This window comes from Magnolia sinica, chromosome 15 (assembly GCF_029962835.1).
Source record: "Magnolia sinica isolate HGM2019 chromosome 15, MsV1, whole genome shotgun sequence".
NCBI lineage: Eukaryota > Viridiplantae > Streptophyta > Magnoliopsida > Magnoliales > Magnoliaceae > Magnolia > Magnolia sinica.
In genome coordinates this window covers 41590170-41878527 of record NC_080587.1, presented here as the reverse complement: position 1 = coordinate 41878527, position 288358 = coordinate 41590170, and the positions used below count along the sequence as shown (strand labels likewise).

General features: G+C 40.3%; 2 protein-coding genes across 10 annotated transcripts; both read left to right on the top strand.

Moving 5' to 3' along the window:
• The first annotated feature begins 29559 nt into the window (after positions 1-29559).
• Positions 29560-30531, top strand: LOC131227430 (HMG-Y-related protein A-like). The gene is made up of 2 exons (XM_058223238.1): positions 29560-29715; positions 29830-30531. The coding sequence occupies exons 1-2, from the start codon at positions 29668-29670 to the stop codon at positions 30301-30303; spliced, it is 522 nt and encodes a 173-aa protein (XP_058079221.1). The 5' UTR covers positions 29560-29667; the 3' UTR covers positions 30304-30531.
• Positions 30532-140658: 110127 nt separating this feature from the next.
• LOC131226647 (uncharacterized) lies at positions 140659-268537 on the top strand. 9 transcript variants are annotated; one of them, XM_058222241.1, is made up of 26 exons: positions 140672-140904; positions 174212-174324; positions 174413-174539; positions 174880-174978; positions 175070-175138; positions 175264-175398; positions 175483-175551; positions 190290-190345; positions 190698-190857; positions 191800-191964; positions 192354-192438; positions 192701-192931; positions 193058-193152; positions 193248-193290; positions 204228-204385; positions 221013-221123; positions 227904-227972; positions 228413-228556; positions 228780-228854; positions 228942-229118; positions 229254-229339; positions 240369-240423; positions 264302-264427; positions 264703-264813; positions 267580-267696; positions 267792-268537. In XM_058222241.1, exons 1-26 carry the CDS (start codon positions 140791-140793, stop codon positions 267855-267857), a joined length of 2856 nt encoding a protein of 951 aa, XP_058078224.1. In that variant the 5' UTR covers positions 140672-140790; the 3' UTR covers positions 267858-268537. The 9 variants fall into 9 exon arrangements, 8 of the variants coding, with proteins under 8 accessions (XP_058078231.1, XP_058078229.1, XP_058078230.1 ...); XM_058222244.1 differs by having other exon boundaries at positions 140770-140904; positions 174246-174324; positions 174421-174539; XM_058222243.1 differs by having other exon boundaries at positions 140770-140904; positions 174246-174324.
• The last annotated feature ends 19821 nt before the right edge of the window (positions 268538-288358 follow it).

The following is a 288358-nucleotide window of genomic DNA, read 5'->3' as shown; positions in this document are numbered from 1 at the left end:
AGGGATTCAGGGTTTATTTTGTAATGGTTTATTTCATTTTGATACTTATATTTTGAGACAAACACTTGTAATTATGACCTGGTAGAGCATACATATCTCAGGGACTTATACATATACATATATATTTCTTCAGTCTTCCGCTTGCGTCTTTCACCTATCCTTGGATTATGTTTGCAGTTTGGCTTAATCTACTCCATGTTTTATACACTATTACAGACAACATACATCCATCATTGCATATGTTGCATAAGTGATGTTTTGAAACTCGGGAGCTGAGTTATTCTCGACCCCCGAATTTCAGGGCATTACATTTTGTAAGATGGAATCCTATCAATGGAATTTAGCAAGGAAAAGAAAAAAAGATCTGAACCATAAGTAAGCTAGGGGAGGTCGAATCTGAACTGCATCCGAGTGGTTGATTGGACTCGAACCAAAGTTGTCAGCGACTCAGTGGATTCAGGCAGTCTTTCCAACGTCGTTCTTCTCTCTTTCTTCTTCTTCCTCTTGCGCAACTTGTCTCTGTAAGTGTTGTGCACACTTTTGTTTGATTGTAAGTGTTGGGCACACTTTTATTTGTCAAATTTCGATGAGACAAAACATCTTAAGTGATAGAAAGTTCACCTTCAAGAAAGATGAAAAATTCACCTTTCAGAAAGATGGAAAGTTCACCTTCAAGGACAAACCTTAAAGATTGCATAGTGCAAGAACAAGTTCAAGTCATGTATAATTCAAGCTAAAGAGTATTCAAGGTCTATTACTTTTTTAGTAGAAGATCAAGCTTCACCTTCAAGTAGAAGATTTATCCTATATGTCTAGTTTTCTCAGGTATAAATGACTCTAGAAAGACCTTAGACTTATGTGCTTTCAAATGTTAAACTTATACGGGTTTATATACTTTGGTTAGGCTTTCGTTCAACTAGTTTAAGCCTTGGTTCGACCAATTTAAGAATATTTTGACCAGTCCAAGATTCAAACTCAAAAAATGGATATTTCTGGTGGTTTCTCGACCAGTCGAGCAAGCTGCTCGACCAGTCGAAGGGTGCTCGACTCGATGTCCAGCAACAAATTTTTAGCACCCTCAACCAGTCGAAGGCTATACTCGACCAGTCGAACAGGGCCCTTGACTAGTTGAGAAGGGCCTTCGACCAGTTGAAGAATGGTTTTATCCGATCGCACCCAAAATTTGAAATTTGGTTGGATCTTAGATGAGTCGAAGGAGACCTTAGACAAGTCGAAGCAACAGCATTTCAGCCTATAAATAGAGGCCTTCTCTCATTCCAAAATTACCAATTCAAGCTAAGAAAAGCCTTCATTTAGAAGGAGAGAAGTCCCCACTATCATCAAGCTATTGCACGGTATTTTATATTTCTGTTTATATAGCTTTTGTCTTGATTCTTTGATCTCTCATTTATGAATCTTACTTTTTAAAGAAAGAGTAATAACTCTTCTTTTGAGATCTAAAGGATTCAAACAAGTAGCCTAAGGTTTGAATTAATTTAAAATCAATTAGAACCTAGAACCCTTGATTGTATTACCGAACATTAAACATTCTACATCAAACGAAGTGTTCTACGGGCTACATTAAGAATGTCTTCAAAAAAGTAGATAAGTATCATTCTATACTTTTGTTTTTGGTTTCTTTAAGATATCAAGAAAATCTCTTATATTGATATTGACTGAAATAGCCAGAAAATCTTAGCATGGGGTTTTATTTGTGATAGCCCATCTAAAAACACAACTGTATAGGTTTTAAGGTGAACCTGTGAAAACCTTGTTTATTAGTGAATGCCAATATCACGTGGGTTGTGATTATTAGGAGTGGAGGTGTGATTGTTCGAGAACAGTTGGCGCACACACCGAACCGTTATAACTTCTGGTGTTTATGGTAAATGGTTTAAATTTTTGTATGTGTGGTGAATGGTTGTAATTTGTTTATGCTTACATGGTGAATGCTTGTAATAGATAATTCTCTCTTGTCTCTTGCTTGGTTTGTGATCTTGAACCTTACTACGTTCATGAAATTAAGTTGTCCTACTTAAAGCTTTGTTTTTTGTGTAAGGTTGTCATATGAACAAAGTTTGAATCAATTTCTCAATACTACTGCTATTAAGATTAGTAATTTATTTTGATTTATTTATTATTTCAGTACCTTTAAATTTTATTTGGCATAGTCGTATTCACCCCCCCCCCCCCCCCAGGACTGTTAGCTCGACTCTTTCAAGAGGTATCAAAGCTAAGTTGCTCATTTATTGGATTAAGTTCCTTGAGTTTAAAGATCTAGAGCTTTCATTATGTCAAACTTCGACAACTTGTCTATTACCAGACCACCACCTTTTGATGGCTTTAACTATGCTTATTGGAAAGCCAAAATGAGGATTTTCTTAAAATCCTTAGATGAAAGCATGTGCAAGCCACTGTCACTAAATGGAAACCACCCTTGTCTGAAGTTCTAGGCAGTGATGGAACTAAGTCCATGAAAGAAACTCCATTTTGACAAGTGAGGTGATTGATGTGATGGATTCTCTTACAGTTTGCAATGCGCGGTGTTTTCATCGAAATGGACACTGGCCCACATCTCCTAGGGCGAGTATCGAATCGGTGCGCGAGTCGCTGTGTTGGAACCGTGACGACAGTGCGGTCACTAGGGTACAAGTTTCGAGTCGAGTCGACTCCAATATGCGGGACTCGGCTAAGGATCGTGCGCAAACATCGGATACAGGTCGAGGGTCACCGAAATTCGACCAGGAGGACTGCGGAGGCCTACGGAACGATATAATCTAAGATACGGGCCTTACAGCTCTCCCCAATTTCATCCTCGAAATTTACAGATCAGACAAGGGAAGAGGAAGCATCGACTTGTACATATACTAATCAATACTATACAAGGCATAATCAATATATAAACAAATAGCCTCTCTAATCTGAACCTCGTGCCCTCAGGATGCCTCATCAACGCTTATGATGACCCCACTGATCCTCAGATCCCGGATCAGAAACGATCGAAATGAGAATACTATGCAACCTCATAATCTCAACGGTAGGGAGCTACATCAGAAAATCTCTAAGTTATTCAAACTCGGGGATCTAACCGTTCTAAGTTCTCAACAATCATAGAGTACAGGGTAGCTATCAGCAGATATGTGATGTTATCCTCAGGTATTCCTAAGTTATGCTTTGATACCAACTTCTATCACGCACCAAACTTGGAAACCGGGCTCACAAAATTCTCAATCACTGAATCCGGTGCCAACAACCTCCATAGTACCCCATTCTCGGCTCCCAGCGCGTATATGCCAGATTGCGATCCTGGGATCCTACAAGGAGGATTTTCTAATGTACTTTTGTCTCATAAGAAGCATAACCACGAGTTTACCTAAATCACAAAGGCATCATCATCGTCACATATCCACTAATATAATCATTTGAGTATAATGTTGAAAGGAAAATACATATATCGAAATCAAAGCTCTAGAAGACAGTTGCACACTCCAAGCTCAACGCTGTTGCAACCTAACGCCACCTGCACGCATCTATCATGCATAAGCTTATAGAAAGCTTAGAGGGTGGTAAAAGTGTGTGCACAAGGTAAGTACTAAATATTCAATACAATATCATCATCATATAATATTGGAAATACTGGTAATCTGTAAATCGTATAATATCGGAATAAGAAGAAATACCGACAAGATCATGAATTATCAGAGTAAGCAGAAATACTGACAAGAGTAGGAATTATTAGAGTAAAAAGAAATACTGACAAGATTATAAATCATACAATAACAGAATAAGTGAAAATATGGATAAGTCCATGAGTCAATCAATATCAGAATACGCAATATAGAACAACTATGCAAATGAGGAGTCATAAATAGCCAAATATCAGATGCCGATGATGCGATACAATATGCAATTCCTGATGAGTTCACGAATAGCGTCAGCTGTATTTAGATCATATAAATGTAGAAACACAGTAACCCAAAATGTAATATATCGCGGATGTAATGCAATATGCGGTGCGAATGGAATGACCAGGTTGGAGTGTGAAGTCGGGATGATATTACGTAATATCGCAGGCTATGGGGTCCATCACAAGGGACTTCTATCCAAACCAGTCTCATACCTAACTTTGGATAGTCAGACTCGATGTGATAAACTCCTGATCTTAGGTTTGTTGCGTACCCCAACCGAAATCCTGGCCATTGCGAAGGTACACGTAACAAATAGTTACGCACCACCAACCCAAGTGGATAGTGAATGAATGAATGAATGAATGAGTATGCAACTCCTACTTAATAAGTCTACATATCAGTATGGTTCTTTTCTGGGATCATCACCGAGGTTAGTACACTCCAAATGGCACTACCCCTCTCCTAGCAGTACAGTCCAAGTGAGCGTAAGAAACCTCACTATCTGCCTAGCCAATAGTCTACAAATACCTATCCGGCACGTCGATAGCGGACTCATTTATGAGCTGGTTAGACTTAGCCTAGCTATGCCCCCTACCCTCGGGCGGGTAAGGCCACACCCCCTCCCAACCGACTACGACACAGTGGGAGACGCGGCCTCCTGGTATTCTGCACTCAGGCTCTCATGTATCCACTCGGTCTCGACGTTAGGGCGTCCTCTGGTACTAAAAGGGTTTAGAAATTTTCACCCAGGGCCATCTATGGCAGCCCAATGCTAATAACAAATTTTTGGTGTCCCATCTGGCCATCCACGATACGCCTGTGGAGGCTACGGCCCTAATGTTGCTAGGGCGTACAGTAATCACAACACACAATGCAAGATGCATGAGTCATACAATCCAGTCATGCATCAATCCTGCGCATACCGTGCGCTCATGTGAGATAATCTCCGCCTATCAGGGAGTCTCATAACAACCTACCCAATGACATGTAATGGTCAACCACATCTCATAACAAACATGCAGATGATGCGTATGGGCATGTATCATGATGTTATGTTGTCACATACTCATAATCAATATCAATAACCGGCATCGACAATCGACCTCAACAATGTGGACATTTAACCAACATTGCCCCCAAGGAATGACCCACATAGATCCTAATATATAATGGACCCATGACACCACATAAGGGCCAAAGATACAACACCAAGGGCCTCATACAAGGGTTACATATATATTACGACAGGCCTTGCCATACGAGCCACAAATACATCACAATGGGCCTTATCAACTAGGCCACAAATACATCACTATGGGCCGTTCACATGGGCCTAATATACATTTCACAGGTGGGCCCTGCACATGGGCCTCATTCACATCAAGTGGGTACATCAATGGGCCGCACTAATATATCAAGGTGGGCCATAAAAACATCATATTGGGCCTCGAGAAAGGCCACAAATACATAACAAGTGGGCCCTGCTCATGGGCCCTCGAATACACCACATGGACCATATCAGCATCAAGTGAGCCGCATTACATGGGCCTCATATATAACACGATGTGAATATACAACATGTCTTCAAAGTGGGCCCCACCCAACAAATGGACAGTAAGCATGGATGAAACACATACATCATGGAGTGGCTCATGCAACACATATATCAAGGAGGGCCCCACCCAGCAAAATGTCCAGATGGACGGCTGGGTGGAATACATACATCAGATGGCCCACGAAACTAGCGGATGTCACTACAGGTTGGACCCACACATCAGGATGGGATGGATGAAAATACATATATTAAAGGTGGGTCCACACGTGACCACCCCACACGGCGTGGGTAAAACACATGAATCATGGTGGGATCCGCGTCCCCTTACTGGACGGATGGAGTGGATAAAACATCATGGTGGGCTCACACCACAAATGGACAGATGGTGTGAATATAGTACATACATCACGGTGGAATTCATAATCTGGACGACCCATCAAGGGAGGCCCCACACGGCACATACAACATGGGGGGTTCCACACGTGTGTGGGGCCATGCTGCAGGGCAGCATGAATGAAACACAAATACAATGGTGGTGTCCCACACCACCTATCTTGATGGACGGTGTGAATACAACACATTATTAAGGTAGGGCCCACCATAACATTATTTTCCACCCAATCTAATCATAAGGTCACAAATACCTGAATTAAGTGGAAAACAAATATCATATTGACCCAAAGCTTTTGTGCGCCCAAGAGATTTTCAAGGGTAGTCGTTCAACCCCCACTGTTTACTATAGTGTGGTCCACCTGATACCAGGATCTGCCTCATTTTTATTCTCAAGCCTTAAAGCGAGCTCACCAAATGAATGGATGGTTTGGATGGAACACGTCCATCATGGTGGGGCTACTAGAGATGGCTGGATGGTATGGATACACCTCATACATCATGATGGGGTCCCCACAGCTCGTCTAAATGGACGGCGTGGAATACAAAACATACATCACGGTGGTGGCCCACGTAGCATAACAGGTGGATGGCTTGGGGATCACATACATCAAATGGGACCCACAGAACTGCCGATGTCATGCAGTGGGACCCACAGAACTTGGTGGCATCAGTGGACGGCTAGGATGAAACACACACTTCATGGAAGTCCACGTGATTGGACTGCATAGATAAAACACATATCAGCCCCACCGTCCAGCACCTGTTTGGACGGTGCTGAAACACATACATTCAAGGTGGGTCCCACCGTCCCAATCCAGTGGACAGTGTGGATGAGACCCATACATCAATGGTGGGTCACACCTGTCCAAAATGTTGGACGGTCTGGATAATACCCATACATCTGGTGAGTACCACGGAACTTGCTGACATCATGGGCAGTGGCCGTCCAACAGATGGATGGCCCAGATATAAAATACATACATGAGGTGGGTCCATGCGACGTGGGACCCACCATCACTACCTATGTAGTATATATATATTATTTATTTTATAATAATATTAATAATACTATCATCCACCTCCAGCGTCCAGATGGACTGCTAGATAGAACGCATACATCAGAGGCCTGCCTCCTAGCTCTACTGGATGGACGACAGGATATGAAGCACATTCATCTGGTGGGCCCATCCTCACACGGGTCACACGTGTGGGTTGGGTCCCACACAAATGGATGGACAGTGGAATATAATACATACCACACGATGGGACCCACCTTTTGATGACAGCAATACAATCATCTATATTAGCTGGTGCGAGGTATACCGGCCAATCCACATCCCACGTTACCAAGGTGGGTCCACACGTGTGGGACCCACCTTCCGACCAAGCTAATATTTGCTGTATCCCTTCGTCCATGCCGGCCCAAAAATGGACAGCAAGGTGGGCCGGCTGGATATCGCAGCGAGGTGGGCTCCGCTTTAGACAGCGGTATGGTCCACTAAATGTATGCCGTGGATTAATTCACGCATCATCAAGGTGGGCCATGGAATCTGGGAAAGAGAGAGAGAGAGAGAGAGAGAGAGAGAGAGAGACGGATGGTGGAGATGGAAGGAGCTCCGCCACTATGAGCTCCTCCTTGCAAGATACAATGCATACATCAATTGGGTCCCACCACAAGTGGGCCATCAAACTTAAAAATCGACAGATGAACACCCACCTTTGATCTCCCCTTCCTTCTTCCGCCAATGCATGATGGAGCTCCAAAGGTACGATTTCAATGGTTGGGATTAATTTTGGAGGATGGGATTGGGTGGTAGGGAGTGCGCCACACCTAGATTTGGGAGAGAGGAGCTTGGACATTGGAGCTCTAATGGAAGTTGGGAATTTGCTAGAGAATGAGAAAGAGTGATGTAAGAAAAGTGATGGGAAAGAGGGATGGTGAGGTGATGGGAAAGTTGACTTTTTGGGGTTACTTTTGTACTTATAAATGGGGAGAGTAATGGGTTGAGTGATGGATGTACTTTTGATAAGTGAGGTGATCGATGTGATGGATTCTCTTACGGTTTACAACGCGTGGCGTTTTCCTCGAAATGAACATGGGCCCACATCTCCTGGCATGAGTATCGGATCGGTGCACAAGTCGCCGTGTTGGAACTGCAGCGATGGTGCGGTTGCTAAGGTACAAGTTTCGAGTCGAGTCAACTCCGATATGCGGGACTTAGCTAAGGATCGCACGCAAACATTGGATACACATCGAGGGTCGCCGGAATTTGACCGGGAGGACCGCGGAGGCCTACGGAACGGTACGGTCTAGGATACGGGCCTTACATTTAATTCCAAATTAACTGCCATTCAGGAACTGAGAGACACTGATTTAATGAAGGTTGAGGAGTTAATTGGTTCTCTTCAAATATATGAGTTAAATTTTAAAGCTCCTAAAGGTAAGTCCATTACTCTTAAGTCATCCAAATCTACTTCAAAAGATAACTGTGTTAATTCTGATGTTGAAGATACAGAAGATGACATGGCTTTACTTGCTAAGAAATTTTACAGGATTTTCAAAAATAAGAAAAGATCTAATTTTCAAAAATAGTCAATATTTCAACTGGCATGAATACGGGCATTTGACAAATAAATGTCCTAAAAATGAGAAGTAAAAAAGAAAGGATATGATTGCTACTTGGGATGAATCATCCGATTCTGAAAGTTCTTCTGAGTCAAATGATTCAGAACAAGAAATTTCAAATGAAGTAAAAGCCCTGATGACCATGCCCAGAGTCATTTCCTCATATAGCTGTAATTTATCTAATTATGAGAATCTCAGGAGTGACCCTGAAAATGAAAATGAAGATGATCTTCAAAACGCCTACAAGCCCTATACAGGAAAAGTTGCAAAATAGCTATCAAACTAAAAATTTAAAAGAAAAAATATCTTAAACTAAAAGAAGAACTTAAAGATAATATTTTAGAAAAAACTCATCTTTCTGATTATTTTGAAAAAGAAAAAGTTGATTTAAATTTCAAAACCTCTGAATTAGAAAAAACTCATAATCGAAAATGAGAATCTAAAACTCGAAATTTCTTCTCTTTTGAGTTCTAAGGATACTTGGAGATATGCCCATGGAGACCCCAAGCCGGAAAAATTATTAATCGCATCCAGAAAATGTAGTGATAAATCGGGTCTGGGCTATATGAAAGATAGTTTTATGAAAAACAAAAATGCAACTCCTATATTTGTAAAAGGAGAATCCTCAAACTCAAAAGGTAAGAATTTAAGAAATTATAACCAAAACGATTTCAAAAATCCAAAACCTTTTCAAGCTTCTAAGATTAATTCTAATAACATTTGCTATAGAAATCAAAGATATAATCTTTTAGCTGAAAAAATAGTGGACTTACTCAAAGAGCTTCTTAAATCTAACTCTAATGATATCGGAGTTGATAAACGGAGAAATTTCAACTTTCATAAATAGAGAAAAACTAATGGAACTCCTAAACCTAGAAATATAATGAAACGGGTTCCAAAAGTTACTTGTCTTGTTGCCCACATTGCCTTCAAAGCTTCTAGCCATTCAAAATGGTACCTAGATAGTGGATGTTCAAGACATATGACAGGTGACAAAGAGATATTCACCAACTTTAGAGAAATGAATGACGGTTCAATTACTTTTGGTGATGGAAGCAATTGCAGAATTATAGGCCAAGGTACTGTTCAACTTTCTAACCTTCTTCCTTTTGAAAATGTTTTATATGTTGAGGACTTAAACACAATCTTTTAAGTATATCTCAAATCTACGATAACAAACACATCGTAAAATTTACTAATCACGGATGTGAGATAACAAATGAGAAAAACTGTGTGATATTAAATGGTCGTAGGACTTCTGAAAAATGTTATATTATCAATGAGTCGTGCTCTTTTAACTTCTCTTGTTACATGGTCCAAACAGACAAAACGAAATTATGGCATAAACATCTTGGACATGTTAACTACCAAAATCTTTATAGATTGAACAAAATAGATCTTATTCGAGGTCTACCCAAATTAAAAAAGATTGATAAAATATGTAGCATGTGCCAAATTGGCAAACAAACAAGGAGTAGTCACAAGAAAGTGAACTCCTTAGCCACAACCAAACCTCTTGAACTTCTCCATATGGATTTAGTTGGACCAACAAGAACGGAGAGTAGAGGCGAAAAGAAATACTTTTTGGTTATCATTGATGATTTTACCAGATTTACTTTTGTAGCCTTCATGAGAGAAAAATCTGAGACTATCGATGAAGTCAAAAGAATACTGAAACGAATTCAAATTGAAAAAGAAGTAAATATAATCAAGATCAGAAGTGATCATGGTACTGAATTTGAAAATAGCAATTTTGAGAAATTTTGTACAGATCATGGCATATCACATGAGTTCTCTACTCCTAAAACACCTCAACAGAATGGGGTTGTTGAAAGGAAGAATAGAGTGCTACAAGAGATGGCCAATGTTATGTTAAATAATATGAATTTACCAAAAAACTTATGGGATGAAGCTGTTAATACCACATGTTACATTATAAATCACGTGTATGTAAGAAAATCAAAAGATAAAACAGCTTATGAGTTATGGTTCAATAAGAAACCAATTATCAAATACTTTCAAATTTTTGGAAGTAAGTGCTTCATATTACGTGACCGAAAATATTTAGGGAAGTTTGAAGCTAAGAGTGATGAAGAATATTCTTGGGTTATGCTCTGAATAGTCGAGCATATCGTATTCTTAATAAAAGAATAGGAGTGATATAGGAATCTATTAATGTTGTAATTGACGATCACCTGATCACACTCACATCAAGTCTAGATGATGATGAAGTCAAATTTATTGAGAAACCTAACTCTTCATCTAATACAGTTAATGCTGAACTAAGATCAGTTAAAGACCATCATACTGATCTAATATTAGGTAATCCTCTTACTGATATGTAAACAAGAAAATAGTTAGAGAATATCTGTAATTACGTCTGCTTCACTTCTCAAATTGAACTGGCTAATGTAAAAGAAGCACTTACCGATGAAAATTGGATAGTAGCCATGTAAGAAGAATTGAATCAATTTGTAAGAAATGATATTTGGCATTTGGTTCTAAGACCATCTGATAAACATATAATTGGAACCAAATGGATTTTCAAAAATAAATATGATAAAATGGAAAATATAATTAGAAATAAGGCTAGACTGGTTGTACAAGGATACACTCAGATAGAATGAATCGATTATGATGAAACCTTTATACCAATAGCTCGCCTTGAATCCATTAGATTGTTTATATCAATTGCATGCTTTAAAAAATTCAAGATATATCAAATGGATGTTAAAAATATATTTTTAAACATTGATTTACATGAAGAGGTTTATGTTGAACAACCTGAGGGTTTTGAGGACCTTAAACTCTCAAATTATGTATATTGTCTTAAAAAGGTACTTTATGGTCTAAAACAAGCTCCCGGGGCATGGTATGAGAAATTGACTAAGTTCTTACTTAGTCACAACTTTATCATGGGAAGTGTTGATAAAACTTTATTTGTCAAAAAATATAATGAACATATAGTGATTGTAAAGATCTACATTGATGATATTATTTATGGGTCTACAAGCACTAACATGTCCATTGAGTTTACAGAGCTTATGAAATCCAAGTTCGAAATGAGTATGGTTGGAGAATTGAATTACTTTCTAGGTTTACAAGTAAAACAACAAGAAGATGGTATTTTCGTTTCTCAAACCAAATATGCTTTGAATTTGGTAAAGATATTTGGATTCGAGAACGGGAAAAGGTTTGATAATCCTATGAGTACAATTCTCAAACATTCAAAGGATGAAACAAGTAAAAGTATAGACTCTCGTTTATATCGCAACATGATTGGTAGTCTCTTATACTTAACTGCTAGTAGACCAGATGTTGCTTTTAGTGTTGGAATCTGTGCTAGATATCAATCTGATCCAAAAGAATCTCATCTTATTGTTGTTAAACATATAGTCAGATATGTAGTAAGTACAACTAATTTCGGACTATGGTATCCACATGATACAAATGTACAACTTGCCGGATATACCGATGCTAACTGGGCAGGAAACATTGATGATAGAAAATCTACCAGTGGTGGATGTTTCTATGTTAGAAATTGCTTAGTTTCCTGGCACAGTAAGAAACAGAGTTCTGTATCTTTTTCTACAGCTAAAACTGAATACATCGCAGCTGGTAATGCTTGTACCCAGCTGGTTTGGATGAAAAGAATATTAGCTGATTATGGAATTGTGCAAGATACAATGATCTTGTATTGTGATAACTCTAGCGCAATCAATATTTCAAAGAATCCTATTCAACATTCTCGTACTAAACATATAGACATTAGATATCATTATATTCGAGAATTGGTTAAGGATAAAAGCATTTCATTGGAATATATCCAAACTGAAAATCAACTTGCTGACATTATGACTAAACGGCTTGACAGGAATAGATATTCTAAATTAAAACATAATATTGGTATGTGTATTTTTAATTAATTAAATCATGTTGTTTATTTATTATTTTGTTTATATATAAATAAAACTTGTAAAACATTTAAAAAATAATAAAAATAAAATCTTTCTTCATTTGCTCGACGGGTCGAGTATGTCCTCGACTAGTCGACCCTCGTTGAGTCGAGGACAGCACTCGACCGGTCATGGACCGCAGGCTAACCCATTAAAAGAAAGAAAAATCCATTTTTCATGCCATTTCTTTCATCTTCCTCGACTAGCCATGGCTCCATTCCTCAAACCTATCTTCATAGAGTCATTGTAAGTGCTTTATTTTTTATTTCCTTATAGATTTGGATTCTTGTATGCTAGTTAATCTTCATTTTGTAGTTGATTTGAGATTCGCATTCTTTCCATAGAGGGTTTTTGGGTAAAAAATTGATTTAAGCCAAACCCAACATTTACATCTTCTTTCGCAAACTCTACATGGAGCATCGGTCTAAGAGGAAGGCTTTTCAAAAGGGCCCTAGTGGCTCCTCCTCCCGAACGATTCCAATTAGGGTGATAACCCTGAGAGCTCCCGAAGAAGATTCAGAGTATGTACGAGATTTTCACACTAGAGATATAATTATAGAAAGGACTGTAAATCTTAATCACATTGCTCCTTTCAAACTCTTGCCCATCTTGTCTGCCATCGGCTGGGAAAACATTCCAATTTAAGGGAAGGTACATTCGTCAAATCACATGATGGTTGGTCTTGTCTTAAAATCAACGGTCAGATGGCTTGATCTATGAATGGAGACTATTCCCAATGGTTGAATTCACATTGGTATCATACGCATGTACATAATAGGTTAAATTTTCACGGTAACACTCGAGAATTTTCAATACTTAGGTATTGAAAAGTTCGGGGTGTTACATCGTGCCTGTTATCCTTGATTCGTCTGAGTTCATCATTCCCAACTGCACTCATATGAAAGGCAAGTTTGTAAACTGGATTGCTCGTGGTCACTACAAGGAGGCTCGTCATCCCGGCGTAGGCCGACAGCTTGAGTATAGTGTCCCATACCACCATGCCCAGCTCTCGAGACATGTGGATCCTATCGCTAACAGTTATAAGTGGGTGTTCCAAGGGCGCGGGGTGTCCCAAGTATTGAGTGTGAAGTATTGCATATTTCTCCCTATTTATACCTTGGTTTTATAAACATGATAGTGTTTAATCGATTTAATTATTCATGTTTTCATGTGCGAGGTGATTTTAAGAGCTTAAGATGAAATTAATGCCAAAAGGAAGATTTATACTCAAAAGATTATTAAATGAAGATTTAGAGATTTGAAAGTTATTAATGAAGAATTTATATACCAAAGATCCAAGAAAACCAAGTGAGGAATGAAGAGAATCAAAGATTTGAAGTAAAGAAAAGGAATCCTAAAATTGTCCTGAAAACAAACATATTCCTGAAATTATCCTGAAAAAGTATATTCTGAAACTCGGAGTATATTTTAGCTATGTAGAGTGAAGTATATTTTGAAAAAATACACAGAGTAAAGTTTAATTTAGCAAACTACAAAGAGTGCGTAAATTTGAAGCGGTTTCTAGATTTTTCCAACTAAGTGCGAAAGTCGGAGTTTCACAACTATAAATAGGACTCCCTAGGATGCTCTAAAGCATCTTTTAGGGTTTGAAAAGGTCTAAAGGAGCATAACAAATGGGTGGAGCAGCCGCCAAAGAGTTTTTCTTCTTCCCTAGTTTATTTTTCATGCTTTATTTAAGATATTTGGTTTTAATCATGTTTATGGTTGGCTACACCTCTTAGCCTGCTTGTAGCGTGTTAGATGTTTATTTTACTTTGATTCTTATTCTTATTAAACTTCATTAATTTCTAGTTTGATATTAAAGGAATATTTTCAGTTTTCTATGATTTATCGTGACTCAAATTACAATAGATGTTGTGATAGCTTTGGATATCTTCTTTTCCTATTTTGAGATAGTGAGATTGGTAAATCCTATTGTTCACCATCGTCTCCTAGGCATGGTAGGGTGATGGAATCCCTTTTAATCTTCACAATTCTCCTCCATTGAGAATTAGGTTAATGAAAAGTTCAGATTTAATTTAAATTGTTTTATCTTCCAATTGGATAGGATAGGACTCCAATTCCAATTGTATTTATTGAATTAAGCAATGTAGCATCTTAATAGCTACAAGTGGATCCTTAACACCCTAGTTCCCACTTTTAATTGATAGTTTAAATATTATTCATAATTACTCTCTTTCATTTCAGAATTCAGATTTAGATCTTCTTCTAGTTCTAGTTCTAGTTCTTTTCAGAATACGTACAAGTTTAGTCCCTGTGAATTCGACCTCATTCTTACAAGTTATTACTATATCGCGACCCTACACTTGGGGTTGTGAACACCAGGTTCAAACAAGAGTTAGCATACATGGTGAACATGCATGTTTGGCTAACTAGTAGACTAGTTCGGCCGACTTAGGTAAACTACGACATAATCGACATTGGGTGCAAGCATCCCACATAGTTCAACTACTGTCGGTTGTTTGTCTTCAGCCTGAATCAATCGGATTAGCCCAGGGCAGCCGATCCACTAGGCTACCCTTGTGAATTTTTCTAGTTTGCTGGCCAACCCAATTACCAATAGACTAAAATTTTATAGTATGCCACAAACAATTCTATTCAGGAATAGGCAACCAACTCAACAGTATTTAAGGATATTCTAGTTAATATGAGCAAACAAATATCCATGCAAGTGCATTGTTCAATCATCGCACAATTTACAATAACCAGCTAATTAGGCACATGTATCAGGGGGAAAATATGGAGCATGTAGGCTTGAAATTTCAGTGAATCTAGTCTATTTTAGTATGCAATCAATAATTGACAGCCATAAACAAAAACTGCACTCCATAGAGGACAATAGGCCTAAGGATTAGTCACTAGTTAGCATGCAATTCATAATTTTCACTACACAATCATTATTTGTGACATATGTTAGATTTTGGCAACATAAAAGTTATGGTCCGTACCTAGAAGTGGTTCGTCAATTTTTAATGCCGCCCCTAGGGTTAAGGTCCGTTGATCAGCGTGTCGGTGCCCTCTCTCTTGTTGCGGGGCTGTTTCGTTTCGGGAGCCCACTTCCGAAGGAGAAAAATATTCATATGTAGTTCTATGTATAGGCATCAAAAACTAAAATTCAGTTATCATTAATCATACATACACAAGTATTTGTGAAGGCCCAAACATGGGTGCTTGGGAGAGATGTGTGGAAAAACTGTGAAGAAATGACCCTCGGCCTTTTTTTTAGCGTGTCCCACGATCAGGTGGGGCCACCTTTTGGCATGCCATTAGGTTCCCTTGGTAGCCCTATGTGTGGCCTTCAAAATCCAAATAGTGCGGTTCACTGAATTTACACATATGAGTTTTTGCACAAGGCCAAACATAGGCATTTCAATTTCTCTGCACAAGATTTTCTGCACAACAATGCCCAGTCCTATTTGAGATCTACTCCCCAATTATCTGGGGTCCACTACTTTCGAAGGAAAAAAGGGAATTTGGTAGAGTTATATATAGACTTCAAAACCCATAAGGTAACCCTCCTTAATCATGCATATACAATTTTTGGTGAAGACTCAAACTTGAGTTCTTAGAAGAGTTGTGTAGAAAAATCGTTCAGAAATGGTTTTTGGCCAATTTGGATGCATCCCACAATCACATGGGGTCGTCTTACAGCGTACCATCAGGTTTTTTTGGTAGAATTATGTATGGCCTTTAAAAACCATATGGTATAGCCTACTAAATGCGTATATACAATTTTTGGCACAAGGATAAACGTTGGTGCTCGAAATTTCTGCACAGAAATATTCTATGCAACTTTGCTCAGTCCCATTTTAGTATCTAGTTCCCAATTAAGTGGGGTTTGTTTAGATTCAAGTAAAATGTTATTCCTCCAGACATGGGCATAAGCTAGGAAGTTCAAGTGGTAGCACCCACATATCTTGCACGTGGGACCCACTGCACGCGCCTAAAGTTGGCCAAAAACTTACAAAATTAGAGATCAGATTATTGAAATGGAAACTATCCCAACTTAGCAACAGTAATGGACAATAAGGATGAAACCACATACACCGTAAGTGGGTCCCACTATGTGTGGGCCACCTGTTGACCTCCCATAGTTAGCAAGCAAATGCATGTCTGAGGTCCCACGTCCAGTGGGCCCCTCCCAATCGAAAAGAAGAAAGAAAAAGAAAGATAAAATAAAAAAAAGAGAAAGGAAGGGACGGATGGCATGGATTATACAACACATACTTAATTAGTGGACCCCGTAACTTGTGGACCATGCTGCTAGCTTTCATGGTCAATGAGCCACGTGTATAAGGGTCCCATATTAGTCGGCCCCACTAACCCAAACAAAAGAGAAAGGGACAAGAAAGAAGAAGAAGAAGAAGAAGAGAGAGAGAGAGAGAGAGAGAGAGAGAGAGAGAGAGAGAGAGAGGGCATGCAAAGATGTCCACTCAAAGCAGCGGGCCCCACACGATTTATGGGCCATAAATATGGTTTGAATGATGTTCACAACCCCAAGTGTAGGGTCACGATGTAGTAATAATCTCGATGAAATTGAGGTCGAATCCATTGGGACTAAACTTGTACGTTTCTTAAAAGAACTAGAACTAGAAGAAGAAGAAAATCTAAATCTGAATTCTGGAATAGTTGAAAGAGTAATTGTGAATAATGTAATTGAAACTCATGAATTTAAAGGTGGGAACTAGGGTGTTAAGGATCTACTTGTAGTTATCAAGATGCTACCTTACTTGATTCAAGAGACACAATTGGAATCAGAGTCCTATTTAATCTAATTGGAAGAAGAGATGATCAAATCTATGAACTTTTCATTGAACTAGCCTCAATGGATGAGGATTGTGGAGATTTGGAAGGGATTCCATCACCCTATCATGCCTAAGAGATAATGGTGAATAATAGGATTTAGCAATCCCTCAATCTTAAATAGGAAAAGAAGATATTCAAAGCTATCGTAGTTTCTATTATAAATTGAGTCACAACAAACCATAGAAAACTGAAAATATTCCTTAAAATCAACTAGAAATCAATGAAGTTCAAATAAAAAAAGGATCAAAGCAAGATAAACATCCCAATCACACTACAAGCTTCACCTCTTAACCCTAGCTAAGAGGTTTAGTTAACCATATACATGATTAAACCAAAATCTCTTAAAGAAAGCATAAAAAACAACTAAGGAAGAATAAGAAAGACTCTTGGCGGTGGCTCTCCACCCTTTTTCTCTACTCCTTAAACCCTAGAAGATACCTAGGAATGTCCTAGTGACTCCTATTTATAGTTGTGAAGTCCCATCCTATGCAATTCCTTGGAATTTTCGGAAACCATCTTTAATTTACGCACTTCACATTAGTCCTGCGTTACGCTTCGGTCGGACCAAAGTTGGGTTCAGTCGGACCAAATTAAGATTGAAAATTGCACTTTCTCGCTAAACAATTCTGCACAATTTTGGTCAGATCAAAGTTGACTTTGGTCGGACCAAATTAAGATTAAAAATCGCACTTTCTCGCTGGACAATTCTGTGCGATTTCGGTCGGATCGAAGTTGATGTTGAAAAATCTTGTGCAGAAAATCTGTCAAATTTAGGTCGGACCGACTCCAATCAAAGTCTCCAACTAAAGCTTTGGTCAGACCGAAGTTGGCTTAGGTCGGATCGAATTATCTTGTTTTCTTACTGAACTATTTTCTGCGATTTCGGTCAGACCGAAGTTTGCTCAGGTCAGACCAAAATATCCTGTTTTTTTGTTGTAGACTTTATAATCTTCTCCAGTTTTTCTTTATCATTTATACTTGGTTTTCTTAGATCTTTGGTATGTGAATTCTTCATTCTTGGTCTCCTAAGATACATCCTTTACCTTGATGATTCTTGAGCATTAAATCCATGCTTTTAGCGTTCTTTTCAATCCAAGCTCTCAGATTCACTTCGCAATACAAACATGTATAAAATATACCATTAAGCATTATCATGTTCATAAAACTAAGATATAAATAAGGAAAAATATGCAATATTTGACACTCAATAAATGACATGCAAATATCATGCTGAGGCCTCACGATCAGTGAGCCATACTCTAATAGCTATCGACATGTTAGAGGCAACACACATCAAGTATTCACACGCCCAAGCTTAGTTATCCATGCAATGGACCAAACACATGCATCAGTGGGTGTTCCCTACCCCAAGTGTAGGGTCGCAATGTAGTAATAATCTCGGTGAGACTGAGGTCGAATCCACAGGGATTGAACTTGTGTGTCTTCTAAAAGTAACTAGAAGTAGAACTAGAAGAAGATGTAAACCTAAATCTAGAATATTTGAGAGAGTAATTGTGATTAAAATAATTAAAACTAGTGAATTTAAAGGTAGGAACTAGGGTGCCAAGGATCTACTTGTAGCAATTGGGAAGCTACTTACATGATTCAAGGACATACCTGGAATCAGAGTCCTATCTTATCCAGTTGGTAAGAAGAGATTTGTTAGATCTCTGAACTTATCATGGATCTAATCATTAATGGATGAGAGTGGTGAAGATTTGGAAGTGATTCCGTCACCTAACCATGCCTAAGAGATAAGGCAAACAACAAGATTTACCAATCCCAAGGTTAGGCAGGATTCCATCACCCTACCATGCCTAAGAGACGATGGTGAATAACGAGACTTACTAATTTCACAATCTCAATTAAGGAAAAGAAGATATCTCAAGCTATCTCAGATCTATTGTAATTTGTCACAACAAACCATTAAAAACTAAAAATATTCCTTCATAATCAAAATAGAATCCAAGAGAGTTTAATAAAGCATGAATCAAAACAAAGAAAACATCCCAATCACGCTACAAGCTTCACCTCTTAGCCCTAGCTAAGAGGTTTAGTCAACCATAGACATGATTGAACTAAAGACTCTTAAATAAAACAAAAAGATTGACTAAAGAAGAAGAAGAAGAACTCCCAGATGGCAGCTCCACCTTTTTGATCCACTCCTCAAATCCTAGAAGATGCCTAGGAACATCCTAGGGACTCCTATTTATAGTTTTGCATCATCTCTTTTTGCACCGAGTTGGAAATTTTTAGAAATCGCCTCAAATTTACGCAGTTCGCGCAACCTTTGCGTAACCCTCGACTAGTCGGGGACCATCCTCGACTGGTCGAGGGCCACCTTCGACTGGTCGTGGACCATCCTTGACTGGTTGAAGATCACGCAAATTTAGAATTTGATGTTGCTGGAGTTCGAGTCGAAGTTTCCTCGACTAATTGAGCAAGAGCCTTGACTAGTCCTGCAAGAGCCAGGACTGTCCCTGCGGAAGCCAGGACTAGTTGAGCAGTAGCTAGGATTAGTCGAGAATCACAGAAATTTACTTCATAACTTCAATTCTCTTCATTCTTGACTTGGTTTTCTTAGATCTTTGGCATGTGATTTCTTCATTCTTAGTCATCTAAGATCCAATCCTTGGCTTGGTGATTCTTAAGTGTTAAATCCATGCTTTTAGCATCCTTTTCAATCCAAGCTCTTAAATTCACCTTGCAACACAAACATAATTAAAATAGAACATTAAACATTATAAGGTTCATAAAATCAAGTAATACATGACGTCTAATATGCAATCATTGACCCTCAACAGTGGGGTCCATCGTCAGTGGCCCCCATTAATTTTACCCCATGGCAGCACACATGTACCCACACACCATGGGCGGGTCTCACATTTAGTAGGGACCCACAACAGCCCACAAAACGTGGGTTTCTCCCACTACTTCAAGGCTGGTCCGGTTGGGACCTCTCACAAACACAACGGGCTCCACCCCTTGGTGGGCAATCTAACCACTTTCATGGCTAGTGACATACATACACAGGGCCGCTACATAGCGAGCCCCACTCACGCAAAATAGAAAGAAAGGAAAAGGAAAGAAAGGAGGGAGAAGAATGGAAGGTGATGGCATAGACTCACTTTAAGCATAAAAAGGGTGGATGGCTTGATGGAGGGGCGGCTGCTCCTCTCCATTTCCTCTCCCTCACATCCTTCATCTCTCTCCACTCTCATCTCTCACTCCCTCATTGAGGTGGGGACATGCATAAGGGTGAAAAGGAGAAGGGATGATGCGAAGGAAGGAGGAAGAGGCGAGCAAGAGGGGTTGGGCATCCATGGGAAGGGCTTCCAAGGAGGGACGTCTCTCTCCCTCCTCTCTCCATTTTCCTCTTTTTTTGTTGTTGTTTCCATCTGTGGGAAACGGAGAAAGGAAAGCTTTGCATGGGAGAAAGGGCTGGAGTCATAATGCCATTTTAGTTTTCAAGGAGATAGTTAATGCATTTAATATTTTCATGGTTATGCAATCAAGAGAAGGATTATTGAGTTTTGGGAGATTGAGCATGCAATGAGTGCTGGAATGGCTGCCTAAGGGGAGTGTGTTGGGCATGGCCCCACTCAGGTGGGCCCCGCAGCAAGTGGTCCACACAAATCTGGACAACTTTGATGGTTATGATGAATTGGACATATCTTTGCGCTTGGGTGTCGTATTGACACCTAGTTTTCATCATTGTGACCATAGGGATGATGCGGTCCTTATGATAGAGGTCTTAAGGTCATCCAGGACAATTAAGTTGGGTGGGGTTGCTAGGTGCAATCGAGTCCCACTCAGTTCAACCGAACCTTATTGTTCATGTTCTTCAAAATTCTCAAATTTCACTTGGTCAAGCAGTTTTGGTGGATCCAAGGTCACTCCTTTTGGTCCCAAATATGTACAAATATACACACGGATATGCACTCAAGTCGAGAAATCAAAGGTAACTGCCAAGGACATCCAATTCCCAGTTGGCAAAAATTTAAGATTTTATAGGTATTAAGTGGGATTTGATCCCGATTTATATCCAATAGTCTGTTGGGATTGTTGGATGTTACTCCAGTGCATAATGCCTCGTTAACTGCACCGGCCTCTGAAGGGATTTGTGAAATCCTTCCTTCAGACTTCGCCCATTCCTCAATACAGCATGGGATACGGGATGGGACCACAAGCGGCCCACCGTGATGTATAACTTCGATCCACACTGTCTGTACGTAAGGTCCATTCAGTATAGAGAATTGGACCAAAATAAAAGTAGATCCAAGGCTATAATGGACCACACCATAGGAAGCAGCGGTGCTAAGGACGCCCACTGTTGAAAAATGCTTACATTTCCAAACACTCCCACGAGTTTACAGCTAGAAGAGGGCTGAATCCCATCACCCATCCAAACAGAAAACCTAGATTATCCCAGGCTCTTCCAATCCACTGGAATTCCTAGACAACCACTGAGAGTCCTCTCATCACCTTAAATCTAATTCCATCACTTCTAATCCACTCTAATGCAACGTCCCAAACTGGCCCTAAATGCAATTTCTCCTAGTTCTATATTTGCATCATCCACACTCATAGTTTTACAAGGGGCAATGTCCGCTAACACAGTGCCCAATCCAGTCATCATCCTCAAAGGGAGGCTCCTCTACCAGTCGACATGCCTCATGCCATTGCTAAATTAGGGCCCAACTTTAGTAAGCCAGTTGTCCTCTAAGGAAAAAAATATGGTACCTAAATTCAATGTAGCAAATTTTGGTCAGCCATTCGTCCTTTAAGGAAGGAGTCCAGCTCCCCAATTCAATCCAGCAGTTTTCAACCAACTAGTCATCCTCCAAGGTAGGAATGCATCTCCCTAGTTGAATTCAACAAATTCCAATAAGTTGGTTGTCCTCCGAGGAAAGAGTTTAGCTCCCCAATTTAGTCCAACAAATTTCAGTAAGTTGGTTGTCCTCTAAGAAAAGAGTTTGGTTCCCCAGTTTAGCCCAACAAATTTTAGTACATGGCTTTCTGGTTCAATCTGACAAATTTTAGTCAATCGGTTTGACTAGATTTGATTAGAAATCTTCTTCGAGGAATTACTTTGATTCAGGAGGCTGCATCTCACCATTGATCTGTGACCACCCAACCTTAGACCATGGATGTATGGTTACATTATGACATTGTATGATGAAAAGGAACCAGCTGAAAAGTAGCGAGCGGAACTTGAAAAGTGAAGTGTCCTCCAAGGAAGGAGTCTAGTCCCCCAATTTAGTCCAAAAATTTCAATTAGTCAGTTGTCATACAAGGGAGAAGTCTACCTTCCCAGATCACTCTAGCAATTTCCAGTCAGCCTATCATCTTCTATGGAGAGGATTCTGGCTTCCCAATTCAATCTAGCAAATTTTAGTCACTCAGTTATCCTCCAAGGAAGGAGTCTGGCTCCTCAACTTTGTCTAACAGATTCTAGTCAATTGGTTTTCCTCGGGGCAATGAGCCCGGTTCCCTAATCCAGTATAACAAACTCCTATCAATCTTTTATCCTCTAAGTAAGGAGTCCTACTCCCTAAGATGGTCCAACATCCTTCAGTACACTTAGTTTCCTCCAACGTAGGGCACCTTAGTGCCCTCATATCCGGGATAAATTAGGGATCAATCATAGTTAGTTGGTATCCTTTAGGGAAGGAACTTGGCTCCCTAAATCTAGCACATTGTTGGAGTACAAAAATAAAGCAATCATGAAAAAGACAACACTTGCACGATCGCATAATAGAGTTGAGTTGCACGGCCACGCAATGGAGAAAAGGACTACAAGATGGGGTGCCAGAAGGGCATAATGGTTTCTAACACAGAAGACATGTTGCGCACCCGCGTAACATAGGTACATTGCATGACTGCGCGATGGGGACTTGTCTTGTGGATGTTGATGGTTCACACGTGCAGAGGCCTATAAATACCCCCTCTCATTTAAATCATCAGAGAAGTTCGAGAAGCATTTGGGAGCTCTTGGAGTTGATAGTTGTCATGTTCATGTATCCCGCGGGAAGCAGCCCGAGAGAAAAGGAGGGAGGTTCAAGCAAAGCAGGAGTTTGGCCTGTTGCGTAGCCGCGTAACAAAAGCCTCGATATATATATATATATATATATTTGGCGATTGTGTCTTCTTGCGAGATCTAGAATCTCCCGCGATTTGATCTCTTGTGTATATATTATGCATACATTGGCGTGAAGCAAGGGTTTCAACCTGCACAACTCATCTGTCATTGTGAGGATGCCACATGAGCCGATATGTTGTTGAAATCATCATTAGATTGTCTTTTCATTACATTGATTAAATGTACTTTGTTTTAAAATCAAGTGCCATGCGAGGGATGTAATAAGAATTCAGACTAATAAAATAAATGATGATGTTTGTTCTTTGATTTTCCTTTATTATTATTGAATGTGGATATTCTAATCCCCGATACTTGTTTCTTGTCGAAACAAAATGGTGGCTCTACTGGGGATCAAACTCATAATCTCTTGTTGGAATGTCTACATTTAATATTAACAACAAGATAATTAAAGGACACTCGTCATCAACTAACGTCGTAATGTCATTAAAATGACGACTCTCAACGGGAACATCCCCCCTTCATCTATAAAATAATATACAATTTGACTTAATCAGAATAACTAATAGTCTGTTTTGGACTTCAGGTGCTTCATTCTTACACAATCTTGATGGCCTTCCTTCCGATCAACGTGATCATTTATTTCACAGCCAATGGATTCGTTGTGGATTATATTGGCAATGTGTGATCGCCGTCTAAGAAGGTACCAGAGAAAGTTAAGTCAGCTGCAACCAAAAACAGGGGACAACAGATGATATCTGTGGTGATCTTCGTCTCACCGACAATGCAAAAGGACAATGAAATGGACGGTGGTAACATCCAGAACGCGAAAGGCTCGACCCCCTCTGTAAAAAAAGTATAGTCCCGCCAAGTGTGATAAAAGGATCGATTGTGTGCAATACCGCAAGGTTTAATCCCGCCTTAAATCCACATTCATTTTACTCGGGAAGGACTGAAATGCCCTTCACCCCACAAGGTTTCCCTGCACTACTAATTATGACAGTAAGAGACGCCCACCGTAGATTCATTAAGAGTTTAAAAGGATAAGGGGAAAACTATCATGACAAGTAAACCCTTGCCCATGATACCCCCTGTAATGAATTTAGTGTGGTCTTTTATATCAAAAATACCGCGATTTGAGTCGGCTAGTTCCTCAGAACGATGGTGTGCTAGTTTCGAGTCGAGCAACAGTTCATTTTTCTCAATATCACTAATGACAATGTATTCATCTCCTCCTCCAGTATCATACCAATTGAGGAGTAAAGAAGCAAATGTCTTTATAATGGGCACTAGTTAGATTGATCCAATTTTGCCAAATAAGCGCTTAGCTGAGATGGCACACACGCCCGCAAACCCTCTCGATAAAATAACGTAGGAACTTTCAAGAGGCATTGGCGACATTAACCTGTAACGCTACTCATGTCCCTGCTCCTCCAATCATAGCTGCCATGGACAATAATGAACAACAAGTGGAAAAATCACAACCGTAAAGGGTCAGACCTCACGGGTCTATACCTGCTTTTGCTCAAGTTGTAACAAATGAAGAAATTCGACAGGTGGTCGCTGAAACCATTTGCCCCATAAAGGGAATGAGGTCAAAAGAAAAAGTTCCAATATCAGACACTGTATCCCCGCGAAATCGAGGAGATGTCGTTTCCTACTAACTTCAAATACCCGGAATTTCAAAAGTTTAATGGAGACGGCTCACTAGAAGAGCATATGATGCACTTCATGACAATTATGGAGAATTTTTCTACAGTTCCTTAGTATTGCTTACGACTATTCGGGTCATCCTCGACGGGGAACTCCTTTAGATGGTATTTGGCTTTGGCTTCGGGATCTATTCGTAGTTGGGAACAAATGCAAAATGCCTTTATGGGGAACTTTTTCTCTTCTGACAGAAAACTTAGCTTGACCGAATTGGCTTCTTTTCGCCAAAGAGAGAATTAATCGGTTGAAAAATTCATCAATTGGTGAAAAATCCTGGGGGCATCGTGTTAACGACTTCCAGGAGTATTAGAGTAGGTTAAACTATGTTTGAATTGTATATAACCTAATGTAGTGTTTGGCCTAATTAATGCTAATATATGAACTTTTCATGATCTTGCTAGAAAGGCCCATACTCTTGAGATGATTGTTAAGAAAGTGTTCGCTTCTCATATAAAGTCATTGTGCCAGAACTTTAATGGAACATCAGCCAACACCACTGGTAAATGAGAGAAAAGGGAAGGCTCCCAAAGTAAACCAAAAAAAAAAAAAAAAAGCATTGGAGAAAATAGGAATAATTATATGATCAAAGCAACAAATAAAAGATACAGATGGTATACAAACCATAAGAGGTATGCATTTGCAAATGAGGACGTACTTCCCATGATGAACCAATTATTGGCTATATGAAGGATCGAGTTAACTTAGTCAAAACGCCCTAGAGAAATGGGGAAGACAAAAGAAAATGATTACTATCATTATCATTGTATATTGGGGCATCAGACTGAGAATTGTTATACCATTAAAAGTACGCTATAAAAGATGATCGATAAAGGCGAAATCGTTTTGGAAAAATATGATGAAGGGAAGAAATCATAAACCAATACAATTTTCATAAAAAGTATTTGTGATCCTTTAATAGAGGAGACATACTTTTAATGCTTGCACGACCTATCATGCATATACATAAGGTTGGGGGGGCATATTTGATCGAAAAGGAGATGGTCCTTTTGGCCCCTTAAAGAAAACAATGACAAAAATTTTAATTGTGAATATTATGCAGGGAAAATTCTACCCAACAAAAGGGGGCAGTATGGCCATGTAAAAGTGCAATAAGACGAATAGTCTTATAACAACATGATTTTTAAACATGTATCTTCATAAACCTTCCTTCTAAGATGGTTGAAGCACAAGAGAGTGGAGATCAAGCAACTCAAGAGGAGCATTAAAAGAGACTCAATTCGACAAGTAAGTGTCATGTGTAGGAGTCCATGTTTATACTACTTCCTTTTATAGATTGAAGTGCAAGAGTTTGTGTTCAAACTCACCTAGATTCTTTCGTAAGACTTTGGCTATTTTGTAGAGCCTAATTTCTATGGTTCTTATGTAGGACCAAGGTTGTTAGTTAGCTTAAGGAAAAACTAACCAAATTCCTTTTGTAGGCCTTCAGTGGTAGAGTACGTGTCAGGTTCGGGATTAGGACCCTTATTCTTGTGTAAGGCATAAATATTAAGTTCGGGAGTAGAACCTTGGCTCTTGTGTAGAGCCTAAATCACCATGTTCTTGTGCAGGACCTTGGCTCTTATGCAGGGCCTAAAGTGTCGGGTTCAGGAGTAGGACCCTTGCTCTTATATAGGGCATAAAGTATGAAGTCCTTGTATAGGGCTGTAGAGGTTAGATGTTAACCTGATTTAAAACCTTCGATAGTGAAATCCAGTATACTCATGGGTTGAGTGCGTCCGTCAAGAGTGGAGTAGACAAGTAGCTGAATCATTATACATGCTTGTATTTGGGATTGTTATTTGCGCATCTTGTTTAATTATGCTAATGTGTTGAATGCTTAATTATGAATGCATAATTAGATGAATGCTTAAGTTGATAGGTAGCACATTACACACACACATGTTCACTATCATTTTATAGACTATTTGCTTATTTGCATATCTCTGTAGTCTATGTGATTGCACCCTCTGTTGGCTTGTAAGCTTTAGAGTTAAATTGTCTTGCTTAGTTTAGTTATTAATTAGTTTAAGTTAGGTAATTAAGTTTTCAAATAGGTCCTAATCACTCCCTCTAGGACATAGCCTTCATTCTCTAACTTCGCCACACTTCTACTTTTAATGCATTGCAATTGGATCAACGCAATTTCACTTGTATGGATCTACTGATCAACGCATGCATGAATGTTACAAATTCAAGTCTAGCAAGACCACATGGCTATATGTTGTTACTACATTGACGAGGTATGCCTAACTTTAAAAGTCTAGTAGATTCATTTACCTCAGTCGTCCATCACTGGATGGCCAGTGATTAAAACATCTCATTAAGGTAGAGTTAAAGAAGTCTCAGCGGTCGACATTCCCCTACCCACTTACATATGGCATGGCCCACATTAGTTTTAGTCTTTTAGACTTGCCACACTTTTGATCCCTTGCCTTAATTTAACCTTCTAAAATGAATGGATGGACTAGATTTTTCAAAGACATCACAATGGACCCCACTTTAAAATTGTGTGTACACACGTAGCACCCACTGTGCACCAAGCAGCAACCCTGGTCAAACCGAGTTTGACTGATGAACACCCGAAATGAAGAGTTTTCTCCTTTCTTTCTCAATTTTCCTGCCGTAACACATTCAAACAGACAACAACCCATTGCTTTCAATCATGGACCACCATCGTATCTAGTTGGATAATTTGAATCGTCCATCGTGTTCGGGAGACATCTTCGACCGAACCCTACCCCTTTCATTCACTAGAACATGTGTGCATGCACATGATTTTTGTTGCAACTAGGGCCGTGTGCAGCATTTTCTGAAGACAGAATTTTTGTTTTACCATGACAGCTGGGTGATCCATGTGACCATCCCTCTAACCATCTTTGCCATCCATTAGAGATTATCTCAACCCCTCATGCTAGGTCTTCATCTACAGCTGGATGAAAAGACAAAATAACTTATTAAGAGAGTAGTTACCCTGAAACTAATCAAAGCTATTCATAGGATTCCCGATCAATTTCATGTGTCTAAACTAACCCTAAGAGAGAGCCTAAAAACTTCCCATAATAGAAATCAAGTTCTCTTTCAAGATCTCGTTGTATCGTGGGAAATCTTGCCATGGCTATGAAACTTGGAACCCACCAAAGATTTGAGATTTTCTCCACTATTGGTGGGGTCCACAAGCCTCATTAAAGCTTGTGGGTTTAGTGCATGTTTAACAGTTAAAATTGGAATAGTTCATGAATGAACTAGTGGCTTTATATGCATGAGTGGTGAGAGTGAGGATGCTCATAATAAAGACCATATTCTTGTACTGGCAGAGTGAGTGCCTAACACTATTCCTCTTTATAATTGGTTTCTTACAAAATCTCAAGTCCTGGATCAGGAGTCATTGAAATGTATAGAAATTTCAAATTCTCTAATTTCTACAGGATTCTATAAGATGTAGCTGATTGCATAATTTCGAGCTAACTATCTATTTGGCAACTCTAAGTCAAATTCATCATATACACAAATTTATCCTTCATGTGTTGAAATATCAAAGATGGAAAAATACATGGTTTTTGAACCCTCAACATTTTACATAATTGAAATATATACTTTGATAAAAAAATAAAAAAATTCTGACCCTCAAGTAAGCCACGAGCATAAGATCACAAATGAGTGACCTATCATCATATTTTAATTCTTGATTTACATGGCCAATATTTGGACTGTTCGGGTCATATTTTTAGTGATGCAATTAATACTTTTATTATTTTAGGTATCATCAGCTTGCACATTTACAATAGTGTAGTAGCCTAATGATAACTTTTGTTGTGTGTGACTTTCCTAACATTAAAAAAAGTTAAAAAAAGATATTTAAATCTAAATCACAACAAAAGAAAAATATTTAAAGATATACTGAAACTGCATTTTTCAAATAACTTTGACTCTAAATACCTATAATTTGACATGACCACCGGAAACTTTGATTCTGAATGCACTTAAATATACTCAAACCATGTTGCGAAATGCACGAAGATAGATAGTTTGTCCCGTAAGTTGCTCTGAGGTCTGGTAGCGGCTCTAGTTCAACTAGAGTGACTGAATGTCTCACACATTTAGAAATAGCTTACGTGTGATAGATCCAATCCACTCAGCAGATGGATCGATCTGAACACGCATGCATCTATTTTAGCTAAAGATGAATGTCAAACTTGATTTTACTTAACAACAATTGATGCCATTTTCTAAAACAATAATTCTGTAAGCTTGATTTTATCAAAGTGCATCTTGAAGAAGGGTCCATCTAATGAGCGGCTTGGATTTCAAAAATGCGTGGCAGGAGACGAGTTATAAAAGAGTTTAAAACTGCTCGAGTACACTCGCCATTACAATGAAGGTAACCACAAAGATCCACGCCAGCGATCCGCGTGATACCCTCCTCGTCCAATCACAACGTTTTGTTCCTCACCATCTCATGAATCGTCAGCCGTCCATCTGCCTTTTGAAAGTCGATACATCCCCAACCCCACCTTTTAAAATCCCCCACCCCTTTCCTCCTTCCTTGCAAACAGTTCCCCTCTCTGTTCCTTTCATCTGTCTCCGTGACCATCATGGCCACAGAAGAAGTCAATAAACCTCCTTCCCTTCCATATTCCGAGGTTAGAAACAGGCATCCATATCTCCATTTCACTCCTTCATTTCATGTTCTGTATTCTACTAGATGTTTCCCAAGGTCTGATGTGTTTTCGTTTTTTGTTTTTTTTGGGTTTTAGATGATTCTTGCAGCAATTGAAGCTTTGGATGACAAGAACGGATCCAGCAAATCTGCAATCTCAGAATACATCGAGTCATCTTACGATGATCTCCCGCAAGACCACTCGACGCTCCTGGCTGACTACCTCAACAGAATGAAGGAATCTGGTGAGCTTACCATGCTCAAGAACAACTACATGCGGCCCAATCCTGATGCTCCGCTGAAGAGGGGGCGTGGTCGTCCACCCAAAGCGAAGCTGCCAATCCCACCTGGGACGGTCGTTTCCCCACCGCGGCCACGTGGCCGTCCGCCAAAGCCTAAGGACCCTTCGGATTTGGCAGCTGCACCAGTTAAGGTTTCTGGCCCGCCCAGACCCCGTGGACGCCCCCCAAAGAAGGCCCGTCCTGCTGTTGGGATGTCAACGGGCTCGCCTAGGCCTCGTGGGAGGCCACCAAAGGCAAAGGCGCCATTTGCAGTCGTGGGTTTGGACTGAGATGAGTAGTTTGTGCTGATTTACTCCCTCCCCCTTTCCTTTTTAGTTTTACCTTTCCTTTTGTTATAAAATGAGTGTGTTTGTTGTAATTGCATGTACATTATGCAGCTGTTGAAGCCTCTAGTTTCTTCTCTATCTTCATTTGGAATGAGTCTGGTCATTGTACACTCTTATCTCTGCACATGTGGTGGACATGTATGAGATCTGAACTGTTCATCTGTTGGGTCACGCAATGCTGCTTTTTTCTGCTAACATTTGCAATGGTTGGGTGGAGATCTTAGTCAGTTATTGGAGGGATTTTTCTTATTGTGTGTGGACTATTGATTGAACTGTCTTTAGTTGTCCATCTGTATTTCTCTAAAGTGCCTTAATTGGATGCTAGGTTGGTCTGATCATGAATACTGGTGATTGGACTTTCTGTGGTGGGCCCTGCATATGGTCCTTGTCTTGCATACATACATGCCACAAATGTGGATAGTGTGCTTGATGAACTTGGATATAGTTTTTTTTTTTTTTTTTGGGGGTGGTATGTGCTTGAAATTATGTGCATGGATCATACCCACTTCAATTCAACTGATCAAAGTTGTGGGATCCAATGTAGATTGGTTATGGCTTTAGAAGAATGTTAATTGGGTTATCCTAGCTTTGATTAATGGTTGGTTATTTGTTGAATTCAGCCTGTTGGATGCTTACAATTTTAACCTTCCATTAGATGGCCTCTAGAGGGCTGGTTTAGCAGAAGGCTAGTATAAGGTTGGTCTATGGCCCATTTGAAGTGGGGCTCATAAACCATCACTCTTCCACATTATTATTCTTTTCTTGTAGTCTTTGGAGGAAGATAGGAGTTATTGATGATCCACTCACATATTATTTGGATGTTGGCTATTATGTTGAAAACTGATATATTTCATTGGATTTTTTGATAGTCTGCTCTTTTAGATGTCTATATTGGTTTTAGTTTTTGTTCCTCTTAAATTTTGTCTACCTACCAAAATCCAATTGACTTGTTGTTGCATTAAGGGTCCATTTTGGATACTTATAAATTTTTAGTTGTAAAGGTTTGACAGGTAAACATTGCTTGCTTATAAAGAGAGCATTGAAACAACTCTTTTCTCCTCCATATCCCCCCTTGGCCTGCAATGAGTGACCCATCCCTTCTTCCTTTCATTTAGTGACAAAGACTCTGTATAATTCCTTGCTTTTAGGGACTAAGACACTCCAATTCTTGCCTTCGGGCAACTAGTGATTCCTCTTTTCTTCTTTTGCCTTCAATGGCCAGTGACTCCTTTGTGCTCCATTGGCTACTGGAGTTTCCATGTCACATGTTTTTGTTCTTCTATCATTGGCATATTATCCTAGTTGCCCTTTGGCACAGGCATATTCAATTTGTCTATGCACAGCTGGACTTGTTCATTTTCTTGAGAGAGTTGACAACATGTAGGGTCCAATGATCTCTAATGAATAATGTACTCTTTTACTGTTTTAGTTTTGCGTTCTTTTGCTTGGGTAAGGTTGGTTAGCATAACATCTTGTTTGGAGAAGAAATTGGCTAAGAACATATTCTACATTTGTTTTCATGAGTAGACAAAGCTAGGTGCTAGGGGTGAATGTAATTTGAATGCTTTGCTGGTCAATGAGGACCCAAACAGTTGAAGGCATTTCCCCAAAGTGATTAAGAAATTAATAAGGTGCTCTTTAGGTGAGCCATTGTTTTTGAAATTTTGTCAGTCCAAGTGCTTATTGTTGGGGGGATATGGAAATTTTGTGACCCAATCCCTCAAGGAGCTGTGGGCAAATCATTTAAGTATTTTGGTCGCTTGGTGGCCTAACCTTGCAGTTTTTGTTTGTTGGAAGGGTGGCTGATGGAGATGCTGCCTAGGCAAATGATGTAGAGTGGGTTGTGGATAATTTTATTGCCAAGATGGACCAGAAAAGGCCCAATTGGAGATAGAGGTGATTTGGCCTGTCAGAACTTAAAATGGATGCATCTTGCAAATTGGAATGAGCTATGGGATGTACCATACATGATTTTGGGTTGCCCATGCTGAATTTGCAAGATTCCATCAGATTGATGGTTGAAATCTCTGTTTATTTTTATTTTTACTATTTTTAATAAGTTTTAGTTTGATTATAACACTTCATTTGTTGGGCTTTAAGAGTTGTGTTCAACATGAAAAGTGCTTAGAATAACTAAGAGAATAGCATGGTTGAGTTGAATAGGACACTTAGGGCGTGTTTGGACGGAGGGATTAGGTTGGAGTAGACAGGAGTAGGGTGGATTGCACGGCTTTCAATGTCATCAATACATTTGTTAGTGGATTAGAAGCAATCCTATTGGATTGCTATATCCAGTGGCCCAGGTATTGCCGCGTTTGGATGGGCACACATGATAGAGAGAGATAATGAATTGTGCGTGGGATGGCAAAGAGGTGAGATATGACATGACGGGATTTTGCAATTTAGCAAATTTGCTCTCGAATCCAGAGATCAGTTCAATCCGTCGTCAAAACCGCGCTGCCCAAACAAGACAACAGGAGGACGGGATGGGATTTCAAAACCCTATCCAGTCTACTCCATCCAAACACGTCCTAGTGTGTTTAGGCGTGTTTGGATGGAGGGATTAGATTGGAGTAGATTGGAGTAGACTAGATAGGGTTTTGAAATCCCATCCCGTCCTCCTGTTGTCCTGTTTGGGCAGCGCGGTTTTGACGACGGATTGAGCTGATCTCTGGATTCGGGAGCGAATCCGCTGGATTGCGAAATCCCGTCGTGTCATATCTCGCCTCTTTGCCATCCCACGCACAGTTCATTATCTCTCTCTATCCTGTGTGCTCGTCCAAACGTGGCAATACCTGGGCCGCTGGATATAGCAATCTAGTGGGATTGCTTCTAATCCACTGACAAATGTATTGATGACATTGAAAGCCGTGCAATCCACCCTACTCCCGTTTACTCCAACCTAATCCCTCCGGCCAAACACGTCCTTACTATTTTTGGCCGAAACTGAGGTCTAGTGGAAATCATGGCTGTCTATAAATAGTAAGTCAAGATTTCTAGTAGTTTTAGTTATAGTATGATTTTGAAACCTTTTCATAAGGTTTATGTTATTATTTAAGAGGTTGTAAGCTCGTTTTTCATCTTTAATCAATTTATTATGAATTTCTAAAAATTATTCTATTTTTCTTATCTTCCTCTTGGATTTGAGGTATGTTTGTGAGGTCTTTGTAGAAGTCATGTTGATTCGGAATAGTTTTCCTGAAGACAGTGGTCGACCTCAAGACCTCAACACGTCTTTACCCGTGTCAGCAAAGGTGGCCAGAACCAAAGTTGCAATGCCTTGAACTATTATGTTGGTATGGACTTGAATGATGGTCTGGACGTAATGACCTGAGCAAGAGGAACTTCTTGAGTTAATGGGCTAGCTTGTCGAGCGCCTGGGACTTGAATGACCTGAGCATAAGGATCTTCTCGAGTTAATGGGCTAGCTTGTTGAGAGCCCATTGTCAATACCATGGCCTCTTGTGTATAAAATGGAGACTTTAGGGTTACAAAAGGGGGCCCTTGACTGATTCGAGGACTGATGCTTTTGCCACTTGTTGAACTCTCGAAATGGCCTGGCGAGTGTTGCTCTTTAAGATGGCGAGTGTCGTAATAGAGGCAATAATTGCATTCTCTGTGTCTCGGCAAATTGCACTTCTTACTAACCTTTGAATGGTCTCAAGACAGTACCAAGATGGGGACACTTGCATGGAAAGCCAAAGCGCTGGTATCACTACTTCGAGCTGACTTTGCTGTGTAGGCTTTGGCATTCTTGCCCATTCGTACATAAGGTAAAAATGCCATTTGGGCCTGACCCAACTTTTATTGGGTCTAGTAGACCAAGAAGCCCTCTTTCTTCTGTACAGGCTAATGTTAGTGCTTTCCTGAGATCCGTCGATTAGCTTACTAGAGAGCGTGCCCACTAGAAGCTAGGCGGACCCCTAGGCACGTTTCGTGAGAATCGAAATGGGATTTGGGTATGGAGAACACAAACCCATTGCATGGGAAAGATAACATGTTGTGGTTATGGAACCTGAGTCCAAGTACCCTTCCGAGAAGGTGTATGATGGCGTTGCTCAGCTATGTCCCTATAGCATATCTCTCTACCTAAGCACATTCTCGATTTGTCATAAACGTGGCTGTGGTCGGGTAGTTTAGGATATTAATACTCAAGCTAAACCCTTGTGTTAAAGTATTTTAGCATGGTGGGCCAGCCTTGAATGTAAACTTTAAGTATATGGACCACTATTTCGGGCATGGCACATTAGAACCTGTGCTAGATAAATAAATATCTTACATTATGCTTGTTTGGAGATGATGATGGTGGATAAAATTCACATGATGTGTTTTACTTTTTTATGAAAATGATAAACTTATTGTTTCGACAAAAAATGAATAAATTTTGATAGGGGAATTATCATTCAATAATAACAAAGAAATAATAAGAGAACAATCATCGTAAAACATAATAATCAAATCTTTTCAAATATTGATTTGATAGCGTTTTGATTTGTGATATGATCCTTCGCTTGTAGAAGTTGTTATGTGGAAGCGATATCTCTTTGTAGATCCTTTCGATCCTTTAGAAGTTCCTTTCCTTTTAGATCAATCAAACTCTTGGAAGAATTATGAGTGTAATTCATGAATAAGGGGTCATTATGCATGCAACACCTCCATTACGCACCATATGATGAGTCTCAGGTCTACCATTGCACGGGCACCCTGTTGCACGTCGCACAATAGGTATGCTCTAGTACCTTGTTGAATTTGAAGAGTTCTTTGCTAGCTCTTAAAGTTTTCGTATGTTGTAAAGAGAGAGAGAGAGAGAGAGAGAGAGAGAGAGAGAGAGAGAGAGAGAGAGTATTTATAGGCAACCACATGTGCGAACCTCGATTTTTGCACAACTCCTTGATACGCGGAAGATGAATCCCATTGCGCGGGGTGCAATGGACCATCACCAAAATCCCATTGCACGAGCATCATATGTCCATTATGAGTCGCATAATGAGATTCATCTTTCGTGCAACAGACTTCTCGTGCAACTAATCACTCCACTACGCTAGGGCTGAAAGTTGGGCGGGTTCAACTTGACCAACTTATGACCGACCCGACATTAGGTTGGGCTTGGACAGGACATTTCAGGTTTGATCTTAAGTTTGGGCTTTACAAACACCAACCCGATAAAACTTGGATTGGGCTTGGGTTGCCCGACCCAACCCGAACCCGATTAATATATAAGTTACTTATAAATTATAATTGAGTGTGGATTGTTTGTATCAAAGGCACACTAGTGATGTCGAGTCTCATTTGTCCACGTCATTTCCAAGGAATCAAGCTAACATGATATGCTAAAAATTTCTCTCCCAAATAGATGTCGTGCTATGCTACATGACTTTTAAAGGAGTAGTTGTCTTATATTTTAGTTTTTTTTTTTTTTTTTTAAATGAAGTTCTTTATAATGAATAATCACATATATAATTAATAAAATTATAGATACAAAAAATAAGTCCTATATTGAAATATAATAAACTAATCTAATAACAAAAATATTAGCATGTATATACCTGACCAACTCGATCAACCCGACCGAGCCCACTTGGGTTGGGCTTGGGTTGAGAATTCCCAACCCGAGATTGGGTTGGGTTGGGTTTGGGTTGAGGTATAGGAACCTTGGGTTGGGTTAGGGTTGAGCACCAACCCGACCCAACCCGCCCGACTTTCAGCCTTACTCTACGCGCAATCAATCACATCGTGTAATGAAATTTTGTGTGCAATCATTTTTTCGCGCAACGCTTTGCTTTTCTGCATAAGTGACTTGAACTTTATTAAAATTTGTCTTTTAAAATGGCATGTACTAAAAGACAACGTACTCCTCCTAAAGAGCAAGCCACTTCTTCTTGACGTTCTAAGCCTTTTGATCCTCAACCCAGTCCTATCGAAGGTCATTCTCGGAAGAGGATTCGAATAGATAATGAACATTCTTCCCTTTTTAGAGAACCAACTCTTCCTATCGATGATTTCTCGGATCATATTCTTCTTCTTGCTAGTCCCATACGGAATGCCATAATAATGGGAGATATCGAGAAGCTGCCTAGGGAAGGTCATGAGTCTGACTGGGAGACTTGGTTGAAATCTACAGTGAACTTCTGTACTGACACCTCTTGCCCTGTTGTTGTGGAATCTTCACCTCCTCCTACATTCTCGAAGAAACGTTATAAGAATACATGGGATAACATTAAAATTCAGCAAGAGGTGATTAAGTTTAGGAATCCTTATAAGGATGAGATGATCATTATCTCGTTGAGCCTTCATCGTCATCTCTCCATGCTTCAGAGCGAGCCGACTGACCAGATGACATAAAACAAACTTCTCTTTACTGCCAATTGGAAAGAACCAAAGATTTTGGAAGGTTTCCTCTTGGAAAGAGGACTGTAGCAGAAGATGGGACATATATCCTATATGCGGTTCTTGATCCGTCATTATAATCCCTATACTTTCTACCCTACTCACTATTTCAAAACCGTACAACAACGCTTCCGAAATGGAGATTCTTTGTGGGGTAACGACGAATTTCAGACTCATGGCTTCCTTTTCCATCGCGTCTACTATAATACGTGTGCAAGAGCCATTATGAGAAAATATATGCAAGTCTTGGCTGACGTCAATTTATACAGTGCTATTGAAGCTACTTCAGACCATTTCTGCAAAGATATTATGGTGTATAAGAGCTTCCTGAAGTATTGGTCTTCAACAATAAACTCTTTCCATCTGCCTGTTGGTGAAGTAAGCATAACCCTGTGGGATCTTCATCGTATGGCAGGACTTCCCGTTATAGGTCGCTTCTTTGATGAGTTCATTCCCACCAATAAAAAATTTGCTTACTTTGATCCTGACAGAACACCTTCAATTTTGCAACAACCACGAAACTTTTTCGGGAAATGTCTAAATTTCCCGACATCTGGAAGATATCACCTTCCTAATGGCTTGCACACTTTATGAGAGACTTGTGGTACATCCTTTAACTTCTTCTTCTCTCTCTCTCTCTCTCTCTCTCTCTCTCTTATATTAAAAAACATATATCTTTATGTTATATACTTTCTAGCATTTTCATCTTTTGCTCTTTTCATAGTTTCTCGGGCAACCATTCACATGATACAAAGAATCTCAGGCGCAAAGTAAGAGGTTCGGTAAATTACAGCTCTAGTACCGAATTATCCGCTTTTCTCTCCTATTGGCTTAGTCTGGTAGTGCTACCAAGTTCAAAGTCTGCTAGAGCGATAACCGAAGGCATAAAGTATTCGTTAGCTCCTCCCGTCCTCTGTTATCTTTACAGAGCATTCAGAGATGTCATGACACATTGCTCAAGTCCAGCTATTGGAGCTTCATCAGCATATACATCCTGGCATTACTTTTCTAGTTGGCTAGGTGTATACTTTCCATGGACATATGATGATCTTGAGAAAGCTTACGTTAATCCAAAGTGTCTCCCTTTATATCATTATTAACAACATAAGATGACAAAGAAGACATACGATTGGGTGGATGACAAGATCGAAAGCATAAATTCCATTGATTTCTTTCAGTTTTCTCTATCTCACCAAGTCGAAGATAGAAATGCACTGGACAACAATGATTTGGAGTCAGTCGAGTGAACATTTTTCATTTGCATTCGGTCAAGTAGTCTCCCCCTACAAGAAGTTAGTGAATTTTGGCACAAACTTTACTACCCAAGTAGGTTTGCGCAATAGTTTGGTTATGATCAGACTGTGCCACAGGATGGAGAGGTCGTGACTAGGATAATGAGGAGCTATGGGGTAGGTCCTCATAACTGGGCTCTAATATGAAAACAATTATTGGTTACAAATTTTGGTTCCTGCTTCGTTCTCCTTGGATATAATCATCAAGTTCAAGCCTCTTATGTCTGGATGCGGTGGTGGGTGCATCAATTCCATCGTGTACGCAACGGCTATTTGGTGGATCGACCTATTTGGATTCCTCCTCCTAGCTTACTAGCACTTTGGAAAGACGGATAGCTTATGGGGCTTCTTTAGACCTCATAAGGCAATCCGAAAGACAGTTCGCCACGACCGTTTCTCCGAGTCAGTCAGAGTCATCTACACTTCTAACCACCACTTTATACACTCCTACTTGAGGAGTAAGGGAAGATATTAGGGACAAAATTGTTGCCGCAACCTCTCCTACAGTGGGGTCAATTCGTTCTTCTCCAAGGACCCGTTCTCAGATAAGATCTGTTTCACCCGAAGTACAACTTCAACAGAGCACTTCTCCTCTTGTTGAAGTAGATCTTCTGTCTAAGGGCAAGCAAGTAGTTTCTGAAGAAAGTTCGTCTAGCTACTCTGAAGAAACTAAAATCAGCGAAACGTCTGCTAGTGAAAGCTTTACTGAAGAGGGTGAAATTCAAGATGATCTTTAGGGAGAAGATTAGGAGGTAGATATCAATGAGGAAGGCGGGACCGAAGACGCCCCAACCTCATAAATTCAGCAAGAAATCCAAGGTGCTTCTTCACCTGTTGTTCGGGTAGGCACTCCCATTGATGAAGAGAAACTCGATTATGGGGATCTTAGTATCTCTCCAGGTGCTAATATTTTTGTATCTTTCGATGCTTTATATTCTCTTTCCCTTGCACCTGCTGCTGATGCCCCATAACAAGAGCCCATAACCCTCCCTGTCATTGCAATAGTTTCTTCGTCAAGGGATGCTGGAATTTCTATGCCAGAAATGCGAACAACAACGAAGGTGTTAGTTTCTCCTCGAAGCATGAAAGTGAATCAAGATGCCTTAGATATTCTATCAGTTGCTGAAGAGAATAAAGTCGTCGCGAAATGAGCCCTTGTTGAAAGGATGACGCTGGTACGCCCTGCCAGCCTTCAACCAGTTGCACGCGGTCTTCAGTTCCCTTCTGATCCCATTAACGTAGCAAAACCGACAACTCTAGATTCGAGTACTGGGGCTAGGGAATTGTCTTTCAACATTGTGGTTACTGCTATAAATATTCCTGATTCTTCTGAAGCAGGAGTCTCATCATTACCTGTTTCGCAACCTACCCCCAGAGATGGTATATTTCTTTCTTAGGCATCTTTTTTATCGTTATGGTTTTACATGTTTCATTATATCATTTTTGTAAGTGCTATGTTTTCTAGCTCCTATGATTGTCAAATTTTGTAGTGCCAAAGCCTCTTGGAATCTGTATGTTGTGTAGCTCATCTTCATATTCAAGATCGCAATTTATGTACAAGAACAAAAGTCTTTACTTTAAGAACTTCAAATGCAAGAACATGAGATTCACAAGTTCAAGTACAACATCAAGTGATAGATTAAGCTTTCAAGCTTCAACCTATGTCAAGACAAAATGCTTTACTTTGGAACTCAAAGCTCAAGATGAAATACAACTAACAAGTACTTCAAGTTCAAGCTTCAAAGTACATCAAGATGTCAAGCTTCATGTGCTTCAAGATCAACTATCAACCGAAGTGAATGATGACTCAATGTTCAAATATCACTTATAAGGTATGATTGACCCTAGATTGACCATAGGCTAAGTCATATTGATTGCATACTTAAATTGGGTCACTATATAATTTTATAGACTGTTTCTCGACTAGTCCTAGTACTAGCTAGACCAGTCCAAGAATTTCCTCGACCTGTCTAAGGTTTGTTACTAATTTTCAGAATTTTTGTTGGACCCTCGACCAGTCCTGTAGACCGCTCGACCAGTCAAGTGAATAGTGCTCGACCAGTCGAGCAGGCTCGACTCAAAGTCCAGCAACCATTTTTAGTTCCACACGACTAGTCGTGAGCATGGCTCGACCGGTCGTGGAGGCCACTCGATCGGTCGTGCAGGCCATTCGACCAGTCGTGGTTCGGCCTTATCTTATTGCGCCCGAAATTTCAAAAGTTTGTTGGTCCTTCGACCAGTTGAGCTGACCTCTGGGCCAGTTGAGTGAACAGTTTCTGCACTTATAAATAGAGCACGATTTTCAGACTTTAATAACACATTCAAGCACAATCAAGACACCACTCTGAGAGATAAGTTTGTGATATTCTTGAGCTATTTAGTGCTCATTTAATATTCTCTTTAATTTAGCTTTTTGCATTTGATTTTGAGATTCTACATTTCAATCTTATTTAAAGAAGGGATTTAAGTTTTCCCCCTTTCTTGGAATCAAAATCAAATCAAGCTAGCCCAAGGTGATTTAATCTAAAAATCATTTAAAACCTAGAACCTTTTCATAATTGAGTGTGGACATTGAATATCTACGTTGAACTTCTACTCCGAATTGGTTCTACCGAGCTTCATCAAAGGAGAATATCCAGATAAGTATTTTACAATTCTTGTAAATTCCTTTTTAGTTTTTGAGGTTGTGCCAGAAAAATCTCTCTTGCTTTTTGGTTTGTTTGAGATGATCCAGTAAACTCAGAGTGTGGGGTTTTTGAATTGTGTAAGTCCACTTGAAAGACAATTGTGAAAGTTTTAGGTGAACCTTGAAAAACCTATTTCATAGTGAATGCCAATATCCACTGTGTGAGGATATTGGGAGTGGAGTAGTTGTGTGGTTATTTTTCTAAACAGTTGGTGTACACACAAGCGAACCACTATAATTTCTGGTCTTGTGGTGGATGGTTGATTGTGGCATTGTGTGAATGTTGTAATTTCCTTTTAAGCATTTGTGGAGAATGTTGTAATCTCTTTTATGCAAGTGTGAAAATGTTGTAATAACTTAGTTATATTCTTTGCTAGTTTTATTCTTTATTCCTCTGTATTGGTTTGAGTTTTTGATACATATATCGTTCTAGAAATCAGGTTGTCCTACCATAAGCCATTGGCTTTTGGTGTAAGGTTGTCCTTAGAACAACATCTGTATCAACCTCTCAATACTCGTACATTTGAGGTTGTTATTTATTTTTGCTTTGTGGGATTGTTTAGTGCTATCTTTATTTATATTTGTTTAATTCCACATTAAAATTTTTAATTTGGCATAGTCCTATTCACCCCCCTCTAGGACTCTTAGCTCAGCCTTTTCAATTTTCTTTTCCTTTTTCTATTGCAGTTATACCTTTCTCTAGTGGTTCAGCAAGTTCAAACTCTGTGGCTACGATATCGGACAGGCTTTCTCTAGACAAAGTCCCTCCTTACGTGCTCGTTTTGTTTAAGAATGCTCTTTTTACTGCTGCATGCATGTTCAAGGATCTCGAGAAATGGCCCTTTTTGAACAGTGCACTGGCCATTCTTGATCATGCGGCGAGGGTGTCACATATAAACATTCTTCCTCTGCATGACTCACTCACTCACTTCTGTGCTTCATTGTATCAATTAGAATTAGCATGCTGTGTAGTTATTGCTCCAAAAATTCTGGAGTGTTAGAGAGAATTGATATCCCTGAAAGAGAAGATTTCTTGAACCGCGATCGTCATTCACAGTTATAAAGACGAATACAAATCTCTCCAAGAGTGTCTAAAGGCCTCTAACCAAAATAGAAAAGTCATTAAGGATTAAATAGCTCTTCTGAAGGAGAAAATCACTCAACTCGAGGTTCGAGAGTAGGAAGGAGAGCTGAACATAAGCAAGATTAAGGCGGACATTGAGGTCAACGTTCATATCATTGATCTTGAAAAATCCGAGATAACTAAGAATGAAGAAACAATCGCTTCTTTGGAAAGAGAGTTAGCTAATCCTCCTGATCACGCTAAGATCATTCTTGAGGCTGAACTAACGAGTGTTGCTGCCCATGTTCAGTTGAAGCAAGATTTATAGAGATATATGATAACTTTGGGAGTTTCAGAAAATTTGTAACAATTTTGCTTTTCATCATGTATTTCAACTTGATATAAATGAAATTTCAGTGTTTTTTCTTCGGAATGATCTTTAAATTATGATGGTGGCATGATAGCATGTTCTTTCAAGAGTATAACGAAACGAACAAATACATACATATATTAGATTTCGATTCACTAGTTCAACATTTATAATCACATTCTTAATAAAATATGCAAATCGTAATATGATGAGGCAATAAGACATCTTATTGTTAGTGTCACCTATGTGGTATTCGTTCTAATAGGTGGAACTAATTTATAATTTGGTTAATTCTAAAGGTGCCACACAGTTTAAGCTCTTGAGTAGTTGGAGCAATCATAATTTTTAAGCTCTTAAATAGTTGGAGCTGGTGGACTTATGCAAATGGTCTCTGTAACGCTTAAGAGTTCACTGAACCACCACAATCGAGGAGTTCACAAACTGTGATCCATCAAAGGGGTCCAGTGAAGCTACTTGGGCAGTGAACTCAGTAGGTTTTACGCGCAGGGTTGGCCACGATAACTCTCTAGAGTTCGCAGGGCGCACAAGGCTACCTGTCTGGGTACTAAATTCAAGGCCGCCAGTCCATCGATGAGGGGGTAGCTCATTTAGAGGTTAACCCTTCCCCATGAGTTTTTACTGAAATCAAGTTGGGAATCTGGGGGGTCTTACGCATGGTTGGCTTATCTATGGACAAGCCAAAGAGCGCACACTGTAGCCCACTTTTTCTTCACCTGCAGGGTCTGACCCATTCATGAGAGGGCATTTTTTCACCTTCCCTCATGGTGCTGCCAGAAGCTAAATAGACGACACTGGTCTTACGCGTGGTTGGCCTCGTGCGTGCTCTCCACTACTCGCATGGGTCTAAGCATGTGATTACCTTCCCAAGCTTTTTAGGGCCATTGACTTTTCATTGTTACATCATACGGGCTGGCCCTCATGGGCATTCACCACTGTTGTAAATGATATATCGCCATTGCTGATAATATTGGTCTCACACGTGGTTGGCCTTCATGGACGCTCATCGTTGCCGTGAATGATATATCACCATTGCTGATAATATAGGTCTCTGCTGCTGTAAATGATATATGATAGTATTTGTGATTGGAGTAATGTATTAGCTTGGTGATAATATCAATTTGGCGATAATAGATAATAATATTTTGTTGAGGCAGAGAGCTTTTCTTCAAAGAGTAGTCATATGCTTGTGAATTTGCCTTTTTATTCATACATGGAGAAGAATACATGGCTTGCCTCTGTTAAGTCTCCTTTCTCTCTCTCTCTCTCTCTCTCTCTCTCTCCTTTTTTTATATATTTTTTTTATCATACTATATGTTTTACCCCCTTTTGATTGGGATAGATTTTCCTAACAATCTTCGCAATCAAAACTTCCTCGATTTTCCTTGTCTGTTTGTTTGAGTCAGTAAAGCTCCCAAGGAATTTTCAGCTGTAGAGATATATAGAATCAGAGGTTTTCCTTTTACAGGGGCCACTTGTGAGGCCCGTATCCTAGACCGTACCGTTCCGTAGACTCCCGCGGTCCTCCCTGTCGAATTCCAGCAACCCGCGATTTGTAATCGGCATTTGCGTGCGACCCTGAGTTGCATCCTGTCGATCTGAGTCGGCTCGAACCGAGACTTGTACCAGTGCGACCTTGCCATCGCCGTGTCTCGCACGTTGAGGCGATACTCGAGCCAGGAGATGTGGGCCCGTGTTCAGCTCGAGAAAAACACCGCGTGTTGCAAAACTCGAGGGAATCTCTACCAAACGTCACATCAATCAAGTCAAGTACATCACCCATACCCCATGCCACCTCACCCTATCACAAGTACAACCACCCCTCCCTTAAAGTCAACTCTCTCTTACAACCAAGTACACCCATCCATCACTCACCATCCCTCTCTCCCATCACTTCTCTCCCATCACCTCTCTCTCTCTCTCATTCTCTCTCCATTTTCAAGCAACCCCATGAGAGCAATCGTTTAAGCTCCCTAAGAGAAAAGCTAGGTGTGGCCCACTTCCTATCACCCAATCCAATCCTTCAAAGCCGATCTCAACCATTCGATCAACCCCCTTGGAGCTCTAAAGCCTATTAGCAGAAGGAGGAAGGAGGGAATTTGAGGTGGGTGATTTTATGTGTGATTTTGATGGTTTGAGGGCCCACTTGTGGTGGGACCCATCTTGATGTATGTATTGTAAAGAGGGGCCCCTAGTGGCAGGGTCCCTCCACCATCCGATGTCTCTCTCTCTCTCTCTGCCTCTTGTGATGCCGTGTGGCCCACTTGATTTATGTGTTTCATCCAGCCATCCAGCTGGGACGGTGGGCCACACACTAATGCATGTGTTTGATCCACACCGTGGACATCACCATGATGTATTTATTTCATTCACATCGTCCAGATTATGCTGGACGGTGCTGGACAATGTTTGGACGGTGCTGTGGACACCACGCTGATGTATGTGTTTGAGATCCACCCCGTCCTTGCAGGGGACGTGGGGTCCACCTTGGTGACGTGCTGAGTACAGCACGTGGACCTCACCATGATGCAAGTATACATCCAGCCGTCCGTCTATTCCATGGACGCTGGATGTTGGAGTTAAAAAAAATAAAATAATAATAAGTAATAATTATATAATATAATATATATATATATATGATATATACACATACTGTATATCTGGTGGGCCCCACGTGGGAACCCACCTTGATGTATGTATCATATATCATCACTGTCCATTTCTGGACGGTGCAGAGAGGGGCCACCATCCTTCTGACGGTGGGACCCACTGCTGGAATGACGTCAGCAGGATTTGTGGGTCCCACGTCATGTATTTTTTTTATCCACACCGTCCAAACCATTTGGACAGTGCTGGACCTGGTGAACGGTGCCATGTGGGCCACACTGTGATGTATCTGATAGCCACGCCGTCCATCCATGTTCTGGATGGGCAGGGCTCACTTTGATGACATGTTGTATATTCACACGTCCATCCGTTTTTCCTTGTCGGTGGGTGGGACCCATCCTGATGTATTTAGTTCATCCACATCGTCCAGATTGTACTGGACGGTGCTAGACAATGTTTGGATGGTGCTGATTTACATAGACAATGTTTGGATGGTGCTGATTTACATAGACAATGTTTGGTTGGTGCTGGTTTACATAGACAATGTTTGGATGGTGCTGATTTACATAGACAATGTTCGGATGGTGCTCATTTACATGGGAAATGTTTGGATGGTGCTGATTTACCTGGATAATGTTTGGACAGTGCTGATCAACATCAGTGGGCCATGTGCCCTATAGAATGATAGTGTACAGTGACACACATGTTACACCTACAACCATTGAAATAATTTTTGGTGTGGTCCAAGTCCACTTGAGGCCCATTGATGCAGCCCATCCATGAGGCCCATCATGATGCATATTTGAGGCCCATGTGATAGGGCCCACCTGCCTTGTATTTAAGGGCCATATGATGGGGCCCACCTGCTTAAATTTGAGGCTTATGGGCAAGGCCCATTGTGATGTATTCGTGGCCTATGGGCAAGGCCCTTTGTGATATGTATTTGGCCCATGACGCGTAGCCCATTGTGATGTATTCGAGGCCCAGACACGTGGCCCATTTGATGCATATGAGACCCATGTGTAGGGCCCACATGATATGTATTTGAGGCCCATGTGTAGGGCCCACCTGTTGTGTATATGAGGACCATTGGTGTGGCCCACTTGATGTATATGAGGCCCACTATCGCGGCCCACTTGATGTATATTGGCCCAGTTGGTGCGGCCCACGTAATGTGGCCCACTTGATGTATATGAGGCCCATTGAGATGTATTTGGGGCCCATGGGTTGAGGCCCATTGAAATGTATTTAGGGCCCATGGGTAGGCCCTAAGACATGGCCCATTGTGATGTATATGTGGCCCATGAGTGAGGCCCATAGTGATGTGTATTAGGCCCTTGTGTGAGGCCATGAGCCCACTATATGCTAGGCTTTATGTGGGCCACTCGTATTTGATTATACCCAGGGTATCCATTCATGAATAACATAACGACGCATTTTACTGTGTTATCAATAAGCAGTTTTGTAATAGGAAAACACATCTCTATTATCTTTTAATAATTTAATATAATGATCGGTTCCTTGTTCAAACAGACCAGCATTTATGAATATATGTTGCGGTTCTTCTTCTGTCCTCGAGTTTATTTTTTATAGAGTATCGACTGTTGGTTGCCCCCCCGCGCGCGCGCGTTTCTACTTGTTTTGGAGCTACTTCGGGATGCTTGATTATTTCAAGATCTACTTCTTGGCTAGTCATTGGATTAGTCATAATCTTATTCATTTGTGAATCAAGAAGACGATGCTCCCACCCCATGAAATTACTCTTGTTTCCTTTCATTCCCACCAATTGGAATTTGTATACCTTTGCCGTTATTTAACCTAGTCGGTTCTTCACAATCAAAACCCATATTCTGCATAATCTTCCTGCTGATCGGACTATATCTCTTCAGATCTTCTGATGTCATTCTGTCACAATTCTCCTTCTCACCAGTCTTCTCCACTTTCATTTCTTTTTTTTTTTGGAGGGGCATAAAATTCAATTGGTTCGAGATTCATCAAGTTAGACTTGCCGCAAAACCGTTTTGGCATGGCGGGAAATGACCTATTTCTCTCAGCACGTGATATCGATACTGTATAAGTTGACTGTAGAATCTTTAACTGTTCTGGCAATATTGATGTTAGAGGGGGCTGCCCAGGCTATCTTAAATGTTTTGGAATAAAATAGAATTTCTTTTTCTTGCTTGCCTTCCCAGATAATTTCATTTTCATAACCTTGTTCTCTAATGCCCCTGCTCGATTGTCTTATATCACTATGTCTTCTTCATTTTCTTTCTTGTCTTCTGTCGCGAATCCATCATAATAGCTTGCATCTGTGAAAAAAGACTCTTCCTTTATATATGGTTTCGTGTTGGCTTTCACTTTATATTAAACTCCATTTTTGCAATATTTGAATCATTGTAGAGTAGACGGTATGATACCATACTGATGCATCCATGACCTATCGAGGAGGAGATTATACGTTGTCACCGCGTCAATAACATGATATATGACATCTGTAGTTAATTCTCCTATTTCCAATATCAACGTAATTTTTCCTAATGCTCGTTGCTTGTCCTAATTGAAGCCCTGAATCATCATCCCGTTAGGATGTAAATGAGAACGATGGTATTTGAGCCCATTCACTACCTTTAACGGCAACAAATTCACTGCGGAGCCATTGTCTAGCATTATTCGCCTAACCTGTTTGTCACGAATAGGCCCAATAATCATCAGTGGCCTGTTATGTTCCTTGTTGCAGATTGATCATCATTGGAGAAGGTAACAACGAACAAGAAATCATTTTCTTCCGTTGTTTTGTGCATATTTAGCCTTGCTAATTCTGTGTTTTCCATTTCAACGAGTAATGCCTCTCAATGCTATCATCGGACAGAGCTCGAATCATTGTCTGTTTGAAGTCTTTCGACAGTCGCAACATGTCATATACACTCAAGTGGGCGGGGATGCCCTTCAGATGACTCATAATGTCATAGGTTACCTTTTCAACTTTATTTTTTTCCTTCCCTTTCACTGATAGATGGTATTTTAGATGTTTCTCCTTACATTATCTTGGGCCTCTGCTTTCGAAGTGGACTTGTTATCCTTTTCCCCAAACGTGACGTGATTATCATTGCTTTACAAGCATCTACCAGCGGTGTCTTGGTTGGTTCGTCGGAGGATTTGATGGTGATTGTATTGTAACTTTTTCTTTTCATTTTCTTATAACATTCATATAGCTGGCATTGTTTATATTTGCTTCCTTCATGTTTTGTCTCTTCATATACAGTGTCTCGGACAGATAATGCGTTGACATTGCGTTCCCGTTTCTTTATTTTCTTTTCCTATTATAATTTCTCCCCGTTTATCATTCTTTGTAGTATATTTTTCAATGTGAAGCAATTTTCTGTCGGATATCTAGAAAATGATGTTAATGACAATAATTCTTTTCTTTCGTCTTCTTAGCTTCTTCCGGGCGTTTTGATGGAGGAAATTCAATCGTTCCGGTGGTCAGTAGTTGGTTCATCATGGGGATACCATCTTTTCTTTCAAATGCATATCCTTTATGAGAATCGTACGGTCAAGGCCTTTTATCATTTGCTCGGCCTTTGTAACGATCTGTATCTTCTCTTCTTTTTATTCTTTGTTTGTCGCGAGGAATGTCCCTTTTTTTCTCTCGGTCAACGACATTCGCTATTAATTTGTTTGATCCTCTCTAACCTGTTTCATTCTGAAATGCAGGTATTTTGTTAATCATCTTAAGTGCATGGGCTTTTGTGGCAATGTCACAAAAAGTCCGTATATCGGCACTTGTCTAGCTGAATACGATTCTCGCTTCCATTAAATTCAAGCACATTTTCACTTGTTCTTTCTCTTCAGGCTGTTGTCTGCATGATTCCCCTAGAGTCTTCCACCAATTGATGAACTTGTCTACTGGTTCATTCTCTCTCTGCCGTACGGAAGCTAACTTGGTGATGCTGATAGCTTGATTGGATGAGAAAAAATTTGTCAAGAAAGCGTCCTGCATCTGCTCTCAGGTATGTATAGATTTCGGGCCTAGATTGGTATACCATCGGAATGCTTTTCCTGTCAAAGAAGATCCGAACAATCACAGACAATATTGTGGGATAGTGGAAAAATTACCTATGGTCGTGATGAAATGCATGAGGTGTTCATCTGGCGATCCCTCTCTGTTGAATTTCTGAAAGTTCGGATACTTGAAATTCGTAGGGAATGGTACATCTTCTACCTCTCGGGGCTATGGTGTTCTAAATCGGAATATTCCTGGATGTTCCCATTCTCTTTTGGTTCTGACGATCTTTGTTATTACTTGGCACATTTCATCCTGTGTTATTACCCTTGCTGCGGGAGCCGATCCATGTGACCCTGCTCTTGGTGGTTGCGAACCTTCTGGCTGTTGTTCGTGAACATTTATAGGAGGGGCCATGACCTGGGGTACATTATGAGATAGAGTAGCTAATGCTTCTCGGAGGCTTCTGCATTCATCCATTAAAGATGTTTGTGCCCAAGCCATTTCGGCTATACGTTCAACTATAGATGGTAGTGGGTTTTGATTTGTTTTCGCCATACATACAATGGCTTATCCGCTCCCCAATTGTGCTGTTGCTAGAGTTGGATAGGGATATTGTAACATCTCGTGCTTTTCTGTACTCGGGTGTTACCGTGTCACCTAACTTAGTATGAACACTAACCTAACTTACTTGAATGTTCACCCTCATTCTAATATAAATCTGACCGTCGAAGGTAATTCGCATCCACATATCAAACTACCCATTTGATTGATTTTCAAAATAATCCATCATAGCTTCAGAGACATGTTTTTGGATCTCAATCACTGTAATAGACCAATTAAACCATTCATCTTCAATTGAAGGATCTAAATCCAAAGATCCACTGTCCATCAGGTTTACAACCTTCCATTGTACGATCCATCATTTGAAAACATAGATCAGATTTATCTGGATTCATATTCAACTCCCAGATCACACCTAAACATTCTTTAGGATCCCAAGGGTTATTGATAATTAAATGCCAGTCAATCCAATCATTGGATTGTTTGAATGCTTAGTAAACTGTGATTTGATAATTAGAGATTCATGTGCTGTGGCCCACTTTAATGCAAAGTAACCTTAATATTAGGGTATGTAGCGAAATGACACACAACGAGTAGTCCCACATCTTACATATAGGTATTAAAAAAGAGATAAATAAATAACAATGTATAGGTAATAATAATAGTTAAATATTTAACATAAAATCATGAGATGGATAGTCTTAATAACCTACAGAGTACCCACAACATGACAAATATATATATATATATATATAAAATTAAATTAAAAAAATTAATATTAAATTATTATTTGGATAGTAACAAGTCTTGAACATACAAATGATCCATTAAGACCTTCTGATCATTGATGGTCAGATTGGAATTGATTCGACCGTTGGATCGATGTAATTAACACCTAAACACCATGATTTAGTTAGTATGGTCCACCTAAGCATTGAATTTGCCACATCTCCAGTCAAGATGGCTCAGCTAAGGCTATGGAACATCGTAGACGGAGTGGATTTCTCAAAAACATCTCTGTAGGCCACATAAATGTTTTGTGTGTGCACCAAAGGAGGTGCACTCGAGGTGCATTGGACCACAACCCTGGTTAAACCGGGTTTGACCCGTGGTTTCCCACAAAGAGGAAGGATTCCTCTCTTTTATCGTTTTCGGCCATCAAACAAATGTTGTCCATTTGCATCAATCATGGCCCACCAGAAGTGATCGCATGTGTGATCCGAACCATCTATCCGATTCAGACAATGGGCCTGGCCAAAACCTCAGCTGTTTCGCACGAAGGTGTGCATGTGTGTGGGCACAAATCCAGATGCATCTGGACTATGTGTGGTGGATTTTTTTAAAAATGAAAATTCCATTTTGTTGTTTTCAAGCTGGCAATCTAAGTGCGTTATTCTCCTTCATTTGCAACCGTTAGATGCAAAGTATCTCAACCCTTTATTTGTTTACGGTTTCTAAGCAAAACCACGATCGGTTTTGGCCCTATTGACTATATTTGGAGGTGGTTTCCAAATCTGGATAGTTTGCTATCAATTTGATGGTTTAAAAATGTTAGGGCAACAATATAAGATAGGCTGGGATCGAGCGGAAACCAATCCTACAGCTCGTTCCTGCAACAACCTTAAAAAACAACCATTTTCCTATTCGCTTGAACCCACCACCGAAACCTTAATGGAGCTTCATTTTCCTTCTTCCTCAAGCTTCATGGGATAAATCCAGGTCGTCTAGAAGCTCCGTCTTAAAGGAACAAGCACCGGGTCGAGATTTGCCATTAACGCACGAGGTTTCTTCCTCATTTAGAGTTGAGCTGCACCACACCAAGTCTGTCCGAGTCTGGGTTCGTTCAGGCCTTCTTGAGCTCCCAAACAAGTAGGAAGAAGGAGAAGATAACAGAAAGAAAGGAAAAAAAGAAACCATAAAGGAAGGGAGAGAGAGCTGGTGATATTGCTCATTATGTTGCACTGACTCGACTCGCCCGATCGACGGGTTGGGTCTGGGCGTGTCTGGCCGAGTCTTGTCTCAGTCAAGAGACCGTTGGATTGCAATGGAAGGCAAGGGGAGAGAGAGAGAGAGAGAGAGAGAGAGAGAGAGAGAGAGAGAGAACAAGGGGTGGCTGTTGCACCAACTCGTCTCGGCTGTCATGAGCGAGTTAGGCAAGGTTCATTGGTTCTACTAGACCCCGAGCAGATGAAAAGTGAGAGAAAGTAGGAGAGAAAGAAGGAAAGAAAAGAAAAGAGAGTAAGAGAAGGAAGATGATGTTGTTTGAGCGTGATGGCACTGCAACATGTTAAGTCGAGTCACGATTGTGACTCAGACTGAGTTTGGACCATTTGAGTCACGCTGACTCACTAAGATAGATGGGTTTTGGTCTAGTCCAACAACCCCCGCTGGCATGATTGTGATAGCTAAGAAGAGGAAGGGAAGAAGAAAGGAGAGGGGAAGAAGAAGAGAGAGGGAGAGAGGTTGTTGCTGAGTTAAGGAGATGAATCGGGACCGAGTCAGGGTCGGTTTGGTCTAACACGCTGTGGCAGTTTAAGCCTTCTCACTGGATCGGACTGAGTCCTGCGAACCAGTCAACTTAGGTATGCCAACTTCCAATTTTTTATACATTTGAATTGTCAAAATCAAATTATCATTATTTTTACTATTGTTAGAAATTATTATTAGACAGTGTTAATTCTACTACTTGATTGTTAGTATTAGATATTAACATTTATCATTATTAATGCTATTTTTATTTTTTCATTAGTAGATTATTGATTATAAGATTAGTGTTGTTAGTATTAACTAACAATTATTACTTCATTTCTAATATTATTATAAATTAATTATATGAATTAGATTTCAAACTCTAAACCAAAGCCTAAAATTAAATTAGTGGATAAAACCCTAAATCTAAGTAATCCAAACCATAGGTTATGATCCTAACCGTAGATAGTGTATGAAACTTGAATATGATCGTACAAATTTTATAATTCATGGTAGGATTTGGTTCTAAGGGCTCACGCATGTAGCGACACTAGTGGGTGATTCAATTCATCGGGTGATGCTTTCTTCCCCTTGAGCTTTCCACTTTCCTATTTTCTTAAGTGATAGTTTCTGCTTTAATTTTGGTTGATAATTGATATCTCTATCTCATAATTACTTGTACTAGTTGTTGGAATTGAATTTTGGATTATGTGCTCAATATTTATCCTGTATGAACATGTATATGTTGCACTTGTATATTTGCTCATGCTTATAGATTACTTGTGGATTGCTTGTGGAACTTGAATTGGTACATTTATTAGTGGAGAACCTCACTTACATATGTACATCTAGACTTAGGATGTAACTTGATTGATTGTGATTATAATGGACTTTTGACTTAGTGGCTACTTGAATGATGGGTTAAATGAAATATTGATGTGGGCCTACCATCCATGGGTTGTTGTGTCTACGTGGCTTTAGAGGATGGTCTTTTTTATCCCATTGATTTGGTATTTGTCCTACATAGCATTGATTTGATATTTGCCCTATGTGGCTTAGTTTTGATATTTGCCCCATGTGGGTTCGATGTATTCTTTTTGTGTAACCATGCGATGGTAAGTTCCACTCGTTAAATTATGATTGACTACTAGTTGATGAGGTTCCATTAAACATCCTAATGCTGGAGTCTCATGAGCCAGGGATGGTGGTATGGGACACTATACCTGAGCTGTCAGCTTATACTAGGTGATGAGCCCCCTATAGTGACCTCTGAGCTTTTTTAAATTAGTTGGTTGTAATTGAAATAATAATGGTTAGGCTACTCATGCATTCATAGCGTACGGGCGATGACAAGTGGCTAATTCTGGATGCTGTAGCACGTGCCCTTAGTCAAGATATCGTTTTGCTAGCTCCCAGACTATCGACTATCGACCCACTTTTGGTGAGTTTGGAACTACGCATGTACGAGATGTACTTTCGCTGGTGACTGGCCACATGCATGGGTGACAACCCAAAAGCCAACTGGATGAGCATCCCCAGTTGATGTGCATTCACACATCCCTGCATTTAATAAGATTGCATTGGATTGTTTTGTATGATTCCTTGTTTACAACTATACTTAACTAATGCGGTGGTGTGTAATCTTGAGGGAAATTCACACTGAGTTAGCCACTCATTCATCAAATATATAACTGTACAGATAGTGCAGGTGGTTTAAGTGATATTCATATCTAGGTTGATGAGGAGTAGGGTACAATTGTCAGGGATGCATGACTATATTTGCAAAGAGAAGCTGCGTGATTTTGTAGCTTAAGACTAGTTGCAATTTACTTTGTTTCACATGCCATATTGTTTCATTTTGTAATTGTAAATATTGGGACATTGGTTCGCATAAGTCATTTGGGTAGCCGCTCGTATATTTTGAATGTGTATGAAAGTTCCCTTTATGTTTGATTTGTTTCTCTTTCGCTAAACTGCTAACTCTAAAAAAGAAAAGAAAAGAAAAGAAAAAATATACGTGGAATTTGACTACCTTTAAAGGTTAACACTCGGGTTTTTGGAAAACGAGTCATATACTTGCGTTTTGAAAACTGGGGCATTACAGATATGTTGTCTTGGGAGGGCTTGATGGGCAAGAACTCCTATTATATCCTTTGATGCTCTCGTAGGATCCTGATGATCTTGACATAGCTTGTGGAGACGTTGTTTGCGATGACGTAATGAATTTCGCAGAGAATGATTCGTGTTCCACGGGCGACTTGCCTTTTTCCTTTTTGGTCCATTAAATAGTTGTAATCGGGAGAGCTGGAAAATCTTGCAGAGTAAAAGAACTGGAAGATCTACCTAGATAGAGCAGAGGTGGGGCAAGTGCAGGATTCTATTTTATAACATTACCCATAATCGGTCCCTTGATAATTCGTAACAGAGCTGGTTTGACAATTGTACGGGATCGAGTCCTTGATTTCTTTGGAGATACCATGGTCCATTCTTCATCATTATCTTGAGCGATCAGTGATACAGAAATCACTCATGTCATAGCTTGCGGTGTACTATTTGTAATAGAAACTGACTGATTCTTTCGATTCAAAGATTTATCATGAGCATACTCAATGACAAACCCAATCGATGTGAAGTAGAAATCGATTTTATCGAGAGTGACGACCATCGTGATTGAACAAAATTGTAATTCCTACGAGAGACAAAAATATATTAATAATAAGGATTCAAATGAACTTGCGTTTTATTTTGGAGATGAAGGGGAGGATGTTCCCAATGAGAGTCGCCATTTTGGCATGGATATGATGCCAAATAGTAATAAAGGTTCTCTAAATCCCTTTTAAGTTAGTATTGAATTATGAAATCTCAGCAGAGTCGCCATTTTGTTTCGACAAGAAACGAACGTATTTTGATAGGGGAATTATCATTCAATAATAACAAAGAAAGAATAAGAGAACATTCATCACAAAATATTTTATTGATTTTGGAATTCGTTTACATCCTCATGTTTCCCTTGATTCTAAAATAAAGCATACAATCATAAAACATAATAATCAAATCTTTTCAAATATCAATTTCGGCATCATTTTAATTTGTGATATGATCCTCTGACTTCAGAAGCCATTATGCAGAAATGAGATCTCTTTGTAGATCTTTTCGATCCATCATAAGTTCCTTTCCTTTTAGATCAACCAAACTCTTGGAATAATCATGAGAGTGAAATTCATGAATAAGGGGTCACTGCGCGCGCAACACATCTATTGCGCGCCATATGACGAATCTCAGTTCTACTATTGCGTGGGCACCCTGTTGCCGTGCAATAGGTATGCTATAGTACCTTGTCAAATCTGAAGAGTTCTTTGGTTCTTTGCTGGCTCCCAAAGTCTTCGTATTTTGTAAATAGAGAGAGAGGAGGGGTTTTTATAGGTAACCACACGTGCGAGCCCTAATTTTCGCACAACAACTCCTTATTGCGCAGAAGATGAATCCCATTGTGCGAGGCGCAATGGACCATCACCAAAATCCCATTGCGTGAGCACCATATGTCCATTGTGAGCCGCGTGATGGACCCTTATCTTTATTTCTATTGTGTGTCGCGCAACCAAGATACATTGATTCTCACTTCGCAATCTTTCTTAAATATATGCTCCAACACCTATTTTAAGTTATGATAGGAAGAAGGCTGATTGATAGAATTTTGGAATTATAATATTTACCATTATATTTCATTTGTATCATGCTTTGTTCATGCCATTGCATTGCATATGGTATTGATGGGTGGATAGATGATGGTTGGTGTTTGTGTTCCATATGGTATTGATGGGAGGATGAATGATGGTTAGTGGTGTTTTGGATGTTGTTGATTATGAAAAAATACATAAGGAATATTAGGGTTGAACCCATGCCCACCTATTGTTGGTTGTGAAGATGGATATGGGAAATGGTAGGGTTGAACTCAAATCCAACTGGTGTTTATCGCAATGCAGTCTGATCTTGGATATTGTGGGGTTTGAACATGCGGAGATGACATCTCTTGCATTCATCTCGCATGTCATACCCACTCTTTCTAGTTAGTGCTTTATTTCCTATTTGTATATACTTGCTTGTATTTGATATTATTTTGGATTACTAGATGGTGTGAAGAGGGGATCCTATTGGGTTCTTTTGAGCTCATGCCTTTAATTCTATTTTTTTTTTCAGGAAACCCTAGTAGACCATAATAGGCATTTGGAGGATGGGAGCTTCATCCCATATAGTTTAGTTTTATTTTTTTTAGAAATGTAAATCTATAAAAAAAGTAATGTAATATGGGCCTGTTATATATTTTACAAGATAATATGTAAAGGCATATTTTGAATTTTGCTATGATAGGTTGTCAACTTGCATTATACTTGTATGATCCTTTGAAATGGAGAGCTAGCAATGTCCTAGGGGGGGGGGGGGGGGGAAAAAACGAAATAAATGTGTAATATGAAAAGATTACAAAAATCTCAATCGTTTGAGTATTGAAACCTTAATTCCAAATAATTTGTAGGAAAACCTTCACCTAAAATTTTAGGCAGGACAACCTTATTTCACGAATGTCTTTAAAATCAAACTTTCAAACTAGCAAGAGTATATAAAAGGATTACAACATTCACCATAAGAATGAAATAACAAATAACATTTAGTCACTAAAAATAATATGGCATACACCACATGACATAAGGAGTTGTAGTGGTTTGGTGCTTAAAACAACCACGCCTATTCCACTCTCAAAATTACTACCCTTGTAATTTTGGCTTTCACTATAAAAAGGTTTTCACGGGACCACTTTAACAACCTGATATAGTTCCTTCTGATTTTCACGAGTTATCACAATAAAAGCCCTACTGAGATTTTCACTAGCTATCTTAGACAAAATCTCAACTGAGATTTTAACAGGCTATCTCAGAAAAACATAAAAATAATTTCAAAATGTATACTTATCTTCAAATGTAAAAGACGTAGCAGAAGCTTGTAGCAGAAGGACTTCTTTCTTGAATGTAGAAGACGCAGTGTTTAATCAGACTGAGAGAGTCTAGGGTTCTATAGATTTTAAAAATGAAAAGCCAAATGCTACTTGATTCAATTCTCTAAGATCTCAAAGAAGAGTATAGATTTCTCTCTCAAAATAAGACTTAAATGATCTTGAGAAAAAGTGAAGTGAATATGATATTAAAATAAAATTTATAAATACCAACAAATAGCTTGCCGAGGACTTAAGCTTCTCTCTCTCTTACAGAAGAATTATAGTAATTTTCATTGTAATTTGGAATGAGAGAGACTCAATTTATAGGCAAAGAAGTTAGAACTTCGGCTAACATGAGATAAGCTTCGACTATCCTGAGTTCACCAGATTCTGTTCAATGGATTTCGAATCGGGCGGGATAATAATTATTTAAAATTTGGCTGGCCTGGGGTCAAATTCGGCTAGTCGAATTCCCTCAAATTTTAAAAGTTTGTGTTACTGGAATTTCACCTGAACTTTCTCGGGCTGGTTGAATTTCAAGCTTGGGCTAGCCGAACCAAAGCTCGGGCTAGCCGAATTTTCAATAGAAGTTGTTATTTTGCTCGGGCTTGAAGTTGGGCTGGCCGAGGAAGTTTTGGCTAGCCGAACCAAAAGTTAGGTTGGTCGAATTCCATAGCAAAAATACTTTTAAAAACCCATGATAAAGAATTTTTGAAAGCACCTAATCCTAAGGTCTTTCTGGAGTAATACCACCTGAGATATATCAAATATTTAAGTCACTTTGACTTGTACTTTGTCTTTGAACTTTGACTTGGACTTTGTCTTGAATCTTTGTCTTTAACTATGTCTTGGACTTTTGCTTGAATACGGGTGGCTATTTCTTTGAGAAGATGTGCCGATCTTGTCTTGACCATAACCTGATCTTGAGCTAATTTTCAAGTTATACCTTGAAGCGCTTTTGTCTTATGAAATTTGACAATCTATGTGTGCTTAACATAATAGCACTTATAATCTCCCCTTTTGTCAATTTCATGACAAAACACACAACATTGCACAATACTATAACCATTAACAAGATCAACCATACACAATCTTTAATAACATTGAAGTTGCCCTTGTAATCTTCGTAGCTCACAACTGATGATGCTTAACTGACACTTCCCTTGAGAAATACACATATAGCATTCTAGCATTCCATTCTACTAGCATTTTTATCCATAAGTATATACAATCTATTATTCCATACTAGCATGCATTCAAAGTATTCATTCTAAACATATATATATATATATATATATGTAGATATATATATATATATATATATATATATATATATATATATATATATATATATATATATATATATATATATATCTATATATATATAACACTATTCTCTCTCCCTTTTTGCCACAAGTTAACAAAGGAAGAATATCATAATAACAAAATATAGAATTAACATGCAGCAGGTAAATCAGGGAGATCACATGAAATATCCAAAATATCTAAATGTCATCAAACACATCATCTAACCTATCCAAAGTATCGAAACAAACCACAAAATAAGTTTAGTACAAAACCAACATAAGTAAGAAAGATAAATAAATCAAGCTCAGTCCGACCCAGAAGACGATGGTGCAAGCATCGAGGGATCATTAAGCCGCAAACTCTGGTTGATGTGATGAAAGTACTTTCTCATGTACTTCATTATACACTATTGGGTTTGGGCCAATGAAGCCTGTGATACATGCAGAGCCTCAACCTTCTCCTCAAGTGCAGATAGCCTCTCATCAAACTGAGAGCGATGATAGTCAGAATCAATTGGATCATCAGAATCTTCTAAGTCATTAAAAATATCATCCATGGTTGTGTCTCCTGCTGGTTATGGTTCTTCTTCTCATTTTCTTTGTTCAAGAAGAGGAGTGAGGTTCATCATATTCAAGTTTGAGTTGTTAAAAGGGAGTTCAGATTCCGGTGCCTCATACGTAGGGATTTAGACATTATAATGAAACGTAAGACAGGACATGATATGTCCAAACGGTATCGACCCTTGATTGGGATGCAAGCGAAACTGAATAATGATGTAGCAAATCAAAGAAGGCAAACAAACACGAATACCAGATACAACAGAATGGAAAACTCTTAGCATAAAGGGAGTAAGATCAGTCTTATTCCCAGCTTGAGGATATACATTTGAAGTAAAAATCCAATGTAAGACGCGGTATTTAGGAAACATTTTGTTAAAGGGAAGGGCATTACTAAATAGATCCCTATTCATCATTGAAACCACACAATGCTCTAGTAATAGTTTGCTTTTCAGAGTTAAACAATTTCTTTGAAAGTGTGGCGATTGGAATTCCATCATCTGCAACATCTATTTCCATTAAGGTAGATATGATGTAAGCCGTAATCATGACTGTTTCTTCTACAAATTTAATAGAGAATGGTAAATTCTCAAGCGAAACATCACATATAGACGCATACATGCCTAATACGACGGATCAGTAAGCCGTTCCACCCCAATTCAAAATACGGTCCTAATCAACCTTAAAAAGAATAGGAACTAGACCAAACCGAGCTATTTGGTCTAGATTTATAACGTCCCTTATGCGGAAGTCCCAGACATTTTTCGGATCATCCTTCGGTGACCATAGGGTCCGTACACCAAGAGGAGTTGAAGATGAATCGGCTCGAGCCTTGCGAACAGATTTTTTTAGCTCTATGTTCCATTGTGAATGCACAAGAAAAATTTCAAGGAAAAATATAAAGAATAGAGTAGATTAGATTTTGAAGAAAAACCGACAAGAAAAGGGTTTTAAATTGAGAAAAATCTACTCAAACATGCAAATATAACAATAGACAACCTAAAACTTGAAGGAATTTGAAAACAAATCACTTACAAGAGAGTTTGGTTGATGGGTTGGTCGAATGGGGCACCGTCTAGCCGAGGAAGAAGATATGGAGTGAAAAAAAATTGGGGATTTTTCCCCCTTTTTGTGCAATCTGCGCGATCTTCAGCTAGCTCGAAGTCATGCTCAACTGGCAGAAGATTTCGGTCAGCTACGGGCTAGCCGAAAAAATCCAAATTTATTTTATTTTATTTTAATTTTTAATTATTCTTTTCATGCATTTTATAATTATAAAATAAACATAAACATAAATGTAAAGAAAATAATAATTATTTAACACTACATAATCTAATATCATGCTTTAAATTTGAAAACTTAACATTGTCAAGTGACTTTGTCAGTATATCTGTAAGCTGCTTCTCAGTTTGAATGTATTCCAGCATGATAGTTTTATCTTCAAGTTATTCTCAAATATAATGGTATCGTATGTTAATATGCTTTGTACGAGAATGTTGAATTGGATTTTTAGATATATTTATTGCACTAGAATTATTGCAATATAATGTCATCGTATCTTCTGTAATATCATAGTTAGCTAGCATTCTTTTCATCCACATTAGCTGAGTGCAAGCATTTCCTGTCCTAATATATTCAGCTTTAATAGTAGAAAGAGATACGTAGTTTTGTTTCTTACTGATCCAAGATACTAAGAAGTTTCCAACATAGAAACATCCACTGCTGGTAAATTTTCTATCATCAACATTTCCTGCCCAGTCTGCATCTGTAAAACCTGGGATTTGCATAGATGTATCATGTGGATACCATAAGCCTAAGTTCGCAGAACTTGTGACATATCTGATTATTCATTTGACAATAGTTAAGTGAGATTATTTAGGATCAGATTGATATCTAGCACATATTCTAATACTAAATGCAATATCAGGTCTACTAATAGTTAAATACAGAAGACTACCGATCATATTGTGATACATTCGAGAGTCTACACTTTTACCTGATTCATTTTTTACGAGTTTAACACTTGTATTCATTGGAGTATTGGAATTCTTACATTCTCAAAGCCAAACCTTTTTACAAGGTTTAAAACATATTTTGTAAGGCCCATATCCTAGTACATAGTATTTCGTGGACTCATGAGGTCCTCACGGTCGAATTTCGGTGACCCACGACTTGTAATTAGCATTTGCGCGCGACCCTGAGTCATACCCTGTCAACCTGAGCCGGCTCGACTCGAGACTTGTACCCTAGCAACCGCGCCGTCGCTGCGGTTCTAACGCCGCGACTCGCGCGCCGATGCATACCCAGGTCAGGAGTTCTGGGCCCACGTTCATTTCGAGAAAACGTTGTGCATTTATAAAATCAATGAGAATCTCTACCAAACATCACATCAATCAATCAATCAAGTCAAGTACCAACACCCATCCCTCTCTCATCCATAGTCAACTCTCAAGTCAAGTACACATCCATTACTCCACCTATCACCCATCACCCATCTCTCACCCATCACACCCATCCCACTCCCTTACAACCTCTCTCTCTCTCTCTCTCTCTCTCTTCCCTACCCATTTTTCCAAGCAACTCCCAAGAGAGAGCCTTTGGACGTCTAAGCTTGGAGACCAAAAACTCCATTAAGCCAACCCCCTTCCTTGCAAGATCCCACTCAATCCAACCCTTGGATCATTATCTTCACCATTGAAGAAGCATTTTTGGAGCATTGGAAGGCTAGGGAGGAAGAAGCAGAATCGGTGGGTGATCTTGGGAATTTCTACCGTTGATTTCCATTTGTAGGCCCACTTATGGTGGGACCCACTTGATGTATGCTTCGTATTGAGTGTAGGGAGGGCCCATAGTGGCGGGGTCCCTCCCCTTCACCCGTCTCTCTATTTCTCTCTCTCTCTCTCTCTCTCTCTCTTTCTCTGATTTTATGGCCCACCTTGATGTACGTTTCACATCCACACCGTCCACCAAGCAGGGTCACCACCGTCCAGCAGCAGCACTTGCTGCCTGTCCTTGATCCGACCCTGGATGAAGGGGAAAACACATTTATTAGCTTGATTGGTGGGCCACAACATGGACCCACCTGATGTAAGTGATGTATCCAGACCGTCTAGACGCTGTGGTCTGGACGGTGGCAAAACACAAACGTCAACTTAGTGTTGACCTAGTGCGCCCCACATGTGTGGACCCACCTTATATCCACACCGTCCATTGGTAAGGATGGTGGGTCCCACATAGCAGCAGAACCTGCTGTAGTGGCGTCATCAAGTTCCGTGGACCACCTTGACGTGGGGTTGATCCACACCGTCCAGCCTCCTAGACGGTGTTACCCACCTTAATGTGTGTTTGTGTGTGTGTGTATATATATATATTATAAATATAATATAATTTATACTAATATAATATTATGGTGGCCCCACCTGGGACCCACCTATGTTAGGAGCTAATTGGCTGGAGTACCTCATGCCAGATGTTTTGCTGTTGCTTAAGATGTTAGCAATTTCTATGGGTACCCTTTGACGTCTAATCCATGCCGTCTGTGCTATGCACGTGGGGCCCACCTTGATGACACGTGTGGCCCACACCCATGTGGACCATCGTGATGTATGTGATTCATCCACACCGTCCATTTCTGGACGGTGCAGTGAAGGTCCGACCATAATGTATGTATTTTATACATATCGTCATCCTTTGGCGTGTGTGGGGCCCACCCACACATGTTGCATGTGTGGGATGGGACCCACCTTGATGTATATGTTTTATATTTACACTGTCCATTTAAACGGTGTACGTGTGGGATGGCACCGTGATGTATGTGCTTTAAGCCACGTCGTCCATCTGCTATGGACGATGGGCCCCTTGCTTCATGTGATGTATATGTCATGCCGTCCATCCATTCACTGGACTGGTGGGCCACACGTGTGGACCCACCTGATGTATGTGTTGCTCCCACGTCATCCAGCGGCTATGGGTCCACGTGATATATGTGTTGTACATCCACACCAACCAATTGTTTGGGACGGTGCTGGATGCACCCTGATGCATGTTTTAATCCATGCCATCCATTACGTGGATGGTGGGCCCCACATTGAAGTATTTGTTTCCTTTGACGAGGCCCAATGTGATGTATGAGAGGCCCATATACGTGACCCAATGTGATATATTTATGACCCATTTGATGAGGCCCATTATGATGTATATGTGGCCCATGAGTGAGACTCGATGTGTTGTATATGAAGTTCATGTGATGCGGCCCATGATGATGTATATGAGGTCCATTGTGCTGTATGAGATGCCCATGAGATGAGGCCCATTGTGATGTATTTGTGACCTGTGTATAGGGCCCATTGTGATGTAATTGTAGCCCATGTATGAGGCCCATTGTGATGTATATATGGCCCATGTGATAAGGCCCAATGTGATGTATTTGTGGCCCATCGTGATGTATATTAGGCCCTTGTATGAGGCCATGGGCCCACCATATGTTTGGCACTATGAGGGCCACTCCTTGGGAGCAATGTTGGTTGAATGTCCACTTTGATGGACAATGATGGTTAAATTTTCACATTGTGACCTTCCCTTAGGTCCTTTGTTAGGTTGATTATTGAGGCCAATTATCAAGGCCAATTGTTGATGCTGATTATTGATACCGGTTATCGATACCGTTTATGAGTATGTGACAGCATAGCATCATGATACATGCCCATATGCATCATTTGCATGTTTGTTATGAGAGTGGATAACTATTGCATATGCCACAGGGCAGGTTATTTATGGGACTCCCTTATAGGCGGAGTCGTCCCACATGAGCGCACAGTATGTGCAGGATTGATGCGTGATTGGATTGTGTGACTCATGCATCTCGCATTTTAGGATATGACTATTATATGCCTTAGAGACATCAGGGTCATGGCCTTCACAGGCATATCGTGGATGGCCAGATGGGACACCAAAAATATTTTTCTACATGAGGTGCCATAGATGTCCCTGGGTGAAAGTCCCTAAACCTCCTTGGCTAGGAGACGCTCCAATGTCTAGACCGAGTGGATACATGAGCGACCGAGTGCCGAATACCAACAGGCCGCGTCTCTCACTGTGTTGTGGTCGGTTGGAAGGGGGTGTAGCCTTACCCGCCCGAGGGTAGGGGGCATAGTTAGGCTGAGTTTGATCAGCTCGTAAATGGGTCTGCTATCGACGTTCCGGGTAGATATTGGCTGATTACTAGCCAGGTGGATAGTGAGGTCTCTTCCACTTGCACGGTTGCGCGTCCAGTAGGCAGCGATCGCGTGTAGAGTGTACTAGACCCCAGTGATGATTCCAGAGATGTACAGTACTGATATGTGGACTTATTGAGCAGGAGTAGCATATCTAGCATTTTACTCATTCATTCATTCACTTCCACTCGGGCTGGTGGTGCACAACTAATTGTTATGTAGCTTCGCAATGGCTAGGATTTCGGTTGGGGTACACAACGAACCTGAAATCAGGAGTTTATCACATTGAGTCTAGCTATCCAAATTTAGGTATAGGACTGGTTTGGATAGAGGTCCCTTGTGATGGACCACATAACTTACGATACTATGTACTATCATCCCGACTTCACACTCCAGCTTGGTCATTTCATTCACACTGTATATTGCATTACATCCGTGGTATATGGAATTTTAGGTTGGTATGTTTATGCATTTATATGGCCTAGATGATCCTGACAGTATTTGTGGACTTATCAGGATTTGCATATTGCATTGCATTCTCAGTATATGATATTTGGCTTACTATGTCTCCACATTGCATAGTTGATCTAGTTGCTTCCTCAGTATATAATATTGGTTTATTACATTTTGCATCACATAGTCTGGATAAGGCTAATGGTATTTATAGACTTACCAGCATGTTTCCGCATTACTTTGAAATTGTACGATTTTTGGATTGCCAGTATTTTCGCTTACTCTGATATTTATATGTTTGGCACGTGCATCGCACACACTTACACCATCCTCTAAGCTTTTTATAAGCTTATGCACGAAAGATGCATGCAGGTGGCATTAGGTCGCAACAACATTGAGCTTGGAGCGTGCAACTATCTTCTAGAGCTTTGATTTTTAATATATGTATTCCCCTTTCAGCATTGTATTCAAATATTTATATTAGTGGATATGTGATGATGCTATGGCATTTATGATTTAGGTAAACCTGTGGTTATGCTTATTACGAGTTAAATGTATGCTGGAAAATCCTCATAGGATCTCAGGATTGGAATATGGCATATGGGAACTGGGAGCCGAGAATTGGGTACTAAGGAACTCTGGCATACGGAACTCAGTTTCTTACTATGCCATGAAACTAGACAGTTCCCGACATAAAAACATCTACTGCTGGTAGACTTGCGGTAATCAATATTACCAGCCCAATCAACATTCGAATAACCGGCTAATTAAACATTAGTATTATGAGGATACCAAAGACCAAGTTTGGCCGAACTTGCGACATATCTCAAAATACGCTTTACAGCAATCAGGTGAGACTTTTTAGGGTCCGATTGATATCTAGCACAGATTCCTATCCTGAATGCAATATTAGGTCAACTCACAGTTAAATATAATAAACTACCTATTACACTGTGATACAACTTAAGATTTATACTCTTACCTGTCGAATCCGTAGAGAGTTTAAGTGTCGTACTCATAGGAGTATCGAAATTTTTACTGCTCTCAAAGCCAAATTTTTTAACCAAATTTAAAATGTATTTGGTTTGAGAGATAAAGAACCCATCAGGAAGTTGTTTTACTTGTAAACCTAAGAAATAGTTTAGTTCTCCAACCATGCTCATTTCAAATTTGGACTTCATTAAATCTGCAAACTCGACAGTCATGTCAGAACAGGTAGATCTATAGAAAATGTCATCAACATATATCTGTACTATCAGTATGTGATCATTGTGTTTCTTAACAAAAAGTGTCTTATCAACACTCCCCATTATAAATTTATGACTTAGTAAAATTTAGTCAATTTCTCGTACCATACCCTGGGAGCTTGTTTCATTCCATAGAGTGCCTTTTTCAGGCGATAAACATGATAAGTATGTTAAGGGTCTTCAAAACCCTTAGGCTGTTCAACATATACTTCCTCATGTAGATCATCGTTTAAGAATGCACTCTTAACATCCATTTGATAAATTTTAAACTTTTTGTAACAAGCAATGGATATAAATAGTCTGATAGATTCAAGACGAGCTACTGAGGTAAAGGTTTCATCATTATTGATACCTTCTATCTGAGTGTACCCTTGTACAACCAGTCTAGCCTTGTTTCTTATAATATTACCAAGTTCATCTGACTTATTTTTCAAGATCCATTTAGTTCCAATAATGTGTTTATCATTAGGTCTAGGAACTAAGTACCATACATCATTCCTAATGAATTGATTAAGTTCATCTTGCATAGCTACAAACTAGTTTTCATCAGCAAGAGCTTCTTTTACATTGGCCAGCTCAATCTGGGATGTAAAGCACACATAATTACAAATGTTTTCTAATTATCTATGAGTGCGCACACCAGTGAGAGGATTCCCAAGAATTTGATCTATTGGATGATCTTTAACTGATTGTAGTTCAGTGTCATTTTGATTAGACGAAGAGTATGGTTTATCAAATAAAGAGACTTCATCTTCTTCTGAACTTGAGACAAGTGTATTCAAGTGATCATCTATAAGCACATTAATGGATTCTTGAATAACATCGGTCCTCTTGTTGAGAACAAGATACGCTCAACTATTTAGTGCATATCCTAGGAAAATACCCTCGTCACTTTTAGTGTCGAATTTTCTCAGATTTTCCCGGTCACGTAGAATGAAGCACTTATTGCCAAAAACTCGAAAGTATTTTACAGTAGGCTTCTTATTGAACCATAGTTCATATGCAGTCTTATTGTTAGACTTTCTTATATAAACATGGTTAGTGATATAACATGCCCTGTTCACAGCTTCAGCCCAAAGATTTTTAGGAAGTTTCATACTATTTAACATTACATTAGCCATTTCTCAAAGTACTCTATTTTTCCTTTCAACTACTCCATTCTGTTGAAGTGTCTTGGGTGCAGAATACTCATGCGATATTCCATGATTGCTACAGAACTTCTCAAAATTGCTATTATCAAATTCAGAACCATGATCACTACGGATTTTGGTGACATGTGATCTTTTTCAGTTTGGATACACTTGAGTATCCTTTTTACTTTATCGAGAGTCTCAGATTTCTCTCTCATGAAAGCTACCCATGTATATTTGGTAAAGTCATCTATAATTACCAGTGTATATTTCTTACCACCTCGACTCTCCGTTCTAGTTGGTCCAACGAGATCCATATGGAGGAGTTCAAGGGATTTGGATGTGGCACTGGAGTTCACTTTCTTGTGAGCACTCCTAGATTATCTTCCAATCTGACATTCGCCACAATTTTTATCCAATTTCTTTAACTTAGGTAGACCTCTTATTAATTTACTTTTGCTCAATTTATAAAGATTAAGGTAGTGTACATGTCCTAGGCGTTTATGCCATAGTTTGGTCTCATCGGTTTGGACCATGTAACACGATAACTTAGATGAGCTTGAATCACTAAATATATAGCAGTTCTCAGATGTTCTATGACCAATTAATATTACAGAACCATTCTCATTAGAAATCTCAAACCCTTGGTTGGTGAATTTGACGCTACATTTGTTATCACAAAGTTGAGAGATGCTTAAGAGATTATGCTTAAGGCCCTCTACAAACAACACATTCTTAAATGGAGGAAGACAATATGATCTTTTCTTGCTGGACATACCTGGACCATTTTTTGATGTCATCAAAGGTTTTCGATGTCATCGAACATCAAACCTTCGATATCATTAAAGGGGTTCAATGTCATCGAAGGTGCTTTGATGGCTGCTCGATGCCATCGAAGTCTCATCGAAAACTGCTGTTTTAGGCACCTCTTCTAGCCTTGTTTATCATGTTTTTATTAGTTTCCTAATGCTAAGGGATGATCAATTAATTATTCCTATTAGGTCAAGATCATCTAGAACTGTAGGGTTTGTTTTGGGTTGGAGTTAGGGTCACCAAAGCCACCTGTTTACCCGTTCTTGCCGCCTTGATGCTTCTGCTCCCCCGTGTCTTCAATCTTCGCTTTTCAAAGGCTCAATCGACTTTTCGACACAATGACTCACGTGATTGACAAACAAGGGTGCAAAAAATGAGTGCACTAACAGTGGGAGCACATGACCGCATGCTTTTTCATGTTCTTACTGAGGACCTAACATGTTCACGATGCCATCTGGGTTGTCATTGATTGTCTGACAAAGTCAACACATTTCTTAGCAATATATGTGACCCGATATCTAGACAGACTTATTGGATTGTTCATTAAGGGGATTTTAAGACTGCACGGTGTCCCAATTTTGATCGTCCCTGACCGAGATTTAAGATTCATATATTAGTTTTGGAGGATTTTTCAGAAGGTGATGGGGTCTGCCTTGAGGTTTAACACCGCGTATAATCTGCGGACTAATAGGCAGACCAAGAGGGTCAACCAAATCCTTAAGGACATTCTTCAGGCTTGCGTGATGGATTTATAGGGTAGTTAGGATGAGCACATGTGTTTGGTGAAGTTTTCGTTTAATAATAGCTACTAGGCGACTATTGGCATTGCTCCCTTTGAGGCGCTATAGGATAGACCTTGTAGATCCCTAAATTGTTGGACCGAGGTTTTGAAGCGTCATCTCTTAGATCTCAAGCTTGTTCATAGGACATCAGAGGCTATTAATATCATCAGGTAGAGGATGCGCATAGCTCAGAGTCAGTAATAGAGTTTTACAGATCATCGGCATCGTCTTCTGAATTTTTCCATTGGGGACCATGTGTATCTTAAGTTCTCACCCATGAAGGGTGTATTTTATTTTAGAGATAAGGGGAAGCTTGCCCCAAGGTTCATTGGACCCTTTGAAATCACTGGGTGCGTTGGCATCGTGGCCTATCAACTTGCCTTTCCACTTCAGTTGTCTGGCCTCCACAACATTTTTCATGTTTCTATGTTGTGAAAATGTGGGGTCAGAAGTAGTTCCCGTGATAGATTGGCAGCTGTTGGAGTTCGCAAGGATGCTTCTTACATTGAGCAGTTGGTTTTTATTCTTAGTTTGAAGGAGCAAGTCCTCCAGACTAGGGTCATTCCTTTGGTGAAGGTTCAGTGGGGCCATTATAGTGTAGATGAGGCGTTTTGTGAGCGACAGGTTGAGATTCATGAGCATTATCCCCATCTTTTTTTTAATACATTTGATTGTATTTTTACGTTTGATTTTTTGATTTTATGCACACACACACACACATATATGAGCTTGGTCTAGTTCGGGTTGTATTACAAATTTTGAGGATGAAATGTTCTGCTAGGATGGGAGAGCTGTAAGACCCGTGCCTCGATTAATCGACTATATACTTTTACTTTGGCACCGACATGTTCTAGGTGGACCAGATTAATGAGTTTTAATCATGACCCTATTTTAGTACTGCAACAATCGAGACTTGTACCCTAGTGATCGCGCGGGCGCCATGATTCCAACTCCACGCAGCACACCCCATTGCAGCATCCATATTAGAAGTTACAGTTTTAGCACAATCCAAGGTGGGCCATGCAATGCCCGTGGGCCCACTTCCACAAATCCTAAAGTTGTCCAATCAATCAATCAATTCATCAATCAACCCATCACCTCTCTCTTTCCATTACTCAAAGAAGCCCATACCCTTGACCATGCAATCCAAGCCCTTGCCCATGCAACCCATGCCATTGCCCATGCTAAGCCACTCCTCTCTCATTCTCCCTCTCCCCATTCTACCTCTCAATCTTTTCATAATCCCCTCTTTATCCTAAAAGTTCTACCATAAACCCTCGAACCCCTCTCATTTCCACATGGTTCCTAACAAGAGAGAGTAAGAAGAAATGAGATTAGAGAGATTCGGAAGAGATTAAGAGAGAGAAAAAAGAAAGAAAGATTAGAGAGATGGTTTGAGAAAAAGAGAGACCTTGTGTGAGAATTAGGGAGAGATCAAGAGGGTAAGAAGAAGAGAGAAAAGAAAAGAGAGATTAGGAGTGGAGAGGAGCTTGATGACTGTCCGATCATCGATATGGCCCAATCCGACTGTTCATCTGACATTGTGAGTGCATGGGAGGATAAAACACTCCCTTTTCTTTATGTTATCCCATTTTGGTAGGCCCACAAGGGTGGGACCCACCTTGAACGTGTATGAAGTGTATGATGGACCCTATAGTAGTAAGGGCCACCCCGATAGTCCGATCTTTCTTCTCTTTCTTTTCCTTTCCCTTTCTTCTTCTTACTTTGATGGTGTTGTGGGGCCTACAAGTGGGCGATGCTGTTAGAGAGAGTACCATGCACACTATTGCAGTGTGGACCACCTTGTATGGTCCATCGTGATGTTTATTTTCCATATAACCTCTTGATTTGATCACATAATTTTGAATGGTGGAAAGACACCAAAATTAGGTTGATCCAAAGCTCCTTGGCCCACCATGAGCTAGTCGATCCAATGGATGGAGTGGATCTCCTAAGTGGGCCCCACAACCCCTTAAACGAACACCAAAAGAGGGAGGGAGTGGAGCGATTGCTACCATTGGATGCAAACAACGTCTAGAGATGTTATTGCCTAACAACGTGCGTTGTTTGCACCTTCCAAGGGCACCGAGTGGGCCCACTTGTGGGGTCCCACAATGATGTATACCTCACATCCATGTCATCCATCTGAATTTCGAGATCATTTTAGCCATTCAGCCTAAAATCGAAGTTAATCCATATTTAAGGTAGGCCACGCCGCAATGATCAATGGGTTAGTAAGCCCAACGTCAATGACACTGCCTACATGGGGGGAGTGAGTGGTATTTCTCCAATCCACACCACCCACCTATTTACCTAGCCCATTTAAGCCCAAAAATGAAGCTGATCCAACCCCACTAGTGTCCCATGCAGAACGTGGATCCGATTTGATGTATTTGTTGCATCCACACCATCCATTTGTTACTACATATCATTTTGGACTGTGGGCAGAAAAATGAGGAAGATCTAAGTCTCGAGTGGGCCACATCGCAAGATATAATACATGCTATTAAAACCTTTTAAGGCTCACCGTGGGGTCCCTATTCGTCTAAACCATCCCAAGTTAGGGCCCATTGGACCCCACTCTAGGTGGACAATCCAGTAGACGGTGTGGATCATCCAAATGGGCCCCACTTGTGTGGAAAAATAAAATAATAAGAAAGGAAACGACAACAGCGTGCTGTCGCAATTGCTAACGTCCAAGGGGGTGGACACCTGCCAGGGGCATGGAATGGGGCCCACTTGTGGGACCCACTCGTGGGACCCACCATAGTGTATATGTTTCATCCGCGCCGTTCATCTATTTTGCCAGATTATTTTAGGCTAGGGATCCCAAAATCAGGCCGTTCTGAATCTCATTTCGACCACACCAAGGGGAATAGTTGGGCAGGGGGGTTGCTCTTTTTTTTTTGCAACAGTTGGGAGTCCCAGCCATGGGATCCACCTTGATGTTTATGTGCGATCTATACCTGCCATCTAATTTGTTAGATCGTTCTAGGCCTTAGGCCTTGAAATGAGATCAATCTAGATCTTAGGTGATCCGCACCATTGGGGGGGGGGGGGAGATCTAATTATTTTGGGATTTCCTTCAATTTGGGAAGCTCGTGGGTTTGGGGTCCCTTGGATTTGGAGTTCCTTTCGACTCAGGATTCCTGAATTTCTTGAATCCCTTGGATATGTTTTACATCCTAGATTCAAAATCTCTATAACATAAAGGTAATATATATGCATAATATATTTGTAGGTGTTGGTTGTTGACATCCCCAAGTGTAGGGATGCGATTTAGTAATAACTCGGTGAGGCCGAGGTCGAATCCACAGGGACTTACCTTGTATGTATTCTAAAATAAACTAGAAATAGAACTAGAATCAGAATTTAAACTAAAATGTGGAATAAGAGAGATCAATTGTGAATAAACTATCAATAAGAAAAGGGAACCTAAAGCGCCAAAGATCTACTTGTAGTTATTAAGATGCTACCTTACTTGATCCAACAAACACAACTGGAATCGAAATCCTATCCTATGCAGTTGGATGATAGAGCAGTTAAACCAAATCTGAACTTTTCATTGAATTAGTTCCCACATAAAGCACCATTATGATGATCATTGGGAATTCAACCATCCACCATCCTAAGGAGACAATGGTAGATCACGAATTTTACAAATCTCACAATTACAAAACAAGATAAGAAGATATTAAAAGCTTTTCAAGCATCTATTGTAATCGAAGTCACAATAAACCATTGAAAACTGAAAATATTCATTCATTTAAACTTTAAATCAATAGAAGTTCAATATAATCGTGTATCAAAGTAAGATAATAATCTAAACAACTACAAGGTTCACCTCTTAGCTTTAGCTAAGAGGTTTAGCCAACCAAAGACAAGATTGAAACTAAAACTCTTAAGGAAAACATAAAAACTAACTAGAAGAAGAAGATTGGGGAAGAAGGAAGGACTCCTTGAAGTTCCTTAACACCTTGCTTCACTCTTCCAACTCTAATTTGTGCTTAGAAACTCCTAAAAAATCCATATTTATAACCTTTACTTGGACTGACTTTGAAACCGTCTCAAACTTATGTAAAAAGTCACGCTTCAATCAGACCGAAGTTGGGTTCGGTTGGACCGAATTAAGGCTGAAAATCCCACTTTCTCGCTGGACAATTCTGCATGATTTTAGTCCCATTGAAATTGAACTTCAGTGAGACCAAAAGTTTGTTTCAGGACTTTCTTGTTTCATACTCGGAATTTCAAAATATGTTTTTTTCTGGCTAATTTTCAGGATACCTTTTCTTAACTTCAAATCTTCGATTCTCTTTATTCCTCACTTAGTTTCCTTGGATCTTTGGCATGTGAATTCTTCATTAATGACTTCTAAATATCTAAATCTTCATTTAGTAATATTTTGAACATAAATATTCTCTTTAAGCGTTCTTTTCTCCTTGGCTCTCAAAATCACCTCGTAAGAGAAAACATGTGAAAATAGATCAATTAAGCGTATTTATGTTGCCAAAACTAATGAATAACAAGGAGGAAATATGTAATATTTGACACTCAACATTAGGTTGATTACTAAAATAATTTTTAATATCCTTAATTAGTGTATGTATGTAATGATGATACTATGTGTAATTTCCCAAACTTTTCATTACCCGACTATTGAAACTTCTCGAGTGTTACTATGAAATTTAACTTATTATATACATGTGTTCAATACCAACCTAGCTATCTTAACCTTATATCTATTCTCCAATAAGAATCTGACCGTTGGGAATAATCTCCAAATCAAGCCATCTGACCGTTGATTTTGAGATAGGATTATCATATATCCAAGTATTCTCACTTGTCCATCATAACTTTTGAGGGTCAAATATTATATACTAGACCCTGTTTATATCTTGGTTTTATGAACATAATACTGCTTAATATCCTATTTTACTCATGTTTGTATTGCAAGGTGAATTTGAGAGCTTGGATTGGAATAGGTGTTAAAAGTATGGATTTGATGCTCAAAGATCACCAAGGCAAAGAATGGATCTTGGGAGACAAAGATTGAAGATTTCAAGGTCCCATGATTTAAGGAAAACCAAGTGAAGAAGGAATGAAGTCGAAAGAACAAGTGTAGAATACACATTGACTGTGTCAACAAGCACTATTCGATGACCTTGAGGACATATTCGATGACATCGAACACAGGTTGATGACATCGAATTTCTGAAGGAAAATCAAGTTGGTCATTGGACAAATTAAAGACAATTTTCGATGACTAGAGAACTTATTCAATGACTCGAAGCTTTGCTCGATGATATCGAATTTTCTGTGGAATTTCGCCAAAACTCTCTGGACATATTGGGCACCATTTTCAATTACTCGAAGCACTCCTCAATGGCATCGAAGATCTGCTCGATGACGTCGAAGGTCTCTTTGATGATATCGAATTTGTTGAAGAAATTGAATAAACTCTCTGGACTGTTTTGGACACATTATCAATTCCTCGAACAATGCTCGATGCCATCGAAGGCCTCTTCGATGACATCGAAGGTAGGTTCATCGACATATAAGGTCACAAAGTCCGGATGAAGCTACAAAAGCACTGAAAAAGCACATATAAAAGAAACCTTCGATGACATTGAAGGCTGTTCGATGTCATCAAACGATTGTGTAAAGTTATGTAGAGTTATGCGAAGTGCGTAAATTTGAGGTAGTTTTCGAATTTTTCCAAAGAGGTTCAAAAGAAGGTGTTGCACAACTATAAATAGGAGTCCCCAGGGCATCCCTGGGCATTATCTAGGGTTTGAGGAGTGGAGCAAAAGCGTAGAGAGCCGTCACCAAGCGTTCTTCTTCTTCCTTAGTTTTTCATGCTTTAAATTTCTTCTAGGGTTTTAGTTCTAATCATGTCTATGGTTGGCTAAACCTCTTAGCTAGGGCTAAGTGGTGAAGCTTGTAGCGTGATGAGATATTTTCTATTGCTTTGATTCATGTTGAAGTTGAACTCTCTTTGATTATAGTTTGATATTTATGAAAGACTTTCAGTTTTTAATGGTTTGTTGTGACTCAAATTACAATAGATCTGCGATAACTTTGAGTATCTCTTTTCATGTATTGAGATTGAGAAGTTAGTAAATCCTGTTGTTCACCATCGTCCCATGGGTATGGTTGGATGATGGAATGCCTTCTAATCTTCATGATTCTCTTATGTTTAGTTATGAGATTGGTATATCCTATTGTGAGCCATTGTCTCCTGGGCATAGTTTTGTGATGGAGTCACTTCCAGTTCTCACAACTCTTATCCATTAAGAATTAGGTTAAAGGAAGTTCAGATTTGATTTTACTGAGATATCTTCCAAGTGGATAAGATAGGACTCTGATTCCAGTTGTGTCCTTGAATTAAGCACAGATCTCCCTAATCTCTACAAGTGGATCCTAGGAAACCCTAGTTCCCACCTTTAAATTTCTTAAGTTTTAGTTAAATAATTCACAATTACTCTCTCTACACTTCCAGATTTAAGTTTACATTTTCTTCTAGTTCTACTTCTAATTGCTTTCAGAATATTCACGAGATTAGTCCCTGTATGTTTGACCTCGGTCTCACCAAGATTATTACTACATCGCAACCCTACATTTGGGGTTGTGAACAATAACTGACCGTTTAGTCAACTATTCACTGCTAGGTAAAGATATCTAACCGTCCACTCTGAGTTTGGACCACTTGATTATAGTAAACTAGATACTTGATCTCTGTATCCGCTCATACACATATCAAATTGAGATTTTGATCCGTTCATCTTATTTAACACCTATGAATATGCTTAACCCATTATCAAAACTACAATCCGAGAAATTGATACATGTGAACAAGTCACTTGAATCTAACGGTATACATGTTTTACCTCTTGATCACTCTAAAACCCACTTGTGATCATCTGTTTACAAAACTGACTGTACACCCACTCACATACACGATCAGAGTACTAACCATCAAGTTTTTCTATTTTTAATATTTCATCTAACCATCCATTATGTTAGTTGATATATGTACATTCCCTTAGTTAATTTGGTGAAAAATTCTTTATTCATAATGTTTAGATATAGGTTCTTTTGTAAGAAATACTTGGAAACATGCCTATAACCATGTAGAACTAGTAGATTTTCCAAAACTCTCAAATTAGCAAGAATTACGAAAATGCCATTAACCTAGACCCTTGAATTCTAGATCATATGGTTTCCACAATCTATTTGATGTGAAATTTTATACCATGCCTATGTATCATAAATTAACCATAAATGTCAAATTTTAGCCCTTAGATCATTGTAAATGTGACCCAATTGACAAATTATCCCCTTAACCGTTGATTTTGGTGTTCATTGAGTGCAGAAACCTCATGGGTAGTCGTAATAGGATATTTTAATTCATATGAACGACTTGAATTGCCCATAATATGGACCAAGTGTGAAATATGAATACCCCACTTTGGTAGGCTTTTACTTAAGCGCGAAGTTATCTTGTCAAGGCTTACCAACTCCTTATAAATATGGATCTTCCGATTTAACCACTTCCTTCCGTCCATCGCAACTCAAATTTGGACCACACTTTGGTCTTATATGAATACGAGGTTACACAAAATTTAGGCACCGATCTATGATTCTACACCGTTGAATATTGAAACTAGTTCCTTCCTTTTGGTACAAATTGTGAAAATTTAGATTTAAGCTTTTTCTGCCATCGATCAACCACCAAATTTTATCCAACCATTTACCTATACTGACTACATATTTTCCCAAAATTGGGCCCTGATCATCAAGTGTGGACCGTTAATTGAAATCAAGTTCGTTTTGTAACCAGCAAGGAAATTTTTTTAGATAGGCAAATCAAAATTTCATATCGCCGAGAAAATCATATATTCCAACTCTATTCGATTATCCTGATATAACGGATGAATTAGATTTAAAGACAGATAATTAAAAAAAAGGGTAAATTGGAGAAACCCAATCTAAGTGGGATGAGAAACACACCCCTCTCACATGCCCACTCCTTTATAAAAGGAGTGTGGGTCCCCTCTCCACTCATACACCTACCTCCCAAATGTCCAAGGAGAAGGAGAAAGAGAGAGAAAGAGAAAGAGAAATAAAGAGATAGAGAGAGAAAGAGAAAGAGAAAGAGAAAGAAAGAGAAAAGGAAGGAGAAGCCTAGACGCCCTCTTCCTTCTCCATATATATGGTGTCTCCCTCTTGCTCAAGCGATGTCCTGATTCATGTGGAAGCTTTTCATGTGAAAGCTTTCTTACATGGATATCTACGTAGGGTTTAGATCTAAGGCTAAGGTGAGGGATTCCTTTAAGCTTACCTTGATTTAAGTTGATATGATTTATCTTGCCTTTTACATGCTTTACTTTCATGTTACTATGATTCTCTCCCTGCAATTGTTTAATTTACCACTAATAATTATTTATCCATTCAAAATTATGGTCAAGGTATAATTTTAGTTATGCATGATTCGTATTAATTTATGTGGGGCGATAGATATAAGCCTTGCCATTGCCTTTATAAATTTTGTTGAGTTAGCCCTTGCTACTCTCCTCTTTGTTGAGTTAGCCATTGCTACTCTCGTCCTTTATTATGTTAGCCTTGTGCTACCTTCTTTTGAGGCTTGGACATATGTCTAGAATTCCAAAATTCCCATGATTTAATTTATCTCTTTATCAGTGCAAGTGATGTGTTAGAGGTATCACAGCTAGTGATTCAAATATTTATCGTGGATGTAATGCGTTTCGGGTAGTGGCCCTCTTGGTTGGCATATAATTCCGTGGGTTAGTTAGCGTAGTGCACAATCGATGTAAGTAAATAGCCATGAGTGTTACATCACTTTTCAGGATTGGATGTCGTAAATAATTATTCCATGAACACATCGGGTCACGTCAATCCCTCAATCGCATTATTGTGTCGCTTTAAGATGTTCACATAAATCCACATTAATGTTGGACACGTCGGCGAATCTCCATAGTAATGGGATGTGGGGCGAGTCAGGTTTTCTGTGAATTATATTCTACATTGTGATGATCACTACATATGATGAGCTGCACACACTTTACCAAGCATGCATTCATGTAGATTCGTTGCACATGCTAATGCCTCTCGCAGTGGTGGAGTACATGGCATATCAAAACCCTTACATTACTTCATAAATCTCTTCAATTACTGTTAATCATAAAGGATAACCATCATTATGAGTAGGGCATTGATCCTCTGCAACCATACAGATGATGCACAAATAGAAGACCTAGATGACCATCCCCTTATGAAAGATTATACTGAAAGAATAAGAAGATAGTGTTTATGATTTAGTTTTATATTTTTGCTACAAACTCGATAATGTAATAAGCTCCCATTGAGAGGGCATTTGATAATTTGTTGAATTCTTTTACTCTAATGAAATAATAAATACAATTGATTTTATTCTCATGAATGGTTACCTTCATGAATATAACTGAATGTGCAATTTTTTAAGCATCCAATTTATACATTATTAACACGCGAAATTCTCGGGCACGAGTATGTACTTGGGCTAGGTAAATTTTTAAGACGTTATAGTTGGTATTAGAGCATGAGAATGAGATTAACTAGGCCTGAGGGAATGGATCATCATAAGCTTTACGCGACCAGGATAAGATTATGAATTAGATACATATACTCAATTAAATTTCCAAAAGAACTAGGAAGTTGAGGAATTAGAAACCCATATTCAGGTTCGTGATTGGAAATATTAAGTTAGACGTGAAATTTAGAAATTACGAATCTAGGTATACTTGGAATAAATCCTCAAAATTCCAAATAAACTTGTTCTAATTAAAAGTCATCCTTAAAATGAGTCACAATTAAGAAGAAACAAGTTTCTCTTATGGGCCACAAGAAGAGGATCACATCCTAGAGACTAACCAACGATTTGTGACCATCGATTTATGTCGACAATGTTCATATAATGTAAATCATCCTATTAAGGTAATGTCATTGATAATCCGTTTGTTTTGGGATATCATCATTGGGCCATGTGCCTAATAGATTGGTAGCGTAGTGGCATACATGTTGCACATGTGAGTGTCCATCCGGGACATTCCTAGTTGGCCACGTATTGACATATTTATTTTATTCATGCCTTACATCCGATTACTAGATCTTTTTAATGTACAAGCTACATGAGGGGCCAATTTACTCTAACGTGGGTCTCACCACATAGACCTCTACATTTTTAGTGGGGCCTGTCATTCGGGTCCCACTCTCTGTATATGATGTGCTAATTAGGGACGATTATCTCATGATATGTCTGATAATATGCTAGTGTGCTTGACCTTATAGGACACATTGATAACATGCTTAGTGTGATGGATATCATGTCCAGTTATATGCCCATACGCATCATTTATATGCCTGTTGTGGATGGAAATCATTCATAGCATATGCCCTTTGTCTTGAGATACTTAGGGGACTCTATATGAGATAGGGTCACCCCACATAATTGCGTGGTATGTATAGGTTTGGTGCATGACTTGGATAGTATGACTCATGAATTTCACATCGTGTATGTCATGATCACTTTTACACCCTAGCAACATTGGGGTTGTGGCCTCCACTGACATACCGTGGATGGCTAGATTGGATACTGGAAATATGTGTTCTAGCACTTGGGCGCTATGGATGTCCTTGGATGAAAGTCCTATAACTCTTATGGTACCAATAGGATGCTCTAACGTTGAGACCGAGTAGATAACATGAGTACCCAAGTGCCAAATATTAGTAAACAGCATTTCCCATTGTGTTTGTAAGTACCCTAGTTTGTCAATTAACGTAACTAATGAGTCTTAGAGTTAGGAGAGCCCCAAAGAAGATTCAAGATTAAAGACTTAAGGGTTGAAGGCATCCGATTCAAGATAGGGTAAGAAAATTGCATGACCTCGTCAAAGCCTATACCAAAAATTTCTAAACATAACCCTTTATTTAGCCCACACCTTCTAGGTAAAACAGTCTTTAAGAATGTTAGAAAGTTGAGTGGTTAAAAAGTACAGGAAAAAAAAATCATCTCAAAACATACATGTTCAATTACATCGAAGTGCCATTGAACTGCCTTTGATTACATTGAAGACAGCTTGATGGGATCGAGCTTAGAGCACAAGCTGTCTAGCAACAAATTAATTAAACTCTGGATTTTCTCGATGGCATCGAAGAACTCTTCAATGACATTGAAAAAGTGCTCTAACTTTCTGGCGACTTAAAGTTAAATTCCTAGAATTTTATAGTGGCATCGTATCTTCTTCGATGACATCAAATGGTCCTTCAATGACATTGAAGGTCAGCCTGATGGCATCGAACTTATACCCTAAAATTGTCCAGCAACCCCAGTAAAAAATTTAGATTTTCTCGATGGCATCAAAGGACCACTTCGATGACATGGGAAGAAATGCAGAAACTTTCCAGCAACATTTGAAATATAAATCAGAATTTATTAATTCCATCGAAGGTTGTTCGATGCCATTGAGACTCTTCGATGACATCGAAACTAATAATTTTTTTACCTTTTCTTTTACCATTGTGAATCCTTTCTATATATTCAAAAGAGGATTTTCTTGGTAATTTGCTGAGTTATTGAGAGAGCCTTGGGTGAGTGAATACCCATAGTTAATATTCCTCTCCCCAAAGTTCTCATTCCTTATGGAATTCATTATTCAATCCTTGTCTTAAAGACATTCATTGAAGCATTTAAAGCTTTGATTGGACAATGAACTCCAACATTCATTGATGCTCTAATAACTCAGCTCCCGAGTTCCAAAACATCACTTATGCAACATAATTAATGAATGATGTATGTTGACTGTATTAACACATAAACATGGGATAGATTAAGCTAAAACGCAGATATGATTCAGGGATAAGTGAATAAAGCAAGCGGAAGACTTATAGTAAAATATGTGTATAAGTGTAAGTCCCTGAATTACATATACAACCAGATCGTGTAAAAGTGTTATTTATCAAAATTATAAGTACAAGTTACATCATTTCAGTTCCCAAAATAGTAATCCCATAGATCCCACGCAATAGGATCGAGGCTCGCTAGAACCCGTCTCAAAACCGCATATAGGAGAAGGCGCCTCGCGTCATCCAGCCTCGCTCGCTCGGCTCGACGCGCATCCACATCTCGCAACATCGTGGCCTAAGATGCAGTCCGGTGGGTGTGAAACACCGCCCCATAAACGTGGGAGTGAGTGATCAACTCTGGAGCTATAAGGCAATCGGTTAACATGTTATCAGTTCAGTCAAACAGTAATGATAAAGCAGGACAAGGAAATAAATCCTAAGTACTCTTGTTAATGCAGGTATGAATGCAATATGATGCGTGCCCTCACGCGTACACCCTCAGCGTCTTCATCTTACGTTACGCATGACATCGCCTCAAAGTGCGCCACATCTACAAAGCACATGCAAATGCGGTGCATGGATATGATTACCAAGTTGTTATTAGTCCGTTTCACACAACAGGATTGGGAAGCTAAGATACCTTCCTCATATCACCATCCAAACAGTGATCCATACTAGGGTCGTCAATCCTAGATATCGCATACGATCATATAGTTGAGGTCGTAGCAAAGGGCTCGTCACCAATCAATGCACGCCTTTCATGCCTTTACTACCACAGATCGGCTCGTCACCTCCTTGTGGTATCCAGGTATGCTCGAGGTCACTACAAAGGGCTCGTCACCAATCAATGTAGGCCGACAGCTGGAATACTATGTCCTATACCACCATATTCGGCTCACGAGTGTTGGGTTGCTCACCGGTCACTACGGGGAGGCTTGTCACCCCAGCGTAGGCCGACAGCTCGACCACGGTGTCCCATACCACCATGTCCGGCTCATGAGTCTTAGCGGATCAGGTACCATGGTTATTAGGATTTCACTGGTAAGTTCGGTACCCTAGATTCAAGCAAGAGCGCCCATACATGGTTAACATACATCGGACAATCGGGTTACTTGACGAACTCGACTAGCACGAGCGCACGTTGAATTGAACGACATGGAGTGCGCAAACACTCCGCGTGGTCGAACCACTGCCGACAACTCTAATACGACTCGGGTTCGTCTAATGCGTCTCACGTGGCGAAAGCAATCTCAACCACGACCATAGGGTCAATTACCGATTTCTGGACTAAGGCATAGTCCCAAACATCCTACACTACGACATATATTCATATGGAATGTAAAACAAGGAATGGATCAACAACTCAAATCATGTTACATACACATCTGAAGAATAATCAACTTAATATAAATGTAAGCATAGGAATGCTTGAATTTAAATAACTTGAAATGTAAATGCATAAAGGAAATCATGCGCATCCATGGGAGTATTGAGAATCACTTCTCAACGCCCACACTTAGTGTAATCAGTTACACTTAGGTCATTCATGCATTTCTACAAACACTTAGCATACAAGGAATAACATACATGACGTATGTTGGAATACATGCACTTAGACAATTCCCTTTACCAAGGAGTTGTCATACATGCATCTAGCATACATACATGACCAATAATCATGGCAAGCACAAGTGCATATTTTATACGTATACGGTACTTTATAAATACACTTAGAATACACAAATCTCAATATAACACATGCATATCAGAAAGCAATGTAAACATAACATTTGACATGTGAAATCTCATCCATAACAAGAATAAATCACTAACTGGGATTGAAAGCCTTGAAAACCATAACCTATACACTTAAAGTCCGCACCTTAAGCAAAGAAAGAACCGCCGAACTGATTTAGACGAGTTGTCTTCACAACGGCGCAAGAATACCCTAAAATAAGGATAGAAATGAGATACAACAACACCAAGTCTAGTCTAAGCTCTAACACAGGTTAGGGTTAGGTTAACTTACCCCAAAAGAACTCAAAATCGCCAAAGGAACGATTCAAAGTGAAGGTTCAAAGGTGAAGAAGAACAAGGAAGAATCAAGATGATTCACCAACCAATCTCTCTCACTAACTCTCTCTTTTCCACTCTCTTTCCAAGCTAGGGTTAGAGAAAATTCGTATGGAAATGAGAGCTAGGGTTTAAGGACTATATATAGGCCTTAAAATGATGGAAATAACCCCAGGGTCAAGGTATACTTAGGTTATAACCAAAGTACGCCTTTCTCGATCCAACGAAGCACTTCGGTGGGCCTATAACCACGAAAGGCCTGGACTTAAGCTCACCGACCATGGATCTAGGTCAGCCTGAGTTTTCGCTGACCGGATCTTCATATCAACCGTGGCGGACCACACTCAATTCAACGGTCACGGAATCTCGATCAGTCCACAAGCACTAGGATATGCCTGGCCAACCATCCTGATCAGAGGGGAAATTGGGTCAGAATCCAACGGTCCGATAGCTTAAAATCGTCGCAAGCGACACGACTCAATTTCATAAAAGCTTAATAAATTCCAACCGTTCTCACACTCTTCACTCCGAGCTCAACCAAATCGACCTAAACATCCGATCGACTTGATTTTTGAGGTGAAGACCAAGCCCAACTCGATGACTCTAAGATCATCGCTCTCGGACTTTCGACGCTGCAGTCCGATCCAGGACTTTCAAAAATTCCTCAGAACAACCGGATTTAGCGATGGATCCTACATTTCCGAGTAACGTAGCGCTCACTAATCGACACCTTTAGAGCCATGCAGATACAATTTAAAGTGATTGATGCGAATTTCACAAGCAATCAAGTAAAGCGCTAATTACCCCAAAAACAACTACTTAAGGAAAGATTAGCACAAAATTCCAAGGTCGTTACAACATCAACTCCAACATTCATTGATGCTCTAATAACCATATTTATTAGTAAATCTCTATGATAGCTAGCATTGAAAGCTTAGTCATGGGAGTCCTTAAATAATTCCTAAAGACCCATTAATACCTAGTTAGGATTCACCAAACCCATGACCCAAGAATCTCGATACCTTCAATGACACATCATCATCCAGTTGAGGTACAAGAGAGCTAAAGATCTGTAACGCCCCGAGTTTTTGGAACTCGAGTATATTACTCGTTCTCCAAAAACCCGAGTGTTAGCCTTTAAAGATAGTCAAATTTAGGTATATATATATTTTTTCTTTTCTTAGAGTTAGCAGTTTAGCGGAAGATGGACAAATCAAACATAAAGGAAAATTTGTATTTACATTCAGAATATACGAGCGGCTGTCTAAATGACTTATATAGACTAATGTCCCAATACTTACAATTAGAAGATGAAATAATATCGCATGTGAAACAAAGTAAATTATAACTAATCTTGAGCTGAAAAATCACATAGCAACTTTTGGCAAATACAATCATGCATCCTTGACCATTGTACCCTAATCCTCATCAATATGAATGCGAATATCATCTAGGCCACCTATGACGCGTTCTCCAAAAATGCAAGTGTTAGCCTGTAAAGATAGTTAAATTCAGGTCTGTATATATATATATATATATATATATATATATATATATATATATATTCATTTCTCAGAGTTAGCAGTTTAGCGGAAGATGGACAAATCAAACATAAAGGAAAATTTGTATTAACATTCAGAATATACGAGCGGCTACCCAAATGACTTATACAGACCAATGTCCCAATACTTACAATTACAAGATGAAATAATATCGCATGTGAAACAAGTAAATTATAACTAATCTTGATTTGAAAAATCACATAGCAACTCTTAGCGAATACAATCATGCATCCTTGACCATTGTACCTTGCTCCTCATCAATATGAACATGAATATCATCTAGGCCATCTGCACTACCTGTACGGTTATATATTCGATGAATGAGTGGCCAGCTTAGCGTGAATCCCCCTTAAGATTACGTACCACCGCATAGGTAAGCATAATTATAAAAAAAATTTAAAATAATATACGATGCAGTCTTATTAAATGCATGGATGTGTGAGTGCACATCAACTAGGGATGCTCATCCAGTTGGCTTTTGGGCAAAACCCGTACATGTGGTTGGTCACCAACGAAAGTATATCATACATGCATAGTGCTAAGCTCATCGAAAGTGGGCTGATAGTCGGTGGTTTGGGAGCTAGAGAAATGATACCCCAACTAAATCCTATAAGCACATGCTACAACATCTAGAATTAGCCATCCGTCATAGCCCGTATGCTATGAATGTATGATTAGCCCAACCATTATTATTCCATTTACAACCAACCAATTTAAGAAAGCTTAAAGGTTACTACGGGGGGTTCATCACCCAGCGTAGGCCAACAACTCGGACATAGTGTCCCATGACCACCATCCTTGGCTCATGAGACTACCACCTTAGGATGTTTAATGGAAGCCCATCGATTAAAGGCCAATCAAATTCAATATATGTGACTTACCATCACATGGTTATGTAGAAATAAATCATCAAAGCCACATAGGGCAAATACTAAGTCGAAGACACATAGGGCAAATAACAAATCAAAATCATATAGGAAAAATATCAAATCGATGCGATAAAAAGACCATCCTCAAAAGCCACGCAGACACAATAACCCATGGATGGTAGGTCCACTTCAATATTCACATCATTCAAAGTAACCGCTAGATCGAGGGTCTCTATGGACCCCACTTCTAGGAGTGTGTGTACACTATTGGTGTATGCCTAGGGTGCACCGTATTGCCAGATTAGGTCAAACTGGGTTTGACCCGAACTCAGAGGAGAAACTCTACTTTTTCCTTTTCCTGTTTTTTCGCCAATAGATAGACAGTGTCCACTATTTTGATCCGGCCCACAGATCAGGGCTCATTTCCATGATTGGAACCATCTATTGCGTGCACCCCTTGAAAGTTACCTTAACCCTATGTGTTTACACAGACCCATGCACATGTGCATGCATACAACAACAGGCATAAGTGGGTGTGTGCTGTTGAGAACTTTCGAAAATGGAAATTTCTTACTTCTCCCTATCACACTGGAGTTCTGTGTGCTTCTCTCCTTCTCTATCTCAACCGTAGAATCGAGCAATCCTATCCCTTCTTTTCAAGCTACATAGTTTAGGGTTTTTGAGCAAAACTATGGTCGGTTTCTGCCCTACCCGCTATATTTGGAGGCGGTTTCAGCTAAAGTAAATCCGGACCACATGTTATCAATCCGATGGTTCTAAGGTGTTAGGGTAAGTGAATAAAAGGGAGAGGATCGAGCAACAGGGGCTCCTCATTTGTTTATGGCAGCTTGGCTCGAAAATCCACCGTTTTCATCCAAGCTCAAACCCACTAGAAAAACCTCCCTAGAGCTTCAATCAGAGAAAAGAAAAGAAAGAAAAATATACATATTTGAAGTTTGGCTATCTTTAAAGGTTAACACTTGGGTTTTTGGAAAATGAGTCATATATTCGGGCTTCGAAAACCCGGGGAGTTATAAGTACACTCGAGGAGAGTGTATCCATCAGGAGTGTGATTACATCTAAATATTGCATATTTATCCTCTCAATTATTTTAGCTTTCCTTTGCATTTAAGTGTTAATTCGATATAATTATATATATTTTATACATGCAAGGTGATTCGGGAGCCTAAAATGAAGGCATGCTTAAGAGGATGGATTTAAAGTTCAAAAAGAGATAAAGATGTGAACACTAAAGAATTGGATATTTAGGGGTCATTAATGAAGAATTCACATGGCAAAGATCTAAGAAAACCAAGGACGGAGGATGGAAAAAAGAATGAAAAAATTACAAAGGTTGGTTCGGTCTGACCAAATGTGCACATAATAATCTAGCAAGAAATAATGATTTTTAGAGTTAATTCGGCTTGACATTCAGTTCGACCAAAGCTTAGTTTGATGCCACCAAAGGACCCTTTGGTGTGACCTAAGGGAGATAGAGACTTCATACGAATATTGAAGAAATTTGGTTGCAACCGAGCACTAATTCGGTGCGATTGAAGACATGTTTGAAATTGCAGCTTGGCCTGTAATAGAAGTATGGAATTATGTCAAAGTGTCCTAGAGGGGGGTGAATAGGAGTTTAAAAATGTTAATCTACTTAATGCAAATATTAAATTCTAATCACTAGTAAGTAGGGTTAATTCACGATTACACATTATCAAAAATGGGATAATGAAATATATCTTTGCTGCATTTTATCTAACATGTAATTTGAATAAATTAAGCATAATATTAAATAATAAAAAAGACACATCCACATTCATTCATCCAAACACAGTGATATATAGTGGTTCGACTAGGTGTTTACTCCACTCCCGACGGACGCACTATCTCCTAGAGTGTATCAAATTTCACTATGCCATGGTTTTAAATTATGTTAACCATAAACCTTTACAACCTACACAAGGTTAACTAAGGTGCCTACACAAGACAATCTTAGGTGCCTACATAAGGTAACTCACAAAGCCTACACAAGGCAAACACACTTGCCTACACAAGGCAATGTATCCTACACAAGGACGCTCAATGTATTCTCCCATTAGAGGCTGACGAAAGGTCTTGGCAAGTTTTTTAACTCAAACTATGAATCCCAATCCTACACAAGGAAAGACTTTCAGACTTAATGGACTCTAGATACTTGTAAGTGAGTGAGCCCCATTTTAGCATATATTGAAGATGATTTTTCTTGTTGATGAAGAGTCTTCAGCTCCCTTGATCCGCAATAGTAGCAGATGCTCCAATAGAAGTCTCCGGGTGTTGGGTCAAATTATTTGGTGAATCTTATCTATTAGATGTGGGTCTTTATGTGTAGATGATATTCTCCAAGATTAGGCATTCAAAGGATCCCAACTCAATGATATGTTAATAAATGAGTTGTTAGAAGATCCTTGAATGTTGGAGTTCATTTTTCAATCCAATTTATTGATTTTCCAATGATAGTATTTAAGATAGGATTGAAAGATGAACTTTCATAAAGAAAAGGGATTTAAGAGGGTAGGTGGTTTTCGCCTAGTAATAACTCTCTCAAATCTCACTCTTTTTCTCACTAAGGAACCAAGGAAACAAGCCTTTAATAAACAAGTAAAAAGTCCCAAAAAAAATAGGCAAAAAATTGATATGTTTCGATGTCATCGAAGGGCTTCAATAGCATCGAAGATGACCTTCGATGCCATCGAAACTCCTACGATGTCATCGAATTGTCATACTAAGATCTTCATATGCACGTTGGTCAGTTCTGCTCGATGTCATTGAGTAGCCTTCGATGTCATCGAATGCTTGCTCGATGTCATCGAGATTTTTATGAAAAGTGCTTGAAGTTTGCTAGACATTTTGGCTCACTATTTCAATGTCATCAAACTTTCTTCGATGACATCGAAGTTTGAATTTCGATGTCATCGAAGGCAATTCGATGTCCTTAAAAGTTTTAGGATTTTCTTCAAAAACTCTTTGGGCAAAACTGGTCCATTTTTTGATGTCATTGAACATAGTTCGATTCATCGAGATTTTATATTGAGTGCCCATTTTTCGATGTCATCGAGCTAGGTTCAATTTCATTGAAACATGTTCAATGTCATTGAGAATTTCTCTAGAAATATGGGTTTAGTTGCTGGACAAATTAGGGCATTTTTTCGATGTCATCGAGTAGTGTTCGATGTCATCGATAGTTGAAAAAAATACATGTGCCTGTTTAAATTTACTTGCAACTTAAATTTTCTTTTTCTAACCTTACCAAAGTGTTTTTCTAGTTGGTTTTGTGTAAGATTGGACCACTTTTAAAGGGATTATTACATGCGGTGTGTTGGTCATGGGATGTGAGGGTTTATTTACCTTTGGAATGCCTTGAACATCTTCACCATGTTGAGTCTTCAATGTGGGGCTTACTTGACTCTTTGACTCAACCATCACGTTAATTTACAAACAAAGGAACTTTTAATCTCCCCCTTTGTTGATTACATGACAAAACACCTAAGAAAAACTAAATTGTGTATACAACTCAAAATTACACAATTTTACAACTCAAACACTACACATTTACACAAACAAAGATGCTACTCCCCCTATCTTCCTGCATCACCATTAGCATAAAAACAATATATGCACATAATGTTGGGAAATATTGTTCTCCCCCTTTTTGTCAGTCATTGAAAAAGGGTAAATAAATATAATGCAGTATGCCCTACATAACTAAAGTTGCAGAAACAATCACAATTTGACATATTAGAAGATAGATTAAATAATCACATAATTTGAACCAATAAAATTAAGGATAAGAATTATGTGAGAAACAGCAAAGCATGTCATGCATACTGTTTCAACCAGAAACGAAAAGTATTTGATTTGAGGATTATCCTACTGAATAATAATAAAGAAAGAATGAAGAGAACAATCATCCTATTCTAGTTATATATAGAAGTCATTTACATCATTCTTATCCTTTGATTCCAAGATAAAAAAAATTATGGAAAAAGAATACAAGTATTAAATGAGTTCAATGTTGATTTCCGTAGCATTCCGAGTTGTGATCTGTTCATCTTAGCAAGAGGAATATTACACAGATATGAACATTTTGCATCTTCTTTAATTCATTTAGAACATGACCCAGAATCATAGGAAACACCCATATGCTTGAAGAAAACTTATATATTTGAAGGAATTCGAAGATTCCAGTCCGACGCAATGGATGAAAATCCATTTCTTCTTCTTCTTCTCGGAAGTACCTTCGAAATCTTTGTCTTCTTCTTTTTCTCTAGAGCTCTGATCTTCTTTTTCATCCAAATGAGAGGAGAAGTGAGGTATTTATAGGCCATCACACGTGTGGACCCTTGATCTCTGTGTCGTGGGTTCCACTTCACACAACATTTTAACCGTCTAATCCGACCTGATCAAACTGATGTTGCGCGGACTTGCACAATCAATATGCTTTGTGTGGGTGCTCGCAACACAATGTCTTTCCTCTTTTTCTTTTTTCCTTTATTTTATTTCTTTTTCTCTAATCTTTCTTCTAATTTTATTTCTTCAATCTTCATTATTTTTATGTCTCGACAAATGTCCCCTTGATCCTTTTATTTTGTTCTTCTTCTTTATAACAAAGAAATATGATCAACTTATTTATTTTTTATGTTCATATGTTGTTATGCGGACCCGCGCGACACTCAATCGAGTCCCGCTTAATCACTGTCGGATCCCTTCTCTTTATAAATACCAGTCTTAACCCGTTCTTTTCCATTCTCACTCTTTCATCCAAATTCTTGCAAAACCGACTTTCTTCGCGCAATGCACTATCTTTGTACGCATACCTCGCACAACAAATATCCTTCGTTCAACAAAATTCTTCCTTCTACATGCCTCCGTGCAACAATCAATTGTCGCGCACTTCCGTGTAATCATTTTTCTTCCGCACAAAGAACTTTAAAAGCTTCTAAATCTTCTAAATGTTGAATTCTTCCTTCATTTTTCAAGACTTTATATTTGGCCTGATAACTCTCGATCTGTAATATGTAGCACTCGAAGGCTTCGTCTTCAAGAAGAAAGAATCATCCATCTTCCTCAAGATCTAAACAAACTTTCCAAAACCCTTGGGACCGTATAGAGATTCATGAAAAACTCGCGAAATTTCATAGCCCTTCTGAGATCGAAACTTTTGCCATTCCTGTCAATTTGCGACATCATTGGTTGATTCTGCCTAGCTAACCATTTGATCACATGGTCTGAAATAATCTCATTTCTATGGATAACTAGATTATGATGAAACCAAGGATTTTAGAAGGATATCTGGAAGAGAATGGGTCCCGTCAAAGAATCGGTAGAATTCGTAGAAAATGATTCTTACATCCATGTTATGACCCTTAACAACCCTTTCCTGCTCATTATTTTGAAACTGCTCAACAACACTTTTTCACTAAAAGATCATCTTAGAATATGGAAAGATTCTTGGCAATGGGTCTCTTATCTCCTCATAATTTCTATAGTGCTTGGGCTCGAGCTGTTGCTCGAAAACATACTGCCGTTTTGGAATAGATTGGTCTTTTTGACACAATCATAGCTACGTCAGAAAATTTTTGTGGAGAAACAACTATCGTTAGAGGCTTCCTCAACCACTGGTCGACAATTATCAATTCATTTCACCTTCCTTCAGGTGAAATAGCATCACTCTATGGGATTTTCTTTGCATAGCAGGTCTCCCCATGATGGGCAATATCTTTGATGCATACGTTCTTTCAAACGAAGAGTTTGCTCTTACTTCTGCAGGAGATAATAAATCTAAGATTTCAAAGACCACTCTCGAACTCTTCAGAGAAATGGCTAATTTCCCACAGCCTGCTGAAATTAATTCCCTTGAATGGCTGGCTCATTTCTCCTGAAAACTATGGTATATTTCTTCTTTTTTTTTTTTTCCAAGTCTTCATCTTTGTTTTAATAATCGTATCATCTTATTTTGACAGCTTTGCAGACCATAATCATCGAGACCTCAAGATTGTTCACGAGAATATTGAGACTACCACTGAATACAACTCTTCTTGTGAATTAGCTGCTTTCCTGATATTTCCCAATTCTAAGAAAGCGGGAATCATCAGACCGGCTTTCTTCATGGTCGCGGGTGCAATGGTGGAGGGCCAGAAATATTCATTAGCTCCTCCAGTTCTTTATTCATTATATCGAGCTTTCGGTGACGTCGTTTCTAGTTATGAAAGTTCTACCTTTAAGTCTTTTCTAGCTTGTGCTCCTTGGCATTTCTTCATAGGTTGGCTAGGAGTATATTTTCCTTGGACCTTTGTTGATTCTAAAAGAGCCTATTGAAATCCTCATCGGTTTCCACTTCAGCATTATCAACTAAGAAAGATGATTGAAAAATTGAATGGTTGGGTCACTAGGAAAATAGAAAATAGTGATCCTATCGACTTTTTTCAATTCCCATTTACTAGCTATCCGGAGGACATAGAAGTTATCGACGATGATTCCATCTCTTTTGGTGAGTATTCGTTCTATGTCTCCATTAGATCCAGTACTCTTTCATCGAGGGAAGGTAGCACATTTTGGTGCGAACCATATTATCCAAGCATATTTTCTTGTCAATTTGGATTTGATCAGACTGTGTCGGAGACTTGTGATATCATTACACGATCAATGAGAAGTTATGGCGTCGGACCATATAACTGGGCCTTGATATGGAGACAGCTTTTGAATGTTCATACCGGATCACGCTTTATAATTCCCAGCTATAATTATCCAGTGCATGCTTCTTATTGTTGAATGCATTGGTGGGCTCACCAATATCACTTGAGACACAATTATTATCCAGTAAATCATGCTATGGATCCCTCCTTCGCGCGTAAGAGATTATCAGAAAGACAAAGGCACATGTTACTTCAAAGAAGTAGATCATGCCCCCTCTCTAGGCCAACTTTGTATAAGGATTTCTTTAGAAGATAATATTTATAAAATGAAATCTGCTAATACTCTTGAGGGATGGATAGCATTTGATACTACACTTTTGAAGAACTCGAAGAATAAATCTAAATTTTCAGGTCTTCCAAAAGAAAATGATGATCCTTCATGATTCCATCTTCCTTCGCCTTTACGAATTTTACGAGATAAACTTCCTTCATTATCAAAAAAATAAGAGACAGGAAGATGTCGTCATTCTCTTCAGAAGGATAAGTAGATTAGAATCGAAGATGCATATTTCATATCGTTGACCTTGGAAGATTTGACTTTTGAATCGAAAGTAGCAAGTATTTTGAACAAACTTGCTATCGCTGTAATTTAAACCTGATTCAAAAGAAATGCATTTTTTTATGTTGTTTAATCAGTGTTTGATATTTTCATGATTTATTTTATCATATCAGGCTATTGCATATTTAAGCATATCTTAAGTAAAATAGGTGAACATATGTATCTGCGGCATTTTGGTGCTACACATAGTTTAAGCTCTTGAATAGTGGAGCTTGTATCCTTTTGACTGAACATACTTTGATTGGACATGACTTCACTAGACATTTTCACACACAGTTTAAGCTATTTGAGTAGTGAAGCAAGCACAATTTTTTAGACTCATAAGTAGTTGGAGTCGGGTCTTATGCGAATGGTCTCTGTAACTCTTATGAGTTCGCTGGACTTATTGCGGCTAAGGAGTTTACAAATCGCGATCCATCAAAGGGGCCCAGTGAAGCTACCGGGGCAATGAACTCAATAGGTTTTACGCTCAGGGTTGGCAGCAGTAACTCTCTAGAGTTCATGAGGCTCACAAGGCTACCTTAAGGGTACCAAATCCATGGTTGTCAGTCCATCGATGAGTGGGTAATTTATTTTAAAGACCCATCCTCATGAGTTTCTACTGGAATCAAACTAGGAATCTCGGGGGTCTTATACATGGTTGACGTATCTATGGATGAGCCAAAGAACACACACTACAGCCTGCTTTTTCTTCATCTTTCAGGTTAGACCCATTCACGGGAGGACATTTTCTCTCACCTTCCCTTATGGTGCTGTCGGAAGCTGTACAGACAACATTGGTCTCACGCGTGACTAGCCATTATAGACTGTTGGGACACAAAATACATGGGTCAACAGAAGTTTACTTTGTTGTGCATCAAGGATCTGCTGCCTTGCCCATTACGCAACACTCTCTCTATCATCCCTCTTTGGAAAATCTTCCGCGATGAATAGTGCTGATGAATAGTAGTGTGGATGAATAGTGCTGATGAATAGTAGCATGGATGAATAGTTGCACGGGTGAATAGTGCACAGTGAATAGTTGCGTGGGTGAATAGTAGCGTGGATGAATAGTTGTGCGGGTGAATAGTGGTGCGCGGAATGGGGCCCACGGCACGTAAATCAATGCTTCACGTGTGTGGAAGCCTATAAATACCCCCTCCCCCTCTCATTTGTAAGATCATAAGTTTTAGAGAGGTGCCAGGAGTAGAGAGAGAGAGAAGGGAAGATGAGTTGTGTGGACCCACACAACTTAAAATGAGTTGTAGAGACCCGCGCAACTCAAGACGAGTTGTGCGGAATTGCGCAACTCAATATAAATACGTAAGATGAGTTGTGCGGACCCGCGTAACTCAAGATAAGTTGTGTGGAACTGCGCAACTAAAGATGAGTTGGGCGCTCCTATGCAACATGAGCTTTGTTGTGCGATGCAGTTTTGTGGGTTCTCTCCACACTTCATTTTCTGAAGAATACACTTCTTGTATGTTGGTTTGAAGTAAGGATTTTGGATCTGCACAACTCTTCTGTCGCTTCGACGGATGCGAAACACGTCGAAATGCTGCTAAAAATGCCATTGAATTACTTCTCCTCTCAAGCTTGCACTAATTTTTTGTACTTTGTTTCAGAATCAAGGGAGATACGAGGATGTAATTGAAACTTAGGATTAATGAAATCTATGGCGAACGTTCTTCTGTTTTCTTTGTTATTATTGAATGATAAATCCCCAAACGAAGTGCTTTTCATTTCTTGTCGAAACAAAATGGCGACTCTGCTGAGGATCTGTTATTATTCAATGATAACTTAGAAATTAGAGAATTTTCATCACCGTTTGGTGTCGAATAGACTCCATAATGGCGATTCTCAATGGGAACATCCTCCCCTTTATCTTTAAAATAAAGTACAATTTTATTTAATTAAAATAACTGATACTCTATTATGAATAACAGGTATTTTATCCTTACATAACCGCAATGACTTTTCTCCCGACTAACATGGTTGTCTACTTTACATGTAACGGATTCGCAGTAGATTACATCGACAATATGGGATCACTACTGCAGAAAGTACTAGAGAAGGTTAAATCAGTTGCGATTAAGGATAGGTAATGCCAAGTGATGTCTGAAATGGTTTCTGCTTCACCAGCAACACAGCGAGATTATGAAAGATGGATGATAGTGACATCCAAAACACGAAGGGTTCGATCTTCTCCCATAAGGAGTACCATCCCGCCAAGTACGGTTAAAGGGTCGATTATGCGAAATGTCATGAGGTACAGCCTCACCTCAGTCACATAATATCACAATAGTTCATCTTCCTCAACGACATTAGCAATGCAATGATCATTTTCTTCTTCAATATCAGGACAATCGAAGTATAAAGAAACAAAAACTTATCGGCAGATATTAATTACCCTTCACCATATGAGCATGTTGCTGAAGAAGTCCCTAATTCTCCAACAGTAACTACTGTGAACAATATTGAACCACAAGTAAAAATGCCACAACCACAAATGATTAGATTTCAAGGACCAACACCTAATATAACTCAGAACATAACGCGTGAAGAAATCCAACAAATGGTCACTGAAACCATTCATTTAGAGAAGGAACAAAATCAGAACAAAAGGTTCTGATATTAGACACCATATCCCACTGAAATAGAAGAAATGTCATTTTCCACTGACTTCAAACACCCAAACTTTAAGAAGTTTAATGGGGACGGGTCACCAGAAGAACATATGATGCACTTCATAATAATGATGAGAAATTTCTCTAGAGTTCCTCGATATTATTTGTGATTATTTGGGTCTTCTCTGACAGGGAAAGCCTTCAGGTGGTATTCAGCTTCAATCCTAGGATCTATTCATACTTGGGAACAGATGCAGAGTATTTTTATGGAAACCTTCTTCTCTTTCGATAGAGAAGTTAGTTTGACTGAACTAGCCTTTGCTCACCAATGAGAAGACGATTCATTTGATGAATCCATCAATTGATGGAGAACCCTGGGGGCATTATGCTCACAGCTTGCCAGAGAAAAAGAGCAAGTCAAGCTATATATAGAATGCATAAAACTAGACATTGTGTTAAAACTTATTGGTCCGAATATACAAACATTTCAAGATTTGATTATGAAAGCTTACAATCTGGAAAGGATCAATGTGAAGCTGCTTAATTCTCATATGAATCGGCAATTTCAAAATCTTAAGAGAGCAACAACAGATATTGCCAAAGAAGAAAAGAAAACAAAGAGTCGTCAAAATGAATGAAGAAACTCCAATAAAGAAAATATGAGTGATTCTACAACTAAGAAAGTAAAGAAAGCATTCGGACAGTTCAAGAACAACGGGACATATACAGTTGAAGAAGATGATATAATTCTTATGATGAATCAATTAGTAGCTGCAGAGAAAATCAAACTACTATGTCCAAAACGTATAAAGGAGATAAAGAAAATAAGAGAAAATGATTACTGCTATTATCGTCATTTTCTTGGACATCGAATTGAGAATTGCTTCGTCTTGAAGAATATTCTACAAAAGATGATTAACGATGGTGAAATTGTCATAAGGAAGACATGAAATAAGAAAGAAGTATGAAGCCATAAGACAAGCATATTCACTGGAGAAGTAAATTCTCATTGGTATATACATCTGTCAATGCCCAGTTTGTCAAAATATGTTATCTTTGTAGATGATCACAGTTTTGATTTCAAAGATTATTAGTATAATACTTCCAAATCAAAAGAGGTAAAGACAAACAGAATAATGGAAGAGTCTCAAAAGGCAAATGCCATGTATTCTTTGCCATTCTGAATAAAAGGCAGATTTTCAAGCATATCAAGTTAAAGCGCCAATGATTATCGCCAAATGAAAAGTGCCAATGATTATCACCAAATGAAAAGCGCCAATGCTTATCGTCAAATCAGCGAAAGTCGTCATCGCTTTCACCATATTGCCAATACGAAGGCCATTTTATTATCTAAATTTATCGAAATTAATAGTACCGCCAAGCTGATACACTATTCTAGCTATAAAATTTTATTTCATATCATCGGCAAGGGGCGATATATCAATTTCGATTTATTACCTTTAGCAGGACCCATAATGCCAGTTGCATATAAATATCATCGGCAATGGCGAACTATCATCTATGGCAATGGAATATGGTGATCAATCATCTATGGCAGTAGAATAAGCTTATAAAGACAACCACATATAAGTCCTATGACAACGATGGCGATCTATCATCTACGGTAGCAGAGCTGAGCATATGAAGCCAACTACGTATAAGACTTATCATCATTGGTGATGGCGATACAATGAGATTATTCAGGCAGCTGTGAGAAGCCTGTGACCTTAAAAAGCCCATAAAGAGCATCACGTGCACCCATGCGGGCAGTTGATGAAGCAATCACATAAGACCTATGTCGTCTGTATAGTTTTCGACGGTGTCACGAGGGCTAGTGAGAAAATGCCCTCTTGTGAATGGGTCTGACCTTGCAGACGAAGAAAAAGTGAGTCTCTGAAGCAAGATGACTCCTTAGATCTCTGGCTTAATTTCAGTAGTAATGTATGAGGACAGGTCTCTGAAGCAAGATAGCCCCTCATTGATGGACTGGTGTCCTTGGATTTTCTACCCAAAGGTAGCCTTGCATGCCCCATGAACTTTAGAGAGTTATTATGGCCAACCTTGTGCGTAACACCCACCAAGTTCACTACCCCGGTAGCTTCATTGGGCACCTCTAATGGATCGTGGTTTGTGAACTCCCCGGTCGTGATAAGCCCAGTGAACTCTAGAGAGTTACGGAGGCCATTCACGCAAGACCCGGCTCCAACTATTTACGAGCCTAAACTGTGATTGCTCCAACTACTTATGAGCCTAAACTGTGATTACTCCAACTACTTACGAGCCTAAACTGTGATTGCTCCAACTACTCAAGAGCTTAAATTGTGTGTAAAAGGGTCCATTCCAGTCAAGTCAAGTCCAGTTAAGTTCAGTCCAGTCAAGTCTAGTTATTTCAAGTCATGTCCAATCAAAATGTGTTCAGACAAAAGTATATTTATCCTTCAGACAAAAGTATATTTATCCTTCTGACAAGAGCCGCGGGGTTTTTCTATCTCTTGCCTTCTTGATAATGAAGAAATATTATCTCACAAAATCCTCAAAGGCAGCAAAGATTAAAATAGCAAAGAATTAACATTTTCTTCTGGACGGCTTGATGACTCATATATATTCTTTCAATTCCTTAAAGGAACGCTGAGTGTTATCCATCTTTAAAGAGTAGCAGCATGATTTGCTTCGCAAGTATTATCTTCCAAAGAAATCTTTATGCAAAGCTGACCTGGATAGTGGGGGCATAATTTGTCTCTTTAAAGTAACTTATACCTTGGTCTTTTTGATAATTTCTTACGTGCGGCGGAAGAATATGTATGGCAAAGTCTACTGGATAATAATTGCACACCAAATAACTTTGGTGAATCCACCAACGCATCAGGCAATAAGAAGTATGGACTGGATAGTTATAGTTGGGAATTATGAAGCGAGATCCGGTATCAACATTCGAAGGTTGCCTCCATATCAAAGCCCAGTTATATGGTACAATGCCATAACTTCTTATTGTTCTAGTGATGATATTGTAAGTCTCCGTAATGGACTTGATGGGGACAAGGAACGAATGTTTGCCAAAAGAGATGGAATCATTGTCGATAACTTCTATATCCTCCAGAAAGCTAGTAAATGAAAAGAAGTGTTCTCTATTTTTTTGAATAAGCAAAAGTCCAAGGAAAATACACTCCTAACTAGCATATGAAGAAATGCCAAGGAGTACAAACTAGAAAAGACTCTACGTTTGAACTTTTAGAGCTTGAAATAGCATCTTTGAAAGCACGATATAATGAGTAAAGAATGCAACAAATGTAATGCAAAGCACACTGACAAGTACAAAGATGGAATGACCAAATCATTTTCATATTGCAAATATTACAATTATTCTATAAGCTTTCAATTTATTTCACAATTATCAATCCTTTATGAAACTAAATTGAAAAATTATGATATCTTGAGATACTAATTCTGACTAATTTGGCAGAAAAGATTACCATTCGAAATCTTGGATTATGCAGACTATGAATAAAGGAGACAATCAAAGAGATTGTTGCAGTAGGAGCAGCATTAAAGAACAATTCCCTAGCCACGGTGTTCAAAGAAAGAGTCGCTGGAGTTAATCGAAGAGATTGTTGCAGTAGGAGCAGTATTGAAAGACAATTCTCTGATCAAGTTACTCAAAGATGGATCGCACAGCTATTACAGTGACAAGTTTCAATAAAAAGAGAATTTTACGAATAAGAGAGTTAAAACTGTGGAGGATGCAATTGTAGCTTTATTCGTAGAAAGGTATTCTATCTGATTGACCGCTATGAAGACAGAGTGCTTTCGTTGCTACATTATCCTCCTTATTGAACCATTCACTCAGTGCTTCTAACTGGGGGCATTTAGTCTTTTGTTCAAGCACGATCATTCAGTCTTTCGAGCGCGGTCATTCAATCTTCTGTTCAAGCGCGATCATTCAGTCTTTCGTTCAAGCACGATCATCCAGTCATCCTTTAACTGCAATTTATTCAAGCTCGATTCCTTCGACCGTGATTCATTTGACAACAATCCATTCAAACATGATTCTTTCGAGCTTGATTCTTTTGGGCTTGACTCTTCAGTTCTTCGTTCAGGCAATCCTTCTCCGTTTTGTGACTAACTCTATTTTTATGAAGAATCCTTTTCTGACGTAAATGAATTTTTGTGCAGAAGGAAGATCGATCCTCCATTTGATTTTATAAATTAATCAAAGAAGGATCGAGGGGGCATCTGTTGGGGCACAAAAAATACATGGGTCGACAGGAGTTTGGTTTGTTATGCGTTAAGGATCCGCAGCCCTGCCCATTACGTGGCTCTCTCTCTATCATCCCTCTTTGGAAAATCTCCCACAATGAATAGTGCCAATGAATAGTAGCACAGATGAATAGTAACATGGATGAATAGTTACACAGGTGAATAGTGCGTAGTGAATAGTTGAGCAGGTGAATAGTAGCACAGATGAATAGTTGTGTGGGTGAATAGTGGTGCATGAAATGGGGCCCACGACATGTAAATTGATGCTTCACATGTGTGGAAGCCTATAAATACCCCCTCCCCTGCTCATTTGCAAGATCAGAAGTTCCAGAGAGGTGCTTGGAGTAGAGAGAGAGAGAAGGGAAGATGAGTTGTGTGGACCCGCGCAACTTGATATAAGTACTCAAGATGAGTTGTGTGGACCAGCACAACTCAAGATAAGTTGTGCGGACCTGTGTAACTAAAGATGAGTTTCTCGCACCCGCGTAACTCGAGTGAGTTATGTGCCCCTATGCAACATGAGCTTCGTTGTGCGATGCAGCTTTATGGGTTCTCTCCACACTTCATTTTCTTAAGAATACACTTCTTGTATGTGGGTTTGAAGCAAGGATTTTGGATCCGCACAACTCCTCTATTGCTTCGACGAATGCAAAACACATCGAAATGCTGCCAAAATTGCTACTTAATTGCTTCTCCTTTCAAGCTTGCATTAATTCTTTGTACTATGTTTCAGAATCAAGGGAGATACAAGGATGTAATTGAAACTCAGGATTAATGAAATCTATGATGAATGTTCTTCTATTTTTTTTGTTATTATTAAATGATAAATCCCCAAACGTAATGCTTTTCGTTTCTTGTCGAAACATAGACTTTTAACCGCTTAAGGCTTTTATTCGCTGGCTTCATCTGCTGCCCGCATGGGTCTAAGCATGTGATAGCCTTCGCGGGCTTTTTTGGGCCACTTTCTTCTCATTGCTGCTAGCATAATATTTGATGTATCACCGATTGTAGTAGGTTTTATACGTAGCATTTCATTGCCTTAAATGATAAATCGCCATCGCTATTGTAGGACTAATGTGTAGCACTCTGTTGAAAAAGATGATAAATCAATAAATGATATATTATCGTTATTGATAACAGTATCCTTGATAATATTTATGTTTAAAATAGTGTATCAACTTGGCAATAATATTAGTTTGATGATAATGGCTTTTGTAATAGTGGTCAGCAATAAATAGTGATGGCAATAATATTAATTTGACGATAACCATTGGTGCTTGGTGATGATCAGCGACAATTTTGATTTTGGTGATAATATTGATTTTGTAATCAGTGATAATTGGCGATAAATTTGATACACTTGATACGTGCTTGATATGCTTGAGAATCTTGCCTTTTGTTAATATAAGAAGAAGGATAATACATGGCATTGCCTTTTGAGTTGAGGCTCTTTCATCTTTCTGCTTGTCTTGCCCCCTTTTGATTAAGAAGTATTACGCTAATAATCTTCGTAATCAAAATTACAATAACCTTCAGAGATGATATGTTCTGACGAATCGGGCATTGCCATGAATACTTATAGCTCCAAATTCTAATCACAGAGATATGAAGAGTCGCATTCATATTAGAATGTGTCTTTTCTTCCAAATAATCATTACTGACTTTAATCAGGATTGCGTGCCGTTACTTTTTCTCTTACATCATACATTTTGCTTATGACAATTTCACTACTATCCATCATTTCTTGTAAAATTTTCTTCATGGTGAAGTAATTCTCCGTTCGATGTCCAAGAAGACGATGATAATAACAATAATCATTTTCTTTTGTCACCTTCATCATTTTGGCCATGACACTTTGATTTTCTCTGTAGCCAATAGTTGATTCATCATAGGAAGTATATCATCTTCTTCAAATGTATACTTTTCGCAGTTATTGAATTGTCCAAATCTTTTCTTTATTTTTTCCACTATAGGATTGCCCATATTTCTTTCATCTGAGTTTCTTTGTTCACCTCAATAGTTCCTCATTTCTCTTTCTTCCTTGTTGTTACTGGCCGAAGTCTTTTCAGAATCTTGAAACATCTGGTTCATATAAAAATCGAACACCTTCCCACTGAGCTTTTCTAGATTGCAAGCTTTTACAATCAAATCTTGAAAGGTCTGTATATTTGGACCAACGAGACCCATTGTAATATCTGGTCTTATGCATTCTATACATAACTTGACTTCTTTTGCCAATTGTGGACATGATGCCCCCAGAATTCTCCATTGATCGATGAATTATTTTACTGACTCGTCTTCTCTTTGGCATATAGAAGCTAAAACGTCTGGACTGATTCCTTCAGTAGATGGCCCAGGGAGCTATGAATGATAATAATGAATATTTTTTATGGAACTTGTTGTAGGAGATATAAAAATTGGTGTTTTTCTTGTCGTAACGACCTTCTCTTTATCTTTCCATGTCATTTACGAATCCTTTGCAGACGCCATGTTTGTAGTTACTTTTCTTTCTCGCTTTTGATCCTTTTTTTTATTACTATCTCACCCTACTTTATCATCTACTGTAATATATCCTTTAGCTTAAAGCAATTTTCCATGGGGTTTCCCAAATAACGATGATAACAGCAATATTTCTTTTCTTTTGTCATCTCAACTTCTTATGGGCATTTGGACTGAGGTAGTTAGATTGTTTCGGCAGCCAATAATTGTTCCATCATCGGCATAACATCTTCTTTCTCAAAATCATATTCTTTATGATAGTCATATGATCGAGGCCGTTTATCATTCACTTGATCTTTGTAACGGACTAAATCTTCTCTTTTCCTCGTTTCTTGCTTATTATAAAAGGTAACTCTTTTCTTTTCCTGATCAACAATTTTTACTATTGATCTATTTGATCCTCTTCTTTCTATTTTGTTTTGAATGCTGGCATTTTTTTAGCCATCAACTCCAGTGCATGTGCCTTTATTGCAAGATCTCGGAAGGTTCTTATATTAGCACTTGTAAGACCAAAAGAAAATCCTGATTTCATGGAGTTTAGGCACGTATTTACTTGTTCCCTTTCTTCAGGTAACTGTCTCCACGAAGCCATCAAAGTTTTCCATGTATCGATAAATTTTTCCACAGGTTCATTTTCTTTCTGTCTCATAGAAACCAATTCCGTAATACTGACATCACAGTTTGACGAAAAGAAATTGGATATAAACGCATCTTGCATCTGCTCCCAAGTTCGTATCGATTCTGGCGCCAGATTAGAGTACCGCCAAAATACTTTACATGTCAAAGAAGAGCCGAATAGTCGTAAACAGTATTGTGAAACAGTGGAGAAGTTACCCATTGTCGTGATGAAGTGTACAAGATGTTCTTCTAGAGATCCATCTCCATTAAACTTTTAAAAATCTGGATGTTTGAAGTTGGCCGGGAATCGTACATCATCCACTTCCTTTAGATACAACGTTCTGTAACGAAATCTCCCAATATGTTCATGTTCTCCGACGACTTCTGCGACCATTTGTCGCATTTCTTCTTATGTTATCATTCTGGTCACTAGAGCAGACCCATGTGATCCTGCTCTATGTGGTAGTGAGCCTTCAGGTCATTGTTCATGTTCATTCATAGCAGCCATCATTGGTGGAGCTGTAACTTGGGCTACATTGTGAGCAAGAGTGGCCAAAGCTTCTTGGAGACTTTGACACTCTTTCATTAGAGTCCTTTGAGCTTGTGTCATCTCGACCATGCACTCATCAACACTTGGTGGTGGACCCTGACTGACTCCTGCCATGTACATAGTGGCTTCTCTACTTATTGACGAAGCTGTTGTCAGGGTGGAGTATAAACGTATTGGAGTCATAGGGCTGGATAAGAGAGAAGTTTTGCCATGTTCTATCGTGGTTTCGTAGGATTTGACTGATTGCGATGTAACTTCTAGAGGTGTTGCTTGCGAAGATACAGAGGATGGTAACTCTTCCTCAAGTGATTTGCCTTTTTCTTTCCTTCTCCATCGAACATTTGCGGCTGGCAATGCTAGAAAATCATGCGACATTAGAGAGTAGGTGGATTTCCCTGGGTAAAGTGTTGGAGGAGCAAGTGCAGATTCTTCCTAGCTACATTTCTTATTACTGGACCTCCAATCCTTTGTAATGGAGTTAGTGTAACGACCTTGGAATTTTGGTGCTAATCTTTCCTTAAGTAGTTGTTTTTGGGGTAATTAGCGCTCTACTTGATTGCTTGTGAAATTCGCATCAATCACTTTAAATTGTATCTGCATGGCTCTAAACGTGCGATTAGTGAGCGCTACGTTACTCAGATCCGGGATCCATCGCTAAATCCAGTTGTTCTGGGGAATTTTTGGAAGATCTGGATCGGACCTGACCGCGCGTCGAAAGTCCGATGGCGATGATCTTAGGCTGTTGTGGTCACTGAGTTGGGCTTGGTCTTCACCTCAAAAATTAAGTCGATCTGATGTTCTCGGTCGATTTGGTTGAGTTCGGAGTGAAGAGTGTGAGAACGGTTGGAATTTAATAAGCTTTTATGAAATTGAGTCGTGTCGCTTGCGCGACGATTTTAAGCATTCTCACCGTTGGATTTCGACCCAATTTCACCCTCGATCGGGATGGTTGGCCCAGGCATATCCTAGTGCTTGTGGACTCGATCGAGTTTCCGTGACCGTTGAATTGAGTGTGGTCCGCCACGGTGATCCAAGAGCCGGTCACGAAAACTCAGCCGACCTAGATCCATGGTCGGTGAGCTTAAGTCCGACCTTTCGTGGTTATAGGCCCACCGAAGTGCTTCGTTGGATCGAGAAAGGCGTACTTTGGTTATAACCTAAGTATACCTTGACCGGGTTATTTCCATCATTTTAAGGCCTATATTTAGTCCTTAAACCCTAGCTCTCATTTCCATACGAATTTTCTCTAACCCTAGCTTGGAAAGAGAGTGGAAAAGAGAGAGTTAGTGAGAGAGATTGATTGGTGAATCATCTTGATTCTTCCTTGTTCTTCTTCACCTTTGAACCTTCACTTTGAATCGTTCCTCTGACGATTCTGAGATCTTTTGGGTAAGTTAACCTAACCCTAACCCGTGTTAGAGCTTAGATTAGACTTGGTGTTGTTGTATCTCATTTCTATCCTTATTTTAGGGTATTCTTGCGCCGTTGACGAAGACAACTCGTCTAAATCAGTTCGGCGGTTCTTTCTTCGCTTAAGGTGCGGACTTTAAGTGTATAGGTTATGGTTTTCAAGGCTTTCAATCCCAGTTAGTGATTTATTCTTGTTATGGATGAGATTTCACATGTCAAATGTTATGTTTGCATTGCTTTCCTGATATGCATGTGCTATATTGAGATTTGTGTATTCTAAGTGTATTTATAAAGTACCGTATACGTATAAAATACGCACTTGTGCTTGCCATGATTATTGGTCATGTATGTATGCTAGATGCATGTATGACAACTCCTTGGGAAAAGGAAATGTCTAAGTGCATGTGTTTCAACATACGTCATGTATGTTGTTCCATGAATGCTAAGTGTTTGTAGAAATGCATGAATGATCTACGTGTAACTGATTACACTAAATGCAGGCGTTGAGAAGTGATTCTCAATACTTCTATGGATGCGCATGATTTCCCTTATGCATTTACATTCCAAGTTATTTAAATTCAAGCATTCCTATGCTTACATTTATGATATTCTTCAGATGTGTATGCACCATGATTTGAGTGGTTGTTCCATTACTGTTTTACATTCCATATGAATATTTGTCGTAGTGTAGGATGTTTGGGACTATGCCTTAGTCCAGGAAATCGGTAATTGACCCTATGGTCGTGGTTGAGATTGCTTTCGCCACGTGAGACGCATTAGACGAACCCGAGTCGTATTAGAGTTGGCGTCAGTGGGTTTGCCACGCGGAGTGTTTGCGCACTCTATGTCGCTCAATTCAACGTGCGCTCGTGCTAGTCGAGTTCGTCAACTAACCCGATTGTCCAGTGTATGTTAACCATGTATGGACGCTACTGCTTGAATCTAGGGTACCGAACTTACCAGTGAAATCCTAATAACCATGGTACCTGATCCGCTAAGACTCATGAGCCGGACATGGTGGTATGGGACACCGTGGTCGAGCTGTCGGCCTACGCTGGGGTGACGAGCCTCCCCGTAGTGACCCGGGAGCACACCAGACATGTGAGCCGATTATGGTGGTATGGGACACTATATTCGTGCTGTCGGCCTACATTGATTGGCGACGAGCCCTTTGTAGTGACCTCGAGCATACCTGGATACCGCAAGGAGGTGACGAGCCGATCTGTGGTAGTAAGGGCATGAAAGGCGTGCATTGATTGGTGACGAGCCCTTTGCTACGACCTCAACTATATGATCGTATGAGATGTCTAGGATTGACGACCCTAGTATGGATCACTGTTTGGATGATGATATTAGGAAGGTATCTTAGCTTCCCAATCTCGTGTGAAATGGACTAATAACAACTTGGTAATCATATCCATGCACCGCATTTGCATGTGCTTTGTAGATGTGGCGCACTTTGAGGCGATGTCATGCGTAACGTAAGATGAAGACGCTGAGGGTGTACGCGTGAGGGCACGCATCATATTGCATTCATACCAGCATTAATAAGAGTACTTAGGATTTATTTAATAGACCTGCTTTATCATTACTGTGTGATTGAACTGATAACATGTTAACCTGCCTTATTGTTCCACCGAGTTGATCACTCACTCCCACGTTTCGGGCGGTGTTGCACACCCACCAGACTAAGTCTTAGGCCCTGATGTTGCAGATGTGGATGCGACGTCTGAGGCAGAGCGGGAGCTGGATGACGACGAGGCTGCCTTCTCCTATATGCAGTTTTCAGACGGGTTCTAGCGAGCCTCGGTCTGTTGCGCGGGATCTATGGGATGATTATTTTGGGAACTGAAATGATGTAACTTGTACTTATAATTTTGATAAATAACACTTTTACATGATCTGGTTGTATATGTAATTCAGGGACTTACACTTGTACACGTATTTTACTATAAGTCTTCCGCTTGCTTTATTCACTTATCCCTGAATCATATTCCGTGTTTTGGCTTAATCTATCCCATGTTTATGTGCTAATACAGTCAACATACATCATTCATTAATTATGTTGCATAAGTGATGTTTTGGAACTCGGGAGCTGAGTTATGCTCGACCCCCGAATTTCAGGGCGTTACAAGTTGGTATCAGAGCATGATCTGGATTAAACCGGACCTGGGTTATGGTCACACACCGCACGTTGTCGCCACTATAGTGTAATTGGGTGCGGGTCTATCATCGCTTTGTGTTTGTGCTCCGTAGTTTCTATCGGCGAAAGTTTCCTGAAAACCTTTGCCGAGATCGAGTCTGTACCCTTACCTGATCACACACAGCGACCTGAAACCTGTTCTAGACCCTCTATTAATGAGTGTAGATGGTCTATCTTCCCATTATTCATCTTTAAACCTTCCAGAAATCGCCGGTTGAACCAGATTTCTGTCAGAATGACCCGATCGGGGCATTTTCTGTGGGACCCAGGGGGGGAACCACATCATTTGGACCAAGGAGGACCAGGAGGACCTCGCCAAATCGGCGAGGCCTCCCCGATATGTCCAGAGACCGGCGATGCCAGCGCCGGTTCGGCGAGGGATCGCCGGTCAGCCGGTCGGCGGGCCGACGCGGGCCGATCGTCCATGAGGCTTGTGTGGCCCACCCCTCCACGGTTTTTATTTTAAAACCCTTCCTTTCATCTATTTCCTTCACAACACCCACCTCCAAGCTTTCCTTTCCTCCCAAAACCTCTCCAAACTCTCTCAAATCTCTCCCAAATCTTCATCTTCCTCCCATTTTCGTGCAAACCCATCACTCCATTCTCAAATCTTCTATTCCATTGCTGATTTCTCCATCTTTCCCTCTCATTTGAGCCCTTTCATTCCCTTTTTGGCTTCTAGTTGTGTGGAAGCTTCACCATCTTCCTATTTCTCTCTTTCTCTCATTTCTCATGGCCCTCTTTGAGATTGTGACGGCCATCTTTTCCATTTCTTCCCTTCTTTCCTTGATGGGGAAGAAGAGAGCGCCCGTGGATGAAGCCGGGCCGAGCCGCCCAACCCGTGCACGGAGGCCGAGAGGTGCCGCCGCTAGCACGTCCGCCACGCGCGAGTTCCAGACGAAGCGGGACCTCGATCCTCGAGCTCCTGTCAGTAGGACCTTGTTGGCGGAATTGTCGCATGGAGTCTATGAGGGGCGTAGAGTCCTTTTGAGGCTCATGTTGATCCGCGGCTCTTTGGAGAGTTCTTCTTGTTGGAGCGCCTAGAAGGGGCTGGTTGGGGTCCCTTGTTCGAAGGCGAGTATCGCGCGAATGCTAGCACTGTTCGGGCCTTCTATGCCAACATTCTGGAGCCTTCGCTGGATCCTCTGCAGTTCAAGATTCCCTGTGGTAGCGGTCGAGTTGGAATTGTCAATGTTGCTTTGATATCCCGACTCTTGAAGGTGCCACTTGGGGAAGTGCATGCCAGCAAGAAGAATGTGGACAGTGTGCGTGAGAGGGATCGTCGCACCCGATTCTTGTGTGGTCGTCTGGTCGAATGGCAGCCGAATAGGTGTCTTCTGGCTTCTTTCATGACGGACGACTTCCGTTTGCTTCACCACATCTTTACGTTCAACGTGTATCCCAGGTGGAGCAACCGCAGCGAGTGTACGCGCCTGATGGTAGATTTTCTATATCAGGTGGGGCAGGATGCGAAGTTGTGTGTGCCGACGTACGTCCTGCGTCAGATTATTCTCATCGCTCGTTCGAATAGACGGACCGAGTCTCTTCCCTTTGGCCGCCTCATTTGCAAGATCGCACATGAGTTTGGCTATAGGCTTGGAGCTGAGAAGCCGGTCCCTGTTCGCTATATCAACTTGAGGACCCTTAAGCTGATGGAGGTTGGTTCTGGTCGGCTTGCCTCTGAGGGTGAGGCCGGGTCTGAGAGTGGTGACGATGAGAGTTATGCTGAAGGTGGTGCGGAGTCTGAGGAAGAAGCAGAGCAAGACGAGGAAGAGAGTGAGGCACAGGATTCGAGTGATCGCTCTCCTCCTGTGGTGCCAGAGCAGGGCGCGGAGCAGGTTGCCAGAGATGCCCGTCTTACACGGCTTGAAGAAGGGCAAGCTGCTTTACGCCAGGAGATGGTGGATCTTCGAGGCTTGGTTAAGCACAAGTTCAAGAAGATGTCCCGGACTTTGAAGTCTATCCTGTGTTGCTTGCAGGATAAGGGTGCCCCGCCTCCGTCTCCTGACTCCGACGAGTAGCATCGTCGTGGCCGTCTTTGCTTTGTTTGGTGTTTCTTTCTGTGTGTGGCCGTTGTTGGCTTGTAGTTGGTGTTGTTGTAGTGTTGTAGCTGTTAGTGGTTGTAGTAGTTGTGGTTGTTTGTAGTGTTAGATGTTGTTGTTTTCATGCTTTCCTAGTCGTGATTCATGTATTGCTGCACTACTTGTATTGCGACGATTTTGGTTAATGGAATGCATGTTGTTTGTTTTTGGAGTTGTGCTGTGATTGATCATGGAAGTGGATCGATCCGTGTTGATTTGCTAGTCGCACCGCTTTATCACTACGATGTTATTATGGGTATGGATTGGCTCACGAGGATGCGATGAGATTGATTGTGAAGCGAGATCGGTGACGATCCATGGACCCGAGGGCGAGATTGTTACTTTCCCGGCAGTTACCCTATTCGTATTGATTTTTATTCTTCTCTGTTGGAGAGTTCGCCGAGTCGGCGTTGGTTAGTACGCCGTTAGTTGCGAGTTTGAAGATGTGTTTGAGTCGATTCTGGATTACCTCCTCGGCGTGAGATTGATTTTGCTATCGATCTTATGCAGTGCGGCGCCCATTTCTTTACCCACCTATCGGATGCCTCCGAGTGAAATGGAGGAGTTGAGGAAGCAGATAGATGGTTTGCTAGAATTGGGTTTTATTCGGCCCAGTGTGTCTCCTTGGGGAGCACTGTTTTGTTTGTGAAGAAGAAGGATGGTTCCTTGCGATTGTGTATTGATTATCGCAGTTGAACTTCTGGTAATCGTGAAGAATAAGTACCCCTTGCCCGGGATTGATGATCTGTTTGATCGGTTGAAGGGGGCACGGTACTTTTCAAAGGTTGATCTGCGGGTATCATCAGTTATGCGTCAAGGATGGGGACGTGCGGAAGACCGCTTAGGACCAGCTCCGGTCATTATGAGTTCCTTGTGATGTCGTTCGGTCGTAACTAACGCACCGGCCGTGTTCATGGATCCGATGAACAGGGTATTTCGGCTTTCCTGTTTCGATTCGTCATTGTATTTATTGATGACATCTTGATTTATTCGGCGAGCCGGCAGAGCACGAGGAGCACTTAAGAGCGGTTTTGGGTACTCTTAGGAGCATCAGCTTTTCGCACAATTCAAGAAGTGTGATTTCCGGAAAGAGGAAGTCAAGTTCCCGGGACATGTGGTGTCCAAGGAAGGTATAGCCGTCGACCTTGCCAAGGTAGGTGCAGTGCAGGAACCTGGTTCGGTTATCGAGGTGAGGAGTTTTCTTGGCCTTGCAGGATATTATCGACGCTTTATTCAGAACTTCTCGAAGATTGCAGACCGTTGTCGCAACTGACACGGAAGGATTTGAAGTTTGCTTGGAGTGAGCAGGCGGAGTTAGCTTTTCGAAGTGAAGGACAAGTTGACGTCCGCCCCTGTGCTAGTATTGCGAGCAAGGGGTTAAGTATATTATATATACCGACGCCTCTCGCGTTGGTCTAGGTTGTGTCCTTATGCAGAAGGACGGGGTGATTGCTTATGCTTCGCGTCGCTTAAGGAAACACGAAGAGAATTACCCTACGCACGACTTGGAATTGGCAGTTGTCATCTTCGCATTAAAGCTTTGGAGACATTACCTCTATGGTGAGGAGTTCGAGCTCTTTTGCGACCACAAGAGCCTTAAGTATATATTCACGCAGGCGTGATTTGAATATGAGGCAACGCAGATGGATGGAAACATTGAAGGACTTCAAGTTCGATGTTTCTTACCATCCTGGCAAGGCGAACCTTGTGGCGGATGCGTTGAGTCGCAAGAAGGCTTTGAAGTTTGCGGCTCCGCCGATGATAGCAGAGTGGGAGATGTTGGAGTTCGTGCGCGATTTTGAGCGAAGCTTACGGTGGTTGAGCCGTATGAGGTTATCGCACACATTCGTGTACGGCCTTATCGACGAGAGGATCGTTGCGGCTCAGGGCAGATGATGAGCTCTTGGTGAAGATGAGGCCGGGTTGGTACAGATGGGAACTCCGACCGGAGTGTTAGTTCTGATGGGGGATTTCGTGGGCGGTTATGTGTTCCTGACATCCCCGACTTGAGACGTGAGGTTCTCGAGTTAGCCCATAGTTCTAAGCTTGCGATGCATCCAGGTAGCACGAAGATGTATCAGGATATGAAGAGGTCTTATTGGTGGGACAATATGAAGGTCCAGATTGCTGAATTTGTTTCTCGTTGTCTCACGTGCCAGGTCAAGGCAGAGCATCGCCGCCTGGGCTGTTGCAGCCCATGCCCATAGCTGAATGGAAGTGGGATTTCATCTCTATGGATTTTATTTCCGGGTTGCCGAGGACGAGAAAGGGATTTGACTCTATTTGGGTGATCGTCGATCGATTAACGAAGTCGGCGCATTTCTTACCGATCAGAGTCACTTACTCTGCAGACGAGTTGGCTAGGTTGTATATCAAGGAGATAGTGCGTCTGCATGGAGTTCCCCTGGAGATTGTGTCTGATAAAGACACGCGTTTTACATCTATCTTCTGGACTCGTATCCAGGAAGCGATGGGTGTGAAATTGAAGTTCAGCACCGCGTTTCATCCGCAAACAGATGGGCAGACGGAGCGCGTGAATCAAGTCCTAGAGGATATGTTGCGAGCTTGTGTTTTGGATTTCAAAGACAGTTGGGATGATTGTGCCTCGCCGAGTTCGCGTATAATAATAGTTTCAGCGAGTATCGGCATGGCTCCCTACGAGGCGTTGTATGGTCGCCGTGCAGAGCACCACATTGTTGGGCGTAAATTGGTGAGCGTAGTTTGCTTGGCCCGAATTGGTGCAGTGACTTCAGAGAAGGTTGACATCATTCGATGTCGACTTCTAGCAGCGAAGCAGAAGAGTTATGCGGATACGAGGCGTCGACCGCTTGAGTTCGTAGTGGGAGATCATGTTTTTCTCAAGGTCTCTCCTATGAAGGGAGTTTTGCGGTTCGGTAAGAAGGGGAAGCCGACGCCGAGATTTATTGGTCCATTTCAAGTTCGGATCGAGTGGGAGCGGTAGCTTACCGCCTTGCTTGCCCACACCTCTTGCGGGCGTGCATAACGTATTTCACGTTTCTATCGTTGAAGAAGTACGTTCTCGATCCTTCGCATATTATTAGTTGGGAGCAAGTGCAGTTAAGTGAGGATGCCACTTATGTACTGCGACCGACGCGTATTTGGATAGAAAGGAGCAGGTGCTGCGTAGCAAGGTTATCCCTCTCGTGAAGGTGTTATGGTCGCATCATGGCGTAGAAGAGGCTACTTGGGAATCTGACTGAGGTCAGGAAGACCTACCCTCCGATCCTTGAGGATTATATGAAGGTATGAATTTCGAGGACGAAATTTTCTTTAAGGGGGTAGATTGTAACGACCTTGGAATTTTTGTGCTAATCTTTCCTTAAGTAGTTGTTTTTGGGGTAATTAGCGCTCTACTTGATTGCTTGTGAAATTCGCATCAATCACTTTAAATTGTATCCGCATGGCTCTAAACGTGTAGATTAGTGAGCGCTACGTTACTCGGAAATCCGGGATCCATCGCTAAATCCAGCTGTTGGGGAATTTTTGGAAGATCTGGATCGGACCTGACCGCGCGTCGAAAGTCCAATGGCGATGATCTTAGGTTATTGCGGTCACCGAGTTGGGCTTGGTCTTCACCTCGAAAATCAAGTCGATCCGATGTTCGGGTCGATTTGGTTGAGTTCGAGTGAAGAGTGTGAGAGCGGTTGGAATTTAATAAGCTTTTATGAAATTGAGTCGTGTCGCTTGCGCGACGATTTTAAGCATTCTCACCGTTGGATTTGACCCAATTTCACCCTCCGATCAGGGAAGTTGGCCTGGGCATATCCTAGTGCTTGTGGACTGATCGAGTTTCCGTGACCGTTGAATTGAGTGTGGTCCGCCACGGCTGATCAAAAGAGCCGGTCGCGAAAACTCAGGCTGACCTAGATCCATGGTCGGTGAGCTTAAGTCCGACCTTTCGTGGTTATAGGCCCACCAGAAGTGCTTCGTTGGATCGAGAAAGGCGTACTTTGGTTATAACCTAAGTATACCTTGACCCTGGGGTTATTTCCATCATTTTAAGGCCTATATTTAGTCCTTAAACCCTAGCTCTCATTTCCATACGAATTTTCTCTAACCCTAGCTTGGAAAGAGAGTGGAAAAGAGAGAGTTAGTGAGAGAGATTGATTGGTGAATCATCTTGATTCTTCCTTGTTCTTCTTCACCTTTGAACCTTCACTTTGAATCGTTCCTCTGACGATTCTGAGATCTTGTGGGGTAAGTTAACCTAACCCTAACCTGTGTTAGAGCTTAGATTAGACTTGGTGTTGTTGTATCTCATTTCTATCCTTATTTTAGGGTATTCTTGCGCCGTTGACGAAGACAACTCGTCTAAATCAGTTCGGCGGTTCTTTCTTCGCTTAAGGTGCGGACTTTAAGTGTATAGGTTATGGTTTTCAAGGCTTTCAATCCCAGTTAGTGATTTATTCTTGTTATGGATGAGATTTCACATGTCAAATGTTATGTTTACATTGCTTTCCTGATATGCATGTGCTATATTGAGATTTGTGTATTCTAAGTGTATTTATAAAGTACCGTATACGTATAAAATACGCACTTGTGCTTGCCATGATTATTGGTCATGTATGTATGCTAGATGCATGTATGACAACTCCTTGGGAAAAGGAAATGTCTAAGTGCATGTGTTTCAACATACGTCATGTATGTTGTTCCATGAATGCTAAGTGTTTGTAGAAATGCATGAATGATCTACGTGTAACTGATTACACTAAATGCAGGCGTTGAGAAGTGATTCTCAATACTTCTATGGATGCGCATGATTTCCCTTATGCATTTACATTCCAAGTTATTTAAATTCAAGCATTCCTATGCTTACATTTATGATATTCTTCAGATGTGTATGCACCATGATTTGAGTGGTTGTTCCATTACTGTTTTACATTCCATATGAATATTTGTCGTAGTGTAGGATGTTTGGGACTATGCCTTAGTCCAGGAAATCGGTAATTGACCCTATGGTCGTGGTTGAGATTGCTTTCGCCACGTGAGACGCATTAGACGAACCCGAGTCGTATTAGAGTTGGCGGCAGTGGTTTGGCCACGCGGAGTGTTTGCGCACTCTATGTCGTTCAATTCAACGTGCGCTCGTGCTAGTCGAGTTCGTCAACTAACCCGATTGTCCAGTGTATGTTAACCATGTATGGACGCTACTGCTTGAATCTAGGGTACCGAACTTACCAGTGAAATCCTAATAACCATGGTACCTGATCCGCTAAGACTCATGAGCCGGACATGGTGGTATGGGACACCGTGGTCGAGCTGTCGGCCTACGCTTGGGTGACGAGCCTCCCGTAGTGACCAAAGTGAGCAACTAAACTCGTGAGCCGATTATGGTGGTATGGGACACTATATTCGTCTTTGTCGGCCTACATTGATTGGTGACGAGCCCTTTGTAGTGACCTCGAGCATACCGGATACCGCAAGGAGGTGACGAGCCGATCTGTGGTAGTAAGGGCATGAAAGGCGTGCATTGATTGGTGACGAGCCCTTTGCTAAGACCTCATCTATATTATCGTATGAGATGTCTAGGATTGACGACCCTAGTATTGATCACTTTTTGGATGATGATATGAGGAGGTATCTTAGCTTCACAATCCTTCTGTGTGAAATGGACTAATAACAACTTGGTAATCATATCCATGCACCGCATTTGCATGTGCTTTGTAGATGTGGCGCACTTTGAGGCGATGTCATGCGTAACGTAAGATCAAGACGCCGAGGGTGTACGCGTGAGGGCACGCATCATATTGCATTCCTACCTGCATTAATAAGAGTACTTAGGATTTATTTAATTGTCCTGCTTTATCATTACTGTTTGATTGAACTGATAACATGTTAACCAGTGCCTTATTGTTCCACTGAGTTGATCACTCACTCCCACGTTTCTGGGGCGGTGTTGCACACCCACCAGACTGTCTTAGGCCCCGATGTTGCAGATGTGGATGCGACGTCGAGGCAGAGCGGGAGCATGACGACGAGGCTGCCTTCTCCTATATGCAGTTTTCAGACGGGTTCTAGCGAGCCTCGGTCTGTTGCGCGGGATCTATGGGATGATTATTTTGGGAACTGAAATGATGTAACTTGTACTTATAATTTTGATAAATAACACTTTTACATGATCTGGTTGTATATGTAATTCAGGGACTTACACTTGTACACGTATTTTACTATAAGTCTTCCGCTTGCTTTATTCACTTATCCCTGAATCATATCTGTGTTTTGGCTTAATCTATCCCATGTTTATGCACTAATACAGTCAACATACATCTCTCATTAATTATGTTGCATAAGTGATGTTTTGGAACTCGGGAGCCGAGTTATGCTCGACCTCCAATCCTTTGTAATGGAGTTAGTTTGATGGCCGCATGATATTGAGCCTTTGACTTCCTTCTGGAAACGATGATCCATTCATCTTTTCTATTTTGTGCAAGTGGTGATGCAGATATCACTCTGGCGACAACTTGTGGAGCATCGTTCTTAACGAGTCTCCTTTTTTATCATTTGGTTATTCAAGTTTCGAGATTGATTATAGGCATATTCTACTATAAATCCATTTGGAGTGAAGTAGAAAATCGTTCTGCTTTTAATGGTCATCATTGATTGTAGATGTAATACGTGTGTTGTATTATAGTTCTGTCAGAGGTTACAAAATGATATCGATTAGTATTTAATAAATATGTACTTTATCTTAGAGATGAAAGGGAAGATGTTCCCGTTGAGAGTCACCATTTTGGCGTCTGTGTGATGCCAAACAATGATGAAGTTCTCAAAATATTTTCTAAGTTAATATTAAGTAAGATAAAGAGATCCCCAGTGGAGTCACCATTTTGTTTCGACCACAAATGAAAAGTATTTGATTTGGGGATTATCCTACTAAATAATAACAAAGAAAGAATGAAGAGAACAATCATCATATTATATTTATTCTGAATTCATTTACATCATTTTTATCCTTTGATTTCAAGATAAAATACTTATGACAAAAGAATACAAGTATTGAATGAGTTCAATGTCGATTTCAGCAGCATTCCGAGTTGTGATTTGTTCATCTCAACAAGAGGAATATTGCACAAATATTAACATTTTGCATCTTCTTTAATTCATCTAGAACATGAGTCAGAATTGTAGGAAACACTCATAGGCTTGAAGAAAACTTATATATCTAGAACATGACCCAGATTCTAGCAGCATCTCTGCTCCTTCATATCGATCCCTACGCAACAACATGTTGTTGCGCAGTCCAGCGCAATGGATGAAAATCCATTTCTTCTTCTTCTTCAAAGTACCTTTGGAATCTATCTTCTTCTTTCTCTGGAGCTCTGATCTTCTTTTTCGTCCAAATGAGAGGAGAAGTGGGGTATCTGTAGGCCACCATACGTGTGAACCCTCGATCTCTGTGTTGAGGGGTCCACTTCATAGAAAATTTTAACCGTCTAGTTCGACTTGATCGAACTGATGTTGTGCGGACCCGTGCAATCTATATGCTTTGTGTGGGTGCGCGCAACACAATGTCTTTCCCCTTTTTCTATTTTCTTTATTTTTATTTCTTTTTCTCTAATCTTTCTTCTGATTTTATTTCTTCAATCTTCATTATTTTTATGTCTCAACACATATATATCATATAAAATGAAATGCCTAAGAATGGCATGAATATCCAAAAATCATCATCCAAAAGACCATAAGCCCAAGATGGGCACAAATTTCCAAAATCAAATATCCCAAAAAGAAAAACACATACCACCAAACATCTAGTTTAATGATATATAAGATGGATAAACTAGATGGTCCAGGACATCTAAGAAGATACCAAATGTCACTGGCCAAAACTCAAACTGTGTATCACTAAACTGTATCCTATCTGGTTGGACCTCCCCTCTTTGGAGTGACATTGTGATGACTCATAATCAGCTCCATAAGGTGCTAGATTGTGCATTGTAATCCTTCCAACATCTACTCTATGCCGGAGAGTCCGGCTTCGCATCGTCCTACCCACTGTTCTATGATGGCGGTCCATGAAAAATTTGCCTAATTAGATCATGGTGGCGCAAAAGACTGCAGTTGCCCACTGAATCCAATCTATGAGGAATGACTGATGATGGGCAAGAGTCCTTGGGTGTCGACATCTCCATGTTTTCATCATCAATTTCTTCCTTGGTCTCATTTTTTCTTCGACGTCACTTTCGAGGGATTGGTTGGCATTCAAGTTCAAGTTCAGAATATTTTCATGATTGAAACAAGCAACTAGACACGGTTGATCAGATGTGGGTAACATCCCTACAAACCGGGATAGCATACAGATGAGATTTGGGAATGGAAGAGAAGTGAGGTGACTTCCTTGGATAACGCAGACTAACTGACGAAGTATGATATTTGACAGACATAGTTGAGTCCCTTGACCGACATCATATAGGATGTTAAGTATATAAGGAGAGATATATGTCACATTGGCTTCATAGGGATACACATTTGTACTGAAGATATCATAAAGAATTTTGAATTTTAAGTCTAGATGCATAGAATGCAAATGATTCCCCTTACACTAAGGAATTGTCAAGCCATTGCACAAGAATCTGGTGACCTCACCGCAGACTCCTAGAGAATTCAAATTATGTTCAGTAATGTCTATAGAGGATATCGGTATCCCAAGAATTTGAGCAATCGTCACATGGTCGATCCTGGTGGTGTTTTTTCCCTATTGTGATGGATATGGATGGGGGTTCGAGAGTGGCAGAATGGCAATATGATATACTTGTTCATATTGAGGCTCATCGCCAAGATTGAGAATGTTATCCTAACCAATGGTGCATAACAAGGGCTCAATCCCATAGGGCTGTATGCATGTGTGATCTACAATATATTCGAAGATCATTTCCTTCCACCTAAATACATCATATAATGGTTTTGGAGGAGGCAAAATAAAGTAGCTATGATTATTATCGCATAACTTTGTTTTCTTTGCCCTAGAGGACTTTCCTCATGCAATGGCTTTGCCTTTGTCTTTTGTCATAGTGTAATCTCAAGATGAACATGATTTAACAAAAAAAACTACTAAGAGATCCACGAACAAAAAAAACCCCAAATCGGCTCTATCCACCCAAGAAACCTAGTAGATATAAAGTGGAAATGAAACACACAAAAAAGGAAAACCTTACCAATTATGAGTAAATATGGTGTAGAGAAATCTAAGAGGAATGGAAATACACAAACTTAAGGAAATCCCCAACTTAAACAGAAAAAAAAAAAACAAATCGGAAACCTAGGTTAAAGAAAAATGAAACTATGAATCAATGTAGGAGGATTTACCAATACGAAGCAAAAAGGATAAGAGATTTTGACTGGAAACCGTCCATTGAGGCTCCACTGGAGAGGAGGGGAAAAATAAATGCATGGTGAAGAAATGAGCGAAATGGGTGATTTTTGTACGCTCCCGATTTATATACTGACGGGATATTTCGATGTCATCGAACAGGTTCGATGACATCGAAGGTGAGTTTTTCGATGTCATCGTATAGGTGTTCGATTACATTGAGCTTCATCCAACAATTCATCTCCTGTATGTACTTTGATGACATTGAAGTGTGTTCGATGTCATTGAAGGTGACTTTGATGCCATCTAATGTCTCATCAAAACACTAAGTTTCAACTTTTTTCGCATGCTTCGACTCGAACAAGGAGATGTACATAAGTATATATCTATAAATCATGCTTTGTAGACTAAAAAAATCATACAATTTTTTTTATATATAAAAAACTAAATAACACATCCTATATGATGTTCAAAAAGAATTCTAAGGCCTAAAATCTTCGAATATAGCATTAACCACTCATGGACCACAAAAGATGTTAGATTGCACATACTCCAATAGCTTTTTGGAGATCCCCAAATCTATTGGCATCTAGTGGTTTTATTAATATGTCATGTAACACCCTGGTTCTCATGACCCGAGGATGATCGCTCAAGTACGAGAACCCTAGGGTTACGTTATAAATGAAACTACTATACGTCTAATTATTGACACATTCCATAATCTTAAAAGGTAACTACTATATAAACAAATGAAAGGAGTTCAACATACGTAAATGCAAGTAAAGAAATGAAAGTGAGATCCCTCAGCAGGAGATTTTAATTACAGTACTCCAAATAATATTAACCAAGCATAAAGTCTAAAATATTAAGTAGTACATCCTAAGGTTTTAATGAAGCTCCCACAGCTCAACTGCAGCAGCATAAGTGTAAGGACCGTATCCTAGTTCGTACTGTTCCGTCGACTCCAGCGATCCTTCCCGACGAATTCCGGCAACCCGTGACCTGTAATCGATGTTTGCGCGCGATCCTAAGTCATATCCCGTAGATTTGAGTCAGCTTAATCCGAGACTTGTACCATTGTGACCATACCATCACCGTGGTTCCAATGTTGCGTCTTGTATACCGATCTGATACCTAGGTTAGGAGATGTGAGCCCGCGTTCAGTTCGAGAAAAACACCGCGTGTTGCTAAACCCATGAGAATCTCTACAACCTGTCCATCAATCAAGTACACATCAATCACCTCATGTCAAGTACAAGAGCAACCCCAAAGTCAACTCTCTCTCTCTTACACACCCATACATGTCAAGTACATGCCCAACACCTATCACTCACTCCCCATAAATCCATCATTCACAACCATTACCTCTCTCTTGCAACCACCCTCCCTCTCTCTCTTTCTCTTCACAAATTCCAAGCAACAAAAAAAGAGAGTGGACATCCAAGCAATTCCAAGAGAAAAAGTGTGTTGTGTATGGCCCACTTCCTACCCCAAGATCCATCATCCTAGCCCTTCATTTCTCATCACCCTCCATCAAAGTGAGAAATAAGGAGTTCGGCGTTCCATCGGACCAAGAAGATCAAATGGTGGGTGTTTCTATAGGCTTAGATTTCATTTTTTTGATGATGGGCCAAGTGAGGCCTACCGATTGATAGTATGGACCTCACTTTAGACTCTAGGTGTGGCCGATGGCCCACCTTGATTCTCATGATCATTCCATGATGGGGTCATTTTCCATGGACCCCATCATGATGTTTATTTTCCTTGCATGAATAGGGTCATCTAGACCTTGTATTTTAGTGGAGAAAGGATCTCCACTGTTGATTTTGATCGGTGGACCCACATGTAATGAGACCCACTTGATGCATGTTGTATATCACGGAAGGGAGGGCCCATAGTGTCGGGTTCCCTCCATCACTCGATCTTACTCTTTCTTTCTCTCTCTCTCTCTCTCTTTTCATTTTGTGTGATGATGTAGTTGTGTGGCCTACCCGGATGGACCTCACCTTGCTATATGTCTTATCCACACCATCCAACCATCTGGTGGCCCACTTAGGTAGCATGCCTATAGGTGGGACCCACCTTAGATATATGTTATATGCAAACCGTCCAGCATCCAAGGACGCTGGACATGGCTTCACAGTGAAGTGTGCATAAATAGTGGGGTGTTTTAACGATCAAAACAGAAACAAAAATATCAGTATGATTTTTTAAAAAAACTTGGGTGGACCACTCATGCAAGCCCCACCTTGATGTATGGAATTAATCCACACCGTCCATCCCATTCCCCAGCTCATTTTAGGCATTGAGCCGAAAAATGAAGTTAATCTGATTTTCTGTCGGCCTATAATAAAGAAAACAGTGATTTTTACCATTAAAATCCATTAGGGCCCACTCTGATGTTTCTATACAGCAAAACACATCGAATATTGGGCTTATTTAGACTGTCTTAAGCCATAGGTTCCAATGGGTGGAATGAATTCACTTGATGCGGACCCCACCTAGGAAAAACTTCAAAAAAACTCGTTTAAAAAAATATATATATGAAACAAGTAGCAGGTGCTGCTACTGCTGACGTGTGCGCAACAGCGTCCTGCTGCGCTGTGACGCGAACGGGTAGGGACGTGGGTCCCAACCGTGGGCCCAACTGTGATGTGTGAGAACATCAACACCGTGCATCTGATGGGGCCCTTTTTAACATGGGGCCCCCCTAAAAATCAGCCATATACGAGCTGAGGTGGTCCACACGGTAGGGAGCAGTGAGGATTGAGTGTCTGCCATTGAAACCCTTTTATTGTCACAAAAGTTTTGGATCATTATGAAATTTAATTTTTCCTCTTTATTCAGGTCCCTGTGACCTTACTGATAGATTGGATGGTATATAAATGTTATGGTGGGCCCCCCGTGGGACCCACCGATGTATATATTGTACTCCACGTGTGTGGACCCTACCATGATGCATGTGTTGTATCCATACCTTTCAACCATTTTGAGAGGTCATTTTATGGCAGGAGAAAAGAATGAGTCAAATCTAAAGTTCAAGTGGACCCCACCATTGAAATAGTGGACAATGACATCCACCGTTCAAACTTCTAAGGGCCACAGTAGTTTTCAATAAAGCTGATATTTGTTTTTCCTTCATCTATCACTATGTTAACTTATGAAATGGTTGGATCTCAAATACATCATGGCGGGCCACACCGTGATGCGTCCAGCCTAGGATCACATGGACCACACTGTAGAAACAGTGGGTTTGAACGTCCACCATTAAAACCCTTGGACTACAGGGTTTGGACCAGTATGATATTTGTTTTCCCTCTTAATTCAGGTCTTTAAGACCTTATGAATAGATTAGGTGGAAAATAAACCTTACGGTGGGCCCCTGTGAATTGTTTAAACAGTGAAAATTATTATCTCCACTGTTATTTGGGGTATGGTCTAAATGAACCTTCAATATGACTCTTTTTGGGTATGTATGAGGTCTATCTTGATATATTTGTGGTCCGTCCATTGAGGCCTACCTTGGTATATATATGAGGCCCATATGATTAGGCCCATCTTGATGTATTTATGGCCCCTCCGTTGAGGTCCACCTTGACATATATGAGGCCTATATGATGCGGTCCATTTGATGTATCTAAGGCCCATGGGTTGAGGCCCAATGGGATGTACACAAGTCCATTGCAATGTGTGATTCTACCATGGTTTATGTAGTGATGTTTATGGCGGGCTATGCCTTGGGAGCAATGATGGTTTGACGCCCACATTGTAAGTACAATGTTGGTTAAATGTCCGCATTGTAACTCTCCTTAGGGCCCATTGATAGGCCCCTACTTGTTGTGTGTAGGTCGTCTAGGCCCATCTTTGTTGTGAGGATAGTTCATCACCATATAACATGCTTAGTATAATTTCATGATTCATACCCATTCGCATCATATGTATGCTTGATATGAGGAGTGACTGATCATAGCATATGCCATTGAGCAGATTATTTATGGGACTCACTGATAGGAGTTACCCACATGAGAGCATGGTATGTGTAGGATTGCTCCATGACTAGATAGTATGACTCATGCATCTCGCATATGTGTGACATGACCATTGTACGCCCTAGCGACATCTGGGTTATGGCCTCCACAAGCACATCGTGGATAGCCATATCGGATACCAAAAATACTTGGTTGTAGCACTGTGGGCACTTAGGATGTCCTTGGGTAAAAGTCCCAGAACCTTTTTGGTACCAACAGATGCTCCAATGTCTAGACCGAGTGGACGTATGAGCGTTGGAGTATCGAATACCAGTAGGTCGCGTCTCCCATTGTGTCGTGTCGGTTGGAAGGGGGTGTGACCTTATCCGCCCGAGTGAGGGGGTTGTAAGCTAGGTTGAGTTTGACCAGCTCGCAAATGAGTCCACTATCGACGAGCCGGGTAGGTTTTGGCAGACTACTAGTCAGGCAGATAGTGTGGTCTATTTCACTTACTGGGCTGTGCGATTAGGGAGGCGGCAGTCAATGTGAAGTGTATTAGACCCCAGTTACATCCCAGAGGAACTGTACTGATATATGTACTTGATGAGGACTGGTATGCTTGTATTGCATCTTGCATATGACATTTGGCTACGTAAGCCTCGCATCGCATGGCCTTGGTATGGTTAATAGCATTCATGCCTTGTATCGCATAGCCTTGGAATAGCTGATAGTATTCATGGACTTACCAGCATCTTTTCACATTACTCTGATACTGCATACTTGGCACTTGCCTTGCGCACACACTTACACACCCCTCTAAGCTTTTGTAAGCTTATGTATGACCATTGCGTGCAGGTGTCATTGGATCGCAGTAGCGCTGAGGTAGGAGTGTATATCTGATTATTTTGGAGCTTTTTGATCACCTTGTATTTCCCTTTTCGCATTGTATTTAAAGTTTTTGATATAGTGGATATGTGATGATGTTGTTTTATGACTTGGTTATGCTCCATTACAAAAAAAATTATACTAAAAATCCTCCTTGTAGGATCCCAGGATCGAAATTTGGCATATGAATGCCGGGAGCCGAGAATGGGACATTACAGAGGCTGTCGGCGCCGGATTCAGCAATCAAAAATTTTATGAGCCCGTTTTTCGAGTTTGGGGCGTGACAGAAGTTGGTATCAGAGCATAACTTAGGAATACCTGAGGATCACATCACATATCTACTATGAACTTAGAATGAATAGGTCCCGAGTCCGAATAACTTAGCAATTTTTCGACGTAGACCCTTCACGTTTATGCCTTCAAGAATTCTCAAGGCTGATAGGCCCTTGTTCCTCCCTGTAGGACATGCCACTTAGGAGAGTGACCTGAGCGACTCCCGCTCCCCCGTGTGAGCCTGGTGCATCCCCGTCAGTACCCGTGACCGTATAGCAGCTTAGAAGATGCTGAAGACGATGACCGCTATCTTTTAGGGGTAGGGCGGGCGGCCCATTGTTACGCCAGCCCAGGCAGAGCAGGAGAGTGCGAGCGCCCTTCTCAGAGACTTTCGACGGCACGATCCCCCGCGCTTCTAGGGCGTACCAAACACTACCACAGCAGAGATATGGAGCTCTGAGTTGGAGAAGATTTTTTACACTATGAGATGTACGACCTAGCAGTGGGTCCTGTTAGCTGTATTTCTTCTCCAGGGTGAGGCTCAGCACTAGTGGGCATCAGTCACCCGAGCGGCAGCAGCTGATTTCGAGTGGACTTGGGAGGACTTTGTAGACTGGTTCGACCGAAAGTTCTTTCCTTAGCACGTTCGACAGCAACGCTCATTAAAGTTCGAGACCTTGGTCTAGGGAGATATGTCTGTATCCCAGTATGAGGCGTGTTTCGTCGAGTTATCGAGATTCGCGATGTATTTTGTTGATAATGAGGGGTGGAAGGCCCGCCGTTTTAAGAATGACTTACGTCTCACCCTCAGGAGCCATGTGGTCAGAGACATGTTTTCGATGTTTGAGCAGATCGTGCAAAGGGCCGAGATCTACGAGGTAGATTAGGCCAGTTTACAGAGGGCTCGTGACCAGAGAGGAGATCAGAAGAGGAAGGCGCCCTTTGGTAGCTCCCAGCAGCAGTAGCATCGTACACAGCAGTTACGCATGACCCGCCCAGCATTCCGAGCACCAGTGGCACCCCCAGCACCACCTCCGGGACCGTTTTTAGGTACTTACTTTGGGTACGGTAGGATAGGACATTGTAGGCACCAGTATCCCCATTCGCAATCGTAGCAGCCGAGGGCACTGTATCAGCCTCCGCGATAACCCCCACAGCAGTAGTAGCCTCCGGGACCTCCCCCGTAGCAGCAGAGGCAGCAGATCAGGCCGCCACAGTGATAGCAGCAACAACAGAGACCTCAGAGGGGACTTGTACCTCCCCAGCAAGCCTAGGGCAGATTTTATGCCGCCTAGCAGGACCCTCAGTCATTAGGAGGGGTCGTCAAGGGTACTCTCTCTGTTTCTTCATGCATTACATGTGTGTTGTTTGATTCTGGTGTATCGCATTCCTTTGTATCCGATGATTTCTACAGATCGACCGGTTTACCGATGAAGTCTACCTATGAGGATTTATTAGTGTCGACGCCTTTGGGAAAGACTGCAGTGATAGACCAATTTTGCTCATCTTGCCCCGTTCTGATTGGGGATATCTTTTTGCCTGCTAATCTATTCGTATTGCTGATGTCCGAGTTTGATGTCATCCTGGGCATGGATTGTCAGCCGAGTACTATGCCATATTGGACTGCTCCACGAGGACAGTCACGTTTTGTATACCCGGCATGCCAGAGTTTCAGTTTGTTGCCGAGCCTAGAGGAGTGCAGCTTTCCTGTTTATTTTCGTGTGCCATTGAGAAGTCAGTTGCTTTAGGTATCAAATAGCTGCCGGTCGTTTGTGGTTTTCCCAATGTGTTTTAGGAGATTTCACGATTTCCACCTTTTTGGCACAATGAGTTCCAGATTGATCTCATGCCCGGTACCATGCCTATTTCGAAGGCCCCGTAACGTATAGCACCGTTGGAGTTGTGGGAATTGCAAAAGCAGTTGGATGAGTTACCCGAGCTAGGCTTTATCCGTCTGAGCAGTTCACCGTGGGGAGCGTCGGTACTCTTCGTGAAGAAGAAGGATAACTCGTTGAGGCTTTGCGTATACTACCGCGAGCTTAACAAGGTCACGATTAAGAACAAGTACCCGCCCCTGAGGATTGATGATTTATTTGATCAGCTGCATGAGGTACAGTTCTTTTCAAAAATAGACTTGTAGTCCCGTTATCATCAAGTTCGGGTCCGAGATGAGGATATCTCGAAGACTGCCTTCAGGACGAGCGATGGTCATTTTGAGTTCTAGGTCATGTCCTTCAGACTGACCAATGCGCCTGCAGTATTCATGCAGTTGATGAACGAGGTCTTCCATCCGTATCTCGAATAGTTTGTTGTGGTGTTCATTGACGACATTCTGATATATTCGAGGACTCGTGAGGAGCATGATTGACATCTGGAGATTACCTTGTAGACCCTCCGTGCACACCAGCTTTACGAGAAGCTGGAGAAGTGCAAGTTCTGGCAAGAGGAGGTGAAGTTCTTCGGTCACGTGGTGACGAGGCAGGGCGTCGTTGTGGATCCCTTGAAGATTGATGTCGTGCGTCAGTGGGGCCAGCCTATGAACACGTCTGAAATCTACAGTTTCCTTGGTTTGGCGAGCTACTACCGAGGTTTCATTGAGGGATTCTCTCGTATTGCAGCCCCTTTGACCAGGTTGACCTAAAGGGTGCCGAGTTCGTTTGGAGTGACGCTTGTGAGTAGGCATTTGTGGAGCTGGAGGACCGCCTCAAGTCCGCTCCTATCCTCACTCTTCCTTCTGGGAGTGATGGATTTGTTGTATTTATCGATGCCTCGCGAGTTGGCTTAGGTGCTGTCCTGATGCAGCATGGGAAGCCGGTGGCTTATGCGTCTCGCCAGCTCAAGGTCCATGAACTGAACTACCTCATGCATGATTTAGAGCTGGCAGCAATGGTCTTCACACTGAAGGTATGGAGGCACTATCTTTATGGGGTGAGGTTCGAGCTCTTCTCCGACTACAAGAGCTTGAAGTATATGTTCTCTCAGTCCGAACTGAATATGAGGAAGAGGCGTTGGATGGAGCTCGTAAAGGACTATGAATTTGATCTTCAGTACCACCCGAGCAAGGCGAATGTGGTGATGAATGCCCTCAGCCATCAGCTATGAGGCCTAGTAGCGCACATGATGATTCAGGAGTGGAGGATGCTTGAGGATGTGTCAGCATTTGACTTTGAGATTGACTTGCAGTCTTCTATTGTGCTGTTATCAAGCTGGTCGATTCAACCCTCTCTTATCGCAAGGGTGATCGAGGCTCAGTAAGTAGATGAGTTAGTGCAGAGTTATCAGGCTGAGGCAGCATCTAAGAGTCAGTCAGATTGGCAGATTGGTTCTAATTGTGGACTTCGCTTCAGAGGCTGATTATGTCCCGAATATTCTTAAGTTGCACCGAGATCTTATGACCGAGGCACATCGATCATGGTTCTTTATCTACCCGATCTCTATGAAGATGTATCACGATATGAAGCGTTAATATTTTTGGGCGGGGATGAAGCGCAAGATAGCCAGTTTTGTGGCCGAGTGTGACACGTGACAGCGTGTTAAGGCCGATCATCAGAGACCCCGTGGTCCCTTACAGCCGTTGAGCGTTCCGTTGTAGGAATGGGAGCACGTATCCATCGATTTTATCATGGGTTTGCTGAGGACTCAGCGCGATCACGACGCCATCTGGGTTGTCGTCGATCGTCTAACGAAGTCGGTGCATTTTCTTGCAATGTGTGAGATTTGGTCGATGGACCGGCTTACGAGGTTATTCATCGAGGAGATTGTGAGACTACACGGCGTCCCAGTTTTGATTGTTTCAGACCGAGACCCGAGGTTCACGTCTTAGTTTTGGGGAAGTTTTCAGAGAGCGATGAGGACTGATTTACAGCTCAGCACCGCGTACCATCAGCAAACCGATGAGCATACTAAGAAGGTCAACCAGATCCTTAAAGATATGCTTCGGGCTTGCGTGATTGATTTCTCGGGTAGTTAGGACGAGCACCTGCGATTGGTTGAGTTTGCGTACAACAATAACTATCAGGCGACCATTGGCATAACTCTTTTTGAGGCATTATACAGCAGACCGTGTAGATTTCTGAGTTATTGGACCGAGGTGGAGAGTGGCGTCTCCTAGGTCTCGAGCTTGTGCAGTAGACATCAAAGGTTATCGACATCATCAGGCAGAAGATGCGCACAGCTCAGAGACGGCGGAAGAATTTTACTGATCGTTGGCGTCGTCCGTTGGAGTTTTCTATTGGGGATCATGTGTATCTTAAGGTCTCACCCATGAAGGGTGTGGTTCGTTTTGGAGTGATGGGCAAGCTTACCCCGAGATTCATAGGACCTTTCGAGATTACCGCGCGCGTTGGCGCCGTGGCCTATCGGCTTACGTTGCCATCTTAGTTGTTTGGCGTCCACAATATTTTTCACGTCTCTATGTTAAGGAAGTGTGAGTCAGACATCGTTCCTGTTGATTGACAGTTGTTGAAGGTTCGTGAGGACGCTTCTTACATTAAGCAGCCAGTTCGTATCCTCGATCGAAAGTAGTAGGTCCTCCGGACTAAGGTCATTCCCTTGGTGAAGGTGCAGTGGGGCCATCATAGTGTGGATAAGGTGTCTTGGGAGCGCAAGGCTGAGATTCGAGAGCGCTATCCCCATCTTTTCGATGTTTGATTGTATGTTGCATTGTTTTTTGATCATATATGATGTTATGTTCTCTTTCCCTTATGGGTTATGCTTAGTTGCGATGGTAGTATAAATTTTGAGGATAAAATTTTTATTAGGTGAGGAGAACTGTAAGGCCCATATCCTAGTCCGTACTGTTCCGTCGACTCCCGCGATCCATCCCGACGAATTCCAACAACCCGCGATCTATAATCGACGTTTGCGAGCGACCCTAAGTCGGATCCCGTAGATTTGAGTCGACTTAATTCGAGACTTGTACCATTGAGACCGCACCGTCAACGCGATTCTAACGCCGCATCTTGCACACCAATCCGATACCCAAGTCAGGAGATGTGGGCCCGCGTTCAGTTCAAGAAAAACACCGCGCGTTGCTAAACCTAAGAGAATCTCTACAACATGTCCCATCAATCAAGTACACATCAATCACCTCATGTCAAGTACAAGAGCAACCCCAAAGTTAACTCTTTCTCTTACACACCCATACATGTCAAGTATATGCCCAACACCTATCACTCACTCCCCATCAATCCATCACTCACAACCATCATCTCTCTCTTACAACCACTCTCCCTTTCTCTCTTTCTCTTCACAAATTCCAAGCAACAAAAAAAGAGTGGACGTCCAAGCAATTTCAAGAGAAAAAGTGTGTTGTGTATGGCCCACTTCCTACCTCAAGATCCATCATCCTAGCCTTTCATTTCTCATCACCCTCCATCAAAGTGAGAAACAAGGAGTTAGACGTTCCATCGGACCAAGAAGATCGAACGATGGGTGTTTCTATAGGCTTAGATTTCATTTTTTTGATGATGGACCAGGTGAGGCCTACCGATTGATGGTATAGATCTCACTTTGGACCCTAAGTGTGGCCGATAGCCCACCTTGATTCTCATGATCATTCCATGATGGGGCCATTTTCCATGGACCCCATCATGATGTTTATTTTCCTTGCATGAATAGGGTCATCTAGACCTTGCATTTTGGTAGAGAAAGGATTTCCACTGTTGATTTTGACGGTGGGCCCATATGTAATGGGACCCACATGATGTATGTTGTAAATCATGAAAGGGAGGGCCCATAGTGCCGGGGTCCCTCCATCACTCGATCTTACTCTCTCTCTCTCTCTCCCTCTTTTTTCTTTTTGTGTGATGATGTAGTTGTGTGGCCTACCCAGATGGACCCCACCTTGATGTATGTCTTATCCACACGATCCAACCATTTGGTGACCCACCTAGGCAGCACGCTTGTAGGTGGGGCCCACCTTAGATATATGTTATATGCAAACCGTCCAGCGTCCAGGGACGCTGGACATGGCTTCACAGTGAAGTGTCCATGGACAGTGGGGTGTTCTGATGGTCAAAACAGAAAAAAATATCAGTTTGATTTAAAAAAAAACTTGGGTGGACTGCTCATGCAGGCCCCACCTTGATGTATGAAACTAATCCACGCCGTTCATCCCATTCCCTTGCTCATTTTAGGCATTGAGCCGAAAAATGAAGTTAATCCGATTTTCTGGCGGGCCATAGCATAGAAAACAATGATTTTTACCGTTACAATCCATTAGGGCCCACTCTGATGTTCCTATACAGCAAAACACATCGAATATTGGGCTCATTTAGACTATCTTGAGCCATGGGATCCAATGGGTGGAATGGATTCACCTGATGCAGACCCCACCTAGGAAAACTTTAAAAAAACTCATTTTCATATATATATATATATATATATATATATATATATGAAACAAGCAGCAGGCGCTGCTACTGCTGACGTGTGCGCAACAGTGTCCTGCTGCGCTGTGACGTGAATGGGTAGGGACGTGGGTCCCAACCGTAGGCCCCACCGTGATGTATGAGAACATCAACACTGTGCATCTGATGGGGCCCTTTTTAACGTGGGCCCCCCCTAAAAATCAGCCGTATACGAGCTCAGGTGGTCCACACGACAGGGAACAGTGAGGATTGAGCGTCTGCCATTGAAACCCTTTTGTTGTTGCAGAAGTTTTGGATCATTATGAAATTTATTTTTCCTCTTTATTCAGGTCCCTGTGACCTTATTAACAAATTGGATAGTAGATAAATGTTATGGTGGGCCGCCCATGGGACCCATCGATGTATATATTGTACTCCACGTGTGTGGACCTTACCATGATGCATGTGTTGTATCCATACCTTCCAACCATTTTGAGAGGTCATTTTATGGCATGAGAAAAGAATGAGTCAAATCTTAAGTTCAAGTGGACCCCACCGTTGAAATAGTGGACAGTGACATCCACCGTTCAAACTTCTAAGGGCCACATTAGTTTTCAATAAAGCTGATATTTGTTTTCACTTCATCTATCACTATGTTAACTTATGAAATGGTTGGATCTCAAATACATCACGGCAGGCCATGCCGTGATGCGTTCAGCCTAGGATCACGTGGACCACACTGTAGAAATAGTGGGTTTGAACGTCCACCATTAAAACCCTTAGACTACAGGGTTTGGACCAGTATGATATGTGTTTTACCTCTTAATTCAGGTCTTTAAGACCTTATGATTAGATTGGGTGCAAAATAACCTTATGGTGGGCCCTTGTGAATTGTTTAAACAGTGAAAATTATTATCTCCACTATTACTTAGGGTATGGTCTAAATGATCCTTCAATCTGACTCTTTTTGAGTATGTATGAGGCCCATCTTAATGTATTTGTGGTCCGTCCATTGAGGCCCACCTTGGTATATATATGAAGCCCATATGATTAGGCCTATCTTGATGTATTTATGGCCCGTCCGTTGAGGCCCACCTTGACATATCTGAGGCTCATATGATGCGGCCCATTTGATGTATCTAAGGCGCATGGGTTGAGGCCCAATGTGATGTACACAAGTTTATTGCAATGTGTGATTCTACCATGGTTTATGTAGTGATGTTTATGGCGGGCTATGCCTTGGAAGCAATGATGGTTTGACGCCCACATTGTAAGTACAATGTTGGTTAAATGTCCTTATTGTAACTCTCCTTAGGGCCCATTGATAGGCCCCTACTTATTGTGTGTAGACCGTTTAGGCCCATCTTCGTTGTGAGGATAGTTCATCACCATATAACATGCTTAGTATAATTCCATGATTCATACCCATTTGCATCATATGTATGCTTGATATGAAGAGTGTATTTATAGGACTCATTGATAGGAGTTACCCACATGAACGCATGGTATGCGCAGGATTGCTGCATGACTGGATAGTATGACTCATGTGTCTCGCATATGTGTGACATGACCATTGTACGCCCTAGTGACATCAGGGCCGTGGCCTCCACAGGCACATCATGGATGGCCGTATCGAATACCAAAAATACTTGGTTCTAGCACTGTGGGCACTTAGGATGTCCTTGGGTAAAAGTTCCAGAACCTTTTTGGTACCAACAGATGCTCCAATGTCTAAACAGAGTGGAAACACGAGCGCAGGAGTGCCAAATACCAGTAGGTCGCATCTCTCACTGTGTCGTGGTCGGTTGGAAGGGGGTGTGGCCTTATCCGCCTAAGTGAGGAGATTGTAAGCTAGGCTGAGTTTGACCAGCTCGCAAATGAGTCTGCTATCGACGAGTCGGGTAAGTATTGGTAAACTACTAGTTATGTGGATAGTGTAGTTTATTCCATTTACTGGGCTGTATGGCTAGGGAGGCGACAGTCAGTGTGAAGTGTATTAGATCCCGGTGATATCCTAGAGAGGAACTGTACTGATATATGTACTTGATGAGGACTGGTATGCTTGTATTGCATCTCGCATATGACATTTGGCTACGTAAGCCTCACATCGCATGTCCTTGGTATGGCCAATAGCATTCATGCCTTGCATCGCATAGCCTTGGAATAGCTGATAGTATTTATGGACTTACCAGCATCTTTCCGCATTACTCTGATACTGTATACTTGTCACTTGCCTTGCGCACACACACCACCTTCTAAGCTTTTGTAAGCTTATGCACAACCGTTGCGTGCAGGTGTCATTGGATTGCAGCAGCGCTGAGGCAGGAGTGCGTATCGGATTATTTTGGAGCTTTTTGATCACCTTGTATTTCCCTTTCCGCATTGTACTTAAAGTTTTTGATATGGTGGATATGTGGTGATGTTGTTTTGTGACTTGGTTTTCTTATGGTTATGCTCCATTATAAAAAAAACTATACTGAAAATCCTCCTTGTAGTATCCCAGGATTGGAATCTGGCATATGAATGCCGAGACCTGAGAATGGGGCACTACAGGGGTTGTCGGCGCCGGATTCGGCGATCGAAAATTTTATGAGCCCGTTTTCCAAGTTAGGGCGTGACAATAAGGGTCCTCCTCAACGTACTCCTCCTCAGCAACACCTAGAGCCCCATTATAGGTGTCGTCCACCATCATACCTGTGTCTATTTGGTGCAACCATACAATTAGGTGAGTGAAAACTCAGTGAGAATTTCTCGTAAGGATTCATACATGTCAAACATTTTAAAATAGTTTAAACTAACATATACAATCATGATAGAATTAAGATGGACCTGCAATTAAATGTATGGATGTATGAATGTATGTTCAAGTCACAGATCTGGGGATGCACATCCAGCTTTCAAAATAAAGGGTCGCCCAAGGAGAACTAAACACCTAGAAAAATACACAAAGATACACCCAAGGAGAACTAGTCATCCGGAAAAGACCATGCGGGTGAGTGCGCCCAAGGATATCTCCTGAAAAAATACACGGGGTAAGCCTGAGGAGTGTCTAATCCGAGAAAAGCCTTATGTAAAGGAAAAGCGCCCAAAGTGACTCAAATGCATTTGTTCTATAAGTTAAATTGGAGTGATAGGACTCTCAGTAAACCGAACAGAGTGTGGCTTACATTGAGCACTCGGAAAAGCTCATATGTCATGTGTGGATGTCATGCACCATGATACTCATGTATATTTCATAAGATTAACAAGATCGCTCTCATAAACATAGTCAAGGCTTGCGGTCTTTTAATAGAATAACGAGCATCTAAACATGAACTCAATGGAAATCCATTTACTTTCTCAAGGTCCATATGAGGGCTCAAATATGTCATTTCAAGTATACTAAAATAGTAACAAGTTTACTACATATCTTAAGAGGAGAGATGCTCCTAGTAATCATTGTACACCTTATGAGATAGAATGGTTGTATGCATCGTGACCTATTTATTTATAAATTGAGCAAGTACTAAGATAACCTAAAGAATGCAATTCCAAGTCCTAGTTACATAGTTATTAATCATAGGACTTGAGCAAGTTAACGACACAACTCATGTTCATTACATCCAAATAGGAACTTAGGGGACTATGTTCTTATTTGTAATATTCTAAGATTTCATTAGGTTCAATTTATAATTATCTAGCATATATAAGGAGTTAATGGAATATCTTCCCATTAGAATAGAAACAATATCTCTAACCTCTTAGTGCAACTAATATAAGTACACATATACATAAGCAATTTCAAGTGGGCATAATGAGCATAATACAATTCTTATAAGATGGATTGAAGTAACAAAATTTAAGACAATCTTACATGATTATCAATATCAATTCAAGATTTAAGGAAGCAACATTAACATTTACTCATTTATACAGTCTTCATACCTTTAAGCTTAGGCTATTTTAGAATTTAATGAAATAAGGAAGCCATGTGAGATATCCCTCACCTTGAATGAAAGTTCCCCTTGATTTGATCCTCCTTATAAGGTGAGTTTATAATTTCTTAAATCGAAGCAATGAAAATCAAGTACTATTCTAGTTCATGCATGGACTATGGGTGATTTGAAATATGCTTCACTTAATTGATTTGAAACTGATAGAAGGTAATTATCCTTCCAGGATTTCATTTGCAAACAGCCCCCAATAAGATGCTACAAGACTCTAGCGGGTACGCCTGAGTTGACTCGGCTGGACTTCTCAACTCTCAACTAGTTGGGTATGGCCTTAGGTAGTTTGCTTGTTTCAAACCAGTTGAAGGAACAGTTATTCCTCAAGGAGGGATGCTGCAAGTGGTACTAGATGAGTCATTCCAGGGTTTCAGTAAGGCGTTACTGAGTTAACTCAGTTGGAACTCCTAAGCAAGAAACTAGTTGATATTGGGATTTTTTTGGGAAACTGCCAGTTGCGGCATTCAGTTATTGGTTTCCAAGATCTGTAGTGGCATTTTAGAGTTCTAGTAATGGCCTTAAATACTCAGTCGAGGTTAGCTTAGATCCCAACCCAACTAGGGAACTAGGTGAGTTAACTCACTATTGAGTTTAGGCAGATTCTAGTGTAGGCAGTCGGGTTTAGTCTCATACCTGAGTAGCGTCTACTATAATCGGTAGAGTGAAGCGGATCCAGGCAGGTTTCACTACATCAAGACACCATCCTCTGCAAAACAGGGACTGGTCAAGTCAATAGGACAACGACTCGCCGACAACTTAGGCTTGATGTTTGATTGAAATAGTGATCAAAGACCTGTAATGTGAGCTGGTTGAGGAGGTTCTATGTATTGGTTGGATCTTCTCTATTTGCCACTGATAGATGCGGTTGGAGCTGATCGGCGTGAAGGTGTAGAGCAGTTGCGTCGGGCTGATATGAACACGACCCACTGTTGTTGCTGTTGACGCAGGAGACTGATGGTCTGAATCGAGTTCGGGTTTGATTTTCAGACCGAGTCTGTGATTTAGTGACCCGATTAGTGATTGTCATTAGAAACTCTATTGAACTGGGAGTATGGAAATGGCGATTTTACCTATTAGTGAGGACGGGTGCGTCTGGAGCACCGATTTAGCCCAGAGATGACTCAGCTAGTGTAGGAGAGATGGGTGTGCACTGGCAGCATTTTGCGACAGACCTTCTCCTACGACTCCGTTTTCTAAGGGCAGAGTGAGTCGAAATCCGACTCAAACTCGCTCACTGAGGCGACTGAGTCGACTTGCTACAAAGGCATGCAACTCGCTCAGCTGCGCTCTCTCATTCTCTCTATCTCTTCTTTACTATTTCTTTCCTCTTTCTTTCTTGGGATTTGCCCTAACACACAGCTCTTTATAGCCTTTCCGCTTCTGGAATCATCTTTTGCTAATCGCAAGGATTAACGCCTTCTTAGTGCAATGACGTTTGAGAGAACTCCATCAGGTTTCTCCCACACGTCTGATAGTATGCATGGGCTTGAACGTTCGTCCCTGATGGACTATAGGTAGGGTGGGCCATCCGATGGACGGCTTGGATGAGTGAAAGGTTCACCTATGCAGAACGTGGGTTTCACAATCGGTTTAAGGAAGATGAAGGATGATAATGATGTTTTTCATCTGGGTGGTTTATCTATAGATCAAGGTCATTTGGACGGTCCTGATATGGCCTAAAAGTAATGTGGGGTCCATCTCATGGTGTAAGGAGGGCTGTTGATTAAGACAACCACTCAATAGATGGAAAAACCCATCGCCGCTCCAATTTCTCATATATATCTCATTTGCTAGGATATTTTCATAGAACCCTAATCTCAACGCTTTGGATTAGCTGGAGGGAAGCTTTTAGGTGCCAACGAACGGACGAGATATGTCTTTCCTCAATAAGGAAAGATTTTTTCTGCAATCTGTCGGGTAGGGGCATGTTTTTGGAAACTGTAGGGCTGACGGGGCTCTAGTTGTGTGCGTGGATTTTGTCCGACTATTTCCAACGGTTGGATTTGCCAGAGGGGTGGTGTACGTGGCTCTATCTCCTTCGGCAGGGCCTTTCCTTTACAATACAAGATCGGACGCTGACTGAGCTAGCGTAGGGAACTTTCAATCCCAGGTAAAACTAGGGTCAGGGTCAGTGGGACCCTATCTATCAGATGAACGGTCTGGATCTCACCTTTGTATTTGGATGGTGGTCGTTTGTACTATCAAATAGATGGTCAATTTTGAGCTAGCGACGGACGGGAGAGTCTTTTTTTGAATGTCGTTGCTTTATGAGTTTTATCACATCAATGATACCTTAACCGGGTATTTAGGTGTTGTGCACGGCATGAGTACACTATCTATGTACACACACCTATCAAAAGTGGGCTTCACGACTTGATCTAGGGTGATCAGCATCGACCATTAGCCTTGGAAAGTCATTACCCATCCATGGTTGCTGTTTTGGTAAGCCTCAATATATATATATATATATATATTTTGTGGAGGAGATCTAAGTTGTGTGATTCTCTTACGGGGCTTATAAATCATCTTGGACCGAAGATCAGTCCGCTTCCACTCTTGTAAAGGCTTGCACTAGGAGATTTAGTGTTGATTATCTCAGTTAGACGGTTAGTTCTCATTTAGTTGTATTAGTTAGTATCATGGGGTTGTTTAAAGTCAGATAGTTGCTTTTAGTTGGATTGTTAGTTTTAAGTGGGGTGGTTTATTCCTATTTCAAGTTGAAATTCATGCTAAAAATTTAGGGTCGTTGCATGTCAGCAAAGTTGCCGCTCAGTAGACACGTAATCCAACACAATTACATTTTCCTCCACAAGTTCACGTATAAAATGGTGTAAGATATCAATATGCTTTGTTCTAGAATGTTGTACTAGTTTTTTTTTAAAGATATTCATGGCACTAGTGTTATTGCAAAATAGTATCATTACATATCAATCAATGCCATAATCTAGTAACATTTGCTTTATCCAAAGAAGTTGTGCGCAACAACTACTGGCTGCAATGTATTCGGCCTCGACAGTAGATAAAGAGATGGAGTTTTGTCTTTTACTATGCCAAGATACAAGGTAGTTGCTAATATAAAACAACCACCACTAGTTGATTTGTGATCATCTATGTTTCGTGTCCAATTGGCGTTAAAATACCTGACATTGATAGTAGATGTGTCAAATAGAAATCATAGCTCAAAATTTTATTTCCTGTTAGTAACCTAGGAACTAGCTGCCTTATCTCATTTTCTCAACTTGTTTAGTACTTAGAACAACGTTTTGTGGTTCAATTTTTGAGATGAAGCAGTAATGACTAGTTGTTGATCTCAAGACATTGTTGAGTCTCCACACCGGCTATAGGATCTATGATGATTTGATTGAGGTGACGATCCTAAAAACTGGTATAATACCCAACATTTGAGACTCAAATGGAGGAATGGAATAGTTATCAGGTTTACCTATAATGCATGATTCACATTATCATCTATATTAGTGAAAAGACTATTTTGTCATGTGGTTGGTCATCAACAATCATATTGGCAATTACTTGTATAAAGATCTTATATTGATTTACCTATGCGGTCTAAGATCTTGCACATGACCTTGGATTCGACCTTGGTCTTACCGAGTTATTACTACATCGTAACCCTGTACTTGAGGTTGTCAACCCTTGGGTTCGATCAGAGTGGAGTAAGGAAACTGGACCATTATACGTGCTTATGTTCTTTAGTGGCATTTGAGTACAATTCTATTCGTGATTATATGTTTGATTAGTTACATTATATGAATGCTTGAATTGAATTGTATGCTAGACACTTAACTTGTAAGCACACACAAGTTCACTATCTCTTATGGACTAGATACTTAATTAGCACATCTCTTGTAGTCTATGTGATTGGACCCACTTTGCCTTAATTGTTTGAAGTGTAAATTTTTTTAGTAGGCAATTAGACTTTAATTATAGAAGTTTAAATTTGGTCCTAATCCCCCCTTCCCCCCACTCTAGGACTTGGTCATAATTTTATAGCTCCATCAAGCTTTCCCACGTATTATGATAAATTATTCCATACAATTTCAATTGATGTCAGAGAGGGTTGCTCTTCAAGGACTTAATGGTCTAGAGTAAAATCTGTATATGAGCTTTTTGAATTATGTTTACCTATGAGGGGAAAACTAAGGTTACCGAAGAAAATGAATAAATTGGTAAATCTTTTTATGGGTATGCCTTATGGGGATAATAGAGGATTTGAACTTAATAGGAATACATTTACTACAACCTCTACCCCTCCAGCAATCCAAAAGGGCTCGTTTACTTTAGTTAGTAGATCGAGAGTCTCTCCTGTAAGGCCCGTATCCTAGTCCGTACCGTTCCTTAGACTTCTGCAATCCTCCCTGTCGAATTTCGGCATCCCGTGACCTGTAATCGGCGTTTGCCCGTGACCCTAAGTCACATACCGTATATCTGAGTCGACTCGACCCGAGACTTGTACCCTAACGACCGCACTGTCGCCATAGTTCCAATGCCGCATCTCGTGCGCTAATGTGATACCCAGGCTAAGAGTTGTGGGTCTGCATTTATTTCGAGAAAAATGCCACACGTTGTAAATTCTGAGAGAATCTCTACCCAAACATCACATCAATTAATCAAAGTACAACCCATACCTAGCTCATCCGTCTCTCACCAACAAGGCATGACAACGCATACCTCTCTCATCCAAAGTCAACTCTCTCTCTCTCTCTCTCTCTCTCTCTCTCTCTCTCTCCATCCATCCCTTCTTTACACTCATCACCCATCACTCCACCTGTCTCTTACAACACCATCTCCTCTCTCTCATTTCTCTCTACCATTTTCGAAACAACCAAGAGAGAGTGGACGTCCAAGCTTCCCAAAGAGAGCCTAGTGTGTGGCCCACTTCCTACCCCAAAACTCCCATATCCACCCTTCAATCTTCATCATCCACCATTAAAGGGAAAGCCTAGGAGCTAAGGAGTCCAAGGAGCTAAAGAAGAAGGCAATTGGTGGGTGATTTTAAGATATCCGCTGTTGATTTTCATTTGAGGGCCCACTTGTGATGGGACCCATTTTAATATGTGTTGTAAATAACAAGGGGCCCATAGTGGCGGGGTCCCTCCATCTCACCGCTCTCTCTCTCTCCTTTTCTTTTGATGATGATGATGATATATGTGTGTGGTCCACCCGATGTGATCAAAATTTGGACTGTTAAGGTTTTCTGAACATCTAGCAAATGGAGCCAATGGAGAAGCATTCATAAAGGATTGTTGGAAAAGAAGAGATGGTTTTTAACCTTCATAAAATGATCGGCCATATGAATGTGTTGCTGAAACTAATTGTTAGCTTAGCTGAACTTGTTCAAATTAATTTGTAAGGCTTAGATGATCAAAATAAGTATTTTCTTATTAAGGGAAGAATCATTTAGAGATTGGTTGTTTTGGAACTAAAGTGGTTTAAGGTTAAGATTACCAAGACACCTCAATTTACCTACGTCTTCAAGCCTTGACACTGTAAGTTTTGGAGTATTCAGTTGTCTTCGTCTTCCAATGATGGCTCAACATACTCAAGACACCCTGTCATATGTTATTGATCGAGGCATTTGCACTCCTTACTCCAAGTACACTCCCAAGCTTTGTATAAAAATGCCTGCTCATTAAATTCACTAAAGCAAAGCTCTTGAAAGTGGAATAAAAGTAAAGATAAAAACTGTTGGGGGAAAGCTTATGTGCACATTAATCTTGGAATTATCTTTCATCTGACTCATAAAGAAATGACTAGCTTATGATGATTAATGATTTCCATTTTAATCTCGTTCATTTAAGTCCCACTGTTTTCTCATGTGTCTCAACTCTCATGTCTTAAAACGATATAAAAGAACAGATGTACCGAGTGGATTTATCGGGAACATGGCGGAGGCCTCACCTCGCTTCTCAACGCAGGAAGTCCAGACGATTCATGTCCCATGACAGGGAGCGGAATACGTTGGGAACGGGTGACACGTGATACATGTGCTCTACATCTAAGCCTTCCATCAATTTTTTCGGTTTATTCTTAATGTATGGTCCTAGAAAATGAAGCACATCCAAGTCTCAGGTGCACGTCACCACATAAAAACATTAAAAGCTTCCTACGTCTTGCCATCCAACTGGTGATTGAGCGCCCACCATTAAAAGCTTCCAAGGTCGTGCCATCAACTTGTTGATTAGATGTTACCTTGGTTATACATTAATGGGTGTTGCCACGACTCCATGGGCCTGTTTGGACGGTGGGATTAGAAGGGATTAGGTGGGATGAGATTCAAAAAGCATAACTATTACCCTTGGCAGGGATTGTCCCCTGTTGCCACGTGGTAAGATTAATGCCGTGCTTTGTTGATAATATGCTGGTACATTGAATGAATATACCCACCATCATTTGAAATTACTAAGAATAATACACATATATTATAAATGAACCGTTCATTTGTTTTGTAACCTCATTTTATGGCATGGGCCTAAAAATGAGGTAGATCCAAAACTTATGTGGCCCCAAAGAAGTTTTCAACGATAAGTATTCAATCCCCATTGCTTTCTATGGTGGGGTCCACTTGAGCTTTAGATTTACCTGATTTTTTGGCCCATGCTCTAAAATAATCTCGATAAATGGGTGGACGGTGTGGATATAGCCCACACATCATGGTGGGACCTACACAACTTGCTAACATTGAGTGAATCGGCACGGGAACTAATGAAATTCCAAGCTTTTCCATTCTACCCAAACGTGCGGTGGAATTGGCACAGGACCAGATGAATCCCATCCATTTAATGAATCCCATCCCACCCAAACAGGCCCTAGGCTGACATTGATCAATATATTTTATATCCACACTGCTCGTAAGTATTTCCAGCCCATTTTAGAGCATGGGCCTACGAATAAAACGGATACAAATCTCAAGTGAGCCACACCACGGAAAATAATAGTCATTGAACGCCCTCCATTAAAAACATCCTAAGGCACATGATGGTGTTTATTTGCCATGTAAATTGTTTATAAGGTCACGAAGAACAGGACGAAGGTAAAAAATAATATCAGCTTGATCTAAACCTTTTGCAGCTCACAAAAAGTTTTTTCGTGCCTGAATAGGCCCAGTCTGATGGCCTGGCATGAAACATTTCAAAATCTGGGCCAAACCAACCCCTGGACCGGCCATTGACAGCCCTGTTACTAATGGGAAGTAGCGCCACTGTGATGTTTGTGAAAAATACACCCCATCAATTCATTTTTTCGGATGACGTTAGAACACCTGCAATTCGGTAAAATTATTAAATTCAGACATTTTTATCCAACCGGAGATTTTGGATTCTACCGAACACGTGTTCCATCAGTTGTCTTTACATAAAATTCAGTACGAAGATAGAGTACTTTAATTAATTTCAAACGTTTTTTTTATTCAGTTTACCAAACGCGCCCTTAATCTAAAACTTTCGTGGCCCTAAGGAAGTTTTCAACAGTAGGCGTTCGATTCTCACTCCACCAAAGATCAGTAGGCGTTCGATTCTCACTCCACCAGATCTTTGGATATGCTTGGAATTTGGCCTCACGCCCTGCAATAAGATGCTGAAACGGTTGGACGGCGTGGATAAGACACATACATCACAGTGGGCTCACAGAGTTTACTCTCCAAGTCCCCGGCACATCCGCTCTCCCTCTCTTTCTCACATTCCCCCGCTCGCTTTTGTCGTCTGCAAAAGCAGGAAAAACAGCTTCTTCGAGGTCCTCCTATTGTCTCTGAAGCCATGGACGACGACGTCCTGCAGCGCGTCTTCCAAGAAGGAGGTCGAGACTACTTCAACCAGCAGCCCTCCACCTCTTCATCATCCTCCATACTCCAATCTCTCCCCCTCCACGTCGTAAGTTCCCTATCTCAATTTCCCTCTAAACTCTGCGTTTGGATCACCAATCGAATCCAACGGCAATATTACTCAATCTAAATGGGAATGGAGCGCTTATGCGAGTTCTACTGACTATATTCATAATTAGGCATTTAACATAATTAGGCTCTGCTCATCGTTACTAAATTGGTTCTGTTTGGATCCATGAGCGAATTGAATCACTATCGTTCGGTTTAATTAAGAGGAAATGATAGAGGGTGGCGGTTCTTAGCATATTCATGATCGGGATGTGACCCTCAGATTGCAGTTACGTTCCTTGTGACAAATTGAGAAGTGTAAATTCATGGAATAATGGGGATGATTTCCTTCTCCCTTTTTGTATTAATTTATAGGAGAAAAATACAGACAAAAAAGGAAATTATAAGCATGGTAAAATGGCAAAGAAGGTAAAAACCTTATGGTGGTCTGCAGGACCACTAATATATATGAATACTCCCCCACAAGCTAGAGCATGCATATCAAACATGCCCTAGCTTGGACCCAATTTCAAATAGATGAGGCCTACTAACTCCTTTGAATATCAAACATGCCTAGCTTGGACACAATTTCAAATAGACGAGGCCTAGCAACTCCTTTGGTAAAAATGTCGGCAAGTTGTTCCGTCGATGATAAATAATGAGTGCAAATCACACCAGTGGATAACTTTTCATGTATGAAATGGCAGTCAACTTCAATGTGTTTGGTGCGTTCATGAAACACTGGATTAGAGGCAATATGGATAGCCACTTCATTGTCTCAGGATAAAGGGACAAGATTTGAAATGGTAATTCCCAGATCATGGAGAAACGAACGTAGCCAGAGAATCTCACTTGTGCCATGTTTCATGGATCTATACTCAAGCTTCAATAGATGAACGTGCAATGGCCGATTGTTTCTTGCTTTTCCATGTGACAAGGTTGCCACCTACGAAGGTACACAAACCAGTATATAACGTCGATCAATAGCACAGCCAGCCCAGCTGGCATCACTGTACGCTTGATTATCTAAATGACCGTATGGAATGCCGACTCCTAGGGTGTGCTTGAGATAGTGAAAAATACAATGAATGACTTCAATTTGGTTATACTTATTGTAGTAGAGTACTTCTATAGCCAGATTCAATCTCTCTGGTTTTATGAACTTGTCAAGCATATAATGTTCAATTCATGAGAATCCCTGTTTCAAATCTTGTGATTGGCAAAACAAGATTCATAAAGCTATGCAAATTGCTGGGACATGGCTATATGATGATAATGCTGCTGTTGCTGATGATAATAAGGGTGAGGATAAGAGTGTTTTTTGAGGTCGAGTTTGAACCATGGTTTCAAGAAAATGCTATAACTCTGTTTATGATGATGGTTTTCTACCTCATGTAATATGATGAAGAAAACTCACATAACTGTCAAGCATTATTTTAAATCAATGCACATCGTTATTCAAAACAATCATTAATCTACCAGTATACTTTAAAATTCAATGGTGTTACATAATGGAAAATTTAGAAATGGACATCTAATGGCAAGCCTCGTGGAGTCTTTTTTCAGGGTTTCTTACCTCTTGTGAAGGAGCCCTGTCATCACATGCAATACTTTGGGGTATCCTTATTACTCCTAAAGTTCAAGTGTGTGCACATGGCAGTTACACTGCATAATGTGAAGATCAGAATGCTTACAATGCATAATTTTTGAAGAAGCACTGCTTGGTTCTCCCCAATGTGTGCTTAATGTAACTGAAAGAAGAAGAGACTGAATCACTTATTTTGCTTTTTTATGTGACTTGAGACATTTGGAACTTCTTCCTCAAATGCTTTTGGGTGATGTGGACTATTAATGGGTCCTTCCAAATTGATTGGTGAGAATTCCCTTGGTTCTTTTTTTGAATCATGTGGGACTTTTGGAAGTAGATGGATAGAAGAACCTTTGAGAGCAAGGTTTCTTCGACTGAAGCAATAAAGCAAAGAATGTTATCTATGCTAATTGATTGTCCTCTTTCTAGAACCAGGTTTTGAGGATGCCCTTGCTTGAACCTCTTGCTGGATTAGTCATCGGGTATTGAAGAGTGGAGAAATAGTTGTCTTGAGAATGTTGTTTGGGTGCTGTCCCCTCCATGTTATGTAAATCTTAATTTTGGAATGTGCTTGTTGGGAAGGTTAGAGAGACCATGGATGGTTGGTTTCTTAAGAAATGAGAAGGGGGAGGTGTTGATGTCATTATTCAGGGCTCGTGAAGGGGAGGGGCCAAGTGCAACAAGTCTAAGAGCACTTTGGAGAAGTACTGTGCACTTCTCATTGGCTTTCTTTGGAAAGCTAATTTTTGTTGAAGTGATCCCCCAACTCTCTAGTGAGTGGTGTCTAATAAGTTAGTGCTCTGGGGGCTCACCTAATATATTTGAGAAATTAAATCCTTTTTTGTAGATTGAATCCTTGTCCATCTATTGCAAAGATGACCCAAGAGAGACTTGTCTATTCATACATGTGGAAACTAACAAAGGTTCAGTTGCATTTGATACTAGCATACACATCATGAACAAGAAGCAACTATATACATACAGGCATATGCAAGTATATGGATGTGTAGTGTGTGCGAAATCATCTTCTCATTTTTATGCTAATTTTAGAGATCTGCTGGGATTCTTTTCTAGGATTAGTATTGGATATGAATATGGAATATATATATATATATATATATATATATATATATTCATGGTTATAAATGTGAAATTAAATATGGAAGAGATATATGCATGGTTGTAAATGTTCCTTCTTAGCCATATGTAAGGGACTGTTTTATGAAGAATATTTTCAAATAAAACAGAAGGGCAATCAACTAGGGTTATGGTCTCCACTATTTGGCTGAATTTATTGAAATGGTAGTGAAGCTCCAAGAACTCCATTCCCCTGGTGAACATTGTCATTGGTGTTGGCACTTCCAGTGATCGTTCTTAGGGGTTTCCTGAAACAGTCAGCGTTAGTCCAATGTTGGAAACCAAATTGGTTTTAGAAGAGGTGAGAAGATGAGATAAGATAGTTCAGGGAGTGGAACAAGTTCAAGTAGGAAGGAATGGAAAATAATATAAAAGAATTAAAAGAATTAATCAAGGAGTTTGCCCAGACCTTTATGCATAATCTGCATTATAAATAGAAACTAAAACGTGACATTACGGGTGAAGCTGATGAGGTAAAGAGGAGATGACGGCCGGATTAGTGATCACACTAGCAACTTTGAAATAGCAAGTTAATGTTGAGATGGAGGCACTGGTGTCCTCTGGATGGCAACTGGAATGCACAAGTCGACAATGTGTGGCGGGCAAGATGATGTAGCAAAGATAGGAAGGCAAAAGGGCAAAGACGATTATTAGTTGCGAAGAACGAAGATCATGGAGGACACAATACACACGTGAGCATGATCCGGTCGATGAAGTTCTTGGCTGATAGGGAGCATTCACCATCAGTTCAACTAAAGTGACAAGAGACCTACTATCGAGACACTTTTGATTTTGAGCCAGACACCCATTTCAAACTTGTGGATGAGTTATCTTTCAAAAAAAAAAAAGAAAAAGTAAAAGACTTGTAGATGAGGGAGATCAATGAGATGACCTGAGTGGGACTGGGACCCATCTAATCATACATGTGGAAAATAACCAAGATTGAGTTGCATTCTACCATTAGCATATATATCATGACTTAAAGGCAGCGATTTATCATGGTACAGCTGTAAGCATGTACATGGTTAGGTATAGAATCCCTCTTGTCATAACTATGGTAATTTAGGGACTTGTCAGTAGTCTTCTACATATTTGTTTCTCTATCTTTATCAATATCAGATTCTCCTCAAGGATTAGTATTGGATTTGAACATGGAAGATATGTATTCATTGCTATAAAAAAGGGATATTTTGAAATAAAACAGATTTTTTTTACCCCTACAATGGGAGTTCCTTCTCTAGTGATGTGCCAATAGAAACCTAGGGCGCAGTGCCTTAGGTCCAGGTGGAGCGATTTCAGCTAGTTATCCTTTGATCTTCAATGCTTCAAAATACATTACGTGGCTTCCAAATTGGATTGGTTTTTTATTTATTTATTTTATTTATTTTTTTAAATTTTTTTAAAATTCTTTTTAATCTAATTGTGTCAAATTCCAAATATGGTATGTACCTTCCAAATAGTGATTCATTTCTTTCCTTTCAAATCTAATTACGTTACTGTCGATAGTTTCAACAGTTGCTAATGAGGTGGTTGATAGACTCAACTATCTGAAGCCAAGTGGGCTCGGGTTTGGGTGCGGGATCAGGTAGTGATTGTTTCAAAATGTTAGCAAGTATAAGTAACTATGAAGCTGGAGAAGAAGGGCATTCCCAAGAAATTCGAAGCGGGAGCGTACTTAGCTACAACTTATTGTGCAACTAAGGAATTGCTTGTGAGGATGTGATGAGAGGGCTCTTGTTATCAGCCACTTTGTTCATGATCTTGGGTTCTTCACAGTAGTAGAAAAACAACTGCTATTTCATTGAAAAATTTGAATTAGATCAATTGAAGTTAGTTAAAATTCAGTTCAACGTTCCTAAGCTTCACAAGATCCACCTCTTTCTCAATTTTCCCATTTTCCACTTTCCTGTTTTCGACTACATTTTGGCCAATAATGAAGGTGGCATCCATTGGCCATTATTAGGTCTAAATGCTGCTTTTGAACCACGATTGGAACTACTTCACGCTTATATTAGCAAAAATAGAAATTCCATATATTATTCTAGCATGGATATGTATATCAACATCAGGTCCTGAGTTTATACAAGTGGGGTCCATGGTTTGGTGATCTACGTTGTTGATTTGATGGGCCCCATTATCATGGGTGATGCAAAGGGTTGTTAAGGATGGTATAAGTCCCATATTTGAGGTCACAAACCCAAGTCTTATCGGTCTATAAATGGCTATCTAACAATGAGGACAACAACCAACCAATGATGGGCCCAAAGTAGTGGACAACATGCGTTCACCCTAGCAGAAGAAAATGGAAAAAACGAGAGAGAGAGAGAGAGAGAGAGAGAGAGAGAGAGAGAGAGAGAGAGAGAGAGAGAGAGAGAGCATGCATTGTTTGCATGTGTTCACCCTAGCACAAGAAAATGGAAAAACTAGAGAGAGAGAGAGAGAGAGAGAGAGAGAGAGAGAGAGAGAGAGAGAGTCAATCATGCTTAGCTTGCCATTGATGAATTAACATGGCAAAGGCTTGGTGAAGATGTCTACCAATTGAGCTTTAGAAGGGACGTGCTCTGTGATAATTTCCTTGGATGCAATCTTCTTCCTATTAAAATGACAATACATTTCTATGTGTTTTGTTCGTTCATGGAAGACTAGATTATTGGCTATGTGAGACGCTGCTTGATTGTTACAATGTAGAATCATTGGCCCACCACCAAATAGTTGAAGCTTTTGGACAAGAGATTGGACTTATAATAGTTTGCAAGCTGCATGGCCCATGGCTCTGTACTTTGCCTTTGCACTTGACTTAGCGACAACCGTCTATTTCTTGCTCTTCCAGGTTACTGATGGGATATCTCGCGCACACGCACCCCCCCCTACGCACGCACGCAAGGAGGAGGGCCCCACCATCGATCTGGATTGATAACGACGTCCAGGGAGGGCCTCCTAGTTAGAAGATTGTGTTTTAGTTCCTTTGAGTGGACCCGATTATCATGTGGATCCCACCATTGGATCTCATGATCATGGCCCACTACTCTAAATGATCTAGTACTTTGAGTTTTGCTTATTATTGTTATTAGGAATATCATGGATGGTTTAGATTGGTTTGATTAGTTGTTATTTTTGTTATTTCGTCTCTAAGTAATAACATGCACACATGGCGTGGCTTTTGGGGTATTGGGTTTTCTTATAAACAGGCAAACCCTTGTAGGTTTTTTCTCATTGAAGATGATTAATAAAATTCCCCGTTTTCCTACTTCTCTAATTTTTTGGGTTGTGGAAATCCAATTGGGTGCGAATCCCCCCTTCTTCGAAGGGCTAACTACCATGGTACGAAGCCACACCCATCCCAATTCGCCCCCACCTCCTACTCTCTATATTCATCATCTTTCACGCCATCCACTCTTCAAATCCACCTTTATTTTGCAGCCAATCCTTCTCTACAGCAGATTTCCAGAATCAGGCCCTGCAGGAGGGCTGAAACTTCGGCGGAGCACCGTGCTCAAACCGGTCATCCGATTGCCCTGAAACTTGGTGTGTGGGTGGCCCATCCCTGGCCGACCAACCCCTAGTTGGCCCTTTTTGGGTCCGTGGGCCCCACACACGTGCGGGCTGCAATCCACGCACGTGCGTCAAGCCAGCCTGTTGTCCACACGTGTGGATTGATTACAACTTCTCTCTCTCTCCTCTATCACCTTATTTCCCTAACCTTAACTCTAGATTATCCTAAATCCCCAGTTCTATTCCCCTTTTACAACCCTAGGGCTTCCTGAATTGAAACATGTGAATCCCTTGGATTGGGGAAATAATCCTTTGTATGTGTGGATGAATCTACTCTCCTTTGATAATTGTTTGGTCTATAATTTTAATTGATCCAGCCCTAGCATGTGTAGGCTTGGACCCTTGTAGATCCCCCTTGTTGAATGCTTGACTTTATGTGGGATATGGAATTTTTGTGATTGTTTCTAAATTAGTATGATCTAAAGGCTGAAATCTTGCATATCATATTTAATTTCCATGTCCTGCATCAATTACTAAGTTTCCTCTAACAAACATAAAATAGCTAGATGTGGATTTCCTATTTATCACTAACCAGCCTATCAGCATCGTCATAAGATTCAACCGAGAGATGATTATGAGGTTTATAAATAAGACCCTGCTCTAGAGTACTTTTCAGATACTGAAGAATGTGTAAGACCACGTGTCATGCCAAGAGTCCGGTTCTCGAGTATATACTCGACCCTGATGCTGTATCATAGTCGAGACTAAGTATTCTAAGTTGCACGATCATCATTCTAAGGATTCAAGAATCATATATAACCATTTCACATAAAGATATCGTAATTATTATAATATAGTCCCACAAAAACACATTATTCGTTCCACTACTTCAATTATTACAATTATTCCAAGTCTCAAACAAAAACTCAAATAAGGAGATATAGCCCATACATTATAGCTCTAATCCGAACTTGTAATTCATCAACAAAATAATAGATTAAGCTAACGGCTCAATGAGTAAACCTCCACTACTGATGTAGAACATGGCACATATATATTCCTAGCATGGTTGGACCAAAAGGAGGTGAATCGTAAATTGGTCATAACTTTTGATTCGGGTATTGTTATGGGGTGCATAACCTATCAATCTTTGCTGAAACGGGCCATCCGCGGTGAATTGACCCACAAAGTGGGTCGCATCCAAGGTGTCCCGTATCGGTATCGGTTGGCGTAACGGTGACCTCCAAAACCGATACGGATACGGGGGCGTAACGGTGATACGGGGGCGTAACGGCCCGTAACGGTGCAAAATTTTTTTTTTGTCAAAAAAATATGAAAAAATATGGATTAAATCCGGAATATTCTAAGCATTCCAAATATGCATTTATTTATAAATTGGAACATGTTTATGGTGGTGTAACGGTCCACTCTTTGGTGAGAAGTTGTATCGGACTATCTGATGAATTTATGAACCAGATAACCTGAATTTGACTACAAAATTCATATATTTAATTTTCTAACTATCTACTATCAATGATAGATATATTAGAATGAATGTAATATGAAAATATCTTACATTTAGGTGTTTGCAATTATTTTTGAGGGCCAAAATTCATGCGTAAATAGAAAAAAATATAAAAAAAAAATATAAAATGGCACCCCAAATATGTAAAATGCACATTAACATGTTCTACTATGATTAACACATCATATGACATCATTAAAACAGCAAAAGAATCATTAAAAAATGATTTTTCGAATTTTCAAAAAAAGGGCCGAAATAAATGCATAAATAGAAAAAAATATAAAATGGCACCCCAAATATGTAAATTGCACATTAACATGTTCTACTATGATTAACACATCATATGAAATCATTAAAACAGCAAAAGAATCATTAAAAAATGATTTTTCGAATTTTCAAAAAAAGGGCCGAAATAAATGCGTAAATAGAAAAAAATATAAAAAAAATATAAAATGGCACCCCAAATCTGTAAAATGCATATTAACATGTTCTACTATGATTAACACATCATACGGCATCATTAAAACAGCAAAAGAATCATTAAAAAATGATTTTTCGAATTTTCAAAAAAAGGGCCAAAATAAATGCGTAAATAGAAAAAATAGAAAAAATATATAAAATGGCACCCCAAATCTGTAAAATGCACATTAACATGTTCTACTATGATTAACACATCATATGATGTCATTAAAACAGCAAAAGAATCATTAAAAAATGATTTTTCGAATTTTCAAAAAAAGGGCCAAAATAAATGCGTAAATAGAAAAAATATTAAATAAATATATAATTTCACCCCAAATATGTAAAATGCACATTAACATGTTCTACTATGATTAACACATCATATGATGTCATTAAAACAGCAAAAGAATCATTAAAAATGATTTTTCGAATTTTCAAAAAAGGGCCAAAATAAATGCGTAAATAGAAAAAAATATTAAAAAAATATAAAATGGCACCCCAAATCTGTAAAATGCACATTAACATGTTCTACTATGATTGACACATCAAATGGCATGATTAAAACAGCAAAACAACCATTAAAATTTGATTTTTCGAATTTTAAAAAAAGGGGCCAAAATTCATGCGTAAATAGAAAAAAATATTAAAAATTTATTAAATGGCACCCCAAATCTGTAAAATGTACATTAACATGTTCTACTATGATTAACACATCATATGACATGATTAAAACAGCAAAACATATTAAAAAAAGTATAAATACCTATTTTTGACGAATTTCTTAAAAATGGCCCACCGAGCTTTGATTCAAAAAAATCTGTAATATAATGTGTTTTTATCTCAAATACCTAGCTAAGGTTGGTCGAAATTAGTAGTAGAAGGAGTGAAAAACAGTTTGGAAGCAAGAGGTTTCAAAAAAATAGCAAAAAATGAGCTAAAAATGAAAAAAAAAAAGGTTACCGATACGGGCCCGTTACGGCCGTTACACCCCGTAATGGGCCCGTATCGGCCGATACGGGTACAAAAAATCGTATCGGCCGATACGGCCCCGAAACGGGTAACGGTTCGCACCGTTACCGTTACGTATCGGCCGATACGGCCGTTACGTAACCGATTCGGCACACCCTGGTCGCATCTGTCCGTTTCGTCAGAAAACACTCTCTTTCAGCTTAAAAACAAAAATTTAAGGAAAATTTACTATTTTTAGTAATTTCGATTTTTTTAATATTTTCTTATTTTTAGAGCTTTAGATTTTCTTCTTTTTTAGAAACAACTTGTAATTATGCTAGGACTCTTCGGACAAAAGTTTATTTGGAATTTTTATTTTTAGAAATTAGGCTTTAGAAGAGTTTTATTAGAATTAGAATTTTGCTATTTTTGGTAATTACGATTTTTTTTCCTATATTAATGGTGTAACAGGGACACATACGAGCAATTTATTTCGAATTTCTAGAATTACTTCTAGTATCTATCTTTCCTTGTGGATTCAAGGTATCTCTGTGACGAGTCTAGAGAAGCTCCGTGGATTCGGAGTACTTATCCCCCTGAGGAAGATGGTGCTCGACCTCAACACATCCTTCCCTGCGTCAGTTTGGTATCAGAGTGAGGCTTTTTCCTCGTATCTATGGCTTCTAATGACGGCTTGAGCAACAATCCCATGGACGGTGCTCCAGGGAATTATCCTTTAACAACAGTGGCTTTTGAAGCAACTTTCGAAGCAGCATAGTGAGAGAATCGGCAAGTCATGCAAGGGCTGCAGGCTGCCATCGATCGCTTGACGGAGGCCATAGGGAAACTCCGTGTTCATGGCGGTGATCCGCCCTTAGCAGGTGTTGGAACTCGTAATCGCACTGATTGCAGGATAGTGCCGGCAGTGAACCACATCATCACTCTTGAGAAGGTGGGATCCAACGACATGATTTTCCTAGTTTCAACGGCCAACTCCACTTCAAGGACTTCCTTGATTGGTTGCTTAAGGTTGAACGTTTCTTCGACTACATAGACATCGTGGAAGAGAAGAAAGTTAAACTTTGCTTACAAGTTGAAGGGCAGAGCTTTGGTTTGGTGGGAACAACTTCAACTCGAGTGGACGAGATAGATGAAGGCGTCAATCCACATGTGGTCATGGATGAAGCAGTTGTTGCACATGCGATTCCTCCCTAGCGACTGCGATCAGGTACTATTTCAACAATATCAAAATTGTTGGTAGGATAGTCGATCAGTGAAGGGTTATGTAGAGAAATTTCATTATTTGTCAGCGAGAGATGACCTCGTCGAAACGGAGTTGTGACAAGCCACAAGATTCATCAGTGGCGGACATGTGGCACCTATGGGAATGAAGAACCAACCCAAGACTTCTAAAGTGGAGGGACAGTCTCTCATAACCGAACAAGATTTTGTTAAACAATCTGAGGAATGAAGATATGTAGATGCATTAGTTGAAAATGAAAATTATATGGAGCCTGTGAACATCCTAGAGGATTTGAAACCAGTGTTGCAGGAGTTCAAGGCGATTGTGCTCGATGAACTCCCTAATAAATTGCCTCCCATACGAGATGTACAAAACCACATTATTCCTGTCTCAAGAGCAAGTCTGCCTAATTGCCCACATTATCAGAAAGAATGTGAGATTTTGTAGGCACAAGTGAAGGAATTGATCCATAATAGTCAAGTTAAGGAGAGCATGAGTACATGTATTGTGTCAGCTCAAGAGCCTAATGCCAAGTACAAGAAAAGGGCTAATAAATATCGGCGTCATAAATTATTTGAGTATCATGAGCCAAGTCCCTTGAGTAATTCGAGGACAAGTTTTTTCCAAGTGGAGGGGTCTGATGTAGACCATGACACAGATATATTCCTAGCATGGTTGGACTAAAAGGAGGTGAACCGTAAATTAGCCATAACTTGTGATCCGGGTATCATTACGGGGCGCATAACCTATCGATTATTGTGGCAAAAATTACGGTTATGGCAAAATAGTAAATTTTCCTTGAATTTTCAAATTTGTCCACCCTCGAGGCAAAAATTAGCAGGCACAAGTTTTACACAATTTGGGTCATTAAACTGACCTGAATCTGTCCATACTCGGCACCCCAAATTTCCACCAATTTTTATATGATTTAGGATGCCCAATCTGCCCAGACCTGTATACATTTGAAAGCTTACTACAACCTCACAAAATTTTTTTTTTTTTTTTGGGTACAAAATGGGACATCAAATTTGTCCAAATCTGTTCACATTTTCGGCCATCTTTACTCATACTTTTGGACAACTTTTCTAGTCTATCTGATGGCAGATCAGGGATGGGTTTTAAGAGTCTTTTCATCTCTCAAATTTGGGCTTCCTTAGGTGTCCATTAGTGATCACATTTGGGAAGCCCTGCTCACCAAATGGGCGGCCTAACTTTGGGGAAATTGTTGTGCCCAATGGGTGTGTCCAAACTGTTCAGTTTAGGAGTCCATATTTGGATCTAAATGGGGCAGTGTGCAGCCCACCTATTGTTTCATTTTTAGGACAGATTTGGTGCCTAATTCAGAGGTCCAATTTTGATAGGTTAAAGTGTCCAAATGTCTGTCCAAATGGAAAAATTTGGACATCCTAGTATGTGATCAAAAGTGGGCAGTTTTTGACCCTTTATACCTTTCATTTCGGGGCAGATTTAATGCCCAATTCAAATGCCTAAAGGGGCAGATTTAAGGGTCAATACTGCTGTCCAGTTTGGGCAGATTCTAAGCCTATAATATGTCAAATTTCTGGTCCAAATTGGACAGTATTGCATAATTGATGGGTGGTCCAGTTTGGACAGTTTTGTGCCTTCGTCAATGGTTCGAATTTTGATCAATCCAGGCGCCAACTGTTGGTCAACATGGACAGGGTTTTGATGCCTCATCAGCTGTCCAGATTGGGCAGATTTGAAGCTCAGTTTGATGGCCTGGATTGTACCCCACGTGGGCATTTCGACAATATCAAAACCAAGAAAAAGAAAAAAAAGAAGAAGATGTAACATGTATATTTCAGCAACATCAGGTGTATAAGGTGTTAGAAAATAAAATAAAATAAGCAAATGAAAAAGAAAGGAAGTGGAGATCCATTCACCTCACGTGCAATGGTCTCTCTCTCTCTCTCTCTCTCTCTCTCTCTCTCTCTCCTTTGCTAAGTACGTGTCAGTTGAACGGGATGCAAACCTTGGGCCTCTTAAACAGAGGTGAGAGGGGAGTTTCTTAAGGAGTGAGTTATGGCTCCCATGCATTTAAATGGTTAAATACATGTAACGTGGGAGTTTAAGAGGGAGAGAATGGGGTAGAGTGAGAAGGAAGGGAGGTGGGTGCGTGAGGTGTAGTGCACACGTGTGGTGCATGTGTGGGATACACATGCCTTGTGTGTGTGTATTGTATGATACATGTTTGATGATGGGTGTTGGATAGGCAATCGGATGGGTGGATTGATATATGGATGGAAGGATGGATGCTTTGATAATCGGATGAATAACTTACTGGATGGTTAGATGACATGATTAATGGATGGTTGATGCATGGATCGATGATCTAATGGATGAATAATCAATAATTAGATGATCTAATGGTCGGATGTTCATGTAAATGCATGGACAAACAAACAATTTGCAGAAATAAATGAATGGATGGTTAGATGATAAAATGGACATTTGTATTTATTTAATGAATGGATGGATCGATGTAGAAATGCACATTTTCCTAATTTAATAGATGGATGGATGTAAAGTGAATGGTCTAGATCCTTTTTTTTTTTTTTGAAATTTTCTAGCCCTAAAATTTATTAGGTTTATTACACTGCATCCTACTGGTATACCCTTGGTTGATGCATAAACTTGCTCACTACTCCAATTGCAGATGATAAATTTAGCTGAGTGATAGTCAGATGGATAAGTTTACCAACTAGCCTCCTGCACCTCTTTGGATCGTTGAGAAGTTCACCTTGATCATAAAAAAAGTTGACTATTTGGATCCATTGGGGCATCACATGGCTTACACCCCATTAACCTAGTTTCTTCTAACATTTCTAGCGCATATTTCCTTTAAGATGAGTTGATCCCAGTGGCAGACTGGACTACTTTAATCCCTAGGAAATACCTTAGAGGCCCAAGTTCCTTGGTTTGAAACTGTTTCTTGATGTGACTCTTGACTTCCAAGATGCTCTCTTCATCATTTCTAGTAACAATTAAGTTGCTTACATAGATGATTAAGGCCATCATTCCTTTGGAACCATGATTCACAATTACAGAGTGATCCACGTGACACTTGTGAAAGCCAAAGTCCACCAAAACGCAATTAGATTTCTCAAACCACGCCTTAGGAGACTGCTTCAATCCATATATGGCCTTTCATAGTTTGCACACTTTCCCACTCTCCCCCTATGCAACAAACACAAGAGGTTGCTCTATGTAGACTTCATTGGTTAGTTCACTATTGAGGAAAGCATTGCATCCAACTGGTAGAGTGGCTATGACTTGTTAGCTACAACAAAAATCAAAACTTGCACTGAATGTAGTTGGGCAACATGAGAAAATGTTTCCTCATAATCCAGCCTTGCGGTTTAGGTATACCCTTTTGCGACAAGTCTCACTTTTAAGCATTCAATGGATCCATCAGGTTGGTATTTAATGGTGTGTGCCCAACGAAAACTAACTGTTCTCGCTTTTCAGGAGGCAGAGAAACTAGCATCCATGTTTCAATATAGTGCATCGATGAAATATCTTATTCCATGGCTCTCTACCACCTATTAACCATGCATCATGTTGGGAACTGGGAACTAGGAACTTGGGACTAATTCCCATGACAGGGACAAAGCTTAGGCGTAGGAGGTAGGGCTTAGACGATGGTTAGAAACAAAATTAGAGATAGGATGTAAGGTGCAAGAGCAGGTACCTTTACAGAGAGCAATGGGTGATTAATATCTGGAGGCGACTTTACTGACGTAGGAACCTCATTAAAAGGTGAGGGTGGTGAATGTGAATTAGATGTGCCACAGTTGTTACCTTGGAACATTGGAGTAAGAGTAGATGGCATGGAGATAGGGGTACCCAATGGTCTATGAACCGTAAAAGGATTCTCGAACACTTGTAACTAGTTCAAAGGGGTAGAAAAATAAGGAGCATCTTTGAAAAATGTTACATCAGCACTAGTTTGAAGAAGACCAGTGATTTTGTCAAAACACTCGACTTTTTCATGTGAGTAGTCAAGGAAAACACACTCAGTAGCACATGTATCTAGCTTATCTGATTTCAGACTAGTTTTCTGGATAAAGGCCATGCAACCAAACATATGAACTGGCAATGGGAATGGTAAAGCATTATGAAATAGCACAGAAAACAAGGTGTTCCGTAACGGTAACGGTGGCCGTAATGGCCACCACCGTTACCTTTACGATACGGGGCATAACGGTTGTTACGGCCCCGTAATGGCTGTTACAGTCTCTCTTTTATTTTTTTATTTATTGAAAAATCCCCCGAAAAACCTGTATTTGCCACGTAATGTTAATTAAAAAGTATGAAAAACCTGTATTTGTCCCTGTAATAGACCATTTTGGGGCTATTATGGCCTTTATAGGGGATGTAACGTGCCCTTAATGGCAATTACGGGTCATTTTTTCCATAACGGCTGTTACGACCCCGTAACGTGTAGCGATTGCCACCGTTACCTTTACGTAACGGCCTTTACGACACACCATGACAGAAAAGGTGTTCAACCTTGAAGGATAGTTGATGGTTGCCAGTTATTCAGATGAAAAAAAATTAAGGATAAAGCTCTAGAAACGTTTGGGAACATTTATATGAGTAAAAAGAGACCTTGCCACCTTAAGAAGATGACAAATTTTCCTTTTTGCAACCCTTTTTTGTTGGGGTGTGCAGGCAAATGAAGTTTAATGGGTAATACTGGTTGAGGTAAGGTATTTGTGAAATGAGTTCGACAAATATTGTAAAACATTATCATACTAAAAACATTGAAGTTCTTTATTGAATTGCGTTTTAAACTTGGCATGAAAGGATTTAAACAACCCAAACGCTTTTGATCTATTATGCATCAATAATACCTATTAATACCCATGTCATATGAGAAAAATCATCAATAAACCTAACAAAATGCCTAAAGTTATTCAAGCTAGGTACCTGAATGGGACCCCACACATCAGAATGTATTGATGAAAAAGGTGCATGGCCATAATTAATAAGCCTAGGCAAATAAGTAGACCGGAATGTACTAATGAAAGAGGTGCATGATTACGATTAATAAGTCTAGGAAAATAAGTAGATCAACTATGATTTGCTTACTCACAAGCTTCATAATTTATTGAGTGCACATTTGACAATGATGGAACTGCTTTCTTAAGGGACTTTAGGGAAGCACGATTGAATTGAGCCTGCCACTATAGAGGAGTGATGTCTCGTATATTAAGAGCTGCTCCGATGCTTCTTGGTTCAAGATAGTATAGACCACACAAGCCCCATCCAACCCCCCCCCCCACCCCCCCATAATCTAGCCTTGCCGTTTAGGTATACCCTTTTGCGACAAGTCTCACTTTTAAGCATTCAATGGATCCATCAGGTTGGTATTTAATGGTGTGTGCCCAACGAAAACTAACTGTTCTCACTTTTTAGGAGGCAGAGAAACTAACATCCATGTTTCAATATAGTGCATTGATGAAATATCTTATTCCATGGCTCTCTACCACCTATGAACCATGCATCATGTTGGGAACTGGGAACTAGGAACTTGGGACTACTTCCCATGACAGGGCCAAAGCTTAGGCGTAGGAGGTAGGGCTTAGACGATGGTTAGAAACAAAATTAGAGATAGGATGTAAGGTGCAAGAGCGGGTACCTTTACAGAGAGCAATGGGTGATTAATATCTGGAGGTGACTTTGTTGACGTAGGGCCAGGGAGGGCCTCCTAGATAGAAGACAGAATTTTGGTTCGATGGAGTGGGCCTGATAGTCAAGTAAAGCTCATCATGAGATCTCATGATCGTGGCCCATTGGTCTGATTAATCTCATATTTTAAGTTTTGCTTATTAATGTTATTTAGAGTATCATGGACGGTTTAGATTTCTTTGATTAGTTTTTATTTTTGTTTACTTCATCGCCAAGTAATAGGTTGCGCACATAGCGTGAGTTTTGGGGTACAGGGTTTTCCTATAAATAGGCACCACTTGTAGGGTTTTTTTTTTTTTCACATTGAAGCTTAATAAAAATTTTGCGTTTTTCTACTCTTATGAGTTCTCGAGTTGTGGAAATCCAATTGGGTGCTAAGCCCTCCCTTCATCGAAGGGCTAACTACCGTGGTGCAAGTCACATCAATCCCGATTCGCCTCCATCCTCGATCATCTCTATTTCTCATCTCCTAATACCATTTGCACTTCAAATCTGTCCTTTATTGCAACAGTTTTTCTCTTTATAGCAGAATTCTAGATTCTAGCCCTTTAGGAGGGCTGAAACTTCGGCGTAGCACCACGCATAGACCGCGCATCCGATCAACATGAAACTTGGGGGTCTTGAAACTCTTCCCTGGCCGACCAGAGCCAAGGAGGCGCTTTTCCTGTTCGGCGCCCCCTCGCACATGCGGCCATACCCCTGCACACGTGTGACAGGCCTGATTCACTGTCCTCGCGCGGGGATTATCTCCAGGTTCAGATTTCTGCCTATTTTACTCCTCTTATGCTTATTCTCCCCAACCCTAACCCTAGATTGCGTTACTTTCAATTTATTTGCTCATTTTCTTACCCTAGGGTTCTTTGAATTGGAATTGGTGAATCCCTTGGATTAGGGACTGATTGCTGTGCATGTGTGGATAATTTTTTACTTCCCTTTGAGTATCGTTTGGTCCATAATTTTACTGATCCAACCCTAGCATGTGTAGGCCTGGACCCGCGCAGATTCCCCTTGCTTGAATGTTTTAACTTGTGTGGGATGTGAAATTTTATGTGATTGTTTCTAAATTACTATAATCTCAAGCCTGAGATCTTGTATATCATATTTAATTTTCATGTCCTGCATCAAATTTGGTATCAGAGACTAGGGTTCTTATAGGGGAATGCATTACATGTTTAGGGTAGTTTGTTTAAGTCCATCATGCATCCAGTTTCATCATATATAGCTGTTTAGAAGTCCGTAGTTACTGATATTATTTGTTGAAATTTCTGTTATGAAGCTAGCAATTCACATTGTTGTAACTTTCTGTTATTCCCTTATTTTGGCAACTATATTGCTGGATTTAGTAGCACTGCGTAGTTTTCCTCATATAGAGTCTCATAGGATCATTTAGTCCCATTTAGTTGCATATGGTCGTAGTAGAAAGTCCTTAGGTGGAGTTAGCAGTTGTATGCCCACATGTACGGGTTGTGGTTTTAGTTTGCACCCTACACTAAACATGGAGCAACTGCAAGAATTAGCGAATTAGTGAACCTTGCAGATTGATTTTTTGAGTAAGCGCTTGGAACAACGCACAGATCAACTCCTTGACCAATTTAATGATCGCGTTACCCAACTAGAGGCCTCTCTCGGGGCAAACCCCACCATTGGGGAAGATGTCCAATCTCAAGCGGGTGGTCAGGAGGTTAGACCAAGGAGTGGAGGTGGCCAAGGAGTTGGTCATGGGTGTGCACCTGTGCACCTACCCCGCGAGGGACATCATGACCAATATGACCCCAACGTGCAACTCCTCACGGGAGTTAGAGTAGATGCCCTTACGTTTGATGGCTACTTGGACCTTAAAAGCCTTTTTAGATTGGTTGGCGGACATGGACCACTATTTTGAGTGGTATGACATGTAGGATCTTGACGAGTCCGGTTCATCAAGATGAAGCTTGTGAGCTAAGCAAAGAGGTGTTGGGTGACGGTAGAGCGAAAGAAAGAAAGAGCGAGGGAACTCCCAATAGTCCATTGGGGAGAAATGAAAGAAACACTTAAAGAGAAGTACCTTCCTTTCTCTTATCGCTTGCGGTTGGTTGAGGAGCGGCAGTTTCTTCGTCAGGGTTCCATGAGTGTTGCTAACTACATTGAGAAGTTCGAAGAATACTTAATCCGCTGTGAGGTTGATGAGGACCCCATACTCACCCTTGCTCGTTTTAAAACGGGCCTTTGACATTAGGAGAGAATTGCTCGCTAAAGATATAGACACTATTGAGCAGTTGTATCAAGTAGTGTTAAACGTCGAGCAATACCTCAAGGCATCTGTGGGAAGGCAATTTGACTTTTGCGATTCTAGTGCTAAGGCCAACCCCTCTGGGGCTAAACCTAACACTGGGTACCAGAACAAACCTTCTAACAAATTTTAACCCAGGCCCAAGGATGATAAGGGTAAAGAAATTATCCGGTCTAGCTCACGTGGAAGTGGAGCAACTAGGTGTTTTAAGTGTCAGGGGTTTGGTCACTTTGCCCACCAGTGCGGCACGAGAGAGGGCAAGTAGAAGTAGTGCCCTCAGAGAGTGACGGTGAGGAGGAAGAATATGAGCTACTAGAAACCCCTAGTGATGATGAAGATGGGGTGTAAGAGTTTGCGACCCTCGTAGTTGTGCGTTGCGCCTTTGCTCAAGCCAAGAATACTGAAGATTGGTGTCGTAACACGATCTTCTATACTTACGCCAAGTGTGGAGAAAAGAGTTGTAAGATGATTGTGGATAGTGGTAGTTGTGCCAAAGTGGCATCGACTAGCACTGTGAGCCGTTTGGGCTTAATGCTGGAAGCCCATCCTCAACCCTATAGAGGAGGGTTGATGAAACTTCCATTCCAGTTTCGCACCATTGTCTTGTTTCGATCCAGTTTGGATCATATAAATACACACTTTGGTGTGATGTTGTTCCCATGGATGTTGGTCATATCATTCTGGGTAGACCATGACTCTATGACAGGGATGTTACTATATTTGGTCGTTCAAATATGTGTATATTCTGGTTCGAGGGCAAGAAGGTCAAGCTAACTCCACTGTTACCCAAGAACACTACTGGAAAGTAGTCCACCACACAGAGTAGTGTGAACGGCTCAAAAGAATTGAAGGAGTCGAAGTCGAAGTCCAAACCTCTCCATATTCTGAAAGCCAAAGACTTTGAGCGAGAAACGGAGGCGGACTCGATGGTATACGCCCTTGTGGCTAGGGAGAGTGTACCAGAGGCTAGTGTAGGGTTACCCACCGAGGCCATTCAGGTAGTGCATGAGTTTTGTGATGTCTTTCCTGATGATCTACCGAATGAGCTTCCCCCTATGAGGGATATACAGCATACCATTGATTTAATCCCTGGGGCGATTCTACCAAACCTCCCGCATTACAGAATGAACCCAAAGGAGCACGTTGAGTTGAAGAGGCAGATTGACGAGCTCCTAGAGAAGGGTTTCATTCGAGAGAGCATGAACCCATGTGCCGTGCCCCCACTTCTTACACTTAAGAAGGATGGTACATGGAGGATGTGTGTTGATAGTAGGGCCATCAACAAAATCACAGTCAAGTATCGGTTTCCCATACTGCGTCTTGATGGCATGTTGGATATGATGGCTAATGCTACTATCTTCTCAAAAATTGACCTTAAAAGTGGTTATCACCAAATCTGTGTACGCCTTGGCGATGAGTGGAAGACGGCCTTCAAGACAAAGGATGGGCTATACGAGTGGCTAGTTATGCCTTTTGGGTTAACTAACGCTCCAAGCACTTCTATGCGTGTGATGACCCAAGTGTTAAGGCCCTTCATGGGGAAGTTCTTGGTTGTATACTTTGATGATATCTTGATTTATAGCATGACCAAGGAGTAACACCTCAACCACTTGATGCAAGTTTGTGGGATCCTTAGGGCCGAGAAGTTGTATGCCAACCTAAAGAAGTGTTTGTTTTTGTCTAGTAGTGTGATCTTCTTAAGTTTTATTGTGTTAGCTGAGGGTGTATCGGCGGATCGCGAGAAGGTCAAGGCCATCGTCAATTGGCCTGAACCCCACAATATTCATGAAGTGCACAGCTTTCACAACTTAGCCACCTTCTATAGGCGGTACATTCGAGATTTCAGTTCCATTATGGCTCCCATCACGGATTGCATAAAAAAGGGAGTTTCAATGGACAAAGGCAGCCTCGAAGGCCTTCAAGGAGATAAAGGTCAAGATGACCGAAGTTCCAGTCACGTGACTTCTAGATTTTTCAAAAGCTTTTGAAGTTGCATGTGACGCGTCAGGAGTTGGTATAGGAGTACTTTAGTCAGGAAGGGCACTCTGTCGCCTTTTTTTTTAGTGAGAAACTAAATGAGGTGAAACAAATATATTCCACCTATGACAAGGAATTCTATGCAGTAGTGCAATCACTGCGCCATTGGCATCATTACCTATTGTCGCAAGAATTCGTATTATTCTCAGATTATGAGGCCTTGAGATATTTGAACTCTTAGAAGAAATTAAACCCTAGGCATGCCAAGTGGGTTCAATTCCTTCAAGAGTACACTTTTGTGCTTAAGCACAAGGTCGGCGTAGAGAATAAGCCTACCGACGCGTTAAGTCATCGAGTCGCATTACTTAACTCCATGAGCGTCGAAGTTACGGGCCTCGAGCGCATTAAAGAAGATTATTCTGAGTGTCCAGATTTTGGAGTTGTGTACGTGTCGTTGTTAGAGGGTCTGTCATGAGCTAGTAGTATTTGATTTTAGACGGATATTTGTTTAGAAGTGATCGCTTGTGCATACCATGCACCTCCCTCCGCGATTTTCCTGGTAGTTACATTCAGGAGGGGTCATGGGTCATTTTCGTCGAGACAAGACCATTGCCCTAGTGGAGGATAGGTTTCATTGGTCAAGCCTCAAGCGAGACATGGCCAAAATTATAGGGCAATGTCGTACTTGTCAACTGGCAAAGCAAAAGAAACAAAATACAGGATTATACACACCTTTGCCAGTCCCATTCATCCCTTGGCAAGACATCAGTATGGACTTCGTGCTTGGACTTCCTAAGACTATTCGGAAACATGATTCCATACTTGTTGTCGTGGACTGTTTTTCTAAAATAGCCCACTTCATTCCTTGTTCTAAGACCTCCGATGCATCTCATGTTGCCAAGCTGCTCTTTAGTGAAGTCGTCAAACTGCATGGGTTACCAAAAACCAGTGTCTGACTGTGACGTGTGATCCATGAGTTACTTTTGGAAGACAATATGACACATGATGAATACTAGGCTCCAATTTTCTTTTGCCTACCACCCTCAGACCGATGGTCAGACTGAGGTGGTTAATAGGAGTCTAGGGAGTTTGCTTAGATGTTTAGTGGGAGAACATACCAGGACATGGGACGCCGTACTACCTATAGCCGAGTTTACATTCAATAGTTCTGTTAATAGGTCCACAGGTCTACGTCCTTTTGAAGTCGTTACTGGTTACAAGCCTAGGAAGCCTATTGATCTTGTCCTTATGTCATTGTCCCGTAGGCCATCAAAGTCTATAGAGTCTTTTGCGCATCACATCCATTCATTGCATCAAGAAATCAGGCGAAAGATCACTACTAGTAATGAACATTACAAATTTTCTGCAGATCAACATAAACGTTTCAAGGAATTCAATGTAGGGGACTGTGATAGTTCGCATTAGGCCCGAGCAGTATCCTCAGGGGGCTATTCATAAATTACACGCACGTAGCCCTGCACCCTTCAAAATTATAAAACGAAATGGTCTCAATGCATATGTGGTAGATCTTCCACCTTCCATGGGAATTAGTTCCACATTCAATGTGGAAGATCTAGTTGTTTTTCAGGGGACCCCTGATACTTTGTCCAGCCCTTCACCTACCCATCATGATTCCCCAGATCTGTTTCTTGATACATGGACTCTTCTCGACTTTTTTTCGCAGCCTTTACCTCCTATACCTAACCTTCACACACCCAGAGAGGAAATAGAGGATATTTTGAACCATTAGATAGTTTCAATGTCGGACGACGGGTTTTATAAGTACCTGGTTAAATGGAAGTCACGCTCAGCTTCAGACAGCACGTGGCTCACTGAGGAGGAGCTTCAGAGACTTGATCCTGACATCTTGGAGCGGTTCAGGAGTTCTGCTTCATCAGTGGCGAAATCTTTGCAGCCGGGGAGAGTTGATGGGGACATCACGCACACGCGCACAAGCACACACACGCCGCCCCCTATGCACGTACGCAAGGAGGGCCCCACCGTCGATCTAGATTGATGATGACGTCTAGGGAGGGCCTCCTACCTAGAAGACGGAATTTTGGTTAGTTGGAGTGGGCCAGATAGTCCAGTAAAGCCCATCATGGGATCTCATGATCGTGGCCCACTAATCTGATTAATATCATATTTTAAGTTTTGCTTATTAATGTTATTTAGAGTATCATGGACGGTTTAGATTTCTTGAATTAGTTTTTATTTTTGTTTACTTCATCGTCAAGTAATAGGTTGCGCACATAGCGCGAGTTTTGGGGTATAGGGTTTTCCTATAAATAGGCACCTCTTGTAGGTTTTTTTTTTTTTTTTTCTCGTTGAAGCTTAATAAAAATTCTGCGTTTATCTACTCCTCTGAGTTCTCGAGTTGTGGAAATCCAATTGGGTGTGAAGCCCTCCATTTATCGAAGGGCTAACTTCTGTGGTGCGAAGCCACATCGATCCCGATTCACCCCCATCCTTTACCATCTCTATTTGTCATCTCCTACCACCATTTGCACTTCGAATCTGTCATTTATTGCAACAGTTTTCCTCTTTACAGCAGAATTCCATATTCTGGCCCTGTAGGAGGGCTGAAACTTTGGCGGAGCACCATGCACAGACCGCGCATCCGATCGACACGAAACTTGGGGGTTTTGAAGCTCTCCCCTGGCCGACTAGAGCCAAGGAGGCGCTTTCCGCGTTCGGCGCCCCCTCGCACGTGCGGCTAGACTCCTGCACACGTGCGACAGGCTTGGCTCGCTGTTCTCGCGTGCGGACTATCTCCAGGTTCAGATTTCCGTCTATTTTACACCTTTTATACCCATTCTCCCCAACCCTAACCCTAAATTGCATTACTTTTAATATATTTGCCCCTTTTTTAACCTTAGGGTTCTTTGAATTGGAATTGGTGAATCCCTTGGATTAGTTACTGATTGCTGTGCATGTGTCGATAATTTTTTACTTCCCTTTGAATATCGTTTGGTCCATAATTTTACTGATCCAGCCCTAGCATGTGTAGGCCTGGACCCGCACAGATTCCCCTTGCTTGAATGTTTGAACTTTTGTGTGGGATGTGGAATTTTATGTGGTTGTTTCTGAATTAGTATAATCTAAAGCCTGAGATCTTACATATCATATTTAATTTTCATGTCCTACATCAGAATCATGCATGGTGTTCTCTTGGGATTTTGATATTTGTGATGATGATAGCAAGTTTTGTGTTTTTTTTTTAATTTATTAAGTTAATTTTGCTGATTGATTTCACACAATATTTAAGTTCATGTGTTGATCCTGCATTAAATTTGGTATTAGAGCCCATTGGTTTAACATAGGATTTTTGTGTTGCATCTTGGTTAGAGTCGCATCTATAGTTGGGAGTATCCTATTGCTGAATTTTCAGTTAGCGTTTCCACTTATACCATTGCTGAATTTTCAGCATAGTAATCTCAGGTTGTCACATTGCTGAATTTTTAGTTTGTAATTTTCAAATTACAATCTTGCTGAATTTTCAGTTTGACACCCTCGGATTTCCATCTTCTTGAATTTTCAACAAATTATTTGAGGGCAGCATCTTGCTGAATTTTCAGATTAGTGTTTCTAGTGTATCCAGTTTGATATCTAGGTTGGTTTTATCATTGTCATAACATTGTCCTAGGACATAGGGTTTTCTTTTGGAGTTTCCTTGTGTGTGCCCACTTGATCAGGACGTGGTTTTGGTATTCAACCCATAATGAATCTAGAGCAAATTCTTGAGGCCCTTAATGCTATCAATAACCATTTGACGACAACTGAAGCGCACAATAGAACTACTGCCTCTCAATTAACCGCGACCAATGTGCTCGTCAATCAACTTGAGGCCTCCCTGCAAGCAAACCCCGACACTGCGGAAGATGTTCAATCTCAGGCTGGAGATCAAGTTGATAGATGAGGGCGTGGTTGTGGTCAAGATGTTGGTCGTGGTTGAGCACAAGTGCCACCACAACTTGAGGAACGTTATGATCGTCACGATCCAGATGCACTAGTCATGAAGGGTGTAAAAGTTGAGGCTCCCAGTTTTGATGATCGCTTGGACATCAAAACATTCCTTGATTGGGTGGTAGACATGGACCACTATTTTGAGTGTTGTAATGTGTCTGATATCCGTTGAGTGAGATTTGCCAAGATGTAGTTGGTGGGCCAGGCCAAACTTTTTTGGACCAATATGGAGCGTAAAATTGAAAGGAGAGGAGAACCCCCAGTTGCGCGCTAGGTCCAGATGAAAGAGGTCCTTAAAAAAGGTATTTCTCTCTTTCTTATTGCCAAAGGCTCTTAGACTAGTGGTAGGCCTTGTGCTACGAACTCATGATTGTGTCAGATTATATTGCTAGATTCGAGGAATACATGATGCGATGTGACATTGAGGAGGACTCGATGATTACATTGTCCAGATTCAGGATGGGTCTCCGATTTGAACACTATTGGTGCAAGATATCGAACACTATCTCGAAGCACTAGTTGGTAAGTGTTATTACTCTCGGGATCCAAGTGTCAAGACTTACCCTTAAGGGACAACCTAACATGGGGAGTCGGTCCAGACCCCAAATTGGTTCCCAGTCCAACTTTAAAGATGTTAAAGGAAAAGGGATAACTAGTGTTCGAGTTATCGGTATCGCTACAAGTTTCGCTGGCCGGAGATAAAGATATAATATCGTTATCATCGATAATATCGCCAATAACCGGAAATGAAGGGAAAAAGGGGGAAACATGGAGAAAATGGTGGAATTTTTCAGTGAAACTTCAGGACATGCCTAAATACACATATTTACATATTCAGAAATGAAAAATTTGCAAAAAGAATGTATTAAATTAGAAGTTTCCATTTAATGGGGGCCAAAAAGCATGCATTGTCGTAAGAAATCACTCAAATAGTAACCAAAATGAGTTTATATAATACACATGCAAGCTTACAACAATTAAAATATGCAAAAGTAAATGAATTGAAAAAAATACACATTTCTGGCCATGTTTCATCCTCGCATAGAGTGACGAGGTGGCTCGTAATCATCGTCTTGATCCCATGGCAGTTGAGAGTAGTACTGTTGCCCAACATATTGACAGTACTGTTCCCAGGTCATCCTCTGCTCGTACTAATTGAGGAACTCTCTTATATACCTCTGATAGTCATCCTCCCCAAACTGTACGAGTACGCCTAGACGTGGGAATTGCATGACATACATCGACGGCATTTCCTAAGCAGGGTACTGAGGGAACAGATCAAGTCCAACCCCGACTCCTTGATAGTATTGCTGCTAGTCATATGGGTACCTCGAATATCCTTCTGTCAAAGGGTCATGACTCGAAGAACTATCTTTCGATTGCTTGTACTCATGGGTAGATGAGCGTGACTGAATGTCAGATCTGCCATGGCCATACTCATGATATCCCTTATGAGCATAAGGTGGGACAGAGGTGGAGCTCCCCTGATCTGAACTTATGTCCATAGATGACAAACTGTGTGTGAGAGCATCCGCTACGGCGCGTCTGGCTTTCTTCTTCGAACGATGCTCGAACATATATGTGGGCTCCGATGCTCTCGCCCTGGATGGTGCACGAGATCCATGGTCTATGTCTTGAGTGGCATGGTCAAAGCTCTGCTCCTCAGTGAACTGGTCAACGGATCGTTGGTTCTGAGCCGTCGTGTACACCCCACCGCTGCCACCCCTACCCCCACTAATGCCACCTATACTAGTGTCGGTGCCTCCGTCCCCTCCCTCATCATCGTCATCATTGTTGTCATCGTCGTCGTTGTCGTCCCCAGGACCAGTGTCGAGTGGGGGTTGAGTTTCATCATCATTATCACTCACTACGACTTGATGATGGGGAGGGGGCCGTGAAGATGCTTCCTCACCCTCATTGGAACGTGCCGAACTCCTCACCAAAGGATTAAAGGAGTTTGTATTCGCCTTCTGTTTGATTACTACCTAATCGACATCGATACTCAGAGCCGCTGCTCCCTCGGCTACCTGTGGAGCAGGGCCTCCCTCCGCATCATCTAAATTAGTTGATTTGACCAACTCATAAAGTGGGTCATCATCATCACCTATCTGTGCCTGTTACCTATAGACAACAGGTCCAGCGGGTCCTGATTTTCCTCCATGTCTCGGTCTACCCGCAACTGCCTCTCTCTTAACTTTATATTGTAGTGGCAGTAAACGAGCTTTTGTAGCTTCTCATATGCCAGCCTGTTCCTCTTGCTGGTGTGTATGAATGACCATGTGCTCCAATTCCTCTCACACGGTGAGGAGGATACAGTCTGTGTGAGAACACGGACTGCCAATAACTGCAGTGCGGGCGTGTCGACTCCGTACATCGCCCACCACTCACCTATATATCCATGAGGAGCTTGTTTTAGTTAGAAGTTTAAATGAAAAATGCAATTACCTAATTATGTTACCATACTTACATGACATCATCGTTTCAGTCGATGCTTTTGCTAGTGCAGATAAGAACTTACCCCTCGCATCCCTAAACCGCAACAACTGTAAACACAGATTTACAGGTCATTATTTTTAATCACTCATATTTCTAGAGGCTATAAGGAAGAAAAATTCTTGCATTAACTGGTTACCGAAATCTGCTTGCGCTGTCGATTCTGAGAACAATCGTTCGAACGCCTCCTAGACGGCCATTGTCAAATCTTGATTCTCATGGAGCCGACGTTTATAATGAAATTTGGGATTCAGGTAGTATGCTGAAACCCAAATATTAGTTACTCAGTTGTATTAACATGCAAATAGAAGTGATGCTTAAAGTACTCAGTTGTATTAACATACTTACCGGCTTGGTGGAGTGGATGTTCGAGAGTCCCGATCCATTGATGATCGATGATATTGATCACCTACTGATACGAACTGGGGATTGCAGTCATTATCTCCCCTCATAATTCTCATAAGCTCATACATTGACCCAATCGAAGGGCACATCTCATTATCTACGGCTCGTAGGACCTTGTACATTGGATGCAGGAAGGAAACGACGTTGTGAACTTTATCCCAGAAGGAATCGGAAAGCACTATCTTCGAACAGGTCTTTGCACCCTCAGTCTTCCTCTGATTCCACTCCATGCATCTCTCGGATCTGAACAAATTTCTGAGACCCACACGGTGCCTGTATAAGCTGTTGAGTGCAATGAAGTTCGTGGCGAACCGTGTCACGCCTGGTCTAGCGATGTCCCATCCACAACATTCATGCATTGCAGCCAACAACCATGAGTGATTGTATATAAAGTTTGTCACTCTCCTTGCATCCTGGATAGTCTTCTTGACAGAATCCCTTTGGCCTATCTCCTCGAGCATTAAATCAATGTACTGTGCCGCACACGGGGTCCAATAGAGATTGAACTTCTTTATCAATTTCTTCCCCGCCTTAACGAACGCACTGCTATTGTCCGTCACAACTTGGACAACATTCTGGGACCCAACATCTCTAATCACTCCTTTTAGGAGAGCATATATGTGTTCGTGATCTTTTATTCTGGCCGATGCATCAATGGATTTGAGGAAAATTGGTTGTCCTCTACAGTACACCATGAAATTGATAATGGACAATTTCATGGGTCCCGTCCACCCATCACACATGATTGTCACCCCGTACTGCTTCCAGTTCGGCCTGAGTCCATGTACCCAAGCCTGCTTCTCCTCGTGCTCCCGATCGAGGTAGACACCAAGAATCTCCTGTGGCATGGGAGGCTTCACGTCGGGCCCGGTACGCTGCTCCTCCTTAATCATATTTTTGAAGTGAGGACTGATTGCTGCATTTGATGGTACATGGCTCGATATGAACCACCTAGATATAGCGCCACTCACTTTCTCCCTGAGCCCCTTGCTCCATATATTTTTTAATCTTTTTTGATTAACTCCTGCGATGGGTGCATCTGGGACACCAGCGCTTTGCTTGCGTTGTGGGCCATGTCCGCTTCCTCCCTCAAATCGTCTGTTGCTCCCACCAGCCTCATGTCGGGACGTCTCAAACGATGGTCTACTCTCATCAACCCGTCTTCTTTGCTCCCCCTCCCACTCTGAAGCCTGAGACTCACGAATCACTTGTCTAAAATCACTCATTTCTCGAGCCGTAACATAGTCATTGGGGTAGCGATCCCCTCATCATCGTCATCATCGTGCTCATCGATAGCACTTAGGCTCCATCCAGTGCCTCGTAGCTCCTCTCTCATATCCTTCTCCCAATTCTTTTGCTGCAGCTTGCGTGACTTCGCTTCAGTCAACACTCTTCTTATCTCCTCTCTTATTGGCCTTGTTACACTTGGACAGTCTTTCACATTCTTGTATCCCCCTGCTAAATGTTCCTTTAGCCTAGACACTCCCCCACTCTGTATCACTTGGCCAAAATAGTTGCATATGGCTCCATATGTATTCCCTTCCACTGGCCGTCCATGTTTCCATCCAATGTCCCTTGCTCCTCCTTTTCCCGATCCAGACGACATTTTGCTCCCTAGTAGTATACAAATTTGTAATAATCGACAAAAAAAAAAGTGCATCGGCTTGTATTCAGTGTAATAAGCCCAAATCATTTCAAGGGCTAAGATGTTAGATTTGTATTTGGAGGTCAAACCCCTAATATAAATGCTGGGGAGAACTTACAATCTGATTAGAGAGGGATTTTATATATTTCACTCCTATTAAGTTGATCTATCAATGGAAGCCAAGTAAAATAAATATTTGAGTAGGGATGGACAGAAATGTCTGAGAATGGTGGGCCCAAGGAAGTTTTTAATGGTGGGCGTTCAATGACCACTGTTTCCTATACTGTGATCCACTTGAGATTTAGATCTACTTCATTTTTGGGAATATGCCCCAAAATGAGCTGGAAAAACTGTTGAATGGCTTGGATATATAACACATACATAAAGGTGGGCCTCATGGTTAGGAAAACACCCACTGGTAACACCTGATCGGCTCCCAAAGTGGGGATCGACTATCAGACCATAGATGCATGTGGACCCCACCATAGAAAATAGTGGGGACAGTGACATCCACCGTTTAAAACTTCTTAGGGGCCACAGTAGTTTCCGAAGAAGCTGATATTTGTCTTTTCACTTCATCTATCTCTATGTTAACTTATGAATAGGATGGATCTCAAAAATACATCACCGTGGGCCCTATAAATGTTTCAACGGTGGGTGTGATGCCTCCCACGGTTTTCTGTGGTGGGTCCACTTGAAATTTAGATCTATCTCATTCTCTTTGTAATGCCATAAGAAATGGTTGAAATTAAAATTTTGAATGTTATGGAAGCTATAAAAGAGGGGAGGGGCGTGTGACCTCTCTTCATAGGTTTTTGGAGAAAAAAAGAAGAAAAACTTCTTGCTTCTTCTTCCATATTCATGTGATTTGAATGCGACTTCCATGTGATTTGGAAGGAAGATTGGTGTGAAGTTAATGTTCATCAACGGAGGTGCAAGGTCCCCATCTATCAATCTCATTATCATCCCTTCATCAACCATCGAGGTATTTTTCAAGTTCTTCGATTTTTCTCCATCCCAAACCTTCCCCATTCTTCCAATCCTTCATCATTCCACACTTATCGACGAACCAAACCCTAAAGACCCAAACCCTCACAACCTAACCCGCACGTGTGACCATACGGCCACACGTGTGAATCCATAGGGTTGGCCGTACGGCCTCTCTCTTGTCCCATTGGTTTTCCATTACCCTCGCATCAAAACCCTACTCTCCCTTTTCCTAACCTTAACCCTAAACCTATAAATCCTTAATTTTCCTATTTCCTCAAATTACTAAACCTTAATTATACACATCCTTCAATTAAGCCTAAATCCTTACAATCCTTTCATCCAAAACCCTAATTCCCTCATCCTAATACCCAAGTCCTTTAATCCCTCTCTCCAATTACCCCATTAACCCTAATTCCAAGTTTTTCCCCAATTTTCCCTAAACCCTGGTTTCACCCTAGATAGTATTAGCCCTTCTCCTTTAAAATAGGCTTTACCCTATGTTACTTGGATGTCTCTACATCCATTAGATATTAGTTTCCCTCATTTAATGGCCCTGTAGGATGATGCCTGTTAACCTAGGCTAGAATCATGCATGGTGTTCTCTTGGGATTTTGATATTTGTGATGATGATAGAAAGTTTTGTGGATTTTTTTTTTTTTTAATTAATTAAGTTAATTTTGTTGATTGATTTCACACAATATTTAAGTTCATGCATCAGTCCTACATCAATGTGGATAAAGCATTAACTTGAGTTGGCAAGCGAGGTTGAGGAGGTAGGAAGAGAGTCGGCAGTCGTGCTCCTATTGAGAAGTTTTTCGAGATTCGCGCAAGAAATCACCACTGAGTCTTTTGTGTCTAAAGAGAGCTGCCACCAGTTTTGGATGACGCACCCACGTACGTGTTTGGACTAGCATGAGGAGATTTGATGGGCCCAGTCTTTTGAAGAAGATGCTAACATTTGTTGACGATATGATTTGCCTTTTTATAATAAACATAGAAGCGCTGCTGCCCATTAGAATGCCCATGACCTCTCCTTCCTGTATGGCCATCATGCCAATTGGTGTGACCACCATGAACATTGTGGCCCCAATTTGAGATAAGTGCAGCATTCTCACTAGATGGAGGTGGCATAGATGAGGAGGAAGGTGGCGACACCCGCAACACTCGAGTAAAAACATCGGACAGTGTTGTAATATGTTCACTCCCAAGAAGTTGTGCCTTAACCGGGTCCAAATATGGTTGAACTGTGGCAAGGAAAAGTGTAACTCCGATTTGTTTTCACTTTGTTGTTAGGCAAATATCAATGGTGAATGGATGATGAAGTTTCCATTCATCAAACAGCCCCCTTAAACTTAGTATAATGTTCATAGTACTTTTCACCCTGTTTCATAGTTTCGAATTCCTTGAAAATATCATACAGGCGTTTTATATTTTTCTCATTCGAGTATGGCTGTCGGAGAGTATTTCATATCTCCTTTGCACATTCACCATACATTACACTGTGGTTGATGTTTTCGTCAATGACGTGGAGCCAACTCATGACTTGGCAGCAGTGTTTCAAATAGCGCACGTAGCGTGGCCGTAGCGCTACGTAGCATCCCAATTAGCGTAAATCCCCTGTAGCGTACGCTACGGGGGTCGTAGCGTACGCTACAACTATGTAGCGCGTAGCGTTTGTAGCGTAAGCTACAATGTATTTTTTTACTGTTTTATTTTTTTATTCTTTTTTCACATTTTCTTTGTTTCTAATGTTGAGGAATGTAACACTTGTATTGTACTTGGTACTTTTAACCTATAGGATTTTTATTTCTTTTCATAATTGTGACTTGTGGTTTCAATTAGACATTATTAATTAAAGTGGTTTGCTTAGAAAGTTGTTGATGTGATAATTATTTAATTTGGCTTATATATGTGGATTGGCTTTTGATAAATGATAACTAATAACTTTTTTGAACATGCTTATAATTTATAAAATGAATCATCTTTTAGGCATTTTTATATTTTTTTCCTTTTTGTTTCACTATTTATTATATTTGTCCTATTTTTAAATTAAAAAATAGAAGTATCGTGTAGCTTACGCTTCACGCTACGTATTTACGCTACACGCTATAGAGGGCTGAGCGCTACGCATCACGCTACCGCTATTTAAAACACTGCTTGTCAGTTATCTTCTTTCCATTGAGAATTGGTATCAGAATTTTCTGTTGGCTCTGTATTAGTTAAGTGTTTCAGTCTTCACTTAGATGTAAGAATATTCTGACTGAATGGGGCAATGGCAGATAGTTCTCAACACCTCTGAGTTTAACAAATGAAATTTTCTAGTGTTGGTACTTGTCTCCAGTTTTGATTCCATTAACTGTTTAGGCATGAATCACAGTACCACAACAAATGTATCAATAGGTCCAACTTGTCCAACAAACTTTTGTGGTCACTGTACGTCCTATGGACCCAACCGTTCCAACAAGATTGGCTGAGTATCACTCGTCACGACCAACAAAGGAAAGGGAGGCACAACCACCATTGTCCAAACAAGCAGCGTGTAATGTTGATCATGGTCCAGCATCCAATGCTGATCACGTTCCAGAGTCCAGTGATCACGAGTGGGGTTTGTCAGGGTTCAGCGTTCAATCATGGCCCAACTGGCCAATGCACGAGGATGATCCAACATTCAATGAATCCCACTGTTTAGCATTCAACGGACCCCACTGATCTGCGCACGAAGATGTTCTTGGCAACTCCTTTACAGCATTACTGATCTGATGCAGAACCCAACTGATTCTGAAAAAAAAAGTACTCACAAGAACCCTTACCGAATTAAAATAGCAGAGTTATGATACCCAATGCCGTTCACGCCTCTGCAAATCTGAGCAAACGGAAGTCTCGAACTTGGATCAGTGCGTACCATGTAAACTGCTATCCTACAATGAGGACAGCAACCAGCCAAAGATGGGCCCAGAGTCGTGACAGCATGCTTACCCTAGCAGTAGAAAATGGAAAACGAGGGAGGGAGGGAGGCATCACTATAGGCATGGGTATACTATACATAGCCTCGTGCTGAGGATCGTAAGATCCCTCTATTCTTGTAGTCTGGACAGCAGTAAGTACTCACATGAACATTAGCAAACTACGTGTATAGAATTTAGGGTCAAGGCTGACGTATATGTCCTTGGATTGATGATCATTTAATTTCTCTCTTTTCATTGTCTGATAGGATATTATGGTAATGGAATAACTTTAAATGTGTTTTCATTTTGTTTTATCATCATGGAGGGTGACACTTTTAAAGATTGGAAATCAAGCAATGGTGCATTGAAGTTTTAATCATGCATATATGCTCATAGGCTATGTAAAGTATTTATGTAACTTACGTATTGGATCTTTCTTGTTCTATTTCACATTTGGGAAGAATGCTTTCCTTATTTAAAAAGTTCAACAATAATTGGTAAACTGCAGACCTTTGATCATGGGTATTATCTGTTGGTGAAAGCTGTTCAAGAACTCCGGGAAAAGAAAGAGGGCCTTGTGACAGTTGGCATAGGTGGTCCTAGTGGTTCTGGCAAAACAAGGTATATTTACGTCATAAGTTTCTTATGTACAATTTTTAAGATCCCTTTTGCATCAATGTGATACTTATGCATTTATTTGTCCTTGAAGCTTAGCAGAGAAGGTAGCATCTGTACTCGGTTGTGTTGTTATATCAATGGAGAACTATCGTGATGGAGTTGATGATGGGAATGACTTGGGGTTAATAGACTTTGATACCTTAGTCCAGAACCTTGAGGTTTTCTTTTATACCTTATTTTTGAAAACAAACTTTTTTGGAATTTGAGATTCAACATTTGGTAATTGGTCTCAAATCAATTCAGCTCAATGGGTTCTACATTTGTTCTATTGAAGAAAGTCTAGAGCATGTCTTTGTTGAGCGTTCAGGTACTCTACCATGTCAGTTCGACCGACTCTTCTTGAGTCAAGTCTGAACTGAGTTGTAGGGAAACTTGGCTCTACTCTTGATCGAGTTGATTGACTCAATTTCTATCTGTCTCCTTGAGTTCTGAAACCAATGCAAATTATTTAAGCTATGTCAGGCTATCCTTATTTTGAGACTGGAAAATTAAAAACAGGATTTGATGAATGGGAAGGACACATTGATGCCAGTGTTTGATTTTAAAGAGAAAAAGCGTGTTGGTTCAAAGACAATAAAGAGTTCTTCATCCGGTGTGGTCGGTATTCATATATTCATGTCTTTTATAAATAAATTCCACATATGCTCTTTAGATATCTGGGCTTTGCTATATATTATGCTTCATGCAGGTAATTGTTGACGGTACATATGCTCTACATTCAAAATTGCGGTCTTGGCTAGATATTCGGGTGGCAGTGGTAACTCTTACAGTTCGATGATCTCATTCTTGTTAGGAAAATGCTTTTATTGATTGGCATAAGACTATTGTATGTAATCAATTGTTTCTGTTTTTTATTTATTTTATTTTATTTTTATTTTAAAGGTTGGGGGTGTTCATTTTAGCCTTCTTTCCAAAGTACGATATGATATTGGAGACTCTTGTTCATTGGATTACCTAATTGACAGTATCTTCCCATTGTTTAGAAAGAACATTGAGCCAGACCTACATCATGCTCAGGTTGGTTTTTGTTTGTGGTGCGTTGTTCTCTTCAGCGAATTTTGATTTGAGCTCTGATTCACTTGTTTGATGGTCTCTCTGCAGATCAGAATCAACAATAGCTTCGTTTCATCTTTTCGAGAGCCTTACTACAAACTAAAATGCAAAAGTGAGGTCTGTGAAAATTTTCTGATTCTAGTCTTGTTAGAAATATAGACCAGCCAGCATTTTGTTTTCATAACCACCCTCCATCCTTCAGACCTTCATTGTATTGAATCTATTGATTTTATAGCTCGTGTTCTCTTTCCTAGTCAAAAGATGTAGATGATATACTATTGCTATATGCCCATGTCTGTCTGTATACATTGTGGATAGTTACATTATGATACATAATCGATGTCGTTGTCGTCATCATCATCGTCATCGTTGTCATCATCCATCGTCATAGACTTGTCCCAGCCATTTGGTGTCATCTTTACGAATCCAGAAAATGTTTAACATTTTAGTACTTGAATAGAAATAACGACTCTGTTTGGTCACAATTGCACTTTCTGGCAGCATTTTCCCTTGCTTTTCCCCAGCCTAGATTAGGAGGTTGATGTTAGGCGGGTAGCTGGTTGTCAAACTTTTGCCAAGCGACTGTGAGAATGACTAAAGGTCATTGATCAAGGTGGTGAGAGTTTATATGAAGGATTATTCACTAAGGATAGGATCACGTAGACCAGATGAATCATAGCAATGCACCTTATGATGTACGATGTGAATAAGAAAGAAGAAAAGAACATGAGAAGAACAATTTTTTGTACATCCCACCCACATTATTCAAATATATTGTTTTTTTTTTTTTTTTTTTTGAAGTTTTCTCCCTCTGAAAGAGAAAGTTCTCTCTAAACTCACAACTTTTATTTTTTCAAATTCCAATCTTTCCATTCATCAACTGATGTAGGATGATGGAACTATCCTAGGATGCAAGATGAGAGATCAATTTACATTTTAATTTCAGCAATCAACATGTAAATCAAACATATCCGCATAATAGATTTAGAAATTTAGATTTATAACACGAAAGTTCTAGGTTATTACATACACAGTGAACGAAAATATAAAATAATTTAAGAGTGACCCACTTGGAAGTAAGAACTTCCAATCTAGCATGGGTAGTGCAACAACCACGTGGATAGACAAAGATGCAAGCATATTTTTGGTTTGAGGAAAGTTTCACAAAAAATTCAGATTTTCATTAAGGTTTTCCATTCATGGATGGAGATTTAGGAATTTAGGGATTTAAAGGATTTACGGATTAGGGAGTTTTGGAGGAAAATCAAAGAGGGAAAACCCCAAATAGGGGCCCACACATGGCTGCTCGTACGGACACACGTGTGTGCGTGTGCACGTGCGAGTCCACACGTGTCTAGGTAAAGGAGAAGAAAGGGAGGATTGAGTGGGGTTTTGATGGGTTTAGAAGGTTGTAATGAAAGGGGAAAGAGGAAGACAATAAAAGAAGAATACCTTTTGAAGAAGAGAGGAAGGATGTAGCTTGGGAAATCCATCACCAAACAATTCTCTACCCTTCCACAGTTCAATTGGAAGGGAGGGTTTTTCACAACCCTAAAATAGGAGGAAAATTCCTTATCACAGGAGAGTTTCTCTCTTTTTTCTTTCTTCTCAATAACTACACTAGGTGATGGGGATATCACGCGCACACGCACACACCACCCTCCCACGCACGTATGTACGAAGGAGGGCCCCACCGTCGATCTGGCTCGATGACGACGTCCAGGGAGGGCCTCCTAGTTAGAAGATGAAGTTTTGATTCAAAAGAATGGGCTCGATAGTCAAGAAAAGCCCATCATGGGATCTCATGATGGTGGCCCACTAGTCGGATTGATTTCATATTTTAGATTTTGCTTATTGTTATTATTTAGAACATCATGAACGCTTTGGATTTCTTTGTTTGGTTTTTATTTTAGTTTACTTCATCGCCAAGTAAGAGGTTGCGCACATGGCGCGAGTTTAGGGGTATAGGATTTTCCCTATAAATAGACACCCCTTATAGTCTTTTGACTCATTAAAGTTGAATAAAAATTCCTGCATGGTTTTTCTGCTCTATGAGTTTCTGAGTTGTGGAAAAATTAAAGTGGGTGCAAAGCCCTCCCCTTTCGAAGGGCCGAGATTAAAGCGGGTGCGAAGCCCTCCATTTTCGAAGGGTTAACTACCGTGGTACGAAGCCACGTTTATCCCCATCCACCCCTCCATCTTATTTCATCCTTCCCATAACCATCTTCGCGCCCAATCCGTTTGTTTTGTAGCTATTCATTCCTCTACAGCCAGTTTTTAGAATCTGGCCCTCCAAGAGGGTTGAAACTTCGACAGAGCACCACACCCAAACCACAGCCCGGATCAACGTGAGATTTGAAGGTTTTGCAGCCCCAGCCTGACCGACCAGGGCTAAGAAGCTGATTTGGGAAGGCATGCCTTCATCGCACATGCGTCAGCTTCGGGGCACTGTCTACACGCGGGAGCTATTTCTGGGTCAGGTTTATCTTGTTTTCCTTTTTTCATCCCTAATTTTATAAACCCTAACCCTAGATTGTCTTAAATCCCTTATTTCTATCTCTTTTCTCACCTTAGGGTTCTTTGATTTGAAATTGGTGAATTCCTTGGATTAGGGATTGATTGTCATGCATGTGTGGCTGATTTCTATTTCCCTTTGAGTATTGTTTGGTTCATATTTTTTATTAATCCAGCCGTAACGTGTGTAGGCCAGGACCCACATAGATTCCCCTTTAAATTGAATATTTGGATTTTTGTGTGGGATGTGGAATTTGTGTAATTGTCTATGAACTATGTGATCTTAAATCTGAAATCTTGCACATCATATTTGAATTTCATGTCCTGCATCAAATTTGGTATCAGAGCTTAGGGTTCTTATAGGGGAATACATCACATATTTAGGGTTTAGTTTGTTTGAGTCCTTCATGCATCCAGTTGATTACATATAGCTGCTAGAAGACTGTAGTCCCTGATATATATTGCTGAATTTTAGTAACGATATGTAGTCTCCTTCATATAGAGTGTCATAGGGTCATTTAGTTCTTTTAGATGCATATAGTCGCCGTAGTAGGTTCTTAGGTTGAGCAAGTCGGTGTATGCCCACACGTACGGGTCATGGTTTCGGTCTGCACCCCATACTAAGCATGGAACAACTGCTAGAGTCACTACACAAGTTGTCCCAGCAGATCAAGTCTTTAGATAAGTGCTTGGAAATGGACCAATGCTTTGAACAGCTTGATGTGCGCATTACCCGACTAAAAACCATCGCCTGGACAAACCCCACCATTGGGGTAGATGTCCAATCTCAGGCAGGTGGCCTAGAGGATAGACCAATGAATGGAGTTTGTCAAGGAATCAGTCATGGGCATGCATTCCTGCACCTACCCCATGAGGGACATTAAGATCATTACTTTGAGGGGTACAACATGTGCGGCCTTGTGGCTGGAGAGAGTGCACCAGAGGCTAGTGTAGAGTTACCCACTGAAGCCATTCCGGTAGTGGATGAGTTTCGTGATGTCTGTCCTGATGATCTACCGGATGAGTCTTCCCCTACGAGGGATATAGAGCACACCAGAACATGGGACACCGTTATACCTACAACCGAGTTTGCGTTTAATGGTTCTGTCGATAGGTCCACAGGTCTTAGTCCTTATGAAGTCATTACTGGTTATAAACCTGGAAAACCTATTGATCTTGTCCTTATATCACTGTCCCATAGGCCGTCAGAGCCTGCAGAGTCATTTACGCATCACATTCATTCATTGTATCAAGAAATCAAGCAGAAGATCACTACTAGTAATGAGCATTACAAATTTTCTGCAGACTAGCATGAACGTTTCAAAGAATTCAATATCGGGGGCTCTGTGATGGTCCGCATCAGGCCCGAGCGGTATCCTCCGAAGGCCGTTCGTAAGTTACACGCGCGTAGCGCTGGACTCTTTAAAATTATAAAACAAAACGGTCTCAATGCGTATGAGGTAGATCTTCCACCTTCCATGGGAATTAGTTCCTCATTCAATGTGGAGGATCTAGTTATTTTTTAGGGGAGCACTGATACTTTGTCCGGCCTTTCGCCCACCCATCCTTATTCCTCATATTTATCCCTTGATCCATGGCCCCCTCCCGACCCATCTTCCTAGCCTCTAACTCCCATATCTACCTTTCTCGACCCATTTTTCTAGCCTTTACGTCCCATACCTACCCGTCCCAATCCATTTTCCTAGCCTCTACCTCCCATACCTACTCTTTCTGACCTTTCTTCCCAGCCTCTACCTCTCATACCTAACCTTCACACACCCACCCAGAGAGGAAATAGAGGATATCATAGACCAACAGATAGTTTCAACGTCGGATGGCAGGATTTAGAAGTATCTGGTTAAATGGAAGTCATGCCTAGCTTCAGACAACATGTGGCTCACTAAGGAGGAGCTTTAGATACTTGATCCTGACATCCTGGAGTGGTTTAGGAGTTTTATTTAGCTAATAACGAAATCTTCACAGTTGGGGAGAATTGATGGGGACATCACACACACACCACCCCCCTACGCACGTACGTACGAAGGAGGGCCCCACCGTCGATCTGGCTCGATGACAACGTCTAGGGAGGGCCTTCTAGCTAGAAGACGAAGTTTTAATTCAAAAGAGTGGGCCCGATGTCAAGAAAAGCCCATCATGGGATTTCATGATCGTGGCCCAGTAGTTAGATTGATTTCATATTTTAGGTTTTGGTTATTGTTATTAATTAGGACATCATGACTGCTTTGGATTTCTTTATTTGGTTTTTATTTTAGTTTACTTTATCGCCAAGTAAGAGGTTGCGCACATGGTGCGAGTTTAGGAGTATAGGATTTTCCCTATAAATAGGTAGTCTTTTGACTCATTGAAGTTGAATAAAAATTTTTGCATGGTTTTTTTGCTCTTTGAGTTTTTGATTTGTAAAAAAATTAAAGTGGGTGCGAAGCCCCCCCTTTTCGAAGGGCTAAGATTAAAGTAGGTGCGAAGCCTTCCCTTTTCGAAGAGTTAACTACTGTGGTGCGAAGCCACGTTTATCCCCATTCGTCCCTCCATCTTATTTCATCCTTCCCACAACCATCTTCGCGCACAATCCGTTTGTTTTGCGGCTATTCATCGCTCCACAACCAGTTTTCAGAATTTGGCCCTGCAGGAGGGTTGAAACTTCGACGGAGCACCACGCCCAAACCACAGCTCGGATCGACGTGAGATTTAGAGGTTTTGCAGCCCTAGCCTGGCTGACCAGGGCCAAGAAGCCGATTTGGGAAGGCGGGCCTTCATCGCACGTGCGGCCAGCCCATCTGTGCACGTGCGTCAGCCCCGGGGCACCGTCTGCACGCGGGAGCTATTTCTGGGTCGGGTTTTTCTCTTGTTTTCCTTTTTTCATCCCTAATTTTATAAACCCTAACCCTAGATTGCCCTAAATCTCCCATTTCTATCTCTTTTCTTAGCCTAGGGTTCTTTGATTTGAAATTGGTGAATTCCTTGGATTAGGGATTGATTGTCATGCATGTGTGGATGATTTCTATTTCCCTTTGAGTATTGTTTGGTTCATAATTTTTATTGATCCAGCTGTAACGTGTGTAGGCCTGGACCCACATAGATTCTCCTTTAAATTGAATATTTGGACTTTTGTGTGGGATGTGGAATTTGTGTAATTGTTTATGAACTATATGATCTTAAATCTGAATTCTTGCACATCATATCTGAATTTCATGTCCTGCATCACTAGGGTTGGATCTCCACCCCCCTGTGCTTTTATAAGTAGAAATTCGAAATTATTACTATTATGCCACTCACTTAAGTGAAATGGCCCATCATCCCAAATAAGAAAATTAAAACACTTATTATTAATCTCAACCATTAAATAAATCCTAAAAATAACAAAAAACATAAAGTAAGCTGTAAGCAAATCAGAGTCTAAGGGGCTCGATGGCCTGATCGATAAGATCCAACATCGGATTGATATGAAATAAAAATTCTATGACTAAAATGGTCTCCTAAGCAACCTACATGCATCATCCAAAAGCGAGGTCTTCCTGATGCACGTCCAATGCATGTGGGGTCTTCAAAATGGCCCGACAGGCCCCATTTGGAACTCATCTCTCATCTACAAAGAAAGTTGTGCTGTTGTGGGTAGTTGTCTTCGTCTTTGGTACACCAGAGTAGGTCCTCTGATGTCCCCATCAATTCTCCCTTGCTGAGAAGAATTCGCCACCGGCGAAATAAAGTTGCGATAATGCTTGAGGAGGTCAGGATCAATGCCCTGGAACTCTGCCTCTGTAATCTAAGTGTTGACTGGCTCCTCCCTATTCTTCCACTTCACGAAATATTTCTGATATCCTCCATGGCGGGTAGAGACCGCTTGGTGGTCCATAACATCCTCGATCTCTTCTTTCCAACTTGGTAGTGATGGAAGAGAGGGTAATGGGTGGGAAGTTTGGTAAAGGCCATGAGCTGGGGACAGGGTCAGGAACACCATCATTTGGGATAAGAGAAAAGTTTGCAGGAGTGCTACATGATGGATGTGTGGGTCCGTCACAAGGCACAAGTGTCAAACAACCATTTACTCCAAAAGCTTAAGCTGTCAGAGTGTGGTGTATCAATGTATATCAAGGGACTTTATCACTTCAACAACAAGGTCCTCTATGTTGAATGCTGCACTAATGCCCATGTCAGATAGAAGATCCACCATATGCGCATTAGGGCCCACTCTTGTCAAAATTTTATATGGACTTGCATGGACATGCAATTTCCTCACGGTTTCCTATGGTAATCGTTCAGGCCTAATGCAGACCATGACGTCCTTACCCACTTGAAACTCCTTAAACCTATCATGTGAATCTGCAAAGATTTTGTAATGTTGATTACTAGCATTAATGCACTTCTTGATCTCACTATACAAATCACGAATATGCCGTTCAAATGCATCTGTGGACTCAGATGGCCTATGTGAAACGGACATGGATATGAAATCTATAGGTGTTCTAGGCTTGTACCCAAATGCTATCTCAAATGGACTTATTTCTATGGACCTATTGATGGAATTGTTGTGTGGAAACTCGGCTATGGGCAAAACCGCATCCCAGGTCCTAATATGGTCTCCCACCTGACATCGTAGCAGATTCCCTAAGCTTCAATTGACAACCTCCGCCTGACTATCTGTTTGAGGATGGTATGCTGAAGAGAACTACAACTTTGTTCCCATCATGTGCCATAGAGTTTTTCAAAAATAACTCATAACCCGCACATCTCGATCTGATACAATGGTCTTCGGCAAACCATGCAGACGAAATATCTCCCCAAAGAATATCTTGGCCATGTTAGTGGCATCAAACATTTTAGAACATGGGAGAAAGTGAGCCATTTTCAAAAAACGGTTCACAACTACAAAAATTGAATCGTGCTTTTTAATCGTCTTGGGGAGCCCAAGCACGAAATCCATGCTAATATCAACCCATGGGGTGTGAAGGACTAGCAAAGGTGTATATAAACTTGTGTTATGCTTCCTCTGCTTTGCTAGCTGACAAGTCTTACATTGCCCTATATTGTTAGCCACGTCTCGATTGAGACTTGGCCAATAAAAGTGCTCCTGTACAAGGGTAATAGTCTTTTCACACCCAAAATGGCTAGCCATCCCTCCAGCATGAAGCTCCCAAACAAGAAAGTCGCGGAGGGACATACGGGGTATCCATAATCTATCACCTCTAAAAAAAATACTCACTGACAAGGACAAATTCACTACTACTCCTAGATTGACTAGCTAACAACGATACGTACACCTCTCCAAAATCTGGGCAACTAGGATAATCTTCCTTTAAACGCTTAAATCCAGTGACTTTGATGCTCGTAGAGTGGAGTAATGCAACCCTATGACTCAATACATCAGCATGGTTATTCTCAACCCCGGTCTTGTACTCCAATACAAAAGTGTACTCTTGGAGAAATTGGACCCATTTAGCATGTGTCCGGTTTAACTTCTTTTGCGAGTTGAGATAGCGCAAAGCCTCATGGTCAGAAAATAAGACGAACTCCTGTGGTAATAGAGAATGTCGCCAATGGCAAAAGGACTGCACTACCGCACATAATTCATTGTCATAGGAAGGATACTTTTGGTTCGCTTTATTCAGTTTTTCGCTAAAGAAAGTGATAGGGTGCCCTTCCTGACTAAGCACTCCACCAATACTTACACCAGACACATCACAAGCGACCTCAAAAGCCTTGGAAAAATCTAGAAGTTGCATGGCAAGAGCTTTAGTCATCTTAACCTTATCTCCTTGAACACCCTAGAGGCTGCTTTAGTCTATTGGAACCCCTCCTTTTTAAGGCAATCGGTAATGGGAGCCATGATGGAACTAAACTCTCTAATGAACTATCTATAAAAGGTGGATAGGCCATGGAAGCTACGCACCTCATGAATATTACGTGGCTCAGGCCAACTGATTATGACCTTGACTTTCTCGGGATCTGCAGACATGCCCTCAGATGACATGATAAAACCTAAGAAGATGACACTACTAGACAAAAACGAACAGTTCTTGAGGTTGGCATATAACTTCTCTGCCCTGTGGATCCCACACACTTGCCTTAGGTAGTGAAGGTGTTGTTCCTTAGTCATGCTATAAATAAGGATGTTGTCAAAGTACATGACTAGGAACTTCCCTATGGTCTCAACACCTGGGTCATCACTAGCATAAATGTACTTGGGGCATTGGTCAGCCTAAAAGGCATGACTAGTCGCTCGTATAGCCAATCCTTCAAATTGAAGGCCGTTTTCTACACATCACCTAGGTGAATACGGATCTGGTGATACCCACTCTTGAGGTCTATTTTGGAGAAAATTGTGGCATTGGCCATTATATCCAACATATCGTCAAGACGCGGTATGGGAAACATGTACTTAATAGTAATCTTGTTGATGGCCCTGCTATCCACACACATACGCCACATCCATCCTTCTTGGGTGTCAAAAGAGCTGGCACGACACATGGACTCATGCTCTCTTGAATGAACCCCTTCCTAAGAAGCTCATCAACTTGCTTCTTGAGTTCTGCATGCTTCGTGGGGTTCATTCTGCAATGAGGAAGGTTTGGGAGAGTCGACACAGGGACAAGATCAATGGCATGCTGGATGTCTCTCATAGGTGGAAGCTCATCTAGGAGGTCATCAGGAAAGACATCATTGAACTCATCCATCACTGAAATCACCTTATTAGGCAACTCCACACCAACTTGGGGGTAGCCTTTCTAGTCACGAGGGCATACACCTCCGAATCCTCCCTATTCTCTCATTTAAATTCTTTTGCATTAATGATATTAAGAGACTTAGGTTTGGGCTTCCTCGAAGTTCCAGGATCACTCTTCTTGGTGATCTCTTTCTTTCCTGGTATGCTCTTGGGTGGAAGAGGACTCAAATCTAATTTTCTTGCCCTCAAAAGTAAATGTACAAATATTCGAGCGACCGAATATTGTAATGACTAAGTTAAATAACCAGGGCCTACCTAAGATGATGTGACTGACATCCATATGAAGCACATTGCACCACAACGAATCCTTGTACGACGCATACTGGATGGGGATACTATATCGCTGTGAGACTGTAATGGAGGACTCATCAACTCATGACACTCTGTAGGGCTGAGGGTGAGATTTGGCTTTCAAGCCCAGTCGACTCATGGTGCTAGTAGAGATCACGTTGGCACAACTACCACTATCTACGATCACTTTACAATTCTTTTCTCCACACTTGGTATAAGTGTAAAAGATCCTGTTCCTGCGCCAATCATAATTTTGTTTAGCTTGGTCAAATGTGCATTTGACTACTACATGAGTGTGGGTCTCATGATCATCAAACTCCTCATCATTAACGCCAATATTAGGCTCATGTTCCTCTGCGTCGCAATTGTCCTCGTCATCCTCATCTGTCTCATCTATCATAAGAGCTTTACTTCTTTATTTGATTGGGCATTCCTTTGCGAGGTGACCATAACCATTGCAACGGAAACGCTGCATGTGCTCACCTCCCTTCGAACTAGTGCTGACTAGACCCTTACCTTTAACTTCTCTGTTATAGATGGGAGCACCAGTTGGGGCTTTGGTCTGGCTTCCAAGGTTAGGTTTGACTCCCTGAGGAGCAACCCTGCAACTGGAATCACGATACTCAAACCGCTTCATGGTTGGTTGCACTAGGTATCGTTTAAGCTCCTTTACCCTAAGGTAGGCCTCTAGTGTTCCAATATCATGAGGGATGAGCTCATGCTTAATATCAGGGCGCAAGCCCGTCCTAAAACGAGACAAGGTTACATTAGGGGAATCATCGACATCACATCGCATTATGTACTCAAATCTCTCGATGTAATCCGATACAAACATTGACCCTTGCCTCAAGGACTGCCACTGGTCCAAAAGGCGATCACGGTAGGAGAGCGGGACATATTTTTCTTTAATAAGTTCTTTCTTCTCAACCCATAATGTAATAGGTTCATCTCCATGCCGCTTTGCCTTCCGTTCTGTATTGGTTTAGATCAACTTGGCTTGACCCGTCAACTTCATCTCGACGAACTTTGCTTGACGACGATCTTACATCTCATGCCACTCGAAGAAGTAGTCCATGTCAACTAGACAGTCAAGGAAATGCTTTGGATTTAAGCGACCATCAAAACTGGGAGCATCGACTTTGACTATCTTCATAACCCTTTCCTCATGGTCGTAACGATCCCGTGACTCTCTACAAGGTATGTGGGCGCGCGATACTATGTGACCTACTCCATAACCAAATTTCCTATTATGACCCCCTAATGGGTTCTACTGGGACCGAACTCTGCTCAACTGGGTCCTCATCCTCTGGCTCTCCTACTTGAGACTAGTGGTCTTCCTCAGTGACGGGGGTACCATGAGAGGTAGCCTCTAGTCATGTCTGCATGGCAGTGGTCTTATTGTGCGTCTCAATGGCGGTCAAACAACAGTTTATCTTTTCGAGAGCCTTGGCATTTTAATCTGGGTTCATGGTGGGGAATAGACCAAAATCACGAACTGTCCGTGTTTGTATATACTAAACGACCATAATGAGAGACAACCTAGCTGAATGCATATTATATGATGAATGCGCTGCAAAACAATAAATCAGATTTGACGGTGATAAATGTGATGCTATATGATGCACATGTGTTCTATGTATGATGATTCTTAGTACCTTAAACCCTATGGACAACCCTAGAATGATTCTAATAAGGCTAAAACTGAAAATTTAGAAACTAGGTGTCTTATAGTCACTAAATTTGAAAATTCCAGCGTTATAGGACTTTGAAAATACCCAAGCACAAAATTCAACAAGCCAAATCAGAAAATTCATCGAGCTATATGCGACCTATATGCTCTACTATGGGTACAAGAATTTTGTTGAACACCTACCCGACGCTAGATCTAGGCTTTGATACCAAATTTAATTTACAATGATGGAATTATCCTAGGATGCAAGATAAGAGATCAATTTACACATTAATTTCAACGATCAACATGTAAAATCAAACATATCCACATAATAGATTTGGAAATTTAGATTTATAATACGAAAGTCCTTGGTTATCACATACGCAGTGCACAAAAAATATAAAATAATTTAAGAGTGACCTACGTGGAAGTAAGGATTTTCAATTTAGCATGGGTAGTGCAACAATCACGTGGATAGATAAGATGCAATCAAAATTCTGGTTTGGGAAAAGTTTCACAAAAAATTCAGATTCTCATTGGGGTTTTATATTCATGGATGGAGATTTAGGAATTCAAAGGATTTAGGGATTAGGGAGTTTTAGAGGAAAATCAAAGAGGGAAAACCCCAAATGGGGCCCACACGTGGTTGCTTGTACGGATGCACATGCGTGCGTGTGCACATGCAAGTCCACACGTGTCTAGGTAAAGGAGAAGAAAGAGAGGGTGATTGAGTGGGGTTTTTATGGGTTTAGAAGGTTGTAATTGAAGGGGAAAGAGGAAGACGAGAAGAAGAAGAATACCTTTTGAAGAAGAGAAAGAGGAAGGATGTACCTTAGGAAATCCACCATTAAACAAGTCTCTACCCTTCCATAGTTCAATTAGAAGGGAGGGTTTCTCACATATCCTAAAAGAGGAGGAAAATTCCTGATCACAAGAGAACTTCTCTCTTTTTTTCTTTCTTCTTAACAACTTCACTAGGGTTGGACCTCCATCCCCTTGTGCTTTTATTATTGAAAATTCGAAATAATTAGAACTACGCCACTCACTTAATGAAATTGCCCATCATCCAAAATAAAAAAATGAAAACACTTATTATCAATTTCAACCATCAAATAAATCCTAAAAATAATAAAAAAACATAAAGGAAGCAAGATCGGAGTCCAAGGGGCCCAGATTTGGCAGCCCGATGGCCTGTTCGATAAGATCTAATAGTCGGATTGACACAAAATAAGAATCCTATTAGTGAAAAAGTCTCTTATGCAGCCTATGAAAGTACGAGCTATAGATGTCCGGGGGGTTGGGGGGCGTGAATAGGACAATACAAAATATTTACCTATAATGCAGAATAATAAAACAAATACTCTTAATTGCGTAGAGTATTGAAATTTTGATTTCAAATAGTTCGTAGGACAACTTTCACCTAAAAGATTTAGGTCGGACAGCCTTATTTCACGACGTCTTTGGGATCAAAATATCAAACTTTGCAAGAGACAATCAATCACAAGGAAAGCATATAAAGAATTAAACAATCACCATAATGCACAATGAGTTATAGTGGTTCGGTGCTTAAACTTCACACCTACTCTACTCCCAAAATTACTACCCTCGTATTTCTGGCTTTCACTATTTCAAGGTTTTCACAGGGTCACCTTAACAACCTTATACAGTTCTTGTGATTTTCACGGGCTATCACAAAACCCTCTTTGTGATTTTCATGGGCTCATCACAAAACAACCCGCTGAGATTTTCGGGCTATCTCAGAAAAACCCAAAATGAAATGAAAGTAAATATAGTACTTATCTTCAATTGGCGAGTCGAAGACGTAACTATAATTTGATTGTAGCGATCTTCTTTCTTGGGATATTGATGAAGCCATATATGTGTTCAACCCAAAAAGAATATATGGATCTAATATATTTTCAGTGTAATAAACAATACCCTAATGTAGCAAATTCAATTCTCTAATTCTCAAGTAGAGTATAGATTACTTTTTTAAAAAAGATTGAAACTAACTTGAGAAAAGAGAATAGAATAAGCTAAATTAAAATAAGATTTACTGCACGAATAACTTAAGAAGGCCCTGACTTTCTCTCCTTGAGTATACTGCTTACAATTTTTTGTTGTAGAAATGAATGAGAGAAGGCCTCTATTTATATCCAAAGGTCTTGGAAATTCGGTTGGCCAAATTTTCAGTTCGGCTGGTTGATTTCCAGCGATATCGATCCAACGACATTCAGATTTTGTGGGATAAGATTTTTCAAAAATTCGGCTGGCCGAATCTCCCTGAGATCCGAAGATTTAAGGTTGCTAGAAACTTGACCAAACACTTCGGGTTGACCAAATTAATAGGTTGGCCTGGCCGAACTTGACATGGAAAATCTTTATCTTGCTGTATACTTGCCCGAAATTTGTTGGGTTAGCCGAAGGTAGTTAGGCTGGTCGAATCAGAAGCCAGGCTGACCTAACTTCAGTGTATTTTACTTAGAATTATGATCATTATGATACCATGTGAAATACACCTAACCTAGGGTCAATCTAAGGTCAAAATACCTAATGGTTGACACATACAGATGCTGGAAACTTCGAACCAAGCTAATATAAAGCTTCCGATGGTGAGTCTTGCTTGAGATGTTGATCTAGTCTTTATGTAGTCTTCATGAGTCATCGAAGAACATCTTCATGAGTGCTTGTGATCACAAAGAAAGCTGCGTTGCTGTGGGGTGGTTGTCTCCGTCTCTTATACACCCGAGTAGGTCTTCTGATGTCCCCATGATCAACTCTCCTCATACATATGTCCTTAGAGGTCGTATAGATCACGATACAAAAGGTAAAGATCCAAAGGGATTTTACAAATCGGAACTTACTAAATTTAAATCTAAACCATATTCTAGATATTGACATCTAAATGTCAAAAATAATGATGAATATAACAACAACTAACAATATTTGAATTCTTAAAAGATCTTCCCAAAGTGACCAATATGCTAACAATTATGCATTTAATCTTTGTTTGTGGGGTTGAGAGGGATGATCTCTCACCATCTCTTGTATTTTTTTTCTTTGCCCTTCTCTGTTGATCTTGATAAAGTTTCACTTTATCATTCAAAAAGAAAATGAAAACAATTATCCATTTACACTTAAAGGCTAAGGATCCTAGGGCCACTAGGGTTACAAATAAAAAGGCAAATCTTGAAAGAACTAGGGAACTTCGCTTTGAACTTCGACTTCATGTTTTATATCCATATCTCAAGTTAAAAGCATATCCATCTATGTATTCCATAATGTTCACAATGGCCGTAATACCACAACCTTTACTGTTACGGCTTTTTTTTTTTTATTATTTATTTTAAATTATTATTTATTATTATTATTATTTTTGAAAAATCTGTTTTCGCCCCGTTACGGCCCATTTTTTCTGTAACAGCTGTTTCGGCCCCTTAATATGCGTAATGGCTGTTACGGCTGTTATGTAACTGTCTTGGCACACCATGATATCTATCTATTGCTAAAATAATTGCTTAGACACCAAATTTTAGTAGTAGATGGTCTTTGGATTCTTTATTTTTGTGTACATTTTTCTTGGGGTAATCTTCCATCACCAATTTCATCTTGTAATTAGGATGTTTGGCTTTTGAACAGTCTCCAAATGGGCATGCAGCTTACCCTTTTCATGGAAATGAAACACAAACGGAGAAGTGAGTGCAGCGATATGAAGTTCTGGTTTGTTGCTTCAATAATAGGCATTGTTTCAAATTTAAGAAATCCATTTGTTACATCATGAGTGGACTGAGCACCTACAACCGTTTTTATGGTACATCCCAATTTCTTTTGGCCTTTGAAAATTTTGTTTCCAAAATTTTCCCTTGAAATATCATATATTTAAAAGGAAAAATGCTTGTAAAAGTGGGATGCAAGGTTATATGAACTTATAACTGGTTCAAGGTGATCATTTGTCTACATGCCTTTTGGGTGAACACCTAGGACTAATAGCACTATGTAGTGCTTCTACAACATAGATTCATCATTGTCGGCTATTATGTTTTGCAGTTTTATCGAGATGTACCTTAGGCCACCATCTGCACATGAAGAAGCAAGGATTAATGACTGGATAAAGGTGCGACAGTCTGGTATCAGATACTATCTGTCACTAGGCGATCAGAGGATTGTTGACAAGAACTACATTATCAGACCAAAAGCTGAGTTTGAGGTTAGTCAAATGTTGTTGTAATCTTTATTAGGTCTTAGTTTCTTATTTAACTTTCTACTGCTTTAGAAGCTGTTTCGTTTAGATTTTGCAACTTTTCCATGAAGTGGATTTCATGTGTGTGTGTGTGTGTGTGTGTGTGTGTGTGTGTCTATATATATTTATATATTAATTTTTACTTTTTCCCCCCCTAAGTTGCTGCTTAATCTCAGGTCTAGCAACTCCCTAGGAATTTGGGATATGGCATGCATTAGTTGCAGTTTGCAGGATAGTTTTAAATCTTCTGGCACGAAATAGTTGAAGATGACGGGTGAGTATTTCCAAATGAAACCAAAAGGACAGATGGCCAGCATGGATAAAGCAAAGTGCCATAACTGTGGGAATGCAGGGCACTTCATGCATAATTGTGAGGCCAAGTTCAAGGTGGTTAGCTGGTTTGGAATGGCTGTAGTTCTTAAGGTTTTTTGAACTCGTTTTTTCATAGTACTGGTGTGCTTTTCAGATGCTGGGCCACTTGCACTTCTTATTCCCTTCCAGTAGTTTTATTCTTTATTTCATTAAACTCCTTGTAGTTATAGTGTTGATCTAACCAAGAACATGATTCAAACAAAAGCAAGTATCCCCTGTCCCCCCTGATTGCTGTTAGCAATGGCACATGTAAGACTGAACCCAGTTGGGTTATACTTTTATCTTCAGAATAGAGTTACATTTTGTCAGATCTTTGAATTAACTTTCAAGCAATCATGCGTTGTGCCCAAACCTTTTCCTGAAGTAATACTATCAGAAGTTAAGCATTTACACTCATTCACAACTTAAGGGACTGTGATATTGGAGGCGTATGTAAAACAGTGATCTTGTGATACTCATATAGGCTTCTTATGCCTTCCATTGTCAAACATGCATCTATTGTCTTTCATAGGCCTTTCTTACCTGTCATATTCACAGGTTGGACGGATGACTCTTGGTGGGCTGCTCGCTTTGGGCTACAATGTTGTAGTTAGTTATAAACGCGCATCTACATCAATCAGTAATGGCCAGATGTCAATGTCATTTGAATACATTGATACTCTCGATGAGACGTTTATGGTGTTAAAGGGCACAGATAGGAAGGTATGCAAAGTGATATTTATCTAAGTAGCTTTTAAAAGTACGGAAGACTTCTTTGCTGGTTCATCTTGTTTGTCTCCGTTGGTAGATGGAGGATAATTACGAAGTTCTTGTCACTTGAGTTGTCATGCATAGCTTGTTTTGGTGTCTCATAGGGTGGACTCCTTACATCAGCTTGTTATTTCTGCTCTTTCCTTTTTCTAACAAAGTGCACCTTGGCCTTTCTCTGGACCTAACAGTTCTAATGTTGTCCTATGCTTGCTTTGTGCACTTGTCATATATATATATATATATATATATATTGTACATCAGTTGTACTTATTTTTCATTCCTTGTGCTGGAAAACTACCAAAACATGGAATTCTTAGATGGCATCTTGTTTTCCTGTGTAGGTACTTGGTGTAGAAGTGTCAAGGATGGGTATCAAGGGACCATGGATCACCAAGTCATATTTAGAAATGATTCTAGAAAGCAAAGGTAAGCCAGTACACATCTTTTCCATGCTAACTTTCTTTTCCTTTCTGTTCTTATATTTATTACCTATTTTGAATTGTAGTTTGTCACGTGGATGTTTCCCACTTGTTAGATGAGCTGGTAGAGACAGCGTAGTGTGTGTGAGTTATCCTGGGTTCAAATCCCTGGCAGTTTTACCTTCCAACAAAAAGAAAAAAAAAAAAAAAAAAAGGAAAAAGAAATGTCACGTGGATGGTTCTACCATGTAAAAAACTTATGGTTGCAGGTGTACCACGTCTTAATACACCACCGCCTTTGTCTGCTACATCTTCGACTGGGGGTCAAGAAAGGGTCATTGCTGCACCAAAGCCAATTCGTGTAACTCGAAACCTTGTAAACAGGCTTGAGGATCTTGCTCAGCCATGGACTCGATCTCCTACAAAACCCGAGATGGATCCTGTAGTCGCAAAATGGCATTTCATCTCTGGTCCATCAGATGACGACAATTCTGTCAAAGGTTAGAAATTCTTGTTATCATTTGCTATTTTGTAATCTGGAAATAAACCTTGTTGCATTTGATTGCTTTGCATGGTATTTTATTGTAGCTTCATATTTTTAGGCTTCTCTCATGAAACAACTGCAGATTCTTCTGCTTTCAGGGGCATCATTCAGCTTGCACCTATGCCTGATTCATATGACTTAGACAGAGGTTTGCTTCTTTCTGTTCAAGCAATTCAGGTAAGTAACATAATATAAAAGATAAGAAGAAAAGGTTAGTAAGCTTTGGTTGACATTTCACTTTAGGCATTCTCTTTTGGTTTTTACTATTTCAGGCATTGTTGGAGAATAAGGGCCTGCCAGTTATAGTTGGAATTGGTAAGTGTGTCTTGTCTTTTTACCATAGTCATGACTTTTCATTCTTTAAGTCTTGGCATATATGAATGTATTTGTGTAAATACATGGTTCAATGAGAACCTGCACATATGTAAGTATATATGCCAGTCATCATTATTGTCAATTTCTTGAGAAATAATGCAGGATTTTCATCCATGAAAATAAAAAGTTATACATCAAGGGGAATGGATTTCCAATATAGAATGAAGATTGGGACACTCCTCCCTTAGCTAACTTGTTGGCTAGAACATTTGCTTCTCTTCGAAACGACATGATTAGGCTACAATTAATTTGGTGGATTTAGTCAAACATAGAAGACAACTTCCTTGGCTTGAAATGATATTTTGGCATCAATTGAGGATATTCGAGGAGTCATCTTCCACAATGATTGGTCAAGAGAGTTTATTAATGAAGAGTAGAGAACATGTGTCAAGGACAAGCCCACCGCTTCCAATGTATCACCTTCTCCTGTGGGGCTCAAGAAGGTGAAAGCAAGAGCCTACATCATCCCTTGTACCAATACGACTTCTGCCCAATGTTTCATAAATCAGTATTGCAGTGTCACACCCTCGGGATATAGAGATATTGTGGGAACGCCATAGGGAAATATCGCATGCATTGCATAATGTATTACAATCGGAGGGAACACTGAGGAAATGTAGGAAAACGGTGGTATTTTTTAGTGGAACTTAAAGAGTTGCATGGAGATGAAGCTAGAAGAAAAGATCTATTGGCTATTCATTTCTACACGTTTCATTGCCACACGTGCTTATTCCCCCATGATGTGCTATAAACACCTTGTTAAGACTACCAACGAAGAAGGGAACTACCTTTTGATGCATCTGGGCCACCTAAGCTGGTTGATCAAATATTGAGCCCCATCCAAGGGTCCTGATCAAGCAGGATTGAGACCATTCAATCATCTAGATTGAATATTTGAATAACTTTTGAGGGTCTAGATAGATTTGATTGAAGATAAGTGGTCTTAATGTGTCTTATGGACCACACTAATAGTCGTCTAAAAACTAGTTATTAGAGTTGGTTGAACAAACTTTCCATATTATTTTCGTAGTATATTTTGTGGGCCACATTTTGGGTATCAAACAATGTCAGAGTGATCTGAAATCGGTCCCATTTGAAAGCCTATCGAGTTAGCTTTGAAGTGATCCCAAGATCTTACAATTCTGATATTGTTTGAGTGAGTTACTGCTAAGTTACATAGAGTCTACAGAGTTGTGACGGAATTCAAGGCTGTTTTGGTCATTCTTAATATTTTAGTGGAATAGATGGCTCAAACTAGAAGTTATATAGGTTAGGATTAGGTTTCTCTTTCTTTAAGAAACATTTTATATGCATTTAAAGAGTCTTATATGAAGAGTTATGATGGAATAAGAACAAGATATATTTTCTTGGGCTATAGCATGTGGTGCTTCCCTTTAGCAAGTGTTGCCTATAGTAGAAGAAGAGTAGCGGTTTATTACGATTACTAGCATAACTGTTAGTAGGTGTTGGATATTAATCCACAACCCTTTTATCTTTTTATTGTGTCCATGGAGAAATTTAATGGTTTGATCTTTAAGGAGAAGGTACATATCCATCGATGTGGTTGTGCTTGTTTTGGTATTAGAGCAAGTTCCATTCCTTGGGATTTTCTTTGTTTTCCTTTCCTTTTTATCACCCAATTTATCCCAATCTCCAAATCTTAAAATTTTCCCAATCCTCCAAATTCCCTAATTCTCTAACCTTAGGTTTACCAATTTCCCCAATTTCCTTCACCAAAAACCCCAATTTAACAAAAATCCAAATTTCCTCATTCCAAAAAGCTAATTTTCCAATATTGCCTTTGGAAGACTTTTTCGACGGACAAGAGGAAATTTCTGGATCCAGCCTGGGGAGAGATGCCCGTTCGAGCAAGTAAATTTCACAGCTCCCACGGCAGATCCACTAGGTACTGCTTGTTGACCCAATCGGAGAAGCCACACATACTGAATGTGATCTTACCCCCAGACAATTTCTCATGCACAAAGTGGATGGCATTAAAGTGGCCCCCAATACACCAAGTTATAATCCATCTGACCCATACAGAGGAGAGCTCTCGCTAAAAAGAAATATGGAGCGCCATAGGCCTCAGAGAAGGTACATTTGAAACTAGAGGACAGTTCCCGGAAAACCACATTAACCGAAAAGAGCCCGGACTAGCTGTCCTCTCTGCACCAAATAACATGGTCCCACATGATCAAAATACCCCCGAAAGAACCTGAAGCATCCAACACTTCCCATTCTACACCCTTGCTTGGACTAGCTGTCCTTTCTGCACCAAATAACATGGTCCCACATGATCAAAATGCCCCCAGAAGAACCTGAAGCATCCAACACTTCCCATTCTATACCCTTCTAACCCTAGATAGACCGAATTGACTTCTTGTCAACCTCACGGCGCTTGGATTCTTGAAGCACGATTAGGCGAGCCTTAGACCTCGAGGAGATTTCCTTAACCCGGGCTCACTGAAGGGGGTGGTGCAACCCTCGAACATTCCACGAAAGAATCTTCATTGAGGGACCAAACTGACTTCTTTCAGAACGCTGGATGGTCCCAATCAAACCTTCCTATCCTAACCCTAAGCTGACAAGTTCTTTGTTACTCATACAAAACCTAAGAGGCCCTCGTGAGGAGTACATTGACAAGATCCTAATACCCCTGGCTACAACCAAATGAAACAAAGCACTATAATCATCATCTTTTTCCCAAAAAACCACCTCGAGCAATCTGCCGATGTGGCCTATTGTGTCCCTCACCCACTGTTTCTTTTTAATGATGGATAAGACATAGGTGATCTTCTACACTCCCTCGCGAAAGCCCAAGAGGAAGACAGTTTCTAGAAGGGACTTGGATTTTTTCCAGGTTGAAGGAGGCTTGGAGGGAGGACACAACTAGAGCATCCTAAAGGACACCCAACGCTATAGGGCTAGAAGCCATTGCAATCGAGATATCATCTCGAGGGGAGCAAGCCTGAGGAGGAAAATTTGGGAAGAAAGCAACCATAGCCAAAGGACCCACCTCTTCACCCAAGAAACACCCTAACTCAGATAGACCTACCTTGACACTAGGAAGTTCAAAAGGAATATCTGAAGCTATAGGGGTGTGATAGCTATCAGAAAGAGACAGAGGGGAGTAGGGAGGGAAAACTGAAGGATAAGGAAAGAAGACACCAAGCAATTGCCTTGTCCGAAAGAGGCTATTCTCCAAGACAAACTTCAAAGAGAGAGAGAGGAGAGCTCCACTGACGTATCAATAGATAGACTGTCATTTAACATCTCGACTATGGAACTCGAACAAGTGTAGGAGTCCTGAGAGGGAGGTCTGATTTCCTCCTGATATGAAGAGTCTTCTGAAGTAGAGAAAAGAGTCTTGCTGACGTCTCTTCAGTCACGCCGCCCGAGTGAGAGAGGATGACCCAAGCTGGCATAATCTCATCCTTTCCCACTGGCAAAGGAGGACACCTATCCTCTAACTTGGCACTTCGCTTGCCCTCCATTTGTAAACCTCGAAAAGAGGGCTTAACACTCCTCATCTCTTCTGGCTCACCTCTGGCAAGAGAGAGTTGAGGAGAGATCTCTATCTTCCGCGTGTCTAGTATGCTGCTTGAGGCGGGTCTCAAATTAAATATGTTGCAGTCCGCATTAAATACGCCTAGGCCTAATGTTGAAAAAGAACCCTCCAACTATTGAGAGGCGGGAACGATATCGCTCAAGACGAAAACTTTAGTTACTGTTTCATGATATGGAAAACACGACAACTCAGGATGAGAAATTGCCCTAGCTACGCATGGTAAAGATGGGGGTCGATCATCCACCAGAGAAGAAATCTCAATTGTTCACGTTGCATCATCTGGGCCCGAGGACAGAGGGAGAGTGGGTTGAATACAGATCTCAATGTTAGAAAGAAGAAGATCTCAATGTAAGGTCCTCATCCTTCTCCATCCTTACTGTTTATACCCTATCTGACCGGGTCCTATTTTCGGTTATTTAGGGTCAGACTCGTGTGAGTTACGGGCGCACGTGCTTAGCGGTCACAAGATTATTTTAAGTATACGCGGCCAAATTTCGAAAAAAGGCCATAAGTCATCAGGTGCATCGTAAAAATTGGTAATGATTTGGCCGAGTTTGAGCAACTAAGCAAACAGTTAGCTAATGGTTAAGATTGTATGAATGCTGACTGATGTCAGTAATTTTGAGAATGCAAGATCTGTTGGAGTAATAGCAACTCAATCACGATTAACACAAACTTCACAAATAACACACGTAAGCAATAAGGGCTGTTTTCTTTGGATTGTAAGATAACAGAGTATATTCAATTTTTTATTGTGCATTTACACCACGTAGTAGACTATTTTATAGACATGATGAGGCACCTAACACTTGAGAGATTTAAGCAACTACTGACATGTGGCTTGACCACATCCAACTTAGTTACAACAAACAGAGAGTAAATCGTGGAATTTCAAACATCCTTATGACCGTTGAGTTTGAATTATTCTCAACATGCCCCCTTAATTCAAGCAACCTCAACTCTGAGCATTTCTCGTAACTTGACAAATTTCTGCCAGGAAAGTGCTTTAGTGAAAATGTCTGCAATTTGATCCTCGGTGTTGCAGTATTCCAACTTGATTTCTCCTTTCGCCACGAGTTCTCTTCTGAAGTAATGACGTACTTCTATGTGTTTAGTCCTTGCATGAAATGCTGGATTTTTTGTCATTGCAATGGTAGATTTGTTGTCGCAGTAGATTACCGTAGCTTCTTCTTGTTTTGCGTTCAAATCAGATAAGATCCTTCTAAGCCATACTGTTTGGCAAGCGGCACTTGTGGTAGTAATGTATTCGGCTTCCGAACTTGATAGTGCGGTAGTTTCTTGCTTCTTAGTCGCCCATGATATCATTCCGGATCCAAGACTAAGCGAAAATCCCGAAGTGCTTTTTCTGTCATCTGCACAACCGGCCCAATCACTATCAGTATAAGTCACGAGTTTAAAATCACTCACCTTGCGATACCTGATTCCAAAGTTCAATGTGCCACGAATATATCGGGGGACTCTTTTTGTTGATCCCATATGTTGTTTACTTAGATTTTGCATGAATCTAGATAGAAGGCTGATTGCAAACATTATATCTGGCCTTGTATGAGTGAGATAGATTAGTCCACCAATCAAGCTTCTGTAGTCTTTTCCATTAGTTTTATCTACCCCATCTTCTAACATAAGTTTATCATTTGTATTCATGAGAGTTTTTGCAGGATTACAATTAGTCATATTAAATCTTTTTAATATATCATGAGCATACTTTTCTTGACATACAAAAATACCATTGGAATCTTGAATAATTTGCATGCCTAAAAAATAATGTAAAAGGCCCAAGTCGGTCATTTCGAATTTAGACGTCATACTTTTTCTAAATTGCTTCATCAAACTTATAGAATTGCCTGTATATATCATATCATCAACATAGAAGCAAACTATAAGGATTTCCATACCTTGAGTTTTCACATAAAGAGTAGGTTCACTTTCACTCCTCTTAAAATTAGTGTTAAGGAAGTACCTGTCGATCTTACTGTACCATGCTCTGGAGCTTGTTTGAGTCCATACAAAGCTTTCTCCAATTTGTAAACTTTATTTTCCATTCCATTGAATTTAAATCCTGCAGGCTGTTCTTCATATACATTTTCCTGTAACTCATCATTTAAGAAAGCTGATTTGACATCAAATTGATAAACATGCCAACTTTCTTGAGATGCCAAAGATAAAACAGTTCTAATGGTTTCTAATCAAGCAATAGGAGAAAATGTTTCAAAAAAATCAAAACCTGGAATTTGAGCATAACCTTTTGCGACTAAATGAGCTTTATGCCTTTTCAAAAATCCATCAGGATTGAATTTGGATTTATAAATCCATTTCAGTCCAATGGCTTCTTTTCCTGGGGGCAAATCAACTAATCTCCATGTTTTATTTTTTTCAATAGCATCAATTTTTTCCTTCATTGCATCATACCACTCTTCTTTTGTTACTGCATCTTCAAAACATGTGGGTTCTGAAGAAAAGAAGGCAAAATCACATGATTGATAAATATTAGTAAGACTTCTTACCCTTCTTGGAGGCGATTCACTTGATTCAATATGTGGTGAAGGTGGTGGATGAAACTCATTTGGTGGCATACAAGATGTGGTTTCTTCATGATCAACAACCAAATGAGTATTTTCGGCACTACTTTCCCAATTCTAGGCACCATTTTCATTAAAGATAACATCTCGACTGATGTTCAAAATTTTATTTTTTGGATCATAGAGTCTATAGCCCTTTGTTTCATCACCATAACCAATAAAAATATATTTTTTGCTCTTATCGTCTAATTTTTGTCTTTTTTGCGAAGGAATATGAGCATAGGCTATAGATCCAAATACTTTAAGATGACTCACATTTGGTTTTCTCCTACACCAAGCTTCAACATTTTAGTATTAGTCATTTCAACTGAAACTATTAATTCCTTGTTTTTCTTATTAAATATCATGCATTTATTTTCATCAAAAATAGCATCAACTCCTCTTTTCATCAATTGTCCCAAGCTGATTAAATTTTGAGCAATGCCAGGAACATACATAACATCATGAATAAGTTTCTTACCTGATTTGGTGTCTATGGAAATAGTTCCCTTACCTCGCACTTGAACTTGATTATCATCTCCCATCCGTACTTGAAACCTAATAGTCTCATCCATCTCAACAAATAATGATTTATCACCTGTCATATGGTTACTGCAACCACTATCTAGATACCAAACATTTTCAGTACATACAGTAAAACATGAAAGAAGCAGGCTTTCTTCATCAGTTTTTTCATCATCAAATTTTTCTTCATGGAAATTTGCCCTATCTTTTTACTTATACCAACAATCTTTTCCAGCATGCCCAATTTTTTTACAAATTGAGCAATGAGGCACATTGGAATTCTTATTTTTATACCAACAGTCTCTTTCAATATGCCCTTTCTTTTTGCACTTATAACATTGAATAGAGGATTTACAATTACCTTGATTGGAGTTTCTAGAGTTGTTGTAGTGGCCTTTTCCTTTCCCTTTAAAGGATTGGTTTGACTGAGCTTCACCCATGACCCTTTTTAAATGGGTGAGTTGCAGTACCTTCACTCCATCTTTCCTTCAAAGTGGGTTTTGTCTGCAATGTCTGCTCAACAGAATTTTCTGTGTCTTTTTGTAACCTCTCTTCATAGGCTTGAAGAGATCCCATTAATTGAGTTAAAGGCAAAGTGCTTAGATCTCTATATTCCTCTATTGCAGGAACAATGGAATCAAATTTTGAATTAAGACTCCGAAGCACCTTTTCAACAATTTTTTGTTCAGATAGGTCTTCACCAAGAGACCTAGCTTGATTTACTATTGAGGTGACTCGATTGAAAAATTCTTGAACCGATTCTGAATTTTTCATCAATAACATTTCAAATTCACGACGGAGAAATTGTAATCTTATAATGATTACTTTACTTGACCCTTGGAATTCATTTCAAAGCAAGTCCCATGCTTCTTTAGATGTTTTAGCTCCCATTATTCTTGGGAAGATCGTGTCATCCAGAGCTTGCTGGATATATGATAGGGCCTTTGCATCTTTTTTTTCTATTTTCTTTCATCTCCGCTTTTTGAGCTGCGGTCACCCTTCCTTCTTGATCATTATACTTTGTAAAACCAATCTCTACTAATTCCCATAAATCGTGAGACATAAATATTGTTCTCATTTTAATAGCCCAAAATGGATAATTTTCTCCTTTGAAAATGGGAACAAAATTTTGATTAACACTTACCATGCTACTTGTGGTTGCCATTACCTTTTACCTTGCTCCAGATCGCTGTGGAACTTGCTTTGATACCAAATTTGTTGGAGTAATAGCAACTCAATCACGATTAACACAAACTTCACAAATAACACACGTAAGCAATAAGGGCTGTTTTCTTTGGATTGTAGGATAACAGAGTATATTCAATTTTTTGTTGTACATTTACACTATGTAGTAGACTGTTTTATAGACATGATGAGGCACCTAACACTTGAGAGATTTAAGCAGCTACTGACATGTGGCTTGACCACATCCAACTTAGTTACAACAAACAGAGAGTAAATCGTGGAATTTCAAACATCCTTATGATCGTTGAGTTTGAATTATTCTCAACAAGATCGTGGGAAGAATCTAGAAGCAGAGAGGGAGGAAGCAGTTATAATAACCGTTGAATCGTGGGAAGTGTTTGGAATAACAAAGAATCACTATAAATAGAAGGTTAAGCAAGTTTAGAAGGGGTCTCGCACCAACCCAAACAAAATCTACAATTCAATTATCTTTAATTATCTTTCAATTATCCTGTCAAATTTACATTCCTTAATGTAATCGCTGCTCTTATCAAGTAAATTCTTTCCCTTAGCATAACTATTTACTTTCCGCTTTACCACTCGCTCTCTTTAGCTTCATTCATAGCATAAATACAATGGTTGATAATTGTAGCTGTAATCGAAGCACTTTTAGTGGTTGATAGCTATCGATCTTCATTTCCCTTTACTATTTCACCCTTCTTGCATTAAAAAGAAGTCCTCTCGTACGGAAGGCAAAACAGAAACCCATCATCAGAGGACAAACCCCACCCTCTAACTATCGCCTGATCCATTTACACTTTGAGCGAGTAGATGAATAGCGACCGATCTCCTTGGATCTTGGTCATACTCAGTGTTTCCCTACTTTGGCGCTCGTGGTCATTGTTCTTTGGTTTGAATTGGAACCATAATCCCAATTCTGGCACGCCCACACATTCGTCACCCGTGCTAGAGAAAGGATCGTCAAAACAACGACGAACACTTATAAAAGTGAAGCCCTTGTTAGTAGATGAACCTTTGACACTAGGGATGGCAATGTCCAAGACCTTTCCAAATTGGCTGAACACGTGGGAGAAATTTAGTTCCAATCACTCATCCGGGAAACGATCCACAAAGAGAGTGGGAAGCTCCCTGAGAGGATCCAGACCAACCTTCCTTCCCCCTTGCTGATTCCTGTGTTTCTAGAACTGGGGTCTCTTGTGACCTTTGCTGTTATCTGCACCGCTTCCTCTGCTGCGCACGTAGACATACCACCATGATTCGACCTATGGACTACTACCCCTTTCCCTTTGGACCTATCCCTAGATTTGCAGTCTTTCCTTGTCTTTGCCGATCATTGAAGATCCTTCTCCCAAATCTGGAGTCTGTATGGCTTGCACGACGTAAAGAGAACTCACCTTCCTCACCCTCCCATTCTTGAAAGGAATGGAACTTATCCTTTTGCACTTGGGTAAAATGAACCGTAGATCTTCCTAGCGACGATTGGGATTGGCCTCTAGAATGCCCTTTCGCCATCAGATAGTGTTTCTTCAAAGGACTATGAACTCAAAATAAAAACAAGTTCATTTCCAAGAATCAACAAAAAGAATATCCGCTGCTCTTAGATGAAGTAATGCATGTGTAAAGAGACTCACAACTGAAATGCCACCTTCTAGTGCTGCATGTGCACCTTCTTTTGCCATCTCAGCGCTAATTAAATGGTTCAGCAAATGTAAACTTCAGTCCATGTCATTTGGAGTTTTGGGTGCTAGTGTTATTATGGGTGTGCTTGGATGCGCTATCAGAATGAATTGTACATATTAATCTCACAGAGTGGTTTTGGGTCCTTGTATTATTTCCCTGATTGGTTTCTTGTTTCCCCAAAATGTCAATATTTTATATTAGATGGGCTTGGTTTAAGTAAAGAGGGGCAGTTTTGTAATTTTATCTTTAATAATGAAAGCCCCATTATAATAAGGGAGAGGTGAATGAGTGTGTGAACATATTCAGCGGGCCCTTCTCCCTCTTTGCTCTCCTTTTCTTTCCTTTTTCTTCTTTCTCCTCGTTTCTTCTCTTTTATTCAATTTTAAGGTTTTACTGAATAAAAAAAAAGAAATTTTTTTTCCTGGGCTATAGCATGTGGTGCTTTCCTTTGGCAAGTGTTGCCAATGGTTGAAGATGATCCTGTTTACTGCAGTCATTACCATAGCAACTAGTAGGTTGTTGGATATTCATCTGCAACTCTTATTTTTATCTTTTCGTTGCGTTTGTGGAGAAATTTATAGTTTGATGTTCAGGAAAAAGCTATGCATCCAAATTGATATTCTCCTTATTCGATTTGGTTATGTAACTTTTGAACCTTTAAGTTTCTTTAGAATTTCAGACTCCAAGGAAGCTTGCCCCAATCACTTCATAAAAGTCATTGATCATTTCCCCTTTCTTGGATATCACCTTGTAGAGTTGGGGAGGCATCATAACAAGCAATTCTTCCCCTACCCTCACTCCTTCAAAACATCTCACGCTCTCCTAATGCAACCAACTTAGATAATTAAACGCGAACTAATAGAAATTGACACATAAAACTTTTAGATGATTGAATCATATTTGATTTAAGTTTCTCTTGTACTGTCTACACTCAAAGAGCTGTCTGAAGCTTAAGCTGAATCTCAAATGTGTAAATCCCGGTTTAACTCGATCTGTTTTATCTTATTGTTTAACTGAAGTAGCCTTCAACTGCAAAATTCAACAGTTTTACAATGTGTTCATGTTGGAGGAGGTATTTAGTTGCGTGAGTATTTTACCTTTCATTTACATAAGAGTATGTGGCTTTGAAATTTTGCAAAAATGGAACATCTCTTTTATATGTTTTAGATTTCCAACGAAACTGTAAATGAAACGTAACTAACATATGTTTATAACATTCCATATCAACCTCATTAGAATTCTTAGGCTTTGGCCATTTAGTGTGTTGGTTAGCTTATAAGTTCTTCAGGCATTAAATGTTTTCTTATGAACTCATGCAGGAGGTCCAAGTGGATCTGGGAAAACTAGTTTGGCTCATAAAATGGCGAATATTGTTGGTTGTGAAGTCATTTCCCTAGAAAGTTATTACAAATCTGAACAAGTTAAGGATTTCAAGTATGACGACTTTAGCTCTTTGGATTTATATTTACTCTCAAAGGTATGATCATGTTCATTTTGGTTACTTGTCATGGTTGTGTTTGTAACTTTGGATGCATGGGTGAATTGAATATCGATCATTCAGTTGAATAGAGGAAATGATAGAAACTGTCATTTCCTAGTGTTTTCACAATTAGGAAGTGGCTTGCAAATTGCAACTATGTTCCTGTTGACTCCCAAGTTTCTAGCCACACTATTTCAATTTGGGACTATGCCGCTCAATGTGAATATGCTATGGAAATCATGATTCGGTTATTTTTACTTTATTAGACTTATCAATCTGATCCAATTCGATATTGCATCCAAGCACCATTGAATTGAATTGTAATTATTAGTTTAGTAATGACATGCTTGTTTACATTTTGAAAGAGACGCTTTCCCGCACCCGCATTTGAATTTGTTGTTGCTTTGCTTCACACTTTGTGCAACTATTGCCACCCCTTGGATTTGTCATGGGTCAAAATTCATGCCCATTAGATAATCTAATTGTTCTATTCAACATGTGATCCATTGCTTCCGGTGGCTGTTGTTTGCATCAACAACACTTCTAGTAATTACAGGGGTGCTGCAAATGGCTGTGAGTACTTAATGGGGCCCATTTTTGGTTTGCGGTCAGATTTAGTTAGGCCATTAGTTTTGCCTGTCTGGATGGACCTTTTAGATCATAATGAAAAAAGAGAGATGGAAAGAAAGAAATCAATACAGATAAAGAGATGGATCAATAGTGCTCAGATACCATGTGAGGGTCGGGGGAGAATGTGAGATAAGGAAGATATTCTCTCCCTCACTTAATATTATATTTATAAAAGAGACTATAGAGAAAAGATTAAGATAAAATATAGAAAGAAAAATAAAATTAGGGATAATTCTAATCCTAATCTCAGATATACATATGGTACTCATGAGTACGTAACTCTATACATCCCAACATAATCAATAGACTTTCTACATGATTATTTAATGGTTATAACCATTGTTTGGAGTATCCCGATATTATCGATAGTATCTCTGATGTTATCTATAACTTCGGCTCAATGATACTAATAACATTGGTACTTGGTAGTACTAGAAATTCCGAGTATTGGCGATACAAGTAATGCCAATCTATTGATGTCGCAAATGTATCACCAATATTTTCAATTGCGTAAATTCCAGGTGTTGCTTGTATCACCAGTGTATTGCCTATAGTTTTGACTATGTAAATTCTAGGTGTTGCATGTATCAGAATGTATCATTGATATTTCGATAATGTTGCCAATGTATCGATATTGCCAAAAATTTGTTTATTAAAAAAATTCCATTTCATTTTTTTTAATGGGTGCATGGTTGTATGATGAAATGCATGTTTATATGGGTGTATATGCATGCGTGCATGGATGGATTGGTTGATCGATATGTATGCATGCATGCATGGATGGACTGATGGTTGGTTGGATGAATGGATGGATGTGTGTGTGCGTACATTGTTCGGAGTATCCTTGATATATTATCAAGCTTGGCGACATCAATAACACTGGTAGTATTAGAAATCTAGGTATTGGCAATATATCACTAAGTATTGTCGATGTATCGAAATCTCCATTGTATGGCCAATATTTTCGACCGCGTGACTTCTCTCTTGTATCGCCAATGTATCGATATCACCAATATTTTCTATTGTGTAAATTCAAGTGTCGCTTGTATCGCTAGTATCAACGATATCACCAATATTTTCGACCGCGTGACTTCTATAGCCTCTACTCTTGCAGCTCCCTACTCTCACCTGTAAAAAAAAAAAAATAGAAAGGAAAGCTTGAGCTACTAAGCCCAGTGAGTGCGTGTGCAGTGAAAATGCATGTTCATGTCATGCTCATATAATGCACAGGCTTGCTGGACCGATAACAATAAAATAAAGATACAATGCATTATGCCACTTTTTATATTCCAAATCATTTTTATATACAGAAGTGAGACTTCTACCCACTTGTAACATACATACTCTTTCAACGTTTCCGCAACTTTCCACATTTTCCAATTGGATCACAAGGTCTGAAACAGAGGTGGAACTCGCATATGATTGCTACCCACCTGTATAGACTTTTTCCACTGTGGTCAACTACAGAGGTGAGACTACATAGTTCATAGGCCGAACTAGTCTAACCCACTTGTGTTGAACCTCACTATCTGCCTAACAGCGAGAAGTTATAAGTCGCCTGACAAAACGATAGTGGACAATTTACGAGCTCGTCACACAACCTATTTTTGCTTGCCCATAAGTAGGTCAGGTCAAACCTCTCAACCAATCGACACGCGTCGGTGGGAGTCGCTGCCTACTTTGGTATTTCGGCATTCTAGCGCTCTGTTCTTCCACCCGGTCTAGGCAATAGTTACTCCTAATAGTACCAATCGGGGTTTAGGGACTTTCACCCACGGACCCTCTAATCATGTCCTGTTGAATTACATATTTTCTGGTGTGGTGTCCAACTCAAGTCATAACAAAGTATGTTTCATCGCATTGACAATCACCGTATGCATGAGTCCACACACAATCACAATATATCATGTTTTTCAAGGGAAGCATAGGTTGACCTTCCTCATGTGGTCTTCTCATGAATTTAAGTTTCTCATAGGGTAAACACATCGTGTGTCGCAACACAATCCACTATGATCACCATACCATTATATGAATCAGTCACTATTAAACATACAATGGTACAACAACTATGAACCATGCATATGATATGCACATGACTTAACCAATCGAAATCCAATCTGAGATTCATTTCCGCTATAAGACTTCATGCCATAAGTATGCATTTTCCCAAAAGTTAACTACATAAAAAGGAGGAAGGTTAGCTCTTTCAAACATTTTGTCAAACAGGTAGCGGGGGTAAAAGTCTGGGCCACACGGATAGGGTTTTCAAGGAAAATCCAGCAATAACTTACTCCAACTAAATCAACTATAACTTAATCCAACTAAATCAGAGAATCTAGCAATAGGGTTTTCAAGGAAAATCCAACTAAACCATAAAATTCAGAAATAGGGTTTTCAAGGAGATTTCCAACTAAACCATAAAATTCAGCAATAGGGTTTTCAAGGGGATTTAAAGCATAAAATTCAGCAATAGGGTTTTCAAGGAAAACCCAACGCACATATATGCGTGATCCTAATATATGCACTCACCTGTAACTATCAGAGGAGTAGCTCTCAAACTCAGCTTCTATTTCCTTTTCTTCTTCTTCTTAACTTCAAACTCAACAAGAAAGAGAGTGCTGGAAATGGGTTGTTGAAAGAGGGTTTTTATGTTTATGGACTTGAAACTGGTTTTAAAATTAGTTTTTGTCTAAAAAAAAGGTTTGGGAGGTCTTTTGTGATGTTTTTGAGAAGTGTAAGCTTATGGTAACAATATAACAATGTTATTTAAGTAATTTGAACTAAAGTATTCCAAGGATTTTAAAAACATCGAGGTCATTTGAGTTATTTAATCAAAATATACATGTGCATATTTATTCATAACTTACAATCCAAGTGTCCTATTGACATGCCGTTTTCGCCAGTAACTTCGTAACTCGACTACGGTCACAACGGTTAGGCTCTCGGACCTAACGGATTTTGAAAACTCAATGATGGGGCTCTGCCAGATAAAATAAGGACATAATTGTCATTTCTTAGATTGTTTAATTTTAAGTCCGTATATTAAAATTCGGACATCGGATTGAAATACGGCTTGCGGCTTGATAACAGAACAACATTATGATCAAGTCAAAACATTCTCGGGGCCAATGGACCTACACCCAACGGCTATCCAGTGTACGAACTAGATTTCGGGGTCTCAGGTCTTACAACTCTCCCCTCCTAAAAAAAAATTCGTTCTTGAAAATTCAAAACATATCAGGTTATAGCAGTACAATACAACAATAACCATATCATACTTATACGTACCTAGGAATCAAATAGATGAGGGTAACGACTGCGTATCTCTGCTTCCCGTTCCCAGGTTGCTTCTTCTATAGAATGATAGCCCCATTGGACTTTAAGGGGTTGACTTTAGTACAAAGAACTTGTTCTTTTCTATCCACGATACAAATTGGCTGCTTGATATAGGATGCATCTTCCCGAACTGCTAAGGATTGCCAGTCAATAACAGGTGCTATTATCTTCGGATCACATTTACGGAGCATCGAGACATGAAAAATATTATGAACTCCAGATAATTGGGGTGGCAAAGTGAGATGATAAGCTACGGTGCCAACTCGTTCAACAATATCAAAGGGCCCTATAAACCTCGGGGCTAACTTTCCCTTAACACCAAATCGTACTACACCTTTTACTGGTGAAACTCGGAGATATACACGGTCTCCCATGACAAACTCTAAGGGTCTACACCAGTGATCTGCAAAACTCTTCTATCAACTTTGAGCTGTAGCATACGTTGTCAAATAAGATCAATCTTTTCAGACGTTTTCTAGACAACATTAGGACCTAAAAGACATCGGTCACTAATTTCAGTCCAACAACTTGGGGACCTACAAGGTCTACCATATAACGCCTCATAGGGAGCCATGCCAATAGTTGCCTGAAAACTATTATTATACGCAAATTCTGATAACGGCAAGTGGTCGTCCCAACTACCAGAGAAATCTAATGCACATGATTTGAGCATGTCCTCGAGAATCTGGTTAACTCTTTCAGACTGCCCATCTGTTTGTGGATGATATGCTGTGCTAAATCTTAAAGTAGTCCCCATTGCTTTTTGAAAACTCTTTTGTAACTTTGATGTAAACCTCGGATCTCAGTCAGATACAATCGAAACAGGTACACCATGTAATCTAACAATATCGTTTATAAACAAAGTTGTGAGCTGATCTTTAAACCAAGAAATACATATGAAGAAAGTGAGCTGTCTTTGTCAAACGGTTTACAATAACCCGTATAGCATCATGTCGACGTAAGGTTCTTGGTAAACCCACAATGAAATCCGTAGTTACATGTTCCCACTTCCATACTGGTATCTCCAAAGGTTCCAATTCCTCTGCAGGCTTTTGGTGCTCTGCCTTTACTCGTTTGCAAACGTCACACTCTGACACATGCCTAGCAACTTCACGTTTCATTCCAGTCCACCAAAATTGCCTTTTCATGTCCTTATACATCTTCGTAGATCCTGGGTGGATAGTAAACTGAGTGCGATGTGCCTCATCCATAAGGGCTTTCTTCAATTCTGAGATATCTGGAACATATAATTTGCCCTGAAACCGAAGTCCACCATCCAAACCTATCTGCCACTTTGGTTGACTTTTCCCTATTATCACATCTTTCCAAAACAACGCCCATTGATCAAACTATTGGGCTTTTATTACTTGGGATATCTAAGAGGGCTGAATCGTCTAGTTTGCTAATTGTACAACTGAGGATTATAGAGTCATCCCAAAATCAAATTTAGCTATATCTTCTACCATTTTCCACTCTCGCATCTTCAATTGTGCCACTTGGGCTTGTGGCTGACAACTTAAAGCATCCGCCACCACATTAGCTTTTCCTAGGTGGTACTGAAGATCAAAATCATAGTCTTTCATCAATTCCATCTAACGTCTCTGCCTTATATTCAACTCGGCTTGTGAAAAGAGGTATTTCAGGCTCTTATGATCCGAAAAGAGTTCGAACCTAACCCCATACAAGTAATACCTCCATACTTTTAGGGCAAAAACTACTGCTGCTAACTCTAGGTCGTGTGCGGGATAATTTTGCTCATGAGGCCTAAGTTGGCGAGATGCATATGCTACTACCTTGCCCTGTTGCATTAGGACACACCCCAAACCTATAAGCGAGGCATCTGTATAAACAACGAATCCATCATTCCTAGATGGAAGAGTGAGAATCGGTGCCGTCATAAGACGAGTTTTTAGTTCCGCGAATGCCCGCTCACGGGCTCCACTCCAAACAAACATTGCATTCTTTTGAGTCAATCGAGTTAGTGGGGCAGCTATATGAGAAAATCCTTTAACAAAACGTCTGTAATACCCTGCTAGACCTAAGAAACTCTGAATCTCAGATGCATTCTTCGGCTGTTTCCATTGCAAAACTTCTTCAACCTTAGCTAGATCAACTGAAACTCCATTCTTCGAAACCGTGTGCCCCAAAAAATTTACTTCTTCCTGCCAAAACTTACATTTTTCCAGTTTAACATATAGCTGGTGGGCACTAAGGGTTTGCAACGTCATCTCTAAGTGATACTCATGATCTTCCCTTGTCTTTGAATATATTAAAATATCATCAATAAAAACAACAATAAACTGGTCCAAATAAGGATGGAATACCTCATTCATCGACTGCATAAATACTGCAGGTGCATTAATCAGATCAAATGACATGACCTAAAATTCAAATTGTCCATAACGAGTGACAAAAGCTGTCTTTGGGATATCCTCCTCCCGAACCCAAATCTGATGATACCTAGACCATAAATCTATCTTCGAGAAATACTGCGCACCACTCAACTGATTGAATAAATCATCTATTCTTGGGAGCGGATACTTGTTTCTAATTGTAACCCTATTAAGTCCTCTATAATCGACACACAACTGTAAAGAACCATCCTTCTTTTTTACAAAAAGCATAGGCGCTCTCCAAGGTGAAGTACTCGGGCGAATAAACTCTAAACGACATAATTCATCTATCTGTCTTTGCAACTCATGCAACTCTAATAGTGCCATATGATAAGGGGTTCTGGATATAGGGGTAGTGCCAAGGATAAGATATATTCGAAACTCTGTACGTCTAACTGGTGGCAAACCTGGAATTTCCTGAAAAATATTTGGAAAATCATGTACTACCAGCAACTGTTCAATACATACACCTTTGGACTCTTCATGAATACAGGACATCAAAGTCTCTATAAACTTATCTTTAGAATCAGCCACAAACTGAAATTGAGTCTGGTCAGGTATAGAAAAGGTGACTGTCTTAGCTGTACAGTCCTACACTGCGTCGTACTTGGATAACCAGTCCATTCCCAAAATCACATCATACTCTAACAACACCAAAACATAACAATCGATTGGAAGGGCATACTCTTCTATGTAAACAGGACAATCCTGACATATAGAACTCAACACCATTCTTTTCCCTAAAGGAGTTAATAGCTCTAATCCCTTGGTCATCGATGTTCTCGACAATTCTAACGACTGACAAAAGCTATCTGCTATAAATGAATGTGATGCGCCAGAATAAAAAAGGACACATGCAAAAAGGGATGATACTACGAGTATACCTTCTATGACTCCTCCCTTAGTCTAAGAATCTCTCTTCTGGATTGCATAAACACGAGGTTGCGTTTGAAGGGGAAAGGGTTGTCTACCTTGCTGCCGCTGTGACTGCTGTTGAGACTGTTGTTGTTAGGGCCTATACTGTGTCCTATATGGATTTTGAAAAATAGATAATGGGGTTCCACCAGATAAAATAAGGACATAATTGTCATTTCTCAGATTGTTTAATTTTAAGTCCGTATATTAAAATTCAGATATCGGGTTGAAATACGGCTTGCGGCTCGATAACAGAACAACATTATAATCAAGTCAAAACATTCTCGGGGCTAATGGACCTACAGCCAACGGCTATCCAGTGTACGAACCGGATTTCGGGGCCTCGGGTCGTACACGTGTTACGTATCGTACCCTTGGGATACGGATACGTATTGGTTATCGCATGGGATATATTGGTTGTATCGCGTAATGTATCGTTGTTGTTTGAAACATGGGGAAACATTGGAAATTGGTCGATTTTTTCAATGAAATTTCAGTGATTGTTAAAAAAGACATCAATACACACAAATCAAAACATTAAAAAACAAGTGCACATAATAGGTTTTCTTTTTATGGCGTCTTAATCTATGCGTTGTCTAACTGAATCGATGCAAGTATATTCAAAGTATATTCATATAATTTATAAATGTAAGAAGACGCGTGGAAACACAAGCAATACATTCAAAAGCAGAAGAATAATCACTAAATCATGTTACATACATGTTTGATTTTATGTTTGGACACAGATTGCAACCTATTTGTGAGAAGTTGGGAAAATTTTAAATTTTTTTCAAAATTTTGCAACTTGGTCCTTCTCCTCCAAATCTCAAAATTAAAGCTCACACAATCCATGATTTTTCATACAAAACATGACAAAACATGGATTTGTAACAATTTGACACTGATTTAATATGATTTACATAAAAAAATGGATTGAAAATAAAAAATGCTCATCGGATCGAACATGTGGGATATATCCCACTATTTGTGCGTTTCGTGTCGCATAGGTGGGATACAGGAAATATCGTGGGATATATCGGTTGATATCGTCGATATTTTAAACACCGCGTGCATCTTTGAAGACCCCGCATTGGGAAGATGCATGTGGGCTGCATATAGGAGTTTGATGGACACATCAGACTGTTGGATTGGGTGAACACGATGATCGGACTGTTGGAGCAACATCGGACATCTTGATCGTGGACCCTTATGGGCCTCGAAATAGTTTAGTTATTTAGATTGTTTACTTGCTTCGTTATTTTTAGTATACCTTATATTTATGTTGAGATTAGGGAGTTAGGAACAACTTTTAATTTATTTAGCATCTTTATGTTGAGAATCTTATCTTAAAGCATCTGTTTATAAAAAGGTCTTTTATGAGACTATAAAAGAGAAAGATGGGTATGTGAAGCCCTAATGCCATTATTTTGAAAAAAAAAAAGCTGTGTTTTCTCTTCTTCATGTGATTTGAAGAATACTCCATGTGATTTGGAGCTTGGGTGTGGTGTGATTCCATTCCCCAGTCAACGGAGGTGTTGAGGATTCCATCTATCATCTTCCTTCTCTCTTCCTTTCTATCCAAAAGATGAATTTTCCTAAAAACTTTATCTCTCTTCTTCCCTTCATATCCAAGACCATCCAAATCATATTTTTCTTCAACTTTTCATTATCCAACTTCGACCCCAATCGAAATCAACCATTGAGCCCCTAAGCTAACCGTATGGACAACCTCTCAATCATTTGATTTCCCCTTGCTTCCCCCATCAAAACCCCTTGATTCCCCATCCATAACCCTACCCTAAACTCTAGATCCTCAATTTTCCATTTTTTCCAATTTCTAAAATCCTAATTCCAAAATTCCTAATTCTCATAAATCCTAATTTTTCAAATTCTAGATTTTTCCCTTCTTAACCCTAACCATAAAACCTACAAATCTGTCCCTTAAGTGTAGAATGTGCCTATGCTAAATTGAAGTTTTATCCTTCCATCGGCCTACTTTTAATTGATTTATGTGATTTCTTAGTATGTGGGCATGTGATTTAAGTTAAATTAGATTTTATTTCTTATTGTTTACTCTTAATTACTTGGTGGGTTAGCATCTTTTGTTAATTGAATTACTTTATGGACTCTTTCATAATCTCCACGTTGTATGCTAGTATTAAATCATGTGTCCTGCATTAGAAGTGGACTTTGTTGTGTTTACTCAATTCGTATGCTTCACACTCCAACTTGGACACCTTAGGAAGAGACGGAATGTGAGTCTATAGATTCAGAAGAGAAGGATGTCCAAAACGATGAGGCCATTGAATTGCCAAATCTGCATAGGTACTACTGCACCTATTGGTTCGTTCTCCAAGTAATACAAACCATTCCTTTCACGGCCTCCACCAATCGTCCTTCCTGTCTTGAGGTCCTGAAACACACAATAAGAAGGAAATGAGGATACATAACAATTCAAAGACCTTGCTAACTTACAAATAAAAGGTCGAAAGGATAATTGGGTGCATACAGAATAGACGACAGGGGTATTGATGCATTAGGCTAAGCAGTACCAACACCAATGACATTAGATGACGTACCATCAGCTAAAGCAACTGATTTTTTTGATGAAGCAAAATTAAAGGAAGAAAAGAAACCGCGATTACCAGAGATATGGTCGGACACCCTAGAGTCGATGATCCAAGATGGGGAGGGAGATGACAAAAGACATGCTTTACTTGAGTGAGCAAAAGTGGTTGTAGAGGTGGATGCAACATTGTTGGATGAAGAGACACTAGAAGAAAAAAGAAAACGTGCATATTCCTCCTGTGATAGTGAAACATTAATCTAATTACCACTAGGATTAGACTAAGTAAGAGTAGTGAATCTACGATCTGAAGAAACATCTTCAACCATAGGAACTTGATTAGTCCTTGAGGATTTTCCATGAAGATCCCAGCAAAAGTCCATTGTATGATTTGTCAGTCCACAATGAGTACACATGTGCTTTCCTCTACCACCATGATCGCCTTTGCCTCCCCTTGGGAGTCTACCACCTCTGCCGCCAATGCAACCACCATGACCACCACGACCTCCACGAAAGCCAAAATAACCAAATGAAGAGGCGAATGCCATTTTATCATCTACATTAACTTGAGAGTTGTCAAATTCATTTGCCAAGGAGACTTTTTGAAGTTGTGCATATACCTTTGCCACTGAAGGAATGGAAACTCATCCCAAAATCTGATCCGTTGTTGATTGATATTCCTTGGGCAATCCAGACAAAAGTTTTACTACCTTCATATCTTCCCACTACTTCATAAGGGTGATGCTTGAGGTAATGGGATGATATATGGGCAGCTCTTCCCACATTCCAGTCAACTTTGTGAAATATTCACCAAGAGGCTTGTCCCCCTTTTGAAAGGAAAAGATTTCCTCATATAGCTGATACATCCGAGAAACATTCTGATATAAGGAATGCATCTTCCGTATAGTATCCCAAACGTCCTTTGCTGTGCTTAAGAAAACTAAATTAGAACTCACCTCAGACTCCATACCATTCCATAACCAAGAGCGAATCCCGGCATCCTGATGCATCCATTGCCTGCATTTGGATAAGATTCCGCTGACTTAGGATCTGTGAGGAACTCTTTTCGTGGGCTAAGTCAAACACCTTGACAGATTTGGCCTAGAAAAGGTAATTTTTTTCATTCAACTTCACAGAAGTTATTGATGCATTGAAGGAGGGTCCAAACATTTCTCCAAAAGATGGGGAACCAACGACTATACTTTTTAGTTCCATAGATATTCCACAATCAACTTGCTTCAAAGCCAAAAGAAAAACGCTGACCTGATAAGAGATCTACACATAACTATACTTCCAGAATAAAATAATGTGAAGATTGCTGGCCCATTATCACCCTAATTGAAATTAATACCAAACCCACATCACACATGACTTAGTAGGAGAGAATATTCTATCAAAAGAACTGCTTCCACGTAACTCAACAATCTTAAACAAATGATTTTAACATCACCTTATGAGAAATCAACAAACCTTCATAATGGCATGCATGCTCCTTTTTGTGAGCGTTTCCTTCTACTTGAGGAACAACGCAGAAAACAAAATGTTTTATGCACAAATGGATGATGAAACATGCTCCCCTTTACGTTTCGATAAGCCCCTGATGTGTTGGAAGGCCCTAAAGAAAAAAGATCTAGCAACTTGGGTTAGATCGGGAGGAATTACGGAGTCTAAACTAGTTCTAGGGTGTCTTTAATACCATGCAAGTCGGAATAGAAAAGATAAAAGTAGAAGAAAAAATGAAAAGAAGAGAAGCATGAGAGAAGAATCTTGAGAAAAGGGAATTAAGAGTTAGGGCTCACATTCCCACTTTTCTCTTATATTATTTTATAAATGGATGAAATTACAAAAGTGTCCTTATACAAAAATACAAAATACCCCTTATACAAAATCTATGTTCCCAACACATCCCAAGACTAAGTGGGCCATAGGCCTATAACCACTACTATTAATAGTATCGATATCACCAAATATCTATTTATTAAAAAAAATTCCATTTCAAAATTTTGTATTGGTGATGGGGACATCATGCGTGCACGCACACGCCCCCCCCCCCTCCCACGTACGTACGCATGGAGGAGGGCCCCACCATCGATTTGGGTCAATGACGATATCCAAGGAGGGCCTCCTAGTTAAAAGACAGTTTTGGTTCGTTGGAGTGGGCTCGGTGGTCAAGTAAAGCCCATCATGGGATTTCATGATTGTGGCCCACTAGTTTGATTAATCTCATATTTTAGGTTTTGCTTATTAATGTTATTTAGAATATCATGGATGATTTAGATTTCTTTGATTAGTTTTTATTTTGGTTTACTTCATCGCCAAGTAATAGGTTACGCACATGGCGCGAGTTTTGGGGTATAGGATTTTCTTATAAATAGGCACCCCTTGTAGCTTTTGGAATTCATTGAAGTTTAATAAAAATTCTGCGTTTTCCTATTTCTCTGAGTTCTTGAGTTGTGGAAGTCCAATTGGGTGGGAAGCCCTCCCTTCATCGAAAGGCTAACTATCGTGGTGCGATGCCACATCTATCCCGATTCACCCCCATCCTCTACCATCTCTACTTCTCATCTCCTACCACCATCCATGCTTCAAATTTGTCATTTATTGCAACAGTTTTCCTCTTTATAGTAGAATTCCAGATTCTGGCTCTAAAGGAGGGCTGAAACTTCGGTGGAGCACGACGCACAGCCCGTAGTTCAGATCGACCCTAAACTTGTGGGTTTTGGAGGCCACCCCTGGTCGACCAGACTCAAGGCGTCAGTTTCCAGGTGTGGGACCCCCCTGCTCGTGCGGCCAGACCCCTACGCACGTGCGTCAGGCTTGACCCGCTGTCCGCACGTGGGGACTGTCTTCCGGCTCTGGTTTTCTTTATATTTTTCCCTCTCATACCTGTTTTTCATAACCCTAACCCTAAATTGCATTATCTTTAATTTTTTTCCCCTTTTCTTACCCTAGGGTTCCCTAAATTGAAATTGGTGAATCCCTTGGATTAGGGACTGATTGCTGTGCATGTGTGGATGATTATTACTTACCTTTGATTATCGTTTTTACTGATCCAGCCCTAGCCTGTCTAGGCCAGGACCCGTGTAGATTCCCCTTGTTTGAATGTTTGAGCTTTTGTGTGGGATGTGGAATTATTATGTGATTGTTTTTGAATTAGTATGATCTAAAGACTGAGATCTTGCATATCATATTTAATTTTCATGTCCTGCATCAATTCGTGTATGGTTGCAATTTTCAATTTGTTGACAATAGTGTTGATAATATCGTGATATTATTGTTATCTCAACATGCTCGATATTGAGACCACAATCTTTCGTTACCTTTTGAGTTGTTGTCAATTTCTCGGTGAAATATTGTGTTGTCGATATTTTGAAATATTGATGGATGGTTGGATGGAAGGTTGGATGGGTAGATAGGTTGGTTAGATTAATAGATTGGATGGATGGGCTGGTTAGATAGTTTTCTAACAACACATGGTTTTAGGCCCTCATTAAATGAAAAGTTGTTATCTATGCATTCTTTTTGCAAATTTTTTTATTCCTAAATATGCAAATGTGTATTTTATCATATCTGAAGTTTGACTAAAAAATTCCACTGTTTTCCCATATTTTTCCCTGCATTTTCGGTTATCGGGGATACCGATATTGTTTCCGTATCCCTAACCAGCAAAACTTGTAGTGATGCTGATGCTTCGAACACTGTTTATAACTAGTGTTCGAAATATCGATACTATCGGCCAATATTATCGTTATCGCACCCCTGCGAGACGATACACTCGCGATAACCCCCGGAAGATACCAAAAAACCCAAAATCCAGATATCGGCCGATATATCGTCGATATCGCACGATATTTTGACGATATCACGCGATTTCCTCTCCATTATTGTCGGACATTGACGTCATCATCCGAAAAAATCGGGAAAAAAAATTAGAGGGTGGATTTCGGTACCTGTAGAAGAGATCGCCATGATCGGAAGCTTCCATTTGGTGGGCCATTCGAATTGAAGCGTCATTCCTAGGTTACTGCAAATAAAATCTCCAATTTTGGAGAGAAATCCGGAGACATCCTCACCGATTTGGGAGAAATTTTAGGGCTTTCGGAACCTTCTTTGCTTAAAAAGTAAAGGTCGTTCGAGCCTTTTTTTTGGATGCAGATTAGCCACTTACAGGTTAAGTAGCGAGATCGCTACTGAAGTGACGTCACCAAGTTACGTGGGTCCCACCATGATGAATGTGTTATATCCACACGGTCCATCCATTTGGAGATATCATTTTAGGACATGAGTTAAATAATGAGGCAGAAAAAATCTGTAATGGACCGCACTACAGAAAACAGTGGAGAAAGTGACATCCATCGTTGAAACCTTCCTAAGGTCCACCGTGATGTTTATTTGAGATCCAACCCATTAATAAGTTAAAAAAAGACATTATAAAAGGGAAAAAAATATATATCAGCTTAATTGAAAACTTTTGTGGCCCTCAGAAGTTTTTAATGGTGGGCGTCACTCTCTCTACTGCTTTCTGTGGTGGGGTCTATTGGAGCTTTGAATCTTAGTCATTCTTAGGCTCATGGCATAAAATGTTCTCTCCAAATGGATGGATGGTGTGTATACAAAACATACATCATGGTGGGGCCCACGGAACTTGGTCACGTCAATTTAGTAGCTACTCAACCTGTCAGTAGCTAATCCGCGCCCCCCCCCCCCTTTTTTTAATAGAAATCGAGTACCGCGCACACCGCCGAGCTGTGTGTTGACGTCGCTAAGTTTTGTGGGTCCCATCATGAGGTATGTGTTATATCCAGACCGTTCGTCCATTTGGCGAGCTCTTCGTAAGGCTTGAGCCAAAAAATAAGACAGATCCAAAGATCAACTGGACCACACTGCAAATAGCAGTGGTAGATGGAACGTCTACCATTGAAACCCTTTTGGGGTCACGGAAGTTTTGGATAATATGATATTTATTTTTCCTCTTCATCTAGGTCTGTGTGACCTAATTAACTGATTGGATGGAAAATAAACATTATGGTGGGCCCTACGAATGTATTAATGGTGAGAATCAGTCCCCCACTGCTATTTGTGGTGTGGTCCACTTGAGCTTTGGATATGACTCATTTTTGGGTTGATGATCTAAAATGATGTCTCCAAATGCATGAACGGTGTAGATATAATAAATACATTATTGTGGGGCCATGTAACTTTGAAATGTTTGTACAACTTGAGCCCGAGGAGCGTCAGCACAGTACTAGGATTTCCTGCCAAAGCCTTCCGCAGGAAGTTCCTGCGCTTGAAACCTTAATGGGGCCTACCATCGATGTTTGTGAGGAATCCACTCCGTCCATCCGTTTTGTGAAATCATTTTAGAACATGGAATTAAAAATGAGTAGGATCTAATACTCAAGTGTGCCAAAAATGTGAGGATTGAACATCCACACTTGAAATATTCGTGGGGCCACATAAGTTTTGAATTAGACTAATATTTGTATTTTCAATTCATCCGTGTAGGAATAACGTTATGAACGGTATGGATGACATGTTAACATCACTATCGACCCAGGGAGGTTTCAACGGTAGGAATTTTCCTACCCACCTTTTCCTTTAGTGCGGCCCACTTTAGTCTTGGATCCTGCTCATTTTTGCTCTCAAGTGCTAAAATGATCTTAAAAAACGAATGGACGAGGTGGATTTCCTACAAACATCACAGTGGGCCCGACCTAGGTTTTGAGCGAAGGAACTTGGCAGGAAATCTGTGTACGATCAGCGCCCCACCCCCAGTATGGTGGGAAGTGGATCCCCTAATGAGCAGCGTACTTTGTAAACTTTGTGGGCCCACTATAATTCATGTATTTTATCCACTCCGTCCATCCATTTTACCAGATAAATTTATGGTTTTGAATGAAGAGAAAAAACTATTATTAGCTTGATCCAAAACTTTTGTGGCCCACTAATGGTCAATCACCATTGTTTCCTATGGTATGATCTACCTAATTATTGGATCTGTTTTATTTTTTGGATAATGTCCTGAAATGATATGGAAAAATGGATGGACGGGGTTGATACTGAATATAGTTGTCTTAGTTCAATCGGACAACGCATAGCTTAGGACCCTATACAAAGGAAATCTATTATGTACACTTCTTTTCTGAAACTTTATGATTTAAAAGTGTGTATTAAGGGCCTTTTTAACAATCCCCAAAGTTTCATTAAAAAATTCAACCATTTTCCCAATGTTTCCCCATGTTTCCCAAAAAGTGCGATAAACTATGCGATACAAATGATATATCCCATGTGATAACTGATACGTATCTGTATCCCAAGGGTGCGATTCATTGTGCGATACCGATATTTCGAACATTGGTTATAACTACTTAAATAGTTTGCCTGGGGCTGTTAACTGTTAAAGAAGTGAACCGTTGATTGGACAATTTGGATAAATTTGCAACCTCATAGTGTTTGTTTGCTTAAGATAAAGCCCATTAACATGCGTGGTTGAACGTAAATGATGCACGAACAAACCCCCAAAAAAAACAAAAAAAAAAAAAAAACACACACACACAAAAAACATCACAAGGTGTTGCTTTTGTCCATCTTTGCTCCGAGTGGTGTGGGTGGCAGGTATATATAACAAATTGTGTTCATGTAACAGAATTTCATGTTTAAGAATTTTTGGTCATTTAAATCTTTTTCGTATAGCTAATAAATTTTAAAAAATCTTGTATAACCAGCTTGTGGATAATTTTATTTTGTTGTTGGTGATGATTTCATTTCCATAACTTGCAAGCAGAATATTGATGACATAAGGAATCACCGAAGAACAAAAGTGCCATTCTTTGATTTCGAGAATTGTACTCGGAGTGGATTCAAGGATCTTCAAGTTTCTGAAGATTGTGGAGTGGTATCCCTTTAATTCATCTTATTACTTGCTTTAGTTTTTCTTTTTTATGTGATAAAAAATGTTTACGGTGAGAAGAAACTAATGCTATTTCACGCATGAAGTTAATGATGGTAAAAGCATGAAATAATTATGCTTTGGATCCATAACATGTGAATGTTTTTAGTGCAAAATCTTTTAGAATACTAGTTACCAATTCTTACATAGAATGCTGACCTAACCCTTTGTGTTAAACGCTTGTTAGTTGATGGATTGCAGAGTGACATAAAAACTAAATAAACCAAAATAGCTCCGCCAACCAGTTTTTATGCAAAGTTAGAGAGCCTACCATCTAATTTTAAAAATCAAATTTAAAAAAATACTCCCAACTTAGATCCACAACTGAGGCACCCAAAAAAAAAAAAAAAAAAGAAGAAGAAGAAGAAAAAAAAAGCTACAGTGATAGGAAAAGGTAAGAAGCACTCTTGCTTAACTGTGAAAGTATGGATTTCTACTGAAGTTTTGGTAGAGATTCCCCACACTAGAAATATTAGTGTTAATTAGTATCAAGATAGAAGTAAATTTGGAAGTGAAAAGCGGTAGGAGGCTCGAAGATATGGTTAATGCTTGCTTTAGTTTTTCCTTTTTATGTGGCAAAACATGTTTACGGTGAGAAGAAACTAATTTTATTGCACACATGAAGTTAATGATGGTAAAAGCGTGAAATGATTATGCTTTGGATCCATAACATGTGGATGTTTCTAGTGCAAAATCTTTTAGGATACAAGTTTCCAATTGTTGTGTAGAATGCTGACCTAACCCTCCGTGTTGAAACCTTGATAGTTGATGGATTGCAGAGTGACATAAAAACTAAATAAACCAAAGTCAATCCGCCAAGGCACCAACCAGTTTTTATGCAATCTTAGAGAGCCTACCATCTAATTTTGAAAATCAAATTCGAAAAATACTGCAACTCAGATCTACAACTGAGGCACCCAAAAAAAAGCTATAGTGATAGGAAAAGGTAAGAAGCACTCTTACTTATACAAGACAATTGTCTCTACTTGTTAACTGTGCAAGTATGGATTTCTAGTGAAGTTTTGGTGGAGATTCCCCACAATAGAAATATTAGCGTTAACTAGTAGCATGATAGAAGTAGATTTGGAAGTGTAAAGCGGTAGGAGGCTCGAAGATATAGTTATGTTGTTCCTAGAAACTCTGGTATTCTTGTGGGTTTGCCACTGCAACTACTGGAGGGCCATATTTTATATATAACTATCATCAAATGTATTACACCCCTTGGATATGGAAAATATTTTGACATTGTTGATAAGGGCGTGTTTGGTTACTGGTAAATACCTGTACATATTTAACAAGTAGAGATGTTGACAGCTAGCTGTAAATAAATACATGTAAATATTAAGTATTATTTACTTGAGGAATTCATGCTAGCTGCCCCCCTACGATGTTGACAGCTATGGGATTTGAAAGGTGCCGATGCTAACACCAAGAGGGGAAAATGTGAGATCAGTAAAATCTGTGGTGCCCAGTTTGATGTATGTGTCTGATCCAAGCCATCCATCCGTTTTACCAGCTCATTTTAGGACACGGGCTCAAAAATGAGGCAGATCCAAAGCACAAGTGGACCACACCACAGGAAACAGGAGGACTTGAACACCTACCATTGAAAACTTCTTGGGGGACACAAAAGTTTTGGATCAAACTGATATTTGTGTTTTCCCTTCATCCATGTTTTTGACACTTTATGAATAGGCTGGATGACAAATACACATCACTGTGGGCACTAGGAAGGTTTTGTGCTTTCAACGGTGGACGTCATTATACCCCTTCTTTTTGGTGTCCACTTGATCATGCAATTTGCTTCATTTTGGGCTTATGCCCTAAAATGAGCTGGTAAAATGGATGGACACCGTGGATTATACACATACATCACAGTGGTACCCACAAATTTTACTCACGCAATCCCTGTTAATATTGCTGCATACAATCCCAGTTTTTGAGGCATAATTTCTCATCTGTTACCCCCTCTTGCAAACAACAGTGAGAAGTCATCATTGTTGATCTACCGCCATTTACCATGGAAAATGGAAAAACAAACGCCCTAATATTGCGAATACTGGGAAATATAGTGTTGTTTGAGGGAAACATTTGGAAAATGGCGAAAATTTTCAGTGAAATTTAAGGAGAAGTTAAACTACATGATTACACAATTAGGACTCAAAAGATTACAGGGACAAAAAACACTATGCATAGTAGTTTTCCATTGTTTTAGGAAAAACCCATGTGTGATCGACCAAAACTGATGCAATAATATCCAAAATGGGTTCATTTATTAAAATGTTATGCAATATACAAGTAATAAAACATAGACAAAATGACCAATAACTCAATAGAACCAACACTTGCACTACAATTTTGAAGGGAAAAAGTGGAAAAAATTCAGGTTCCTCGATTTCTTCCCATTTTCACCTCCAAACCAAATATTTTTGCCTCAAATCCATTTCAATGCATGAAATCATGCATAAACATGAATTTCTACTAATATCCATGCTAATATCCAGTATTTAAATTATCGGCGATATTATCGAATTATCACCGAAATTGAATTTCTACTAATATCTATGCTAATATCTAGTATTTAAATTATTGGCGATATTATCGAATTTTTGCCGATAATTTCGGTATCACTAGAGTTGCGACACTGAAACTCCCTTTTTTCGTTTCTCTTCCTAATATCGCCAATTTTTCGGTGATTTTATTCCTTTTTTTGCGAAAAGTCCAGTTGTCACTTAGTGTTCGCAATATCGGCCGATAGTATCAGTATCACAGTCCAACGATATGAAACACATCAGAAGAAATATTCCGAAAAAATTGGAGAGAGAGAGAGAGAGAGAGAGAGAGAGAGAGAGAGAGAGAGAGAGAGAGAGAGTTTCAAAAGGGTGGATTTCCGTACCTGTAGAATAGATTGCCCTGATTGGAAGCTGTATTTGGTGGGCCATTTGAATCGAAGCTTGCCATTCGTAGGTTACCGTAAAGAAAATCTCGATTCCCTTTTTTTCTTTCTTCTATTAGATTGTTACTTGAAAACGGAATTGATTTAGGAAGAAAATGCGAAAAAAAATAAAATTCCAGAGAAATCCGGAGATTTGGGGAAGAATCCAGGGTTTCGGGGTCTCTTGGATGAAAAATGGGTTCGGAGCCCTTTTTTAGCGGGCGCGGATGCGCTACTGACGGGTTGAGTAGCCAACTCGCTACTGAAGTGACATCACCAAGTTCTGTGGGTCCCACCATGATGTATGTTTTGTATCCACACCGTCCATCCATTTTGAGAGACCATTTTAGGTCATGAGCCAAAGAATGATTCAGATCCAAATCTCCAGTGGACCCCACCATAGAAAAAGTGGAGAGAGTGACGCTCACCATTAAAAATTTCTAATGGCCACAAAAGTTTTCAATGAAGCTGATATTTGTGTTTTACCTTATTTAATGTTTGTGTTAACTTATGAACAAATTGGATCTCAAATAAACATCACGGTGGACCTTAGGAAGGTTTCAACGGTGGGTGTAACTCACTCCACTATTTTCCGTGGTGGGGTCCATTATAGTTTTGGATCTGCCTAATTCTTTGCATCATGCCCTAAAATGTTCTCTCCAAATGGATGGACGGTGTGGATACAACACATAAATCATGATAGGATCCACATAACTTGGTGACGTCACTTCAGTAGCGAGTCTCGCTACTCAACCTGTCATATAGCTAATCCGCGTCCTTTTTTATCGGGCACGACTACATGGGGCACGTATGCATCTTTTCACACGTGTAGTGGGCCTCCAATCTGAACTGTTCATGTGATGTGGCCTCCCATGAAACTCTCAGGAACCAAATTTTACCCTGATCTAAAACTCTGGTGGGCCATAGCAAAGAAAGATGCAAATCAAGGGAGAAAATTGTTTTCTTTTATAATGGCCCACTGAAGTCTTAGATGAAAGCAAAATTTGAACCATAAAAGTTTCATGGAGTGCTGCATCATTTAGACTGTTCAGATTTTGGACTCACATCACATATGATGAGTTCTCCGAAAGTTCTCACGATAACTCCACTGTGGGGAAAATCGGCGTTGGCGTGGATCAGGAGCCTAGAAATGGATGGTCTATCAGGGCTCTGTAAGGCCTACCATGATATATTTGTTTTATCTACACCGTCCATCCATTTTGATATGTTATTCTAGGGAATGAGCCCAAAATGTAGCCAGATATGAGGCTCAAGTGGTCCACACCACAGGAAGTTGTGGTGGGAATGATATCCATCGTTGAAGCTTTCTTAGGGCCCAATCATGATGTCAGGGCTTTGTCATAGCTCCATCGCTTCCCGATCTGGATCTAGAACATGCTCATGAGCTCCCTCGGCGGGATGTGTTTCCTAATCAGGAATCGGCTTTGGCTCGGAGGAATCGCCCTCACCTTCACCCTCATCCTCCTTAGATGGGCTTTGGCTCTCCCACTATTTTGTTGCTTCATGAACTAATTGTTCTGATGAAGATGGAAAAATTTCAGCCATCCATTGATCCAAAACCTCCTAATGGCTCCCGACTTGGCTTGCTAAGTCGACGAAGCCAACTAGCCTAGATACTGGCTTAGATGCTGCTATCTCTGCCGTTGTTGATATCTCTGCCCTTTTTAGTGGTGCTTTTGGGGGGTACATTGAGCAAGTATGAGAAATTGGCCCCTCTCCGCTTTATTAAAAGCGAGGACTGCTACGGGAGGTTGAACCATGGACCTATGGAAAAAGCGGTGCTTGTTGATCAACAATAGGGTTGGGTTGAACGTCTATAAGCGTCTTTTAAAAGAATTATGGTTTAGCCAAGAACCGGTTGAAAAACAAGGAAAGAAAGAAAGCAACAAGGAAAGAAAGCAACCGGCTAAAAGAATTATGAGTCGACATCGAGGTGCCTAATCAAATCTTTTGAAACACTAGCGAACTAGAAATCAACACAATCTTGATTTAAAAAGATCAAACAACTCAACTAGATACTTACGCTTGAATACTATTCACCGCCACAAATGAGAATTAGATCGGGGATTGTCAGGGTCCTGGCAAATGATGATTGAGACGAGATTCGGCGTTTTTGAACCACGGAACGCTTGGTTTCCATTTGGGTTGTAGATGTAACCAACCCACAATTAAGGATATGGTAGAAGATCCAATGAGAATTCGTGCATAGCTTCTAGTCTTTGACATAAAGAAAGAATGTTGTAATAACGAAACAGACATGTGAGATCGATTTCCTTCACTTCGATCCATGTGGTTGAGGTGTGTTTCTTCTATAGTACCACACAATTGCTGTAAAAGCTTGGCGCCTGGGGAGTACGGTCGCAAGACTGAAACTCAAAGGAATTGACAAGGATCTGTGCAAGCGGCGGAGCGTGCGGTTTAATTCGATACAACGCGCAAAACCTTACCAGCCCTTGAGGAAGGAATGCCATTTCAGATGCTTCACGAGATCATCAAAAGACTCCATTGCATCATAAAAGACCTCTTTCCCTACGTGCTCCTTGATCTGGCAGAGAATCAGTTACATTTTTCATTTGCTCTCCTTTTATAGATAGGACTGACAAAATCGAACAGAGTTCTTTTGTATCACTTCGTCCCGTGCTTCATACGATAGTTTTCTACCTAGTGATGGACGTTGTTCGCTGTCCCACCTAACCCACCATCGGGTAAGAGGTAGGTCTGGGTGGGTAAGTTGTAGACACCTTTCCATACTTTTGTCTTTGGAGTACCTCACTTAATTTCCTCTGCAATTTTAGGCTTTGGTGGTATTTATCATGCACTTCTCGGACCTGGGACTCTTGAAGAATCCTTTCCATTCTTTGGTTATGTATGGAAAGATAGAAATAAAATGACCACAATTTTGCTTTAGAACCTGATCCATACACTGAAAGCGATCATCGAAGACACCAAAGACATCAATTTGGGAACGCTGGAGGATCCGAAGCAATTGCAAATGCGATCTTTGAAGACTTATGCCCCTTTAAAGGAATTGGCTTGACAAGGTGTCCATTCTTTGAAAAAATCATAGCAGAGTTCTTACGGAGCTTTTTCGAGGGAATGTCCTTGATGGGAAGGGGATAACTTATAATCCCGTCCTTGCCTTTCCATACCTATATCTCCGTTTCGTACTCTCGTGGGTTGATTCTTTGGCTTGTGTATTTGAGTAGTCTGCTCGCTCCGTTCGCTGTCTCTACAACGACCCTCAAAGTCACTGGCTCCATCGGTGCATGGTAGTCCATACTTTATTTTTATATATGTATGAATAGGTATTTCTCTGGGGATATCTCAGCAAAAAGCCAAATTAACGCATATTCTGTTTTGGGTTTCGAGGGAAGTAGTGTTTGCTGTCATCCTGAAGGATCTGCAGGAGGATTGTGGATCCTGTGGGATGCAAATCTAAATGAATCCTTATATCCGGCTTCATTTTTTAAAAACAGGCGACAGATCGCACCTGATTAGCATGAGATTTCTTTTATCAACGTTGTTGTTGCTATTTTCTCAACAATAAAAGTCGTGGCTAAAATTTCACCCTAGCTGCAAACCTAAAGCAATCTTCTTTTACTGAGGATATGGTCCTTAATAGAGTGGGGTGGCTGAACAGGATTTGTGTACCTGACGCCAATTAGTTAGGAAAGGCGTAGATGATGAATGTGATGTTGATTTATTATTATTATTATTATGATTATTGTTATTGTTTACTCAAGGAACTTCTTTCTATTTCATCTGACCAGGTAATCTTTGAAGGGGTCTATGCTCTGCGTCCTGAAATCAGAAAGTCACTTGACTTGTGGATAGCTGTTGTAAGGATCAAATTCTAACACTGTGCCTTTATATTACAGCTTTTTTGTTCTCTTTTCTTCCTATTCGGTCTCAATTACAATCAAGAAAGACTCCATGTGGCTAAGGGGCCGTTTGATAAAACTTACTTTCAGCACTAATCACTGAAATTTGATATTTTCAATGATTTTCACTGATTCAGATCTTTGGCAAATCTAATTTATTGTGTGCTTAAATTAATTTTCACTGAAAATATGGGCCTTTTTTCCAGCTCCCCTCCCTTCACTTAATGCTGAAGGCTGAATGTTGAAAGTGGTGGAGCATTAAATTTTTCCTAAAATATGCCTAAAATTATTTGAAAATTAGAATTCAGTAGTTTTAAGTTTTCTGCACTCAAATAAATCCTCAGAGCTTATTTTTCAGTTTATCAAATGACACCTAACTGTTTAGTAGCAACTAACAGGTTGGCGGGGTACACTCGCATCTGATTGCTAGAGTTCAGAGGGACAAGAGCCGTGCTGGATTTTCTATATATCAGAATGAAATTATGACAACAGTATTTCCAATGTTTCAGCAACACATTGAGCCCCATCTAGTTCATGCACATGTAAGTACATGTGGAATTTGAAGATGTTTAATGGTTCATGCTTGTGTCAATCAAACTTCCAACATGTTCCAAGAAATGGCAGTTGCACTTGGAAATGTATACATTTGTCTTGGAACTTTATTATTCAGTGGTGAAATGAATATACTACTTTTTCTTTGTATCTCCAGTAATTGATCATGGAAGCCAACTCTAATTGACACTAAAGTTTATTATCTTATTACAGCTCAAAATACGGAATGATTTCGATCCTGTGCTCTCTCCAGAAAGTTCACTTTTTGTTTTGAAAAGTAATAAGCAGGTAAGCTTCATCCTATCATTCGGTTGTAACCAACTCATATTAGGTGGTACATGCTATCTTACTTCCTTGCCTTTTTAACACTATCAGGTGGCCTATCAAGATATACTGAAAGTACTCGACCCTGGGAAAGTCTGCAGTTCTGTTCAGAAGTTTACTGATATATATTTAAGGCTTCCTGGAACACCTTGTAATGGGCAGCTGGCAGAAAGTGATTGCATACGGGTTCGGATTTGTGAAGGAAGATTTGCCTTACTGATACGGGAGGTTAATAGTTACTTTTTATTTATTTGTAAAACATGTGTTTTTCCTTACATTTTCTAGCTGGAATAATCATAGTGTTAACTTTGCATTCCATAAAAGCTAACTTCTTAATTCTTGTTGAACTATTTTATGCACTAGCCTATAAGGGAAGGAAATTTTATTGTACAGCCAAAAGTGGACTTTGATATCAGTGTTAGCACAGTTTCTGGCCTTCTTAACCTTGGGTAAGTAAGCATTATTAGTTTGTGTGATCTAATCCTCAGCGCATTTTTCTTGCATAATCTCGCATCTATTTTATTCCCAATTAGTAAAGGGTTACTACAACTGCACCAGGCCTTGCAAATATTAACACTGCAGCTTCTCATAGCTTACGAGAACAGGATTGTTTCTGTTCTGTTTGTAGTTATGTGGAGTACCATAATGGTCCCTTTTATTAATTTAATCAGTGTGGTTGTCTGTGGACACAATTTTCCCTAGTCTGCACCTTCTCTTCCTCTCCTCCCTTCTTCATTCTTCTCTCTGGGATCTTCCATTTCTTTTCTTTCTTTTGTCCTAGAGTTTTAACATGCTATAGGAGAGGGTTTGAAGTGTCGATCACAACCTATGATTGTGGGGCCCACTCCTGATGTCATTGGGTTGTACTGATGATGTTAGTGTCATTCAACTGGGGGTCCTAATGAAGAAAAAACCACAAGACTTGGTAGACCATGATTCTGGAAGATTTTGTGATTTCTATGGAATTTTTTGTAAAGATTTGATAGGTGTTTAGTATTATTATTATTATTATTATTATTTTTGTTATTATTATTTTAAGTTCTAAATAAAAATTTGGAAAAAGTTGAGATTGTTATTTCTAATTCATGCACTTTTTATGGAATCTTTTAAGGAGATTCGCGGATTCCTTGTGTGTATAATAATTTCTAATGACTTGGTAGTTGCTTCGTGGCAATCTGTTGAAATTTGAGCAACCCATGAAGATTTTAGTGGGGTAAGTTTGATGCCTGGTCTTTTCATTGGTACTTTTGGCTTTGCATATTGCTGCGTTTCGCCTATTTGCTAAGTATTTGTGGTCTATCTAATGATCTAAGAAGCTTCTATACCTGTTTTTGCTATTATTGTTGAAACTGCTATAACGTTGGCGTGCATGGTGGCTATGCATGTGCAGTTGAGCTACGCTAGGTGCCTAATCAGGTTAGATAAATAAGATATCTAGTGGGTACTATATCTGGTAATCAGTTTTGCGTGGTTGACTGGTAGTTGCAAGTAGTTGCATTATGGTTTCATGGAAGGCGCATCCTCAAGTTTGAGTGATTTCTCAGAACCATGTTGACTCCTAGGGTGAGTGGTACATTTGGGTTGGAGATCATCCTGGTTGGCATATTACTACCATTAAATTTGATGGAGAAATTTATTTGGAGTGGTCCATCTCTTCAAAATGGTTATTTGCGGGAGAAGGAAGTTGTGTTACCTAAATAGTAAGGTTGTGAAACCACTTGATGATCCTGAATGCTGGCTGTGAGGCTAATAATTCGATGATTATATAATGTTTACTTCACTCTATGAAGGCTGAGAAAGGCTAAACATTTACGTATTGCAAGACTACCATGGAGATTTTGGATTATTGTAGAATCATACTATCAAAGGAATAATGTGGCCAATGTTCTAGTTGACTCGTGAAATTGCTCACTTTTGGTAGGGTGACTGAGAAGTCTTTAGGAGATTATTACACTATGCTTCAAGGGTTGTGTCTTGAGTTGAATCATCAATAGGCCTATAAGGCCATGCTTTGATGAGGAACTGATGCAGGACATGAAAATTAAATATGATATGCAAGATCTCAAGCTTTAGATTATACTAATTCAGAAACAATCACATAAAATTCCACATCCCACACAATAGTTCAAACATTCAAGGGGAATCTGTGCGGGTCCAGGCCTACACAGGCTAGGGTTGGATCAGTAAAATTATGGACCAAGCGATACTCAAAAGGAAGTAAAAATCATCCACCAATGCACAACAATCAGTCCCTAATCCAAGGGATTCACCAATTCTAATTTAGAGAACCCTAGGGTAAGAAAAACGGCAAATAAATTGGAAGTAATGCAATCTAGGGTTAGGGTTAGGGAGAATAGGTATGAGAGGAGTAAAATAGGCGGAAATCTAAACCTAGAGATAGTTCCTGCGCGCGGACAGCAGGCCAGGCCCATCGCACGTGCGCATGGGTTTGGCCGCACGTGCGAGGGGGATCGAATGCGGAAAGCGCCTCATTGGCTTTGGTCGGCCACGAGAGGACTTAAAAACCCCCAAGTTTCGTGTTGATCGGATGCGCGGTCTGTGCGTGGTGCTTTGCCAAAGTTTTAGCCCTCCTGCAGGGCTAGAATTTGGAATTATGTTGTAAAGAGGAAAACTGTTGCAATAAAGGACAGATTTGAAGCGCAGATGGTGGTATGAGATGAGAAATAGAGATGGTAGAGGATGGGGGTGAATCAGAATCGATGTGGCTTCGCACCACGGTAGTTAGCCCTTCAATAAAGGGAGGGCTTCTCACCCAATTGGATTTCCACAACTCGAGAACTCAAAGGAGTAGAAAAACATAGAATTTTTATTAAACTTCAATGGGCAAAAAAACCTACAAGGGGTGCCTATTTATAAGAAAACCCTATATCTTAAAACTCGCGCTATGTGTACAACCTATTACTTGGTGATGAAGTAAACAAAAATAAAAACTAATCGAAGAAATCTAAATTGTTCATGATACTCTAAATAACATTAATAAACAAAACCTAAAATATGAGATTAATCAGGCTAGTGGGCTACGATCATGAGATCCCATAATGGGCTTTGCTTGACTATCGGGCCTACTCTAACGAACCAAAACTCCGTCTTCTAACTAGAAGGCCCTCCTTGGACGTCGTTATCAATCCAGATCGACGGTGGGGTCCTCCTTGCGAACGTGCGTAGGGGGGGCATGCGTGTGCGCGTGAGCGTGATGTCCCCATTAGGAACACGAGGTGAAAATTAAGCATAATTAATATTTGATCTCCTTGATGGCCTCAATTCTTAGTATGAGACTTCCATCCCGAAGGATTCTCTTCTCATTACTATAGAGAGAAGAAAGTCATTGAAAGTAATGTTACCTGTGGAAAGTGGGACAACTAAGCGATCTGCTTTTCGCTAGTTTTTTCCATGGTAGTCGTGTAGGTCAGGGTAAAGGTGATGGTGGTTGATCTGGGGGCCATCCTGATTGCGTTGGTTGATATGGTTGGGGTCGTAGTGATTCCGGCCATACCCATGATAAACTGTTGAATGATGAAAAGGACAAACTCTACTGAGTAGTTAGTCACATGAGAGAGATGTTAGAACACAGTGGGCTATCAAAGAAGCCCTATTCTATCTCAGTTGTAGTTGATATAGTTGCCTGTTGCGAGTCACATGATCTGGCTTCTTTAGGTGGTGCTAGCAAATCTCCAGTTGAAGAAACTGCTGAACTAGACGTTGTCTGGTGGCTTTGGAAGGCGTCTCTTCTCATCAGATTAGTTCAAATTTGTTAGGTATATCTGTATTTGCTTAGTTTCTTGATCTTTCAGTCTGTTCTGAACATTGATTCTAGTGCTTCAGATCATATGATTCGTACAAACTCTCAATTCCCTTACTACTAAGTCCCATAGTTGTGTTAATATTATTGGTAGGTTCTATACTCAGGTTGGGGGAATAGGAATCATTAGCTTTTCTCCCTTATTGTCTTTGTCCTCTGTGATACGTCCTGAACTTTTCCACCAATTTATTATCTCTGAGTAGCCGTAACAAGTCTCTTAACTATTGTGTGACATTCTTTCCTTCCAATTGTATGTTTCAGGACCTGTGATTGGATGGATGATTGGGGTTGGGCTTTTGAGTGGTGGCCTTTAAATGTTCCATCCTTTGGTTAATGTCAACTTAGCCTTTTAAGCTTCTTGTGGAGATGAGTCAAGTTAGGGGTTTTTATATATTGGCATTGTTTTCTTGATCATCTTCCCACAACTAGTTGAGATTGCTAGTGTGTATGTATTGGCATCGTTGTTTTGGTTATGTCGAGCTACTAGCTTGAGATTGCTACTTCCTTTTTTCATTCTGGTCTAGTGATATGAGTGACTTCTTATGTGAAACATACCTCACATCTTTTAAATCGTTCATAAGATGGCATTATTCAAGTTGATGTGAAAACCAAATTTTACATTCCAACAATGATGGGGAGTATATTTCTTTTGCTTTTCAATCCTACTTGTTGGAAATGGTATCGAGTATCAAACCACATCTGCATAACCCCTAACAGAATGGTGTGGTTGAGAAAAATGAGCATGCTTCTCCTTCAATACCACTAGCTTCGCGTCCTCCACCAATCATTCTCTCCGTCTTTACATCTTGAAATTTACAATAGGAAGGATAAAATGTGACCAAACAATTAAAGAATCTAGTCAGTTCACTAACACAATAGACTTGAAGGAAATGTAGGAATATACAAAAGCATATAAAAATGATATGGAGATAGGATGAGCTGTACATGATCCGACGGGTTGAAGTACCATTAGCCAATTAACAGAGGAAGTAGAAACAAATATATCTAACTGAGACAATACACTAGACTCACCAATCATATGATCCGATGTTCCTTAATCGGTAACCCAAGGGGTGGGTTTGAGGAAGCAAGATATGCTGTGTGTGACTGAGAAAGTGGTAAAGGAGGATCGCTGCCCTAAACAATCCTTTAATAACTTCACATACCCATCCTTGGACAAAGTGATGAGGACATCACGTCATGTACGCCCTTGCGTACGTATAAGAGGAGGAAGCGGGCCGCACCGATTTCTTTGTGGCTAGGTGAGTACCCGTGATCTTGTTGAAGACCCCATGTGCATATGCGAGCATCTAGAAGACCCCACACTGGGAATATGCACATTTGCTGCTTTATGGAGTAATCAAAACCGTTAGATTGGAGGGACGTGACGATCGGGCCATTGGAGTGCATGGATCACATGATCAGGTCATTGATCGTTGATCGTCCACATCAGGTTTAGACTTTATTATATTTTAGTATTTAGTTTTTTATTATTTTATATTTGGACACATTATGCGTGGTTTGGTTGATTTTATTTAGACTAGGGCTATTTTTGTTAAAATTCACAAGACGGGAATTATTGTAATTTTTGAAACTTCTTAGATATATAAAAAGAGGGGGGCGTGTGACCTCTCTCCCATTGGATTTTGTGATTAGAAGAGAGAGAGAGAGAGAGAGAGAGAGAGAGAGAAATTCTTGCTTTCTTCTTCCATTTTCATGCGATTTGAAGATATTTCCATGTGATTTAGAAGGAAGATTGGTACGGGGATAATCTTCATCAATGGAGATGCGAGGTCTCAATCTATCCCCACACAATCTTCTCTTTTCTCCCCCATCTAGGTTTTTTTAAAAGGTTCTTTATTCTCCCATCCCAGATCTATAATCCAAACTCTAACCGACCTAAACCCATCCACCTCACGCCACACGTTTGACCATACGGTGACACGTGTGAATCCCACCTTGCCCCCTTTTTTGGTTCCCCATCATCATTATATCAAACCCCTTTCTTCAATCACCAAAACCCTATCCCTAAACCTAAAATTCCTAATTTTTCCACTTTCCCAAAATACCCAAACCTTAATTTTCACCTTAGGTTGTATTAAGTTTTCTATTTTGAAATAGACTATACCCTATGCTAATTGGGTGTCCCTACATCCATTAGATCATAGTTTCTTTTTATTTAATGATATTGTGTTACGATGTTGGTAGCTTAGGCTAGGATTATGCATGATGCTCTTTTGATTTTCATGATATTTGTGATGATTATAGCGATTTTTTTATTTTATTTTATTTTATTTTATTTTTAAATATCTTAATTCGGCTAGATCTTGCAAGTTAATTGGTTCACGCATTGGTCCTGCATCACAGTAACTATATCACACATTGAAATTCGCTTAGAATGAGAAGAGATAGGTCTAGCTGCATGATTGTTGGAATTGTCCTCAGACATGCTAGAGTGATTACCCTAAGCCGGTTTGGTAGCAAGATCCCAACATATATCAACCGAGTGACCGGGAGCCCACAATGAGTACATTGTCGATTTCTACAGCCTATGCCATGACCTCCACCAGAGTCTCTGCTACCAAATTGACCTCCCCTTGACTTTCGGCCACTAAATTGGTCCCTATGGTTGTGTCCACCAAAACCTCCCATCTACTAAAGGAAGAAAAAAATGCAGATCAATCAGAGGAAACTCAATTTGTGATATCTACACTAGATGCATGCTGAATGCATAAAAAGCCTCAATAGCAGACGGGTCTCACTAGCTCCAAGAATCTGAGCTCACACTAGCTTGAAGTTTGGACATAGATCCTAGAGAGTTAAGAAACACAAAATTCCCCTCGTTGCTCTCTTATAACATAAAAAATTATTCGACGCGGGCTGATACATCTTCAGTTTTTCCCACATACCCCTCAAGGCAAAGTAATCTTCTCCCACACTCTTCTTGCCTTGTTGAAGAGTGAAGATGTCTTCTGATGCAATTCATATCCAAGCAGTCCACATGGTCGGTATGGTCCATGGTCATGATTCGAACATTCATTGCATCATAGGATTGGGCTCCACTATGTGTGGGCTCATGGCCATCTAATGTATAGGTGAGACTGTCAAAGGAATAATATAATACACATACATTGCCAATGGGCTGAATATAGTCATAAAATCACACCATACACGTCATCATTTAAACACATTCACACATCATAAGCAACATAACACATACATTGAAACGGGCCCCAAGTGTTGGCAACACACAAATCAGATGCCCCATATATTAAGAGATACTAAGCCTCATTTTACTTAGAATTTGCCTCAGTTTGGGTTCCACACGTGGCCCACACACTAGCCCATGGTTTTGGTCCTTTTGGGCCTTCAAACAGTTTAATTTCGGGTGTAAACGGGCCTTGCCACACAGCCCACCATGCTGCCTAAAGAATGTGCAGCGTGGGTCCTAGAATACATACATCAAAGTGGGCCACATGGGATACCAAAACTGAAGGACAATCTCAAATATACAACACACATCCTAGCGGGCCTAAAGAAGGTTTCAATGGTTTGTATCCGTAACACATGTAATGAGTTGGGTCATTTGCGTTGCCAAAACAGATGGGTGGCATGTATATAACACGTACATCATAGTGGGTCCCATGGCGAGTGGGCCCCAGCCGCTGTCCTAGACGGATAGTAGGAACATACAACTCAAACTTCAGGAGGGGCCCATGAAGGTTTCAATTGTGGCTACAATTGTCCCAGTATTTTCTGTGCATGTCCCGCCTAAGATCTGGATCTTTTGTGTTTGGGCTCATTCCCTAAAATGAGTTGGAAAAATGGACGGGTGGATTTATCACGGACATCAAAGTGGGCCCAGAAGTTTCAATGGTAGGCGTCAATCTCCACTGTTTCATGCAGTGTGGTCCAACCGAGATTTGGATTTGTTTCATTTTTTCGGCCCAAGCTGTAAAATGACCTGGAGAACAAGATGGACGACCTGGATATTGAATACATGCATTAAGTTGCAGCAAACATCAACAGCAGCTGCACGATGCTTAGTGGCAGTGTGTAGTTGCTGCCTTGTTCCCCTTTGTTTCTGTTTTTTTTGTGTGTGTGTGTGTGTGTGTGTGTGTGTGTGTGTGTGTGTATTATTTTGTTGTCTGCTTGTGACCATTTCAACAGAATGGAAAGGATTTTCTTTTTTGGTTTGGAAGCTTTTAACAGTATGTGTTTGATCACCACTATTTCCAATGGTATGGCCCACCTAAACTTTGGATCTGCTTGATTTTTGGGCTACTGACCTCAAATGGTCTGGCCCACTGATTGCTTGCCTCCAAGTGTAGAGGTTCGTGAGTAGTATCCCGTGAATACAGGGTCGATCCCAAAGGGAGATGAATTGTGAGAAGGAAAAAATCAAATGCAAAACAAACTAAGTAACAAAAACTAAACTGATGATTTGATTTTAGGAGTTCTGAATGGATGTAATTCAATTGAATTAAAATAACAGGAACAAATTTTTTCAAAAACTCTCTACTTAAGGCTTGCCATGTAGTGATGGTATTTGGTCTTAGAGAGTTGAGCCATGCTTTGGCCCGATCTTTTAGAGAAAATGAGAATAACCTAAGCTTAAGTGGATCCCTATTGCCATTGTTTACTTGTTATGTTACAATTACTTCCTCAAAGTCCTTGAGGTGCTAGTAGGGGCTTTCAGAATCCAAGCCATCAAATTTAGGAATTAATTGAATCACACCTTGTTTAAAATCAATGTTCCTTGTGTGAGCAGGGAACACTATGCAAGATAGTAAAGTTGATCTCTCAGGGTATAGATGTTCACGTAAAGTCCGTGGTTGGTTTAACACATTCTTATGAACTTCATTTTCATCCTCAAGAGGAGGATTAGGTTGATTTTCTCTGTTTTGATTTATAGTTGGATCTGATAGATTTGGATTTGGATTATCAATAGGGTCTACCATGAAATTCAAGTGATATTGAATGCCTCTTCTAAGTGAATGATCAAGGCCTGGAACTAGTCCGCCTTCGGAGGAGAGTCGTTTATTTTGATCCCTACTCCAACAGGACATAAACCATCAACACCACACAACAAATACCACTACTTCAAATAGCAAGTATACTTAAAATAAAAACAAAAACTTAACCAACAACCTAGGCGGCAGGGCTGACCATGAGGGTTCAGTTCACAAAGCAAAAATAAATTAACAACCCAGGCGGCAGGGTCGACCATGAGGGTTCAAACCACAAAGCAAAAATAAAAAATAAATCAATAAAAGTAAAACTAATGTAGAAATTAAACTATGTTAATCTTGAAAATAGATTCAATGGATGATCTTTGTGATCAAACAACAATTGTAGGACAACCATAGCACTTGGGTGATAAAATCCCAAGCAGGGAAACATTATGTCATAGTTAGTGCTTGAAAGACCCAACTGAATTTAATTTCAAAGAAAAACAAAAAAACTATAGAAAATTTGGAGGGTTTAGAAGAGAACTTACCTTAGAAAAGAACTTACCTTAGCTATCTTGTACATATCTAATCTATCTCAGTCTCTCCCCGGCAATGGCGCCAAAAACATTATTGCTTGCCTCCAATTGCAGAGGTTCGTAAGTAGTAGTATCCCGTGAATACAGGGTCGATCCCATAGGGAGATAAATTGCGAGAAGGAGAAAATCAAATGCAAAACAAACTAAGTATTAAAAATTAAACTAATGATTTGATTTTAGGAGTTTTGAATGGATGTAATTCAACTGAATTAAAATAACACTCAAGCTTCAAAGTTCCACACATAGGTTAATGTTCCAAAATCATGATGACTTGGATAACACAACTAGGATCTGAGCACTATGGTTAGCCTAATCGAAAAATAAAATAGTTTAAATATTTTAATAAATGATATAAAAGATAAGAAAATCATCGATTTGCACCATTGATATATATTCTCATTCGTCAGTGATTTTAAGAATTCAATATCAATGAGATAATGAAAATCAAAGAAAGATAACAGGTTGAGAACCTCTCATATCTAGGAAATCTGATTGATCTAGGGTAAGCCTATCTATCAATGTGGATCTCATATGATGGAAACATATGGATCTCACAAGAGGATAAAAAACAAAACCTAAACAATAGATAACATGCATATACCATTTTTCGCATCATTAAAACAATCAATCATCATAACTTAAAGAATTATTAAACCCATGTGCTTCCCTTCTAACTTGGGGTAGAAGGAACTTAGAAAAACATAATTAGAATAGAGAAAGAAAGCAACAAGAAAGAAATAAATGCAAATAGAAAAGATCTAAAAAAAAAAAAAACAAAACAATTTATAAAAATTTAATAAAATTGAAAACCTTCTAAAAACTCTAAATTTTGCTCTTGAATGCTTTGAATGATGCTTAGGAATGTCCTGGGAAGACCTATTTATAAGTGGGGAAATCAAATTTTCGTACAACGTTGGAAAACTCTAGAAACCGCCTCAAATTTACGCAGTTTTCCAAAATAGACTTCTCGCTACACAGTTTGTTTAAAATAGATTTTATGTTGTGCAGTTTCCAAAAATAGACTTCAAAGTTTCAAAATACACTTTTTTCAGCACGATTTCAGGATTCTTCACTTCAAATCTTCGATTCTCTTCTTCCTCACCAAGTTTTCTTAGATCTTTGGCATGTGAATTCTTCAATCTTGGTCTCTTAAGATCCCTTGCCTTGGTGATTCTTTAGCATCAAATCCATGCTTTTAACACCCTTTTTCAATCCAAGCTCTTAAATTCACCTTGCAACACATAAATGAGTAAAATAGAACATTAAGCTGATTCATGTTCATAAAACCAAGATATGAATGGGGAAAATTATGCAATATTTGAGTCTCAACACCTACCTGATGGACAAATTGGATATACAATACATAAATCAGGGTGGGGTCCCGCAATGAGCCCCACTTGCTGTCCTTTTGAGCTGATGTGCTGCTGCACTAGCAGCTTGCAGCATGCAGCTTTGCACGCTGTTTGCTGTAACGTGCAGCTGCACCTTTTGGCCATGTTGGCTGCTAGTGGTGCGGTGGGCTGTCTAAGGGGAAAGGAACAAAAGGTGATTTCGAAATTTGTCTCACCTGTTATAGGTGGTTGTGGAGGGGGTCAAATTTTTGGTATTTGAATAGGCAGGCCTTTGATGTGTTAGTTTTTTGATTTCCCAACCTGTTGTGGGGCCTCACAGGTTTGTTTTATTGTATTATTTTGCTGCTCTGCTGTTGTTGCTAGCAGGCCTATTTAAAAATAGTCCATTATGCTTAAAAAAAGATTTATTTTATTTTATTTATTTATTATGTAAGCATGTATAAATACTTAAGCAGATTCCTCAAGGTAAAAAGTGAGGGAAAATTTGAATAATAAATGCTGGGATTGGAATGAATTTCTTTTCTTATGGATGCTCAAACTCTTTTGAGACTCTAAAACTCATATTTAATTTCTACTTATGAGAATTTCCATGTTATGCCTTCTCTAGTCTTTTCTTTATTTCATTCAATTTTCTGCCTGCTATACAACAAAATCACATAATTCATTATGTGACTGAATGTATTATTAAAATTTTACTAATTGGCTAATACTATACTACGTTTTATTTGATATGCTTTGTTTTTTATGTGTTATGTCAGGTATCAGGCTGTAGCATACATTGAAGCATCTGCATTTATCTACCAAGATGGAAAGGTTTTATTAACTTTCCCTTCTATCAAGATACCTTGCTCTATGAAGCATTTCTTCTGATCTTCTAAACAACACAAATCTTTTAGCTAAGCCTTCATAGTTGTGAAGGCCAAAGGCGGTGGGTTAAGAAACCATGCTGGAGATTATGCTGAACCCTAGAAGCTTTCATTAACTATTGATGAGAACCACAACATCACCTGTAGGCTAAACATATCGTTTATCCATGTAAAAGAAAAACTATGGATTTCGTTGATTCATTAGTATGAGTAGTGTCTGTTAACATCCATTTGTATTGGGAGTTCTTTCTTGATCTTGTGATGCTACTCTTCTAGTTATTTTATTTTATTTTATTTATTATTATTTTTTTAATATCATTGTTGATGGTTTTGAAGGCTACATCTTGTATATTGCATTCGATTGTCAAACTTACCCACCAGAAAATGGTATTGAAGTATAGACTAGATGTCTATATACTCCCCCCAACAAAATGGTATGGTTAAGAGAAAGAACAGACATCTCCTTGAAGTGGCGCGTGCCCTTATTTTCAAGATGAGTGTTCCCAAGACTTTTTGGTCTAATGTTGTTCTTACTGCATCTTATTTGATAAATTGCATGCCTTGAAGAGTCTTAGGTGGAAAAGCTCCAATTCATGTCCTTCAACCGGACAAGTCCATGTTTCCTATACTCCCAAAAGCATTTGGATATGCATTATTGGTTCATGTTCCTAACTTTCATTGTTCTAAATTGGATGCCAAAGTCTTTAAGCGTATGTCCCCACGTTATTCCAGTTCAAATATGGGATATAAGCGCTATTTGCCGGGTATGTGTGACGAACAATTGATTCCCATGGATTTAAATTTCTTTTAATTCCATTTTAATCTTCTTACAGGGTGTCTTTCGTGCCCTACTCAATTTGAGGGGAAGCTCCCTACTCTTGATAACATTCCACGTTTTAATTTTGAGCCCTTTTTTGATACATCTGTCAGCGAGCCTCATCCTTCATCTCAGTCATTGCCCTCACCTTCTCCTTTGCTCCCTTTACCACCAAGACAAACTGAAATTTAGAAGGCATGTTTAATAGAAAGATATGGAAGAGGGCATTTTCTTCTGTTACACCTCTATCTAACGCTCGAGATCCAGGCAGGCTCTTATCCATTCCTTGCGCTATTCCCTCAAATAAGGATCTTCCTATTTTCTGGCAGAAAGGGAGGCATACATGTACTTCTCACTTCAAATTAGTATTCCTACGATACCAGAATGCCTACAGACTAGAAGCTTCGCCAGAAGCAAGCAAGACGAGCCCGAACTTGCTTAACAAGTCTAAAGCATATCTTATCTGATACAAGAAGATCCCTTTTTCACACTTTTCCACTTCCAAGCCAAGGAAGTGCTTCAGCTCACCGAGCTCCTTCATCTCGAACTGAATAGAGAGATGTTCACGAATTCTCTGTGTCCAAGAAGCCATCTGTGAAGCCAAACGAGGGTAAAGAAGACGGATGATAGTCAAACTGGACATGGACAGCGCATACGACAGGCTAAATTGGAGATTCATCTTTCAAAGAATCTTTCTTTTATAATAGCCCTGCATTTCAAAGTCTTAGATTGCAGCAATGGTAAATGGCAGACCAGGAAGCTTTCAAAAGTCGAAGAGGAATCCCCCTACCTATACATAATGATTGCCGCACACGATCCGATTCAGCGACATTTCAAAATCATGTACCCATTTGCTAAACATCCAACATCGGCTCAATACAAACCGTTTCACTCGTGCTTAGCTTACTTACACTCAAAAAGAGACTTCCCTAATTGACTTCCAATAAGAAATTACTAACTTTAAACTTTGCCAAACATAACACAGCATGAGCACGCCGTTTTTGTGTTGTCAATAAAGGCCGGCTCTCCGCACAGTCAGGCGTACACCACGCACCCTTCAATCCCAAACTTCTTTGATCCAGTGACCTTGATAGTTTTTCTTAGCTTTTTTGAAGCCATGGGAAGATTCCGATTCCTTTCCGCCATGTTAATTTGTCACGCTCCAAACTTGGTAACCAGGCTCACAAAATTCCCGATCGCTGGATCTGGCGCTGACAGCCTTCGTATTACCCCATTGTCAGCTCCCGGAACCCATATACCAGATTCCGATCCTAGGATCCTATAAGGAGGATTTTCAATATGATTTTTTTTTTTTTTTGCCGAGAAGCATAACCATAAGCATAACCCACAAACAATAACATCACCACATATCAACTATAATAAAAAACTTTAGGGTACAATGCGGAAAGGGAAATACAAAATAGATAACAAAACTCCAGAAGCTCAACCGCATGCTCTTGCCTCAGTGTTGTTGTGTCTTAGTGTCACCTGCACGCAACAGTCGTGCATAAGCTTATAGAAAGCTTAGAGGGTGGTGTAATTGTGTGCGCAATATATGTGCTAAGCATAGAGTAATGCGGAAATGCTGGTAAGTCCATGAATGGGAAGAATGCTAGTAAGTCCATGAATGGGAAAATGCTGGTAAGTCCATGAATGGGAAGGATGCTAATAAGTCCATGAATGCTATCAGGCATACCAAGGCTATGCGATGCAAGGCCTGCGTAGCCAAATGTCATATGCAAGATGCAACGCAAGCATACCAGTCCTCAGCTGGATCCACATATCAGTACAGTTCACCTCTGGAACATCATGTATCAGTATAGTTCCTCTCTGGGAAATCCACATATTAGTACAGTCCATCTCTGGACAATCACTGGGGTCTAGTGCACTACACATTGACTACCCCTCCCCCAGGCGCGTAGTCCAGTGTGAATGTAAGAGACCTCACTATTCGCCTGACCAATAGTCTGTCAATACCTATCCGGTACGTCGTTAGTGGACCCATTTCTCGAGTTGGTCAAACTCAACCTAGCTATACCCCTTTCTGTTCGGGCGGGTAAGGTCGCACTTCCTTCCAATCGACCACAACACAGTGAGAGACGCGGCATCCTGATATTTGGCACACGAGCACTCATGTATCCACTCAGTCTCGACGTTGGAGCAACCTCCTGGTACCATAAGGGTTTAGGGACTTTCACCTAGGGACATTTATGGCGCCCCATGTCTATAACCAAAACATTTCCGGTGTCCAATCTTGCCATCCGCGATATGCATGTGGAGGCTACGGCCCTGATGTCGCTAGGGCATACAGTAATCTTGTTACACAAATGTAAGATGTATGAGTCATACTATCCGGTCATGCAGTAATCCTGCGCGTACCGCGCGCTCATGTGGGGCAACTCTGTCTCTTAAGGAGTCCTAAAAACAACCAGCCCAATGACACATGTTATGATCAATCACTCATAATAAGCATGCAAATGATGTGTATGGGCATGTATTATGATGTTCTACTAGCACATACTCAGTGAGTCTTACTAGATAAAGTATACTAGCATGGCTATAAACAAATAATCGGCCTATATATATGGCGGGGTCCATAGAAGGATAGCGGATCTAATCCATAACATCAATAGTGGATATGCTTAATCTGATACCACATATTCTCTCATCTATGGCAAGGGGTGATGATGTACTCTCCTCATATCAAGGATGGGCCTAGATGGCCTACTCATATCAAGGATGAGCCTAGATGGCCTACTCATATCAAGAATGGGCCTAGATGGCCTACTCATATCAAGAATAGGCCTAGGAACAAGGAGTGGGCTTCCTCACTCGCTCCGTCACGTAGTAAACTAGGCTTCCTAAGGGGCCCAATAAGCACAAGATGGGCTTAATGACTTGGACAATCTACAAAGGCATGATGGAAGCATCAACAATAATGGGGGCCCAACGGTTTGGGTTAGCCCACTAAGGCTAAATAGGGAACACTTATGGGGGCCCAAATAGATGAGAATGGGCCTAACAATGGGCCATAAGGCAGTTCACAACGTGGACATTTAACCATTATTGTCGCCTAGAGTGCGGTCCGCCATGAAATCTAACTTACAATGGGGCCCATGGCCCGTATACTACCTAGGGAAAAGAATGTGCAGCATACATATCATTTCACACATCATGGTGGCCTTAAGAAACGGCCCATGGTCCACATACATCAAGGTGGGCTACTTGGGACAGCCCATAGCCCAAAAATACAATGGCCAAGGGAACATACAATACATGCATCATGGTGGATCTCATGGGTAGCCCATATGCCCCAAAAAATAGTTGGGCTAGGTGCACATCACATATATCATTGTGGGCCTTATAGGTCAGCCCAAAATTTGGCAAATTGGATGGGCAACATAGATACAATCACATACATCATAGTGGGCTTACAAATGGCCCACAAGGCCCAACACAATGGATGGGCAACACTTGCATCAAAGAGAGCTTTAAAGATGGATGTCCAAAAATCTGGACAGCATGGTTCTACTTTAATCAGAAGAAAGATGGGCCTCTCAAGGCATTAAAGGGGCCCATAATCTTAGAAAAATAAATGTATGGTGTGTATACATAATACCTTTAATTTGGTGGGCCTCACAACTTCAAGACATATAACTATATGTAGCAATTTTGGGCCCGTGCTGGACATCCAGCTCACCTAACTTTTTGGGCCTGCTGGGGTCCAGCAAATAGGCTATCTAGATAAAATAAATACATCAGGGTGGCCCATACATGTTATAGTGGGCCCCACCAGATGGAAGGCATGAATACAACACATATAATGGGGTGGGCCCGCTGCTGGACAGCCAGTCCAGCAGCGCCCAACCCAGCTAGACGGTCTAAAGGGCCTGAACGACTGGCCTAAAAATACACTCAAGGTGGGCCACAAATGGGGGTAAATGGAGAAAACAAAACACATACTTCATGGTTGGCCAGCGAGTTGCTAGATATACATGTTGCTAGCCCTATTTGGTTCTACCTCTGCAATGGGCCCAGGGCCTGCCTAATCATGGAAAATGGGTGGATGATATGCACCCTCAAATGTATATAGCAAGGTGGGGTCCACATGAGTGGCCCACCAACCCAAAGATCGGGCTGATATTTATGGTTTTCCCTTCAAACAGGCTGCTGGACACTCCCAACTGTTGGATCGTCCAGGCCTCTTGGGCCCACTTCAGGGGCGTAGGAGTTGGTATCAGAGCATAACTTGGGAATAACTAAGGACAACATCACATATCTGCTATAAACTTAGAACAATTAGGTCCCTGAGATCAATAACTTAGTAACCCTCTGATGTAATTCCCTAACGTGTGTCTTCGAGAGTTCTCAAGGCTGATAGGCCCCTTGTTCCCTCCTGTAGGACATGACGCCCAAGTGAGTGACCCGAGCAATTCCCGCTCCCCTGCTTGAGATTCTCATTCCCCCACCTGAGGTTCCTGTTCATCCACCTGAGACTTCTGCACCCCTGTATGAGACTAGCGCAGCACTGACCGTGTCTGTGAGTGCCGACTAGCTACAACAGATGTTGCAGGTTGTGAATGCCGCCTTCTAGGGGTAGGGCAGGCGACCCGCTATGACGCCCTCGCAAGCAGAGCAGGAGCGCGCGAGCGTCCTTTTACGAGACTTTACCTTGATCGATCCCCCGTGATTCCAGGGAGAGCCTAACCCTACCGTAGCAGAGAGATGACACTCCCAGGAGGAGAAGATTTTTGACACCATGAGATGTACGACCCAACAGTAAGTCCCGCTGACAGTATTTCTACTTCAGGGCGAGGCCGAGCATTGGCGGGCCTTAGTCGCCCTTGCTGTAAGAGCCGATTTTGTATGGACGTGGGAGGAGTTTGTAGACCGATTCGACCGGAAGTTTTTCCCTGACCATGTCCGACAGCAGCGTGCACGAGTTTGAGACTCTTGTGCAAGGGGACATGATAGTGTCCCAGTATGAGGCATGTTTCGTCGCGCTGTCGAGATTCGCGATGTATCTGGTTGATGATGAGGGGCGGAAGGCCCGCCATTTGGAGAATGGCTTGCGGTATGGTCTCCGGGGCCGTGTTGTTGGGCAAATGCTCCCGACTTTTGAGTAGGTAGTGTAGTGGACCCTGAACTACGAGGCAAAGTGGGCCGGTTTGCAGAGGGATCATGATCAAAGGAGAGACTGGAAGAGGCAGACCCCCTCCGGTGGCTCCCAGCAGCAGCAACATCGACCATGGTAGAGACGCACAGGCCGTCTAACCGCCCGAGCACTAGCAGCACCCCCAGCACCACATCAGAGGCAGTTTTCGGGTACTTGTCATTGATGCGGAGAGATGGGACACCATAGGTGGGAGTGTCCATGCCCTCAGCAGCAACAGCCGAGAGCATCGCAGCAGCCTCCACCACGGCAGCAGTGACAACGGCTCTTACCACCGAGGCCCCCACAACAGCAGCAGCAGCCTCCGAGACTGCAACAGTAGAGGCAGCAGTTTCGACCGCCGCAGCAGTAGAGGCAGCAGTTTCGACTGCCCACAGCAGTAGCAGTAGCAACAATGACCTTGGAGGGGATATGCACCTCCCCAGCCGGCTCAGTGCAGGTTTTACGCGGCCCAACAGGACCCACAGTCATCCGGAGGAGTCATTGAGGGTACCCTTCTTGTTTCTGCATGCATAGCTCGTGTTTTGTTTGAATTTGGTGCATCGCATTCTTTCGTGTCCTAGGACTCTGTTGATCGATCGGATTACCGATAGAGTTTGCTCGTGAGGGATTGACAATGTCGACGCCCTTGGGGAAGACTACAGTGCTAGGCTGATTTTGCTTGTCTTACCCCGTTTTGGTTGAGGAGACCTTGCCTGCTGATTTGTTCGTGTTGCTGATGTTAGAGTTCGATGTCATCTTGGGCATGGATTGGCTCGCCGAGTACGACGCCATCTTGGACTGCTCTGCGAGGACAGTCACATTATGTATACCCGGCATGACGCAGTTCCAGTTCATAGCCGAGCCTAGAGGAGACCAGCTTTCTTGTCTGATGTCGTGTGCCGTTGAGGAGTCAGTTGCTTTGAGTATCGACCAGCTGGTGGTCGTCTGTGGTTTTCCGAATGTGTTCCAGGAGATTCTGGGATTATCGCCTCGCCGACATATTGAGTATCAGGTTGATCTTGTGCCTGGTACTGTGCCTATCTCAAAGGCTTTATATCGTATGACACTGTTGGAATTGCGGGAACTGTAGAAGCAATTGGACGAGTTGTGCGAGTTAGGATTCATCCGTCCGAGCAGTTCGCCGTGGGGAGCACCGGTAATATTCGTCAAGAAGAAGGATGGCTCGTTGAGGCTCTGCGTCGATTACCGCGAGCTGAATAGGGTCACGATCAAGAACAATTATCCGCTTCCGAGGATCTATGATTTATTTGATCTGCTGCAGGGTGCACAGTTCTTTTCGAAGATAGACCTGGGTCCAATTATTATCAGATTCGGGTCTAAGTGTAGGACATCCCGAAGACAGCTTGCAGGATGCGTTATGGTCACTTTGAGTTTCAGGTTATGTCCTTCGGATCGACCAATGCGCTCGCGTATTCATGCAGTTGATGAACGAGGTCTTCCATCCATATCTCGATCAGTTTGGTGTGGTATTCATCGACCACATTCTGATATATTCGAGGACCCGCGACCGCGAGGACCATGAGCAGCATTTGGAGATTGCTTTGCAGACCCTCCGTGCCCACTAACTTTATGGGAAGCTGAAGAAGTGTGAGTTTTGGCAGGAGGAAGTGAAGTTCCTCAATCATGTGGTGACGAGGGATGGTGTCGCAGTGGACCCCTTGAAGATCGATGAAGTGCATCAGTGGGGCCAACCCACGAACACATCCGAGATCCGCAGTTTCCTTGGTTTGGTGGGCTACTATCGACGTTTTATTGAGGGATTCTCCCATGTCACAGCCCCGTTGACCAGGTTGACCCGGAAGGGTGCTGAGTTTGTGTAGAGTGATGCATGCATGCGAGCATTTGCAGAGCTGAAGGACCGTCTTACGTCTACACCTGTCCTCACTCTTCCCTATTGGAGTGAAGGATTTGTGGTATTTACCGATGCTTTGCATGTTGGTTTGGGTGCTGTCCTGATGCGGCACGGGAAGCTAGTGGCCTACACATCTCGCCAACTCAAGGTCCATGAGCTGAACTACCCTATGCATGATTTGGAGTTAGCCGCAGTCTTCTTCGCACTGAAGGTGTGGAGGCACTATCTTTATGGGGTGAGGTTCGAGCTCTTCTCCGACCACAAGAGCTTGAAGTATCTCTTCTCTCAGTTCGAGTTGAATATGAGGCAGAGTTGAAGTACCACCCTGGCAAGGCGAACGTGATGGCGGATGCTCTTAGCCATTAGCCACAGGGCCTGGTGGCACATATGATGGTCCAAGAGTGGAAGATGCTTGAGGATATAACAAAGTATGACTTTGAGTTTGGTCTGCAGTCTTTTATCGTTTAGCTATCGAGCTTGTTGATTCAACCCTCTCTTGTCGCAAGGGTGATCGAGGGTCAGCAGACAGCGAGTCGTTACGGGATTATCGAGCATAGGCGGCATTTGAGAGTCAGTCAGATTGGCAGATAAGTTCTGATGGTGGACTTCGTTTCAGAGGTTGATTGTGTCCCAGATATTCCAGAGTTACGCAAAGATCTTCTGATCGAGGTACATCAATTGAGGTTTTCTATCCACCCTAGCTTGACGAAGATGTACCGCGACATGAGGAGGCAGTATTTTTGGGTAGGGATGAAGAGCTAGATTGCCAGTTTTGTGGCCGAGTGTGACACGTGCCAGCATGTTAAGGCCGATCATCAGAGACTTCCAGGTCCGTTGCAGCCGTTCAGCGTCCTGTTGTGGAAGTGGGAGCACGTATCCATAGATTTTATCATGGGTTTGCCGAGGACTCAGCGTGGTCATGACGCCATCTGGGTTGTCGTGGATCGTCTGATGAAGTCGGCGCATTTTCTCGTGATTCGTGCGACATGGCCTTTGGACCGGCTTGCTAGATTATTCATTGATGAGATCGTGAGACTGCACGGTGTTCCAGTTTCGATCATTTCTGACCGAGACCCGAGATTCACATCTCAGTTTTGGAGGAGCTTTCAGAAGGTTATGGGGTTTGCCTTACAACTCAACACTGCGTATCATCTGCAGATCGATGGGCAGATCGAGAGGATCAACTAGATCCTTGAGGATATGCTTCACGCTTGCGCGATTGATTTCTTGAGTAGCTGAGATGAGCATCTGCGCCTGGCTGAGTTCGCATATAACAACACCTATCAGGCAACCATTGGCATGGCTCCTTTTGAGGCATTGTATGGCAGACCGTGTAAATCCCCTAGTTATTGGACCGAGGTTGGAGAGCGCCGTCTCCTAGGTCTTGAGCTTATGCAACAGACATCAGTGGTCATTGATATCATTTGGCAGAGGATGTACATAGCTCAGAGCTGGCAGAAGAGTTTTGTTGATTGTCGGCGTCGTCCCTTGGAGTTTGCAGTTGGGGATTGAGTGTATCTTAAGGTCTCACCCATGAAGGGTGTGGTTTGATTTGGAGCGAAGGGCAAGCTTGGCCCGAGATTTATTGGACCTTTTGAGATCACTGGGTGCATTGGCGTCTTGGCCTATAGGATCTCCTTACCACAACGTTTTCCATGTTTCTATGCTGCAGAAGTGTAGGTCAGACACCATTCCTGTGATTGATTGGTAACCCCTAGAGGTTCGTGAGGATGCTTCCTACATTGAGCAAGCAGTTCGCATCCTTAATCGGAAGGAGCAGGCCCTTGGACTAAGGTCATTCCCTTAGTGAAGGTGCAGTGGGGTCACCATAGTGCTGATGAGGCATCTTGGGAGCGCGAGGCTGAGATTCGAGAGCGCTATCCCCATCTCTTTATTGATTGACTGTATCTTTGTATTGTGCTTTGATATATATATGCCATGTTTCCTCTTGTTCTGCGTGATAGTGTAAATTTCGGAGACGAAATTTTTATTAGGGGGAGAGCCGTTAGGCCTGTTTCCTAGTATCATACCGTTCCTTAGGACCCTGCGATTCTCTCCATCGAATATTGGTGACCCGCGACCTGTAGACAATATTTGCGCGCGACCTTAAGTCACATCCTCTGAACCCGAGTCGAGTCGACTCGAGACCTATGCCGTTGCAATCGCGTCGTCGCCGCGGTTCCAATGCCGCGTCTCGTGTACCAATCCGATACATAGACTAGGAGTTATGACTCGCGCATAATCCCGGCCGTAGACCGCGCATTGCGGGACCATAATTTCCTGATAAAGTGCATTCTCTAGAAAGTCATCATGAGGATGATGTCATCCTAGGCTAGGTTTCCCTAGAAAGTCATCATGAGGATGATGTCATCCTAGGCTACCTAGCCTAGGGTGACATCACCCTATCCTATCCCATGCTTGCTAGCAATAATTGCCAGGCATGCCATGCTTCTAACACATGCAATCATCATCTTACATAGTCATCATGACCCTCATTTAAATCCCTCTCTCCCTCTCATCTTCATCATTCTTGATAGCAAGGAAGCTTAGGACGTCCACGAGAGCCCAACCATTCCAGCCATCTTTCACCCTAAAACTCACCCAATCCAACCATCCATAGCCCATCTCCACCATTGAAAGACCTCCATTGAGGCTTGAGAACCCCAGGGTAGAAGAAGTAGAAGAAGAGGAGAGGTGGGTGCCTTCTAAGACTAGTTTCTTTTCATTTCTTACATAGACCTTGATTTCTTTTAGTATGGGGCAAGTAGGACCCACCAATCAATGGTGAGAATCCTATCTTAACCCCTAGGTGTAACTAATGGCCTACCTTATCTTGCATGCACATGCCATGATGAGGTCATTCTCCATGGACCCCATCATGATGTTTTGCTTGATCCATATCATTGAGGGGTCATCTAGACTCTTGATTTCATAGTGGGGATGACATCCCCACCTTAGATTGCTGATGTAAGGGCCCATGCTGGGATGGACCCATTTGATGTATGGATTGGATCATTCTGAGGGGCTCATAGTGGTGGAGCCCTTTGGCCGTCTTTTTTCTTCTCTCTCTCCTCTCTCTCTCCCTGATGTGTGGCCCAGCTGATGTGTCCATGGCAGCCAGATCGTCCAGCAGAAAGGATGTCCTTGCTACCCATGTTGCTGGACGTCCAGGCCCATATTGCTGGCCGTTGGGCCTGCATGGGTTGGACGGCCATATAGGCCTGATGAATGGATGATATGGATGGTGGCTTGGGTCTAGATGTGTGTGAACCATCCAGGAGGGCCTTACCTTGATAAATATGAGGTACATCCACCCATCCAGCAACATGTGGGCTGCATCATGCAGCAGCATGTGTCTGTCCAATTTTCTGGCCCACATTGCTGGTCATTTGGATAGGGCAAAACCATATATACTAGCTTGATTTTCTCACTGTAGTGGGGTGGTCCACTGGTGTGTGGACCCCACCTTGATGTACGATTGTATCCACAGCGTCCAACCTTGCTGGGACGACCCTGGAGTGGGCCCAAGAGGCCTGGACGGTCTAACAGTATGGGCAACAGGGACGTCCTTCCTGCTGGACGGTCTGGCTGCCATGGATACATCAGGTGGGCCACACATCAGGGAGAAAGAGAGAGAAGGAGAGAGAGAAAAGAAAAAAGATGGCCAACTATGAGCCCCTCAAAATGATCTAATCCATACATCAGATGGGTCCATCCCAGCATGGGCCCTTACATCAGCAATCTAAGGTGGGGATGCCATCCCCACTATGAAATCAAGGGTCTAGATGATCCTTCAATGCTATGGATCAAGCAAAACATTATGATGGAGTCCATGGAGAATGATCCCACCATGGCATGTGCATGCAAGATAAGGTGGGCCATTGGCCACACCTAGGGGTCAAGATAGGGTTCTCACTATTGATCGGTGGGTCCTACTTGCCCCATACTAAAAGAAATCAAGCTCTGCAAGAAATGAAAAAAAAACTAGTCTTAGAAGGCACCCACCTCTCCTCCTCTTCTCCATCTGCTACTCTTGGGTTCTCAAGCCTCAATGGAGGTCTTTCAATGGTGGAGATGGGTTATGGATGGTTGGATTGGGTGGGTTTTAGGGTGAAAGATGGTTGGAATGGTTGGGCTCTCATGGACGTCCCAAGCTTCCTTGCTAGCAAGAATGAGGAAGATAAGAGGGAGAGGGATGTAAATGAGGGTCATGATGACTATGTAAGATGGTGATTGCATGTGTATGAAGCTTGACATGCCTAGCAATTATTGCTAGCAAGCATGGGATGGGGTAGGGTGATGTCACCCTAGGCTAGGTAGCCTTGGATGTCATCATCCTCATGATGACCTTCTAGGGAATGCACTTTATTAGGAAATCTATGGTCCCGCAACGCGTGGTCTACGGCCGGGATTATGCGTGGGTCATAACTCCTAGTCTATGTATCAGATTGCCACACGAGACGCGGCATTGGAACCGTGACAACGACGTGATCGCAATGGCATAGGTCTCGAGTCGAGTCGACTCGGGTTCACAGGATGCGACTTGAGGTCGTGCGCAAATACTGTCTACAGGTTGCGGGTTGCCAGTATTTGACGGAGAGAATCACGGAGGTCCTAAGGAACGGTATGATAGTAGGACACATGCCTGACACAATTTACGAGGTTTTATAGGTTCGGTGGACTCGTCCATCCTAGAGGTTGCATGTTGACCTCCCTCGTGGCCACTTCGCTCTCTCCGGCCAGGTCCCTCTCGTCGAGTGTTGGTAAAGTTAGGAGTGGGCTTCTGGCAAGCCTCACTCCCTATCTAGAGCTGCCTGCTGCCAATCAGATAAAACATGGTGAAGCCTGTGTATCCAGACTAGTCCTACAACTTTTTCATAGGCCCTCGATGGCCCCCAAGGCCTGGCGGAATCTGCTTTCCGAAGTGTACCCCTAGCCTCCTTTGGGGTTGAGGCACTCGCGACATCCAAGGGCTGGCGAGTGTTAAGGGCAGTTATATGTCCCCTGCTAGTCTGAATCACCCCTCGCCTTCGCAGCGAGGAGTAGTTTACGATCCGGTGTCAGCTGTTTGACCTGAAAGCCAGTCAAGTCGGGGCAGGGCAATGACATCATGGCCACACACACACACACACTTCTACAAGTAGTCATGGTGTATTGACTCTGGGAGTATGGAACAGTGGGTGGTACTTCAATCTTCTCCAAGTCGATAGGCACAATTAACTTGGAAAAATTGTCAAGAAAATGTTGGCTTGATTAAGTTGGTCACAGTGGAGGGCTTGGAGCAACTTTTTTTGAGGTGAACTTAGAAGGCAATAGGGAAGACCGTCGAATCTCCTCAAGCAAGGGACGAGTGGCTCTGATAGCACATAGAAGGCAGTTTTTTATAGCACCGCTGAACCAGTTGCCATTCACTGGCTCCATATCTCCTATCCTTTCTCTCAGGCCGTGTTTACGACCAGGGGAGGGGCTCCCAATGGGAATGGGAGAGCCTTCGCTAGCGCTTAGGATGAGCACAAGCTCACCCTACCTGCACTATTCATTAATTGAAGGAGACTTTTGAAATGATTGACCGCTGAACTGAGATGACAGGTGCCCATCACCAGCGTAGACTACATGTGCTCTCCGAACCATGCTGGATAGTCACCTATCACACGGCTCTCAAACCCAACCTGTGGTGGATCCCGAGGGACAAAGTCAAAGCACTTGATCCTTTGCCCCATACTTTGAGATGCTCCTCCTCGCCGATCAAGCAATGACGCCACTCGTGATAGGCTTAGCTTAAGCCGCTAACGTTCGGTTCGGATAAGTTGACGTCCCTAAGGTCGGTTCACTCAGGTGGTCTTCCCTTCTCTTCCCTAAGGTTTAGATAAGTTCTAGTTTGAGAAAGGAGCACCGGCCAAGCGCCCTGAATGAATAAGAAATGGACAACAGAGGGAATCAAAGATTCTTATTCGACTTATTAAGGGATAGGAGATGCAGGGGGAAACAGGGGGAGAGGACACGCATGGGAAAGGGAAGCAGGTGCCTTAGAAACGGTTAGTTCAGATCGGATTAGTAATAACACATGCTACTTAGACACTACATCACACAAAGATTCGAATTCCTTTTTGGATATGACGGTCGGGTTCATGTTCAATCTCCAACGTCTGCTCTAATGTTTTTGATGATACCGGTTAATAGATAGTCACTTTTCAATGAAATATACTTGGAATTTGGTGTTAAAGTAAGATCTGCGAGAAACCAACCAACCTATGGTGTACCGGTTGCCAATAGTAGCTCCAAGCAGCTAAGTTGGTATGGATTTCCTGCGGCGCAACAAAGTTCGGGATGACGAACTGCAAACCAATTGCTCCGCTGATAGAAGCAAATCTGAAGCTGAGAGCAGATGTTGGGGATAAACAGGAGGATAAGCGTATGTATCGTCAGTTGGTGGGTAGACCGATATACCTCACCATTACCAAGCCAGACATCGCCTTTGCAGTGGGTGTTCAATCAATGGAAAACCAACTCGATGGCCCTGACATCGATAGCAATAGGAGATCAGAAGGCTCTTGTTCAAAAGTCGCTACTTCAATTCAGGCGCAAGGCCCCCCCACTCCCCCCTCAAACCCACCCCCGTCTTAGGTTTATGGATGGATTCAGTTAGCGAAAGTCCCTCCAACTCAATCAATATCAACAACATGTCGTGACGGCCTGTTCTCTCGATTAGTGGTTAGTTGTTGTTACTGTGCCCTATATATGAGTAATGGGTAGTGAAGAAGCTAGGTCGACAAAGGGAGAGGGAGTGTCCTTTTTTTCAATGCAACAAAGGAAAGCACCCTCTCTTCGTCATCCCTGCAGCTCCCCAAAGGTTGTGAATTGGGCCGTTGCTTGCTCGCTTGCCCTTCCCCACCCACCATCCCCCAAAAGGGAGCAGCCAGCTGGGTTCATGAGCCAGAAGAACCAAAAGTACGTGTGCAAGTTGAAAAAGGCCTTGTATGGCCTGAAACATGCTCCAAGAGCATGGTACGGAAAGATTGCAGAATTTCTAGCAAAATAGTATATATAATATTGGAAACTCCACTCGCACTCGTTGCCTGTAGATGGCTCACTAATATTGGGAGATGGACCGTTTACTAAACGAACGAAGTGAGGGCCAAGGGAGAATGTCCTTTCTTACAGGGGACACGAGCTAGTTCTTGTATTATAGTATTCTCGAGCTAGCACAAGTCTCCCCACCAAAACGAACGGAGAACGACGAAGGAAGTGTTAGCGGAGTGAGTTAACTTACGTAGTGAGGGTGTCTGCACCCCCTGGAGTGGACGAGAAAGAGGATTTCTCGTACCAACCCGTAATATCTAGCAAGTTGAGTCTTATGTCGGTTGTATTGAACACCAACACTTAGAAAAAGGGCTGGAGGAACCGGTCCATGACTTGACATCGGTGGAATGCTAACTCCAATTCCCTATATGTTCAATAGTGCCAAATATCCCCCCCCCCCAACCGTACAAGATAGTTACCACCTATCATACGGCTTTCTAACTCCACTTCTTTTTTTGGTCGTTCCGCTCTGTCGGATCGGTGGTAGTATCAGAGATCTGTTACCCCCCAACATTTTGGACAGAATGGTTCCTGCTTCCTACCCATAGTTAGCATGTATTTCCCCGGGTCATACTTTAGTATTACATCGTAGACTCCCACCCCAACTCTAATAAAGGTCGTCGAAAGAAGTTCGTGGTCATGATATTAGCTATTAAAGTTCTGGTCAAAATTTGACGGGAATTGTTGACGGTTAACACCACGACTTTGAACGAAGGGAACCGATCAACTCGCCCTATTCTCAGCTTCCTCCTATGATTCGAATACACATCAATTCTCGAGCCCGATTGGGGGACGTAACCTTCAGGAAGCTTGACAAATTGAAAAGAACACAAGTCTTAGAATGAACTCCCCCGCTTGGGCATTTGATCTTTGAATTCCAAGATCTGCTGCTGGGTCCATTTCTTAAACTTCAGCGAGTGACGATTTGATTGGAAAGTTTGAGGTTGATAAGGAGCGAGGATAGATGGAAGGGCGTCGAAGGACAGGTCTCCCATCTCTCGGCTATATTCATGACAACGGTTTGCACATTCTTTGGTGGTTGTTCATAGTCCAAAGCCTTTGTGTGCTGTATCATTGAACCCTTTTCTCCAACTAGGAGTTGTCAAATCGATTGGGAGCCTCCTGTATGTTGAGTTCTACACATATACGTGCACAAGATAGGTTTGCCCATGTAGTTGTCGCATCTAACCAGCTCGCGTGGTTCACTGGTTCCATCGACTAGACTCGTCAAAGTGATTTAGTCGATACAGAGGTGCGCGCAGATTTGGGGGTGTGCTGTCCCTATTGGGCTGGGCCCTTCCCCATAAGGCCCCACCGTCAGACCAATTCTCTTTTTGATTGAGATGAAAGAGTTGTTGCAAGAGAAGTACGTTCCCCTTTCTTACAGGCAGAGGCTATTGGATCAATGACACATTTTGTGTCAAGGATCCATAACGTTGGCGGAATACATTGCCAAGTTCGATGAGTATATGATGAGGTGCGATGTGGATGAGGACCTTGCTATGGTTCTCTCTCGTTTGTGTATGAGCCTCAGGCTTGAGCTTCAGTGGGAGCTCATGCTTTACATGGTCACCAGAGTGGAACATGCGTACTAGGTGGTGCAGGAACTTGAGCACTGTGTGCGCTAGTCCAATGTAAGGGGGATTGATTTTCCACCTACTATGCCTAGAGTAGCTCCACAGGAAGCAAGACCCAAGTCAGAATTCAACCCAGAGCTTAACTTGGTACCCAATCAACCAACATAAATCAAAGTAATAATATGGCTGGACCAAGTACTAGGCCCGCAATGCTAGGGCAGTGCTACCGCTGTGGTGGCATGAATCACATCGCTGCCGAGTGTTTAAATAAGGATGGGCACATTGCCTTTGTTTCCGAACACTCCACACAAGAAGTGGCACATAAAGTTGATGGTGACCAGGATGATGGGGAGATTTGATGAGGAGATCACGTCACGTACACCCTTACGTACGTATCAGATGAGGAGGTGGGCCGTGCTGATTTCCTTGTGGCTAGGCAAGTACCTGTGATTGTGCTAAAGACCTCATGTACATGTGCGAGCATCTGGAAGACCCCACACTGGGAAGATGCACATGTGCTGCTTTGTGGATTGATCTAGACAGTTGGATTGGAGGGATGCGATGATCGGGCCATTGATCGTTGATTGTCCACATCAGTTTTAGACTTTTTCATATTTTAGGATTTAGTTTTTTATTATTTATATTTAGACACATTATGAGTGCTTTAGTTGATTTTATTTAGACTAAGACTATTTTCGTTAAAGTTCATGAGACAGATTTTTGTAAATTTTGGAACTTATTGGATCTATAAAAAGAGGGGGGGTGTGTGAACTCTCCCACATTGAATTTGGTGATAATAAAATAAAATAAAATATTTTTTTTTTAAAAAAAAAATAAAGAGAGAAAAGCTCTTGCTTTCTTCTCCCATCTTCATGCGATTTGAAAATATTTTCATGCGATTTAGAAAGAAGATTGGTGCGAGGCTAATCTTCATCAACGGAGGTGCGATGTCTCCATCTATCCCCACACCGTCTTCTCTTTTCTTCACTATCTAGGTATTTTCTTCAGATTCTCAATTATCCCATCCCAAATCTTCATCTTCTCCCAAACCCCACTCTCCCATACCCATCCACAATCGAAACCCAAACCTTAATTTTCACCCTAGGTTGTATTAGGTTTCCTATTTTGAAATAAATGATATCCTATGCTAATTGGATGTCACTATATCCATTAGATCCTAGTTTCTTTTTATTTAATAATCTTGAGTTACGATGTTGGTAGCTTAGGCTAAGGATTATGCATGGTTTTCTTTTGATTTTCATGATATTTATGATGATTATAGCAATGTTGGTGTTTTTTTGTTAAATATCTTAATTCGGCTATTTGATCTCACATGTTACTTAGTTCATGCATCAGTCTTGCATTAAGGTCATTATCCCCTCCCTTGACTCGGCTAGTAATGCCGAGGATGATACTGTGGAGACTATCCCACTTGCAATGGTGAGGTGCGCCTTGATCCAGATGAAGGAAAGCAAAGATTGGTGCAGAACCACTGAGCTACAAAGTGATCATAAACAGCGGGAACTGTGAGAATGTAGTTTTCCCAGTTATTTTGAGTTGCCTAGGGTTGAAGCCAGTCCCTCACCCCAACCCATACAGAGTTTCTTGGGTGGATGCGACATCCCTCCTTGTGACCCAGCGATGCCTTGTTTTGATTGAGTTTGGACCATACGAGGACAAATTGTGGTGTGATGTGGTCATGATGGATGTTGGTCATATCATCTTGGGAAGGCCATGGCTCTATGACAAAGATGTCACAATATTCGGACGTACAAATAATTGTGTATTTAAGCATGAAGGAAAGAAGCTTGTCGAAGTCGAAGTCTCTCCACATCAACATGAGCGAAAGATGTTGCGTCCTCAGGCAATCTTAAGAGTCAAACGACACCTCAGTCGAAGTCTCTCCACATCATACAAATTTTTCTTGTTTTCAAGGGCTTTAGTGTACTTTTACTTTTTCCATAGCTTATATATATATTGTGAGAAACCTTGTTTTCATTATTATTGAATGAATAGAAATTTGTATCTTTTCTTTCTCTTTATTCAAGATATTAGGATTTCAAGATTGGCCCTTGGGTGTTGAGGATGCCAGCCCGATTTCAGGTTTCCTTCTTTTTAGATCTTCGAGGTGCAGGATAAGGTAAGAATCATCATCATTTTCTTTTGACGATAAAAGGACCTGTACTTTCTTCATCTCGAACTCTTCATTCTTCACCCATTTTCGTTCCTCTCTAGATATCCCTTTCTAGTTTGAATGGAAAAGAGGGATAGTTAGTAAAATTTGATCCAAACTTGACCGTGGACTGACTTATGCTAAATCTGGAGTATTTTCATATCCCTAGGTCCTCCATTTTTACTGTTTACGTAATTTGATGTTAAGGGGCATGATCCTGATAGAATGACCTCATCTTTGTGTCGAAATTTACCTAGTCCCTTTGATTGGAAACGGTTAGTTGATTCTTGTATTTATTTGAACATTCTAATTATACATGCATTTAGGATTAGGTCATCACATCTCCCTGCATCAGCGGCCAGTGTGAGGCGGGCCCCACCTGTGTGAAGTGGGTGGCTCATGTGAAGCGGAATCCATGTGAAGTAGGGCCCACGAGGGGGGTTCGGTTGAGGTCCCAACCCATGGGATGTGGGGCCTAGGCTATGAGATAGAGGGATTGATTCACCATGCTCTATCAGTTCGTGCTTTTAGAGCAAGTGGTTAATTATCCTGCATCAAAGTGATATTAGAGCGGGAGGTCTCGTGTTCAAGACTCCTCACTGGGGGTGATTAATGCAGGGACATTTTCATACTGGGATTAAATGGGGTGGCCTGTGGGATGCAGGGGCACACATGGGGTGGGCGGGTCGTGTGAGGCGAGTGGCCCGTGTGAGGCGAGCCCCACCCGTGTGAAGCGGAATCCATATGAAGTGGGGCCCACAAGAGGGGTTCGACCGAGGTCCCAATTCATAGGATGTCGGGCCTGGGCTATGAGATAGTGGGATTAATTCAACACGCTCTATCAATTCAAGCTTTGAGAGCAAGTGGTTAATTGTCTTGCATCAGAAAGCATATGATAGGGTCCCTCAAGAGTTATGTGTGGGGTGGCAATAACAAATGCAAGGACCACTAGTGGAGAGATAAGTGAGTTCCTAATTATTGTTGGCATTCACCAAGAGTCAATATTGAGCTCGTTCCTTTGATTATGGACAAGGTAATGGGGCATTTGCAGAAAGAGTCTCTGGTGTATGTTGTTTGCAGATGACATTTAAATGATAAGACAAGGGTGGTTGTAAATAGAAAGCTAGATTTAGGGAGTGCTTTAGAATCTAAAGGAATCAGCATTAGTTGGGGCTGAAATAGAGTATGGATTGCAATTTTAGTAATAATGGGAGTGGCAACGAGAAATTATTTGAGATTGTTGACCAAGAATGTTTCCCAGAATGACCACTTTTAATATCTTCAGTTGATAATTCAAGAGAATGGGGAGATCGAGATGGATGTTGCCCATAGAATTTTTCAACTTGGGTGGAAGATATAGGGTTGTGCCTCAAGAGTTTTATGTGATCATCATGTACCAATTAAACTGAAAAGTGAACTTTATAGTATAGCTATAAGACTAGCCATGTTTTATGGGACAAAATGCTGGGCAGTTAAGTAAGAACATCTTCATAGGATGGGTGTGGCATAAATGAGGATGTGGAGATGGGTGATTGTTGCTAAATTGAGGATGTTGAGATTGATGATTGAGTGCGAAGACGAGGAAGGCTAGAATTAGAAATGAATGCATTCTAGGAACTTCTGAGTATTGTTCCAAGTATCCCTAGTATTGTAGATAATATCCCCGATATTATCGGTATCTCCCGCTCGGCGATACCGATAACGCTGGTAGTATCAAAATTTCTAGGCATCAGCAATTCATCGCCAACTTTAGTATCGCCAATATTTTTGACTGTGTAAATTCCAGGTGTTGCTTTTATAGCTAATGTATCAACGATCTTTCAATAATATTGCCAATGTATCAAATAATGAGATGTACCATGTACAATGCAGTTCCACATGCTATGAGTATGTGGCTCAGTAACTAATATGTTACGTAAAATCGAATAGATGATCTCTTGCTACGTATCATTTGGTGAGACGTACCATGTGCACCAATAACATATATATGCATGTCCACATGCAATGACTAGATGGCTCAATATCCAATCTCCTAACTAAAGTTATGGCACTTAATGGAGTGAAATGGCAGAAAAGGATTCATGTAGCCGTCCCTAGTTTATCTGGGATAAGGCTTAGATGATGATGATGACGACGACGATGATGACCGACTGCCTGACCAAGTGACACTCCAAGTAGACATTGAGGTTTAGTTCGATAATGGAGACTTGTTTTTAGATGCGGTTTTTTATCAGCACTTGATTGGTAAACTCATATATAGATCAAATATATCATATGCGATCAATGTTACCAATTAGTTTATGCATGGTATGTGGTACTCTTTCAAATCATCTATATGTTGTTTAGCATATCTCGCAGTACTTGAAAAAGTATCCTGGCCGAGATCTTCTTTATTCCAAACATGGCTATCTTGACGTTGAGGCATCTATAGATGCTTACTGAGCTAGATCGCATACAGATTGAAGGTCTACTTCTTATAATTGTACCTAGGTTGGTGGTAATCTAGTGATGTATTAAAGGAAGAAGCAGCCAGTTGTTGCTTGTTCCAGTACCAAGGATGAGTATCACTTAATGGCTCATTGGGCTTGTGATAGAGTTGGGCATTCCAGTCTGATGTAGGGACATGTGATGACCTAACCCTAGATGCATGTACAATCGGTTAAAGAATATTCAAATAAATACACCAATTAACTAACCGTTTCCAATCAAAGGGATTAGGTAAATCTCAACACAAAGATGAGGTTATTCCATCAGGATCATGCCCCTTAGCATAAGATCATTTAAATAGTAAAAAAGGGAGGACCTCAGGATATGATGATATCCCAGATCTACCATATGTCAGTCCACGATTAAGCTTGGATCTGATTTTACTGACTAACCATTCCTCTTTTCCATTCGAACTAGAAAGAGGATATCCAGAGATGAACGAAAGGGGTGAAGGATGAGAGATTCGAGATGAAGAAGGTATAGGTCCTTTTGTCGTCAAAAGAAAAAAAGGAGGAGGATGATTCTTACATTTTCCTGCACTTCGAGGATCTTAGAAAGAAGGAAACTTGAAATCAGGGTGGAATCCTCAACACCCAAGAGCCAATCCTGAAACCCTAATCTCTTGAATAAAGAAGAAGAAAATAGACGAATTTCTATTCATTCAATAATAATGAAAATAGGGTTTCTCACAACATATATATAAGTTATGGAAAAAGTAAAAGTGCACTAAAGCCCCTAAAAACAAGAAAAGGAACAAAAAAAGTGTAAAACTAAAACACGTATGTGGTAGGTTGTGAAATCCGATCCATGGATCTATGGTCGGGGTGCGGTCATGCCACTCCTGCACTTGTAGTGCGTAAGAAAGTGGGTCCAATGGACCCATCGTCCATCCACATCAACTCCTCCGCTTTGGTACTCTATTGGCGACGCCTCCTCTAGTACACTCTAAAGGGTGCACCACTGATGTCCACATCACAGTTAGTCTTCTAGTGAAGCTTCACTACGTTAACTTGGGTGCAATTCATATGTTTGTCAATCTAGTTTATCATGAATGTAGAAAGCACATTGGAATTGATTGTCATTTTATTCATGAGAAGCTAACATCAAAGGAGATTCAAATGTCATATCAGAAATCTGAAGAAACTTGCTGAATTTTTTAACTTGGGGAATTGGTCATCTTCATCTTCATCCAATATGTCACAGGTTGAGCGTCATGCTCCATCTTGAGGGGAAGTGTACAAGATATGTGTAATCATGTGGTGATTATTGGAGTAATGCCTCTTGTTTACTTGTTCATCTTGTAACTATGTGATCATTATTTTTGATTGGTTATCAACTTGATCCCATAATTTCTTTTCTTTTTACGTTTAGCTGTTTATTGCCCCATGCCTTGTTCAGCTTGTAGATGTACAAAGCACCTAGTTCAGTGTACACTTGTTTTTTCCCAGTTTCTAATACTTCCATTTATACCTTTTCTCTATTTACGTAGATAATTATATGATTTAATTACCAAATTGTTGACAGGCTCCGTCCACCTGCTTACATCTCAAGCCTTTTAAAATTATATCTCATCCTTTCCCAGAATATACTTTTTCTAGTGAATTTTGTATGGTGCATGGTAAGGAATTGATGCTCAACCTGCAACTTGGTTGGGGATAGTTGTGTGACTTGTGTCTATAACTTTTGAGTTGTTCACTTGGCCTTTCCACAATATGATGGCTATCAGAAGTTATTGTAGAATCATCAGATTACATTTTCTAGTTTATGTCAAGTAATTCCTTTTCTTTTTATATCAATAAACTTGGTTGTCGATGGCTTGTAAATTCTGCTCCTAAACACTATATATAAATGATATATTGTATATTATTATTGTGATTACAGGTTTATATAGTGAACAGCACATGAGATTGTTTTTCATCAAATTTTATTGCATTGGTTTTCATCTTTTTAAATTTAGTGCATAATGTGAATGATATTTTTATTTGTTGGAAACTGTCGGCAAGGTTTACATGGAGATTTGAGATTGAGATACCTGATCCAATCTCTTGAATCATTGTTCAGTGCGCGTTGTGGTTGATGATTCCAATATTTTAAACCTGGACTGGAGGCCGAGCCTTTTTTGTTGATGTTCTGGTCAATGGTCTTACTGGGTCAACCTGTGGTCTCAGTTTGATGTCATAACTGAAATTAGTTAGAATACTAAAATAGGAAAATAAATACTCGTTCCACTCCAAAGTCTGGGTTGAACAGTTTTGCAGTTGGTCATGAGAAACCATACGACTTGGATGGTTCCAATCCAATACTGGGTACCGTAGTGACCTGGCCTTGAAAGGCCACCTGTTCTGATCCAAACCAGTCTGACTGTCCAGTCTTGTCTCGGTGTTAAAACATTCAAAGCTTCATACTTTATGACCTTAATAAAAGGGAAAAATCCCTATGCCTAGCTGCCTACTACCTTTGAGTTCTATATCAAAGTAGTTTTTCTGTTATTGCTTACGGAGTGTTTTTGAATTTTGAACAGTTCTCAATCATTTTGTTCATTTTGTGAAATGCTGTTTGTCATCTTTGAATGTATTCAGATGTAAAAGGGTTTCAGAGCATTCATGTTTAGATTAACTTAAATGGATATTGTTCTTACTATGCATATTGCTTATCTTCATTAGATTCTTATTGAGGTTGATCATCTGCAAGATGCTCCAAGCCCTTACCTTCAAATCAAAGGAACAAATAAAGAAGTAGTGGCAGCAGCTGGCTCAACACTCAACCTAGATGGGTCCTATACAACAAAGGTTTGCCTATAAATTTATGTAGAACCATCTAGATTGCTTCCATATACATATACTTGTATTTATTAACAATTCTCATAGTGTGCATGCCATTTTTATTTTTTATTTCCCTTCTTTTTGTCTTTCTTTCTTTTCTTCTTCTTCTTCTTCTTTTTTTTTTTTTTTTTTTTTTTTTTTTTTTTTTTTTTAAATTAATAAATAAATTAATTAATTTATTTTTTTACGTTACCTGGATCCCTCTAGAATCTGTAACTACATTCTATGTTATGTTTCTGTAGACATATCTTCAGATTATTCTGGAGAACTTGCCAGCGTTTGAAAGATCCACGGGAATTCACAGCCAACAAGCTACAAGATTACAAGAACTTGTGGAATTTATTCAATCTCAAGTATGTTGTGAGTTTAATATCCATAAATGCCTGCTTTATAAATTCTTCAAAATAGATGGAAAGTGAAAATGTAACCAACCCAATATTATGAAGAAACTTGGGTCTCAATAGCGTTTTATCTTTATCATCTTAGCTTTTCTCCCAACAATTTGTGGTACAGTTTTAAATGGTAGATTTGACTTCAGCCTTCATCTTTCAATCAGGCTCTTGAATCTTCCATGTCAGAGGAATAACCATGCATGGTCATCTAGCGTAATGGTTCTGCAGCATATATGCCTTTGATGTTAAAACATCCCTCCAATTATATATAGCAAATATTTCGTCATTTGTATTTGTGATAGAAAGATTTTAATATACTAAAATAATAAAAATGAAATGAAGAAAGTAGAAAGGCGAAGCCATCATCATCGGAGCCTCATCCACTTCATCTAGTATAATACACAAATTGAATTATATGAAAGGAGAAATTATAGACAAAACCCACACTTTAAGCATCAATGGCAAGCATAGTTCAGAGTTGGCCAACATAATCATATCGTGTTTGTATCGGCCGTGGATAATAATACATGATACAACGGTGAACGGCCATATTTAAAGATTCGTAGTCGTATCAGCACTGATATGGGTACAAAATGCCCCTGTTGTGATTATTATTATTATTTTTTTTTTCTTTCAATCTTTCTCCACTTTTTTTTTTTTTTTTTTGCCTGTTTTCTTCACTCAAAGCATAAAGGGAGGCCAGAAATTTGTTTCTAAGTAGATCTAGGTTTCTTTTGTAGATCAAAACAAAATATTTAAGCATGATTTGACGGATTGAATCAAGGGTGGCCCATATCTAGGATCGAAACATAACATTATTTCAATTTATTAGAATCACAAAAAATTAGAGATTTCTAATTTCTAGCTCTACTTTAACACCAAATTTAGAGATTAAATAATAATAATAATAATAATAATAATAATAATTAAAACAGAGTTTAGTTTACGGGTTAGGCCAACAAACAACATTCTTACTGAAGAATGGTCAAACTCATCATTGAATGCACAAAAATAAAAATAAAAATACAAAATTGATAATTTCACCGTCTTTCCATTTTTTATTGGGAAAAAAAATCAAGTTATACAAAAAATGGTTACGTAATGGCCATATGGACCATTCTGTAATAGTAACAACATGGCCCATTACGCAATACAGCGCCCATGTAAAAAATTCAGACTGTCAGGGGCTTGTAACAGTAAGTGCCTAGTTTGAGGTGGAAGTTTTTGGATGGGTGGGTTTCTCATTGGGAAGTGGTGAAATGATTCGCTTATGGGAGGATATCTGGTTGGGGGACAAGGCGTTGTGGGATGTTTTCGAAGGTTGGCTAGAATCTCAGCAGAAGTGAATGTCTTGGTTGCGCATTGTTACTCATTTTTAGGTGACGAGGTGGTTTGGGCCCCACCATGTCGGAGGAATGTGTCGGACGAAAAATTGGAAGACGTTATTAGATTACAAAGATGCTTCACAAAGTGAGACCTTCGGAGGGGTATAGAAACGCCATGATATGGATAAAGGAGGAGTCCAGTCATGCACGGTGAAAGCTCTTTATAAATTACTTACCAGGCCTCCATCGGAAGGTCAGGTTCATCCTACAGATTTTGTGTAGAGTTATGGTGCTCTGCCCATGGTAGCAGTCTTGGTGTGGCTAGTGGACTAGTGGAAAATAACAAGGTGCTACGGTGGACAACCTTCGTCGAAGGATGATGGTGCTCCCAAATGCATGTGTTATGGATGTTTTGGCTTTCAACAATTTGAACAGATACTCTAGCTGAATCTAACACATTGAACCTATGCAGTGGGTGTGAGCAGCAGGTATAGCTATGCATAACATAACATGCCCATACATGCTGCCAACCTTTCATCAGCAGTTGTTCAGTTTACTCTTCCAAAAAGCGTTCAGGATAATTCACATTGATGTTTCATCTAGTCTTTCTTGTTTCGTTGCTTGTAACTTTTGTCATTCTTTGTGCTTTTAGTATATGTGGCTAATTATAGACCTATTTCATGAAGGCATTTTAGTCTTCCCCTTCATATCCATTCTAACCACCTTGATCCAAGTCCTTTTAGTTCTACCTCTCATCCTCCTTTCAGGCTTTTAAGCCCTAAATAAAGGCCCCATCATCCGTCTCTAGTTCTATTGAACTTGGCTGAGCTATGTCCAGGCATCGTTGGACACGCATGACCATGTCTGCGTATGGCAGTACAGCACCATTTCTTAGAATTACTGTCCTGATTACTCATGCATCAATGCATTCACTTCGCATCAGCTCCAAATGAAACGTAGTTGTTCTTGTTCTTATTCAACAAGAATTATTCACCCTCCAAAGCACCCAAGTTTTGATATACAAAGTTACGGGGGGAATGAAATATCCAAAATCAGATTGAATTTCATCACAAATTCCATTGAGGTTTGTTCTAAAAATTTCACCGATCAAGCATTTTCATCATCTATCCCTCCACAGAAAAGCTGTGATGATTCTTGTTGGAGTTTAACACATGTTTTGCAAGTTACTATAGGTTAAGCTTGCTCCTCTCCCCCCAAATATGGATGTGCTACTAATGGTTTTTCCTAATAGAATTGAGTTATGGAAGTTCCTTCAGATTGTTAGTGATGGAATACTATTACAAATATTTTCATTTGAGCAGTAATTTATGGTCATCAGCTTTCTTCTTTCATCTTGTTTGTTTTCATATGATCTATTGATGAACTTTGGGTGGAGAAACAGGGAGGCAGCTCGGGTTCAGAATCTTCGCCAAGCCGGGAGGCTTTGCCAATGGAGGGCATTATTGAAGATATGCAGTCACGAATCAAACGACTCGAAAGGTGGCATACAATCAATACGGTAAAGAATCATGTTTGTCTCTTGGCTAAGTTTTTAGTTGCTCAATCTCTATCCAATATAAATTCTCCTATCTTTTCTGTTTGTGAATTATACAGGTGTTATGGACATTTTTGATGTCTGCTGTTGTTGGATATTCACTCTACCAAAGGAAGCGTCAGTAACAACATTGACTGACTACAGGAATTCCTTAACATGCCAACCACAACTCATTGCAATTCTTTGGTGGATTTTTAATCACACCTATCCCAATTTATATGACAAATGGCAAGCCTAAAAGCTAATATACTAAACATGTATAACTTACATATTTTATGTCAATTTCATATTCAGCATCTGTAGCAAGGGTGACTACGCACTGGCAATGGAAGATGAACATATCCACTACCTAATCAGTTGGCAGTCACTCAAGGACCCCAAAACCATGGATGGCAGTTGAGTGACTTAAAATCAGAGATGGACTAAAATTAGAACATGGTTTGTCACAGCTTACGTTTCATTGTTGATGTACTGACCAAAAATCGAGGACATCGGAAACCAGCGTAAATATTACCAATCTACTCCATGTGGGAAGATCGTTAGGGGTTGTGACAACAACCTTGTGAAAGAATCTCTCTAGGGAACTCAAGAAGGGTTGAATGGGAAGGGAAACCATTCTTGGATGCTCACATATTCTCATTATCCTAATTTGATAGGATAATTTTATGTTGGCTCCGTAAGTCTATGTTCTATTATGTTCTAATGAGCATGCTTATCAGGTTTCATAAAACCGAAGCCTATAATCAAAGGAAAGAACGAAATTGATTGCACTTGTGAGATTAATTGAATTGTCCAAGTTTGGGTTCATCTTGTGCAATGAATGCATTTGTATCTTTGCTAAGTGTAGATTCTGACGAGTATCATGGTGGATGGGATTGTTGCTTTCAAACACAGTTTTCCTTTCTCTCTTCTTGCATTTTGTGGCTTAAATCTGTAAACAAGGACTAAGTTATAGGAATTTATTCACATCTGCCTGTCAAAATTCAAATATTTCTCTCCTTTCATATCTGCAATATATTTTATACCAACTTTGTGGCAGCCGGTTTAGCTATGAGGTATGTGGGTTGAATGGGACGTGGAATCTTCCACGTCGGGTGTTCGACTGCAATGAGAATCATGTTCTGACATTATGAGGAGCTAAGATGTTGAAGTGATTACACGATCATTAATGACACATGCCAATGTAGTGTCGCCTGCATCATGATTGTGATATTCAATAGAATGTTGCTTGCCCTAACAATTGTATGTACTTGCGTAATCCAACATCTTTTAGGAAAATTTTAAGCATGCATCTCGCCCATCTCTTCGGCCTTTCATGGAATGGGCTATGCACTAATATCAAACCTACCATGTAATCTGAGCTGTCTCCTTCAAGTGTGCATTTACAGCTGATGGTCCAGTTAAATAAAGTCACATTTGGACAATTAGGAACATCAGCTGGGAAAGATTTTTGGGGTCTTTTATCAATTGCATTGCGTGCATCATGTGTGGAGGCACACTCAACATTAGGTGGCACTCCATAACTTGCCTAGTATTACAATATTTTGGCTAACCAATTATTTATCAGACATGATGCATGCATACCCATTACTCTTATAGAGTCGAGTGCATTACTCTAATATATATAAAAGACAAACATTAGCCTCGACTATAATGCATTAGACAGGTTGATTTTCGGGGTGAAACTCATGCTGTGGGGTCCACGTGAACAGCTTAGATCTCCCACAGATGCTTCTTTTGTTGCCTCAATCGAGTAGTGTGTCAGGATCTGTAACCTATCTCTAATGTAGAAAATACTTGAATGTAAATAATTTACAGCACTCGGGCATTTATCTTGTTTCCTAATGTCTTTCATTCGTGAGGGTCAGTTAAGATGGGTTTTAGTTTCACTTGAAATGGAGTTTTAGTTTGTATCCACTCGTCTTGATAACTTCCCAATTGCATCCTTTAAATTAAAATAAAATTAAACTATTCTGTTATATATATATATATATATATATATATATATATTATTTTAAAATTTTAAATTAAAAAAAAAAACTTTAATAATGGCTTTAATGTTTGAAGGCCATGCTACATTTGTTCAGCAATTTAAAACTCCCATTTGTTCAACAAAAATTTAAAAAGTATATATTGTCATTTTTGGCATATTGTTTTATACTCATTGTGTGTGTGTGTGTGTGTGTGTGTGTGTGTGTGTGTGTGTGTGACACAAATACATCACAGTCGCACGGGTCAGCCCCACTGTCATGGATTTCTGTGTGTGTGTGTGTGTGTGTGTGTGTGTGTGTGTGTGTGTGACACAAATACATCACAGTCGCACGGGTCAGCCCCACTGTCATGGATTTCAAAAATCCACACCCACCAGGTACATGACTGCATTTTAGGCCTTAGGGTTCAAAAACCAGGGCAGATTAGTGTTTCAGTGGACCACACCATGGGAAACAGTAGAAAGGGGACCAGGGGATTCTTGCCCTTGATTTTTAATGGGCCTACTGTGTGAATATTTAAAATCTCCTCTGACCATCAGTTAAGCCATCCATTGTTAGGCCGGGCCCAAAAATCACGCTGACCCGTGATTCAGGTGGGTCACACTTTGGACTAGGAGATGTTTACCCTTTAATTGGGTCCATTTGTGATTTATGTGGGCTACGCTAAGGGAAACGGTTCGGAGGGTGGGCATCTCCTGCACTGTTTTCACTCATGTGGTCCACCTGAACCATGGTTTTTTTTTTTTTTTGACCTGGGCCTACCAGGGAATGAAGCATCTGATCGTTAGTGATTTTGGAAATACATTATGATGGGCCCACCCAAGCCACGCATCCCTTTGATGGCAGGTTAGCTTGTCCCCTGTAATTTTCAATGGCACATGACGTGACCTATTATTGATTTGAACCGTTCATATATTCACATAAACCACCATATAAAGATCAGGTCATCCAATGACCCTAAGCATCCGATCAATAAAAATAGACACCCAACATTGAGTAGAGAAATAAAATAGCTCCGATCGTTATCTTGAAAAATCTACTAAATAGATCCCATTTTGTATTGCTTATGATTCCAAAGTTACACTTTGGTTTGAAGATTCTAACAATGTGATTATGATCTATGGTGTGTAAATAACGGAAGGTTGTAACGAATTGGCCCCAACTGATGATTGTTGTCCCACATGTCATCCAAAAGAGATGGAAACGTTGAATGAACTGTCCTAATCGTGTCACATGTATCATTCAAAAGAATGGGGACGCTGCTAACGTCTACTGAAGGTGGGGATGGTAACGAAATCCCATCGCCTCTGTGTGTGTGTGTGTGTGTGTGTGTGTGTGTGTGTGTGTGTGTAGGACTTACCGTAATGATTACATGAACTCCCATCAAACAATTACATGAGATATAAAAATTTAGGCATGACCCCCACAATTTAATAACCCTAGATTCTTATATGCATGGGTCATTGAAATTATGGTTCATAGCCAACTAAAATGGACCATAGGGTGGACGTTAAAACCATTCAAAATTGTCCCACTTGGATAGTAATCCAACCATTAAATCTGTCTATTTTTGGTCAGCTACCATGGACCACAAATCGACCCGCCCTTTTTTAACGGCTAAATCGGTCCATCTTTGGGACCATTAAAAGGCCTTTATATATGTCCAAAACTGGACCATTGGGCGCCCCAAATACTGTCAACTCTTAGACTGTTAAATGGGCCAGAAATATGCCCAAATCTGTCCATTTGGGGAAAGCCAGGTTTTGCCTTAAAATTGTATATTTTGGATAGTCCCTTTGAACCTCAAATCTATCCACTATAGGGAAGCTTGGAGGGCTACAAATCTTTCGACTATTTAGATGTTTGGAAGGGCTACAAATCTGTCCACTTTAGATAGCAGAATGGAGTCACGAATCTAACCTGTTTTGGGCAGCAAGTTGAGGCCTAAATCTGTCCACACTTGTGGGCATGCATGTTACCTATATCCACAATACGTAAGGGAGAATGGGGTGCTGGTTGTGGCGACCCTCCAATACTTAAGTCAAGCGGACAGACTGAAAATAGAAATATGGCTTGAATCTAGGTTTTTCGTGCTTCTCTCTCCAATAGAAGTTGGTGTATTTATAAGATGCTTAGGCGGCTTATGAACTTGCATATTTTGGTAGGATATGCTGGACTTGCATATCCTGATAGGATATGCTAGATTCGCTTGGGGGTCTTGGATGAAACTCTACTTTCGAAAGTATTGCCGAACCTACCTCGGTCGGCATGATCTTCGGCTAGAATATCGTCAAATCTTTCTTTTCTTAACTCGTGGCGGAATTCTCTCCGGATTTTCTATTTCTCAGGTCAGGCTCGGTCTGGTTAGCTCAGGAGGTGAGTCTTGTTACTGAACCTGGCCTTTAAGCAGGTCAGCTCGAGGGCCAGCCCATGGATCGTCTCATCATTATTGATACTTCACCAGCTCCGGAAGTTCATGCTGATATCCTGATCGGCACCTTCTATGATTTGTTGCATTTCTCGTGCAGCAGGTTAGTTTATTTTCCCCACAACAACCTCTATGAGCCTTACATCTGTCCACTTTCATACCTTTATTTAGCCTCCCAATCTGTCTACCTTTAGACCGTTGATCAATCTTCAATTCTGTCCATGGGTAGGACCGTTGGATGACCACAATTCTATGCATGTGTGAGAGCCTTGCGACCTTGGACCGACTACAAATCTGTCTACTTAATGACCCTTCGTCAACCATAAAGTCTTGCCATTTGAGACCCTTGAATGGCTTTCAAATTATCCTGAATATGGTTCGTTAGACGATCTACCAATCTCTCCAAATGAGGCATCAAATGCACCCTTAAGCAGTCTTTAAATCTGTCCAAGCATTGATTGTTGAATGGTTCCTAAATTTATCTAAAAATCTGTTAATTTTTTTTTGGAGATTCAAACGTATCCTTAAAATGCAAAGATTTAAGCAATCCAGTGGTCATAAATCAAGGATTAAATGGGGACCGCTCAACCGACCTGACTTTTGCACAAGTTGGTCTAATCTTTCTCGTACAAGGAATTGTAAATCAAACTTCGGAAATGAAACTAAGATCTAGCAATCCCTTCGTTATGGAATTCAGTGGAAAGTCGGACCTACCTAGGACCCAAAAAAGGTACAAATTTAGACAAGATTGGAACACACATTTTGGCCGAAATAATTGAGCACCTAGTTTTTATTCTCTCTCTTTTTCTGTGCTCTATTGCATGTACATGGTTTTGTACCTACTGGATTAATGATTTGGAGAGCGTTCTCTCTTTTTCTGTGCTCTATTGCATGTACATGGTTTTGTACCTACTGGATTAATGATTTGGAGAGCGTAATACCAAAATTAGTTTTGTATGATTGAAAAGAAGTTTGATCTAGGATGTTTTGGATTATATAAGTTGTACATCATACAAACCGTGAATCAGAATTAGAACATCAGAAAAATAGGTGAGGCAATTAAATCACTTGGTTGAAAGTTTCTAAAGTGATAAATAGGGTGGACAATCAAGACCCTTGAGTTGCAAGTCTTCAATGCCCATTTGGTACCCTTTGAACCACTACTATGGGACAGAATAGGGGACTAATGTCGGCCAAGCAAGGAATCTCTACTACGGGCCCACGTGGATGAGCATAGTTGATTTGCAAAAAGCCACAGTTTGGTTGAGTAAGGTAGTGGTCTAACCAGCTAATGTACCATGAGGTCGGATGTTGAGCATGTTAGGATTTGAGCATACCACCTTGTAGAAGGTGGGATGGCATACAAACACTGGGATTGGGTCCAAAACACCAAACACCAACTAGTTGAATGTACAACGAGTGTGTGAGCATTCCTCATACGAGCACATGTTTTGCTAACGTCAACACCTCCATGGGGATGTCAGCCACGTCGTGAGCCTTTTACATGGCACACAAGGTGACCTATCATTGACCTAAATCCTTCATTTATTCATAGTACAAAGAGCAAGCCATCATGCAAGAATCACACCGATTTGATAATCCTAACCCTTTGAATGGGGCCATTTTGTTACAAACATTTGTTCTTTACAAGCCATGAATCACATGATTACAAGAGTTATTTCACCTAACATTACAAAAAATGGGTAGGTGGTTTGGGTGGGCCTCACAGTGGTGTTAATGTTAAATCTACCCCGCCCATTAGGTGCATCACCTCATGTTAGATCACGGCACAAAAATCAGTTGCATCTGTGATTCAGGCAGACCATAAGATCAGAAACAGTATATTGGAAGAAAAAAATAAAATAAAAATGTCCACCCTCCAAACTATTTCCCTTGGTATATATTCTACTTGAATCACATATGGGCCTACTTCTTGGGCACCAGGCCTAGCTTTTGGTATGGCATCTAGTGGATCGAGTGGATTTTGTATAACCATCATGGTGGGCCTTGTAAAAATCAGGGATGTACGTCTCTCTTCTAGGTATTTACCTTGGCGTGGCCTACTTGAGTCATAGGTCAGCCTGGTTTTTTAGCTTCGGACCCAAAAATGGGATTACACTTGTAATGGTTGGAGTGGATCTCACATACACATCAAGGTGGGACCCTTCAAAATTCAAGAATGGGGAAGTTGTAAATTTATTTATTTTTTAATTAGAAGGTTTTGAGTCAATAAGGCTGGACTACAGGTAAAGGTCCAACCAGCTGATAACTTCCAACCTTACATGTGTGTATATGTGTTAGCAAATTTTAGGGGTATAAAATTATTTTATGAAATTGGGACTATTCCTCCATGCATCTATGCATTTGTGTATGCATCCAACCATCAATTTATTCATCTATCCATTCATTTGTTTAATTATGCATATCTCTATCCATTAATTTAATCAATCCATTAGTTCATTTAACTATTCATCCACTTATTGAATCATCCATTCATCCATTAATTAATCCATTCATTCAATATCTATCTATTTATGCATTTAATCATTTGTCCATCTATCCATTCATTTATTTGATTATCCATCCATCCATTAGATTATTTCCCCATCCATTTAACTAATCATTTAATCATTGAATTTAGCATTCATCCATTCACTTACTTAGATGAGTATCTACAACATCATCCATCCGTTCATCTACATCTCATATGTACCACACATGTACATCTCACGAACACAACACTCATGCACCATTTGCACAAGCACACAATTTACACACACACACACACACACACACACACACACACACATGCACAACACCCCCTACCCTCCTCTCCTTTGTCTCTCATTCTTCTTCATTCTCTCCCTCATTCATTCCCCATGTTCCCTCCTATTGCCTTTTAAACTAAAAGACTGCTTAGATAACTCCTTGAAAGCCTCCCCCTCCCATCTATAAATACGAGATCATAAGGCCCCTCTCCCGTAGCCATTACACATTTTCGAGAGGAAAAAAGGGGTTCACACGTGCAATGTGAGTGACCCTACTTTTCTTTTGCTTTTTATTTCATTCATTTAGTTGTTGTTGTTGTTGTTGTTGTTGTTGTTGTTGTTATTGCATGTGAATGTATACAATGATTTACATGGATGATTGTTTATATCCTTTAATGGTGGATGATGGGCTGAGTTAAAGTCCAAGATGGTTCAAAACAGACCCTTGGTTTGGGGTTGAAAAAAAAAGAAGAAAAGCTATCCAATTTGGACATGCAATTCAAAATAGTCCAACCGAACCAAAATTGGATAAGGAATCTGGCCCAAATTAGACCTCTGAAATGATGCCCAAACGCTGTCCATTTTGGACCCTCCAACCTGGACCATCAACTTGATTGTAAATTATCCACTCATGGCCCCTAATTTAGGCATGGGAATTTGCTCATATCAAACTATCTTGGACGTCCACCAACTGCGTTGGAATCTATCCCATTTGGACTACTTTTAGGCATCTAAAAACGCCTTAAATCTGGACCATTAATTTAGTAACCTTCACTGCCACATCAGACCTTGATTTATATGGCCAAAGGGGTCCAACTTGGAACATCTACTTTTTTGCAAGCCTGTTTACTAAATGATGTGTTTAAATCATGAAAAATTGTCTACAAAATTAAATATATGAATCATGCAATTTCTATCTACTTACACACACAAAAATCAGTCAACTATCCTATGTGTTTGAATCATAGAAAATTTGGACACTGTTTTAAGAATATGAGCATACAAGCAGTCCACTATTTTACATATTTAAGTATGCACTTTTTTATTGATTTATGCAAACCTAGACCTTACATTCGATGCTAAAACTATCCAATTTGGACATTGAAAAGGTCGAGCTATACGTCCTTGGGGGGGTTGCAGAATATGCAGAATAGAAAGAAAAATAGCACAATCAAATAATAAAGAAGCACAAGAAAATAAAAACCTCAAATGTACTAGTCTTGAGAGGTTGATACAAACTTAGTTTTAAGGATAATCTAATACTAAAAACCAAAGGCTTATGGTAAGACAACTTTATTAGAACATTTGTAAGTATCAAAAACCCAAACCAATAAGGAGGCAAAGGAAATATCAAATAAAATAAACTAAGTTATTACAACATTCCTACAAGTTCATAAAATAAATTACACAATTCACCACAAATGCTTAAAATAAATTACAACATTCACACATATAAGAACATTCAATCATCCACCACAACTCTAGGAATTATAGTGGTTCACTTGTGTGTACACTAATTATTAGAAAACAACCACATAAATACTTCACTCCTAATATCCACTCCCTCAGGATATTAGCGTTCACTATGAAAAAAGGTTTTCCAAGGTTCACTTTAAAACCTTCACAATTGTGTCTTTGATTGGGCTTACACAATTACAAAAACCCCACACTCTAAGTTTTTTGGATTACCTCAAACAAAACCAAAAGGAGATTTTTCTGGCACAACCTCAAAATCTAAAAAGGACATACAAAATTGTAAATGATACTTATCTGGAAATTCTTCTTTTGAAGAAGCTCGGTAGAACTAATCCGATGTAGATGAAGATGTTCAATGTCCAGTCTCACAAATGAAAATGTTCTAGTTCTAAATAATTTTTAATTAAATCAAACTGGGTTAGCTTGATTTGATTTTGATCTTAAGAAAGGAGAAATCACAAATCTCTTTTTAATATGAGATTGGAATAAAAATCACAAAATCAAATTACAAAAGCTAATTAAAGAAAATCTAAAATGGGCACAATATAGCTTAATAAATTCACAAACTTATCTCTCAAAGTGGTATCTTGATTTCGTTTTAATGAATGAATAAACTCTAAAATTCGTATTCTACTTAAAGGTAAAAATACTGTTCACTCGACTGGTCTAAGGGTCGGTTTGACTGGTCGAATGACCAACAAAATTTTAAATTTTCTGGCACGATAAGATAAGGTCGTTACTCAACTAGTCAAGTGGCCTGCTCGACTGGTCGAGTGGGACCAGAAAGCTTGATGAACTTTGAGTCGAGCTTGCATGACTGGTTGAGCACTATTCACTCGACTGGTTAAGCAGTCTCCAGGACTGGTCAAGAGCCTAACAGAAAATTCTAAAAGATAGCAACAAACCTTGGACTAGTCGAGAAAACTCTTAGATTAGTCGAGCCAGTACTTGGACTAGTCAAGAAAATGACCTATAAACATATGAAATGATCCACATATAATATGCAATGAATATGACACAACCTATGGTCAATCTAGGGTCATCCATACCTGTTTGTGAGTTGGATCAATTGAAACACCATTTTCCTTAGAGTCTTGATATCTTTGTGATACTTAAAGCTTGAGTTCAATCTCTTGAACTTGAGCTTGAGTTACGCTTGAGTTCTTGAGTCTTTAGTGTACAGTCGTTGAACTTCAAACTTGAACTTGAGTTCATAATCCTTAGTTCTTGAATTTGAGCTTGAAACCATGATCTTCAACAATCTTCACTTTAACGTGAAGATGTAGGTAAGTTCGATGAAGATACATACAACTTTAAAATGCACGAACCTGAACACTTCAACTTAAAGCATGATACAAATACTAGATTGGCACAACAAAATTTGACAACTCTTCGGGTGTTAGATTTACACTATAGCATTTACAGACATCAGATCAGATGTCCCAATAGGCCAAAATTTAACCAGCTTTGACATGTGCAAAATGGCTCGAGCTTGACTGGTTCTGATGTGTACTAGTAGGCCTGAATTCAGCTAGTGTTGATGCACTATATATGCTTTTAATCCTCTAAAAATTGGAACCTAGGGTTGTAAAAAAAATTTGAGTCTGTTGAATGGACTATAAAATAGCCCAAAGATGGACATTGAGTGGTCCATAAATTTACCATAAAATGGACGACTGATTAACTCTAAAATCGATCTATTTATGAATCATTGATCAACCCTTAAGTGGGTCAGTTTGTAGATTATTTAATGGCCAAGAAAATATTCAAAATTTGGACCATGGATTGATATGTACATGTCATTCGTTTATTATTCAAGTTCTATAATGTAAAACTCATGGCTTTAGTATACACGTGATATACAAATGGCCAATCGATTAGCCTTTTTTTTTTGGGTTAGTTTTAGTCATGGATTAGTGCACAAGAGGTCCATTGTGTAGCGTGCAAATAATGTATAATATTAGAAGTTGGTTAGAGAATGGGATATACTTAAATCTAACCAAACAAGAACTTATCCAGTATGGATTACAAACTCTTACCCTCAATCCTACATAAAGAAAGAGAGTTTTGACTCACTAAATTATACATACTTGTCAAATTGAGCCCCTATAATGTGACGTGCTTGAGTTACTTCTTCAAAACTCTTTCGTAGTTGAATTAGCTCCTCAATTTCTCCCCTGATCATTGATTTCAATGTGTTGCCAATGCTTCAGCTTCAAGATCAAATACATTGCATGCGATGCTCCTTTGAGGTGGCTAAGGTAATGAGAAGTTGGGTTGAATCTCCTTCAACTAATGAGTAGTTGAATTCCTAGGGACACTTTATATTTTGATAAATACTAGAATTTGCTAATAGAATCGGCATCTAAACTCTAGAGAAGGCTCAAGATCATGATTTTCTTATAGAAGAGTATATAATGCTCATTAGAGTAAATAATCACTAAGAAAGCATGAATCTCAGTGGAAAAGACCCTATGAGTTTTGGTAGAGCTTAGAATGCACTAGGATATCTAAAATGCTAAAATCCATGAATTGCTCGAAGATCTGAATGTAATATTTATAACAAAAAGGCTCTAATGGATTTTCAATGACTAGGCTCAATATTAAGCCTGGACTTTGATCGAACGAGATTGACCGAAAATACTTTGGTAAACTCATTAGAATGTTTTGGCCATGTTTAATCGATCGATTGAGAGATCGTGTCTTGAGCAACCGAACTAAATCATATTTAGGCTAGTTGCTTGTTGGACGTTTTTTCCCATGTTCGGTCAATTGATTTATCTTCACTCGAACACACCACTAAGACTACTAGTTTTGGGCAGATTGATTTTAGTAGCTCGGGACCTCTATGGCCTATCTTATTATATTTCAATAAGACTCATAAGACTAAGGGATGATCACATAAGATTTTTCTATTAAGGTAAGGATTATTTAGAGGTTCAAGGATTGTTTTGGGTTAAGGCTAGGGTCACCAAGGCATATTCTTTACATGTTCTTTGCTTCCTTGATACTCCATTCTTTATATGTCTTTGGTCTGTAGCTTCCAACGGCTCAATCGACTTTCAGACACACAAACACATATGATTGGCAAACAAAGTGCACAAATAAGTACACTATTATATACATTTCATAGTTGCGTGTCACTTGTACCAATCGAAGGATTATGAAATATTAGAAAAATATAATTTTAATGAAAATTATATTTCACATTTATGAGACTTGTGAACTGAATAAAACACCAAAAAAACAAATAAGGTCATTGAGTCCCCTTGTTTAGAAGTTTCTAAAGCATAAATAGGTGGGGTGCTTGTGACCACTGGTTTGAGAGTTCCAAAACCTTACCTTTTGGAACCTTCATTGATCGATGTTGGGTGGGTGAGCACATTGGGAGTGTAACAGACCATCTATGCTAGACAGGTGAGTAGAACTCTAACTAGCTAATGTACGATCGGTCCTCTATTAATCGAGATCGGATGAGTGAGTACATTGGAGTGTAAATGGCCACTTACCCAAGCCAAGTGGGGTATTTAGAAGAATTTAGGCAAGTTAGTGTAAAGCGGTCTTAGATTTCAATGGAATCAACCATATTGATTATTGGGGTTACTCATATCCACATCACATCACTTGTAACATTCAAATGTTTCCGTTTTAGCTTAAGTTTAATATGTTGCTTGTTATGTGTGTTTTTCCTCGGTCAACTTGAATTCTTACTTGTTTCGTGAATATTTATTTATCCATAATGATTTAAATGGGATTTCTTTTGTAAGATTTTCTTAGAAACATGCCTAGAACTATATAGAACCATTATTTTTCCAAAACTTTTAGATCATAAATAATTATGAAAATGCCATTGACATCGACCCTCGATTTCTAGATAACATGGTTTTCATGATTTGTTCGACTTGAGATTTTTGCCTATGCCTATCCATCAAAAATGAACCATACATATCAATTTTCAGCCATTGGGTCATAATATAAGTAACCCATCTAGCGAAACATACTCTAAACCCTTGATTTTAGTGACTATCATGGGGAAAAACTCTACCCTTATCTATAGTCAATTATTCCCTATCTAATGAGTGTCTTAGATCTTAAAGATCATGAACTAATTGAGAGATTTCATCATCCAAGTTACACCTTACTCAAAAGAAGAAAACTACTTTTCTAATTCTACTTAAAAAGATGATTTTCTTAATTTAAGCTTAATCTAATAGAGTTGGGCCCAAGTTAACAATGTTCTCACAATCCATAAAGGATGAAAACTTGAGTGATGATTTTTCTAATAAGACTACGAGTTTTGGTGAAAAGTGTAGACCCAGTCAATACACTATAAGCGTTCATCAAGCCCCATCTAAAATCAACCATTGTGGGCTGTGGATCCTCGAAAAAATTGCATATCCTGAATCATCTTTTTGTCCCAAAGTAGATGATTAGAATGTATTTCTCAAAACATCAATCCATTTTTGCCTTAATGGATCGTCCCAAGTATTCCCATAGTGTGGATGTCCAACCTTGCAGACTCTTGTTATGTGTATGCGTAATCCTCTTTTTTATTACTATTTTCACCCAAAACCTAGAAAAAAAAACTCTAGAAATACCCTAGCGCTCACATGCCCACCAAGAGAAAGAGAGAGAGAAAGATAGAGAGAAGAAGAAGAAGAAGAAGAAGAGAGGATACCCACCCTCGCCATCCATCCCTTAGGTGTCTCCCCTCTCCACCTTAACTGTGTGGCCCCTCTTGCATGTGTGATCCCTTGGACGTGTGGACATTTTCCCCCCCTTCTAGCTCGATCTAGATTTTTTTTTTTTTCCTAATAGGCTAAGGTGAGGAATCCCTTCTAGCTTTTTTCCAATGCTAGCTTAATATTCATGAAAGTTGGATATTTTCTTTAATGGTTTGTTGATTGTTTGTTTCAATCTAAAATCCTCATGTTAAATTTCTAATTTGTGATGATTGTATGTTATGAATCATGTGTTGAATAATTAATTATATAAATGATTGTGTTTGGGTTAGAGATTGAACAAGGTTAGGTTTAATGATCAAACTACTTGTATGCGGGTTCATGATTTATGTTTATATATTGTTGGAAACCACATTGTATACTTATGGTGTTATAATGATGAGAATGATGTTCTACAATAGTAAAATAAGTGGGGAAGTGTAGATTAGTGAGCTAACTCATTGTGACAAGTTAACCCGCCGAGTCGACTTGGTGAACCCACCAATTTAACCTGAATGAACCCTAAGTTATGTAGTTTGTATTAGCCTACCTTGGGACATGGTTGAAATTGCATGTGGTGTAGCTTGACCAAGCTATAAAATGATGGCTATGTTCTAGAGGGGGGTGATTAAAACCAAATAAAATTTATACCTCCTAACACATAATTACATAAACTAATATGACAATTAAAACTAAGTCAATTAACTCTAAGGCTTGTAAGCCAATAGAGGGTCCAATCACATAAATTACAAATAAATGATATGCTAGTGAAGCAACTAGTCTATAAATAATAGTGTATATGTTTGTATGAGATGTGCTAACTATTAACTCCCAGCATTCATCTAATCATTCATACATATAATTCACTAATTAATTATAAAAGCATAATTAAACAAGTGCTCAAATAACAATCCAAAACACAAGCATATATAATGATTTGGTTTCCCTACTCCATTCCCGATGGACGCACACAACTCATCAGGGTACCGGATTTTAAAATTGGAAGTTTTAAATCAGGTTTACCTCTAACATTTACAATCCTATATAAGGACTTAGCATACAATTCTGTCGGAGGCTCCCACAAGAGACTTTAATTGGTTTTCAATCAACTAACCAACAACCTCAGTCTTAGAGCAATGACATACATTTGCTCCCACCGAAGGCTCTCAAAGAGACTAACACGTACACACATGTGTTTGATGAATTTGGCCCTACACAAGAGTATGGGTCTTACACAAGAACCTATCAAGTTTGGGTTACAAACTCTTATCTTCAATTGTATACAAGGAAAGAAAGTATGGGCTCATTAATTAACACTTATTGAATTAAGCCCCTTTGATGTGTCGTGCTTGAGTCACTTATTCAATGCTCTCCCGTTCTTAAATTAGCTCCTCAATTACTTCTTTGATTGTCGATGTTAATGTGTTGCCAATACTTTAACTCCTATGGTCATTTGCCTTGTATATGAAGTGCAAATGAGGTGACCAAGGCAAGGGATGATGGATGAATCTCCTACAACTCATAGAAATATTGAATGTAACACCTTGGTTTTTGAAACTAGAGCATACAACTCATTTTCCAAAAACCTGAGTGTTAGCCTTTAAAATTCAGTCTAATTTAAACATTCTTACATTAATTAGAGTTAGCGACAAATGTTGGCAGAGTAAACCATGCATTGTATAAAAATATTCTGATTATCACAAAATTCCAAAGTGTAGCTCCCATACTGGACTTATACAATCCTAAATAACAAAGTTCATTAAACAAAGATAAAAATCTATCATCTAATGATGAAGCACAATATGGGCTACGGGGACCCCATCTACCTCCTCAGCTACCTGATTTTCTTTATCGACCTAGTGAACAACATCGACTCGCTCTACACCTGCATCAAATGATATGGTTTAATAGCGTCAATGGCTATCGCAGTGAGGAGTACCCTCTAAGATTATACACTCATCATTCAAAATCCAAGATAGATCGCAAGTCATGAGAATGTATATATTAAACAGCGTAATTCATAATCATGATCATATGCTAAAAAATTAAACCAATCAACATAATTTTAACATTAAGACAATATATTACCAATCACAATGCACATGAATGTGTCTAGATAATCAAATAATCAATCATATAACTTTTTATTGCACCTGAAAATTATATTATACGTAAACTCTGCAAGATGGCTAGAAAATTAATAAGCGAACTCCTGCTCCACTCGAAAATCACAGTACAAGTGAACTCTGAAAAAGTGCCCTGGTTTGTTAATTAGCATGAGTGTTGAGTTAATGAGTCAAGTGGGCCTCATATGAAGATTGTTCAAGACATTGCCTCAACCGGATATGTGTTCAGAGCTCACCACAGGTAAACATAGCCTCACATCCCAAATCCCAAAACATCCAGGTAAACAAAAGCCTTAAGAGAAACTTAAAACAAATAGGTGTTAAAAGTTTGGAAACCTGGTTTCAAAATGAAAAATTCTCTAAGTTTTTCAGCTAAGTTCGCTATCATCGATTCTTGGTCGATACAATCGAATACTCATTCTCAATATATCAAACTGGTCTTGATAACATCGAATTGAGTCCACTTTATGTCTAGCAACCACAAAGTACTTTGGACAAAATATTCGATAAATCGATAGTACCTTCGATAACATTGAATTTCAAATATCAATGATATTGAAGTACAGTCGATGATATCGAAATTTCTCAGAGCTCTATCCAGCAAAGGCTTGGTAAATATTCTTGATATTTCTCAAGGAATCATAGGATAATCGATATCATCGAAATTCAAATCTCGATAATATCGACACAGTATCAATGACATTGAAATGAGACAAGTTGTGTCCAACGAGTTTTTGAAAGAAAATCATCTAAATGTTCGAGGAATCGAAACCCCCATCAATCTCATCAAAATTCAAATCACGATGATATCGATAGAGACTTGATACGATTGAATCTGGACAAAACTGTTCCAACAAACTTGAAACGAAAAATCTTATGTGAATAATCGAGGAATCGAAATTGACTCGATATGGGATGATATTCGAAAATTGATGAAATTGATATGGGATGATATCATCGAATTGAGTCAAAAAATGTCCAGCAAGCTTTCTTAAAATATTCATTGAAAAGATCGAGAAATCAAAACCACTGTCGATGATATCGGAATTCAAAATTTGATATCATCAACGCATGTTTGATGGCATCAATTTTCAGTCAAAAAGTTCTGGGTATGTGCTTTAGCTGAGTTCGCATCATCGAACCTTGGATCGATGGAATCGAAAGTATACATTCGATGACATCGAGTCAAGACCGATGAGATCGAACTCAGTCAGACTTGACATATTTATTACCAATGGGACTTTTTGCCTATAAGCTTGCTCTTGGTTGCTGTAGTGAGAAAATTAGAGAGAGCCTTGAGAGAGTTTTGCATACTATTTACCCCAAGCTCTTTTTCTCATAGAAGTTCATCATTTAATCCACCCTCATCATTGATATTAAATAGAGTGGATTAAGGAATGAACTTTCCCATTCAAGGATCATCTAACTACTACCTTAATGACAAATCACTGAGATGGGATACCTTGAATGCTTGAATGCTTGGAATCACTCATTCTCTAAAATAGGAAAACATTTAATAGAGTAGGATTCCAATATAACCTTAACTCAACCCGTTGCCTTCATTAGAACATCATCAAGTGTTGCGGATCAAGGGAGCTGAAGAATCTTCATCATCAAGGAGATCTTCATCAACGTGCTTAATAGGGCGCACCTACTTATCTGTAAGTCATTAGAGTGCAGATACCCTGTTGATCATTCCTTGTGTAGGTTAGGGTCACAGGAGCTTTTCACCCCTTTCAAGTCCTCATAGGAGGCCTTCAATGGGAGAGTATATGTATGGGTGTTGTGTGTTAACCCTTGCTCTTGTGTAGGGCATAAACTCTAGGTTCCTTGTGTGGATTTTTGGCCTGTGTAGCCTAAAAATCTAGGTTCCTTGTGTGGATCCTTAGCCTGTGTGGCCTAAAATGGAGGTTCCTTATGTGGATCCTTGGCCTGTGTGGCCCAAAATGGAAGTTCCTTATGTGGATCCTTTACTCTTGTGTAGGGCATAAAATCTAGGTGCTTCGTGTTGACCTTTGCTATTGTGTAGGGCATAACTTGTGCCTCTGTGTAGACATATTAGGTACCTTGTGTAGGTCCTAGAGTCAACCATATGTAGGTTGTACTGGTTTGAGGTAAACCTGATTTGAAACCTCCGTTAGTGAAATCCGGTATAATTAAGGGTTGAGTGCGTCCACCAGGAGTGGAGTAGGCATATAGCTGAACCACTATAAAATGACTGTGTTTGAGATTGTTATTTGCATATTCTCTTATTGTGTTTACTTTGAATGATTGCATGATGTATGATTATTTAGAACTGATAAGTATCACATCTCACACACAGTCACTCAGTGCATCCATTTTAGACTAAATTTATATACTGTTTAGATATTGAATAGTCTTGTGATTGGATCCTCTGTTTGGCTTGGAAGCCATTAGAGTTAAGTTGAAGATATCTTGATAAATTGTTATATTAGATCAAGATAATGGTAATAGGATTTTAAATTATCATAAAATTTTATGAAGTCCTATTCACCCCCCTTTAGGACACTCTGACCTATTCCTACTTCTACTAGAGCGGCCATCATCGCAATTTCACTCTGAAAGGTGAATAGAAAATCAACATTTAAACCTCTACTTCACCCGAAAATCATAACGTACGTGAATTCCGCAAGATGGCTAGAAAATCAATAAGCGAACTTCAACTCCACCCAAAAATCATGATACGACTGAACTCCGCAAGATGTAGAGGGAATCAATAGGGGCATTCCGACATTATCCAAAAATCATATGAACTCCGCAAGATGGTTAGAAAATTAATAAGTGAACTTCAACTCCACCCGAAAATCATAACGAACTCCGTATAATGGGAATCAACATACAAACATCTACTGCACCTGGAAATCATATCGTATGTGAACTCCACAAGATGGCTAGAAAATTGATAAGAAAACTTTAGCTCCACCCAAAAATCATCATACGATTAAACTCCACAAAATGAAGAGAAAATCAACATGCAAACTCTAGACCACCCAAAAATCATATCGTACGTGAACACCACGGGATGACTAGAAAATCGATAAGCAAACTTCAGCTTCACCCGAAAATCACAGTATGACTGAACACTGCAAGATGGCGAGAAAACCAACATATAAACCTCTACTTCACCAGGAATTCATATCATACATGAACTCTGTAAGATGGCTAGAAAATTAATAAACAAACTTCAGCTCCACCCGAAAATCATGGTACGACTGAACTTCGCAAGATGAAGAGAGAATCAACATGAGAACTTCGGCACCATTTGAAAGTCGCATGAACTCCGCAAGATGGCTAGAAAATCGATAAACGAACTTCAACTCCCCAAAAATCGTAACAAACTTTGCATAATGACCCAAAAATCAATTATATATGCGAATATGACCAACAAGCCACAAAAGGCCACTAATGTTCTATCAAAGCTACGAAGGGCAAATAAGTGATCCAAGCCACGTAGGGCAATATATGTGATCCAAGCTACATAAGGCAATGTGCAATCCAAGCCATATAAGGCGGATATGTAATCCAAGCTGCGTAAGTCAAATATGGATTGCAAGATGGTAAGTTCATGATAGGTTCCATTCATTTCATTATTTAATCGCAAGCAGCAAATGTATAGTTAATTAACAAATGTACAACTAAAGATAGCATGTTATCATTAAATCATTTATGCGTGCTATAATTAAAGAGAGATGTCTATCTTCTAACATAGGAAATAATTGCACCACAAATTAACATATTCAATATTGAGGTAAGCAACTCAATGAGAGGAATCAAAATATCATTTATGTCTAGATTGATGAATTTAAGTGGGAAGCTCAAAGGGTGAGTCTTCACCTTGATCAAGGAAGATGAAATCAACCCAAATCACCTCAATATGCATAAATCCAATCTCAATGTCCACACAAACTCATCTTGGACTCAATAAAAGGGATCCAAAGTAGCCTTTAAGGAATTCCTATATTCAACTAATACAAGAAACTTAGTAATCTAGATAAAGTTTTAAATACTAATATAAGGCAACTAGAGAGTCAACTCACCTAGTTGTCTACTCGTCCTCGGCGTGGCCTTAACATGGATTAAACCCGCAAGACAGTCGAGTCAACTCGTGTGGCGGCTCTCAACTCAAACTCACTCTCTTCCTTTTTTGTTTCTCCCTTCTTCTTCTTCTTCTTTTTATTTTATTTTATTTTATCTTCCTCTTCCTTAGCTCCTCTTTCTCCCTCTCTTCATTCATACACAACCAGTAACACCTCTGGCTTGAGCCACACCCGTTCCAGGCTTAGTAATGAGTCAGACTCAGCTAGCTAGCTTGAAGGTGTTGAAAAAACTCCAGCAACATGCCCACCTCCGACCTTATACTTCTTCTTGCTTCTGCTCCTTTCTCTCCTCATCCTCTGCAACTAGACCAGTAAGGAAATTAGACCTAAACTGGTATTGCAACTCTGGGTCAGAACTGAGGCTGAGTCGTGCTTGACTCAGCTGAGTCGGACTGGTGCAACAGTCACCAACCCAATTCTCTTCCTCTTGCTCTATCTTCATCTTCTTTCTCTCTATCTCTTCTCATTTCTCTTCCTTCTAGACTAGACAGTGTCTGAGCTCGACCAGACGACACCCAACTTGGTCTGGACTTAGTCCAAATTCGGTAGCCACTCCACGACCCATCTCAGTGTGGCAGCATAGCTGCATCTCTCTCTCTCTCTCTCTCTCTCTCTCTCTCTCTCTCTCTCTCTCTCTTTTCCCTCATTTTGCTCCCTGTCCCCTACTCTCATTCTCGCCACCTTCTTCTTCTTTCTCTCTAGATAGGGGAGGAACCCTGTCTGGAACAGCGACTTGAGCAGGTTCGGCAGCAGCGAGTGTAACAGCAGGTCGTGACAACTCTCTCTATCTCTCTCTCGTTCTCTTTCTCATTTTTATTTTCTTTTCTTTTCCTAAAAAGGGATGGCCTAAAAGGGTGGCCTCTTATAGGTCCTAACGGTTCTTCTAGAGGCCTCGAATGTTAATCCATTGATTAGCTATAGCCTGAGCTTTTACTCAAACTAAAATGCTTCGAAAAATGCTAATCATGTGGAATCCTATGTGCATGGCTATAAAGCAT

Excerpts from the sequence above, each read along its gene's own strand:
- LOC131227430 (XM_058223238.1), top strand. The coding sequence starts at position 29,668 with ATGGCCACAGAAGAAGTCAATAAACCTCCTTCCCTTCCATATTCCGAG. Across the intron at positions 29,716-29,829 it reads CTTCCCTTCCATATTCCGAG|ATGATTCTTGCAGCAATTGA; the intron begins GTTAGAAACAGG and ends TTTGGGTTTTAG.
- LOC131226647 (XM_058222241.1), top strand. The coding sequence starts at position 140,791 with ATGGACGACGACGTCCTGCAGCGCGTCTTCCAAGAAGGAGGTCGAGAC. Across the intron at positions 192,932-193,057 it reads TGACGACAATTCTGTCAAAG|ATTCTTCTGCTTTCAGGGGC; the intron begins GTTAGAAATTCT and ends AAACAACTGCAG. Across the intron at positions 264,814-267,579 it reads TGGAATTTATTCAATCTCAA|GGAGGCAGCTCGGGTTCAGA; the intron begins GTATGTTGTGAG and ends GTGGAGAAACAG.